The 279320-nt window shown below is 50.3% G+C and overlaps 12 protein-coding genes and 2 long non-coding RNA genes across 22 annotated transcripts; 10 read left to right on the top strand and 4 right to left on the bottom strand.

Annotated features, from left to right (window-relative positions):
• Window positions 1-15002: 15002 nt before the first annotated feature.
• Window positions 15003-23557, bottom strand: MLF2 (myeloid leukemia factor 2). Of its 5 annotated transcripts, none has more exons than XR_012896869.2 (8): window positions 22657-23131; window positions 22323-22449; window positions 21195-21230; window positions 18678-18731; window positions 18144-18269; window positions 16740-16899; window positions 16417-16658; window positions 15003-15602 (listed from the first exon to the last, which is right to left on the bottom strand). XR_012896869.2 is itself a non-coding variant. In XM_075903787.2 (8 exons), exons 2-8 carry the CDS (start codon window positions 22704-22706, stop codon window positions 16480-16482), a joined length of 732 nt encoding a protein of 243 aa, XP_075759902.1. In that variant the 5' UTR covers window positions 22707-22729; window positions 23478-23557; the 3' UTR covers window positions 15003-16479. The 5 variants fall into 5 exon arrangements, 4 of the variants coding, with proteins under 4 accessions (XP_075759902.1, XP_075759900.1, XP_075759892.1 ...); XM_075903787.2 differs by adding an exon at window positions 23478-23557 and having other exon boundaries at window positions 15003-16658; window positions 22657-22729; XM_075903785.2 differs by adding an exon at window positions 23478-23496 and having other exon boundaries at window positions 15003-16658; window positions 22657-22746.
• Window positions 23558-46042: 22485 nt separating this feature from the next.
• PTMS (parathymosin) lies at window positions 46043-51968 on the top strand. Its single transcript, XM_006124150.5, has 5 exons — window positions 46043-46325; window positions 49742-49813; window positions 50676-50754; window positions 50907-50974; window positions 51654-51968. Exons 1-5 carry the CDS (start codon window positions 46278-46280, stop codon window positions 51702-51704), a joined length of 318 nt encoding a protein of 105 aa, XP_006124212.1. The 5' UTR covers window positions 46043-46277; the 3' UTR covers window positions 51705-51968.
• A 19160-nt stretch (window positions 51969-71128) lies between these two features.
• On the top strand, window positions 71129-81003 carry LAG3 (lymphocyte activating 3). The gene is made up of 8 exons (XM_075903725.2): window positions 71129-71551; window positions 71746-71905; window positions 72126-72352; window positions 72754-73011; window positions 73250-73543; window positions 73924-74214; window positions 74505-74623; window positions 80289-81003. Exons 1-8 carry the CDS (start codon window positions 71500-71502, stop codon window positions 80397-80399), a joined length of 1512 nt encoding a protein of 503 aa, XP_075759840.2. The 5' UTR covers window positions 71129-71499; the 3' UTR covers window positions 80400-81003.
• A 20012-nt stretch (window positions 81004-101015) lies between these two features.
• CD4 (CD4 molecule) lies at window positions 101016-137546 on the top strand. 2 transcript variants are annotated; one of them, XM_075903755.2, is made up of 10 exons: window positions 101016-101140; window positions 117437-117554; window positions 123433-123588; window positions 123681-123839; window positions 124097-124351; window positions 126208-126552; window positions 126726-126962; window positions 127377-127492; window positions 127776-127843; window positions 134838-137546. In XM_075903755.2, the coding sequence occupies exons 2-10, from the start codon at window positions 117494-117496 to the stop codon at window positions 134866-134868; spliced, it is 1428 nt and encodes a 475-aa protein (XP_075759870.1). In that variant the 5' UTR covers window positions 101016-101140; window positions 117437-117493; the 3' UTR covers window positions 134869-137546. The 2 variants fall into 2 exon arrangements, with proteins under 2 accessions (XP_075759870.1, XP_075759852.1); XM_075903737.2 differs by having other exon boundaries at window positions 101022-101140; window positions 117434-117554.
• Window positions 104408-125429, bottom strand: LOC142819118 (uncharacterized). The gene is made up of 3 exons (XR_012896863.2): window positions 125136-125429; window positions 112606-112701; window positions 104408-110156 (listed from the first exon to the last, which is right to left on the bottom strand). It is a non-coding gene; the product is annotated as an uncharacterized LOC142819118 (long non-coding RNA).
• Window positions 137547-147836: 10290 nt separating the features above from the next.
• On the top strand, window positions 147837-157428 carry GPR162 (G protein-coupled receptor 162). The gene is made up of 5 exons (XM_075903669.2): window positions 147837-148177; window positions 150165-151955; window positions 153472-153661; window positions 154260-154411; window positions 154660-157428. Exons 2-5 carry the CDS (start codon window positions 151092-151094, stop codon window positions 155191-155193), a joined length of 1740 nt encoding a protein of 579 aa, XP_075759784.1. The 5' UTR covers window positions 147837-148177; window positions 150165-151091; the 3' UTR covers window positions 155194-157428.
• A 212-nt stretch (window positions 157429-157640) lies between these two features.
• P3H3 (prolyl 3-hydroxylase 3) lies at window positions 157641-177222 on the top strand. The gene is made up of 15 exons (XM_075903661.2): window positions 157641-158376; window positions 160643-160795; window positions 161979-162162; window positions 162305-162436; window positions 163932-164065; window positions 164453-164542; window positions 164954-165006; window positions 165257-165315; window positions 166741-166865; window positions 167026-167121; window positions 167761-167911; window positions 168060-168177; window positions 174286-174361; window positions 174841-174981; window positions 176536-177222. The coding sequence occupies exons 1-15, from the start codon at window positions 157948-157950 to the stop codon at window positions 176752-176754; spliced, it is 2160 nt and encodes a 719-aa protein (XP_075759776.2). The 5' UTR covers window positions 157641-157947; the 3' UTR covers window positions 176755-177222.
• A 134-nt stretch (window positions 177223-177356) lies between these two features.
• GNB3 (G protein subunit beta 3) lies at window positions 177357-197850 on the top strand. Its single transcript, XM_075903690.2, has 9 exons — window positions 177357-184002; window positions 184564-184602; window positions 184790-184896; window positions 185016-185079; window positions 193849-194011; window positions 194092-194158; window positions 195724-195925; window positions 196323-196539; window positions 196890-197850. Exons 1-9 carry the CDS (start codon window positions 183946-183948, stop codon window positions 196994-196996), a joined length of 1023 nt encoding a protein of 340 aa, XP_075759805.1. The 5' UTR covers window positions 177357-183945; the 3' UTR covers window positions 196997-197850.
• A 1780-nt stretch (window positions 197851-199630) lies between these two features.
• Window positions 199631-204267, bottom strand: CDCA3 (cell division cycle associated 3). Its single transcript, XM_075903724.2, has 5 exons — window positions 203936-204267; window positions 203487-203640; window positions 202727-203014; window positions 200684-200805; window positions 199631-200078 (listed from the first exon to the last, which is right to left on the bottom strand). Exons 1-5 carry the CDS (start codon window positions 204146-204148, stop codon window positions 199935-199937), a joined length of 921 nt encoding a protein of 306 aa, XP_075759839.2. The 5' UTR covers window positions 204149-204267; the 3' UTR covers window positions 199631-199934.
• A 445-nt stretch (window positions 204268-204712) lies between these two features.
• Window positions 204713-231302, top strand: USP5 (ubiquitin specific peptidase 5). Of its 2 annotated transcripts, none has more exons than XM_014574096.4 (20): window positions 204713-204916; window positions 207786-207911; window positions 208173-208239; window positions 213247-213380; window positions 213591-213736; window positions 214078-214262; window positions 216318-216412; window positions 219290-219483; window positions 221377-221448; window positions 222417-222504; window positions 223209-223334; window positions 223832-223985; window positions 224411-224585; window positions 225874-225962; window positions 226220-226411; window positions 226989-227132; window positions 228127-228272; window positions 228384-228537; window positions 230453-230537; window positions 230738-231302. In XM_014574096.4, exons 1-20 carry the CDS (start codon window positions 204809-204811, stop codon window positions 230829-230831), a joined length of 2574 nt encoding a protein of 857 aa, XP_014429582.1. In that variant the 5' UTR covers window positions 204713-204808; the 3' UTR covers window positions 230832-231302. The 2 variants fall into 2 exon arrangements, with proteins under 2 accessions (XP_014429582.1, XP_014429583.1); XM_014574097.4 differs by having other exon boundaries at window positions 204717-204916; window positions 226220-226342.
• Window positions 231303-233369: 2067 nt separating this feature from the next.
• TPI1 (triosephosphate isomerase 1) lies at window positions 233370-240459 on the top strand. The gene is made up of 7 exons (XM_006124145.3): window positions 233370-233584; window positions 237809-237932; window positions 238044-238128; window positions 238235-238367; window positions 238656-238741; window positions 238852-238939; window positions 239829-240459. Exons 1-7 carry the CDS (start codon window positions 233473-233475, stop codon window positions 239945-239947), a joined length of 747 nt encoding a protein of 248 aa, XP_006124207.1. The 5' UTR covers window positions 233370-233472; the 3' UTR covers window positions 239948-240459.
• Window positions 235483-251639, bottom strand: LOC112545979 (uncharacterized). The gene is made up of 3 exons (XR_003089569.2): window positions 251511-251639; window positions 242431-242517; window positions 235483-235617 (listed from the first exon to the last, which is right to left on the bottom strand). It is a non-coding gene; the product is annotated as an uncharacterized LOC112545979 (long non-coding RNA).
• Window positions 249280-259245, top strand: LRRC23 (leucine rich repeat containing 23). 2 transcript variants are annotated; one of them, XM_014574095.4, is made up of 7 exons: window positions 249280-249825; window positions 249992-250104; window positions 251563-251720; window positions 251818-251948; window positions 257553-257689; window positions 258333-258555; window positions 258823-259245. In XM_014574095.4, exons 1-7 carry the CDS (start codon window positions 249724-249726, stop codon window positions 258859-258861), a joined length of 903 nt encoding a protein of 300 aa, XP_014429581.1. In that variant the 5' UTR covers window positions 249280-249723; the 3' UTR covers window positions 258862-259245. The 2 variants fall into 2 exon arrangements, with proteins under 2 accessions (XP_014429581.1, XP_089627965.1); XM_089771839.1 differs by having other exon boundaries at window positions 249285-249825; window positions 251467-251720; window positions 258823-259235.
• A 104-nt stretch (window positions 259246-259349) lies between these two features.
• ENO2 (enolase 2) lies at window positions 259350-272692 on the top strand. Of its 2 annotated transcripts, XM_006124142.5 has the most exons (12): window positions 259350-259488; window positions 263349-263450; window positions 265594-265689; window positions 265951-266009; window positions 267684-267753; window positions 268034-268167; window positions 268324-268546; window positions 269221-269418; window positions 269536-269737; window positions 269963-270071; window positions 270208-270266; window positions 271695-272692. In XM_006124142.5, exons 2-12 carry the CDS (start codon window positions 263366-263368, stop codon window positions 271762-271764), a joined length of 1305 nt encoding a protein of 434 aa, XP_006124204.2. In that variant the 5' UTR covers window positions 259350-259488; window positions 263349-263365; the 3' UTR covers window positions 271765-272692. The 2 variants fall into 2 exon arrangements, with proteins under 2 accessions (XP_006124204.2, XP_089627963.1); XM_089771837.1 differs by lacking the exons at window positions 259350-259488; window positions 263349-263450; window positions 265951-266009.
• The last annotated feature ends 6628 nt before the right edge of the window (window positions 272693-279320 follow it).

Raw genomic sequence — 279320 nt, 5'->3', positions numbered from 1 at the left:
TGGAAATGAAGATGCTCCAGGTGCCCAGTGTGTAGTGTGCAACAAAATATTGTCTAATAGTTGTTTAGTACCTGCTAAATTGCGAAGACATTTTGAAACAAATCATCCAGAATACAAAGATAAAGACATTAGTTTTTTTAAGCAAAAGCTTGAATCGCTTGAAAAAAGTAAACTCTTCATGTCAAAAATTGCCAAATCTGATAATGAAAATGCAACAGAGGCATCTTACAAAGTAAGCTATCGTATATCGCTCGACGAAGAAGCACACACTATTGGGGAATCACTCATAAAACCATGTGCAAAAGATATTGTGATGTGTATGTTGGATCAGGAGTCTAGTAAAAAAGTTGAGGCTGTGCCACTATCAAACAATACTGTCACACGTCGTATTCACGATCTTGCTGCTGACATCGAGAAGGAGCTTATTTTTCGGCTGCATTTATGTGATGCATATGCAGGTCTTGCAGTTCTGCTTGTATTTGTCCGTTATGATTTTAATAGTTCTATTGAAGAAGACTTACTTTTATGTGAATTTTTGCAAACCAATACAACTGGTGAGAATATATTCAATTGTATCAATAACTTTATGAAAACACATCAAATAAGCTGGGAAAAATGTGTTGATGTGTGCAGTGATGGTGCCAAAGCAATGGTAGGAACGATGGCTGGCGCTGTAACACAAATAAAAAATGTAGCACCAAACTGCACCAGCAGTCACTGCATTCTCCACAGACATGCTCTGGTAGTTAAGAATATTTCTCCCTCTCTTAAAAATGTGTTGGACAAAGCAGTACAGATTATTAATTATATAAAAACTCGACCATTACAATCAAGACTGTTCAAAATTATGTGTGAAGATATGGGTAGTCAGCACACAGCCCTGCTTCTACATACAGAAGTCAGGTGGCTATCACAAGGAAAAGTGCTGGTTAGATTATTTGAATTGCTTCATGAGCTCTCCGCCAATCTGATGGATCACAAATTCCAACTGTCTGATCGTTTAACAGACTTTTTGTGGTTATCTAGAGTTGCAAATCTTGCAGACATCTTTACAAAACTAAATGAAGTAAATCTGTCGCTGCAAGGAAAGAATGTAAATATTTTTAATGCGAAAGACAAAATTTTGTCATTGTCACGGAAGCTACAGTTTTGGATCTCATCTGTAGGACGAAATGATTTGGATTATTTACCAACTCTGAATGATTTCCTTGAAGAAAATGGATACAAACTTGATGAAGATATTCGCAGTGACATTGCAGATCATCGCCGCGATTTATACACGAACATCATTAAGTATTTTCCAAACATCAATGACAACAATAACTGGATTCGAAATCCATTAAGTTTAACAGAAAAGCCAGTCAGTTTTTCTACACAAGATTATGAAAACCTAATTGAAATTGCTTCAGATGGCCAATTAATACAAATAGTTTAAAGAAGTTTCTCTGATTACATTTTGGAGTGTCTTATGTCAAAGTCAAGAATATTCATCTTTATCAAGACACGCAATTCGTCAGCTGTTACCCTTTGCCAATACATACTAGTGCGAAACTGGGTTATCGAACTATGCAGCAATGAAAACGAAATACAGAAATCGACTGAATGCTGCACCAGATATGCGAATCCAACTTTCTAGTATTAAACCAAATATAAAAAGAATTTGCCAAGAAAAGAAGAAAAACCACTCTTCGCATTGAAAACTATGAATATAATTAATATTATTTGATAGTTTTATTTTTTGTACATATTTAATATGATTTTGTTGAATATAAATGAATGGTGTTATATTAAATATGTTGAATTTAAATGAATGGTGATCTCATGACCGTATTTAGCATCTTATTACTACCAATTGTGGTGTACTGGCAGTTTGTGTGTGTTTGGGTGTGGGGGTTTTTTTTTTTTTTTTTGACAAACTTAATCCCTGGATAGGGGGTTCCTTGAAATTTTTCTGAGTTTGAAAGGGTTCCGTGGTCAAAAAAAAAATTGGGAAACACTGGCTTAGAGCATGGGGAGAGCCAGTAAGCAAACTAGAAATGGGCATTCAGGGCTGGAAATGGGGCTGGGAGCGGAGGATACTGCTCAGAGAGGTGCAAGCAGCGGTGCTGAGCTCCCTGATAGTGCTGTACGCCGAACACATGTTAATGGGGGCCTGATACCTGCCAGAGCAAATGCCATTCCCGCTTCGTCGCAATCGATAAGGAAGCAGAGATCTTGCCCTGTCAGACCTTTCCTCCTCAGGGGGCGGGAGTAGCCCCTCCTCAGCACGAAGAGGGGCCCAGAGAGGAAAGCCCTCACCACAAGGGTTCCACCATGAACCATGAACCTAGGAGTTCTGACTCTGAAGTCCCTCTGCCCCTCTGCCAAACTATTGGACCCTTTCACTAATATACTCCAAGCATCAGGTTTAAAAGACTTGGCTCCAGAAATCCATGTGCTGGCTCTGAGGTCCACTCTTGGCTTGGAGGGCTGTCCCGTCTAACGCCTCAAGTGGGTTAACAGAACACCATGCAGGTCAATCGCTGTGCTACACTTTAGAGTGAGATCTTAAATCTGAAGTTCCTGGCTGCTTCACCTCAGTATTAAGCATCCTGTTTTGCTAAGGCCATGGGGACTATAGTGGCATACCCGCAGTGCCGTAGCTATACAGCATAACCCGATAGCATAGACACAGCCCACAGCCATGGAAGGAGTTTTTCCTTTGTAGGAACATCACTTCCTTGAGCAGCAGTAGCTAGGTTGAGGGAACCATTCAGCCATTGACCTAGCTATGGCTATAATGGGCAATAGTAGCATATAATACAGCATAGCTACAGCAGTACAGATCTTTCACTTCCCTGAGTACTACAGCTCTGTCAATCTAAATGTTAAGTGTAGACCAGACCTGTGTCAGTGATGGCTCTGGTCTTCTTGGCCCTCTCCCATTGTTCTGATCCCCTCTTTCCCAGGGATGATTGCACTGTGAGCTTCGAAAGACGTTAGGACACAGTGGCTACGTCTAGACTGGCATGATTTTCCGCAAATGCTTTTAACGGAAAAGTTTTTCCGTTAAAAGCATTTGCGGAAAGAGCGTCTAGATTGGCACGGACACTTTTCCACAAAAGCACTTTTTGTGGAAAAGCGTCCGTGCCAATCTAGATGCGATTTTGCGCAAGAAAGCCCCAATCACCATTTTCGCGATCGGGGCTTTTTTGCACAAAACAATACCGCGTTGTCTACACTGGCCCTCTTGCGCAAAAGCATTTGTGCAAGAGGGCTTTTGCCCGAACAGGAGCAGCATAGTATTTCCGCAAGAACACTGACAATCTTCCATGAGATCATCAGTGTTCTTGCGGAAATTCAAGCGGCCAGTGTAGACAGCTGGCAAGTTTTTCCGCAAAAGCAATTGCTTTTGCAGAAAAACTTGCCAGTCTAGATGCAGCCACTAGTGAGTTTTATAGTAGAAAATTACAACCTCTCAGAACTTTTTTCCACTTTATTCATTTTCAAAGGGAACACATTTTAAGAACCTGTTTAAAAAATATTGTTTCCCAAAAGCAATTGGAAGAAAAAGTACTTTAGGCTTCTTGTATTATCACTTAAACCTCAAATGAATGAGAACCGTTCAGTTCAGAATTAAAATGTTGCTGGGAACTTTATCAGCGCTCGTCTGTAATTAACAGACAAGATCATGGAGTTTCCTTCACCCAAACTCCAGGCTTTTTGTTTTCCTGCTCAATCACTGTGACTTTGAATTTTACAGTCAGGCAGGATGTGAAGATTAATTAATTAGTTAATGTTTGTAAATCACTTTACAGATGGCAAGAGCTAGATAACAGCTGAGACTCTTACCAGTTTTAATTTTAAATTCAGTCGGGTTTTTAACCCTATTCTGTCCTTCAGAAAGGCAGATTCAAAAAGGGGGCCCTTGACAGAGTCTCAGGGATTAAGAGGACGCCTGAATTCTGGAAGAGAAACTGGGAGGTCCCCTGAAGGCTCTAGCTCTGCCTCTGGGGACAGAAGGGCTGTATCAGCATTACAAGTCCAAAGTGTCTGGAACACTGCCTTACTGTAACCCATCTGGTTAGGCAGGCCCTTCACATCTGGGATTACACAGGACTGAAAGGTTGAGCAGCAGCCCTGGAATATTTCTCAAAACCTGCACTAGGCCCAGGGCATTTCTAGCCAGCTTTGGCAAGCCAGTACCTGGAGTTATCAGCCACACTCAGGGTATGTCTACACTACAAAGTTAATTCGAATTAACGGATGTTAGTTCGAACTAACTTTCATAGGAGCTACACGAGGATTAAGCCTAGTTCGAACTAACTTTCATAGGAGCTCCACGAGGATTAAGCCTAGTTCGAACTAGCTAGTTCAAATTAAGGAGTGTGTAGCCCCTTAATTCGAACTAGTGGGAGGCTAGCCCTCCCCAGATTTCCCTGGTGGCCACTCTGGCTAACACCAGGGAAACTCGTCTGCCCCCCTCCCAGCCCCGGACCCCTTAAAGGGGCACGGGCTGGCTACGGTGCCCGTGCCAGGTGCAAGCCTGCCAGCACCCAGCCAGCAGACCCTGCACCTAGCACGGATCGAGCCACCCACCTGATGTCCCCCAGCCCTTCCCCTCTTCCTGGGACCAGGCTGGCGGCTCCCGGGAGCTTGCCCAGGACCACAAGAGGCGGGCACCCGCCTGGGCTAGTGCGGACATCGTGGACCTCGTCCACGATCTCTGCACTAGGCACAGGAAAGTGGCCGTCTAGGGCAGGAGAGCTGCCAGCCTGGCTACCCAGGAGCAGGTGTGCAAGAGAATCAAGGGGGTCCACTGAGACCCCCGACCCTGAGCCCTGAGCTTACAATGGCCGTTCTGGGTCAGACCAAAGGTCCATCTAGCCCAGTAGCCTGTCTGCTGACAGTGGCCAACCCTAGGGACCCTGGAGGGGATGGACCGAAGACAGTGACCAAGCCATTTGTCTTGTGCCATCCCTCTCCAGCCTTCCACAAACCTTGGGCAGGGACACCACTTCTACCCCCTGGCTAATAGCACTCTATGGACCCAACCTCCATGACTTGATCTCACTTCCCTTTAAACTCTGTTTCGAGAACCTGCTGGCCAGGAAGGGTGGGTGAGCAAATTGACTGGTGGGGAGCGGGACTGACCTGAGCACTTGCAGGACTGTCCTGCGCAGGCTCCCGGCGACACACGAGTGAGGAGGAGGCTTCCACCCCTCCTCACACTCAACCGACTGAGGGCTCCCGGCGGCAATCGCAGCCCCACCTCCCAGCTGGGACTCCCAGCCGCTCCCTCCGCCCCCGCCAGGCTTCTGTCCGGTGCGCAGCTGGAAAAATCAGAAAATACCGGACATTGCACATGTCCGGTATTGTCTGATTTTTTTTTACCGGACAGAGCACACAAATACCGGACTGTCCGGTACAATACTGGACACCTGGCAACCCTAACCCCATGTGCTGGCTCAACAGCTTCCACTGGCTGGGAACCGCACCCGGCTGGAGCTATGTGGCCAGTGCCTCCAGGCAGGGGCAACATACGGAGCTCCCCGCCACCCCTTTGCTTAAGCGTCGTAGGGGCCTGTTGCCATTTCCCAGGAGCTGTCTGAGGTCAGCACTGCCCAGAACCCACAACCCAAAAACCTTCTTGTGTCCAACCCCCTGCCCCAGCTCAGAGCCCCCTCCTGTAAACCAACCCCCCCTCAGAGCCCGTACTCCCACTTGCACCCCAACCCCCTGCCCCAGCTCAGAGCCCCCTCCTGCACCCCAACTCCCTGCCCCAGCTTAGAACCCACACCCCCGGCCAGAGCCCTCACACCCTCGAGTACCCCAAACCCTGCCCCAGACTGGTGAAAATGAGCTAGTGAGCAAGGGTGGGGGAGAGCAAGTGACAGTGGGAGGGGGGATGGAGTGATTTGGGATGTGGCCCCAGATAAGGGGATAGGCAGGGCAAAGGTATTGTTTTTTGCTGTTAAAAAGTTGGTAACCGTACATTGCACAGGTGTTGCCACACCTGACTTGAAGTGTTTTCCAGCATACACAAGGTTTAGTTTGGTTCAGTGGCGCTCAGCTCCCCTGCTATGCAAATTGGTCCAGCGCCTCTGCCTTCATTTGTGGATCACACAGGGTTGTATGGTTCATTAATTAGTGCCTGTAAAGCATCTTTGAATATGTCACCTCAGCTGACCCTATTGCTAGGGCTCCAATTTGCTTTCGAGCAGGTTTTGACTCTCCTGAAACTTCCTCCAAAATCTCTTTTCTATTGACAACTTCTCCTAGGTTTTGTATAGGGAAAGGTTTCATCTATCCTAGAAAAATCATCCTGGATTAACTGGATTGCTTTAAAAATCAATGATCAAATTAAGCTACATCTATATATTCGAGGTTGACTCAAATTCAAGTGTGTTTACATGAGCACTTTGCACCAGTTTCACTAGATCAATTTGAGTTAAACCAATACAACTGTCTAATCTAGACCAAGTTTGCATTTGAGGTCAGTGGGCCATGGTGACTTGAGATCAAGTGCTTTGATAAGTAGTATGAGTGTTGGCTTATTTTTTGCTATTTTCAGAAAAGAGGGTTTTTTTTGAGAGTTTGTGTCACAATCTAGTCTGGCACCTTCCTGTTAAGTGTGTGGGATACTGACACTGGTAGTATACTGTCAAGCAAACTTAGGGTTTAATAAAAACAATCCCAGGCTTGTCTGATTAGCCCTGTTTTCCACAAAACCATGTTGATTACTACGGCTACCCTATAATTCCTTACTGATTACAGCCCCAGTCAGACTTCCCATGATTTTTTCTGGGATCATTGTTGGCATGGCTCAGAGCTACCTGGACCATCTTATGAATCCGTTACTAGCAGACTTACCGGCGTTGCCCAGGTCTTTCCGGGCAGGGGGCTGGCAGTGTAGGGCCTGCCAGAGTCAGGGCAGGGCTTGAGAATGTGAGAGGGGAATGCAGGAGGCTGGGGTAGAGGGGAATGTGAGAGTGAGAGGTGGGGGTCAGGAGGGGCTCAGAGTGGGGAGGCTCAGGACAGGGGGTCCCATCCAGCATGGACCTTTTACACACACACACAGCCCCACCTTCAGCCATGAGGGCCATTTTTATACCTCTCCCCTGCCCCTCCCCCATCCAGCCTGTTTATTCCCCAACCTGCCCCCAGTCACCAGAGGCCCTTTAACACCCTCCCCCCCCATACTGTGGCCAAAGGATGGAAGGGGGGAAGGTCTGGGGTGGAGGGCTACTTACTGGAGTCCTGCCAGGCAAGATGGCAGAGCTCCAGCCCTGCTGGCCTCTCTCTTGCTGGTAGGGATCATCCTTGGTGGACACGCTGAAGAATAGCTCTCTCCTGTGAGCACGCTGCCCCCAGGGGACACTCTCACATCACATCCCTCCAAACAGCTGCCCCTCCCTTTGCACGTTATGGACATGGAAATCTGGCCTTTTCCTGGGGCTTCCAGTCATCCTGCCACAACCAAACCCCGACCTTGCTTTAAGTTATGGCAAGAGGAAGCTGCCTATCAAATTTGGTGGTCCTAGCTCTTACCATTTAGGTGGAGTTCTTGAACAAGCAGACTTGCAGACAGATGCTCTCTAAAATACTTATATAGATTAGTATGTCCACATTTGGTTTTTTCTATTTTCTGGAGTTTCCCCAGTGTCCCAAGATGTGTTAAAAATCAACAATAATCCCTGGACAAGTCTCTGAATACTCGTGAATGCAAGTTACACTCGGCTGCAAATATAAACGCATTTAATGGTTGCTATTTAACATCCTGACTAGTTACTAATAAGGAGTATTCCAGTACCACAGAGATATGAACACATCATCCTTCTTCACAGAAACATATTTGACTAATTCTGCCTTTTCTGCATCGTGACAAATAATTTTCTCACCCCACAGACCAGTGGTTCTCAAAGTGTGATCTCAGGACCACTAGTGGTCCACCATTGTCCTGCAGGTGGGTGGTGGGCTCGGTGCAGGCCCCTGTGGCAGGGAGCCTGCGCTAGCGCTCTAGACTTGTGCCTCCTCTCTCGCATGGTTGGAGTGCCAGTGCCATCTTCCTGCTGCAGGGGGGTGGGGGGGAAGGATAGGGGGGAGCGAAGAGGTGGGGAAAGCCCTGAGCCTCACAGGCTGGATCTGGCTCATGGGGGGAGGGGAGAAGCAGCTCTGTGCACTGCTGTTCCCCCTCCCCCCAGTTGGGGGAATGGCAGCGCAGGAAACTACTTGTCTGGAGGCTTTCCCTGCTGCTCCTATTGGCCGGTATCACAGCCAACGGGAGCAGCAGGGGGCAGTGCCTGGGAGTGGTGTGGTACACAGAGCCAGGTAAGCGTCCCCCATCCTCCTCGTGCCCAGACCCCACACGCCCATTGCCATCACACACACCCCCTCCCACCGAGACCCTGCATATCCACCCTGTTCCTGCACCCTCCCTCCTGCCTAGACCTTGTACCTCCACCTGCACCCCATTTCCTGCCCAGACTCCCCATCCTCAGCCCGCTCTTGCACCCAACCTCCCAACCAGACTCCACACACACAGCCTACTCCTATATCCTACCTCCCACTCAGAATCCCACCCCACTTCTGCACCCTACCTCTGAACTAGACCTAGCACTCTTACTCCCTCCTGTGCCCCACCAGACCTTGCACCCCCATCCCTATCCCACTTCCCAGCAGCCCCCCTCCACACACTGAACCCTTCATTTTTGGCCCTACCCCAGAGCTTACGTGGGCCCACAAAATCTACTAGCCCTGGGACCCCAAAAGTCAATTTGGCCTGTGGGAAACCCTGAGCCTCGCTCTTCTCTTCCCTCCCCCTTGTGGGGCTGAAGTGTTAGGGGAGTGAGGTGTGTCAGTCAGAATCCAGATCAGTGGGTTTTTTCTTTCTTTTTTGCTCTCACTTTTGTGAGGCCCCCCAACTGATTTTTCTGTGGGTCAGTGGCCCCTAAGCCAAAAAAGGTTCCCCACCCCTGCTCAATACTGAAACCTTTTGTTTTGGACATAAATTAATATTTTACTTTATTTAAAACTAACAGGATAAAGCACTTAATCTGTTTAATGATTGTGATTAATACTTCCCTACTGGAAATATTATATGCACAATGTTATGTTATAGCTGCATATTTACATTTTTGTGCTCCAGGAGCCTAATATGAATAATATAGTATTTAAGGTATTTAGAGATAAGCAAAGGCATTTTGTCATCATGGGTAGTTGGTTGGTGGTCCACAGAAAGGTTTGCACTGAGTGGGATGGGTCGCTGGCCAAAAAGTTTGAAAACCACTGCTCTAGACCAGGATGTTTGTTCCTGACATATTTAAATAATCCCTTTTTATTGTCATTAATGCCACTGGACCTAATTTTTTCCCCTGATATCTTTAGTTTCCCTTAATGTCGACATTTTCTAATTGCTCATTTTTACTCAATACTTTTAGCTTCCCCATTTTGCCTTTAATTTGAATGCCTTTTTAAAAATTGTTTCTTTCACCTCCCTTTTTAACCAGCAAGGTTTATTTGAATCAAATAATCCTTTCAGGACCACAGAATCCTGATGCTATTGATGGAGGGGGGCATCTAGTATATCATTTAATTTCAATTATTATTCACATTTTTATGTTTAAACATTTCCTTAGGCTCAGTTTTTTTCATGATTGTTCTCAGCTTTGGGGAACTCGCCTTTTTAAAAGCACCGAGTATATATATTATTAGACAGGAGTGTATTCTATTATGTGCTCTCGGCTTGTATTACCTTGCCTCTCTCAATCTACCAGAGTTTCCAGCTCGCTCTTTAGATGCTGCCTGCAAGGATTTCCCAGTTCCTATATGGCAAGGCCCCTGCTTTTTCCTCACTCCAGTCTCTCTTGCAAATCCGTTTTTTCAGGGAAGCCAAGAAATGCCACTAGCCTGCATCACTGTAATACCATCCCCAGCCCACTTTAAAAGGGTGAGCCAAGGGGGAGAGAAAGAAGAGTTACTCCCATTTTACTTCTTTGTGATGACTAAAGGATCTCTGGAGCCGACAATCAAAGTAGGTTTGGGGGGGTTTATGTTTACTATTTTTATTTATTTGCTTAATTTTAGAAATCTTGTGTATGTCAAAACCTGATTTTGCTGGAAAACTTCTTGCATGACTCGGAAATATGGATTTGGCATTTTTGCAGCCTCTCGCTGAAGGGTCAGAGCATGGAAACTTTAATAGAGAACTTTTTTGCCAAGTGCACGTTTTTTAAACTGACATGAACAAAAAATCAAATCAATGTCAGAGCTAGTCTAGGCACAGAAGTTGCACTGGGTTAACTAATGCTGTTTTTAAACCAGTACAAACACCCATGTGGATACATTTTTATCAATTTACTTAAGACACTTTAGCCGGGGCAGGCAAAACACAGCCTCATGGCCACATCTAGCTCACCCAGCTTTTGGAACTGGCCTGCTGGGATCTTCAGGCCACTCAAACCGGCCAGCTGCTGAGGCCATATGCCTCTATGCACTGTGTGCCCAGGGCAGACGTTGGGTGCTGCCTCCAGACCCCAGCACAATCCTTGCAGCTCCCACTGGCTGGTTTCTCCTCCCCTCTCCAGTAAGGGGTATACAGCACCTAGAGGTGCATAGGCCCAGCAGCCAGCCGCTTTGAGCTGTTTGGGGCTGCGGCAGCACTGGGCTGCTGAAGGGGAGCCGTCTAGATAAGTGCCTCCCAGCTACAGCCTGCACCTGGCACCCCAACCCCTCCTTGCACCCCAACTCTCTGCCCCAGTCACCACCACCTCTTCCCCCAGATCACCATCCAAACCTTCTGTACTCCAGGTCACAACTCCCTCCCGGACTCTGAACCCTCTCCTACATCTCTCTCCGAGGCCAGAATCCACTCCTGCCCACTCTGACTCCGAAACCCCTGCTGCACCCCAATCCTCTGGCCCAGGTCAGAACCCAAACCCTCTGCATCCCTGCCTCAGATCAGAATCCTCTCCTACCCCCCAATCCTTTGCTCCAGGTTACAACCTCCTCCTTCATCCTAACTCCCTCCAGACCCGACATTCCATCCTGCACCCCAATGTCCTATCCTGAGTTCTCTTCTGCACCCAACCTCAGTCCCAGAGCCTGCTCCCCCTCCATAGAAAAGTGTGGCTGTTCACCACTTACCCAATCTTGTAGTGGCCCCTCATCAAAAATGATTGCCCACGCCCGGTCTAGCCTGAGACTATCGTGGCTTGTCTACACACGCAGTAGAAAATAAATAAGCACCTTGGTTGTAATTCATGCCATATGCTATTGCTGTGGAAGTCTGAATGGATGTTCTTCCTTTGGATTAAAGATGTCCTATCTCAATTCTAATTTAAATTGGTAAATTTAATATAATAATTTCATTCCTTTGGTTCCTAGTTGGATATAGGCCAGCCATCTCCCTTCCTGACTGTCTCTATATGGCAGAGCAGCAGTGACTTAGCTAGAGGAATGAATTAAAAAAAAACAGAATTAGACCAGTGCCAACCCTCACTTGAATATTTTAATTTCATCTTAAAACAGACTTGGTGGGTTTTAGCTTAATTTATTTAGGAATCAGTTTAAGCTAAACTGCTGAAAGCTACTCATCCAAAACTAAGAGCATTCACCCAGAGATCTGCACAAGTTACCTAATCTCCTTTAAAACCTGATTTAACTGGTGCAGCTTTCTCATGGAGACAAGGCCTCTGTCTCTACATGAGGTTTCATATTCATTTCCCCATAGTCCATAATAAATAAGCCACCGAGCCTGGAGCAGCTGAGAAGGCTCCTTCAACAGAGCCCATACAACAGATGAAGAATCAGTCACTAAAATTCAGGGACCTGAAAAGTTGTCATGTCTCTGTCCCTCCCACCCCATAAAGCACAATCTTACACTGGTATGAGGTCAGAGGCTCACGCAAAGGGGGAGGAGGAACTTAAAGGCTATGTCTAGACTGCAGGCTTCTTTCGGAAGCAGCTTTTCCAGAAGAGATCTTCTAGAAAAACTTTTTTCAAAAGAGAGCATCTACACAACGAAAGCGCAACAAAAAAGCGACCTTTTTCAAAAGATAGCATCCAATCATTGCGGACGCTATCTCACATTTAAGTTGTGATTAGTATGATGGAGTGACCATCAGGGCACCTGTGCTTTTTCCTGGAGGCCCCTTCTTTCAAAAGAACTTCCCCTTCTGCATCCACACATGCCTTTTTCTGAAAGAGCTTTTTTGGAAAAAGGCTTCTTCCTCATAGAAAGGATTACTGCTGTCAGAAAAACCCCTGTTCTTTGGAGTTTCTGTCAAAAGAACTCAATGGCAGTGTGGACACAAGTATTGTTTTTCTGGAAAAACGCTGCAGTGTAGATGCACCCCAAAAAACTACCAAGAGACTGAAGTTCAAAGTGCATTTCCTGCAATTCAGTCACTGACTCAAAAATGTGAGTAATTCCCTCTCTGGCACCTTCTGAGGCTCCAGCATAGGGCATTTTTCTAGCAGTTCCCTCAGCTTCCCATTTTCATAGAATAATAGGACCGGAAGGGACCTTGAGAGGTCATCGAGTCCAGCCCCCCGCCCTCAAGGCAGGACCAAGCTCCGTCTACACCATCCCTGACAGATGTCTATCTAACCTGTTCTTAAATATCTCCAGAGAGGGAGATTCCACCACCTCCCTTGGCAATTTATTCCAATATTTGACCACCCTGACAGTTAGGAATTTTTTCCTAATGTCCAATCTAAACCTCCCCTGCTGCACTTTAAGCCCATTACTCCTTGTCCTGCCCTTAGAAACCAAGAGGAACAAATTTTCTCCTTCCTCCTTGTGACACCCTTTTAGATATTTGAAAACCGCTATCATGTCCCCCCTTAATCTTCTTTTTTCCAAACTAAACAAGCCCAGTTCATGAAGCCTGGCTTCATAGGTCATGTTCTCTAAACCTTTAATCATTCTTGTCGCTCTTCTCTGTACCCTTTCCAATTTCTCCACATCTTTCTTGAAATGTGGCGCCCAGAATTCCTTTCCCCCAGAATTCCAGAGCTCTGTGATGCCTGGAGAAAGCAGAGATCCTGGAGATGACAGTGCAGCAACGAGAGAGCCGGAGAAAAGCACCAGTCTGGACGTGATCCTCTGGAAAATAAGCTCTTTTCCAGAGGATCTCTTATTCCTACTTTCTGGAGGATCGCGTCCAGACTGGCGCTTTCTCCGGCTTATCTACAAGCTGGAAAAAAGCGGCAGCCATGAAAATGCAAATGCCGTGGGGGATATTTAAATCCCCCGCGGATTTGCCTATTCCAAAGTGCTACATTTGCATCCCTATTACAGAATAGGGGCCAATGTAGACATAACCCCTGTGTGTGGGGGTGGAGGTGGGGCAAGTAGAAAGTTTATGTCCCATAATTGGCCAGGCACATAGGCTGAAGCCAGATAAAACTTGATCCCTACCAGACAGACAGACACAGAAAGGGCCCAACTCCCCCCTGTGCTATTCCAGCATTAGGCCAGTCACTCTGTCCAGTGCAATGCTGGAGAGTGAGCTGCCCTTCTCCTTCAGACTGAATTTTGTATCTGTGGCCAGGAGGAAGGTATAGTTTTGAACAACTACATGGGAGCATGGGGCGGAGGAGGAAGGGGCAGCAAGGGAGCCTTATTATTAAGAAGCTTCAAAGCTTGACTCCCTCATCAAGCACTGCTGCCTTCTCAGAGGACGGCCAGGAGTTGTTACTGGTTACAACCACTGCCTCTGTGCTGTCAGTGCCTTCCTGAGCTCAGCTGGTTCTTTGGTGGAAGTCCCAGAACCTCCACAGGCTGGAACACACCACTGGGGCCAGGGTTACCGTTGCCTTGGCAGTCCCTCCCAGCCTTGCTCTCCAGTAAGCAAGCCCCTCCCACCTCCTTCCTTGCTGCCTCCAGGACTGACCTCACTCGCTCTAGACTCCCAGTCCCTCCCTGGGACTCCTCCCCCCGCCTCCGCCCCCCCGCTGTGCCTCATGGCCACAGCTGCCCCTCCCTCCTTCACTCTTCTGGATGCATCCCATGCTGCTTGGTACACCTCAGATGGAGAGACCCTGAAGACCCCCAACTTAAGGGAACTAGACCCTGGCCCCTATCAGAACCAGCTACTGGGCCAGAGCAGAATTACGAGTGCAACTGCCCTATGGAGACAAAGATCCATTGGACCTGTAACATGGGGAAGTGTGAACACACTGCACAGGGACCAGCTCCTGTACCTGATCTCCAATGCACAGGGGATGCACAGAAAACATCTCTCCCGCAAACTGCCCATTTCTGCAGCTGTTCTAGAACAGGGCAGAGAGTTTGCCAAACTGTGCATTGGTCTGAGATATTTCTACAGCTGATCCATATTGAGAAACTGCCTACAGGGACTCCATAAGCCTGGTGAACTACGGCCTGATCCAGTGGCTGTTCCAATGAATGTGTCCTGAGTCCCTGCCAATGCCCAGAGCTAATACTTCGCAATAACAAGGCTAAGATTCTGCTGTAACAAGTATGATGCTAAGTGAAGTATTATTTCTTTGGCAGATGTGCAGCTTTGTGATTTCACTGCATCCCCCTTGTGTTCAGGGCATGGAGATAAACAGACTAGCAACAGCCTTTAACAGCTTCCCTCTGAAACACAGAGAAAGAGATGAACTGAAACACTCTCCTGCATTGTACAGTGACCCCAAGAGTCTTTTCATGGGAGCACAGAAGACCTGAAAGAGCAACCAGCCAATCTCCTTCACTTGTGTGCACAGAGTGAAACAAGACCATTTAAAGCAAATTAGATTTCTTGCTGTTGCTTTTTCACAATTGCCATCTTGTAAACCATTTTTCCCCAGGAGAGAGAGAGAGAGAGAGAGAGAGAGAGAGAGAGAGAGAAACTACAGGGACTGTCAGATTGATTCACCAAGGAAGTGAAGGGAGGGACAGGACAGCCCCATACGCAGTGCTAGGTTGAAGGGAAATGGTTGTTAGGGCAACAGTTCTGCAGCTGGCAATTCAGCTCCCTTAGGAGAGAGAAGGCAGAAATGACCCAACTCCATTTTCTTTACAGTTCTTGTTCCTTTATTCAGTAAACACCTAGTTACAAGTTCCACAAATCAAATTTAAAAAGGGGAAAGATGACCGCCAAGGGATTACATGGGCAGGGGGATACAGGCTGGTTCAGTTCTTGTTCCTCTCCCCCTCCCAAACACGTATCCTTCCATCTCACCATACCAGGAAGCAGGAGAGGAAGCCAGGGCTTTTGTCCCAGTGAGGGAGGACTAACAATAGGGCAAGAAATTCTTCTACATGATAATTTCAGAAGGGACCAAATACCACTCCAGAACCAGCCCAACCAGGCGCACGAGGAGAGCTGGATGGGACAGGGTGATGACCCTTGTTGTCCACAAATACTGGCAAAGGGAACTGAGCAAGGGTGACTGGAAGAGGGGGAAGAATTGGAGGAGGAAATTGAGGCAGGATAATAAATGTGTCCTTTGTACACCAATGAGGTCCCCAAACCACCCTGGAACACCCGCACTGTGTGAGGAGAGCAGGGTGGAGGGTGGGGTTTATTCAATGCTTAGAGGGTGGGGTTAATATTAAATTTAAGAAGATTCCAAGCAGTGTTTTGTCATCAGAGTTTCACTGTCTGTACCTGAGAGGAGGTGAAAAGAGGGAGGAGAGGGAGAGGGAGAGAGAGAGAGAGAGAGAGAGAGAGAGAGAGAGAATGCAAGTTACAGAGGTATAAATAAAGGGATGGTACAGAAGGTAAAACCAAGCACTGCAATTTAAAACTCAGCAAGAGAAACTGATCAGAGAATTGGATAAATTCTTAGCATTACATCAAATCCCAGTAAACCCAATTCAGAATGTTGGGAGGAAGAGAAAACCCAGCACTCCTCTATTGAATCTAGACTTGAGCTGACCTCAGGAAAGTTTGGTTTCATCTGTAAATAGACATTTCCTGCAGACAGTCTCCAACTTCAGTTTAGTAACATTTTTTAACACTATCTCCTTGGTTCCCCAGATGCTGCTTCCCCATTTCCTCACACAATTAAACCCACAATTGTATTTGCCTGGCGAGGGAAGACAGCAACTCCACACGATCCAGGGTGCAAGTGGCAGAAACTCCCCAAAGTGTGTCCACAAGACAGACAGACAAAAAGGAGGGAAACCAAGTTTTAACACTCCCACACTATCAGCCCCGAACCAGGATGGAAAGTCTCCCCATTCAGTGTCTGAAGTGACTCAGGCTGAAGCCACCCACCCTGTTTTGGGTGTTGGCAAAAATGAGCTGCCAAGAGGAAGCTTCCTGCTGGACTCTGGAGCATGCCCCCCTTCTCCAACTGACACCCCCAAAGTGGCTCACATTGAGGCCCTGCACCCCATGTTGGGAGTACTGAAAGTGAGGTTCAGAGGGAGTGAGGCAGCCACACAATGGGGGGAGTGGAGAGGACAGTCAGACTTACAAGAGAAAGTAGGTGGATTTGGGGGTGACTACGCTGCACCCCCCAAAAAAATCTGCTCCGGATTCACCAGTCGTACCGGCGGGCCTGTCTGGATGGGGAATCCTCAGGGCCCTCAATAGCAAGAGGTGTCCCTTCAGAACGGCGGCCACCGCTGTTCTCGTGACGCCGATAACCCAGTCCTCGCTGTGGCCGGTACCGGGACGTCTCTCGCCTCCACTCATCGTCAAACGCAGCTGCATCACCTACACAAGGAAAGAGAACAGCCAGCTCAGCGGGAAGGCAGGCTGGAATCCGGGAGCCCCAGGAGCGCTCTGAGCACTCACTCTCATCCAGGTTGATGTACTCCTGCCTCTCCTCTTGGTCACCCGTACGATGGTTCCGTGAGCGCTGCATGATGTGGGCTCGCTCTCGGATGTGGTGCCCGATTGACATCTGCTCCAGGCCACTGTTTGAGTCCCGCACGGTCCGTCGCGTTTCGCGGATCTGGGTACAGAGTGTAGTGCGAGGTCAGTCCCTCACATCACCCTCCCAAACCTGCTTGGCACCCCTCGTTTCCACCCTGAACTACTAGTCCCTTTCCCCAGCCCTTCAACAGAACAGTGGACTATCTCTCCACCACTTCCAAACGGAGTAACCAAAGGGCAACCAAACCCTTCCTGTAGCCCTGGCACGACTCCACCGACCACTCCCATCTCACCTCATATCCCCAGAGCTTTCGCTCACCTCTGTGCAAAAATGCATCCAACATAAGCTGCTTGTCTTCAGTCAGAACGTCCTTCATAGTCAGTGCTCACACTACTTATCTCATTCACTACCAAGCTGCCGATGTCACCTTCAGTGGACCCATGCTGCCATCCTCCATCACCCACTTGTTACATTTTCCTTGGTGCTTTCTCCCATGCTGCCCTCACCCTTGGGAGGTGCTTCCTGTGAACATCTGAAAAACTACCTCCTTATCCACTTTCAAATTTCTTCTCGGCCATGATGCCCACAAAAATTTGACAAGGATTAAACTGCTGGTGCACACAGATCAAGCCTAACATGCTAGCCAATACTGAATTCTACTTATACACCTCCCTCATCCAATACGCATCCATCTCTTATGTTATACTTAAATTGTAAGCTTTCCGGGGGAGGGGTTCTCTCCTGTTCCGTGTCTCAACAGCACCGAGCCCAATAAAGTCCTGGTCCATGACTAAGGCTCATAGGTGCCATGGCAACGATGGGCAATCTGGGCTAGTGATTGGGCCCTCCTCCATCTCAATGGACCACAAGATTTTGCAAACCAAGACATCTCCTGGGACAGGGCAGTCTAGCTAACTGCACTTGTGTCCCTAGAATTTGTGGGCAGTACCCACTGAACTGTAGCAGCACTTTGACTGGCAGCAGAAGGAGCACACGGCTCCCACAGACAGTGTTGTGTGCAATCAGCCCACCCCTCACTCCATGTGTCCTTGCTTTACGTGTGTGTCACTTGCAAACAGAAGCTAGCAGAACTGTGGGTAGCAACAAACAAAACATCTCACAGACCAGGCACAGAATCCTGATGGGCCTCCTTTGGCCCCCAAGCACAGATTGCCCACCACTGTGCTTGGCAATAAAAATAATCAAGTGTGCTGAGCAATCAGTGCCAAACAAGTAAATGAGGCAGATCCACCCCCAGCAAAAGCAGCTGCCTGTGGTGCCCTGCCCATCACTAGGGGCAGGAGCAGCAGCCTCCTTCTCACCCCGCCAGGTGCAGAGCGCGTCTCCGAGGTCTCATGATAGACTTTGGGGCCATCACCCAAGTTGGAATAGGAGATGACAGTTGAGGAGGAAAATGTTTGGCAGTTGGCACCACTTGTCATGTGCTCCTGGTGAGGGAAGGGAAGGAAGAAACACAGTCAGCAGCTCCTAAGAGCCCCTCCCTGTGGGGAATAATCTCCTCTCCCCAGCATCCATCTTGGTTTCTTTCTGATAAAAAGGGGCCATCCTCTTCCCTTTCACACCCATCTCTGTTCCATTACTCCCAGCCCCGTTCCTTCTGCTCCGTGAGTGAGGGGGGCTCCCCTTCCCCATTTTCTCTGCATGGAAGGGCTGCTTCCTCATGCCCCACGTTGCTCCAAATGTATAGGCAATGCCATCTTTACAGCTTGGGAGGGACAATGTCCCAGGAGCAGCGGTAGCCCTTGTGGAGGAGTGGAAAACCGGAGATTCTGGGTGGCAACTCATTCCCCAGGATGGTAGAGGTGATGTCAATGCAAACAGTGATGGACTCTTACCACGTTCCCAATCATATCGTTCATCATTCCGAACATGTCCATGAAGCCACCTGCCTGGGAGGAGGGGAGGAACGGAGTCAGGTGGGAAGGGGAGACAAGTGAATGCACTCACTAAGATACACGGAGGCTGCTCCCCAGGCAGAATAAAGTAGGGTTCCCAACCACTCACCTGATCAGAAGAGCAGGCTATGGTAGCAGAATTGCACAGTGCTCAACCCTAACATCAACTCTTTGTCCCCAAGATCTCAGTCTAGCTCAGCAACTCCCAGAATCTTGGCGTGAGACACAAGCCCACTCTTGGTCTGAGTCCCCCAGCTTTGAGTTGGACTCACAGAAAGAGTGCCTTGGCACTAGACCAACCCAGTATCCTGTTTCTGATAGTGGCCAGGACCAGATATGACAACTGAAGGTTAATGAAACCCTTGTGGACAACTAGGGAACAGCCTGTCCCGAGGGGAAGCTACTCCCTCTTATATGCCATTTCTTGGGGGACTTCCCTCAGCTATTGCTTTTCTTGATCTAACATAACTATGGCTGCTCTCATTCTCTATTCAAACATCTAGTCATTTTTGATACCCGAGAGCATGAGTTACACAAGTGAATCATGAAATATACAAAACTTTGTCTTTTCTCAGCTTCAGATGTGCTACCTTTCAATTTAAATGGCCAATTTAATTCTTGAAACAGGAGAAAGGTAAATTGTATAGGAAACAGATTGACAGAGCCAGGCAAATGCCCAAAAGTCAACTACTTCAAGACAGACCCAACAAGGAAAATAACAGAACACCGCTGGTCATCACCGACAGCCCCCAGCTTAAACCTCTCCAGCACATCATTAATAATCTACCACCTATCCTGGAAAACAATCCCTCACTCTCACAGGCCTTGAGAGACAGACCAGTCCCTGCCTACAGGCAGCTCCCCAACCAGTAGCAAATCCTTTCCAGCAGCCACACATCATATACACTCACCCCTGCAACAAACCCTGTTGCCAAACTTGTTAATGTCTTTGTTTAGGCCCAGGGCAAGGGTGTCAAATCTGTAGATAAATTCCAGTTCTGCAGACTCTCTCTGTAATTGGTTAATGAAATTCCTTTGTAGAAGATGGCTACTTTTAAATCCAGGAGTGAGTGACCAAGCAGGTTAAAGTGTTCCCCTATAGGTTTGTGTTACCATTTCTGAGGTCTGATTTGTGTCCATTTATCCTTTGGTGCAGACACTGTCCAGTTTGGCCAATATACATGGCAGAGGGGCATTGCTGGCACTTGATGGCATAGATCACATTAGAGGAGATGCAGCTGTATGAGCCCCTGATGTCGTGTCTTATGTGGTTAGGTCCTGTGATGGTGTCCTGCCATTAACATCTGCATTTCCACATCAAAGTATATGTATGAGACACATCCAGCCCACTTAATTAGCTTCATTAACATGGGTCCTATAATTGACAGATACTTCTGCTGCATGTGTGCATGTAGTAAAATCTCTTGGTTTCTGTTATTTCCACTCCAGTTCACCTGATGAAGTGGGTTTTGCCCATGAAAGTGCATGATTCTACATATTTTGGTTAGTCTCTATGGTGTCACAGGACTTCTCATTTTATGTAACCTATTATTCATTCCTTCCCTAACAGAAACAGTAATCTCGCTTCATATGAAAATCTTTAGGTTTCCAATGACTTTTGCCACCCATGACTGAACTCCCTCTATTCCTGCTATGTCCTTTCGGAGAGAGGGTGACCAGGGGGGGGGGGGGGGGGGAGACAGTGTTCCAGGTGAGGGCATCCCACTGATTTATGGAAAGACATTGTAATAGCTCAGTTATTATTTTCCGTCCTATTCCTGGACATGCTAATGTTTTGTTGGCTTATTTTACAACCATTACCCATTAAGCAGAGGTTTTCATTAAGACTCTTTAATGGTATCCAGGTCTTCTTCCTGAATAGTTAATAGTCCCCAGCTCAGATTTATTACCTGCCCTTGGAATCCAAGTCTCAGCCTTGCCCCCCTCTGAGCTCCAGGCAGCTTGCTTGGCAGGTGGGTTGCAGGGTCATACCTAAACAGCCAGAGTTCCGCCTGCTCTTCCCATTTGTGTATTTATTCGTTGTATCACAGAAGCAACTGAGCTTAGGGTTCAACTGTGCAAGATTCTGTGCAACCATTTAATAAGAGAAACTCTACTCTAAACAGACTGAAGGGGGCACAGAAAAATAAATTGACCTCAGAAAGTCAGAGGGCCAGTGAAAGCTATGAGTCAAGCCCAGGTTTCCGACCCACTGGCCCACACCGTGTTAGGGTCTTTTCCTATGATCCGGGGTTTGCCCCGATGTCCATGTTCTTTCCCCCTTCCCAGTATTGTATTTGCCGACACGCTCACCTAGAGGTGGCTGCATCGCAGCACTGCTGATTATTTGGAGCACCTGAAGAACTTGGGGATAAAGTGACCTGTTGGGGGGCTGTAAATCTGGATGTTATGTTTTGGGGAAGGCCCCAGAGCTGCACAGAGAAATTGAGGCCTTACCATTCCCAACATTCCAAAGGGTGAGATGGCTCCTGCCTGCAGGGAGCAAAAAAGAGAAAGAAAAGTTAGCAGGGACTCATCCTTTGTCCATACTCAGGACTCCTTCCCCATCACAGGAAATAGAAAGAAACAGTCCACCAAGTGGCCAAATGATTTAACAAACACTGTCTCTCAAACTGCTGCATGCTCCTCCACTGCACTTAAGGTATAGGCTGGGGGAGAAGCGACACCTTCAAACCTCTTCTAGTGAGATTAATTTTGGCCAAGGGCAGGCACACTTTTTGGCCTGAAGGTCACAGCAGATATGGAAATTATATGAAGGGCTGAGAAGGGTAAAGGCTGTAACTCCCAACTCCTGCCTGATGCTCACCTCCCACACCCATCCAGCTCCCCAGAACTCCCTGCTCCTTATCCAGTCTCCCTAGTTCTCCACCCCTTGACCAGCTCCCCAGGACTTCCTGCCCCCTATCCAACTCCCACCACTCCATGTCCCTTGACTGCCCATCACCTATTCCACTCCCTCGTCCCAGCTCAACACCACTTGACTGCTCCCCCATGACTCCCTGTTCCCTATCCAACCCCCCAACGTCCCACCCCTAGGACCTCTTCCCTGCTCCAACCCCCACCTTGACTGCGCCACTCAGCCGGAGCTACAGCCATGCAGCCCAGAGCATTAGAGCTGGTGGCACAGTGACCACACTGCCAGGAGTTGGGGGAGTTGAGGGGACAGAATGGGAGATATTAGGAGCTAGCTGCCCCTGCTTGCCCCCCTACTCAGGAGTTAGTCTAGCTCCTTCTAGCAAGGCTGTTATGACCCATTCCATAGTAGGAGCCTGGGGGTGAACTGAAGGGTCAGTGGAGTCAGAAGCAGCCCATGGGTCGTAGTTGCCCCCTCCCCCCCTCTAATTTAAGCTCTGCAAAACGGCACTTGTCCTCCATCACCCCAAGACACTAATGCTCTGCAAGACAGTGGATTGGAGGGAAGAATATGAAGTAAAAGAAATATAACAGCTACGTTTTAGGGGACTAGTTTTCCTTCCCCCACTTTGTGCAAAGAGAACTGCCCCATCCTAACCATATGGGAAGTCACAGGGCAGATTCTTCAACTATACTCAGCATCCCCTTTACCTGCATCCTGCGGCTGGCCTGACGTGCCCCAGGCATGGTCCCATCAGTTATGCTGAGGAAGGGGCTGTATGCAAAGCCTCCAGAAAGCATGCGGTTCATATGCTGACGGTGAATAGCAAAAGGGTCCCTGCAGGGGGTCAACAGGAAGAGGAAACCTTAGGAAGCAAAGTCCCAGGTACCCCACCAATCTTGACTCCTTGACCTAACCATGACCCTACTTCCCTCTGAGAGTGGAAAATACAATCTGTGAGTCCTGACACCCAGTCTTCCCTAATGTCATCTACTTGGACCCACTCCCACACCAGACAATACATATTTGGAGTTTCATACGCACATTGCAAACATGGGGTCCTCTGGCTCCCCATCCCTCATGAACCGGAACATGCTTCCTTCGGATCCGGGGAGGGCTGTGCAGAGAGGGAGCCTGGATGAACACAAGCAAGCCGGGGGACACAGGGCATGACCCCCTCTGCCTTCACCTCAAGAGCACCCACGAGGCCGTGCAGCCCTGCTGATAGCCTCAGGCCCTATGCAGAGCGACGGCCGCAGACGCCTCTGAGAGGGCGGCTCAGCCAATAGGAGCCATCGCCCCAAACCACCGCTCCCGGATCGGGCGTGTAACCCCCGCACCGACCTCTCCCGCACCCCTGCGCCGGCCGGGGAGCCCTGGCAGGGCCGGGCCGGGCTCGGCGCCCCCGTTCACACGGGGCTAGGCGGAGGCACCAGGCCGTCCCAGCGCGGACACAAGCGCCGCCGCCCTGCAGCCAGCGCCCGCGGGCAGGCACGAGCCCCCGGGACCCCCGCACCCCGCCCCGCCCGCGCCCCTGCCTGGCGGGGTCCGCCGCTCGCCGCCGCCGCCCTTCCTCTGCCGCGGGCTCCAGGCAGCGCCGCTCAAGCCCGCGCGCCCATCCAGCCCCGAGCTGCCGCGGCCTGGCGGGGGGGCCGGGGAAGGAGCCGCCGGGAGCGCGCCGCCAGCCGCACCGGGGCCGGGCCAGGAAGTGAGGTCGGGCCGGGCCCGCCAGCGCCTCCCCGCGGCCGCAGCGCGCAGCGCAGCCCGGCCCGGCCCCAGCGGCGCCGCGGGCGAGGGGCCGGGGAGCGGCGGGGGCCCGGGCCGGGAGCGGGGCGACCACAGAGGGCGGGGGCGGGGCGCGATACCCGTCGTGGCCCCGGGCTCCTTTGTTGTGAGGCTGCTCGGGAAATGGCTGCCGGCAGCCTGGCTTCGGCGCCGTCAGCTGAGCGGGGAGGAGCCGGCCGGCCGGCGCGCAGTGCCCGCGGGGGGCAGCAGGGGTCGCCCTCGCGCCGCAGACCGGGAGCCGCGCGGCTGGGGGGGGGGCGGCGGAGGCGTCGAAGGGCCGCGGCGGGTTTCGGGCTCCGCCTCCCCGCTGCTCCGTGGGGCTCCTCCCTTGGGCCCAGCCGGGGCGAGGGTCTAGGCCAGAGGTGGGGTGACCCCTTGGGCCCACGGCTGCTCCGGCCCGGCCAGCGCTGCTCTGCAGTTCCCGCACCTGTTTGCCACCTTCTGCTGCCTGGGCCCCCAGGGCCTCCAGCACTGACTGTTGCTTCTGCCTCTTACTGCTTCCTGTGCCTGCTGGAGGGTGCGCCCAGGGACGGCAACCTCCTCAAACCAAGGCACCACACTGCGTCCCAGTTCAGAACTAGTGGTTAACAAAGAGTCCTATAAGAATGCCCATTTGCAGGACTGAAAATACACAATATTGATAACTGGCATGATGCTTAATAACAGCATAAATGAAACACTGCACTCCCAGACTTTATTTAAGGGGACTTCTGCTGCTGCTGGGGGTGCAGATTGTGGATGGGAGGCTGCAGGAGTCAGGGTTGAGGTGTATGGGGGCTGGGGTGTGTGGGAGGTGCAGGAGGCAGGGCAGGGTGCTGGGGATGGGAGCTGAGGCTGGATTACTTTACCTGGCAAGGGCTGGGCTGCAGCACCGGGGCAGGCTCCCCCCCGCCTCATGCCACAGCAGGAGTGGGGCTGCCACTAGCCCTTCCTGCAGCCAGATGTGGGCTGGACTAAAGGGCCTGCCCTAGGGTCAGGGCTCGGGCCAGATAGAGGCTGGACCCCAACTGGTTCTTTGTTGGCCAGGCCTCATTTTATATAAGGTAAAATATGTCCAACACAAAAGGTTTCAACATTTATCTTTATTTATGGCAGGGGTGGGGAACCTTTTTTGGGTCTGTGGCCACTGGCCCACAGAAAAATCAGTCAGGGACCACACAAGTGAGAAGTTTAAAACAAAAACCCACCCTCCAAAAACCCCCAACCCTCACTGATGTGGCACCCAACTGAAATATCTCACATCTTACTCACCCAGTGCTCCAGCCCCATGGGGGAAGAGAGGGGCAGGGAAGACTGAGGTTCAAGGCCTCAGGCCAGATATTCTCTTCTGGAGTTCCAGGGTTAGTGGATTTTGTGGCCTCTCCTAGACTTTGAGGTGGGGCCAAAAATGAGGTGTTCAGTGTATAGGACAAGGCTGCCAGTGAGTGGGATGGGGATGCAGGATCTGGGCAGGAGGTGGGGGTGAGGATGGGAGGTCTGGGTGAGACATGGGGATGTAATAGTGTAGCTGATTAACCTTTTAACCAATAAGCAAAAGCTTATAGGTTAATGCTATAGACCAGTGTTTCCCAAACTATGGGCTGCACCCGATACCGGGCCATGGGAAAAAAACACTGGGCCACAGCATGGCTGCCGGGAGGGGGGCAGGGCTGGAGGGCTGAGAGGAGGTGTGTGTGGGGTGCAAACTGGCTGCCAGGAAGCAGGGTTGGGGGCAGTGGGACTGTCCAGCGGAGATCAGGGTAGTGTGCGTGGGGGGGCGGCCGGCAGAGATCGGGGTGGGGGTGGGTGGGTGGGCTGCAGAAGCAGGGTTGGGGGCAGCGGGGCTGTACCGCAGAGATCGGGGCGGGTGGGCAAGCGGTGGAAGCAGGGATGGGGGGGCTGGGGGAGATCGGGAGGAGAAGTGGAGGAGCGGGGGGGTGACGAATCGGCTGGCAGGAAGCAGGACTGACCCAGGCACATGCAGACCCGGAACACTAGTGAGTCCAGCCCTGGGGATTCCATTTTGCTCCTCCTCCCCATATCCTCCCTCGAGTGGTTGCGAACTGCCTGGCTGGTAGACACACACAGCATGAGCACATCTACCAGCCAGGCAGTTCACAGCTACGGACTGATACACCTAATAATAATAAAACTTACCTAATTAGAAAATACCGGACATTTTATATGTCCAGTATTTTCTCAATTTGTTTCCCAGACAGAACCCTCAAATACCAGACTGTCCGGTACAAAACTGGACACCTGGCAACCCTACCCCACCTTGCACCCTCCCTCCTAGCCAGATACCCTACCCCCAATCTGCTCCTGCACCCACCTAGAGTTCCCATGGGGTGCCGGGTCTCCCAACCCCTGGCCCATGCTGGGCGGAGGATGCAGCTGGGTGAAACACTGAAAATTTATTCATTTTTAATTTTTTTTATATGCGTTTATATTTTTGGGCTGTAAAAAATAGTACTGAAAAAAAACGGGTTCCAACTAAAGTAAAAAGTTTGGGAAACCCTGGTCTAGCCAGCTTTCTATCCATCTTACAGTCCATTTATCCAATCGATATTCCCTTAACTTGCTGGCAAGAATACTGTGGGTGACCATATCAAAAGCTTTGCTAAAGCTGGCATTGGGGGCTTTGGGAGGACCAGAAGCAACTTATTTGAATATTCATCATTTGCTTAATGAATATGCAAATATGCAAATGCATGTTACCGGTCCTCCAAAAGCCCGTGAATGGATTTACTGGTCCCCATGTCAAAAAGTTTGGAAACCCCTGCTATAAACTACATGCATTTCCCTCTCCCTCTCCCCCATGTCAGTAATTTTTTTAATAAGCTGGCCAGCAGCCAGCTCAGTGCTGGCTCATGCCGGGTCCAGGAGCTCAGACCCCTTTCCCCACTGATGGGCTCTGTATTCAAAGCAGCAGCACAGGGCCACAGGCATCCAGTCTACGAGGGGAGCTGGTTTATAAACTGGCTCCCCTTGTGGACCAGCTCCTGCCTGGCACCTTGTGCTGCTGCCTCTGATACAGAGGCTGCCAGCTCCTCTCCCAGGGACTATAGAATAGTCAACTAAACAATAAAAATTCATGAGATTACTTGAATATTCAATTAACCAATATTTAACATCCCTAGTGGGAGGTAGGGTGCAGGAGCAGGCTGGGAATAGGGTGTCTGGTTAGGGCCACACTAGAAGATATACCTATCTCATAGAGCTGGAAGAGACCTTGGGAGATCATCAAGTCCAGTCCCTGCCCTCATGGCAGGACCAAGTACCATCCCGGATGGATTTGCCCCAGATCCCCAACTAGCCCCCCCTCAAGCGTTGAGCTTACAGCACTGGGTTTAGTAGGCCAATGCTCAAACCACTGAGCTATCCCTCCCCTCCAGTGGAGGGGCAGGAGGAAGGGAGGATGCAGGAGCAGGCTGGTGGTAGGGTGTCTGGCCAGGAGGGAGTGTGCAGGAACAAGTGAGGGTGTAGAAGCAAGTTAGGGGTGGATAGGGTGTCTGGCCGGGGGGAGATGCAGCAGCAAGGGAGGGTGCAGGAGCAGGTTGGTGGTAGGGTGTGAAGTCAAGGGGGAAGGTGCAGGAGCAGATAGGTGGTGGGGTCTGTAGTGAGGGGGGAGGTACAAGAGCAAGGGAGAGTGTAGAAGGAAGCTGGGTGTGCGGGATCTCAGCACGGGACTGGTGGTGCAGAGTCTTGGCAGGGTAGTGAGTGTGGGGGCTGGGGTTCAGGGGTCTTGGTAGGGCAGTGAGCAATGTTCCTTCTAAGGTGTGCACCTACGAAGGCACGCACCAAAAATTTCAGTCCCACCCACCTCCTCAGCAGAGCCACACAGCTGTGGTTCCAGCTACTCCTGGGGGTGGGGCCATGTGGCGGGTGGCTGCCCCGACCCAGGAACAGCTGGGCGGCCACCACAGCAGCTGGGAGCTGGAGCCTGGGCCACAGTACTAAAAATAGCACCACGGCCCAAGCTGCAATTCCGGCCCTAGCAGCGGCCACACAGCCATGGGCGCAGCAGCTCCTGTGGGCGGGGCTGCATGACGGGTGGCTGCCCCATGTTCCAGGACCGCTGCCGGGGCCGTGGTGCAGCTGCTCTTGGGCCATGGCGTTGGTGCTAAAAATAGCACCATGGCCACACCCGGGTGCAGCCATCACACAGCCCAGGCAGAATGCGGGAGTCCCGGGCTGCAGCAGATCTGCTGGGGTGAGTCCCTGGCAGCAGTGGAGGTTAGTGTGACACGGGCAATGCTCCAGTGGCCAGGGCCATGTGGCGGGAGAGGGACTGCTCTGGGTGCCGCAGCTGGAGCTGGGCCACAGTAAGGCTGTGCACCTTGTGCACATGACCGCAATATTAGGGCACAAGACAAAACTCATTCCGCTCCCAGATGGAAAATCTTAGAGGGAATATTGTCAGTGAGTGCTGGGAGTAGGGTTGCAAGGTGTCACCAGGGGGCGAGGGGATGGGCGTACGGGAACTCAGTAGGGCAGTGAATGAGAGGAAGGGCGGTGTGGGGTCTCGGCAGGGCGGTGAGTGAGGGTGCAAAGTCTTGGTTTCGAGGATATGGAGGAGCACCTACTTGCTTTCACCCCACTTCCAGGCATGGCCTCCCGCTGCTCCCATTTACCAGATTCCAGCCAATAGGAGCAGCGGGAAAAGCCTCCAGGAAGCACATCCCTGTGCTACTGTTACCCCAGATGGGAGAAGGGAAGCAGCACACAGAGCTGTTTCTAGCTCTGGCTTCTTCCCCACAAACTGGATCTGTCTGGGAGGGTTGGGGCTTTTGCCTGTCCCCTCCATTTGCAGGAAGTGGGTGCTGGTGGTCCAATCTTGCAGGGGCGGGCATGAGACTGGAGTGCCAGTGCACGCTCCCTGCTGCGGGGGAAGTGAGGGTGGGCTGACCTCAAACTACAAAAGAGCCATATCTGGCTCCCTACTAAGCCACATTTGGCTCCAGAGCCCTACGTTGCAGACACAAATTAGCCTTTTCCCCCTTCCCGTCTCTCAGCTGTACAGACTCCGGCAAGACACATGCACTGTCTCACAATTGCTGCTATCTTCTTTACCCAACACTTCTGAATTTGCTTTGGGCACTAGAACTGGACACATTGTTGTGCACTGGTTGCACCAGTGCCAATTACAGAGGTAAAATAACTTCTTTGCTGCTATCAGTGATTCCCATTTATGTCGTCTACCTACCATTTTGATGTTCTCTGTATCTGGCTGGCATCCACCACCACCCAACAATCTTGCCCTTCCTCCCCCACTTCTCAGATCTTTCTCTCTGCAGTTAGCTGAATGTGACACACATGGCACACATCACCAGATCTTTTCATTTTGAAAATCTGGTTGCCCTGTATGATTGGGGGAATGTTCAGACAACAAACTCTTTTGGCAGAACAATAAAGGAGAAGGTAGGGGCTAAATGTATCATTTGACTTAGTGACTTCCCAATGCAAACCCAAAAAGACCATTCAAACCAATTAGCAAGTGGTGTTTTATTTCAGCACTTTCTCTTTGTTCATGCTAGCAGGATGCAGCCTCCATGAAAACAGGAACAAGACCAGAAATCTGGCCTGAACGGTTATCACAGCATGATAGATGTATGGATTAACAAAACTTAAAAAACAAGGGTCCTGTAGTGTCTCTCACTCAAATGCTCTTGTGTGACCACTATAAATTCTCTCTCTCCCAACACTGGGGGTTTGCCACAATCTCACTTTAAAATGGGATGTCAGGCTTTCAATGGTTTGTGCCTGTATTTATAAAAATATATTAAAAGTTATGCAAATCTTAAACTCTCCTGGTTTTTTGTTCCTTAGGCTGGATGGTTTTTATTGAGACATTTTTGAGTTGTTGCTGAGCAAGATAAAAGACTTGAAATATGTCTTAAAATATTCAACTTTGTGTTTTCACTCAGAAAACAGTTTGAGCTAGCCCCAAATCTGCAAAACTACAGCAACAAATACATCAGATCACCTCAGGAGGGAAAAACCTCAAGGACAGCTAGAGACTTAACAGGAAATGTACAAGTGTGTGTCCACTACCATACACATGACACATATGCCTATATATGCATGTATCTACACAGGGCCATTCCTGGGGTAGGGAGGCCTGGGGCATACCCCATCAGTACTGTAGGCTTGGGACCCAGGGCACCACACCTTGCACAGGCCCCACCCCTGCTTCACCCCTTCCCAAGCCTCACCTGCTTCTCCGACATCCTCCCCATTCCCCTTGCTGAAGCCCACTCCCCCAAGCAATGCGAGCCACTGGGAGGCTGGTGTGGGACAGCAGCAGGTGTTTCTCTCCCTGCTCTCACTCCAGCAGTGGGAGCTGGAGCGGCCCAGCAGCCTACTCCATTCACTTTCTCCCAGCCTGCTTCGCTTGGCGTCTCTGCAGCAGAAGGAAGTAGAGCCCCCTTGGGCTGGGGCTCTCTGCATCCTACTGCTACAGTGAAGCTGAGCACAGCAGGTTGGGAGAGGGGGGCAGGGCAGGGCAGAGCCGGCTGCCCAGTAGCTCTGGCTTCTGCTGCTGTGATTAGTGGGAGTGGGGGGTAACCCCTGCTGCTGCCCCATGCCAGGCCCTTCCCCAGGTAATCTCCTGGGCTGCCCTGGGACCTGTCCATAGAATGGCTGAGGCGGCCACTGCAGGGCCCCCCTCAGTGTGGGGCCTGGAGCAGTTGCCCCGAACCATCCTTGGGGGACAGTTGTATGTCTCTGGCTCTGTATCTACACATGCACACATGATACAGATGTGTGCAGACATGAAATATGTGACACATGCAAATGGTCAATCCCCAAAACAAATGCACACATAAAGCACATAGAGTGCACACAAACAATAAATATACTTGTCACCATCCAAGCACACACATATGCATTAGGGCTGTTTGTTTATTGTAGTTAACTCACATGATTAACTAAAAATCATGTTAAAAACGTATCACAATTAATCACTGTTTTAATCACACTGCTAAGCAATACAATTGACATGTCTTAAATACTTTTGGATATTTTTCTGCATTTTCAAATATATTGACTTCAAATACAATACAAAACATATATGATTTTTATTACAAATATCTGCACTGCAAAAATGATGAAAAAAAGAAATCGCATTTTTCAATTTACCTCATACAATTACCATAGCCCAATCTTTTTATTGTGAAAGTGCAACTTACAAATATCGATTTTTTTCTTACATAACTGCATTCAAAAACAAAACAAGGCTAAACGTCAGACCTTACAAGTCCACTCAGTCCTACTTCTTATTCAGCCAATTGCTTAGACAAACAAGTTTGATATTTACAGAAGATAATACTCCCCCCCCCCTTTTTTTTTTACAATATCACCAGAAAATAAGAATAGGCATTCTCATAGGATTTCTGTAGCTGGTATTTCAAGGTATTAAAATGCCAGATGTGCTCAATGTTATGCCCCTGCATGCTTTGGCTACCATTCCAGAGAACTGTTTCCATGCTGATGATGCTTATTTAAAAATTTAGTTAATTAAATTTGTAATTTAATTCCTTGGGGGACAACTGTATGTCTCTGGCTCAGATTTACTCGCATTCTGTCACATATTTTTATTTTATAGTAGTCTGGAATGATGATTCAGCACATGTTCATTTTAAGAACACTTTTGCTGCAGATTTGACAAAATGGGATCAATTTGAGACTTATAAAGATAGTTAAAGCACTTTATCCAAGGTTTAAGAATTTGAAGTGCCTTTCAAAATCTGAGAGGAACAAGGTGTGGAGCATGATTTCAGGAGTCCCAAAAGAGCAACATTCCAATGCAGAAACTTTTTTAATTCGCGACTCTGGGAAAATTTTGGTTGAGCAAAAACAAAAAAAAAAGGCCTGAACATTTTATTGTGGCCCCTTTAATTTCAAGCACCAGTCCACTCCCCTGCCACTCCCCCCGCTCCTGCTGCGCACAAGTCAAATGCCAAGCTGGGAAAACAAAATGGTGGTAGGCCCAGCGCTGTGATCCCCCAGGAAGATAGCTGCGACCCCCACGGGTTGCGCACATCTGAACTAGAGAACCTAAATCACCAAAAAAGAAAATCAACCTTCTGCTGGTGGCATCTGTCTCAGATGATAACAATGAATATATGTTTGTGTGCACTGCTTTGGATTATGATTGAACACAACCTGGGCACATGTCCTCTGGAATGGTGGTTTAAGCATGAAGGGCCATATGAATTGTTATTGCATTTGCCATGTAAATATATGGCAATACCACCTCCAACAGTATCAGATGAACTCCAGTTCTCAGTTTCAAGGTGACATTGAAAGCAAGAAGCAGGAAGCATTAGCATCTGCAAATATAAACAAAGTTGTTTGTCTGAATCATTGGCTGAATAAGAAGTAGGACTGAATGGATTTGTAGACTCTAATGTTTTACATCATTTAATTTTTGAATACAGTTTTTTACATAATTTTACATTTGTAAGTTTAACTTTCATAATAAAGAGATTTCACTATAATATTTGTATTAGGTGAACTGAAAAATATTACTAATAAAAAATAAATTTAGAAGTATACACTTTGTATTCCGTGTTGTATTAAAATCAATATATTTGAAAATGTATAAAACATCCAAAAACATTTAAATAAATGCTATTCTGTTATTTTTTAACAGTGCAATTAATCACAATACAGCCAGGTTAGGTAATCTGGCTGCAGGGTTCTCCCCCCCCCCCCACATTCTCTATTTCCCATCCCCAGCCTCCTGCCCTACCTCCTCCACCCCATCACAGCTCAACTTCTTGCCCTGAGCTCCCCGCACACTCCAACTGCCTCCTCTGAGCACTTCATACACCCCAATCCTCTGCCCTGAGCCCCTCATACACCCTTACTCCTCCACCCCCACATCTCCAGCCCCCTGTCCTAACTCCTGCACCCTCCCACACCTCAACCCTCTGCCCTGAGCCCCCTGCACTTAAATGTCTGACACCTATTGTTGTATCACAACCCCTCTGGGGTGGGTTGTGATAGAACAGAACCTGTAAAAAATGTAAGTAACTTTCACTCCTGGAATAGCCCATTATTAAATATTTGTTTCCAGTGTAGACATTTATAGACTGTAATTAAGTCACTCTTTAACTTTCACTTAGCCTTTTAACTTCCTGAGCCTATCATTAGAAGACAGATTTTTCAATCTTTTTATCTTCTCCTGGCTCTTCCCTGAACCCTCTCCAATTCAATCCTTTTTGAATCATGGACATAGAATACATAGTGGATACATTATTTCAGCAACAGTCGCACAAGTGTTGACATGGACCTAACCTCCATGAATGTATCTAGTTCTGTTTAAAACCCTGTTAAAGTCCTGGTCTTCACAATCTCCTCTGGCAAGGAGTTCCATAGGTTGACTGTGCGCTGCATGAAGAAAAACTTCCTTTTGTTTTAAACCTGCTACCTATCAATTTCATTTAATGACCCCTAGTTCTTATGTTATGGTAACAAGTAAATAACTTTTCCTTATTTTTTTCCACACCTGTCATGATTTTATAGACATCTATCATATCCCCCCTTAGGCTCCTCTTTTCTAAAATGGAAAGTCCCAGTCTCTTTAATGTCTCTTCATATGGACCCAATCCAAACCCCTAATCATTTTTGTTGCCATTTTCTGAACCTTCTCCAATTTTTTGAGATGAGGCAACCACATCGGCACGTGGTATTCAAGATGTGGACCTACCATGGATTTACATAGGCAATAATATATTTTCTGTCTTATTCTCTATCTCTTTTTTAATGATTCCTAACATTGTTTGCTTTTTTGACTGCTGCTGCACATTGAGTGGATATTTTCAGAGAACTATCCACGACTCCAAGATCTCTCTTGAGTAGTTATAGCTAAATTGGTCCCCATCATTTTGTATGTATAGTTGGTATTATTTTTTCCAATGTGCATTACTTTCCATTTTTCAACATTAAATTTTATTTGCTATTTTGTTGCCCAATCACTTAGTTTGGTGAGATCTTTTTGAAGCTCTTCACAGTCTGCTTTGCTCTTAACTATCTTGAGCTGTTTAGTATCATCTGCAAATTTTTCCACTTCTCTTTATAAACAGGTTGAATAGGACTGGTCCCAGTACAGACTCTAGGGCAGTGGTCTCCAACCTTTTTAAGCATGAGATCACTTTTTGAATTTAATTGCAATCCAGGATCTACTTCAAACCCAAATACCCTGGCCCCTCCTCCTTCCCGCCCCTCTTCTGAGGCCCCACCCCTGCTCACTCCGTCCTCCCTCCCCTATCCTCACTCACTTTTATCATGCTGGAGGCAGGAATTTGGGGTGCAGGAGGGGTTCACGACTGGGGCCGGGGTTTGGAATGCAGGCTCCAGCTGGGCACTGCTTACCACAGGTGGCTTCTGAGTGGTGGTGCAGGGGACGAAGGCAGGCTCACCTCTGTCCTAGCCCTGCACCACTCCTAAAAGCAGCCAGCAAACTCTCTCCATCCCTGCCCCCCCCTCTGATCTATGGAGGTGGGGTACAGGGTGGAGGGAGGGGCACCCTGAGATCAGCATCCTCCTTCCTCTTCTTCCCATGCCCTGCACAGCAAGCAGGAGGCTCCCATGGGTGAAAGGGGGCTAGCTCCAAGGCAAAGGGCAGGAGCAGCACAGGAGTGCTGACGGGGCAGCCCAAGTGCTGTCACTCGATAGTCTCCTGGCCAAACTTGTCAGGATCACCTGTCAAAGGCTCCAAGATCTACTAGTAGATCCTGATCTACTGGTTGGTAACCACTGCCCTAGGGTTACCACTAGTTACCTCTCTCCAATCTGAAAACTGGCCATTTATTCCTACCCTTTGTTTCCTTTTAACCAGTTATTGATTCATGAGAGGACCTTCCCTCTTATTCTATGACAACTTACTTTACTTAAGACCTTTGGTGAGGGGACTTTCATTTAATATAGGGATGTTAAATATGGGTTAATTGAATAGTTGATTAACCTTATGAATTCTTATCAGTTACTCAACAATTCTATAGTCACTGGGGGTGGGACCAGCAGCCAGTGCACTATGGCCCCACTCCTGAGGAGCCCCCTGCCACTGCATGCTGCTGCATTTGTAACAGAGACAGCAGTGCGGGATGCCTGGCAGGAGCTGGTCTGCGAGGGGAGCCAGTTTAAAAACCAGCTACTCTCACAGGCAGGCTGCCTGTCTCCCTGTGCTGCTGTCTCTGATACAGAGGCAGCAGCGCGGGGTGGCAGCAGCCACTGTCTGGGGGTGGGGAGCCTGAGCTCCCAGATCTGGCACAAGCCAGAATGGATCTGGGCTGCCTGCCCAAATGGCTCCTAATACACTTTAAATGCAGAGCCGCAGGGGGATAGGTCCCAGGCCCAGTGCGATCCAAAACAGAGCCGGGCTGCTGGCCAGCCAGCTATAAAATGTATTCGGGGGAGGCGGGGGGGGGAAGGATGCATGTAATCTATAGCATTAACCTATAAGCTTTTGCTTATCAGTTAATCAACTATGCTATTACATCCTTCATTTAATATTCTAGGTTTTAAATTAAAATGTGGTATGAAGTCATATGTCTTACAGAAGTCTATTATATCAACACTTCTTTTATCTACCAAAATTGTAATCTTATCAGAAAATATATCAAGTTACTCTGACAAGGTCTATTTTGTATAAACATTGATTGGCATTAATTATATAACCCTTTTTCAATTCTTTATTTAGTGAGTCCCATATCAGCTGTTCCATTATCTTGTCTAGGATGAATGTGAGACTAACAGGGTTAAAACTTCAGAGGGATAGCCTGTAACTGGAAAACTTTAAAAAAAAAAAACGAAGTCTAGTAGCACCTTAAACACTAAAAAAAAACATGTGGGGACTGGACTCGATGACCTCTCGCAGTCCCTTCCAGTCCTAGGGTATGTCTACACTGCCACCCTAGTTCGAACTAGGGTGGCTAATGTAGGCATTCGAAGTTGCAAATGAAGCCCGGGATTTAAATATCCCAGGCTTCATTGCATCTTGCCGGGCGCCGCCATTTTTAAATCCCCCTTAGTGCGGACTCTGTGCCCGCGGCTACACGCGGCACGAAGCAGGTAGTTCGAATTAGACTCTCTAATTCAAACTGCCGGTACACCTTGTTCCACGAGGAGTAATGGTAGTTCAAATTAGAGAGTCTAATTCGAACTACCTACTCCGTGCCGCGTGTAGCCGCGGGCACGGAGTCTGCACTAAGGGTAATTTTAAAATGGCAGCACCGGCAAGATGCAAATGAAGCCCGGGATATTTAAATCCCGGGCTTCATTTGCAACTTCGAATGCCTAAATTAGCCACCCTAGTTCGAACTAGGGTGGCAGTGTAGACATACCCCTAGTATTCTATGATTCTATGTATATGGTATCATGAGCTTTTGTGGGCAAAACCCACTTCTTCAAAAACTAACTAGGGTTAAAACTATCAAGGTTGTTCTCTTTATCATTTTTAAATATTGGCTCTTAGCTTTCTTCCAGTCTTCAGCAACTTTCCCAGTGTTTCAAGACTTACTGAAATTCAACAATAAAGGTTCAGGATTAACTTTAAAAACAACAAATGGTCTGGTAGCACTTTATAGAATGACAAAACATGTAGGTGGTATTGTGAGCTTTCATGGGCACAGTCCACTTCTTCAGAGGACCGGAGTTTTGAGTTTAGAATGTGCAGACCCAAAATATATAGGGGAAAAGGAAGAAGGGGGAAGGAACAAAAAGGAAGGGGGCCGAAAACAAGCAGCAGAGGGTATGAAAATATCAAATGGAAAAACAAGTAGGCAGAACTGGTAACCTATAAGCACCTAAGGATTGGATAGTTAAAAGAAGCAGATAAGGATCACAGGTTAGCAATTAGATAGGAAGGGTACTAACGCAAGAATCCACACAAAGAATTGTTGGCACCTTGTTAGGTTGATAATGTTCCAGCCATCCGTTATTGAATTTGTGGATGAACTGTAATTCCTATGCCTCTCTGTGTATTTGGCTTGTAGAATTGGTGTGTGACAAAAAGACAGCCACCTGGAGATCTTTTAAAGAGAGATTAGGTAGATTGATGTGTTCTCCAATAGGTATCTGTATGTTCCCTTTACATATATCTGATTTGTGTCCATTGATTCTTTCCCGTAGTTTCAGTGAGCTCCTTAGCCACCTCTTATAAAACTCTTGAATGAAAGTCACTCTGGAACTGATTTTAAAATGCCAAATTTTAGTAGCTTCTGTTTAACATCCTCCTGAGATATTTATGGAATGAAAAGGACATTATCTCATATGACTACATCATCAGTTCTTTCCTCGGTGCAAGAGAGAACTATTTATTGAACACATCTGCCTTTTTTCCATTACCATTGTCACCATCCTGTGGGTGCTCCATTAGGGATATAAATGGTTAACCAGTTGATCGGTAAGCTTCACCCTTAATGAGTAAGGCTTACCGGTTCTGGTTAACCAGTATGGGCTACAGCAGCCCGTTCATGACGGTCCTGGCTGCCACCCCCCTCTGATACCCATGGGCAGCAAGTTATATGGGCTCATGGTGCCCATGCCCCTGCAATATTCAGAGCCGGGGGCCCTGCTCCAGCAATGTTTGGAGCTGGGTCTCTCGCCTGGCCCTGCCTGGAGCAGGCCCTGGCCCCCACCTGCCGCCCCCCCCCCCCCGCGCATCCTCCCCCCCCCCCAGCCCTAGCCTGTCCCTGCCATGAGCAGTGCTCAGTCCGGCTCCCCCTTGCTGGCGCATGCTGCCGGCTGCTGCTGCCGCCATGCATGACATTTCCAGATGACCGGGGAGACACCCGGGCATGACATGACGTCACAGTCCGGGACTTTAAAAGTGCTCTGCGTGGTGTTGCGCCACATGGCCTAGCTCCGGGTTCGGAGTCTGGGGACTTCTGGGGCCCGAGCGCAGACTCCAGCCCTGCAAAGTGGAAGGCAGAAGGTAGGGAAGAGGAGGGAGAAAACTAGGGGGACAGGGAGGGAGAAGAAGGGGCTTGTGTGGAGGGGGAGGGGGTGAGCGAGGAAGGGGCTTGAGTGGAGGGAGAGGGGATGGGAGGGGGAGAGGAAGGGGCTCGTGCAGAGTGGAAGGGGTGGGATAGGAAGACACCAAGGGACAGCCTGGAGGAGAGACAAATGCCAGGGGCCATGTGCAGACAATGAGGAAAAGGGCAGGAGGGGAGGTGTCAGTGGGAGGGGGACAGGGTGATGCTGGGAGAGGAGAGGGTAAAGGCATTGGGAGCTAGGGGCGGGAGGGGGAGATGCTGGGAGAAGGCTTGAAAGAAGGGGTGGGCATGAGAAAGGTGGGGATGGAGCAAGTCATGTGTGAGGGAACAGAGAGGCATGAGGGGAATGGGGGCAGAGAGTGGTGAGGGGGTGGGTATCAAGGAAAAAGAGGGCAAAGGCGGCAGGAGCAGTAAGGAAAGGGGGAGGCATGAGGAGGGGCAGGGCTAAGGGAAGGTGCAGGTGCCAGGTGATTCTGGGTGTGAAGCAGAAGGGCAGACACCTGCAGGGGAGGGACCAGCACCAGAGAAGAGAGGCAGGGCAGGTGTGTAAAGGGAGGTGTTAGAAGAGGGGATGAGGAGTAGCTCACATGATCAGAGTGGGGCTACTGGAGGAGTAGGCACAGGGCGCAGAGAAGGGCTGGTGGAGGGGGGCAGATCGCAGGAGGGCTGAGGGCAGTGAGAAGGGCAGGAGTCAGGACAACAGAGGAGAGTGAGGAGTTAGGGGGCAGCAGGCACCAGGGAAGCTGATGGAGCAAGGGGAGGAGACATGGCAGCAGAGAGAAAAGGTAAAGGTTTATAAAATATTTATTAATAACTTGGGCGCCACAGTGGCACATCCAGACAAGCCACATGAACTCAGTACTGGTGCACAACGAAAAATTCATTCTGCTCATGGGAGGAAGCTCTTAGGCTATGTCTACACTGGCAACTTCTTGCACAAGGACATCTTGCGCAAGGGTTCTTGTGCAAGAACACGTCCACACTGCCATGTGCGAGCTGTGCTTTTGCCATTTTAGCCATAGGGGTTTCTTGCGCAAGAAATCCCTGCCAAGCATCCACACTGTCCTCTTGCGCAAGAGAGCTTACACCTTTTGGAAAAGAGCATAACTCTTGCACAAGATACCCTCTCTTACCACATCGTACTGTAAATTTCCTTGTGCAAAAGCAGGCAGGCAGTGTGGCTGCTCTGTGGGTTCTTGCACAAGAACGGTTGTACTTACGCAAGAAGCCGCGAGTGTAGACATAGCCTTAGAGGGAACACTTCCCCCAGCCTCTCTGCCCCCGAGTTAATGTCACACACATTTTGTTAATGGAATTGTAGCATAGTTGCATGAGGGGGGTTTGGTGGAGGCCAAAGTAATCCCCGTTGGTAGGAGGATGGTGGGCAAAGTCCTTCAAGAGAGGTGACAGGACACCTTTTACTTCTGGTCATATGTCCATCTTGCCCCGAGTGTGTTACCTCCAGAGGCGTGGTTAACGGGGGTCAGGGGCATGGTTATCAGGGATTGGGGGCATGGCTAAAGGGGTCATGGGGTGTGGCTAATGGGGGTTGGGGCATGGTTAACAGGGGTCACAGGGTATGGCTAATGAGGCACCACCAAAAATTATACAAACCTGCCTCTCCCGCTGATACCACAGGTTACACACTTGCTTCCCACAGTGAAGCCTCCCTAGGAGCAGAGCTGGCAGCAGCCCTGAGGCAGCGAAGCCTCCTCCCTGGGAGCAGGGCCGACAGCCCTTGCCAGCCCCATTCCAGGGGAGGCATTGCTGTGGATTATACAGTATAAAGTTTATTTAAGAGCCCACAGTGCATGTAACTTCTAGGATTTTTAGGGGTTACATGGTTACATTTTTTAATGCATTTTTACATCCCTATGCTTCATAGGACAGTTTGGGGCAGCCACCCCATGTTCCATGTTTTGGGGCAGCCACCACAACTCAAGGGCTCCAATGGGAGGGGGGCTAGGATGGTAGCCCCCCCCAAAGCTTGAACCCCTGAATTTCATACTTGAGGTCTGCTTAAAGCTGGATGTCCTGGTTCCAGAGGTAGCTGTTAATTGCAAGAGAGTTTGAGTTGCTTGCAGCTCTGCCTTTGGGGCAGGGAGTTTGTTATAAAAAGAGGAAGGCAGGTTATTAAAAATAACAAAAGACTGACTGGTCATTCAAATAATTGAAGGATCATTAGAGTATAATGAAAACATTACTGGGTACTCCACTTAAAAGATAGGAAGAAAAGAGAGTAGGAATGAGTGTTGTGCTGTTAGGATCTGAGTTTGGCCAGTACTGTTAAACTTATAAATGTTCTTGAAAAAGGGGTAAACGGTGAGATGGCAAAATTTGCAGCTACTACAAAATTCCTCAAAATAGTTAAGTCCAAAGCTGACTGCAAAGAGTTACAAAGGGATCTCACAAAACTGGGAGATTGGGCAACACAAGGGCAGATGGAATTCAGTGTTGATAAATGGAAAGTAATACACATGGAAAAATCTAATCCCAACTATACATACAAAAATGATGAGGTCTAAATTAGCTGTTACAACTCAAGAAAAAGATCTTAGAATCATTCTGGGTAGTTCCCTGAAAACATCTACTCAATTTTCAGTGGCAGTCTGAAAAAACTAACAGAATATTAGGAATCATTAGGAAAGAAGCAGATAAGATATATTGCCTCTATATAAAGTCATGGTATGCCCACATCTTGAATACTGAATACAGATCCGGTCACTCCATCTAAAAAAAGATATATTGGATTTGGAAAAGGTACAGAAAGGGCCACAGAAATTATTAGGGGTTAGGAACAGCTTCCATATGAGGAGAGATTAACAAGTCTGTGACTTTTCAGTTTGGAAAATAAATGACTAAAGAATAGGGGGATATGTTAGAGATCTATAAAACCATGAACAGTATGAAAAAATAGAATAAAGGAATGTTATTTACTCCTTCACTAACATAACACAAGAAGCTCATCCAAATAAATTTATGGGCAGCAGATTTAAAACAAATTATTTCTTCACAGTTAACCTGTGGAACTCTTTGCCAGGAGATAGTGGAAAGGCTCAAAATATAGCAGGGTTCCAATAAGAACAAAATAAAGTCAAGAAGGATAGATCCATTAATGAGCAGGAATGGTGTCCCTAGCTTCTGTTTGCCAGAAGCCGGGAATGGGCGACTGGGGGTGGATCATTTGATGAATGCCTCTTCTGTTCATGTCTTCTGAAACACCTGGCATTGGCCACTGTTGGAAGACAGGATACTGGGCTAGATGGACCATTGATCTGACCCAGAATGGCCATATCTACTCTGTCCCTGTTTTGTGCAAAAAGTATGTAAATGAGGCAAAGCGTGGAATATCGCCATGCCTCATTTGCATAATTAATTAGGCTCTGGTTTTGCTCATAAAACCCCTCTTGCGCAAGGGCCATTCTTCCGCATTTTTTTCAGGAAGAATGGTCTTGCACAAAAGCCTCTTGCGCAAAAACAAAGCCTCGTTAATTATGCAAAGGGGATGCGGCGATATTCCACGCTTAGTCTCATTTACATATGTTTTTGCGCAAGAGGCTATAGTGTAGACATAGCCATAATGTATCTGCCCCATTGTAACCCACTAGACACCACTCCTCTTCCAGAGCTGAGACAGAACCCAAGAGTCCTGTCTCTCTCTCTCTCTCTCTTTGCAGTTAGTAAGAAAGTTAAAAATGTATATTACAATTTTAAGGCTAACCAGTGTCCCTTAAGTGATTTGTCACAAGATGTGAGAATATGTTAATATTAGAGCTGAGTGGGTCTAATATTTATTTAAACTTTCTTTTATACAGAAATTAGATACAGTGCTCCTTTCAGCTACTTGCAAAGTTACCTGCCAAAAATGCTACCGTTTTCCAGTGCATTAGTAGCCCTAGAAAGAGGGGATATATGTGTGTGGGAGGACAAACAGAATTGGTCCCCTCCAATTTGCTGTTTGGTTTGTACTGAGCATGCTCATTAACACCGCTGAAGCTGCTGTCCTCAGTCTGGTCCCCCATGCTGTCACTCTCTTCCCTCCCAACAATTAGGGCATGCACAGGTCAGCCCGCCCCATCAAAATCTGAAATGGCACTCCTGACTCAACTGTCCTATGGAAAGGGTCTGAGATGCCTGGCACAGGGCAGCAGCAGAGTTGGTTCCCACACACTCACCACAGCAGCCTGCTCAGCTTCCCCACCCATCTCCCAGTTCACTGAGCTCTGCTTCACCACAGCAGTGGCAAGCAGAGAAACCCGGCCTCAGAGCATTCTGGTGGAGTGGAGCGCAGCAGGCTGGGAGATGGGCAATGAGTGCAGAGTGGAGCAAGTTGCGAGGTTGCTTTAGCTCCTGCCATTATGGTGACTACAGGAGGACCCAATCCCTGCCCCAGCTTGCATCACTCATGGGGGGAGGGGGGCTTTGGGAAAGGGATGTAATGGAAGTGGGAGGGTGGCAAAGCAGGGGTTAGGTGGGGGCTGAACAGGGACAGGAGCGGAGTGAGGGCAGGGCACAAGCAGAAGCAGCATAGGGGCAGGTTAGGGGGGCAGACTTGCCCTGGCCCCACGTCTCCCTAGGGACAGCCCTATGTTTGGCAATGTGCATGAGCATTCTCCATCCTGGAAAAGGAGAGTGTAGTGTTTGTGGATCATTTATCGTGCTTAATAAGAACACTAAGCAGTGTTCCAAGTATGGCAATAGGAACAAGTATTTCATTAGTAACAAGGTTCAGAAACCTCTCACAGAGGGGTCCCCAAACTATCATCTGGGGACAACTTTCACTGAAGAGGGCTAGATCTAGAACCTGAGCCCTTATAACAAAAGGCTCTATATCTTCTAACCTGATCTCTAGTGCTCTACGAAACACAAAATTTGTATCCCCATCTGATCTGCAACTATGTACCAGGGATTACCACCTATGTGCAGGGCCCTCTCCCTGAAACAGCCAGTCTCCTTGACTGAAATTAGACTGAAACCAGGACCTTCAAAGTGAAAGCTTCTGTATCTCAGTCTAGGGACATTAAATACTGGTTAAGTGAATAATCAACCTCATGGATTCTTATCGCTTACCTGATTATTTTACTGTTGCCGAGGATGGAGCCAGCAGCCTGTCAGGCAGGCAGCTGGGGCCACCCGTGGTGCTATTTTTAGTACCAAGGTGCCCTGGGGACTAGGACTGTGGTACTAAAAACAGCACTGTAGGCAGCCTCTGCTGCAGTCCTGCCACATGGTCCTGCCCCGGGAGCAGCTGGGGGGCTGGACTGTGGTGGCTTCTGTAGCTGGGACTGCAGAACTAAAAATAGGACCGCGGTCCCAGCAAACTGTTTTCCTCATTGAAAGTAGAAAGTTACGAAAGGGGTAGAGAGAGAACTAGAGGAAGGGGCTTGTGCTGAGAGAAAGGGAGGCCAGGGCAGGAGAAGAAAGGGGCAGGCACTAAGGGGCAGGGTGCAGAAGAGACAAATGCCAGGGGGTCAAGAGGAGACAATGAGAAAAAGGGCAGGAGAGGGGGCGGGAAGGTGTCAGTGGGAGTGGGGAAACAGGGTGATGCAAGGAGAGGGGCAGTGGTGGCAAGCAGGAAGAAGAGGAGAGGGGAGGAGTGGGTGCCAGAAGAAGAGGGGTTGAAAGGAGAGTGGGCATGAGAAAGGCAGGAGATGGAGCAAGGCATGTGTGAGGGCTCAGAGGGGCATGAGGGGAACTGGGGCAGGAGGTGGTGGCATCAGGGAGAAAGCGGGCAAGGAGGGTAGGGGCAGTGAGCAAAGGGGGAGGCACCAGGAAGGTGCAGGGGTAAGAGAAGGTGCAGGTGCCAGAGTATTGTGGGGGGTTAAGCAGCAGGGCAGACACCTGGGCTATGTCTACACTGGCGTGATCTTGTGCAAAAACTCTTCAGTGCAAGAGTTCTTGCCTTAAAGTAGCTGCGCAAGAGAGCGTCTACACTGGCATGTGCTTTTGCACAAGAGCATCCTTGCCAGTGTAGACGCTCTCTTGCGCAAGAAAGCTCCAATGGCCATTTTAACCAGCGGGCTTTCTTGCGCAAGAAATTCATGTTGCCTGTCTACACTGGCCTCTTGCGCAAGAACAGTTGTGCAAAAGGGCTTATTCCTGAGTGGGAACATCTGAGTTCTGGCGCAAGAAGCCCTGATTTCATACAGCAGAATGTCAGATTATGTGCCCAAGAACACACAGCCAGTGTAGACAGGCAGCAAGTTTTTGCGCAAGATCGCGCCAGTGTAGACACAGCCCTGGAGAGGAGGGTTGGGCACCAGAGGAGAGAGGCATGGCAGTGAGGGAATGGGGAAGAGGCAGTTGATCAGAGGGGGGGACTAGAGGAGGCATAGGCACAGGAGGAAGGGAAGATGCAGGGGTCAAGGAGGATGGGGCTGGGCCCCAAAAAGCTGAGGGGAGCGAGAAGGGCAGGAGCCAGGACAGCAGAGGAGGGCGAGGGGAGGCTGGGAGACATGGCAGTGAGGGGAAAGGGAGCGGGTCATAGCTTGGGTTGCGGTGGCACACACCGGACAAGCGACGGCGACCTCAGTACTGGTGCAAAAACAAAACTCCCTGGCTCGGGGGCGGGGCGCCTGGGAGGGAACACGGCCCAACACGGAGCTGGGCGCCAGGCGAGACGCGCGGGCTGGGGCCGGCGGACGGGCAGCCAGTGCAGCGCCCCCGCGGCCAGCCGGCGTCACTGCCCCGCACCTCGCGCACAGACTCGCGCCTGCTGGCGGCGTCGCGCTCCAGCGCCTCGGGGCCCTCAGCCGCGGCGGGAAGCGGGGCCGTGACGGGCCCGAGCCCCCCGGCCACAGACCCAGCGAGCGCGGCGAGCCGGCCGCTGTCTGGCGGGCCCCGGGCTGCCCCAGCCGCGCGCACAGCGCAGCGCCAATCCCCGCCGCCCTTTCCCTGGCATCGCCCGCGGCGGCGCCCGGCCCCCGGCCACGTGCGCTGGGGGCAGCGGCCCCAGGGACACTCGACTGGCCGGAGCTCAGCCCGGGTCAGCCCCGCCGCCGCCCGCCCCCCACGGAAACCCAGACCCCTCCCTGGTTGCCATAGTAACACCCTCCCCGCCTGCTGGCCTCTTTCCCAGTCTCGCCTGTGCGCCTTTTCCCCATTGCCCAGAATTGTTTCCCGCAGCCAATGAGAAGCCTGTTGCCAGGCCAATGCTCATTTGAATTACCCAATCGGATGCCCGCCCATTTGTCCCTCCTTATATGGAGTGTTGGGCGCCGCTTCTTCCCCTCCCCCATTATCTTCCCCCTCCCCCCCCATCCGCAGAGCGCGGGAAAAACACCCCTGGCCCTGCCTGGTTCCCGCGCAGGAGGGACCCGACTCGACCCCGCCCTGCCAGGGCGCAGGCGGTGGGGGGCGGAGCGAGCGGGGCAGGGTGGGAATGGAGCCAGGAGGGGCGGGGCGTGCGGGGAGCGCGGGCTGCTGGAGTGGAAAATTCCAGGCTGGAAGCGCGCGCGACATTAGTGCCCCGCCCCGCACAGCTCTGCCAGGCACGTCGTACCTCCCCCCGCGCCTCCTGCTGGCCCGCCTGGAGCCCCAGCCCCGCGACTCCTGCTCGGCGCTGCGCCCGCAGCCAGCGCCCCTCGTGGGGATGGCTCCTCGCCGCCCTGCCCCAGACCGAGCCCTGCAGGGCGGAGCGCCTGGTGTGAAGCGCCGGGGCACTGGCGAGCCGGGCTGCGATTGCTGTGTCACTTCGGTGCCGGGCTGCCTCGGGCCCAGCTTGCGGGGAGGGGGCCGAGGGTCACGTCTGGGCCCGAGAGCCAGACCCAACAGGGATGTTTTGAGTCAAGGCGGGACCAGAATTCCGCCTCTGCCTTCGTGCCAAGCACCCTTTCCCTCCTCAGCGTCCTCCAGCCCGCAGCTGGGCCGGGTGTGAATGGGGGAGCCCCCGCAGTGGCATCATTGGGCGACCAATAGCTGAAGTGTCAGCGGTTAGAGTGGTTGGACGATAAAGCCAAGAGTTTCCATCTGTCCTAAGGAGATAGGAGCAAAGGCGAGATAGAGACAGGCACAGGGGACAAGATGGTGGCTAGTAGCACTTTTCATGTCAGGGAGTTTCAGCCTGTCACCTAAGGACCCCCGGCATCTCCCCCGTGCTCTTGCTCCACCCCTAGACCCAGCAGTAAGTCACAGCTAATGGGAGAGAGTTGGGGCCAGAGCTTCTGGGTTGCCTTCTGAGAGGACGTAGGTCCCATGGGCTAGAGAGCAGCTGGGGAGGCAGGATTTCAGCTCTTTGCTTTGACTTGTGTGACTTTCCCTGTCTCGGCCTCGCTTCTCTTCTGCAAGAGGGTGAAGAGCAATGTGCTATTTGTTAGTATTGCTACTGCAGTAGCGTCCCATCCCGATCGGTACGATGCACAGTGAGGCAGGGTCCCTGCCCTGAAGAGCTGGCACACAGGCCGATAGACTGGGCAGGGGTGGGAAAACAGAGACTCCGAGATGTGGCCAAGGTCATCCAACAGGTGACTGCTAGCGCCGGGACCTGACCCCCGGGCTCCCAGCACCCCTTCAGCGCACGGCGCTGCTTCCCCTACTTGTCAGCGGGCGGGCAGATGTGCGCGCACGTTGTTCCAAGGCTCTTTCCACCAACCTGGCTTGCTGTGCGTCGTGCCTCCCTCTCTTCTCCCTCCCAGTCCTCTCCCCTCCCTTCCCCAGGTCCCTCCTTCCGTCGTCACCGAGTGGTGTATAAATCCCCTTCTCTGGCATATCCCCCAGCACGGCGGGACGGGAGACCCTGGCACTTTGGCCCCGGACACGAGCTGCTGCCACTGGCCTTTGGGTGCCTGGGACTTTGCGCTCCTTGGTCCTGCCGCCCAGTCTCCGCTAGCTCGTTTCCCAGGGGCTCCCGGGCGTTTCTTGGTGGGTAATTCCTCTGCTCCCGCTGCCGCACCAGCCAGGATGTCGGAGAAACGCGCGGAAGAGGCGCCGGCAGAAGTGGGTGCCAAGGTGAGCCCCAGCCTGACCCTGCGCTCGTTTGCTGGGCCCCCGTCCTCCTCGCCCCCTCCTGTCAGTCTCGCTGGGAAGAGCTCGGCGATCCTCGCATGACAGCGGCGGCGCGGGGAAAGCAGGGGCAGGACAGGGCTGTCTACTCTCTGCCGCCCCCCCCCCCCCGCATTGCTCTCGCCTCCTCTCAGGGGCGCCTTTCCTCCCCCCGGCTTCTCTCCGGTCCTGGGCGCTGAAATAGCTTTTGCGTGGAGCGGCGGCCCCGCGTGCGATGCACACGTGAGCGGGGCAGAAGTATTTGTGCCGCCACAGCGCTCGCTCTTTCTCCTCCTCGGCCGCTTTGTCTCGCCCTCGCCTCGCCTGCGCGCTGAGCTCCCGTTGCGCCGCTCCTCGCCTCCCGGGCCACAAAGCTAGCCCCACGCGCGGGCTGCTCCCCGATCGCTTGCTTTGCAAAGCCCTTGCACGTTTCTGCCGCCCCTGGGCAAACCGTGCCGACTTGGCCAGACGCTCGGGGGCAGTGCCGCTCTATGCGGCCGGCCGGGGTCCGAGCCGATCGGCAGGGGTGGGTGGCGGAAGGCTTTGTTAGACTGACCACGTTAGAGTAATGTCACAGGAGGAGGTGGGAGTACACTAGTGCCGTGCGTGCGCTTGTGGGTGTGCACGAGTGGGTGAGGGTGCGAGCTGTGCTAAATGCTGCTAGCGCCTAGATTGAGTCCCTCTGAATGCTGATCTCTCCCTCTTTGAGTGCGGCGGTGCCGAGCATTGTTTGCCAGGAATGGTGTTTGCCTGCCTTGTGGCCCTCTGTTTTGAGCATTGGGTGTGCTGCGAGTGTGGTGGGAAGGGGCTCTTTGTACTGGAGGTGCTGTGGGCTGGGCTCTGGTGAGGGTTGGTTGTGTGTTGAGGCTTTGCATGTTTGCATTATGTGCAGCACAGGGGCATGGGAGAAAAAGTCACAAACAATTCATCCAAAATGTGGGCATGTAGTTTTGTTCCACCCAGCCCCCACATGCAGTGTTATAGCCTAAGCCAGGGGATCTCTTTTAAAGGCTGCTGGTGCGGAAGCTGGTGCTTTAGAAATGGTTTTGCTGTTTTGGATAGCTAAAGGTTAATAGACTTAAGGAAGAAAATGACTGAGGGAGAGAGAGGGAAAGGAGGGAGGGTGAAGAGAGAGGAGTGAGGCAGAGTGTAGGGAACAGATGGCATCACTATGACTTATTAGTCCTTGGGCAAATATAAACTCTCATTACCAGTTTGGACAAAGACAAGTCCCAAATAGTAAAAGAATAAAATGCTCCTGAGCCAGCCTTTTCACTGCTGCATTGTAGGGGCTAGGGAGCACATTCAGCTACCCACATTCATGGCAAACCTATACAGAAAATCAACTGCCAAAACAGCGATAGTGGATTACATGGAAAAGACTCTAAATACCAAGTGCTTTATGGCATGGGGCTTCCCCGATTTTTTTTAACTAGCTGAGAAAGCTAAATACTGCATTTCTCTGACTGCCTCCCACATTCCGAGTTGCAGCTGGGGTCATGAAGATAAAGGTTAATACTACAGGGGACAGTCTTTTCTCCTGTGGCTTTATAGAATATGAAAAATGCCTTTAAAAAGTAGACATCAGAGCTGGGAAAATCCACATCACCTCCTGCACTATGTAGGGAAGGATGTTTCCTCTCGCTCCATTCCCAGGATGCCTAGCCTTCAATTCAGCAGGGTATTTAGGCATATGAGTAGTTCCACTCAGAGGTTTAGTTCCTAGTGACCAGAGTGATGGGGTTCTTCTGGGCCACTTCTTTGGGGGAAATGGCTCCTGGCTTCCCAGATTCCTAAGCATTGAGGGATGGTCACAGAACATCTTTTCCTTGGCTCAGCCGCAGTTCTTTTCCAATAGCTCCCCCCTTACACAGTCCTCCTCTAGGGTTCATGCCCTTGAGGCACTAGCAGACAGTTGTCAGTCTCTCATTAGTTGTGGCCAGAAAACTGAGATCTTTACATTTCAACCTATTTTGACTAGAGCTAGGAAACAGCTGCACAGCACTGAGGGGTTGGTGACACTGGGGAGTTGTTTTACCAACTGAAGGGCCTAGACTCCTATTGCTGAAAACATTGAGAACAAGGAGCCCCAGGGTATGGTCTGGAGGGTGTGATCCAGCTCTTGGTTCAGGTAGGGTGGCTGTACCTCTCCAGCCAACATAGCGCTGTCTACATTGGAGCTTATGTTGGTGTTACTTACTTTGCTCAGGGGATGGTTTATTCCCACCCCTGAGTGACATAAGTTATGATGACATATGATGTAGCGTAGACATAGCCTGAGAGAGCTTTTCCTGTCTGATCATGCAGAGGAGGGACTCTCTCCAGCCTCTCTCCTCCCAATCCTATAGTAAGTAAGATTAAATTAGTCCCAGCCTCTCCTGGGACAAGGGGACTTCTGCAAATTTGTAATTGGAGGGAGGTGTTGTTCCCAGGGCTGGAGGGGGGAAGAGGGATAATTATTCATGCAATGACAGACACTCGGATGATACAGAAATTGTCATACTGGATCTGACCCAGAGTCCATCTAATCCCTCTCACCATGGCCTGCACCAGCTGCCTCAGAGGAAGACTCAGGAAACCCCCTAGTGGACAATTATACAATACATTGCATACAGGAGCAGTTTCTAACCTATCGACTGTGTCTAGACTGGCATGATTTTGCGGAAATACTTCTAACGGAAAAGTTTTTCTGTTAAAAGTATTTCCGCAAAAGCACGTCTAGATTGGCACGGATACTTTTGCGCAAAAGCATCCGTGGCCAGTCTAGATGCGATTTTGCACAAGAAAGCCCTGATCGCCATTTTAGCCATCAGGGCTTTTTTGTGCAAAACATTTCTTCCCTGTCTACACCGGACCTCTTGCACAAGTATTCTTGTGCAAGAGGGCTTTTTCCCAAGCTGGAGCGTGAAAGTATTTGCGCAAGAAGCACTGATTTTGTACATTACAAAGTCAGTGCTCTTGCGCAAATTCAGGTGGCCAGTGTAGACAGCTGGAAAGTTTTTTTAGATCTTGCCAGTCTAGACGCACCCATCTAGTTTAGTGGTTGGCTTATGCCTCCAGCAGGAGGGTTTTATCTTTACTTAAAAATATGTTTCTTCCTGTCTATTATAACTCTGGATTTTGTCATTTTGAAATTTGCTAAGCCTCACTGATATCTTGTGGCAGGATTCTACAATTGTGTGTTATGTGAAAAAGTGTTTCCATTGATAATGTTTAACTTTGTTGCCTTTTCACTGAATTGAATGTGCCTTTATGCAATAACCTTTTCTATCCCGTTCATCGTTTTTCATGTCTTCTCCTATCCCTCTTCACTTAAGCAATCCTAGTTATGTCATTCTCTCTAATGCTAAATCTCAAAATTATTTTTCTCATCCCATATCTAGGACCTGAAAGAAAAGAAGGAAAAACTGGAGGAGAAGACTGTCTGCAAAGAAAAGAAGAAGGAGATAAAAGAGGTGAGGCAGAATATATTTACTCCTCAAGACATAGGTTTGGAGGGAATTGGGAGGATTTTTGGCATTGGTTTGGGGGATGCAGGTTGGTACAGAGAGGGAATCTGGGAGGTGAGACAGATGAGAAGTGGACCCCATCAGGGAGGCAGGCGACAGAATGTGAGTTAGAGCCCTTGCGGAGATGAGAGGGATGGGGAGCACATGTTGGATTGGAGTGGGCTAATCAGGAGGCAGACAGCATGGGGAGTATGAGCCAGGGAGCAATGAGAAGGTAGCTGAGAATGGAAAGTGCCGACCAGAAGAAGTGGGATTGGGAAGCATGGTCTGTGGTGGGGACAATAGATTGAGGAGGCAGGGAGCCACGGGTAAATCGATAGACATGGGCTGGGTGAGAATATTGAGGATGTGGTGACGTAGGGAGTGAGGGAGATTGAGGAGGTGGATGGTTGGAGACAGTGTTAATATAGTAAGGAAGGGGTGAGATTGGAAAGGCAGGTGATGTGGAGGAGGCACAGACTAGGGTGGGTTGAGGAGGGCTCTGGGCATTAGGGGAGGCAGGCATCATGAAAAGCACTGTCTAGAAGATATGATGTGAGTGACATGAGGAGCAGAGTCCCCAGAGGAATCCGAGAGGGTTTCTGGGGGAAGACAAGGCAGGCAGCATGGGACTGCAGGCTGGAGGGGGTAGGTGGAGGTTGGGTTGTGGGGAGTAGAATTGTGTGGAGAGATAAGGTTGGGAGGGTGGGTGGGTGGTTTTGGGAGCACAGGCTGGCTGGAATGAGATAGTTTCAGGTTATAGGAATGGTTGGTGACATGAAAAGAGTAGGTCAAAGCTGATTTCTTTCTGTGGGTTTGTCTGACTCAGGATGAGGAGAATGGTGCAGAAGAGGAAGAGGAGAATCCTGAGGATGTGGATGAAGAAGAGGCAGGAGAAGAGGATGAAGGTGGGAGCAACCAATATGTGTGGGAAGGTTGTGGGATCCAGGATTACATTGCCACGGAGACTGAATCCCCTCTCTGAGCATCTCCAGCAGGGGCAGGTTCCCTGGAGCATTGCCTGTATTAATACGTAACTTGCTGTTTTGCTCATGTCTAGATGGAGATGAAAATGGGCAGGAGCAAGACGGACATGCAACAAAACGATCAGCAGAGGAAGAAGAGGAGGTGGGTGATGGCATTGAGAACAAAGGGGGCTGGATGCTTCCTGTCTTGGAGTTGGTGAATTCCATATGGATTCTATCACTGAGCAGGAACATCACCACCTATGTGACTATGGGATACACACATCTATGTGGTGAAGGGATAAGGAATCCCCATGGATGCTGTGCAGCATTGATCCAGATCTTCCCTTTTGCATATTCCATGTAGGGCGCTCAAGATTCTGTGGGATCCTAGATATGGCATATATCAGTTATTTCTGTGATTTATGTAAAAAATTGGATCCAATGTGAGATTGAAGTTTCTAATGAGGTCACTGGGATCCAGTTTTGAGGGTGGATTAAATGTAGAATTTGGTAGTCTGGATCCATGTGGAGGTTATGTATTGGAAATAATAGTGTCAATAGCTCGTAAACTGATCTTTCCAGGTTCATTCACCATACCCATCACACTGGCCTTTCTGAGCACCAATCACCTGTAGGGTCTGTAGAAAAGAGGGGATTCCTGGGGAGAAAAACAAACTATTTTTGGGGGTGTCATGCAACATTGTAAATCACGTGCAGAGAGTGTGCTCCAACGTGTAGGATCACATATTGGGTTGAATCCTGCATAATATTTGGGGGAGGGGGTCAGACAGCATAGATATGCTAATCATACTCTCTCTTCTCTCCTTAACCCTGTATAGGATGAAGCTGATCCAAAGAGACAGAAAACAGAAAATGGGTCTTCAGCCTGAGTTTTCTGTTCCCACCCTCTTTTGCTACATCCATCTCTCCTCCCTCCATTCCAGCCTATGCTTGCACTGTCCATGTAGCCTCTGACTTCATATAATCTCAGATACGGAAGGATTAGAAATGCTCTCAGACAGGGAAGAGGGCATGGGACTAAGATTCCCTTCCACCCCAATGTGTAGCCTTCCTACAATGCTCCCAAATTTGAGGTTACTCACTCCCTCAATCCATTTCCATGGCTGACTATTTCTGCACAACCCCCCCCCCCCCCCCAAATAATCCCAATAATCCTAAAAATGATGACGCCTTCTTCCAGTAAGAAATCTGACATATCCCAACTTCCAAACTCATCCCACAACTTTTTCACTTGCCACCTCTCTCCATTAATTTGATCAATATCCTCACCTATCTATGCTTCTGAGACCTGCCCTCCGACATCCTCTCTGGGGTACGGAAGGTTGAAGGCAGGGTTCTTCTGGAGATATTTCCCTATTCTAAGCTCCAATGCATCTTAACTGCTTTCCATCTGAACCCTCTGAGAGAGAGAAAGAAAGACAAGGAATGTTACATGAAAACTTTTTATTAAAGCACACATACATGCAGAAATAGTTTAACATTAAAAAAAGTTTACGTGACAGGCAAGCTGGCCCCATGATTTTTTCTTTCCAGAACATAAAGGTTGTTTTTATCTATACATTAATCTGTGTTGCAGTTTCTCTTATTTTTGGGCTTTTTTTTTTAAAGAACAAGAAATAATTAGGGACCAAATTTTGATTTTCATCCCCCTTTGAGACTACTTTGTTGCTGTTTTTGTAAATTAAAGCCGATCCAACTGCGATATTTTCTATGGCACAAACCATCACAAGGGTGATAGATATAAATATATATATTGTTTTCAAGTAGCACTGTAAATAAATGCATTTAAAAAAAGATGTTAAAGTGTGCATTTGTCCAGTAGTGCCTATGAATCTTAATTCAAAATGTGAACCAGCTAACAGGTCAGTCTGAAGAACAATAGCACATGGGTTAACTTGAGCAGCGGTTGCTGCAGGGAAAAGCCAGGAATGGTGCCCTCTAGCTTTGACCTGGAGACTCTTGAAAAGCAATCTGTCGTGCTTACTTCTTCCTCCTTCCCTCATACTGCTCCACTGGCATGCAAAATATGGCAGAAATTCAGCAAGCTATTTTACTGGTGATATTCTGAAAGCATAGATCTGTGCACCAGAGGCAACAATGCCCAGAATGATCAGGATACTATGCCGAGGTTGCTGGATTCAGGTTTTGTGGTGTGTTGTAACTTTCTTGCTGACCAACGCACCTTGCAACAGCGTCTCCCTACATTGCGCAAACCAGGTTAAACCATGAATATAAAGGTGCACAGGAGTGTTGGAAAGAGATTTAGTTCCTGGCTCACTTACATGACTGTAGTACAGCACTGGTTAAAATTATACATATTTCCAATTTTTAATAATTTTCATCTAGACTTTGAATTATGATGGAAAAAATAAGGGCCTATTTCTCAACATAGCTTCACGACTCACATCTTATACTGGTTTTAATCAGCTGTTTGTAACTGCTGCCCATGAAGGCCAATAACCCTCCCATGTTGATAGGGATCATGAGCGACAGACTCAAATGGTTACTGTTACATCTTCCGTTTTTGCTTTATTTTTAAAATCTAATGGAAATAAAGCTATATACCAACCAAAATACAACAGCCACAGAGTAATATCAACACATCTGAACCTCATTGACTTTCCGCTTGCTCAGCCACTTTTGTTCTCAGAATTGTTCCTTCTGCAGCTAGCTGTTCAACTGCAGAGATGGATCTGCCACCTGGAACCTGTGTGTTTCCTCTTCCTGGTGTTTTCATTGTCATTGACTTCATTTTTCTCAGCACAAGAACACTCAGTGACATTTTGGGTGTCCTCTAGGTACTTGATTTTGTCTATCTGGGCATGTTTAGACTACATCTCTCTTCCAAAAGAGGGATGTAAACTAGATCGAAATTGTAAATGAAGCCGGGATTTAAATTTCCCGCGCGTCATTTGCATAATGGTGGCCGTGCATTCTTTTGAAAAAGAGTTTTTCGAAAGTAAAACTGCCATCTAGACGGGGTTCTTTTAAAAAAAACACCTTTTTCGAAAGCTCCTGTACTCCTCCAAAAGGGTTCTTGAGCAAAATGGCCCCATCTACATATACTGCATTTTTTTTCTGAAAAAACCTCTTCTGCAAAAAGGATCAGAATAGAATATGCAAATGAGAGTGCGAGAAATGCTAATGAGCGCTTCATTTGCATTTCCTCTTCCGCAAAAATGTTGCAGTGTAGACGTCGTCTCAAATGGGGAGGGAAGCTACTCTTTCACTACAGACAGACTGCAAGTCACAATTTATAGGAAGCACTTTAGAGACTAACAAAAATATATATGGTATCATGAGCTTTCATGGGCAAAACTCACTTCTTCAGATGAGATCCTCTTGAGTCTCAAAATCATCTAATCTGAAAAAGTGGGTTTTGCCCATGAAAACTCATGATACTATATATATGTATATATATTTGTTAGTCTCAGCGGTGCCACAGGACTACTTGTTTTTAAAAAAGTTGTTTTTAAAGTTACAGACTAACCCCCTCTGAGACAATTTATAGGGGAAACTCTAGCCCTTGGTGGGAGACAGAATTACAAGCTACAGCCTAGTACCTTCTGGCTGGGGCAAACAGTACTTAACAGTCTATAAAGGGCTTGGCTCCCCAGTCGAGGCCGAGCACAGTGTATAACCCAGCACCTTCTGGCTGTGGCAAAGCAAACACAGCAATCTATCATCCCTGGGCTTTTTAGGCAGGGGCAGAGCAGACAAAGCAGTCTGGAGTCTGGCTCCTTGCCCTGGGTAGGTGGTGGACAAATACAGGCCTCTTGGGCCACAAGTGGGGAGGCAACTACCCAATGGGTAGGGTGGCAGGGGTTAGGGAGAGGTTTCCCCCTGCCTCCCCCATGCCACCACATCCCAGCCCAGGGCCCAGCAGTAGCAGAGTGTTTTGCCATTGGGCCAGTGAGGAATCCCATCACAACATGCTGACTCACCCTCTGGGAGCAGAATGGGCCTAGAGTCTGGTTCCCTGGGATATTTTGTACTGCAGTGCGGGTGTAGAGCTGTCCCCTTGGGGTACTTTGTCGTGGATAGTTCCCACAGCTTGTATGATCATTCATCTGAGGCAGTGCGCAGCTCCTCAAGGCACCCGTCTGTCTCCTCCCACCACAGGATTCATCTCCACTTGGGGCCTGCTTCAGGATCCTGTTGAGATCCCAGCTCTCTGGAAGCACGAGCGCCATTTCGGGAGAGCGGGGAGCAGCCGGGCACACCAGGACAGCGGTTGCTTTTCTTCCCATTCCCCTGACAGTAAGAAAGCCAGGGGATAGTACTTATGTACTGCCTCTCGCCCTGGCTGGGGAAGGGAAGGGGCAGAGGAGTAATTCACAGAATCCAAGCACTTTCCCCTTGCTCCCCCATAGTCAGGGAATGGGAAGAAAAGCAAGCTGTGTCTCGGTGCACACAGCTGCTGCCCCCTGCTCTCCCGAAACAGCGCCCTTGCCTGGGAAAACCGGCTGCTACATCTGGTGCTCCAAGCCTGACTGGGTGCCAGGCCTCTCCTGTTATATTTCCTTTCCCATCCTGGTAATTCTGAGGGAGGAGGGGCAGGGCAGATTTAGCACTGCCCACTAAGGGAGGCCAGGCCACTCTGCCTCACTATCCTGACTGTAAGGAAGCCTGTCAGATGAGTTGTGATGGACTCACAAAGCTAAACAGGACTCCCACCAATCTGCCAGGAGATTTTTATTTTCATTCTCAAGGTCTTTGCTATTTCTACCAAGGCTTCTGAGAAACGACTGTGTTTGAGTGCCCGCGAGGGCGTGGCATGCCGTGCGAAGCTAATACATCACTGTGAAGAGCAGAAATGAGCCACTCGTGAATTGTGGGCCCCTCTCTGCTGCTAACACATCTGCAGTACCATGGGGAGTGCAGCGCTTCACAGTGGTTAGCCCCTTGCTACTCAGTGGGGTTGGACACAGCTCCATCTTTTAAAATGGGTGGGGAACCTTCTTTGGGTCAGGGAGCCACTGAGCCACAGGAAAATCAGTTGGGGGCCTCACAAAAATGAGAAGCAAAAAAACCCAACAACAACAACCCCACCTCATGACCCCCAACTGAGCCTGGGGGGCCCAGGCTATTAGATTTTGTGGGGCACCCTAGGCTCTGAGGTGGGGCCCAAAAATGAGAGGTTCAGTGTGTGGGAGGAAGCTGCTGGGAAGAGAGCTTGAGGTGTGGGGTCTGGGTGGGAGAAAAGGTGCAGGAGCAGGCTGGAGATGGGGGAATCTGCGTAATGGGGGGCACTTACCTGTCACAGCTCTCTGGGGATGCATGTTTCTGTGTTCACCACCTCTCCTATGCACTGCCCCCTACTGCTCCTATTTGACCTGATTACAGCCAATTGGCGCAGCAGGGAAAAAGCCTCCTGGCAGTGCTTTGCTGCGCTGCTGTTTCCCCAGTTATGGGAGAGGGTGCAGTAGCGCATGTAGCCACTCCCCTCCTTCCTTACCAGGCAGAGCCCATGGGTCACAACCATCCCCAGTCTTGCCTGACTCCAGCCCTCAAAACTCGAGGGAGCCCCAAGCCTCAGGGGCCAGTTCCAGGCAAGCTAGGAGCCACATCCAACCCCGGGGCCCACAGTTCCCCATCCCTGTTTTAAAAGCTGAGCACTGCTGCTTTTGTGACAATTCTTTCTAATTTTCAAAAAGTTTCCTCTTGACAACAATCCCTGTGTCATTGTGTGCGTATCATCCTGAAGTAGTGTGCTGAGTGGAACTATAATAAATTAAAGATTAGTTTGTTTAGGTGTGTTAACAGGTCCATGAATCACTGTTAGGACTTATTGTTTTAGGTTATTTCCATTTGTATAAGTGTTTCAATATTCCTTGGGCCTTTTGAACTCCTTTGTAACTGAACTTGGCTACTGTAGCCAGACACGAACCCCATCTTGGTTTCCGCCCCCCCCCCCCAGAGAGCAAGAGAAAGGCAGTCAGCCTTTGATGCCCTGGGAACACAGGTGTGCTGCCTGTCCCTGACTCTACCATAAACAGAAACCAGACAGTAAATGGGCTAGCTGATGACCCGGGGCCTCCCGTCGCCCTGATGGCTAGTACCAGTAATTGACACGCCTGCACTGTCTCAGGAGAGGAATCTTCGCCCATCACATACCAGAAGTGCCCATTGTCTGCATTTTCCCAGGTGTGAATTATGCTTTGCACCCTTCGTGGGAAACTTGGCATTCAAAGCCATTTTTCCTAATTGGCCACTTGAGACCAGGAAGAAGCCTATGCGACCCAAGGGGTATAAAGAGGGGTTTAGTAGCCCACCCCACTGGAGCTCCAATCATCTACACCTGCTGGCAGGTATTGATTGTCTCCCGAGGTCTGTGGGACGCCCAACCTTGCCATACTTCTTCCTGAGGGATTGAGAGAAAGACGCTGGCCACGCCAAGTCTGGAACGCAGGGGTAAAAATATATACCTGCTAGGTGTCTATTTTGCATGCATTTAATAAGAGCTCAGAGAACCAAAGGGGTTTCATGGTACCTATAAGTGACTTATTAGTGTAATTTCTGTCCTGTCCTTTGTAGTGACTATGTTATCTGTAACACAGCAGTAGCATTTAACAACTAAGTTTACCCTGTAACAATAAAATAGTAACTGTTTAAGTTTTAACCTGACTCCTTCAGTTGCTGTAACAGAACCAAGCACAATTTAATAGAACTTCAGCCGGTCATAAGGGACTCACTGCCCTGACCGTCGGCTGACAGCTACGTCTATACTGCACAGTTATTTCAGAATAAGCTATTCTGGAATAGTTATTCTGAAATAGCTTATTTCAAAATAGCACATCTACACTGCAGGGAAGCCTCAAAATTAGTCAGAGGCAGGCTTCCCTAATGTAGATGTGCTATCTCGATTTAGAGCCCCAGGAGGAATAATTAAGAATGGCCCTGGTGAGGGGCTATTTCAAAATAGCAGTAGTGGAGCGTCTACACATGCCTTATTTTGGAATAGGTGTTATTCCTTGTAGAATGAGGTTTATAGAAGTCAGAATAAGCTGTCCATTATTTCAAAATAATGGAATTGCAATATAGACACTTGTATAGTTATTTTGGAATAACAGCTGTTATTCCAAAACAACTTTGCTATGTAGACACACCCCTTGTGTCCTACATGACTAATATCATTTAGTCTGTTCGTGCATTTGTTCCTGTTACATGTAAGGGTTCTGGGGTTTTTGTTGTTTTGTTTTGTTTTGTTTTAAGTTCACATTGTTCTTTCTCTCACGTTCTTTGTTATTTTTGCCTTAAATCAGGAGACCATCAACAGTGTCTTTCAACTCATGCAGCTCTTCAAAGATTTGTGTTGTGATATTCAGGTGCCGAGACAATCATGAAGAGAATTTGCTTAATCATATAGGGTATGTCTACACTACAAAGTTAGTTCGAACTAATGGACGTTAGTTCGAACTAACTTTCATAGGCGCTACACTAGCGCTCCGTTAGTTTGAATTTAATTCGAACTAACGGAGCGCTTAGTTCGAACTAGGTAAACCTCATTTTACGAGGATTAAGCCTAGTTCGCGCTAGCTAGTTCGAATTAAGGGGTGTGTAGCCCCTTAATTTGAACTAGTGGGAGGCTAGCCCTCCCCAGCTTTCCCTGGTGGCCACTCTGGCCAACACCAGGAAACTACTGCCCCCCTCCCGGCCCCGGACCCCTTAAAGGGGCACGGGCTGGCTACGGTGCCCATGCCAGGTGCAAGCCTGCCAGCACCCAGCCAGCAGACCCTGCACCTGGCACGGCTCGAGCCAGCCACCCGATGCCCCCCAGCCCTCCCCCTCTTCCCGGGACCAGGCTGGCGGCTCCCGGGAGCTTGCCCGGGACCGCAAGAGGCGGGCACCCGCCTGGGCTAGTGCAGACATCGTGGACCTCGTCCACGATCTCCGCACTAGGCACAGGAAAGTGGCCGTCTAGGGCAGGAGAGCTGCCAGCCTGGCCACCCAGGAGCAGGTGTGTAAGAGAATCAAGGGGGTCCACTGAGACCCCCAACCCTGAGCCCTGAGCTTACAATGGCCGTCCTGGGTCAGACCAAAGGTTCATCTAGCCCAGTAGCCTGTCTGCCGACAGTGGCCAACCCTAGGGACCCTGGAGGGGATGGACCGAAGACAGTGACCAAGCCATTTGTCTCGTGCCATCCCTCTCCAGCCTTCCACAAACCTTGGGCAGGAACACCACTCCTACCCCCTGGCTAATACCACTCCATGGACCCAGCCTCCATGACTTGATCTCACTTCCCTTTAAACTCTGTTCCAGTTCTAGCCTTCACAGCCTCCTGCAGCAAGGAGTTCCACAGGTTGACTCTTTGCTTTGTGAAGAACAACTTTCTGTTACTAGTTTGAAGCCTGCTACCCATTCCTTTCCTTTGATGTCCTCTAGTCCTTCTTTATGGGAACTAATGAAGAACTTTTCTGTATGCACCCTCTCCACCCAACTCCTGCTTTTAGAGACCTCTATCCTGTCCCCCCTCCGTCTCCTCTTTTCTAAGCTGAAAAGTCCCAGTCTCTTTAGCCTCTCTTCATATGGGACCTGTTCCCAACCCCTGATCATTTTAGTTGCCCTCCCCTCTCCCAGCCTCTCTCTTCCCCTCTCCCACCTCCTTTTCCCAGTCTCCCCCAGTTTTGTTCAATAAAAACAGATTCCATTTTGGAAGACACGTTATCTTCATTTTGTACATCAAGAAGAGGGGCTAGGGAAGGGTAAGTGGAAGGAGGTGAGGGAGGAATGGGGCACGAGCCCCCGATGGGGAGGAATGGGCTGGCTCTGTGGGCTTCTGGGGGTGGAAGCTCTCCTGCAGCCCCCCAATTGCCCCCTCTCCCCAGATGGCAGCCTGCGGCAAGTGCAGCCGGGCTGATGGCCGAGTGCTGTGATGTGCCCAGTGTGGGTAGTCCGGGCACTCCAAGCCAGGACTGCTTTGCAAGCGGGGCACCCCTGAGAACTGTCTGTCCGGGGTGGGGGTCGGGACCCTTTAAGCACAGTCCTCGGCTAGCCTGAGACAGCATCTTCACGCTCTAAGTCCTCCTCTGATGCCCTGCTGGCACTGCTTCCGTCCATCCTTAAGCCCGGTTCAGGGTCCACTCAATGTGGACATGCTAGTTCGAATTAGCAAAACGCTAATTCAAACTAGTTTTTTAGTCTGGATCCGTTAGTTCGAATTAGCTTAGTTCGAATTAATTAATTCGAACTAAGTTAGTTCAAATTAACGTTGTAGTGTAGACGTACCGATAGAGACAACAAGACAACAGAATATTAGGAAAATGAGAGAAAATAATACAGAAAATATCATATTGCCTCTTTGAATACTATGTGCAGATGTGGTCACCTATCTTACTTTTCAGCTTGGAAAAGAGATTATTAAGGAGGGATATGATAGATGTCTATAACATCATGACTGGTGTGGAGAAAGTAAACAAGGAAGTATAATTTACTCTTTTTCATAACTTAACAGCTAGAGGTCACCAAATGAAATTAATAGGCAGCAGGTTTAAAAAAAACAAAAGGAAGTATTTCTTTACGCAGCAGTGCACAGTCAGGCTGTGGAGCTCTTTGCCAAGGATATTGTGAAGGCCATGACTATATCATGGTTTTAAAAAGAACTGGCGGAGTTCATGAAGTATAGACCCATCAATGTCTATTAACCAAGATGGGCAGGCATACAAACCCATGCTCATAGTATCCCTAGCATCTGTTTCACAGAAACTGGGAATGGGTGACAGGGAATGGATCACTTTGTGATTCCCTGTTCTGTTCCTTCCCTCTGAGGTGCGTGGCATTGGCCACTGTCGGAAGACAGGATCCTGGGCTAGATGGACCTTTGGAGTACAAGAGGAGCTAAAGATGCAGGAATTTTTCAGAGATGCCAAAGCATTTGGATTATGTCTGAAATTAAAATGCTCTTGAATTTTGAAGTATGTTGGGCCTGATTCTCTTCTCATTGAAATAGAAAAGAAGAGAACTTTGCCAAAGTCAGTGGCGTATGTATAAAACTGGTCGGAGATAATTAGGTCCATCCTCCCCAACTGTTCTTATGGTTCTCTCACTTGAAGGACAATTCCAGTCTCTTGAATCTACACTAGCCCTTAGCATGTCTGGTTTTATTTCTGTGACCATACTGTTACACACTCAGCTGGTACATTTATTCAATACCATTTGTTTTTGCCATAAGGAGCAGCATTAACCTAGAATATAAACTAGGTTTAAACTGAAAAAGCATCCACCCAGGAGTTGGTACAGGTATAGATAATTTGGTTTAGAATCAAGCTTTTAATTAAATTGATGCAACTTTGATTATGGGCGAGGCATTAGCTTTCAGTAAGTCTGCAATGGCATGCCCAATGGGCTTACTTGGAAGCCAGTTTCTTCTTTAAAAAAAGTACCTTACCCAAGTGATATTCTTGTGAGGATTTCAGTATCCTTGAAATTTCTGAATTGTCCTGTCAGCTAGTTTGTCGTCCTGTTTGAGTTCCCACTGCACTGTACTGCAGACCTCCTGTGGTTCACAGCCAGCCACATGTATCTGTGTGTGCGGTTGATTTCACCATGTCCAGTTTCTCTGCCTTGCTGCTCTCTTTAGAAAAATGTGGGATCTCAACATGGGAAGGTCCAGGAAAGTACCTAAGGCACACATCTTCAAGAACACTGGCCTGGACAGAAAGCTGCACATTGGGACTTCCTTTCCAGAATAGAAGATTCAAAATGGGGGAGGTTGAAATGGCCATAGTGGTCCTGAGAGACAGTGTTGTCCATACTCCCATGACTCATGAAGCCTTACACAGGAATCCTGGACAGCGGCAAGGACCACTTCAACGATAAACTCAGCTGGTGCAGAATTACTGTGGAATGTGCCTTTGGCAGATTAAAAGCTTGCTAGCATTGCCTTTATGGCGGGTTAGACCAAAACAAGGAACATACTCCCATGGTCACAGCACCCTGTTGTATGCTCTATAATATTTGTGAGGCTAGGGTGAAGTTTTCCTGGGGTGGAATGCAGAGGTGAATCATCTGGTAGCTGATTTTGAGCAGCTGGATACCAGGGCTATTAGAAGGGTACAATGAGGGTTATTTGAATCCATGAGGCTTTGAGGCATCATTTTGACAATGAGATCTAGGAATGTGCCTTTCTATCCAGCACTATGCCATGCTTTATTGGCTTACTTCCGTGCATAAGAATTTTGATGCTTTCTGTCTGGGATTTGTACTCAGGAATGATCAAATTGCCACTCTGTATTAATTCAAGCAGCAACCACCATATTTAGGAGAAAACTAAAGGTTGGTTATCTTTGAGAGGAAGATATTTTATTAAATATCAATACACAATACACATAAAAGTATTGGTAGGAAGGAAGATAAGCGCACAGGGCAGTGTAGTCACTTGGAGCAGTGTATAAGTCCAGCTATTGTTCTGGAAGCTGACTGAAGGGGTGGAGACAGTGGGGTACCAAGACAGGTCAGGAAGTTGCGAAGAATGGATGGGAGAAGTTTAGGAAGGATAAGGAAACAGTTCTGTATTGCCTGCAGCACAGGCAACTGGTAACCGCTGATAGTGGAGGAGTACAATGGCAGGGCCCCCATCCCTGACATTATAGTCAGTCAACTTCCTGGTAACTTTGAGCAGCACCCTCTTCACCATGGCACCCCCCTGATGACAGCACACTGGGCAATCACCCAAGTTGCCTGCCCTGAAGGTGAGCCCTGCCAGGTCAGGAATTAGGAAAAATGGAGCCCTGAGCAAACTTTTGTTTTGTTGTCCTGCCCCCTGCTGCCTCCCACAGTCTCCCACACATTGCTCAAGATGCCTTCCCTGGATTTCCACCTCTTCCTAGCCCACTTGGCCTCACTGCCTTACTCACCTCCATGGCCCCATGGGCCCCACTGCCTCCCTGGGCTGCCCACCCATCCTCCCATCTCCCCTGGTTTCCAGGGCCTCCCCCAGATACCCATCCTTTCCCCTTTGTTGCCATTGCCTCCTCCAGCTCCCCACCCATCCATGTACCTGGACAGCAGAGTGTGAACTGCTGATCAGCATGGTCTGGATGGGCATGTTGGGACACCTCCTGGAGGCTCTGTACAATGACATAACCAAGTGCAGTTTCTATAGTGATGAAAGCAAAATTCAGTTCTTCCCTGTATGGGAGGGTCACACCAGCTAAGGTGGGGGGGGGGGCACATGACATCCCCCCATGACCCTCCATGTTACTCCACCCTGCACCCAGCTTAGGGCTCCCATGCTCTTTCCCTCCCCAACCCACGTTATGTGCGGGGAGGTGCGTCTGGGGGTGGTAAGGCAGCCAGGGGGGTCTACTGGCCGTTCTACTGCTTTTGCTGCTGACTGTCCCTCTCAGCAGGGAAAGGAGCAGAATTCTCAGCCCTGCTCCCATGCTTCCATGGATCTGCATCTCCTCAGCTCTGTACAGGCCCTGCTGGAGGACCCGGCTGGGGCTCTGTTCCTTTCCCCACAGTGAGGGCAACAGCATACGGGGAAAGGAGCAGAACACCAGCAGCTCCTCTGGCTGCCATATCGCTCCCAGCTCCCCCCACCAGCCCTATCTTGTGAAGCAGCTCCATGGAGGAGCTGGGGGCAGAACGATGTCTTTTCAGCACACTGTACTGGCTATAGGTAGCTTGCCGGCACGGTGTTTCAGAGCTTTGACCACTTTCTTACTGATACACCGTCCCGGCCCATGTTGGCTTCCTTCCACCTCTGAGTGTCTACACAGACACTCTGCTACAGAAAGCTCGGTGCCTTTTGCCAAGATGGTTTTATTTTGTTGGCAAAGCAGAAGGGTTTTGTCGGCAAAAGGAGCATTGTAGGTGTAGACCTCCACCGTGTGTTTTGGTTTTTTAATGAAAGCTGGCTTTTGTCAACAAAACTCTGTAGTGCAGGCAAGGCCTCAGTATCTAGGTGGATGTCTGCCACTGTTGGCTGGCACGTCAGATGCCGCTTGAAGCACACTAACAGTGGAGAGGAGCGTTTGAATAGGAGTGCAAATCTGGAGTTGGGAGCACTGACAAAATGGCAGGTGGTGTCAGGGGGCAGTACAGTCCCAGTGCCCACAGCCATCTCCACAGGGGCAGTGTGTTTATGAAGCACAACCACACGAAATACAAGCATTAGAAAACCTGGGAAAGTACAGGTGAGTATTTTCCCCTGGTTCTCACAGGATTCTGTCTGTGGTAGCATCTGAGACTGAGGAATCTTAACTCACCAGTGAAGTTTTGTTTGTAAACGTCAATGATTATTTTTTAGAAAGGGATGATAGTGAAGGAGTATGACTGAGGTGCCTGATATAGTAGAGAAACGGCTTCCTTGCCACACTGCTTCATCTCCACTACCAGCTCCCTCCTCCGGCCTCTGAATGCTCCAGTAGAGCTGGAGGGGTCACTAAGACTTGTCTGTAGTGGAGCTGGAAGGTGTATTTTCCAGGTCTGGTTGACAGACCCATGCTAGCACTGACCAAGCTGGCATGCTGAAAATAGTGTCACTGCAGCCGCACAAGCAGTCCAAAGGGCTGGCCACCCTGAGGAAGATCCTATCTGAGCCCATTGGTAGGTACTAATTTAGCTCATCCCCCTGCTCATGCCACCACTGCTATTTTTAGTTTGCTAGCTTGATCAATTGGCTACATGGCTGGGAATTACACATACAGCTCTAGAGTAGCTGTGCCCTGGTGGGAGGGAAGCTGACATGGTTCTAGGCTGTGATGGATACTGGAGGCAGCATCACTAAGGAGTTTTAGATTCTTTACCTGAGCTCAGGGTCTGATGTATGTGGAAAGGGCTCTGCACAACCTTGTAGCCAGAAGTAGGTGAAGGGGAATTCTGGAGCCCCTTCCACCAATCAGGGAGAAGAGAGTGGGGAAGGAATTCAGTGCTTCCCTCCCTCCTGGAGAGGGGATCCGTTAGCTCTTCTGCTCTCCTCCTTGCTCCGGATCTCCAGGAGGTATGCAGCAGGAGCTGCACCGTTCAGGATCCTTGCGGCAATAAGAACTGCCCCATTTTTCTCTATGAGGACGGTGCTCTCTTTTGGCTATGTCTACACGGTCAACAGGCAAAAGTCAGCAAAAGTGAAAACCGGTCAAACTGGTTTTTTTGCCTCTCATTGACGTTTCAGGGCCACATTACTAGCATCCTGTCGACAGAGGAAAGCATTGTGGGTAAGATCTGTGAACTCTCCGTGCTGAGGAATGTCAAACCAGCACAGCAGTCTCTCCAGCCCTCCCCCTGCAGCAGCAGTCTGCCTGCCTCTGTGTTTCAGTAGGGCAAAACGGGAGAATTCCAATGATTTGCTCTTTGTTTGTTCCCCAAATGGAGCAGCTGTCACATGCTTTGAAAAGGGGGTGGGGGGGGTCGCATGCTTGCAGGGCAGCAGAGATCACAAAACACTGAGCACAACCATCAGGGCAGGCATTGCGGGTTAGTGGCAGAAGCCAGTTCTCTCCACAAAACAAACAACAGAGTCCACACTGGTTCTTTGTCCATAATAAAGGGAGGGGAAAAGACAAAAGTCTCTGGCAAAGGTGGACTTTTTTGTCACCAAAACTGGGTGTTCTCCTCACCCCCAAAAGTTGCATTGTGGTGTGAACACTCTCACTGTTTAGTCCACAAAAGGCAATTTTTGGCCACAAAACATGCTAGTGTAGACAAGGGCTTAGTCTCAATCCAGCCTCTCAGCACTGCTTCTGTGAGATGCACAGAGCCCGCATTTGATAACTGGGTCATTTGGGAGGCTCTCAGCAGCCCTCTGACCAAATGACCTAAAAAGTGAAGCACAGACTCTTCCCTACACCTAGAACTGGCATATCACGGTTCAGGCCAATCGGACTGTGTGTGTGGGTGTTAGATCACAGGAAGTTTTTGGAGGTGTGAAATGCCCCACTTATCTTAATGGTATTTTTCTCGCTCCTTCTCACCCTCAGCCCAGCTCCACCCTCACCAGTCTCAGCATGGCAAGCCGTGGCATGCACCAGGCTTGCCCAGTCTCAGCTCTCCAGGTTATGGCATACACTGAGTCTGCTTCGTCTCAGCTTCTCATGTCCCAGTGCAGCATGCGCATTACATATAGTCTGTCTTAGCACTGTGTAGCTTTGGCATGCAATGAGCTTGCCCATTCTCTTCTCCTTCCAGTCTCACTATGGTGTGTTTGTGGCATACAAAATATCTGGCTGTCCTCTGAACACTCCCCATTCTCAGTCACAGCCACCTATCCCATGTGCTGAATCGGTATTTAAAAACAAGTAATTGGTTGGAGCTATATCTTTGGAACCGCTTCACTCAATGTCCCTAAATTTACAGAAAAAAAATCTACATTGGCCCCCCTCTGTAATGTGCTGAGTTTTAGGCTAATCTGACTCTTCCCATGAATTTTAAAACACATTGAATTTTTGCCTTTTCACACAAATTGTGCTTCAACCTCTCTAGACCCAATCTGCATTTGCACTATGGCCACTGTGTGCTCCACTGGCTATGTAAAGGGGCCTTAAAGTGGGAGTATCTAGCCCTTTGCCCAGAGTAGTACACCATTAAGCAGTGTAAATGAGAATTGGTCTCAATGTCATTAAGAAGTTTCAGTAGCTTGGATCAGTCATGCACAGCTCCCGGGGAACCAGAATGAAGGACTAATGCTTTTTTTCATTTAGTTTTGAAACTGGTTGGTGCTGGAAATGACATGAGCAGAGGAGCTGCCCAGTGATTAGGTTTCTAGGTGGCTATTTTCCATCATTTTTTATCTAACTTTAGGCAAATTAGGTCATGTTTATGGAGGGCAGAGGAGTCAGTATCTTGATAGCTCCCTTACCAATTGAGCTCAAGCCTGCACTGCCTCCTCTAACCAGGTCCTTCAACTGCTAAGGCGACTTTCAGGCCAATCGGAGTCTCACATGGATTTTAGAGTACTTTGACAAACCAGCACCAAACACAAGCCTCTGCTCAACTTTTGTGCTGTAAGGACCACCCCGTAATAGGAAACTTAAACAAATAACCACCCCCCACACAGGATGTGCAACGAGGTCTGAAGTGCTGTAAGAAGTTTAAGCACAAATTCTGCTCTGTTAAACCTCAGCAAGACTATTGACTTCAACTTGGCTATGAGGACACAAATGGGAGCCAAATCTAGACCTTTTGCTTTTATATTTACTAGACTTTTAATCCTTTAACTGTGCAACCTTAATCTTGTGTTAACAAACCTTTTTATTTAATGCAGGGGCTCTCAACCTTCCCAGACGACTGTATCCCTTTCAGGAGTCAGATTTGTCTTGTGTACCCCAGGTTTTACCTCACTTAAAAACTACTAGCTTATAAAATCAGATGTAAAAATACAAAAGTGTCAAAACACACTAGTACCGAAACATTGCTGACTTTGTCATTTTTACCATATAATTATAAAATAAATAGATTGGAATATAACTATTATATTCATATGTTGGTATGTAGAATATATAAAGCAATTTAAATGAAATTTTAGTTTGTACTGATTTTGCTAGTGCTTTTTACGTAACTATTATAAAACTAAGCCAATATCTAAATGAGTTGATGTACCTCCTGGAAGACTTCTGTGCACCCCTCGTTGAGAACCACTGATTTAATAGACCTATATGTTTTAAATGCCTCTATTTAAAAAAAAAATTGGCTCTCATCCAGCAAAGTTCTGAAATATGCATTGCAAGGCATTTAAGCATGTGCTTAAGTTTATATACCTTCATAAGTGCTGAACTGGGAGGTTTACATTCCTCAAGCAGTCCTGATCTAGAGGAGTGAAGTTGGGAATTCAGGAACAATTCATCTATTCCCAGCTCTGCAATAGACTCACTGCATGGGTCTGTGCATACTTCTCCAAACTCTGCCTTAGTTTCCATTAAGAATAATCTATCTGAAGTATCTCAAAGGGATATTGAGCTCAATATAGGAGAAGCTGAGTTAAATGCTATGCCCTGGGACTAGATGGTCTAATGGTGCCTTCTGGCCTTAAGAATCTAGACAGGATCACATAGTTAATGCTTTTTAAATGTATCTTTAAAAGAAGGGATTCAAAGTAACCCTTTTCCTGATGTTTTTCCTATAAACTTTAAGATTGCATTAACCAGAGCTCTATTGTTTGATTCTAATTAGATCTGTCTAGTTTGGGTGAGGAATTCCCTTTGAGGCCCAAAGAAGTGGGTTGCTGACAACTGTTTGGGAAACAGGCTACAAGTTTATAATACACAGCATTTCCCTCACCCCACAAGGTAGAAAGAAAGAGGGGAACCCTCATAAGAGACATTCTGCAAAGGTCCTGACCTCACCTGGCACTAGGAGTGCATGGATGGGGAATGCTGCCAGCTGAACATGCATGTGCACCACATAATGAACAAACAAACCCAAAGGCAGTAAAGGCAATTGTCAGTTAAGCCTAGAACCTGATCAAAAGCAGTTAATGCCCAGACCAAATGTATCAATACCCAATGCGCTGAGCTTTCGACTTCCCCAGTTCTGCCAATGTCTTCACTCCCCACCTTCGGCTCCCTGTGCTAGTGACGTCTCTGCTTAGCCATACACGTAACTCCGCTGGCACTTCTCAGTGCTGACCTCGCTCCAGTCACTGTTATTTGTCATGCCTGTGGGTTTTGTGCTGGGAGATGACGAAGGTGCCATTCAATGGAGTCAGCATTTAAAATGGGTCGTTACAGAGAAACATCAGAGACGTCACTTCTAAAGATACAGCCTCACGCTGAGTAAAACAGAGCCTCCAAAGCCTTTGTTTCAGAGCACGCTTTCACCACAACAACCCTTTGGCCATCCCCATTCCCTTTTGAGCCTGAGGCTTGAAATTGCCCTCAGCCCCAGCCCCTCTGCTCACCAGCTCTGAGCTGTGGGCTTCCTTTCCCAGGAAGTCCCAGGCAGACAGGCCAGAATTGAGCTGTATCCTTTTAAGGGCTAGATAGGTCATGAGTTTTTTCATTGGAAGACAGCCCTTCCAGAGGCGTGGATGCACATTAACACTCGGGCCAATGTGAAGGACTGGGTGGGGATGATGATGGGGAGCAAAGCTAGGAGCAGATGGATGAGATGGAGAGCAAGGTCCTATGTGTATCCCTGGAGTGGGGCCAGGGAGAGGGGTGGGACAGATGGGGGCTGAGAATAAGGACCAGCCTTAGGGGTGGGCCATCCAAGTGACCACTCAGGGTGCCGTGGTACTGTGTGGCAGCGCAGAGAGGCATGCGTCTGGGGTAGGGTGAGACACTGCTCCCGGCTGACAGGGGAGTGCCATGCGGAGAGATGCCCAGATCTCTTCCTGGTACCTCCTGGAAGAGGCTGGGAGATAGTGGTGATGTACAGATACTGTTTACTCTGCCCCCAAAGGGCTGGGGCAGGGGTGAAGGGCAGCAGCAAGCAGTCCCTGCATCCAGGTCACTTTCCCCACTTCAGCTGTGCTGGAGGCGAGCATCAGATGCTACTGCTCTCTGCCCTGCCTTTGAGCAGTCCAGGCCAGGAACAGCACTTGGGCTGTGTCTACACTGGCACTGGATGGACAAAACTTTTGTTGTTCACAGGTGCTTAACCCACCCCCAGCCCTTGGCAAATGCAAAGGTGATTGAGGGAGCGCTCTCCTGCCAACACCGCCCGAGAACTGCTCACTGGGGTGGAAGCGTTGTGTCAGCAAAAGTGCCAACAAACATGCCTTGACTTTTGGCAACAGGGCTGCGTCGACACAGCTGCGTTGCTAAAATCTGCATGGTGAGACATGCAAGGAACCACGACTTTACTCCACCTCTCACCTCCCCCAAGGGAAGAGTGGAGGAGCAGTGCTTGAGGGGGAGCGAGCAGCAATGCCAGGTGCTGCATGCATCCAGGGGTGCAAGCAGGAGGTGCAATGATCAGGAGCACAGGAGGGGGCACAGAGCAGGGGCTGGAGGTGCAGGAGGGGTGGAGAGCCTCGGGAGCCACAGGAGATACAGGGGAAGCCGGGGGTACCAAAATATAAGCTTGCCCAGGGTGCCATTTTCCCTCAGGCCAGCCCTGCTGAAAGTGAAGCCCCATATATATCCTCACCGTGCTGCAGACCCCTCTCGCTTTCATTCTCTCGCTCTGTTGCTCCTTCACACGCACACTCAAGCCAAGCCTTTGATGCTGACTTAGTGGAAAGCAAAGTCTATACCCTCTGCTTAGACCGGACACCAGGGACCGTTTTTGCTGATGAGGAGGAAAAACACCCAGTGCTTTAACTGTAATGTATGCTCCAACCTCGCCTTTTCTCTCTGATCCCCCTTTCCTTCATGTTTCCCTGTTCCTCCCTCTCTCACACCACTGAAGAAAAGAGAGAGAGAAAGAAGTCCTCCAGCGGAGGGGAAATCATGTCCCTGAGTCACCCTGTGTTCCCCCAGCCCAGGGGAGACCCCGCCCACTCCTGGTAGTGGGGGATGTATGCATAGAAGGGGGCTCAGCATTCACTGGGGAGGGCAAATGAGTGACTAAGTCAGATAGAGTCAAAACTAGTGGGTGCTGGAAAATGTGAGCCACAAAAGGCGGGATTCTCTGAGGTGACAAGGGGGCCCATGTCTGACAGGGATGGGAGGAATCTATGAATCGCATTATGCAAAGTTCAGTTCTGTTCTCCCTGAACTCTCCAGCACCTGAGTGGGAGCTGGGAGAACCCCCACTTCCCAGGGGGTGAAGCAGGGTCTCCCAAAAGCCAGGCAAAGAAGGATCATTCTCCTCCCTGCTGAGGGATGCAATGTCTTGTCCCAAAGCACAGTAACCTATTCTGCAGCCAGTATGTAGCCTCTTTCCTCAGCTCCCCCCGCCCATCTCCCACCCAGTGTGGTCCTGGGTTTAGGACCGGCTAGTCAAATTTGTCTGGGCTGAAACTCACTTTATTTCCTGGCCCTGTTGCTCAGGGGCGCGGGAACAGTTTGCACAGTGGGGGTGCTGAGAGCCATTCACCCAAACTGTAAACCCTATGTAAGATGGTAACAACTTCCAGCGAGAGGTGCAGCAGCTCCCCCAGTCCCAGCACGTCTGCTATCTCTAGTGTCTCTTTGGGTTATTTGCCTATCCTTCCAGTTGTTTGCAGCTCCTCCTTATTTAGTGTCCTCTATGAACTGGAAAAACAGAAAAAGAAAGCACACATTGGAGAAAGTAAAAGAAAAAATGTAAAAAGGAACAAGGTATTTTGAAAAGACTAAAGCAATTATTGACAGAAACAGTGAGAGGCGGAAAGATCAAACCAAAAAAGGTAAGAGATGAAAGAAAAACATGAAGGGCACTTGCTGGGAAGTGTCTTCTACAAAGTTTCCACAGTCTGGGTAGAAGCGAAACTGTGAAGAAAACAACAGAGACCCAAAGAGAGAATTTCCACTAAAAGATGCTTAGAACATGATCTCTGACTCCTTCTTCCTCTGTCTCCAGTTCTTTCTACACGTGATACTGGTTTCTTGGCTGTGACGCATCTTCTCATTGCTGTGAGGAAATTAGCTACCCACCTGCATTATAAGGGCATCTAGGGAAAGGCTTTGATCAGAACGAGCGAGAGAGTGAAAGAACAAGTGAGCGAGTGAGCCCGACAGACTCACTCACCTGCTCCTTCCTTTGTCCGTCCTATACTTTGATCTTACTCATCCCGTGACATTTTGGACTCCTGCCGGCTGTGACCTGAGTGTGGAGACACATCCCCTCTTGGCGCCTTGATGCCACCATTCATGCCACTGTCTCTTGTCCTCATGCTACTGGTGACCAATGGTAAGGCAGGCTGAGTATTTCTGATGATGGAGGGCAGTTGCACTGGGGACATTTGGGGTTTGCTTTGTCCACAGGATTTTAGCAACTCAAAGTTGAACCCTCTGCAGATCTTCCTGACTCTTTAGCATTCCGCTCACCCTGAATCCCACCTCCAGTTCCTTCCCTATCCTGCTCATGTCTCTTTCCTGTTGCAGCCAGCAGTACTCTCCCTGGAGCAGCAAAGGAGCAGAGGGTGTGGGCCAAAGTGGGGGACCTGGCTTTGCTCCCCTGTCACCTGAGTCCTCAGGAGCTCCGGAGCCACGGGAAGCAGCTCTATGAAAAGACAGCCCTCCGCTGGGAGCGCAGAGGGAAAAGGTAATGCAGGCGGGGGGAGGGGAGCAGAGGCTGCTTTGCATTTGGTTTCATTTCATATTTCTTCACCTTTCCCTCTTTCTTTCTTCTCTTCCCATCTGTGATTCTCAACCCCTCTCTCCAACGTGCTTTCTCCCTCCACTGTCTTCCTGCCCCTCTCCTCTGCTTCTTTCCCCAACCTCTCTCACTCCCAGCACTAACTCAGTCCCCTGTATATCCCCAGCTCCCACAAAGAGCCCCACATGGTGCTGGAGGTGGAGTACAGCGGTCTCCTGAAGAGGGCCCGATCCATGATTCCCCGAGCCTCAGTCAAGGAAGCCAGTTTCCGACAAGGGAACTTCTCCCTCTGGATTGAGCCGCTGCTGAGTGACGATGCAGGCCATTATGAGGCACTGGTGAGATATGGCAAGGAGACCCAGCGCTGCCAAGTGAAGCTGGATGTGGTGACAGGTACGAGAAGCTGGAGCCCCGCAGGAATCCCTGGAACAGCAGGGCACTGTCAGTTAGGACCAAAAGTCCTGGGAGGTAACCCCAGGAGAAGGTATTAGGTACCGTGGGAGGGAAGAGATGAGAGACGGACGCTTCTCCCCGGGGCTGCATGGAGCTTGGCCAGCAGGCTAGAAAATGAGGAGCAGCCTTCCAAGGCTAGGCAACTCTCCTGCCTTTATACCCTGGGCTGAGCATTCAAGTGAGGGAAATCTCTAAGGGACAGACTCAAGGAAACGGGGGAGACCTACGACAGATTGGTTGTCCCTTCAATGCCTCACAGAGAGGGGCTGGGAGCTCCAAAGTGGGAATGGCTTTAGGGCTCCCCTGTGACATTAACTTCTCTCTTCCCTTCTTCTCTGCAGTGACTGTCAATCCCCCAGGCCTGCTGGTGGAAACGGAGCCTCTCTGGCTAAACTGTAACTCCAGTCACTCAGCTAAGCTTGTGGGGGTGCAGTGGTTCCACAATGGCAGCCTGGTGCCCATCTCCAGCAGGTTCCAGGCCCACCATGGGGCTTTGTCTATCTCCAGGCTTTCCGTAAGTGACTCAGGTCCCTGGCACTGTGAACTCACATACTCAGACAACGAGAAAGTTTTTGCCACATTCAACCTTCAAATTCTAGGTAAGTCTGGCCCCTGATTCACCCTTCTCAGCTCCCAGAGATCAGTGGCCTTCTCCCCAGCTTCTGCCCTAGCATGAGTAGCCTCCTTGGATCTCTTTGCTTCCCTCCCTGCTTTCCAAATCATGTCTCCCCTCTGTCCCAGCATCCCCGCCCATGGGGGCTGGGAACCCACTCTTCTGTTGCAGCTCAGTGGACTTCATTCCCCCTAATGTTGCCCTACATACTTTGTTTTCTCCAGGCTTGGCTGGCCCAGCGTCTCCTGTAGTCTATGCTGCAGCAGGATCTGCTGCCGACCTTCCCTGCACCCTGAATCGAGATCCCAGGGCCTCTGGCATTCTAGGGGTGTCAGCCCACTGGAGCCATCTTGCAGGAAGAGATCTGGAAACATGGGCCATCTTCAGGAATGGAAGCAAAGGGAGCTTCAACCTCCATCTCTCTGAGGTGGGACAAGGGGACTCAGGGCAATACCGCTGTGCTGTCTCTATCCATGCCACGACCATCACGAGGGATGTGACCTTGGCAGTGATAACAGGTGAGCAAGGGAAGCCCAAAGGATGCCCAGGGGACTCTCCCCCTCCACTGTCTGGTAAAAAATCTCCTTCACACCAGTGTAGAGAGTTCAGGCTGTTCTCAGCCTGTCCAGCCTCCCCATGGGGAGAGACCCTGGGTCTCAGCACAGCTGCACAGGAGTGGAGGCTCTGTCCATAGGACACTGTGCTACAGGGAGGTCTCCCATGGTAGTTCAATTAAGAAATCTGCCCTCCAGTAGGAAAAAGAAGGGGGGAGACAGTGAGATAAAGTGTCTGCGAGAAAGTGAAAAGGCGGCAGAGAGAGGAAGGAGGCAATGAAGGGGTGAGGCAGGAAGAGGCTTTGCTCTCTTTGCTGAGGGTATTCTGTTTCCTTCCCCCACAGTCACCCCGAGCATCAAAGGGCCGGTTGCTGAAGGCTCTCATCTTCTGCTCATCTGCAGCCTCACCCACCCCAGGGGGCACGAGCGCTTCCAGTGGAGGCAGCTGAGCTCAGGCCTCACCAATGAGAGCTCCTTTGAGGCCACTTCCAGGGGCCCAGGAGTCCAGCACTACTACCTGGGCTCCACCCTGGAGCTGACCACTGTGTCACAGGAGGATATTGGCACCTGGGAGTGCAGTGTGCATGGCTCAGAAGGGAGGCTGGGAGCTGTGGAATATGAGCTGTATATCACAGGTACCGTCCCCCGTGTGTCCCATTCCCATTACTCCGCACCACTGCTATCTCCCTGTGCCTTAAGACTCCCCTTCCCATTACTCCGCCCCACTGCTATCTCCCTGTGCCTTAAGACTCCCCTTCTGCCTCACCACGCAACATTGTCCAAACCCCACCCACAGCCCCATCTAGTTCCAACCTCCCGACTCCTCTCCCCTGCCCCCCCAGAGCCATGTCAGCCCTCTCAGGGCTGTCCTACCCCTCTCCCAGTCCAGCTGCCCCTCCTGTCTAATGGCGACTTACCCCCACAGGTGCCCAGCTTGCTGAGTCTCATCCCATCCTGGATGGGCAGGTGTCTTTTAGCCTGATCCTCGTCCTCCTTCTCCTGCTGGTGGCCTCCCTCCTGGCTTTGGTCCTGCGGAGCCGAAGGGTGAGTCAGTCCCTTGCCCTGTGGCTGGCCCTCTGGCTTCTCTCTCCCAGGCCATCGTCAGTCCTCCTGGGGCAGAGCTGGTGAAGAGGGGTCTGCGTAGCATGACAAGGGGGGAACGAATGGGAGAGCTGAGAGGGAAGAACCAGGAGGAAAAGGTCTGTGACTGAGCCCATCTACACTTGCCAGCCCTGCTAGGGGTCGGGCCACTGTGTGCAGGGCAAAGAGGCTGCATTGGGCAGCCTGCCAGCTCCGCCCTGGCCCTATGCAGTGTGTACTTGGAGTGTAGGAACTGCCAAGTGGGCTCAGCCTAGTGACCCCACTAGCCCAATGTCCAGCCTCTGACAGCCGCCCAGAGCCAGAAGTCTCAGAGAAAGGGGCAAACAACCTGCTAGTGGATAACTATAGCTGGGGACCAAATTCACAGTCATGAAAAATGTGTCACAGATTTTGAAATCTGGTTTCCCACGGTAAAATCTGGGTAGTTGTGTGTTTTTGCCTTGTACTAGGGGAAAAACATGGGGGAGAGCAGCGTTTCTCAAACGGGGGTCCGGACCCAAAAGGGAGCTGCAGGGAGGTCACAAGTTATTTGGGGGGGGGGTCCACAGTTTTGCCTCCCTTATGTCTGCGCTGCCTTTGGGGGTTGGTAGCAGGAGGGGTGGCTGCTGACTGAGGGCCCAGCTCTGCAGGCAGCTGTGCAGAAATAAGAGTGGTAATACCATACCCTGCCATCCTTACTTTTGTGCAGCTGCTGATGGCAGCGCTGCCTTCTGAGCTGGGTTCCTGGCCAGTAGCTGCCACTCTCCAGCTGCCCAGCTCTGAAAACAACACTGTTGCCTGCAGTAGCACAGAAGTAAGGGTAACAGTACTGCAACCCCTCCCCCCCCCCACAATAATCTTGCAATCCCCACACAACTCCTTTCTGAGTAAGGACCCCAGCAATTACAACACTGTAACATTTCAGATTTAAATATCTGAAATCATGACATTTTCAATTTTAAAAATCCTGTGACCATGAAATTGACTGGAATGAACTATAAATTTGGTAGGCCCTAGATTATAAACTGTCCCACTCTTGGAGGAAGTTTCCTTGTGACTCCTGTCAGTTTGAGATCCATTTCTGCCTTAAAGGATGAGGTTTATATCCCTTCTCAACAATTGTGGGTATCCTTTTTTCTTTTTCATAATCTGATCTAATTTAATGTGGATATTCTCAAACCCCATATAGCTACATAGATTCCAAGGTCAGAAAGGACTAGTCTGGTCATCTAGTCTGACCTCCCATATAAAACAGGCCACAGAATTCCCTCAAAGTAATTTCTAAAGCAGATCTTTTAGAAAAACATCCAATTTTAATTTAAAAATCGTCAGTGATGGGTAATCCACCACAACTGTTAGTAAATTGTTTTAGTGTGTATACCTGTCCAATACTTTTTTGAATCCTGCTAAGCTTACGGCCTCTACATTATCCTGGAGCAGTGAGTTCCAGAGATTCATGTGCAATGTGTAAAAAAGCATTCCCTTTTATCAATTTTGAATTTGCAGCCTTTCAGTTTTACTGATTATCTCTGTTTTGTGTTATGAGCCTCACACAGTCATAATTTTGTTGACCTCTAGCATATCCCTTCTTATTTCTCTTGTCTCTAAACAAAAGAATCTCTCTTTCCATGCAGAAATCTTACAAGGTGTAACATAATTTTTTGGGGGGAGGAGGTGCCGAGAGGAATAAAAAAGCCATGGCTGAGGCTGCAGCTGGAGTGGAGCTGCAACCAGGGACCAAGGCTTGGAGGCAAGGATGGGGCTGGGAGCAGAGTCACCCTGCAGTTGGGAATGGGGTAGGTGCAGGGCTAGAGAGTAGAGACACAGAGGTGCACCCTATACTCTGGGAACCTCTGGTCTACCCTGAGTTTCATCTGCCATTGCAACGTCCACTCACCTCGCTTTGATTCGTAAATTCATAGATTCCAAGGCCAGAAGGGACCACTGTAATCTGAGCTCCTGTACAGCCCAGGCCATAGAATGACTCTACCCTAATTCCCGTGTGGATTAGAGCAGATCTTTTAGAAAAAATATCCAATATTGATTTTAAAATTGCCCACAATGAAGAATCCACTACAAGTCTTTGCCAGCTCTCACAGTCCTCTCCAGTGTTTTTAACTTAAATAATTTTATGCTATATTCATATCTTGATACTTCACTGCTCATCCCCTTTTCCAGACTAGGTTAATTTTTTAAATCACAAAGGATCTAGGTGCCTAAGTCCCATTTTCAAAAATGACTTAGGTACTTAGGAAACAAAGGCATATTGCATCTCAATGGACCTTAAGCACATAAAAATTGCCAGATCATTCTGACAATGAGACTTCCATGCTCTTAAGTAAGGTTAACTGAAAACTCAGTTTTTGCCTAATTTTTTTTAAAAGTTCCATTTTCAGACACTTTTGATTTGTCACTGAGAACCCAAAATCCCAAAATTTGGGTTTGCAAATACTACAGCTGTGCCTCATGGGAGTTGTCATTTGGTTGCTTCATGCCCACATTCTTCTCTGTGGTCCAAGTTCTACAACCAGACTACCTCTTCCATGATGCACCACGCCTATGGAATTCCCATGATCCACCATAGTGACACAACAAGAAGAGAGATGTAATTTGCCCTGGTTGCCTAGCCAATACAGAAAAATGCGGGCATGAGGCATCCAAACTACAAATCCCATGAGTCACTGTGGAAACATTTCAAAATGATAAGTTTAGTGTTTGGCCAAAAATGCTAGGTTTTGATCTTCTATCAAAATGTAACATTTTGCCCCCATTTTATGGCCAATGCTACTTCTAAGTAATTAGGCAATTCATTACAGCACACCACTGTTCATTATTGGCCATAATGAAAATGTATAATTTATTCCTGCTTGCTCTCTTTTAGCTGTTTTCCGATCCATGATAATATTTAACCTTTCATCCATGCTGCTTGATTCCTTAACAGCATCTCTGGAGGGACTTAGTCAAAGTCTTCTGGAGAGGGCCAATTTTGTACATTGATCCTGATAATTACACTTAAGGGTATGTCTAGACTGCAGAGCTTTTCCAGGGTACCGGAGGTATCCCAGAAAAGCTCTGCCACATCCAAGGAATGCTTCTGCTTTCCTGAAAAAAAATGTCAGAAAAGCGGATGCATTTTGTTTGCATCCCTGTAAACCTCATTCTGTGAGGAAGAAGGATGTTCTGAAAGAGGTTTTTTTTCTCCAATATTTGGCCCTGAGTAGATGGGCCAGATTTCAGAAAAGCCTCTTTCAGAAGTAAATTGTGTTTCTTTTTCCAATTTCTCTTTGTAGTCTAAACATAGCCCCAGAAAAAGTGTGCCCTGGAAATTATCTTGGACCAGGAAAATTGGTTGAAACAATAATTAGAACACTATAAAATGCTTAGAAAAACATGATTTGACATTAGAATTTCCTGAATGTGTCAGTAATATTAAGGCTGCATATTCTTGTTAATAGCCTCAGTCCCAGGTCCCATCCACTCCTGGTGACTTGTTGTTATTTTAATTTATCAGTTTGTTCCAGGATCTTCTCTTTTCAGAACTTAGCCTGGCAATGTGTCAGCTTTGTTACCACAAAACAAATCTTTATAGGCATCACCCCAACATCGTCAGTGGCAAAAATACATGCAAAGAAATCGCATTGCTCCTGGGAAAATTACTTATATTGCAAATTCCTCCTTTAATTGCTCCCTCTGGTGGTACAAGTGACTAAATTATTCTCTCTCAGCCTTCCTGATTTTCACATACTTTACTGGTTCTCAAACTTTTCAATATAAGGACCTCTATGTCTGTACTGGGGACAGCTCACATCCAGCAGCGATAGCCTTCCCTCTTCCCAATATAGACAGGACAAGCCCCTGCCCCTGCCCCTGCCCCTGCCCCTGCCCCTGCCCCTGTTCATCACCCACCTGCAGGTCACAAACTTCAAACAGAAAGCCCCATGTACACTTGGGTTGTGTCTAGACTGGCAAGTTTTTCCGCAAAATCATCTGCTTTTGCGGAAAAACTTGTCAGCTGTCTACACTGGCCGCTTGAATTTCCGCAAAAGCACTGACTATCTCGTAAGATTGTAAGTGCTTTTGCGGAAATACTATGCTGCTCCCGTTCGGCAAAAGTCTTTTTCCGAAAAACTTTTGCGCAAAAGGGCCAGGGTAGACAGCAGAGATTTGTTTTGCGCAAAAAAGCCCCAATCGCGAAAATGGCGATAGGGGCTTTTTTGCGGAAAAGCGCGTCTAGATTGGCCATGGACGCTTTTCCGCAAAAAATGCTTTTGCGGAAAAGCGTCCTGGCAATCTAGACGTGCTTTTCTGAAAATGCTTTTAATGGAAAATTTTTCCGTTAAAAGCATTTCCGGAAAATCATGCCAGTGTAGATGTAGCCTTGAAGAATAACAGCCTACAGTGTACTTCAATGGAGGTGATGCTGAGCAGCCAGCCTGTCAATACTATCAGTGCTACGTACCCACAGGATAGTGCTCCTAAGTGTATTTTGAATGATTTTGAAGTCTGGAAAGCCTGTCTCACCATGAGAGACTCAAAGAAGCTCAATCTATTTTGTTTACCCAAGAGGAGGTTAAGAGATTATTTGATCACAGGCTACACATAACTAAACGGAGAAGAGATTTCTGCTAGTAGACAGCTCTTTAATCTAGCAGAAAAAGGCATAGCGCGGTCCAAAGTTTAGGAGTTGAAACTGGACAAATACAGATTAGAATAAGGTGCACACTTTTAGCAGCAAATATAACTAACCACTGGAACAATTTGCCAAGAGTTACAGTGGATTTTTCATCATTTGGAGTCTTTCAATCAAGACTGGATGTCTTTCTGAAAGGTACGCTCTAACTCAGCCAGAAGTTATGGACTTGATGCAGAAATTCCTGGGTGGGTTCTCTACGTGGGTTTACACAGGAGGTTAGAATAGATTAACATAAAGGCTCTTTGTGGCCTTAAAATCTGTGAAAGGGGCAATATTAAAGGCATAAGTCAACCATACAGCCTAATATCAAGACAGCATTCTCCACAGGAAAGGTAACATGACCATGGAACATGACTTCTGGGTTCTCTCAGCTTGAGGAGATGACTGGTCTATAGTAGCTACAGCAAGGGAAGCTGGGAGTCAGGTCTTCTGAATCCTATTCCTGGTGGTGAGAGAGAAGGGTGTGGTGAGTTAAAGAAAGAAGTAGAAATCAAGATTTCTGGGGCTCTCTCTGGGTATGTCTACACTGCAACACTATTTTGGGTTACTGGAGTATCCCGAAATAGCTATCTTGCATCTTCACGGCAAGCCTCTTATTTTGGGCTTGCTATTCTGTTGTCCCTGTAAACCTCACTCCATGAGGAGCCAGGCATATTTCAGAATGGCACTTTATTTCAAAATTTGGCGTGTGCAGAAAGCGTCAAATGACAAAATAAGCTATTTTGAAATAGCATCGAAACAAGATATGCAATTTGCATAGTTCAAACTGCGACTCTTATTTCCAGTTACAGTGCAGTGTAGACACACCCTCTGTGACCACCTAGTCCCCCTCAAGTGGCTATTCAGATCCAGGGGCCAGAGGTAAGCAACATGCTGGGACAGGATGGAGTCCATGCTAGGTCGGTTCCCCAAACATCACTTCTTTTTCCCTTTCAGATTTTCTTGCCAGCCTTCCCGGCACTGGAACGGGTGGTTATCGCCCCCACACCAGGGAATGCAAAGAAGGACGAAGGCCAGGAAGAGAAGAGCTTGCAAACAGAGTGCTGATGTAAGAGAAGAAATGAGATCAATTGGAATGGCAAGCACTTCAATAAGAAAACAAGACTGTGCTACGCAGCTGGGTGCTGGGAACCATGCAGACTTGCCCAGAGGACATGGAGGTCTCATGGACACAGCCTGGGAACCATTCCACTGCTGAGGGGATGGGAGTCATATGACAAAGAGGAGATGGGGGTCACCTGGGTTTAGGAAGATTGGATGGGGGCAGGGGTGTAGTGATTTTTAAGCTTCCCTTTTGGGGATGAAGGACCCCAGTGTGCATAACCCGCTTCACTTTCATTTGCTCCACTTCCCCTCACTCCCTTGGGTTTTTTTTCACACCATGTGCCTTGTGGCCTTTTTTCTTCCTTAGAGGGGTGTGAATGGCCTTTAGCAGGTAGAGAGCTTGGCAGAGATCTAGCTCCCCTTTAACCACAGGGCATTTAAGTCCCCTCTCCCATCTTCCCTCGCTGTGTCCCTTAAGCACCCTGCTCCAGAGCTTATTTGTGGCACAGCAGACTGTGCAGCCAGAGATATCGTATATTGAGTTTGTTATAGTTTATTAGCACTCTGAAGAAAATAACCTGCAATAAACTCCCCTCCCCACTAGAAACTCTTTGGCTTCTCTGTGCATTTGGGGAGAATGAGCCTGTCTAGCACATCGCTTGCAACTGGTTATCTGTGTGAAGCAGCTTCCTAGAAATCTGCTCCCTTCTGTGGGTTTCACTTTTACCTTTTGCTGTAGCTCATAGAGTTTCTGACCTTTCAGGAGGAGAAACGAAAGGCCCCAGAAAAGGAAAAGCTACATGGTCTGTCCATCCCTTTCTCCCTTTCAGTGGCTCCTTTTTCTGCCTGCCTCTCCCTGTCATTCACTCCCTTTCTTTCTCACTCTCTCCCCACTCTCTCTCTGATGAGACATCAGTTCAAGAAACCCTGACCACTCACGCTCATTAAACATCCCTGTTATTTCCCCCTAGTTTGGGACCTTAACTGGTTGAATGCCCATGTCGAGTAGTGTCCTAGCCAAACCCCTGCTAGGTGTCTCCATTCCCCCAACCTAAATCCCCCTGTGGGTTTTGCTGGATACAGAACTCCCTTTTGCTTCCCATCCCAAATTATTATGCAGTGCTGCTGTGTGGCTGTTAAACATCCACTGAGTCCTGCCCCAGAGGTACCTGCATTAATTATTATTGTCATTATTGAAGGCTTGCACAGTGTATAGTGAGACTTCACTGCACACACCAGGGTTCTTGGCAACCCTCATTCCCCATCCCAATTCACTGTGTGCCACTGTCCCATCCCCCACTATTTCAGGAAATCTCTATAAAACCTTCCCCTTACTTCATGCCAGGGGTTCTGCTTGTCCCCATCTCTCCTACCGAGATCCCCCATTCTCTCTCATGCCAGAGCCCCTATGTGTCCCTCTGTCCTCTCACCTCCTTCCAATTTCCCCATTCTCCCTATCACACTAGGAATTTTGTGTGTCCCTCCATTGTCCCCTCAAAAGGCATTTGACACACTCCCACATGACACTGTCATATGCAAGCAAGGAAAATGTGGTCTAGATGGAATTACTAGGAGGTGGGTAAACAACTGGTTGAAAGGTGGTATTCAAAGAGTTGTATCAATGGCTTGTTGTCCATCTGGGAAGGCACGTTTTGTGAGGTCCCACAGAGATCAGAAAAACTTTTGAAGGCAGGATTAGAATTCAAAGTGGCATTGACAAACTGAAAAATTAGTCAGAATTCAACAAAATGAAATTCAATCAAGACAAGTGCAAGTGAAGCAAAGTGCTTCATTAGGAAAGAAAAATCAAATGCTACAAAATGTTGAAAAACTGGCTAGCTGCTAGTACTGCCGAAAAGGATCTAAGACTTAAGGGCTGTGTCTACACTGGCGCGATCTTGTGCAAAAGCGGCCATTCTTGCATAAAAACTTGCTGCCTGTCTACACGGGCCACATGTTCTTGCACAAGTACACTGACGTTCTAATGTATGAAATCAGGGCTTCTTGCGCCAGAACGCTGATGCTCCCGCTCAGGAATAAGCCCTTTTGCGCAACTGTGCTTGTGCAAGAGGCCAGTATAGACAGGCAACATGAATTTCTTGCGCAAGAAAGCCCTCTGGTTAAAATGGCCATCAGAGCTTTCTTGCGCATGAGAGTGTCTACATTGGCAAGGATGCTCTTGCACAAAAACACATCTCTTGTGCAAAAGCACATGCCAGTGTAGATGCTCTCTTGTGCAAATACTTTAAGGCAAGAACTCTAGCGCTAAAGAGTTTTTGTGCAAGATCATGCCAGTGTAGATGTAGCCCTAGTGAATAACAAACTGAAGATGAGTAGCCAATGGAATGCAATTTCAAAAAAAAGTTAATATAAATTGGGGATGTATTAATAGGATTCTCGTACATGAGACACTGGAGGCAGCTGTCCTTTTCTGCTCAGCACTGGTGAGAGTTGCAGCTGGAATCCTGTGCCCAATTCTGGTCTGCATGCCTTAGGAAAGAAGTGGACAAATTGGAGACAGTCGAGAGTTCAGCAACAAAAATCATAAAAGGTTTGAAAAACCTGACCTATATGAGGAAAGGTTAAAAAAAATGGGGATATTTAGCAAGAAAAACAGAGGGGGAACCCGTGAACACTTTTCCAATATGTTAGGGGCTACGATCAATCTATCCATCTATATAGTTTAGAGTGTGACTGTGAGTCTGTTTGTTCAAGACCTCCTCCTAAACGGCATGAGATAGGGTCACCAACTTAGGCATACAGCTTCCCCTTCTCCTAACTTAAGGCAGGATCAGGATTCGGTTGTGCCAGGACAATATGAAGTGCTGGGGATGGGACTATTCCTATAACATGGAAAGGAAGTGGGCAGAGTGAGGAGGAATGTTAATGGGAGGGGCACAGAGATGGGAGGACACCATACTGAGAGTGTCACTGGAGGCAGCTGACCAGCAGGGCTGGGACTCCGCCATTTTGCCTGCCAGCGTGGGGGACGCTGCAGGAGGGCGCAGCCCTTGGAGCCTCAACACGCCAGGCAGCCTGCAGGCCTCCTCCCAGCCCTCGATCCTGAGCCACCTGCCCTGAGTCATACATCTCCCACCTGCTTTGACGTCAGCATCCCCCCGGCCTTGAGCCCCCTCCCTCCCAACCCTCTGCCCTAAGCCACACCCACTGCCCCTCCTCACCCCATAACTCTCACTCCAGCCTTCGTTTTTGAAAAATACAATCAATGAAATAACAGATTTTTTATTTTTCATTTATTTTTCCAAACAAAGAAGTTCTTTCAGTTACAGACCCAAGCAACACCAGGTACATCTGCTAGTAAAGAGCAACTGTCCTCCATGTCAGCTGAAGGTAGTCATCACCTAATAAACCATCTTGTTAGTCTTTAAAGTGCTACACAGGCCTGTCTTTTGTTTCAGCTACACCAGACTAACATGGCTACATTTATTTTATTTCAATGAGCAAAGGAAGACATCCCCTGTGTTTTCCTATCCTCCCTCCTGGGGAGTTGGAAAGCTTCATGCATGTAAAACACATTGAGATCCTCACATAAAATATATTAATAAAAGGACAAAGTATATTAGGGTTTTCATGAGTCATCAGCATATCCCAAAGAGCACAATGCAGCACATACATGGGCAAATCAGTAATTTTACTGTTCAGCCAACCTTAGCTTTACCAAAAATGTGATTGTTTCTCCAGGAAATCCAGGGAAGCCTTGGAATTTAATTTCATTTACAGGTTTGGGTCCCATCACAAAGGTATGAACAAAGACATTACCTGGCTAGCACACTATCTTCCACAGCCTAATGACTTAAAACAAACAATGGGTACTTAAGAACAGTTTGCACCTTCTCTATCAGCTTCATGTGACATGAACACTCTGACTATTTTTCTCCCTTTTTCTCTTCCTTCTCTCCCCATTCCCTATTTATTTTGGAACTGGACCTTTAATAACTCCAGTCATCTGAAGAAGTGGGTTGTGCCCACGGAAGCTCATGATCCCATCTACATGTTTTGTTAGTTTTTAAGGTGCTGCAAGACTTTGTGTTGTTTTTTAAGTTTCTCTAGACTAGTCATTATTGAGTAGCCATTCATTTTATCCCCTCTTTGCCCCCACTTAAGTAACAGTTCCAATGATCCCAATCTTTTCCAGCGCTCCTCCTGCACGAGTTTTTCTAGGACATCAATGTGCCCCCCCCCCACCTCTGCGCCATGAAGGAGACCATGCAGATATAGATGAGGCAGCATCAGTAGTTTATAGCAAAACATGACAACATTCTCCATGTCATTCTCCATCCCATCCTGTAGGTACTCTTGCATCTTCTTTGCTTTTTTTGACTGCAGGTGCACATTGAGCAGAGGTTATAACCACTGAGCTATCTATAACACCCAGGTCCCTTCTCCTGACTTGATACAGTTAATTAAGAACCCAGCATGATGTACAAGTGGTTAAAGTTCTCCCTTCACGATGCATTTCTTTACATTCATTGACGCTGAATTTCATTTGCCATCATGTTGCTCATTCTCCTGGTGTGTTTAGGTTTCTCTAAAGTTCCTCCCTGTCCTGACTATCCCAAATAACGCTGTGTCATCTGCAGCTTTTGTTACCTCGCTGCTTACCCAGGCCCTTTCAAGATACTTAATAAATATATTAAATAATATAGAATCCAGTACAGATCCATGAGACCCCTGTGTTTAACCTGTAGACAGGATGAAAACAGACCAGTAATACCAACTCATTGCCTCTCATGCCTAAGATGTCTTAGCTTCTTCAGTAGCCTCTTGGGCCGGTCCTTGTCAAGACTTTTTGTAAGCCTAAATAAACTATATCAGCTGTACATTCTCCTTTAGCCGCTACTTTACTGACATGTTCACAAATTCCAAGAGACTAGGAAGACAAGAATTTCCTTTGCAGAATCCAGGCTGGCTGTGAGATCACAAGCTTCCAGGTGTTTTATTATTCTATTGCTCATTATCATTTCAACCAATTTACTGGGCCAGAGGTGTAAGGTTCACTGAGCTGTGGTTTCCCAGATCACTCCAACAGCTTTTTTAACACAATATATACATGCAATATCTAATCCTCCAGCATTGTAGCTGTTTTTATTTATTATCTATATTTTCGTAGCAACTTTGCAAATTGGTATTTGAGTGCCTCCAGAATTCTTGGGTGTAACCATCTGGGCCTGGTTATCAGTTTTTTCCAGGAACTCTTTTTCTGACACCTCAGTCTCTGTTAGTACCTCATCTTCCTTACCAGAAGAGGTCAGATATGAGCTAGATATCTTCCTAACATCCTCTGTGGTGAAGTCTGATGCAAAGAAATCATTTAACATTTCACCAATGTCCTTATCATCCTTAATGCATCATTTTAATCTCTAATGACCTAGCAGAACTACTGTTTCTTTGCAGGCTTTCAGCTTCTGTCAGACTTTCGGAATTTCTTGTTTGATTTTAAATCCTTTAACTATTTCCTCTTCTAGTTCCATTCTAATCCTCTTTGTTTGTCTCTTATGTATTGTATTGCCTCTGTATTTTATGCTCCTATCTATTCACTTCACTTGGGTTCAGTTTCCAAATGTTGTAAGCTCTCCTGGTTGGATAGCCTCTGGATCCTTACCATTCAGCCCTAGAGGTTTGTGGCTTGCTTTCCTGGGTTTCTTTGCATTCAGAGGCATTTCTTCTCACTTCAGTGACACATTTATTTACTTTTTAAACTATAGCACTTTATGAAACTAAGTGAACATTTTCTGTGATTTACATGCTATTTTTATATGTGTGAAAGTAGGATTTTTTTTTTTTGTAATTTCCCTATGCTTGCATAACAACACAGCTAGATGGATTGCATGTGTAACTTTTGTGGAACCTGTACTTTATCAGTGAGGTTTATCAGAGCTGCATGCTCTACTTCTACAAAGGGAAAGTTGAGAACATCTGCAATGCTTCAGATGTGGTTCTCAGGTTTCCAGCACTGGGAGAATTTGTATGCAGTATAAGCACAAGTTGGAGGCTTTGCAGCATCTGTAAGAATTGTTACGATAACCTACATAGAGCACCATTGCGCTTTCTAAGGGCACTATCCCCTTCCACACACAAAACAGCTGCAAAGTTTCTTTCAGAGTTAGAACATCTGTGGAGACTGTCACCTCACTTGCAGGTGCTCTAAAATTTGACTCTCATTAACTAAGAACATATGTACTTCAGCCTGTTCGAAACTGCTCTGTGTGCTCCAGTTCGTGCTGCAGACTTATGCAGAGAGCAAGACTGAAGTGTCTGATCTCATTATCTTCATGGGGCTTCCATTCCTCAGATACATGCTCCCAGGGTTCAGGTACCCCCTCACCGGAGCATGGCCCAAAACAACTATATTGAAAAAGTGAAGACCCAGTGCTTTAGCAAAGCCTTCTAGCTTGCACCTGGCTCACCTGGTTGTTCTTAAACTGCCCCCCCCCCCTTTGGGCTTAGGTTCCACATGCAAAAAGGCAAAAAGAACTTTTAGAGAAAGTTAACAGGTGTCAAAAATAGGTTTCAGATGGAAACTTTCTGCCTTTCAGCCTTGACTATAAAAATCATGAGTACTGCTGTGGTATTTTAGAGACTAACAAATATATATAATCATGAGCTTTCGTGGATACAATCCCTTCTTCAGATGAGCTGGACTGGAGCCTATGTGTGACTAATATTCCCTAGTACTACAAAAGGGATGCAATACAGATTTCTGCAGCAAGGGAGCTGCATAAATGGTGTGAATAATGGTATGAATAATAGTTCTGAAATAGCCCTCAGGTTGTTGCCTGCCTCAAAATGCTCTGTTGTGTCCCAGGTATTAAAATGGAAAACAGCAGGTGTGGTCCCTGCAGGGTTATTGACCCTGGCATGGCAGAGGAATTCTGCTGCGGCTTGTGTATGTTCTGCTGAACTGACACTGTTTCTGGATCATCTCTTCTCAAAAACTTTTGCACTGTGCATGTACCTATGAAACAACAGAGATACCCCACCAGAATAGAGGCTCTGGCTTGGAAGTGGATGTTTAATAAGCGGACATGGGGCTACAAAACAGCATGTGGTTGGGCTACCTTTCCTGGGAATTATAGGTATAAAGTCTGCCACCTCTGGTGTTGTATGCTTATAAAGTGTGTGGCTGACACCAAACTGGAATGGGCTGCAAGCACATTGGAGGGCAGGATTAGAATTCAAAACAATCTTGACAAAGTGGCGAATTGGGCTGAAATCAAGATGCAATTCAATAAAAACAAGTGCAAGCTACTTTATTTAGGAAGAAAGTCAAGTACACACTGTAGAATAGCTACTGACAAGGATCCGGAGGTTATAGTGGATCACAAATTGAATATGAGTTCACAATGAGATGCAGCTGCAAAAATGGCTAATATCACTCTTGGATGGTTAACAGGAGTATCATCCTGCTCTACTCAGTCCAGAGGAGGCCTCAGCTGGAGTACTGTGTCCTGTTGTGGGCACCACACTTTAGGAAGGACAGTATAGTGGGGAAGGTCTAGATTGGATATTAGGGAAAACTATTTCCCTAGGAGGGTGGTGAAGCACTGGAATGGGTTACCTAGGGAAGTAGTTGAATCTCCATCCCCAGAGGTTTTTAAGTCTCAGCTTGACAAAGCCCTGGCTGGGATGATTTAGTTGGGTTGGTCCTGCCCTGGGCAGGGGGCTGGACTTACTCCTGAGGTCTTTTCTAGCCCTGGAATTTTATGATTCTATGATGTGGACAATTGGAGAGAGTCCAGAGGAGAGCAAGAAAAAAGATCGCTAAGCCTTCAGATACATAATAGCGGATATAAAAAGGGGTGCTGATCAGTTATTCTTCATGTCCCCGGAAGGGAGGACAAGAAGCAATGGGCAGCAGGGGAGTTAGCCACGACTCCAGCGTGTTTACGGGGGATGATGCGCGGGCCCCTACTGAAGTATTCCCACCTACAGAGACTCAGCGCCCTGCAGATGGCTCCCTCCCTCCGGGCCGCTGCCGGCTCGCCAGGCTCCCGCACACGCGCTGGGCTGGCCGAGCCCGAGATCTGTGCACAGCCCGCAATGGCCACTGAGCTTCGACAAGGCAGGAGCCCGCGGCGCCACCTGGTGGCTGAGTCGTGTAACAGCGGCGAGCGTCGTCACTAGCCTCTCGGGGTTCGTGCCTGTGCCCCAAGAAAGCCGCAGTGTGACGTCAGACAAGTGATACCTCATGGGATTCCCAACCTGAGCTCCGTGGCCCTGGGGCACTGCCGGGACCCTGGTTACAGCGTCTGCGCCTCCAGCCTGCGGCTACACTGCCACCTAGTGTCCGTACGCAGAAGGCAAAGCACATGGGAGGGGGGGGGGTGCCGAGAGAAACAGCAGTGGGGTGAGGGACTGAGCAAAAGGCAGCAAAAGAGCCTGTAGCACGAGGCCACATCTCCCCTTGCGGAGGCTGCACACGCAGTGTACTGCTTGCCCCAACAGGGCTTTTGTCACTTGCCCTAGTTCAAAGCAGTCACTGCAGATCCCTCCCACTCCTGCCCCTCAGAGCCCCAGCAGCAGTTTGGTCCCCAGTGCACACTGGGCACTGGATGACTGAGCAAAGCAGCAGAGGCTAAAAGACAGCAGGGCCAGGGCTCTGAGCATGAGCGGGAAGGGAATGTACGGCTAGCCCCACTACGGGACAGGATATCCTGGCCTCTTGGAAACCCAGGAGTCTAGCAACCTTGGGGAGACAACTTCAGCACCCCACCATGGACACTGAGCTCAAACCTGCTTGCCATTCTCAGTGCCAGAGGCCTCATGCCATAGCATCCAAGACCGAAGGGACCATGGTGACCCTAGTCTGACCTGTGTAAAACAGGCCTTAGAATTGCCCCAGGGTGCATATTTTAGAAAAACAGCAAGGCTATGTCTACACTCGCAGCTTCTTGCGCAAGTACAGCCGTTCTTGCTCAAGAATCTGCAGAGCATCCACACTGCCCGCCTGCTCATGCGCAAGGAAATTTACAGTACGGCATGTTAAGAGAGGGCTACTTGCGCAAGAGCTATGCTCTTTTTTAACAGGTGTAAGCCCTCTTGCGCAGGAGCTCTTGCGCAATAGGGCAATTTGGACACTTGGCAGGGATTTCTTGCACAAATGGCCATGAGAGCTTTCTTGCGCAAAAGCACATCTCCCACATGGCAGTGTGGACGTTTTCTTGCGCAAGATTTTCTTGCACAAGAAGCTGCCAGTGTAGACATAGCACAATGGTTTTTGTGTTCTTCCATGTCAGTGGAAAAAGTTGTAAATATTGTCAGGTCAAGAACTGATCCCTATGGGCCCCCCTAGAGAGACACTCACTCAATGATGCTTTGCCATTTACAATTTCATGGTGGGACTTCTCAGTTAGACAGTCTTTAATCCATTTAATGTGTCATTTTAATTTTGTATCAGTCTGGTTTGTAATTAAAATGTCATGCGGCACCAAGCCAAATGCTTTGCAGAAATCTAGTAGCTGTCCTGTAGTGGGGGGAGGGATAACCTATTTTCTGTGGCCCTGGAGAGACCCCCAGAATCAGGGCTGGCTTTAAGAAGTGTGGGGCCCAATTCAAACCGTTTTGACGGGATTTTTTTGTTGACAAAAAAAAAAAACATGCACAAAGAAACAAGTCACAGCCCCTTTAAATCCCCAGCTACAGGGCAGAGTCCCACCTTCCAGCCAGGGGCCGACACCCCCTCCCACAGCACGCCAGCACACTTCCAGGTTTAGGGCACGGGGCCCTCTGGCTTTAGGGCGCGGTGCCCTTTTAGGCGCGGTGCCTGATTCGGGGGAATCGGGCGAATCGGCCTAAAGCCGGCCCTGCCCATAATAATGCACTCAGGTGTGGGCACTTTGATCACCAAAAGTGACCAAGTGAGGGACTGTCGGGAAGAGCCACAGAAACGCTCAAGGAACCAAAGGGGTTGGGTTCTGGGGGAAAAGCTAAGGAGTGTCTAAACTAAGCAAGTTTTATCCCTCACAAGGCTACTAACACAGGGTATGTCTACACTACCACCCTAGTTCGAACTAGGGTGGTAATGTAGGCAACCGGAGTTGCAAATGAAGCCCGGGATTTGAATTTCCCAGGCTTCATTTGCATTTTGCCGGGCGCCTAACAGAAATGTAGATGGTATCATGAACTTTCAGGGGCAAACCCCACTTCTTCAGAGGAGACAATCTGAGCCCCAGTGACGGGAGTGGATCTCCCGGCTCTCTGGGGAGGAGGGGGCTGTGCTATTGGTATCTACCGGCAGATCGCTAGGGGCATGAGGAAAAGGGCTACAAGAGGGGCCAGCAGCAGTGCCATGTGAAAACCAAGGAGCTGTGGCAGGTGTAGCTCAGGTTGCCAACTTTGTAATATTTAAAAATTGGATACTGCAGCAGGAATGCCAGAGCCTCCCTTGGCTCACCTCTTACCCCAAAACCTTGCCCCTGCCTGGCCCAGCGCTACCTCATGAGGCCCCAGCCTACCTTACCTTTCCTCCCAAGGCCTCAGCCTCTGTTTGCTCCTCTTTCCTTCTCCCCTGTATTGCTCACCACTTTCTCCTCTCCCCACCTCTCCCCTCTGCCCAGGTATGGAGGGACTTCCTGCAGAACTGGGGCTGGGCACTGCAGCTGCCTGGCAAAGGAAGAGGGTGATACTTGGGGGGAGAGGGTAGCCTGCCCCGCCCAGAGTAACCAGACTTTGGGTATCTGGCCATTAGATCTGACTCGACACGCTCAGCTTCCCTTTTTGACCAGACTCTGCAGGCAAAACACGGGCATCTGGTCACCCTACCAGAAGGCCAGGGATTCCAACAGCCAGTCTGGTGTGAAGCTGCAGACCTGACACTTTTACAAAGGGGTAGAGGGAGACTCTGGGGGAGCTGGAGCCACAGGCCCATGGAGTGAACAGTGAAGAGGAGATGTTGGACTAGAAGCGGACAGGCAACCAAGGCATCAGCACAGCCTCCCAGGACTTGTTTTTAACTCCAGACCAGTTGAGCCAGTCCCTATAATCCAGCACCAATGGAGGGGAAGGAATCTCTGGTAATAAAGTATCCAGTTTGCTTTGGTATTGTCACAGTAAATACAAGGTGGAACAGATTGTTTTGTATAAGGAGTGAACACATATTGTAAGAGACTGTTCAAGCTGAAGTGGCCTATTAACACCTCTACAGTCACAGTCTGGCTGAGGGAGCCTTAAAAAGCTCAGAGGAGTAGCCCTGTTAGTCTGTAACTGGAAAAACTTAACAAATAACTAACAGTCCTGCAGCACCTTAGAAACTAACACAACATGTAGATGGGATCATGAGCTTTCGTGGGCACAACCCCCTTCTTCAGATGCCTTAAAAGACCATTTTAACAGTCTGGCCCACTAATGTGTTATTAACTCTTCATGGACCAGCATTCATGCATGCTATGGCTCCTACTGGGAATTTTGTAAAACTTGGTGTAAATGATTAAAGAGGGGTGAGTGATGGGCCCCTGCTATCATTTCCCTACTATTTTGAACAAACTAATGAAGACATTCTCAGTTTCTGCATACATAACTTTATGGTGTGCCAAGAAACAGGGCAAAAAAGGAAAGTGCAAAGAAAGACCTGCAGTAAAAACAGTGCACCACCATAAAGCACACGCTGAATTAAATGTTCAAACGAAAAGTGACCAATGGTTGTCTGAGTCTGCGGTTTCACAAGTATGTGTAGCTCTGGTTCTCCTTGGGTTCCCCTGGCATTGTGGTGGGGTGAAGATGCACCCCATGTTGACACCAGTACTTTTTGGGTGTATAGAGCACCCAACAGGCGGGGGAAGGAGCGGAGCAAAAATTGCAGTTGCCCTGGGCCTTTTAAATTGCCACCAGAGTGCCACACACTCTTTGAGGCTCTGAGCACGGGGGGGGGGGGGGGGGGGGGGGCAAGCACTGCATATGGTTCTGAGGGCTGATGTGGGAGGGCAGCACATAGTGCTGGCTGCCCTGGCCCCAGCTCTTCCACCTGAGGCCCTGCCACTTCCGAGAATACAGAGCTGGGGCCCTGACCGCCATGCATGCCAGTCCTTTTCCCTCTCCTGCAGCAACTGATCCTTCCATTTTCAGGCCTTCTCCATGGACATGGTCATATGGCCCCTCCAAGCCACAGTTCAAAGCTGCAGAGGGAGGGGAAGGATCTTGACAAATACATCCTCCCTGCTCCTTTTCTTTCTCGTCAGGGTCAGATGTCCAGTGGGCATGGAGTGGGGGCCTCTCCAGGCCACCGTGCGAGAGGCAGTGGATTAAAACAGACAGACATGCTGTAAAGCTAATAAGCTTTACAGGCAGAATGGAAAGGGAAAGCCAAGCCTTACACGAGTATTCCCACCACAACTACCTTTCAGATGATTTTTTGTTAGTCTCTAAGCTGCCACAGGACTGCTCGTTGTTTTTTAAGTGACAGGCTAACCTGGCTTTGCCTCTGATGCTGTTGTCATGTTACCTCGAGAGTGCCCCAGTGCAGCACAGAGCTGCAGCGCCAAGCATGGTGGGGAGGACTACTCACATCACGGGGAAGCTGGCCTCCCTGGGAATGGGCACAAGGGAAGGGCAGTGGGATCTGTTTGCAAGTGGTAGGGGTGATGCTGGATGATAGCTCACCTTAGAGAGTAACAAGGACAGAAAACCCAGCTGCTGCTGACATCCCCAAGCTACCGGGCCCAGGTGCGGCCAGCCTGGGTACTGCACTAGTGCCAGCCAAACTCCTGGTGAAGGGCTGTAGGGAAGGAACATGGCCCTCATCCTTTGAAATGCAGAGCACCTCCAGCAACGTTTCCAAGATCTCTGAAGACTAAGCAGATAAGAGGATGATCCCTAGTAAGATGCACTAAGTACCCTCCGTGCCCCTACCCCCGCCACACACACACAGCCCAAACCAACCAACGAGCACACTGCCTCCGTCTCTGCTTGCTGGCCTGAGCTCAGGGGCTGGTCTGGCGTATAGTGGCTAATTAGACAGCAACTGGATTTTTCAGTGTATTCTCCATTTTACCTTTAGCATTAGACCAGTAAAGCAGAGGTGGGAATCCTATGGCCCGGGGTCTGGATCTGGTCCCCTGCCTGCCTTGATCCAGCCCCAAAGACTCCAGCCTGTGGTCCCCATTGCAGGGCTGGGAGTGCCAGCATCAGCTCCACACTGTAGGGAGGGCAGCAAGCCTCACTGTCCAGAATCAGGCAAGCTGGGGCCAGATCCGACCCACAGGCTCTTCCTGGCAGGAGAAAGAAGCAGCTCCGTGTGCTGCCGCTCCCTTTCTCCCTTAGCCTGCCCACGGCTGGGAAACAGCAGCACAGCAATGTGCTGTTTGGCTTTTCCCTTGCCACTCCAATTGGCTGTAATCATGGCCAATAGGAGCAGCAGGGGACACTGAGTCATGTTCATCCCCCATCACCCAGACCCTGACCCCCTACCGCTCCTGCATCCCAAGCTTGCTGCTGCACCCTACCACTTTCCCAGACCCACCTACTCCAACCCACTCTTGCATCCTCCTCCCACCCAGTCCTCCCACCCCAAGCCTGCTTCCCGGCAGTCCACTCCCATACACCGAACTCCTCATTTTTAGCCCTACCCCAGAATGTGGGGCCCCCAAAAATTTACTAGTTTGGGCCTCCCTAGGCTCTGGTGTGTGAGGAGAATGTGGAGAGTTTCTTTCTGCTTCTCAGTTGGGAGCCATGTCAACAAGGTGAGGTTTTTTGCTTCTCACTTTTGTGCGGCCCCCCCGACTGATTTTTCTGTGGCTCAGCAGTCCCGAATCCTAAGAAGGTTCCCCATCCCTGCAGTAAAGCAAGCTAGCAAAACACAGCGCCTTGTCCTGCAAACCTTGCAGACGAAACAGATGCTGGTTTTTAATGGGGAAGAAAGGGTGGAAGGAGGGCCCGAGAAGGGGGTAAGTGGCTATAAGGAACAATGCGCGTATAGACTTCCCCTTCACCAGTGGGCGCAGTGGCATTTGTCTGGCTGGATTCCAGTGGAGTTTCAAACAGCTCCTGGCTTGCAGCATAGTTTTGGTGCCCTGTCATGCTGCCTCCCGCATGCCCCCTCACTGCTCATGGCAGGGGTCACTGCCTTGGGCTCCTGTCATGGGTCCACTGTCCAAGGTGGGGTGCTGAGGGTGCCCGCTAAGTCTGGCCTGCCAGTTGGCATGCAGGTCTGCAGGGCAGCACCAACTCTCTTGTTATCTTCCCTCAGCTGCTGCCTGTACCCTGACTGGCACATGTCCTGCACTTCCACCCCGCCCTGCTGCTGAGAGCCGCTGCCATGCTACCCTTCCAGCTACCACTGCGCTGTCTGCACACAGGTGGTGATGCTTCTATGGCTGATCCATAGCAAGGGGGCAGGAATGGCGGGTTGGCCTCCCCTCTAGCCCCCCTCCACCTGTGGGTACAGTTACCAGATGGCTTCAAAAAAAATACCGGATACACTTGATCTCAGATTAGGGTGGGGGGAGGGAGGGAACTGGCTGGGAGGGGAGCTGGGCTGACTGGGAGGGAGTTGTGGGGAGCGGGGCTGGCCAGGGGAGATTGGGGAAGTGGGGCTGGCCGGGAGGGGAGCAGGGGGAGAGAATTGGCTGGTGGGGAGCTGGGATGACCCAGGCGCACGCTGCTGGGGAGCTGCCCATCCTGTGCACGGTCCTGGTGAAGCACAAGCGAATCTGGCCCCTGGGATTCCCGCCTGCCTCGGCCCCACTCTCTCCCCCATTGCATAGTTGTTTACTGCCTGGCCGGCAGCCACGCTCATGCAGTGTTAGTGCGTCTACCAGCCAGGCAATGCGCAACTAAGTACCGATTCTCATGATAATAAAACTAACTTAATTAGAAAATACCAGACATATCTATGTCCAGTATTTTCTCAATTTTTTTCCCAGACAGAACCCTCAAATACTGGACTGTCTGGTTCAAAACTGGACACCTGGCAACCCTTCTGTAGGCCCCAGTTCTGGCCCAACCAGCAGCCAGAGCAGGGCTGGGGACCCATATCCATCCATTTGGAGGGAAACGCCAAAAGCAGCCCCCTGCCAAGGGTAGGTGGAGGCACACGGTCCCCTCACAGCAGCCTGCACAGCTCTCCCTGACCTGGCTCTGGCTGTGGGAGGGGCCTTGGAGTTCCAACCTGGCCATAATAAGAGCCATGCAGGCAGCTGTGAGGAGCTGCTACAGACCCTCCCTCCTGCCTGCAGCACAGGAGGCCAAAGCAGCCCCCAATCCCTGTCTCTGTTCCTTGGGCCTCCACTCAGGGCAGGTGGAGGGACTGTGGCTCCCCTGCCTGCAAAGCACTTAACACTTCCAGGCCACAGATCCAAGGCTCTCCCTTCCCCAGCCAGAGACAGAGCCACACAGGCAGCTGTGGGGAGCCAGTGTGGAGCTGTGGATCCTTCATTTCCACCTTCCCTGAGCCAGGGGCAGCTTCCCTACACTGCGGGCAGGGGGAGGGTGTGTGGCTGTCCGGTCGGGGTCCACGCTGGCCTGGAGAGGGGAGTGTCAGGAGAAAAGAGGAGGAAGCCCCTGCCCATTCCCACCAGTTCTAGAACAACTCTTCTATAGCTGTTGCTTGCATAGCCGCTTCTCACCACAGGCCACTGTGAGCCAAAGCTTCTTGGTGCTCTGTATGTAGCCAGCATGGTTGGCTGGCCAGACACACACAACTGTGGCGAGGGGCTCAGTGCACTTGCCAAGGTAGGCAATCAGGAAAAGGCATTTCAGAAACACACAAAGGTGGGAGGGAGGGGGGCTTTCGGTCTCTGTGACCCTTGGGGAATCGAGTTCAAAATGGTGACTGGAATAACCACTGTCTGGGAGGCTGGGGGCTTGTGAGGCAGCCGCTGGAGACTGTCAGGGTCGACAGAGGTCATGGAGAGTCACTCTGTGCTTGCACTGAGGCAACCTAAGTAGGTCAGCCCTGGCTCTGTGTTGCTCAGGGAGGTGGTTACTGCTTCACTGTAACAAGAGGCTTACAACAGTGTGAGGCAAATCTTTGGTGTACACACATGCACAAGTGGGTCAATGCAAGTCAGCTTAGGCTGACCTAACTGGGCCTACTAATGGTTCCCATGACCCACACTTGACACAAGGGCTGTGGGTCTTGCACATTATAGTTGCTGATGCACAGAGAGAAGAGCCTGCTACTGCTTCCAGAGTTATTCTTTTGGCACAAGTGACAGACACCTATAGCTAGGAACTCAGACACGACTGGTTTTTTTGTGTGTGTGTGATTCCAAATGTTCATAAATCCATGTTTACTCTATATTTTAGAAATGTGCAGCTGTCTGTCTGTGAGTCTGTTTGTTCAAGAACTCCTCTTACCACCAAATTTGGTAGGCAGCTTCCTCTTATCCTAACTTAAAGCAAGGGCAAGGTTGTGTCAGGACAATGGGATGTGCCTGGAATTTAAATGTTTCTCATAACATAGAAAGGGAGGGGTCTGGTAGGAGGGACAGTTAGTTATATTGAAGAATGACCACAGGGGGCAGCAAGGGGCCAGGGATGGGGACTGGGACACTATATCCCCATCTGGCCAGCAGGGGGCAGAGGTAGAGAAAGGGGCAGCTATCTACTATATATTTCAGAAAGTGTGTCTGTTTGTGTGAGTAGTTGTCTGTGTATCTATCTTTCCCCTAGCCCCGTGGTCCCCAACACGGTGCCCGCGGGCGCCATGGCGCCCGCGGGGGCACTTGCATGCGCCTGCCAGGTGCTCGGGGCTGGCCTGGCCCCGGGCCCATGGCGCGGCGCTTGCAGGGGGGAGGGGGAAGCGCCGTCCCCGGGCGCGCGGCGCGCGGCGCTTGCGGGGTGCTTGCGGGAGGGGGGGGGCACTGGCCCCGGGCGCGTGGCTATGGGGGGGCCCGGCCCCGGGCAAGCGGCTATGGGGGGGGGCTGCCCCCGGGCGCGCAAGTGTCCCCGCCCCCTGGCGCCCGGCGGGCGAACAGCCACGCCCCCTGGTGCCTGACAACCTCAAAAGGTTGGGGACCACTGATCTAGCCAGAGGACATGCACCTCTCCCCTACCTGTGCCCACTGCAGCTGCAGCAGCACGGAGAGGCATGTCTCATCTGGCCCCAAGGTGCTGCAGTGAGAGATGGCTGGGGTTGTCCTCTCTCCCCAGGGTAGCCTGCATACTGACCCCCTCACCTCCAGTACCACCCCAGAGCAATGATTGAAATGAAGAAAAACAAAATGTATTGATTAAGTTCCTGTGCAACACTGGGTAAATCTCCTAGTCCTGATATAAGGTATGATTTCTAGGACAGGACTTGCCCTACCCTGGTCTCTGGGTGAGCCTACTTGGGTTTGAACCTGGGCTGATTCCTCTGTCAGTTTAATGTCAGAGGGAGGCAGTAATAAAAGACTGTTTAGTAAAGGGCTCCTCAGAGGCCTATGCTTGTCTGTGTGTGGCAGCTGAAACGCCTTCCAGGAGCTACAGCAGGTGTCAGCTGTTCTACCACAAAGAGAAAACTTCTGGTCTTTGAAGCTGTTGACATTATGCAGCTTAGAGGTGTAATTTTTGAGCTACCATTGTTGACTGGATTTTCTTCCTTCTCATTATAGCTTGTGGCTATCTCCCTAGTCTCCATAAAATCTCCGGACATTCATTCAGTTCCCAACTAACTCTATGGGCAACAGAGTTGTTCTCTTGTTGAAGAACTAGGTCATTCCTCCAGGCTCCAGTGAACTCCAGGGGCATTCTGTTTCTATTAAAGTCTATGAGCTATCCTCTCTCTCCACTGAGGTGCTTAGGAATAGAAATGTACCTGTCACAGACACCATTGTTGGCTGAGTTAGAACAAGAAAGCCTGGGATTAATGCAAAGCAGAGTAGGGGCCGGGACTCCCCAGGAAAGGGCCTTAGAAATGAGTTTTCCAGAGCCAGGGAGATTTGGAATCAGGACTTAGGTTTTGCTCCTTACCGTTATTGGCTCATGTAACCTCAGATGAATCATTTGCCTCGTCTATGCCTGTTTTCCCATATATAGGAAATAATTCCAAGAGAGATGGGAGCAATTTTGCATGACATTAAAAAAAGATAAATAATTGATGAGAAAAATGTGAAATTCCTCGAAGAAACCGTCTGATTCATACAGATTGAACTTCTCTAGACCAGCACTCTCTGGTCCACAACATCCATGGTCCAGCATGATTTTAGTTAGCAGGATGTCCACTTATGGGTGTGGCCAGGATTCCTCATGTCCCATAAAGTTTGTTTACAGCCACCAGGCCTGGCTCTCAGTGTTCTGTGCTGTATTTAGCTCCAAGTTAACCCTGACTGTCTCTAAGGGCCCAGCAAGCAGTGGAAGTGCTGGTAATGCTGCTAGACAATTTGGCAAATTGTCTGGTTCAGCACCAGTCAGATCCCAAAGGTGCTGGAGTAGAGAGGTTCAGCCTTACCATTCGTCTAGCTCTGTTTCTGATGTGTAATCACTATGAATAGCGTTGAGGTGCTCAGATGGAAGTGGCACAGACAGTGCAGGTGGTGAGCCGGCTCCCAGGGATTCTCACACACTGAAAAGGAGCTGGGCAGTATTGAGATAGGAGACGTCCCTGGAAATGAATAGATGAGGAGAGCTCCCCATGGTTCCCTCACTACAGTACCCTGTGGTCACTAGTCTCAATGCCCCTGCACAGAGCTGGAGGGTGCTCTCCTGCTAGGCATGGTGTGGGTGTGGGTGGCTCACTAGGGGGCTCTTCCCTTTTGAGCTTCCTTCATCCTCCTCCCCACATACACTGTGTGGGGGAGGGGAAGGTATCAGTTGGTTCCACAGGTTTCGTCCGGCTGCTGGGCCTGTTCTGTCTGTGCAGACAGCTTCTCCCTATTTGTGAGCAACTTTATTTGTCCAAGAACCTGTTTTAGCGAGCAGATGAGCTGCTGCATTCGGGACCCTCTCCACACTATGCCCAGTGCCTCAGCCTGGAAGTGGCATGCCACACACTGTTTCAGACATGGCTCTGTGACAGGCTGTGGGTGACATGATGCACGTCACCACTGTACCTACCTGTTCCTGCTCCCTCAGAAGCACCCAACCCCAGGCTCTGTCGCCCCCCTGAGCTGTGGGACAAGTGGCTGTGTGGAGGAGACCGAGTAGGTGGCAGAGAGATGAAATCTCAGCTCTGTCTGGGGGCTCAGTGGGTTTCCGCTCTGTTGGCTGAGGCTGAGATTCAGAGAAAGAGACTAACAAAAGTGTGGGTGGGAAACCACAAAAGCCCACCCCGCTCCCCGTGCCATAGAGAGGGGAAATTGCTAAAATTCAGCAGCGGCAGAGACTCTTAGCCGCCTGAGGGCATTGGTACACACAGCATGCCCCTCTTCTCCCGGCTCATGCCTTAGCCCAGCCATGCCCCACCCCCCAGATGCTCCTGCCTATTCACCCCTAATCCCAATCCTGCCTGTTCACCCCTAATCCCAATCCTTAGGCCTAGAGACCAAAAATCACTTCCCTCTGATGGCTGCTCAGCGTCTCGTGACATGCGTTTTGGGATCTCAGCTCAGTTGCTAGCTGGTAGGCCAGGGACTGCACCTGTCCAGAGAATGGGCAGTAACTGGCTTCCTCTTAGCAGCATCACAAATGAAGCCAAGGAGGTTAAGATTCGGTCACAGGTATTTTTAGTAAAAGTCCCCAGCAGGACATGAGCAATAAAAAATAAATCATTGAGGCCCAATCCCTACCACATGGGGCAGGCAGCCACTGCATGGGGCTGAAGTCAGGGAGACCATGTAAAATCACAGAATCTGTGACCAGCTTGTAGCCTTATGAACGGGCATGGAGTGTCCTCAGCACCTACGAGTTCCTGTGTGTGGGGAGGGGGGGAGGGCCACGTTTGCAGGGGACAGTGAAGGAGGGAATTGCTCCAGCAAGCTTGTGCTGCTGCTGCCCAGCTGCTAGTCACTCTTGGGCAGGGCCACCAATGGGGGAGTAGGGGTGGGGAGAGAGGACAAGGGAGCAGTTGTCCCAGAGCCTGGCAGTATAAAGAGGCCTGGAGCTCCAGGCCCTTTAATTCACTGCCGGAGCCCCGCATGGCATGGTCTGGGTGGCACTGAGGTCTGGCTGCCCGTCGCCCCTCCTCTTCCACCAGAGGACTCAGCCCTTCCAGGGGGTCCAGGAGTTGGCCTCACACACATATTGCCTAGGGCCCAGCAAAGTCTGTCGCCAGCCTGGCTCTTTTACTTTTGGTGTGGGTGGGGGGTGACACAGGGCTTGTATAGGCCAGGAACAGAGGTTGTGATTATTAACCCCAACCTAACTTTGACATATTCTCAATCTACAAACCCACACTGGGCCAGCTTCCACACACACCCCTGCACTCATCCCGTGAAACCATGCAGGTTTCCACTCACTGACCTTTCAAAGCTCTGCCCAGTTAGGGCATCCCACACATGCCTGTACAGCCAGCAGGCCCTTGCAGCTTTGCATAGTCATTTTCCCTAAGACAAGCACTATCTTCAATAACCCCATTCTATGGTCAACATTTCCCTCAATACCAAGAACTGTCTTCAAGCACTGTGTGTGTGCTTATGGGAAATCACCATTCTAGCAAGGAAGCAATGCGTGGACCTGAGCAGAACATGAATCGTCATCAAGCCCTGGCAGGAACTATTGTATGAGAGGAGGAGACAGGCCCAACATCTGAGCAGCTTTCTGAAAATCATCGTCATTTATCTCTGCTGCGTCAGTTGTTTCACTTAGATCATGTACACCTGCCGATGAGCACAGAGCGTGAGAGAAGCAGAAAGAAAGAGAGAGAAAAAGTGGTAAGGAAAATATATTACTAAATATTGATCATTCTTTCTTTCCATGTGACCAGGACAAGGAAATCTATTTTTCGTATTTGCGTTATTTTTTGGACCATTGTATCGATAACATTTGACTATCTCAAAGAGCCTGCAGTACTGGCTAGGGACAAGTGCTGCTTTCGCCACTCTTATGGGCTGTTTTCTGGGCTGGAAAAAGTGTTTGGAACTCCCAAACTGTTGCTGACATCTGTCTTTGCCTGCTCCATGAAGGTGAGACATTTTTTTTTTAGCAAGAATTATTTTCTCTTGAAAAAACTGTCCAGGCTTTGGAGTAGTGACATGAGAGCTGCCCCAGAGCTCGGCTGTCTTGTTACTGCAGACACTGTCTACAATAGAGGCAATCCTTCATTAGAAGTTTTGTCATTCACTTTCTGGTCTTTTCCTTCTGTATTTGTACATGCCTTTGCTTCGGTTTTCACCCTATTTTTTCACCCGATCCATCTCTATTTTCTTAGTTTATGTTTCTAGAACTTTCTTCATATATAGCAATTGAGTTCATTTTATTTTTCTGATTTTGCTAAGATAGCTCTCACAGTGGTATAATACCTCTCCCTCTTTCCACTGATTCCTTTGTGCGAGATTTCTGCTGACCCTTTGCTCCCTTTTCCATCTCTCCTTAGTGCAGCATGAGTCTCCAAGAATATCTGAGTCTAAGTTTTGACCGTAAACTGTCCGCACAGATTCAGAATTGGGTTGGATGGGATTGTGGGTCAGTAAGCGATTGCCTGAGAGATTTGTTTATGCAAAATAGTTAAAAGAAAGAAAGAAAGAAAGAAAGAAAGAAAGAAAGAAAGAAAGAAAGAAAGAAAGAAAGAAAGAAAGAAAGAAAGAAAGAAAGAAAGAAAGAAAGAAAGAAAGAAAGAAAGAAAGAAAGAAAGAAAGAAAAACCCATTTCAGATGCTTCAGGGCAATTATTGAATGATCCGTCCCTTGTTGTCCACTCACAGCCTCTGCCAGTTAGAGGACTAGGGGCACCAGGAGCACGGGGGAAAGAAAGAAAGCAAAAAATAAAAGGCAGAGAGAGAGAGAGAGAGAGAGAGAAATACACACTCAACCCATAAACTGACCAAGATGTCTAGTAAAACCCAGATACACTGGGAGGTCCCAAGATGTAACCTCTAAAAGACCCTCCCTGACATTGTCTTCCCCTTTATGCACAGTGATGCACCTCAACTCTTTTCCGTATTGCACTGGGCTGTAAGGGCAGCATGTGTATGGTTGGGAGTAGGGGACAGTTGTTCTCCCAATTACTAGCCACCTGTTATCATTCCCAAACATCCTCAATGGAAGAGAATTTTAACATCAGACCAAAATGCAGGACAATGAGGTGTGTGTGTGTGTGTGGCGCGTGTACACATGCACATGCATTTCATTTATAAATGTTAAGGCCAGAAAGCACCACCGTGGTAATCTAGTCTGACCTCCTGGACAACACAACCATAGACCCTTCCCGTGATTCTACAACAAGCCCAATAACTTGTAGCTGAGCTAGTTCAGGTCTTCTAGAAAGACAGCCCGTCTTCATTTAAAACGCCTACGTGGCAGGAAATTTACCACAACCTTTCATAAATTGTTCCATTGTTAAAAAATTTCATTTTATGTCCAGTTTGAATTTTTTGCACTTGAACTTCCAGCCGCTGGGTCTTGTTAAGCCTTTGTCTGCCACAAAGAAGGCAGCTACATATTGAGTTCAAATTGTCGCTTTGCTGAGTTAAGTAGGTTGCGCGCCTTACTTCTCTCACCGTAAGGCAAACTCTTCAGACCTGGGATAATTTTATGTAGCGCCTCTTTGTGCCCTCACCAAATTTTTCAAAATCCTTTTGGAAACCTGCACATGAGCACTGGATGCCATATTCTCTGTCATACTCAGAAGTAGAATCACCTCTCTGCTTCTATGCACTGCTCCGTGCTGTATGTACCAAAAGTCCCATTAGCCCTTTTTGCAACAGCATCACACTGGGAGCTCGTGTTCATAAATGCTGAATCCCCAGAAAATGTTAAACAAAAACCATCTCAAGCACTGGCTGCTGCTAGTATGTTTCTTAAATCTTCTGTAGAACATCGATCTCTTTATTCTACTAAAAACTTAAAAAACAATGAATGATCCTGCAGCACTTTAGAGACTAATAAAAAATGTAGAAGGTATCAGGATGGTGTCAGATGAGGAAGTGGGTTGTGCCCATGAAAGCTCATGATACCATCTACATGTTTTGTTAGTCTCTAAAGTGCTGCAGGACTATTTGTTGTTTTTTAAAGTTTTTTCGGTTAGGATATGTCTACACAGCAACATTATTTTGAAATAACATAGTCCGCATCTACACAGCAGACAGTTCTTTCGAAATAGTGTCAAAATACTGTCAAGCTGCAGGACTTCTTACTCCGATTCCTGTAACCCTCATTGTACGAGGGATAAGGGAAGTCAGAGGAAGAGTGCTCTATTTTGAAATAAGTGCTCTATAGACACTCCCAGTTTCAAAATAAGCTACACAATCAACGTAGCTCAATGTGCGTAGCTCAATTTGTGAAACTTATTTAGAGTTAAGCCCTGCTGTGTAGATGCACCCTAACACAGCTCCTCCTCTGAGACTTTTATTCTAGTAGATGTCCTAGCTGTCTGTTTAATGATCCATCTGTCTCTGCCATGCATTGACCGCTGTGGGAATGGATGGCCAGGTCTGTCGCTGGAGGTGAAGTATCTGACTGCTTGTTCTGGCTTCAATCATCTCAGTATTGACAGTTTGCAAATGGGCAGGACTGTAAATGAACGGTACTTAGGGGAGCAAGGATGGACAGATTTTGAGAGACAGCCCTGAGTCTGACCCGTGGGAAAGTCACACAGGAGCTGTCCCCAGAGATGACGTGTCTATGAACTCACATGGGGGGCGAGAGAAGGGCCTGGACACAAATGCTCGGAACGCTGGGGGCTAAAAGCCCTAAAGAACTGATGGGGAGGAGGAGCAGAGGTGGACCCCTCTTTTGGTCCCAAGGGGGGGTAAAGAGATGGCATCTGGAGAGGCATCTTCAGCTCAGATTCCATAGACTTTTTATAGCTGCAAAATGTGATGTATATTTTTAAATTGTTTGGAGGGAATTTGGTGTTGGTCTGTGGAGCTTATTTGGCATCCCTTCAGTGTAGCTTCAGCCTGACCAAAGACAGAAAGAGTTCCCCCTGCCACACAGAGACACACGGACCCCCAGGAATGTACCTGATCCTCTCATGGGGGGATCCGGTCTCTGGCTGGATTCCCATTTAATAAAACAGCTTCTTCCTGGCAAGCTCAAGCTTAGTTTCAGACAAATCCACATCCCTAAGTAACACAGTTAATCTGGCCTACCCCCCAGTATAGACAGTGTGAGGTCAATAAGAGAATTCTCCTGTTGACCTACCCACTGCTTCTGAGGGAGAAGCCGTCCTGCTGGCATGGGTAGCATTTTCACTGCAGCACTACCGTGGCACGGCTGTGGCTGTTCTGCTGTTGCTGTAAGTATAGCAAGCCCATACTTGAGCTTGCTGGGTTATTTGAGAAAGCAGGAGAAAACATTCTGAGCCCTACATTCACATCAAACTGCAGTAAAAGTTTAGACTTGGGAAGATCCTGTCCCGGGATAAAATAGCGAGGTCTGAGGGAAACCCAGGGAGGGGGGAAGGGGCTGGAGGTGGAAATCTTTCTGCAAAGGAAGTGTGACCTGCATTATTGCTTAAGAAGCAAGCAGCCTCCAGATCAAAAACACAACCACAAACAAGAGTGAGAGCAAAACAAGGAAACCGCACAGGCTGCAAAAGAGACACTGCATGCTTGGAGCTCTAGAATCCTGGGCCACAAGCTACCATTACCATTTGCAGGGCCATGTCATCAAACCTTCCTGACAACCAGTTTCAGGGACATGGTGCTGATCTAGTCAACAGCTGCTGGAGCAAAGAGCTGTCTACACTGGGGCACCTAAGGTCACTTCCCAAGCCAAAGCCAAAGAGTATGAGAAGAGCTTCTAAGTCACAGCTGGTGGCAGACAATGTTTGGCATCTATTGCCACTTCCTATGGCCTCTTTTCTCCACTGATTGTTTCTTGGCAGCATATGGCCTGCTCTGTGAGCTACGGAAGCTAGCACAGCCAGATATTCTGGTGGAGGGGAGGAAAAGGGAATTCAGTGCTGGTGAAGGACACCACTTGGCAGCCCTTGGAGACAAGTCCTGTGCCTCCGAGGGTGTACAGCCCAGGCGGGGGCATGGCAAGCTCCCTGTGACACAAATAATTTGAAATGTGGAACTCATATCTGGACAACTAGTCCAGCTGAGGCCTAAGCAGCACACAGCAGAGAAAAAGAATTACACCGTCTGTATGCTTATATCACTCTCGCTGATACATTCCAAAATGATATTCGCTTTTTTGCAATAGTGTCACCCTGTTGACTCATATTTAGCTTGTGATCCACGATGACGCTTGGATCCCTTTCCACGGTACTGCTTCCTAGACGGTTGCTTCCCATTCTGTATGTGTGAAACGGATTGTTCCTCCCTAAGTGGAGTACTTTGCATTTGTCCTTATTGAATTTTATCTTATTTACCTTAGATAATATCTCTGGTTTATCCAGATCATTTTGAATGTTAATTCTATCCCCTAAAGTACTTGCAACCCCGCCCAGCTAGATATTATATACCAAATTTATTAGTGTGCTCTTTATGCCAGTATCTGAATCATTGATGAAGAGAGTGAACAAAATTGAACCCAAGACTCATCCCTGAGGAACCCCACCTGTTATGCCCTTCCAGATAGACTGTGAACCACTGATAACAGCCCTCTGGAAATGGGTTTCCAACCAGTTATACACCTACCTGATAGTGGCTCCTTCCGTGTTGTATTTCCCTAGTTTATGAGAAAGTCATCTACACTGCGGGGGTTTTCTGAGATACCAGAAAAACTCTGCCGTGTCCAAGGAATGCGTTTACTCTTCCACTTTTTTTTGTGGCAGAGCAAACATGCTCTTTCAGGGAGCCTTGTATACCTCACTCTATGAGGGATAAGAGCGCCGCTGAAAAAGGAGACTTTTTCGCCATTTGGACCTGTCTAGATCGGGCCAAATGGTGGAAAGGCCTCTTCTGGAAAAGTGATCAGAAAAAACCCTATAGTGTAGATGTAGCCAAGATATACCACATCTACCACTCACCCCTTATGATAGAGTAATGGGGGCACCTGTCCTATAGGAATGGGATGGTGGCACACATTTCATTTAATAATCTAGCCCTCAGCTAAGGGTGGCTGGTTAGCTTAGGAAGCTCAGACCTGCTACACGGTACTTTGTACTTCTCAACATTGGTTCTAGTCCAACCTAGGATGACAACGAATGCAAGTTATTCCCCTGATTATGAAACCCATTCAATGGGCACATTTGAAATGAGTTTTTTGGGGGAGGGCCACTCATTCTTTCTCTCTCTCTCTCTCTTTGATTTCCAGTAGGACAAGTATCCTCATCTGGAAAGTCAGGTGACCAATTGGTACTGAATGTTTTCCAGCTGTCACAGAGGGGGCCATTTCAGAGCAAGATCAGGAACTCTGGATTGGGGGCTAGAAATTCTACCTAGAGTTGTATGGGCTGGGGCTGCTGATCCACCAGTTCATCAGTACTAGTTTCACCACAAGTAGAGAAACTTAGAACCTTAGAGTGAATTAGCTGTGCTTGATAATAATAAATAACAAATGGAAGAAAAGGGAAGTTGATAGTAATGAATATAAATCTGTAGTTAGGAACTGTAGAAAATTGATAAGGGAGGCAAAGGAACACAAGGCAAAATCTATGGCTGTCAGAGGTAAGAGTAATAAGAAGGAGACTTTCAAATATATTAGGACAAAAAGAATCATAAGATTCATACTGGTTCATTACTAGAGAGAAATGGTAGAATTATCAATAATAATGCAGACAAGGCAGATATGTTCAATAAATATTTCTTTTCTGTATTTGAGGAAAAACAGATGATATAGTCTCATCCTATGTTGATGATAGCATTCTTTCCTTTCCCTTGGTGTCTCTGGACAATGTTAAATAGAATCCACTAAAGTTAAGATACTATTAGCTCAGCAGGCCTATATAATTTGCATACAAAGGTTTTTAAATTGCTGGTGAGGCGCTTGTTGGATCGTTAATGTAGACTTTTCCCATAAATCTCAGAGCACGGGGGTGGTTCCGCATGACTGGAAGACAAAGAATATTGTGCCAGTTTTTAAAAAGGTTAACACCGGTTAGGGTTTTTGGGTAAAGACCCCAAATCATCTCCATTAATATCACAGTCCTTGATTGCTAAGTTGCTCTATAAGCTGTGCACTTGTGTGGCGACTCAAGGGAAATTCCAGTGCCACTCAGCTGATTAGCAGAGCATTCACAGCTGGGTTTTCTGTTTCTATTGGTGGTGCACATTTGCACATGCCTCAGTGCAAATAAAATTTACTCTGCATGTGGATGAAAAAAAAAAAGCTGCACATGGATGGAAAAGATTAGAGGAAACAGTGCGGGGGTTCTTCAATTGCTACTGTAAATCCACCTCCTGGAAAGGCAATAGTTAGACTGATGGAAAAAATCCTTCCATCCACCTACTGCTTTTTTACATGGGGATTTAGTTTGATTTAATTATGTTGCTCATGTGTCTTGATTTTTCACTCCCCTGAGTAATATAACTGGGTCCATCTAATTCTCAAGTGTAGACCAGCCATGAGAGCAGACTTGGCTATAGTGTATTATTGCCTTCATGAAGAGAAATTACCAGATACGAAATGGTTGTTGAATCTACCAGAGACAGCCAGACCAAGAACCAGTGCTTGCAATGAACAACTAAACACATTCAAATTAGAAAGGAACTGATTTGGACAAACTACCAAAGAAGTGGTAGTTTCTCCATCTCTTGATGTCTTTAAATCATGGTTGATTGCTGATTGCTGGAAGATAGACTTTAGCTAATCACAGGTTACTGGGCCCAATACTGGGATGAAGGTGAAATTTAAAGACTTGTGATGTATAGGAGGTCTGACTAAATGATCCCCTTTGAGCTTAAAGTCTATGTATCTATGAAAAACAGCCCTCTTGTTGTTCCCACCTCTTCTGCTTCTGTCTTGAACAGCTCTAGGCACACACTTGTATCTTCCATGGTAATAAAAAAATAGATCTTTCCCTCCACAAGTCCACGCAGACACAGGTTTTACTGATCACTAGAGTTGTAGCAGCATGCCAATGTGTAGTTCAATGGTGCATTCAGTTACACCACTCTTTCCTAGCCTGTTCAGTTCTGCCTTTGCTTTCAGATGCAGCAAGATTCCCCCCTCCAGCACAGAGCACACACTCAGTGGGATAGGCACTGGTCCCCCTCTAAAAGGCTACTTTTAGCAACTACTGTTCCATCTTTCATTCCTCTATGCAATTTATATAAGCTCCAGAGTCCCCACTTGTAACATCAACAGACCTCGGTCAGCTGCTGCGGGCAAAACCAAACCTGGAACCCCTGGAGCTTGGTACATGATCCTCTACAGCATGAGCTAAAAGGCAGCTGGCTGTTACTTAAGGCTGTAGAGCACACTCGCTATTCCCTGAGGGTATGTCTGCACTACCCTCCTATTTCGAAATAGGAGGGTAATGTAGGCATACCGCAATTGCAAAGGAAGCCTAGTTCGAACTACCTAGTTCGTGCCGCATGTAGCCGCACGGCACAGGGTTCGAACCAGCCGGGATTTAAAAATGGCGGTGCCCGGCTTATGCAAATGAAGCCCGGGAAATTCAAATCCCGGGCTTCATTTGCAATTGCGGTATGCCTACATTACTCCGCTAGTTCGAACTAGCGGGGTAGTGTAGACATACCCTGAGACATGGCCTCTTTAGTGAGCTCAGTGCCACCAGGAGGGACAGTACCCAACAGCCAGCAGGTGTGGGGTTACACAAAAGGTTCATTCCAATAGCTCTGCTTTGTCCTGGAACTTTCTTTGGGTGTTGCCATTAATGAGAGGCATGATAAACACACACTCTGCCTTTGTATTTATCCTGACAATGTATTTATCCTGTGGGCTATTGAGCACTGCTATGGACTTTTCCAAATTAGGGCAAAGACCTCTTTAAAAGTCTCTTTAAAAATCATTTTTACCCTGAATCAATTTTAGATTAAACCACAGGCTTGCAAATGTCGAAAGGAACGGTCCATGTCTGTTCACAAATGCTGTCTTTGGAGGCAGAACTGAAGAAATAAGTAGCATTCACCCATGCCAGATCCCTTTACTTCAGCTAACATACTCCCAGTCCATTTTTTTTTCTTACATTTTCTGCATGTTTGGTTGGACAGCCCTAATCTGCCCTGTGCTCTCTCTTGCCATATCTGCCACTTTTGTTTCCCAAAACTATGCTCCTTGGAGGCATATTTTGATGATGTCTCCCTTTTCACTATGGGACTTTCCCCTTGCTTACAGCTTGCACCAAGCTCTGATTGCTTTTTTGCAAAGCCTCTTTCATTTTCACTAGCACAGACTGTGTCTGGGACCGTTGCACCTCCTCTTCCAGATGTCAGTTGTTTTTTTCTGGAAAGTCCCTTCTTTTGAGTTCCAGCTATTAGATGCTCTGCCTTATTGATAGCAACGCTCTGCTAGTTCAGATAAGGCCCTTATAAAAAAAATGTCTCCACCCTACCCACTTTCTCCAGCCCCACCCCCCCACCTTCTGATGTAAGAACGCCTATGTGTGCAGAACACCCCTTTTGGAATTGATGCACAGCTCACTTCCTATGGACAGTGCGATTGCTGTTCTCACTCTTGGGGAAAACAAATGATTCCCAAGTATTTTCAGCTTCACTCCACAGGGCCTCAGTGGATAAACGGACTCTGGTGTCCTCCTCTTGGTGCAGTGCTCCTTCTACTCTGGCTGTTTCATGTACTTCAGCAAACTACGTCTTCTAGGCAGGCTGAACGTTGACATTTATTTTTCCTCTTGTTTATGTTGGTTTTTGATTATCTGTGCCAATAGTAAAGAATCACAGAAAAAGTTGCTTTCATTTAACACAGAACAAGGAACTTTATCTGCGTAATGAAAAGTAGCATTACCTCTAAGGCCCAGTCTGCACTAGAAAACTGGCACAACTACATCACTCAAAGTGAGACATGAAAAAATCCACAACCCTGGGCAGCGTCCTTAAGATGATCTAAGACCTTGAGTAGACAGTGCTAGGTCAACAGAAAAATCCTTCCCTCTCCCTGCTCCTGACCCCTGCTCCCTGGCCAGACACTCACCAGCATCCTGCTCCTTCCACTGGCCCTTGGCCAAACACCTACCCCCAGCTTCCTCCTGTATCCTAGGGTATGTCGTGTACATTCCACGAGGCGTACAGATAGTTCGGATTAGAAGCCTAATCCGAACTATCTAGTCCGTGCTGCGTGTAGCCGCGCGGCACGGGGTTCGCACTAGCCGGCTTTTAAAAATGGCGGTGCCGGCTTTATGCTAATGAAGCCCGGGAAATTCAAATCCCGGGCTTCATTAGCAAGTTCGGTATGCATACATTACCCCCCTAGTTCGAACTAGGGGGGTAGTGTAGACATACCCCTACTTCCCAACCAGATTCTGCACCCCCATTCCTATCCCACTCACTGGCAACTCTGTCCCTCACACTGGACCCCTCATTTTTGGCCCACAAAATCCACTTTTTGGCCCAGCATAGAGGGGCCCAAAAATCCACTAATCCTGGAACCCCAGAAGAGTTAATCTGGCCTGAGGCCTTGAACCTCAGTCCTACCTATAGCCCCCCACCATGAGGCTGGAGTGCCAGGGGAGTGAGGTGTCTCAGTTGGGGGAGGTTGCCTCAGTAAGGGCTGGAGTTTTTTGGAGGGTTGGTTTTTTTTTACATCTCATTTGTGTGGTCCCTGACTGACTTTTCTGTGGCCACTGACCCAAAACAGGTTTCTCGCCCCTCCCATAAATAAAGACAATGTTGAAATATTTCATGTTTGACTTAATATTTTATTTAAAAATGAAGCCTGGCCAACAAGCCCCCAATTGGGGCCCAGCCCCCATCTGGCCGCAGCATCATAGCACCCCCGCACCCCCACAGATGCCAACCTTGAGCCCATCATACACCTGAACCCCCTGCCCTGAGCCCCTCATACACCCCAACTCAAACTCCTGCACCCCCCATATCCACAAGCCTGTGGCTTGCTCAGCACCCCAACCCTTCACCTGACCCCAACTCTCTCCAGCCAGGAGCCCTCTCCCTGAACCAGCATCCCCTTCTCTACCTCCTCCTGCACCCAGATTTCCTCCCAGAACTTGCACCTCTCACCCCTTCCCACACCCAAATCCCTCATTCCCACCTCAGAACCTGCACCTCCTATTGTAGCCCAGTGAGAGTGAGTAAGCGCTGGGGACAGCAAGGCTATGTCTACACCAGTGTTTCTTAAACTTTTTAGCTGAGCAAAAAAAAAAAAGTCAAAGGGAAAAAGGTTTTGGGGGGGAAAGTTATTGAGAAAAAAAGGTCACCTGCCCCTTTATGGGTGGCCATTTTGAATTCTGTTGCTCTCCACAGCACACTGGTCTACACTGCTGGCTTTTGCTGACAGAGAGTATGCAAATGAAGCTCTGATTAGCATTTTGCCATGTTTCATTTGCATAATGTATTCAAGCCATTTTTGTGCAAAAACGGCTTGAATAGATTATGCAAATGAAGTGCGACAAAATGTTAATCAGCACTTCATTTGCATACTCTCTGCTAGCAAAAGCCAGCAGTGTAGACAAAACCCAAGTGATGGATAGGAGGGTAATGGAGAGGGAGGGGCCTAAGGGAAGGGTGGTGTCTTGGGGAAGGGATGGGGTAGATGGCTTGCCCTGACATTGAAAAAGTGATCTTGGGTATAAAAAGGTTGGAGACCACAGGCTTAGATCATCTCTATCCATTCTTTCATTTTAGACCATTTCCTGAACCTGGGTCTGTATCTGTGATGAGTGGGTACCAAGGTCTTTTTTAATGAGCTGGTGGTACTATGTGCCTTCCACTTATGACCAGTATCAGTTATTGTTCTGCACCTGGGCCTATTACCAATTAGTGCTTTGCTCTCTCAGCCTTGTTCATGCCAAGTTCTATGAGCAGGGGCCTGCCTCTTGCTCACAGCTTAGCTTTGCTTTATGTTTTGTCCATTGTTAGCTAGGCATCAGGCCTCAAACCAGGCCTGTGCTTACATGGGCTTATGTTTTAAGCCTCCATCTTACTACATTTCCTGCTACAGATTTAAAGAAGCAGAAAACATAGGGAGGCCTAATCTCTATCTGGGACAGGAGAGTTTCTCAGACTTACTGTAATACTCCTTCCCTTCCCCACCCCAACCCCATGCAGCCAAGCTTCCTGCCCCGAGAAGGAAATTCAGCAGAGCTTAAATTTAGAAACAGGAACAACTCAAATAACCTGCCACCCCCTTACCTCCTGTCTCTGGAACAACTCTTGCTGCTCTGTATCTGGCCCTAACCACGACCACTGCAGTATGCTGAGGGGTTACAGATATCCTGCTCTGTGGAACTGAAGAAACAAGAAGAGCAGGAGATGGTGAGAGGGCATGAAGTGAGCCAGAAAGAGGTTAGAGACAGATCTGTTACCACAGCAGCATGGCACCACTATTATCTCTCCAGTCACTTGCAGTTCTGGAGTTTATGTGAGGGAAACACTATGGCTATGTCTACACTGGCACGATCTTGCCCCAGAGCTATGCAAATGAGGCTAAGCGTGGAATATCGCTGAGCCTCATTTGCATATCTAATGAGCCGCCATTTTTGCAGAAGAGGCTCTTGCACAAGAAGGAACTGTCTACACTGCCACTTCTTGCACAAGAAAAATCGTCTTGCGCAATGCTGTTACGCTGGTTATTTTCAGGAATAACAGCATTGCACAAGAGGGTTTTTCTTGCGCAAGAAGAGACAGTGTAGACAGCTCCTTCTTGAGCAAGAGCCTCTTCCGCAAAAATGGCTGCTCATTAGATATGCAAATGAGGCTCGGCGATATTCCATGCTTAGCCTCATTTGCATAGCTCTGGCACAAGATTGAGCCAGTGTAGACATAGCCTATGTGTTTTGCTTTCTGGCCTTGTTCTCCCCACACCCTGCTTCCCCTCACTGTCCTGTGGTTATATGGGTGACTTTGTTCTCCAGTCCCATCCCTCCTTTCTCCTGCAAACCTGAACCATCCCACAAATACCCAAGGGGAACTTTGCTCTCCTTTTTCCCATGACTTGCAACCACTGCATTCCAGGGCTGCAGAATCACAAAACTCAAGAGATTCATGGACCCAGAGCATGATGAAGGACGATATCAGGGAAGAAGGGCCAGGAAGAGGGAGCCCCCAGTGTACACCAAACCTGTCCTTCTTCCCTAGCCCTATTGCCCCGCACCAGTCTTCCTTTGGTTGAGGTCCATCTATATCTCCCGTGGTCCTTTCTGTTCTTGGTGATTCTGCAGCTAGCGTTGCCAGATACTTTCACAAAAAATCCTGAACGTGGCAGGAAAAAAAACAACCCCCAAAATGGGGAGCCACAGTTGTTGAGCAAAAAAAAAAGGTCACTGTGACTTTAAATATCCCCGTGCTCCTTGCTCCCACCACCCTCACCAGACTCAGTGGCTGTGTCCACACTGGTGCGATCATGTGCAAAAGCGGCCGCTCTTGCGCAAAAACTCACTGCCTGTCTACACTGGCCGTGTGTTCTTGCGCAAGTACACTGACGTTCTAATGCATGAACTCAGGGCTTCATGCGCCAAAACTCTGACGCTCCCGCTCAGGAATAAGCCCTTTTGCGCAACTGTTCTTGCGCAAGAGGCCAGTGTAGACAGGCAACATGAATTTCTTGCACAAGAAAGCCCTATGGTTAAAATGGCCATCAGAGCTTTCTTGCGCAAGAGAGCGTCTACACTGGCATGGATGCTCTTGCACAAAAGCACATCTCTTGCGCAAAAGCACATGCCAGTGTAGACGCTCTCTTCAGGAAGAGTTTTTGCACAAGAACTCTTCTGCAAAAGAGTTCTTGCGCAAGAAGCTGCCAGTGTAGACATAGCCAGCATGTCCCCGCTGGCCTTCCATCCAAGAGAAACAGAAACAGGTTTTTTTTACCGGGGAGGGGCCAGAAATAGTGGACAGTCTGGGTGAAAACTCAACACCAGGCAACCCTATCTGCAGCACTGGTGTGAGTCCATCCAAACCTAAGCGTTCATTTATACAAATAAGGGCCAGATTTTTTGGCCCCTAATGCTCACTGTGCACTGTGTGATGCAGCACACGTGGAACATAAACAGGCCAGAAAGCCACACAGGCCCACACAGACCCCAGAATCGCTGCCAGATGGAAAACAGATGGAGGCAATGGATATGGGGAAGCAGCCATTTTAGGCTTCCTATCCGAACTAGCTAGTTTGTGCTGCGTGTAGCCGCACGGCACGCAGTCCGAACTAGCCGACATTTAAAAATGGCACTGGCCGGCTTCATGCAAATGAAGCCCGGGAAATTCAAATCCCGGGCTTCATTTGCAAATCCGTATGACTACGTTACCCCCCCTAGTTCGAACTACGGGGGTAGTGTAGACATACCCTCTGTCGGCAGAGGGATGTAAATGAAGCCCTTCGAAAGTGCAAATTAAGTGGGGATTTAAATATCTCACACTTCATTTGCATAATCACATCATGGCACTATTTCGAACAAGTGCCATTTTGAAACTGAAACCACGGTTTAGACGCTTTTTTTTTTTTTTACAACTGGATGCTTTTTTGAAAGATCCTGTACTCTTCAAAAAATGGGTACAGGATCTTTCAAAAAAGTGCCTTGTTGTCGAAAGAACCATGTCTATACCGCGGTTTTATTTTCGAAATGGCACTTGTTCGAAACAGCACCATGATGCGATTATGCAAATGAAGCACAGGATATTTAAATCCCCACTTCATTCGCACTTTCGAAGTGCTTCATTTACATCCCTCTGCCGACAGAGAGGTGTAGTCTACACGTAGCCTTTGTGAGTCTTCCTCATCCAAGCAATCGTTTTAACCAGCATGGTAAGATGCCACATGAAAACACTTGGTGCGTCCACAGAAAGGCATGAAGTTTTGTCTCTCTTCAGAGAGAGTTGTCATGACTTGTGTCTGTGGGTGAAAAAGACCCTTTGTGAGCTCTGTGAAGAGGTGAGATGTTTTGACTTCCAGCTTCAAGGGATTTGTTCTTCTGTCTTTGGGGTGAACATTGCTTTGACCTGAATAGAGTTACCTGTGACAACGCATTTCTGTGTTATTCTGACACACAAAGTGAAACCTGTGCTGAAGACCCCACATTCAGTGAAAGAAAGTGCTGCTGTCAGAAAAAATAAATTCAAAGTCTCTCCAATTTTCTTCAAAACTCACCTCAACCAGGCAGTGGGGCTTTTACTGTTTGGTCCCTTAGGGTATGTCTACACTAACCCCCTAGTTCGAACTAGGAAGGCTAATGTAGGCATTCGGAGGACTTAGTTCGAGTTAACATTTGGCAGTTAGTTCGGACTAGGGGGATTTAAAAATGGCACCCGGACGGGAAGATGCAAATAAAGCCTGGGATATTTAAATCCTGGGCTTCATTTGCAACTTTGAATGCCTACATTAGCCTCCCTAGTTCAAACTAGGGGGCTAGTGTAGACATACCCCAATATGTTTGAAAGGTGACTAAATGTTATCTGGATCTTTTTGGGGCATATCATCAGATTGTTTTGGGCTCAATCCTAACTTAACATTTAAATTGGATCAGGCCCTTTATAAGCAGGTTGGGAAGTGGTCTCATTTGGCAATTATTATTCGGTATTATTTACATAATATACACATTGCCATCATGGTATTGATATATACATTTCTCAGTACCTTTACATATAAAAGAGCCCAGCCCCATTGACCTCCCTAGGCAATGTACCTTGTAAGGAGTGATGGGGATACGATGAAGTTGTTTAAACAAATATGTTGCAATGGTCGAAAAAATGTTGTGTCTGAAAACTGTAGGTACTCGGGGTACTTAAAATTGTTTTAAAAGGGTACTTTATAAAAAAAAGGTTGAGAAACACTGCTCTAAACCAATCCTTTTGGCCTCCCTGTTTCCTTTCTCCTTTGACAAGTTGGGCAGGTAGCAGTTTTGGTAACAATATATCAGACATGCACACAGTGCCCGCTCTACCTCAGCTGGTGCTGGATAATCAGAGCCTCAATTCTAAAGGAGTTGGCATTACTGAGGTGATCAATCCCCCCACGTTTTGTTGTGGATTTTCAAAAGAAAATGCTGGTGTTTTCTATAGGTCACCCACATCTCCCAGTCATAGCAGAGACTTGAGATTAAACATGGCTTTCTCAACTAAAAGCCTTATACATGTTCGGACGTCGTGATTGTGAATATCTGGCGAGGCAGTCTATCAAAGGCAAGGCTGGCCTTGAATCTTGATATCTATGGCTTCAGTTGAATGGCTTGTGTGAAATTTGGAAGAGCAGCTCAGAGAGACCTCTCTCTTTTACTTAAGGATAGAACCTCACAACAGCCTGAAGGAAAAAGTCCTTGTGACAGACAGAAAGTCACACTTGGAGTGTATCCTCAGCTTTAGTCTACTTATTGCTTCAAGTGCCTCCAAGAAAGCGAGAGTGATTCTCATGCTGTGTGTTAGTTTTATTTAAAAGTTTTTTCTGAGTGTTCTTTTAACAGGTAAGTTAATCTCTTACATTCACTGACGTAGCAAAGGAGCTGGGGGAGAGGGGTAATTGCCCTTCTGCTTCCCCATCATCCCTTGGCTCGCCTGCTCCTCCTCCACCCACCACCACCTGCTGAAGCCTCCTCCCTGCCTCTGCGCCTCACAGTCCCACCCTCCTCCCTCTTCAACAACGGGATAGTGCCCGCCCCAAACTGAAGGGGATGGGGGAAAACGCAGTACAAGCTTCCCCCTTCCTCCCAGGGTTGGGCTCAGTTGTGCCCCAGGTTTGGGGCCCTGTCACATGGTGGGGTGTGTGTGTAAATTTTGCTTTTTCCCCCAGGTGCATAACACCCTCGCTACACCTCTGATTTAGGGGCAGTGCAGAATACACTGAATTCTCTATCAAACTCCAGGGAGAGCGCACTGGCTGGGCTCTTCGCTGTCACAGTAAATGCCCCTGACTGGGATCAAATCTCCAGCTAGCTGCCCTGCAGCCCAGCAGAACCCGGGGCACTAACCGAGTATGCAGGCCCTGTCGTGGAGCTGTGAGACCCTGTTACACTATTAACAGTTCATGTTTCCTCAGTAGGGCCCTTTTACCCGGATGATATTTCCAGCTCCCAGAGGGAAGGAATAATCCAAGAGGATGGGCCCATCCAGCCTGGTGGCGAACAGCATCCTTGCTGTCTTCTCTGCAATGCAGCTTGGTGAGTGACTGGCCGGGCAGGACGTGGTGCTGCCCTTTTCAAAATGGCTGCCGGCTCCCATTACTGTCAATGGAACGGAATCCACAAGCCTAAAAGGACCTGAGTAGGCAAAGTGTGGCAGTCCATAGTGGTTTCCAATGGGGCTGACAGCACATCCTGGGGTGCAGCACTCAGCGCACTGAGGAAGATGGCCCCTCAGGGTGTGTCTTCCCTGCCCAGGTAACTCAGACGATCAGCACCCACGTTTGAGCACCTGGCTTAACCTAATCTGGGTGTGAGCAGCCACAATTCAAAGCCATTAGCAATATGACAGGTAGTCCTGAGTGGGCCAGGACCCCCACTTATCATCCAGGCCCACCCATCCCATCCCAACATTGCTCCTGCCCCAGCGCTTGCCCTGCTGGAGCTTGCCCTCCTCTGCCCACCTGGCACCCCTGACAGGAGCAGATGGAAGCGTGGAGGCTCTTCCTGTCCAGTATTCCAGCCGCAGAGCCTGGTCGGGGACTTGTCCCACTCCTCCCACCAGGTGCCCTTGCTGAGGAATAGAATTGGTGTTTCCTGGAGCACTGGAGTGGGGCAGGCCCCCACGGCCCAACCCTGTCTCTCTTGCTGGAACTGGACAAGCCCCACTTCCCCAAGTGCCAGACAGATGGAGGCAAGCCCTAACCCCATTCCCCGACCGTAGTGCTGGGAGGGAACCGCATAGGTAGGGGTGCACTTTTCTTCACCCCCACATTTTTCCAGGCCCCTGGCCAGAGCATCAATCACCCCCAGGGCACTGGAGGGGGAGAGGTAGCCTGGATGGCTCCTGCCCTCCTATCATTGTCCACCTTCCCTAAAGTGAGGCCAATCTGCCTACACCACACTGGGATGTGGCCTCACTGCCGCTGCATTCCCCCGCTTGTGTCGCTGGGACTCCTGGGGCACATCCCAGGTTCTTTGTGCCGTTCCATAATTCTTTTCCAGGGCAGGATGCAGGGTGGGGGAGGGAGATTTGTGGAAAGGCACGGGAGGACTGTATGTACTTGAGTGAGATAGCATGTGTCTTCCCTGCAAAGCCAGTGGCTTACTTGGGCACTAGCCAGTATCTTTAGCCAGGCTAATCCACCCGTGTTGACAGCACCACTTCACTCAGTTGAGAGGGTTTTGTGAGTGGACAGAAGGGGGGTTAGAGACACCTGGCAGCAGCAGTGACGACTTAATTCCCTAGTGAATATCCATTAGATGGGACCAACCTGCAGTCTCCATGGAGCTGGGCTGGGCTCAGACTGAAGACCATCTTTTGTAACCATTGGTGATGCCCTGAGGCATCCATTCCCCAAGCAGTGCTAGCTTAGAGGGGGTACCAGAGATGGTAAGAACATCTAAGCACAAAGAACAGGAGCTGCTGGAACTAATGCAGCCCAGCCCTTGTGCGCCCGTGTGGTAGGAGACAGCCTTTCACTGTTTGGCTACAGACTAGTTTTTCCACATGCATTTCCAGCAGGACTGGAACCCTTGGCTCTTCGAGCCACAGCAAGGCCCTCTTTGAGCTAAAGGAGCATCTGGTAATAAAGGTAGCTGTGATTCTCTATGTGGACCAACCACTAGAGGGTGCTGTGACACGCACTTTGCCAGTGTGCTACCCACCTACTCTGCAGCTAGAGCTGGGAGGGGAGTGTGGTCTGCTTTGGTAGACAGGCTGGCCAGACACGCGGACGTGGCAGATGATTTCTTTCAAGAAAGGCCGATTTCCAGGACGGTTGTAACGTAGGTCTCCCGTGTTGGAGGCCTAGGTTCCCAATGCTGCTAAAATTACTTATTTATAAAGTGGCTGGGATAATGGTAGTCACTTCAATAGTACTGATGTATGAGGCTGTGTAACTCTGCACTGTGTAACTCTCCACAGCAGCCAGTACAAGCCTTGAGATCTGAATTCCTGGTTTCTGGGCTTCCCACTCAGCTTGGGGTCCCCTAGATTGCAGAGTATTGTTGTATGAAGGGTTTGTCTGATGCGGGAGGGCAAGCTTCAGGCTGGCACAGGAAGAAAGGACAGATTCCTAAATGTAGGCGTGTCCTGCAAAATGCTAGATGAGTGGAAACCTATATAGTCAGTGATCAGTTGTCTGCCAGCAAAGGGGCTCTGACCCCCAAGCAACCAAACGGCAGACCTCCTGCACTTTTGTGTGTATGTTCCAGGTTGAATATTGCCCCTGAAATGATCAAACACAAATTGGGGCTGGGAAACTTCCTTATACAAATCAGGATGCAGATGCACACCAGTGTGGTTTATTATTTTGGCTTAAAACATTTTTTTTTAAATCTCATAATGGCGGAGGGATGTGACTTGCGAGTTTGGGATGCCCGGGGTTGGCAGTACTGCAGCCAGGAGACTTTGTACTGGTTGGTGTGATCAGATGTCATGCTAGTGTGGGCAGAGGGACTAAGACCAGTCCTGGTCCCGTGGGTTGGGGCGGGAGTCCCAATAACCTGCAAATCGGTGGCATTGTTTGTAAGGGACCTGACCTAGGGCACCATCATGTCAAATGCAGCCCTGATCCCAACTGCTCAGCACACAGTGCAGAAGGGATTACTGCCCCTGCACCCCCGAGTTCCTGGGATAGACTCAGTCTTGCTAGTTGTTGTGGTTTGAATGGTGCTCTCAGCAAACGTGGTGCTTTTCTGAAAGCACATCTTTCAGCAATGGGAACGACTGCACAAAGCTCTCAGCTTCTGCCTCTCCAGTTTACGGAGACAAGCTTGGAAACCTGACCTGCGTGTGGCCTGGGGGTGGGGGTGGCAGGGGGTGATAGTAACTTACTCTTACAGTGCTGCACTGTAATAATCCACCCCCCTTGGCAGGGGCCTCACAGTGGAGGGGAGTGTTGTGATTCAACAGTATCTGTAAGAAATGTAAATGTGGGGTGGAGTACAGGGGGTTCAGAGCAGAGGGTTGGAGTATGTGGGGGGTGCAGGAGTCAGGGCTGAGTGAATGAGGGGCTCAGGGCAGGGGATGCAGCTGTGCGGGGTGCAGGAGGCAGGGCAGGGGGCTGGGGAGTATAGGAGTCAGATTTGAGGCACATGGGGGACTCAGGGCAGGTGGTTGGGGGGAGAAAGTGTGGGAGACTGGGTTAACTTAGCTAGTTTAGACCAGGCCACTGCAGCCAATTCCACCTCCCTTCCTACACCCACCATGCATGCTGGAGCAGTGCCAGGGCCAGGCAGCCACGGCCAGATGCGGGACAGACCCCAGTCTGTGGGGCCTACCCCAGTAGCCCAGTGGGCCCTACCCCAGTGCTGGGACTGGAGCCCAACTGCCACAACTTTGGTCTGACAGGGACCGATTCCAAACCCCACCTCCCAGCCAGAGCAAGGCTGGGGCCAGCCTCTGCAGCAGGAGGGGGGCTGCAGCCAGTTGGGGGCCAGACCATGGGGCCTGCCCCAGGATTGGGGCTGGCCTGCAGCAGCCACAACTGCAGCCAGACAAGGGCCAATTCCAGCCCCACCTCCCCTGCAGGAACGAGGCCGGGACCAGGCCACCGTGGCAGCAGCAGGACCATCACAAACCCCTCCTGTGGCAGATCAGGGCTGTGCTGTGCTGCAGCAGCCATGGCCTGGCCAGATGGCACCTATTGGCTCTATTGGCTATTCCACACCCCACCTTCCAGCAGGAGCGGGGCCGGGCACTGTGGCCAGATAGAAGCTGCTGCCAACTTCTCCCAGGCTATGTCTAGACTGCAAGCCTCTTTCGAAAGAGAGCGTCTAGACTGCACGCGGAACTTTCGAAAGAGCAAGCCGCTTTTTCGAAAGAAAGCACCCAGTGAGTCTGGATGCTCTCTTTCGAAGAAGCCCTATTTACATTGAAGAACGCCTTCTTTCAAAAGAAGCACTTTCGAAAGAAGGCGTTCTTCCTCGTGAAATGAGGTTTACCGCTGTCGAAAGAAAAGCCGCGTTCTTTCAATTTAATTTCGAAAGAACGCGGCTGCAGTCTAGACGCAGGTGAAGTTTTTTTGGAAAAAGGCTACTTTTCCCGAAAAAACCCCTGAGTCTGGACACAGCCCCAGTAGCCCGCCTGGGAGCATGTACACCTCCCCTACAGCGCACCCCAGCCAGCCCCTTTGGATTGCCTGCCTGCCTCCTGCAGAGCAGAATGCCCCAGCCAGCACTTGCTGGAGCTGCACACTGGGGCGCATCCACTTGCTTTCACCTCTGGTGTGGCCTGAGGATGCCAAAAGAGAAAACAGGGAAAGAACTGGATGCAGATTGAAAATCTCCTGCTTTTCTAGTCTGATTTTTAGTGGCCTGACTTGTGGTATTTGAAGGCCAAACCGCAGCTTGCTGAAGACATGGGCTCAGGGAGAAATTTGTGATAACATCCCACGCAGGAGGCAGGAACTCTGGCCCCCTCTGTACAAGAAAAGCTGCTGGGGTAAACTCAATCAGCTGCCAGTCAGTCCAATTAAACAGGGACAAGCCCTAAGGAAATGCCCCACACCCACCATTTCCCACTTCTGCCTCTCCGCCAGGAGAAGGTAAACGAAGCCTGGAAAATGGCCCTATCTCATCTGGCTGGTCCAACAGCCAGGAATAAGAGGCAGAGGAACCTCCCTCTTCTTGCTCCCCAACATACCTCAGCCTCTGGCAGCCTGCTTCCAGCAAGGGGTCTCCTGCTAGGACTGTCCCACTGTTCAAAGGAAGACTCCCTGGGAGGCCAATTAGGGGTGATTTACAGCTCCTACGCACAAAGGCACAGTGCAGCCCCACGCTGCCCCTTTGCCGCAGGAGCCTTATGGAGGCTTGTCTTGAGTGTTTTCTTCCATTGTTTTGGACGCATGTTTTGGACTTCAATAGTCCCTAGTGAAGGATCTATTGACTGCCCTTGAAGCAGTTCCCGGTTACCAGGCAGGTCTTTCTACACCAATGCGCCCTAAGACAGAGCAACACTGAACAAAGCTGGCTACCACAAAAGAACCTATACACACACCAGTCACATGAGCAGGGAGCAACCCTCCTCCAGCAAGGACTCTGGCAGGAGCCAGTTCTTCAAACCCCACGCTCAGAACTGTCCCGCACCAGATTCTGGGCAACCCTCTGTCTCCTCTTTAGCTACCTAGGGCCTTGGCTCTTGGGACTCCAGGAGTAGCAGACGATGGTCCCCTCACTGGGGCACAGCCTCCTAAGGCTGCGGTTTCATATTCACCTCCCCTGGAGCCCTCCACCCTCAGACAAACCACTTGCCACCAATCCAAAAGCCCATTCTTGTCTGGCTCATTATTCAGTACAGTCCTCTGAAGCTCATAACAGCTCCCGGGATTCACATCACAGCTCTCCCTTGGAGAGGTTTCATACAGTCCAGGCCTACAATAATATATAACCTTCGCATTTAATCACATGTATTGGAACTTAATCAAGATGTACATACACTGGTCTACACTAAAGGGGAAAGTCCGCTTAAGAGATGCAATATATCTTAATCATGTTTTTGGGCTGTCCACACAGGGGAAGCTGACAGGACCAGGAGTACCAGCACTGATGGGAGCGTCCTCTCAGTTCAAATTAGTGAGTCTTCACTGGACCCGCTAATTTGAACCCCGCAGATCGAATGCAGCAGCGTTGATCTTCTGTATAGCGTAAACACAGCCTAAGGCTTTTCAAGCCACTGCTGTGACTGATAGCTATACCAGACAAATGTTGTAGAAAAGAGTTGAGGTGGCTGGAATGAGGAGACTGGAGATTTGGGGAAGACTGAAAGAAGGAAAAGAGCAAGCAAAACCAGGGGAGACTCCCCGGGAAGTATACAGGGGATTGGGAGTTTTGGGATCCATTTGATGGAAAGAGGGTATTAATTTTGTCACTGAAATAACTGTTCCTCCATCCATTATTTTGGGGTCTCTTTTAGGTCTGATCTCTGCTATGGCTGAGGAAGGGACAACTGTGTTTGGTGTTATTGGGGAACAGATGATCCTGCCCTGCACTGACCAAGCCCAAAAGGATGACGTGACTTGGAAGTACAATGACCAAGTTGTGATCCAGCATCGGGGACGAGTCTTGAAAGGTAGAACCGTCCCTTGGCCCTCATACAGGGCTAGGGAACCTCCCTCCCCCAGAGAGCAGCTTTCACCCCCAGCTTTCTTACTCTCCCCACAGGCAGAGCTCCGATGGCCAGTCGATCTGAAATAAATATGCATGAGATGTCCAAGGGGAACTTCTCCCTGAAACTGTTGAAGCTGGAGAAATCTGATAACGGCACGTACAGCTGCACAGTCGGTGCCACAAAAGTCAAGATCAAGCTGCAGGTGTTTGAAGGTGAGTGACCACGGACAGTGAGGAGATGAGAGTGCAAAGAACGTTGTGACAACCCTCTTCTCAGGTCCCTGTCCTTTGCCCATCTCCTCTGTCTGGGGTATTGCAGATCCCTTCCCTCCAGCTGCCCAGAGCCTTGCCTCTGCCTCCAGGTTGCCCTTCTACTGAGATCCCCAAGCTTAGCTTGAACCCCAGCTCCGAACCTGGGGGAAGCTGGTGGAGGACAGGACTCACTGGACGGGCTCTTTCTCTCTTCACAGCTACAAGATCTTCAAGTGAATCTCTCCTGCAGGGTGGAAATCTCATACTGCGCATAAACGAGGTCCCAGGTACCACTGTCACCTGGTCTGACAACCACCGGGGCTCAGTGACAGCCACTGGGAGAAGAGAACTGAAGAACAGTGGACACCATCTGGAGATAAAGAACCTCCAGATTGAGGACAGTGGAACCTGGAGGTGCCACATCAAATCTCCATCTGCTTCGCTGACCATACCCTATGAAGTGAAGGTGATAGGTAGGAGAAGCCATGGATCTCAGTTTCAGAACTTGACAGTTTCGGTAACCAGTGTTTGGTTCTTCAAAGGATTTGATACCACAGACAGAGGAATACTTCCTTTTGGGTTAACCAAAGACTTTATTTCTATTTACTTTTATAATTAGTTTTTCATTTAAATCAATTCACTATCTTCAATTTGTTTAAGACAGCATACCATACAAATAAAGAGTAGAAAAAACAATAAAACTCATACGAGAAAAATAACCCCTCCTACAGCAATACCCTCCTAAGTTACCTTTGAACAGTTTGGCTGTGTCTAGACTACATGCCTCTGTCGTCAGAGGCATGTAGATTAGACACATAGGCAAAGGCAAATGAAGCCGCGATTTAAATTATCGCGGCTTCATTTAAATTTACATGGCTGCCGCGCTGAGCCGACAAACAGCTGTTCAGCTCTTTGTCCGCTCAGCGCGCTAGTCTGGACGCTCCCCTGTCGACATCAAAGCCCTTTGTCGGCAGCCCCATTATTCCTCGTGGGATGAGGTTTACCGGGGCTGCCGACAAAGGGCTTTGATGTCGACAGGGGAGCGTCCAGACTAGCGCGCTGAGCGGACAAACAGCTGATCAGCTGTTTGTTGGCTCAGCGCGGCAGCCATGTAAATTTAAATGAAGCCGCGATCATTTAAATCGCGGCTTCATTTGCCTTTGCCAAAACAATAAATCTACATGGCTCCGTCGACGGAGCCATGTAGTTTAGATGTACCCTTTGAGGAGTAATCAGACATACCTATATACTACTTACATTAAGACGGATAGAAGCATTGTTTAGATTCAGGAGATATTCTTTTCTTTATGTCTTTCCTTTTGGATTTTTCGTTGCAACTTTCGGAGCTTACAAGCAGCAGCGAGATTCAGCACCGGGGAGGGAGCCCTGGTTGATCAGACCTGGCTTTTTTTGGATTCACAACGCATCCATTTTTGGTCTGTTTAGTTCAACCTCTTATGCCCTGTTTCAGTATCTTTCCTCTCGCCTGACTATGCTGACATTAGTTTTTGTTGTCTCGTTCTGCCTTTTTAGGAGTTGTATTTTACTTTTTTCTACTTCTTATTTGCGGTTATCAGCACTTTGTTGCTTTTCCTGTTTTTGTTACTTTTACTTCCCTAAAAGCGGGGTTATTATTGGTCATCCAATTAAATTCTGGTTTTTCGTTTACGTCTCCTGTATCTTGACAATGCTGCCTTCCTTTTACACTTACAGCTAAATTAGTGCTCATTTGACATACACAGGCCAGGCCCTAGCATCCTTTTCACAGACAGGTGCTTAGAAAATGCCAAAGATGGTGGAGAAATTTAAACAGATCCCAACCTCTCCCACCCAGGCCTGGGAAATGTTACTCCCCCAGTCCATTACCTGGATTCCTAGTTCCTAGAGTTTTGGGCAGTGTGGCACCAGGGCCTTCCTCTCTGGATCCCCAGGCTCCCAGAGCCTTCAGCACTGGAATCTGTATGCTGAGTTCCTTTCCTTTCCCTCAGCCTCACCCTGTTCCCTCCCTGTTCTCCTAAATAGTTCCCTTCCCCCGGGGATTGTGCATCTCAGACTCATGCAGATAAGTCTCATTCCGCTTCTCCCCCTTGTAGCTTTGCTTAGCAGTATGGATTGAACTCTTTGAATCCTCCCCAGAACTCAAACCTTGTGGCCAGAACTTTTGTGGCTCTTCTCTGAGCTCCTCCAGAATTGAGCACAGTAGCACAGGTGGGGCTAGGCAGAGGGATGTACTAGCTCCACCCTGCTCCATTGTGAGGCTGCCAGATTGACGATAGGGCTGTTGCTCCCCACATTTCAAGAAGTTCTCCTCTTTCTGCTCTGAATTCAGGTTTTCATAATTTGAACCAGGAGACGGTCTACACGGCTGTTAATTCCAGTGCCAACTTCTCCTACCAAATGAACAATATCCTGCAGGAGATGACAAAGCTGAAGAACATCCGGGGAGCCTTGATGTGGAAATCAGAAGGAGAGAGCGAGTACAGGGAGAAGTTTAACTTTAACTTCTCGTCTGGTAGTCTGCGCTTGCCTAAGCAAATGGCCAACCTGCAGTTTACAGCGAACCTGCAAGTGAAGATGCCCAAAGTCCAGTTCCAGGATGCGGGATGGTATCGGTGCCAGCTCACTCTCAAGCAGGGGAGTGTGAAGAAGGACATACACCTGGTGGTCATGAAAGGTGAGAGGAAGTTGTGGCCTCTGTGGACACTACCGGGGAAGTGATGCTGGAGTCTGGGACGTGGCCCCCCAGAGAGGAGCATCTCTTGTGGAAACCCCTGAGACTGTCTCAGACCCTAAAGAAAGGCTGCTCCATTCCCCCATGTGCATGTCTCCCCCTTGGTCTCTTTGCAGTCTCTGCTGAGCCTGTCGGGCCGCTCTCCAAAGGGGTGAATGTGACGCTACTCTGCAAACTCTCAGTTGCTGTCCCAGCCATGGCCCAGCTCCTTTGGGAGCATGTGAATGGGACTGAAAAGGCATGTCAGGGGCCAGGAGACACTGAGGTGAAGGTGAAGACCAGGAGTGTGGGGCTCTGGAGGTGCAGCCTCAGCATGAACAACAGCAAGATGATCAGCACTGAATACACTGTGGGTAGGGAGATTCTGTCACAGCCCAGGCTGGCTCTCTCTCAGGGCACATCTACACTCACAAGAAGATTGATGCTCCGGGGGTCAATCTTCTAGTCTTCCATTTAGCGAGTCTAGTATAGACCCTACAGTGAATGCTGAGGGCAGCCCCCGCTGGCATCCAGCTCGCCTCCTTCTCCAAAGAGCAAGGGAAGTGGAGGGAGTGTGTGTGTCCATCGGCCTCCCGCTGTGTGGACACCACCGCGGCTCGGCTTTATGGGAGCCGACTCCAGCTGCACATCTTGCATAGTGGGAGTTGTGTACTCTAGGTCATTCTGCTTGGTCTAGTGTAGGCCAGGCCTCGGTCTCCCTCTATGTCTGTCCCTGCATCTCCTTCGTCCTCTGTCTCTCTCCCTCACTCACTGCTCTCTCTCCACAGTAGAGGCAGATGAACAGAACTACGTGCCAATCTGGGCAGGAGTTGGAGTCAGCCCGGTGCTGCTTCTCCTTGCAGGCCTGAGTATTTTCACCTGTACTGCCCGGCAGCGGAGAAGGGTGAGTCCCCAAGTCCCAATGGACAGCTAAGGACGGGAAGTCAGGCTGAGTCTCTGAGGATTCCCACCTTCAGAGGAGCAAGTGGGAGACAAGGAGGAGCCGCCACCCCCTGGGGAAGTTACAGCCAAAGCAGCCATATCCCAGCGACATCTCTAAGGAGCGAGACAGATAACATCTGCACAGTCAGGGCAGGCAGAGAGCTTGAAACCAACAGCTACTTTGTAGGGAAGAGCTTTGCACACAGAGATGAGGGCTCATGCCACACTCCTTTCTCTCCTGGCAGCGGCGGGCTGAAAGGATGGTACGAGCCAGGCGAGACTTGATTGAAAGAAGAACATGTCAGTGTCAATTGTAAGTACAATTCCAGGCCTCTCTGACAAGGGAGAGATGCTGGCCTCAAAAGAGGAGGGCTGGTTGCTGGCTCAGGGCCTGGGGCCTTTCATGTTGCACTGTGTCTAGACTGCAGTTACCTCACCTGCAGCTAACTCATGTTAGTTCTCTCACTTGTGGGAAACACTGATCACTGCATCCAATTCCTCCCAGTGTTGGCACTCATGTTTTGTTGCTTTATGGTTACACCCCAAATCTATTCAAGCTCTTCATTGGCTTGTGATAACAGCAGTTCCTTCTGGGCATACATCCCAGAATTCCTAGGGTTGCTCCAAACTGCCATGTATTATGAGTAGTAATAGAGATGTAGCCGTGTTAGTTTGGTCTTGCTGAAACAAAAGACAGGACTATGCAGCACTTTAAAGACCATCTTGTTAGTCTTTAAAGTGCTGCATAGTCCTGTCTCGTGTATTATGAGTGATTGCCAATAGTCTCACAGGTGCCCAGAGGTATTGTGGGAGAGGACAAATTCACAGAATCTCCATAACAATGGGCAAGTAAACCAACATGTGCTGCTTCCCTGGCTGGCTGCTTCCCAGAGGAGGGCTTCTCACTGAGGGAAGAGCTGGTATTTCCTAGGAATTGATGATTAAATACTCAAAGGCAGCAGAGGCAGCTGTGGAGAGACAGTAGCAGCTGTTCAGTAATCACTAGCAGAGAGCTGGGTGGTGGCTATCTCAGTGGAAGAGAGGCCCTGTGTGCCTAAGTGAGCAGGGCAGGATCTCTGGACAAAGCACTGCGTCCCAAGGGGTATGTCTACACTACAAAGTTAATTCGAACTAACGGATGTTAGTTCGATTTAACTTTCATAGGCGCTACACTAGCGCTCCGTTAGTTCGGACTTAATTCAAACTAACGGAGCGCTTAGTTCGAACTAGGTAATCCTCATTCCACGAGGACTAAGCCTAGTTCAAACTAGCTAGTTCGAATTAAGGGGTGTGTAGCCCCTTAATTTGAACTAGTGGGAGGCTAGCCCTCCCCAGGTTTCCCTGGTGGCCACTCTGGCCAACACCAGGGAAACTCATCTGCCCCCCTCCTGGCCCCGGACCCCTTAAAGGGGCACGGGTTGGCTACGGTGCCCGTGCCAGGTGCAAGCCTGCCAGCACCCAGTCAGCAGACCCTGCACCTGGCACGGATCGAGCCACCCACCCAATGCTCCCCAGTCCTCCCCCTCTTCCCGGGACCAGGCTGGCGGCTCCCGGGAGCTTGCCCGGGACCGCAACAGGCGGGCACCCACCTGGGCTAGTGCGATCTCCGCAGTAAGCACAGGAAAGTGGCCGTCTAGGGCAGGAGAGCTGCCAGCCTGGCCACCCAGGAGCAGGTGTGCAAGAGAATCAAGGGGGTCCACTGAGACCCCCGACCCTGAGCCCTGAGCTTACAATGGCCGTCCTGGGTCAGACCAAAGGTCCATCTAGCTCAGTAGCCTGTCTGCCGACAGCGGCAAACCCTAGGGACCCTGGATGGGATGGACCGAAGACAGTGACCAAGCCATTTGTCTCGTGCCATCCCTCTCCAGCCTTCCACAAACCTTGGGCAGGGACACCACTCCTACCCCCTGGCTAATAGCACTCCATTGACCCAACCTCCATGACTTGATCTCACTTCCCTTTAAACTCTGTTCCAGTTCTAGCCTTCACAGCCTCCTGCAGCAAGGAGTTCCACAGGTTGACTCTTTGCTTTGTGAAGAACAACTTTCTGTTACTAGTTTGAAGCCTGCTACCCATTCCTTTCCTTTGGTGTCCTCTAGTCTTCTTTATGGGAACTAATGAAGAACTTTTCTGTATGCACCCTCTCCACCCCACTCCTGCTTTTAGAGACCTCTATCCTGTCCCCCCTCCGTCTCCTCTTTTCTAAGCTGAAAAGTCCCAGTCTCTTTAGCCTCTCTTCATATGGGACCTGTTCCCAACCCCTGATCATTTTAGTTGCCCTCCCCTCTCCCAGCCTCTCTCTTCCCCTCTCCCACCTCCTTTTCCCAGTCTCCCCCAGTTTTGTTCAATAAAGACAGATTCCATTTTGGAAGACACGTTATCTTTATTTTGTACATCAAGAAGAGGGGCAAGGGAAGGGTAAGTGGAAGGAGGTGAGGGAGGAATGGGGCACGAGCTCCCGATGGGGAGGACTGGGCTGGCTCTGCGGGCTTCTGGGGGTGGAAGCTCTCCTGCAGCCCCCCAATTCCCCCCCAATTACCCCCTCTCCCCAGATGGCAGCCTGCGGCAAGGGTCGGGACCCTTTAAGCACAGCCCTCGGCTAGCCTGAGACAGCATCTCCATGCTCTAAGTCCTCCTCTGATGCCCTGCCGGCACTGCTTCCGGCCATCCTTAAGCCCGGTTCAGGGTCCACTTAATGTGGATAATGCTAGTTCGAATTCGCAAAACGCTAATTCGAACTAGTTTTTTAGTCTGGATCCGTTAGTTCGAATTAACGTTGTAGTGTAGACGTACCCAAGCTGCTTTGAGCTGAATCCATAAGCACAGAGTGGTGGAGGCTGCATTGCTGTTTTCCAGTCCTGGGATGAGCAGCAGTACCATGAAACTCCCTGGCAAGGAAGGCCCAGGGAGATGCCTGCCCAGTGAGGAAGACAATCGCTAGTATGGTCACACTTGCAGAAGCAGCAATAAGCGTTGTAGGCCTGCCTAGACTGACAAGGCTGACCTGCTTGCTTCAGCTTTAGGTGGCCAGAAACAAGACTTCTTGAACCCCAAAATAGGGAACTGTTCTCAACAGCCTAAGAGATGCTCCGTGCTGCCATCTGCTGGATTTGGAATACAGGAGTGAACTCTAAGGGTATGTCTACACTACCACTCTAGTTCGAACTAGGGTGGTTAATGTAGGCAACCGGAGTTGCAAATGAAGCCCGGGATTTGAATTTCCGAGGCTTCATTTGCATATTGCTGGGCGCCGCCATTTTTAAATGTCCGCTAGTTCGGACTCCGTGCCCGCGGCTACATGCGGCTCAAACTATGTAGTTCAAATTAGGCTTCCTATTCCGAACTACAGGTAAACCTCATTCCACGAGGAGTAACGGTAGTTCAGAATAGGAAGCCTAATCCGAACTACCTAGTTCGAGCCGCGTGTAGCCACGGGCACGGAGTCCGAACTAGCGGACATTTAAAAATGGCAGCGCCCGGCAATATGCAAATGAAGCCGGGAAATTCAAATCCCGGGCTTCGTTTGCAACTCCAGTTGCCTACATTAACCACCCTAGTTCAAACTAGGGTGGTAGTGTAGACATACCCTAAGGCTTTTGTTTGCCTTCCTATCACACGTCATTAAATGTTACTGAAGTTCCTGGTAAATGTGTTTGGGCAGGGAGTGAGGGCTAAGAGGAAGAGCCGTAGTGGTGAGTATGGGCTGGTGACGGCAATGTAGCTCTGCTCTCATTTGTTTCTATGTGAGTGCAGGGAGCGCAGTTATCTATGACTAGAAGACTTACCAGCATTGCCCAGGTACTTCAGGGCAGCGGGTGGGCGGTATACAGGGTGCAGGGGGATGTGACGGGACGGGAAGGGCAGGGCTGGGGTTATGAGGGGGACAAGAGAGTGAGGGTTGGGGCATGAGGAGGGGCTCAGGCTGGGGGGTCCCATGCAATGAGGCTTTCTCTCCCCCATCCCAGCCAGTGGGGCATTTTCTCTCCCTAGCTCCTGCAGCCAGCAGGGGTCTTCTCTCTCCCTCAATCCCACTAGTCAGCCTTGGCCTTCTGTCCCCCCAGCCTCCCTCCCAGCAGACAGGAGCCTTCTGTCTCCCCCTAGCATTCCTTGCTGCCAGGAGCCTTCCCCTGACTCCAGCACTGTGGTCAAGGGCCAGGGGAGGAGGGTTTTGGAGTAGGGGGGCTACTTACCCAGTCATGACAGGCAAGGTGGCAAGCCCCAGCTTTGCTGGCCACTCTCTTGTCGGGGGGGGGGCAATCATTTTCATTGGGGAGGCCACTTCATGAATTTTGATACATGGTTGCAGGCCAACTCCAGGCCCCTCGAAGGGACAGGGCCTAGGGCTAAAGGGGTAGGAATGGGGGCTATAGAGAGAGACAAAGAGGGTGTGTGAGTGTGAGACACACACACACAGAATGAGTGTGTATGCGACATTCTGTGTGTGGCACAGAGACAGTATGGCACAGATTGGGGTGTGTCTGACAATGACATAGAAAATGTGTGCACTAGTTGCTACTGGGTAAGTTTCTGAGAGAAACCACTCTCCGTCTCTTTACGGGAAATCTGTCCTGCTCTGTTGTCTCCCCCCACCCTGCTCTGTTCTGCACTCTGGGTCACTTCCCATCCATATGTCAGATTGCAGCTGCTCCCTGTCTGTGTGTCTCCCTCTCCCCGACCTCTGCTCTGCAGAGATGGGTACAGAAGCAGGGGAAATACCCTGACTTCAGCACTCTCAGCCTCTGCCCTCCCCCGCTCTGCACAGCTAACAGGAGAATCCTGGGAACAGCTTGTCTGCAGGACAGAGCAAGGTGAGAGAGAAGCAGCAAAACAAATGCTGCCAGCTATAAATATGCACGCTCTGCTAATCAGCTGGCTGGGCTGGAGAGAAATGCTTGGTGGTGCAGCTGCCCACAGTGGTCTCTGCAGTATAGCTCTCCCCTGTACTCACTGCCACCAGTGGCCGCTCTCAGTATCATGTCCTTCCTCTCTGTGCCCTCTCCCTTTCCATGTTATGGAAAACAATCCCATTCCTAGTACTTCCTGTTTTACTGGTGCAATCAAACCCTGATCTTGCTTTAAGTTAGGATAAGAAGAAGCAGCCTATCATATTTGGAAGTCCTAGCTCTTACCATTTAGGAGGAGTTCTTGTACAAATGGACTTACAGAAAGATACACAGACAGACGAACTCACTGAGGGTATGTCTACACTACCCCGCTAGTTCGAACTAGGAGGGTAATGTAGGCATACTGCACTTGCAAATGAAGCCCGGGATTTGAATTTCCCGGGCTTTATTTGCATAAGCGGGGAGCCGCCATTTTTAAATCCCCGCTGGTTCGAACCCCGTCCCACGAGGTGTACCGGTAGTTCGGAATAGGAATCCTAGTCCGAACTACCTAGTTCAAGCCGCGTGTAGCCGCGTTGCATGGGGTTCGAACCAGCCGGGTTCTAAAAATGGCGGCTCCCCGCTTATGCAAATGAAGCCCGGGAAATTCAAATCCCGGGCTTCATTTGCAAATGCGGTATGCATACATTACCCCGCTAGTTCGAACTAGGAGGGTAGTGTAGACATACCCAGACAGACACACAAATCTTTAACATATATATATATATATATATATATATGCAAAAATAGTCCTTATTAGCAGGGCTCAACCAATTAGGCAATCTCGCTCGTGGCGAGTAGATTTTAGCCCGTCGAGGCCGCGCAGTGCGGTCTGCGCATGTGCTTCTGCGCGGCTGGCAAGTGGGGCTCGCCGCTCCTTGGCGAGCCCTGCTTATTAGAAATAATGCAACTATTCTAGACTACAAAGTAGAAAACTGTACAGCTATATCCAAAACAAGAACTGTAGTGAGGCCCTGAAACATAAGCTCATGTATCACAAGCCAGTGGTCAAGACTTTCTAATATAAAGCAAAGCTAAGCTGTGAGCAAAAGCTAGGCCCCTGCTCACGGAGCTTGGCACTAACAGGGGTGATGGAGTAAAACACCAGGGCTGTATCTAGACTGGCCAGTTTTTCCGGAAAAGCAGCCACTTTTCTGGAAAAACTTGCCAGCTGTCTACACTGGCCACTTGAATTTCTGCAAAAGCACTGATGATCTCGTGTAAGATTGTCAGTGTTCTTGCAGAAATACTGTGCTGCTCCCATTTGGGCAAAAGTCTTTTTGTGCAATACTTTTGCGCAAAAGGGCCAGTGTAGACAGCCCAGATTTGTTTTCTGCAAAAAAGCCCCGATTGCGAAAATGGCGATGGGGGCTTTTTTGCGGAAAAGCGCGTCTAGATTGGCACAGATGCTTTTCTGCAAAAAGTGCTTTTGCGGAAAAGCGTCTGTGCCAATCTAGACGTTCTTTTCCGAAAATGCTTTTAACGGAAAACTTTTCCGTTAAAAGCATTTCCGGAAAATCATGCCAGTCTAGACGTAGCCTAATTGGTAATAAGCACAGGTATAGAATAGTCATTGGTACTAGATACCGGCTGCAAAACAGTAATTGGAATTAGGCATAAGTTGAAAGCACATCCCAGATGGATAGAAATAGCACCTCATTGAAAAGGGCCTTGGTACCCACCCTCCCCACAGGTAATAAGGATATACTGACACAGGTTCAGGAAAAGGTCTGAAATGACAGCATGATTGATAGAGACATTTTGATGGGTGGTAATATCAGAGGGTGGCAACCTGATACGTCAGGAGTGATGTGTAACTTGTTAGTATCTGTATATGAAGTGGTGTGTTGGAGGGGCAGTCTTTGTCTGGCCTAGAGGGCAACGGGACCTCCCACTGACTGAGCTGGGCCATTGTCAGAGGGTACCTACGCGTAGTGGTTCGGAAGAGTCTACTGACAACGATTACTGTACCTCATTTAACAATAAACCTGGTTGGGCACCTTTGATCCTCATCCTATTGTGTGATCTTTGGGGGCTTGCTCTGAATCTGTTTTGTTGACTACTTGCGCATAGTCAACACACAGGAGGAGCACACGCACATACAGCTGACCGGCTGTCATCACCTGTCAGGACAATGACTTCTGTTTAAAACGTGAAGCAATACAGTCACTATTTAACCCCCTAAGGAGCTCAATGCAGCCATCTTGGAAATTAAGTGAATTATATCACACAACTGCCCAATCGACTTTGTGTAATAAATATAGCCCACTTTCCCCCAGATATGTAAAGTCATTCTCTGGTCTATACCTTCCAGTTTGGCCAGAGGGCAAAAGACTGGCCGATTCTGTGGGGTCCCAGCATAGCATAAGGGACCTTTCTCCTCTACAATACCAGCTCACACTGTTAAATGTCTTTCTCTTGCAGTCAGCTGAAGAATGGCTATTCCAATGCTTGAGGCAGACGGGTGAACGAAGTCTCTGCCAGTGACAAGCCATCTTGTAGCCCACATCGCTTGCTTGGATCCTACTCACCTTTCCTTCCTTCGGAGCGATGCTTTGTTCTTTCACCCTTCTCCTAGCCTCATTGCCAGGAAGGGATCTTATCAGGGTGTGGTTGGGATAGGGTGAGCAGGACAAGCTCCCACCCCAGGCCAGGGTGATGGCGCAGCCCCAGATCCATCAGGGAATGTATTGAATGTAAAGTATACAAAGATGTATTTTGCTCTTATGCTTGATTTGGCCTCCTGGATTTTCTCTCTGATGTTTCCTATACTGCTCCAGATGCAATACATCACTTTAGAGTTTTCATTGCAAAATCTGGCTTTACTTACCCCATGCACCAAGCATCTCCCCTTCACATACCTCCCACTACTAGCCTCCCCAAACATCTCCCCACAGCCCACCTCACTGGCGGCTAAGAAGCCCTCCCTGATTCCTGCATCCTGTGTTCCCCTTGCATGCCCTCCCACCTTCCCCAATCCAACTATCCAGCCAGTAACAAGGAATGCTGGAGACTTCCCCTCAGTCTGGTATTTCCATGCTTCCAAGGATTTGGGGTGAGTCCTGAGGCAGCCTTATTGTCCCTAAACATATGTTTTGTTTGTTAATTTCCTGGGGTTTACAGAAGGTTGGTTACCAGGTGGATTAGCTTCCTGGGGAGAGGGATTACATGGACGCTGCAATGGGGAAGCTGCCCCAGTTGTGCTAACCCTTCTGAGATGTGCCCCAAGGAGGTCTGTGTCTCTAGTCTAGAACATGTATGTCTCTGCAGAAGGGATAGCGGTTGTAATCCTGCCAAGAAAACCTGCTGCGTTTAGCAGTCACCATAATCGGTGGGCTGGAAAGAACCTCCTGGAGACATCTGTGTCACCCTTCCTTCCTGAAACACCCGCCTCGCTCGGCCACTCTTTGGAACCTGGGTATGCCCATGAGCCACTGCAGCAGTACCTCAGGGTGTGTCTGCACTCCAGCCATGGGGCTGCCCTTCTCGGGTCCCAGTGACGTGCACTCTTCCACCTACCACCAGCCTGTGTGTGACACCAGCCCTCAGGATCTGTGACAAGGCCCAGAATGATACACCTCTTTTTCAGCCTCCTCCCACCCCCCGACTCTTTGTGTGGACCAGTGTAACATCTGTTCTTGTCCGAGGCCTTAGTCTCACGTACAACAGCCCTCCCCCCCACAGCAGGCCCCCTTGCCCTCAACTGCCAGCACACCACATGAATACAGCTCTGCCATTTGCTGGAGGAGGGGTGATGGGGTGGGAAGGACGAAAACTAGCCTTCGGAAGAGCATTTCATAGGGAAGGCAAGTGAATGAGGGGCTCCTGTGGGGCACACTGACCCACCCCCAACATTCAGGGTCTGCAGCAAATGACAACAATGGTGTCCAAGTATTGTCATGCTTGTTACACTGATCCCCTTCGATACGCAAGCAGCACAAAATACAATGGCTATTGCACAGTGCCCTGAACCGCCTCCTCTTCCTGAGAACTTTCTGTAACCCCTGCAATGCCATTACAGTGCTTTGTCCCCCTGCACAGGCTAGAGCACGAGACTGCTTCTGCCTGTGAGTTAGCTCAGGTGCACTGTTAGCTCAAGCAGCTGAGATTCATGCACAGATGACTTGATTTGGGAATGTTCTTCCACAGGCCCAGCCTCTAGATAAATACCGGCCCACAGACTGGATCTGGTCTGCCAGGGTTAGTTCCTGGTGGGCCCCCATATGGCTGTATGTACCCGTGCCTCCGCAGGTACAGGAGATCACAGCTTCCACTTGTTCCTGGCCAGTGGGAGCTGCAATCGCCCGTACTTGCTGAGACGCAGGTAAATACAGCAGCAGTGGCCTGCCAGGCACTTTCCCTGGTGAACCATAGCTGTTTTATTGCCTGCCCCTGCACTGTGGGTTACCTTCTCAGGCTGGGCTGGGAAGCTCATGCTAAGAGTCAGGGGACCCCAGCACTTCAAAGTTCCCCTATGGTTCTGGGGAGACTGACCTCAAGCTCCTTGTGGCTTTAAAAAAAAAATCCCAGAGGGGTAGCTGTGTTAGTCTGTAACTAAAAAAGCTTAATAAACAAAGAGTGGTCCTGTAGTGCCCTAGGGTATGTCTACACTACAACGTTAATTCGAACTAACTTAGTTCGAATTAGTTAATTCGAACTAAGCTAATTCGAACTAACGGATCCAGATTAAAAAACTAGTTCAAATTAGCATTTTGCTAATTCCAACTAGCATGTCCACATTAAGTGGACCCTGAACCAGGCTTAAGGATGGCCGGAAGCAGTGCCGGCAGGGCATCAGAGGAGGACTTAGAGCATGGAGATGCTGTCTCAGGCTAACCGAGGGCTGTGCTTAAAGGGTCCCGACTCCCACCCCGGACAGACAGTTCTCAGGGGTGCCCCGCTTGCAAAGCAGTCCTGGCTTGGAGTGCCCTGAGTGCCCACACAGTGCACATCACAGCACTCGGCCATCAGACCGGCTGCACTTGCCGCAGGCTGCCATCTGGGGAGAGGGGGCAATTTGGGGGCTGCAGGAGAGCTTCCACCCCCAGAAGCCAGCAGAGCCAGCCCAGTCCTCCCCATCAGGGGCTCGTGCCCCATTCCTCTGTCACCTCCTTCCACTTACCCTTCCCTAGCCCCTCTTCTTGATGTACAAAATAAAGATAACGTGTCTTCCAAAATGGAATCTGTCTTTATTGAACAAAACTGAGGGAGACTGGGAAAAGGAGGTGGGAGAGGGGAAGAGAGAGGCTGGGAGAGGGGAGGGCAACTAAAATGATCAGGGGTTGGGAACAGGTCCCATATGAAGAGAGGCTAAAGAGACTGGGACTTTTCAGCTTAGAAAAGAGGAGACGGAGGGGGGACAGGATAGAGGTCTCTAAAAGCATGAGTGGGGTGGAGAGGGTGCATACAGAAAAGTTCTTCATTAGTTCCCATAAAGAAGGACTAGAGGACACCAAAGGAAAGGAATGGGTAGCAGGCTTCAAACTAGTAACAGAAAGTTGTTCTTCACAAAGCAGAGAGTCAACCTGTGGAACTCCTTGCTGCAGGAGGCTGTGAAGGCTAGAACTGGAACAGAGTTTAAAGGGAAGTGAGATCAAGTCATGGAGGTTGGGTCCATGGAGTGCTATTACCCAGGGGGTAGGAGTGGTGTCCCTGCCCAAGGTTTGTGGAAGGCTGGAGAGGGATGGCACGAGACAAATGGCTTGGTCACTGTCTTCGGTCCATCCCCTCCAGGGTCCCTAGGGTTGGCCGCTGTCAGCAGACAGGCTACTGGGCTAGATGGACCTTTGGTCTGACCCAGGACGGCCATTGTAAGCTCAGGGCTCAGGGTCGGGGGTCTCAGTGGACACCCTGGATTCTCTTGCACACCTGCTCCTGGGTGGCCAGGCTGGCAGCTCTCCTTCGCTAGACAGCCACTTTCCTGTGCCTAGTGTGGAGATCGTGGACAAGGTCCACGATGTCCGCACTAGCCCAGGCAGGTGCCCGCCTCTTGCGGTCCTGGGCAAGCTCCCGGGAGCCGCCAGCCTGGTCCCGGGAAGAAGGGGAGGGCTGGGGGGCATCGGGTGGGTGGTTTGATCCATGCCAGGTGCAGGGTCTGCTGGCTGAGTGCTGGCAGCCTTGCACCTGGCACGGGCACCATAGTCAGCCCGTGCCCCTTTAAGGGGTCCGGGGCCCGGAGGGGGGCAGTAGAGTTTCCCTGGTGTTGGCCAGAGTGGCCACCAGGGAAAGCTGGGGAGGGCTAGCCTCCCACTAGTTCGAATTAAGGGGCTACACACCCCTTAATTCGAACTAGCTAGTTCGAACTAGGCTTAATCCTCGTGGAATGAGGATTACCTAGTTTGAACTAAGCACTCCGTTAGTTCGAATTAAATTCGAACTAACGGAGCGCTAGTGTAGCGCCTATGAAAGTTAGTTCGAACTAACTTTGTAGTGTAGACATACCCCTAGAGACTAACCAAAAACACAGAGGCTACGTCTACACTGGCCCCTTTTCCGGAAGGGGCATGTAAATTTCATGAGTCGTAGTAGGGAAATGCGCGGGGGATTTAAATACCCCCCGCGGCATTTAAATAAAAATGTCCGCCGCTTTTTTCCAGCTTTTAAAAAAGCCGGAAAAGAGCGTCTACACTGGCCCCGATCCTCCGGAAAAAGCGGAGGATTTTTCCTTCAAAGTAGGAATAAGAGCCTCCGGAAAAGGGCGCTTTTTCCGGAGGATCGGGGCCAGTGTAGACGCTCTTTTCCGGCTTTTTTAAAAGCCGGAAAAAAGTGGCGGACATTTTTATTTAAATGCCGCGGGGGGTATTTAAATCCCCCGCGCATTTCTCTACTACGACTCATGAAATTTACATGCCCCTTCCGGAAAAGGGGCCAGTGTAGACGAGCCCAGAGAGTATCATGAGCTGTCATGGCAAATCCCACAAGTCTCAACAGTCAGAGTGAAAGAACCAGCTTGGTTAGGCCGAGGGCAGTAGCAAATACATAATCCTATATGCATGGCCCCATATCTGTGTTAACAGGGCTGGCACACGCCGCTGGACAATGTAGCTGGTCCTGAGCATAAGAGAGCCAGAGCGTTGAAAATGCCTGTATGCACCTGGGGAGGTTGGACCTCTGAGGCCAAAAGTGCTAGGGGCCAGTGTTGGAGCTAAGGAAAGCATCCTTCCATGAGGGAACGCGCACACCACTGCCTGTGGCCTCATCCTGGCAGAGCAACTGAGCCCCAATGTTGCGGGTTACAGCTGCACCCCTGGTGCCCTGCAGTGTTGTAATGAGCAGCACACAAAACCCTCTGGCATTGTTTTTACATAGCTGCTAAGTGTGTTCCAGTATATGGGTGCATCTACACTGCCGGGCTTACCTTGAAATAAGCTGCGCAAATTGAGCTGTCAATTGCACATCTTATTTGGAAATCTGGAGCGTCTACACAGCACTTATTCTGAAATTGAGCACTCTTCCTTACTCCTTGTACAATGAGGGTCACAGGAGTCACAGTAAGAAGTCCTCCAGCTTGACAGTATTTAGAAATAATTGCCTGCTGTGTAGATGCAGACTAAGTTATTACGGAATAGCATTACATGCAATCACTAGACCCCCTTGAATTTCATGCACACCTGCTCTTGGGTGGCCAGGCTGGCAGCTCTCCTGCCCTAGACGGCCACTTTCCTGTGCCTAGTGCGGAGATCATGGATGAAGTCCACGATGTCCGCACTAGCCCAGGCGGGTGCCCACCTCTTGCGGTCCCGGGCAAGCTCCCGGGAGCCGCCAGCCTGGTCCCGGGAAGAGGGGGAGGGTTGGGGGGCATCGGGTGGCTGGCTCAAGCCGTGCTAGGTGCAGGGTCTGCTGGCTGGGTGCTGGCAGGCTTGCACCTGGCACGGGCATCGTAGCCAGCCCGTGCCCCTTTAAGGGGTCTGGGGCCGGGAGGGGGGCAATAGAGTTTCCCTGGTGTTGGCCAGAGTGGCCACCAGGGAAACCTGGGGAGGGCTAGCCTCCCACTAGTTCGAATTAAGGGGCTACACACTCCTTAATTCGAACTAGCTAGTTCGAACTAGGCTTAATCCTCGTAAAATGAGGATTACCTAGTTCGAACTAAGCGCTCCGCTAGTTCGAATTAAGTTCGAACTAGCGGAGCGCTAATGTAGCGCCTATGAAAGTTAGTTCGAACTAACGTCCGTTAGTTCGAACTAACTCTGTAGTGTACCAGAATGTCATAAACAGAGTTCCCAAAAGCTGAGGCACCTGAAACCTCCAGGCCCTCCACCACCTTGCCATGCATCACTTCTGGGGCAGCGTAATGGCAGGTAGAATTCTGGACTGAAAAATATAAGGTGATGCACATTGCAAGGAATAATCTGAACTCTCCCTGCATCATACTGGGTGCTACAGTAACTGTATCCAATCAAGGAAAAGACTCATTCACGTAGACAATAGATAAATGCTAAATTATGGGTAGCAAGAGAAGGTAAATCAATGGCTTCTATTTACTCTTAGGGTTGCCGGGTGTCCAGGATTGAACTGGACAGCCTGGTATTTGCACCTTCCATCCGGTAAAAAAACCCAGAAAATACATGTAAAATGTCTGGTATTTTCTGTTTTTCCTTGTTTGGGCGGTTGGAACACATGGTGCAACTTGGGCTGGCTGGGGAGGGGAGGATGGATTGGGCTGGGAATTAAAGGGGCTGTGACTATATTTCAGCCCCGGTCAGTTTCCCTTTTTTTATTCGCTCAACAAGTTTAGCTGGGCCTTTTTTTTTTTTTTGCTTAACAGAATAAAGCAGGGGGTTCAGTATTTTTTGTTAAACCATCTGGCAACCCTATTTACTCTTTCTCCTACTACAGGAACAAGAGGCTGTTCAATGAAATTGAAAGGCAGAGCACATTGAAAATTGCTAAATTCACTGTCCCTGGATATCACAGGGCCGTGAGCTATTAAGGATGAGAACAATCTCATAATTGCAGTAAACCAAGAGACAAGCAGGAGGGAAGTACAGATCTGCCACATGTCATGTACACTCACGCATTTGGCAGAACTGTCATACATTCCCCTGTCTCAAGGAAAATGTCACACACATAATAAGGGGGGGAGGGGGGAGGAAGAGAGCAGAAAATCTTTCTTTCAGAAGTTACCCAGTTGCCTAAGAATATGTGTGTTAGGCTGTAACCAAGCATATTCAAGTTTTAATCCTAACTGCTAACTAGTGGTTCTTATCAGCCTCTTTTAACTATTTAGTCTTTGAGATGCTACTAGACTAATTGTTGTTTTTTAAGTTTTTCCCATTATAGACTAACTCAGCTACCCCTCTGAAGCTTATCTACTCACTGTCTTTTTTTCTTCCTCAACATCATTTCCCCGCCTCCCCCCGCCCATTTATTCTTGGATCTGGACTTCCAACACTCCAGTCATCTGAAAAAGTGGGCTGTGCCCACAAAAGCTCATGATCCCATCTACATGTTTTGTTAGTTTTTAAAGTGCTACCAGTGCTATTTGTTGTTTTCCTGTTACAGATCAACTTGGCTACCCCTCTGAAGCTCTTCCACTGTTAGTATTTCTGTGCAGGTTATAATAGTCCATTTAATGAAGGCCATGTGTCCTCTTACCTTATGCAACTATCATTCATTAATTTTGTCAGATCGGAGAAATGAATGGCTTCACTCAATCACTTCAGGCAGAGCTGAGAATACACACTTGATCTTCAATATGACAGGCCCACATTGCAGTCATACAGGCCTTTAAGTACCATACCAAACTGCATGCTTGTCTCTGCTGTCTCTGACCATTAGACCATACTCTGCTCGCAGAGGCAGGAAAAGAGCCCAGGGATCCTGAGAGTCAGCATTTCAGTGCTGTCTCTCAACGGTTGTGTAATCCATTGGCAGAGGGTGTGTTGTAGGGAACCCCTGTGACCAGCTCTGCAAAGAAGTTCATAGCCCACTTCCATTAGCAGTTGTTCAAATGGCTGATACATGGGCTGCAGCTTGAGAGGTCATGGCCTCAAAGCCTACAGATGACTTGTAGCATGCTGGAAAACAGCTATAGCTATGATGACCCTCTCAGAGTTAGTGTGGGAGCCTTGGATAATTATTACATGTTTTATTTAGCAAAAAAGGGAATTTGGATGTTGCATCAATATTTGTGGTATTTTTAATGTCTTTATCACCGTTACTAGGATTTGTCCTTTTAAGAGCAGGGTGGGGTATTTCAATGTAGCACATGTTTGAGTGAGATTGAGAGCAATGTGTGGACAATTTGGGATACGAAATCTGTGGCTCGGCGATGGGCAGACCAGCTGACTCAGGCTCACATGGCTCCAGTTGCAGAGCTATAAAAACATTCAGGGTCTGTGTGCAACCCAGGCTCTGAGATCCTATGAGGGGGAAGGATCACAGAGCCTGGGACCCAGCCTCAGTCGGAGGCTACATCTACATTGCAGTTTTTAGCCCCGAGCCCCAGACCTGTAATGGGAGTTGTGGGGACTGTACCTGTGGCAAAGGGGACACAGGGACATGCTGGCCACCCACTTCTCACAGCTCTCATTGGCCGGAACCAGAGAACCGTGGCCACTGGGAGCTGCAGGGGGAAAGGGGGCGGTGCCTGTGGGCAATGTCAGCAGAATGTCTTGTGGCACACAGTCAAATTACCCTGATGGTTGTCCACCACTACTCTAAATCCTCATCTTGAACTGAGCCCAGCCCAGGGATTAAGTTGCTCCTAACTAACAGCTGTTTGGTGGCCCCTTTAGGGGTAGGTCTACACAGCAAAGTTATTTCGAAATAACTTTACCAGCGTCTACACAACCAAACCGCTATTTCAAAATTAAATCGAAATAGTGGAGCACTTATTTCGAAATTGGTAAACCTCATTCCATGAGGAATAGCGCCAATTTCGAAATTGCTATTTCGAAATAAGTGCTGTGTAGATGCTTATTTTGAAATAGGGGGCCTCCAACCTTCCCAGGGTGCCCTGGTGGCCACTCTGGGAACAACCAAGAAAACTCCTCTCTCTCCCCACCATCCCTGGAGCCCTTAAAGGGATAGACTCTGGCCACAGTACCTGTGCCAGCTCCAAGCCTGCCAGCCCAGAGCCAGCAGTTGCTGCACCTGACCCAGTGGCCCCAGCATGAGCCAGGCAGCCAGTACCAGCCAGCCCTCCAGGACCAGTCTGCCAGCTCCCAGGAGCCTGCCAGGGGCCAGAAAAGGTGAGCGCCTACCTGGTCCAGTGTGGAGATCAGGGACCTAATTCAGGTTTGGGGGGATGCCTCCAACATCCATGATCTTTGCACTAAACTGTCTACAGGCGGATGGCTGCCAGCCTGGCCACCAAAGGCCACGTGCGAACCCAGGAGCAGGTTCGCATGAAAATAAAGGAGCTGCGGAAGGCGTATGCCAGGGCCACAGGGGGCAGCTCCCAACCAGGGGCAGACCCAGGCCCCCGCCCCTATTTTGATGCCATGGACCACATCCTGGGGGGCAGGACGGTCCGTGCCCCCCAGGTGGTCGACCCTGGGGCAGAGCTTGCTGCCTCCTGCTGCTCCAGCCCCTGCTGCCTCCCCAGCTACCGCTCCTCCTCCCACTCCTTCTCCCCCTCCCGCTTCTTCCTCCCCACACTCCCAGGGACACCAAGGCCCCCGCACCCGCAGTGCTGGGAGACAGTTGGGCCAGCGAGACCCCCAACCCTGAGCTTCTCCTCCCCATTCCTCCCCTTGCCTCTCCCTGCCAGCTCCCTCCTCCCAGGTTTCCCCATCCCCTCTCCCACCTTCTTTCCCCAGTCTCACCTCAGTTTCATTCCCCCGCCCCATCCCAGTTTTGTTCAATAAAGAGGCTTTGTTGTAATGAACACGTGTCTTTTATTGTACAGCAGGAAGGGGGTTTAGGGAGGGGTATGTGGAAGGACATGAGGGAGAAATGAGGCACAAGCCCCCAGTGGGGCACTCCAGGGAGACTGTTACTGCCTGCAGAACGTACTGCCAGGCTTACAGCAACACGTCCAGGAGAAGCACCAGAGTGCCCAGGGGCAGCTCCAGCTTCATGCTGCAGAGTGCTGTGGTGTCCTGAGAGAAGGCAACCAGAGCATGCAGAGAAAAAAATGCTTTGATGTCCCTCAGCGAGGTAGGCAAGCAAGCAGGGAAACCTTAGAACTGGCTGTCGGGGGGGTCCCTTTAAGCACAGGTCTTAGATAGCCTCAGGCAGTAGCCACACAAGGTAACTCATGACCTGATGCCCTGCCAGAACCGGTTCCGGCTGGCCTTAAATGCGATTCAGCATTCCAGCAGTGTGGACGCACTATTTTGAAATAACAAAATGCTATTTCGAAATGCATTTTGTGTCTAGACGCGTTATTTCGAAATAACGCTGTAGTGTAGACATACCCTAGGAGATGAGTCTGGCGGAGCTGATTTCCAGCTCTCCTGTTACAAACTCAACTAGAGAAAAAAACCTGATTAAATTTTCTTGTCAGAATTTGCCATTTCATTGAAATCAAACCATTTTGTGAAGATGATTCAATTTTGGCCATGTTCCTCTGGCATCCAGGCAGGGTTCCGGCCTGCCAGACAGGTGCCATCAGCAACCTGCCTCTATCCTGCCACAGCTCACCTGCCCAGCTCCTTGGCACTCAGCCAGCAGGCTGCTGCAGAGCTCAGGATTCCAGGCAGCCCGCCAGGCACTGTCTTGGAGTTGGAGCTCCCTTTCCTTTCACAGAGAATTTTGAAACCGTGTGGTTCCCGTCCAAACGGGAACAAAACCATACTTGGAAATATCAGAATCCTCCAGGAAACAGCATGACCTTTCTCTGCCCGGCTCTTTTCACACTGTACCTCACACTGATTAGCAGGCACAGGAGCAAGGCCAAAAGTTGTCTACACCGTGAACTACTCATTACCCCTAAAGGAAGTTACCCCAGATGAGGGTTGAGAAAGGCTGGCAAACAGTGTGGGTGGGAAGCTTCCCCTGCTGTTGCTATCGGACAAAGAGAGGCTTTCGTCCAGCAGTACAGTCAAGCCAACACCTTTCACCAGCACTAAGCACCCACATATTTTTAAGCTGAAGTGTATGGTTATATGCAAATTATTTGAAATTATGCAAATTGTCTCATTAAAGAATTTGTATAAAATGTCACAAATGGATCTGCACACAAGTTGGCAGCTATGGATACAAATCCTAATTCAAGGCATAAACCAACCACTAAATGACAGCAACTGGGAAAAATTACTCCAGGGGCAGGTTATTCAAGGGGTTTAAACCCGGGGTTTATTGACCCTTCTTCTGAAGAATCTGCTGCAGATCTTTGTCAAAGACAGGACATTGGATTAGATGGGCTGATCCGGTCTGGCAATTCCTATGTCCCCAGGAATAATCAGAGCCCCGTGGCTTTATGGCTACTCTCACATTTTAGGAATGCCCCTTCCACATCCCTTTTGCCAACTGAGAAAGACTGGCATCAAGCCAGAAGTCAGGACACTATTTGAAGCAAAGGGTAGGGGTGAAGTGAAACCTCTGCCCATCTCACTCTATGTCTCCCTACTTGATACAAAACCATTTTACCCTGATATTGTCCTATTTCTGCTCACGTCCTCTAAATGGGCCACATTCCCAGCCACTAATGAGATGCAAAAATGTCTTGATTGAGAGCGGATCTCTTCTTTTCTTATGAAATTACCACCCCCGCCACCTCTCGCATTGCTGTGTTTCATCACTCCACAACACCAAGAGCCACGAGGTTCCACAGCACAACAGATGGCTATATCTGGTATTCTACCCCTCCCTAGCCAATCAAACTCAGACAACATCCCTTGGTGCCCTGGTCTCTTGGGACCACATCAGGCACGAGCACTGCATTTTTAGTGAGCACAGGAAAGCTGGGAGGACTATTGTTTCCCATCCCAATCTTAGCCCAGATGGAGGAAGGATGTAGGAATAGAGGCCCTCATTAGATTTGGATGAACTATGGTTTTAAATTAAGTTGTGATATTTGCATGAGCAAATAAATTCAGAGCACAAAACCGAAAAGTATGAGATCACGAGAAAGAGTTGTGTTAATTGTGTAGGGTCCCCTCAAAATACCAATATTGCCCCTCTCTCTATATATATAAAAATGTTTTTTCCTGCTGAGTGACAGAATGATGTCATCACTCTCTCTGACCATGAAAGCAAAAGCGATCAGAGATAGGGGAGTTGGCGAGCACAGCCAGCTAGTCTTATTTAAGGTCTGGGTTAAAATAATAGAAATAAAACATTGTTAGTTGGGTACCAGGTGCAGTAAATATCTGGCTATATAAGAAACTTCATCTGGCCTCTGGCAATGATGTCACTTGTTTGCTAAAGGATATAAACAAGTAAACTTCTACAAGGTTCATTGCTAATAGCTGCCTGATCAAGTTAGAGCTGACCAATAGGAGGCTAAGCACCCCTTGCTTTAGTCCATTTGTAAGTATCTGGATCAAAGGCTTATCAATGTTTTGTTGCTGTTTGAAAGTAGTGAATTGATTATTTAGGCTTTTGATGCCTTCTTAGAGCGAGTGTGCAAACACAGTTCAGCCATTGGCTTTAATAAAGGAATGTATGGTTACATTGATGTCATGGTAATACTCTGCATAAATAATAATTCTAATAGAAAGAGAGATGCTAGATTCTAAAAATAGCATAGATGAGAAACCTGGCTGGTGCAGTCACCTCAGCAGGAGCCCTCACATTGAGAAGGGAGGTGAGAGTGTCCATTGTTATGGGGAAGCCTTCTAGTCCCACTGAGTTCAGTGGGGCCTGGAGCTAGGCTCTTCTGGCCTGAGAGGTGATATTTTCTACTCTAGCCTTCTCCATACCTCTGCCTGGGGACCAGGCTACTGGATGATGGTGGGGAAAGCATCAGGTCTCCACAGCCTGGCCCATCTCAGACAGTTTGCAGGGGTCTCATCTCATGCAGAGGCCTGCCTGCAGCCCCCAGGTCCTCCAGGCTACTTGTAACTTAAGTTCTTGAGCCCCTCTCTGACTCCATCTGACAGCCTGGCTCTCTCCCCACAACTCCTTTTGTGTGGGGGGGAGGGGCAGGGGCTCCTTCACTTGCCCAGTCGCTGTTCATTTAGGTCTCCAAATTTGTCCAAGGAGAGGGAGCAAGGAGAGATGGGAGCGAGCCAGGCAGACTAGGGTGCTTGTCTGCACCTGGGAAGTCCCCACTACATGCAAGTGAGCGAGTGCTGATCCCAACCTGTCCTGCTACCTTACAGCTGCCCAGTGCCCAGACCCAACTCAGAAAGCAGGGCCTGGCCGTGTGCTGCTGCTGTGTCACCCCCACAGCCTCTGTACCCCCGGCCTCACACAGGCCCCTCTTCCTGCTCCCAGCTCTCGCACCTGGAACCGCCCCACCACACTGGGGACACCAGCCCGCGTGCGCTAACGAGCCACGCCCTCGCACCTGCGGGCCCCGCCCGGCAGGCGCGCACACAGGCCCCCGCCACTCTCCTCCTACTCGCAGAGGCGCCAAGTGCCTGGGCAGCGCGGCAGAGCGGCGCCTGGCGGGGGGGCTCGCGGTGCCTCACGCGCGGGAGGCGAGCGATGCAGCCATTAAGCCCGAGCCCTGTATCTCCTCGCCCCCCGCCCTGCTGAGCGCGCCGAGCCCCAGCCAGCGCCCGGCTGCTGCCTCCATCTCGCGCCGGCGGGGGGCTGCGCTCGGGCTGGCGGCGCCCTGCGGCTGGGGCAGGGGGGCCGGAGGGGCCAGGCGGCGCCGCACGCACGCACCAGCCGAGATGCTCCGGTCGCCATGGCAGCGCCAGCCAGAGGTAAGATGGGTCCCTCCAGCTGCAGCCGCCGGCGCGTGTCCGGGGAGGGGGCCGGCCCCGGCTGCTGCGCCCCCCGCGCTGCGCCCCCCGCGCGCCCCCGGCCCTGCGCCGCTCCCCGCGCCGCGCACAGCTGTGCGCTCAGGCCCCGGCGCGCCTTGGCCAGCGGGCTGCTGGGCACGGGCCCTGCCCGCGCGCCGAGGCCGGGGGCACAGGGCCCAGCTGGCCGCGTCCCCGGCCGCCCGGCAATGACCATGGCAACTTCTCGCGGCCCCTTCCCCGGCCTGTGCCCTGGCCAGGAGCCAGTAGGAGCAGGGGTGGGAGAGGCCCCGCGGCCCTGGCTCTGGCGCCTTTCCTCCCCCAACGCAGCCCTTCTCCCTTTGGGTCACGGGCTTCTCCTTTCCTTCCCCTGGGTCCTCGACCACGAGCTGAACTTCCCGGCTGGCAGGGTGGGTGGCTGGAGGGGAGCCTGTGGTCAGGAAGGCCTGGTGGGTGAGGGGACAGGACAGGGATCTGCTAGCCAACCTGGCTTGGTACCCAGACACCATGAGCCACCTGCCCAGTACCTGGCAGCAGATTTGCCTCCCAGGGGCTGATTTGGTGACAGGTGTGGGAAGCTGAGGCAGTGGGGGCTGGAATTCCCCCTCCAGTAACATTCTGGCTCTTTAGATTAGTAGAGGGGCTTAGCTGCATAGTTGTTTCCAGAGGCCTAATTTCAAGGGTTATGGTATGTTTCAAAAAAGCCCACAAAATGTGGCAGAGTTTGAGTCCTTTAAATACAGTCATGGAGAACAGGCTGGTCCAGTAACATGCCTCAGCACTTTGGCAGAGTGAAAGCAGCTACAGGGTCTCCCAGTGCAAATGTGGAGGGTGAGAGATGAGGCTGAGTCTAGAGTGGCTGCAGGTCAGGAATTATGGAGCAGCAGCAGAATTAAGAATTGGAATAGTAGAGCAGAATAGGATTGAGGGTTGACAGATCTCTGGTGTGTCCAGGGCTGGAATAGCAGGGGCTGCAGGGCAGGGCTGAGGGGCACTGGCAGGGCTGTGAGGGGAGCCCAGGACTGGGATAGCAGGGGGTTGCAGGGCAGGACTGAGGGATACTGGCAGGGCTGTGAGGGGAACCCTGGCTGGAATAGCAGGGGGTTGTAGGGCAGGACTGAGGGGCACTGGCAGAGCTGTGTGGGGAGCCCAGGGCTGGAATAGTATAAGGCTAGAGCAGATCGGAACTGGAGGTCACCATAAGAGATATGCTGGGAACTCAGGATAAGAATAGTTGTAGGTCCCCCAGATCAGGATTGAAGGGCATGAGAAGGTGTGTATCTGAAGGTCCAGGCCTGGAATAGCTGGGAATCAGAATTAAGGTGTCATAGTAGAAATGTGCTGGGATAAGACTTGAAAGCAGGAGGTCTGTGAGTCAGGACTGAGGTAATGGGCATAGCTGGAACCAGAACTGGAATATTAGGGGGATGGGAATATACATCTCAGATGCATTAGCAAAGCTGTATTTATTCCAGGCTTGGGCTCCATAGAATAGATGCAGGGGATCAAGGCAGAGGTGCACTTGCAGACAAGTGGGGATCTGAGGCCTGAAATTCAGCAGGGAGAGGGTTGCAAGCCAGACTTGAGGTGCTTTACAGCTAAGTACAAAAGAACTGGAACTGGAAGCAAAGGGCCAGGGCTTGGGGACTGGGAATGAAGTGTCTCAGCAGAAGGGTTGTGCCTGGGGATCCCAGGACCAGGACTACAGAGGTGGAGGAAGGCAGGTCAGGAGTCAGCAGACCTGAGAGTGGGTGCAGGGAAGGCAGACCTGGATCTGAGGGGGCTGCAAGGCAAGACAGGCATGCAGCTGGACTGTCTGTTATCTAAAGGCACTAGGGAGAACCCTGCATGGCCTAGATCAGGATGCTCTGTTTGTGCGTGTGAGTGATGAGAGAATTGGGGAGCTGGAAATATCTTCAATTGCCTTTTCTCTTTTCTCTCCCTACTGCAGTGAACCTTGAGCCCTGAATCTTCAAGGGAGCCTGGGAAAAGGATCTTCCCTTCCTGCTGTCCCCCAGTGCTTGCTAGTTGAGCCCCACGCCAAGTACCCCTCCTCTGACCTAGTAGGAGCAGAACAACTCCGGGGGGTGGCAGAAAGGACAGGGGGTGGGGAATCTTGGATAGATTAGATTCTTGCCTCTCTTTCCCCTTCACCTTTTCAGAGCTTCAGCAGGGCAGGAAAATAGAAATCATTAGCTCCCTGAAATTGTGGTGTTTGAGAGGGGATTGTGCACTGTGCACATGCCAACTCCGCCATAATTCACAGCCTCTCTAAACCCCTCTGTTAGCACACCCGCTCCCCTCTTCCCCCCATCCCTTAAGACACCTGAACTGAGCTGCCAAGATTTGGCACATAGCAGCATCCCACTGCAACATCTGGACAGGACTGAGTCCCAGAGATACCTGTTTGCTTGGGTGTAGCTCTCCCAGGCTCCAGGAGGAGACAGAACTGAGAGCAGGTATGGTTGGAGCATGAGGCAGAAGATCCATCTTGGAGGGAGTAAAGTGGGAGAGAGGCTGTAACAGAGAGAGGAAATAAAAGAAAGTGTGTGAGGGAGAGAGGGGGGAAGCTCTAACAAATGATAGAAAGAGAGAAAAGGAGGGGCAGAAAGAAAATAAAGGGAAAGAACAAGGAAGAAATAAATGACGTGATTAAAAGAGTGAAAGAGCAAAAGAGGGGAGGAGAGACAGTTGAAAGGGTTGCACAAAGAGGGATAGAGAAAAGGAGGGAGCTCTTCCCATGTACACTATGGCAATGATGACTCTCTGCGGCCCCTTGCTTCCTATCCGGAGCAGATGAGGCAGGAGTTGTCTGCCCTGGTGCGGAGTCTTTGTGCTTGATTTTCTTACTCTGCCTTCGGCTCCCAAGGTGGGAGGCATGATGCATCGTGGAGGGGGCAGCAGTGTGGGAGACCTGTCAGAGTCCACCCTGCACAACAACTCATTGTGGTGGCTGGCATGTGGACTGCTGGCTCTGCTAGCCAACTCCTGGATTATTCTGAGCATCACAGCCAAGCAGCAGAAGCACAAACCTCTGGAGCTGCTGCTGTGCTTTCTAGCTGGGACCCACATCCTCATGGCGGCTGTCCCCCTCACTACCTATGCTGTGGTGCAGCTGCGGCGCGAGTCCTCTGACTACGACTGGAATGAGAGCATCTGCAAGGTCTTTGTCTCCACATACTATACTCTTGCCCTGGCTACCTGCTTCACAGTAGCCTCCTTGTCCTATCACCGAATGTGGATGGTGAGGTGGCCAGTAAACTACCGGCTCAGTAATGCCAAGAAGCAGGCTCTGCATGCAGTGATGGGCATCTGGATGGTATCCTTCATCCTCTCCACCCTCCCCTCCATTGGCTGGCACAACAATGGCGAGCGCTATTATGCCCGTGGCTGCCAGTTCATTGTCAGCAAGATAGGACTGGGATTTGGTGTCTGCTTCAGCCTCCTGCTCCTGGGAGGAATCGTCATGGGCTTGGTGTGTGTGGGCATCACCTTTTACCAGACCCTATGGGCACACCAAAGGCACCAGAGATGTCGTCACCTGCAGACAGAGGAAGCCTCTTCCTGCCCTCCCTCAGCACACAACACCTTCAATGTGCCAGCCATCGTTGTAGAGGATGTCCGGGGCAAGAGGAGGTCATCACTGGATGGCTCGGAGTCAGCCAAGACCTCCATGCAGATGACCAACCTTATCAGCGCTATTGTCTTCCTGTATGACACACTCACCGGGGTGCCCATCTTGGTAAGAGCAGGCCACCAGCTCACTCCCAAACCCCTTCTCAAGGGACTAGAGGGCATGAGCAAAAGAGGGTGGAGAGAGGAGCAAAGGGGTCTCCAGCTCAGAGTAGCTAGCCTCCTGTCGGCCCCACTGCAGGCTACGTTCTTTGGAATGATTTTAGCTAGAGGCACCCAGAGGCCCTAGCACGAGCCCTTCCAGAGGCTGGAGAAGGGATGGAGGAAGCCCCTCTTCTGTCCCTCTCTGGCTCCACACTACGTCTAGACTGCAGGCTTTTTCTGCAAGAAGCTTTTGTTAGAAGAGTTCTTCCGCAAAAACTTCTTGCACAAGAGAGTATCCACACTGCAAAAGTTCATTGAAAAAGCAAGTAAGCAGTGATTGCTATGGACAGAATGGCCACCAGGGCACCTGTGCTTTTTCCTCTTCCCCATCCACACATGCCTTTTTGCGAGCAAAAAGGCATTCTTCCTCGTAGAATGAGGATTACCAATTGTGCAAACCCCCCTCTTATCTTTTGATTTACTTGCACAAAAACACACTTGAGGTGTGGACGTTCCGCAAAGTTTTTGAGAGAGAAACAATTTTTTTTCCGCAAAAACTCTGTAGTGTAAACATAGCCTGAGATCAGTGTACTGTTAATCCAGCCTTCTTGTTGCTTGTGACTTTAGATAACTGTTTCACCTGCCACTCCTACCCAAACAAGGGGGCTTTTATATTTGGCCCTGTGCAATTTCTAAAGGCATTCAGGATGCAGGAATTTGCTTTGATACATTTACCTTATTTTCAAAATGGCCATTTTTGCTCAAACTTTTTTTTTTTAAAAAGTATTAACTCCACAACTGAAAGGCTTGTAAAGCTCTGAATTACTGAGACCAGGGGCTAGAAACCATGTTGTAGACTTAAAGGTGATCTGCCCAGGGATTTGTGTCCTATCAGGGTTTGTGTCCATTGTTTGTTCATGTATAAAGGATTCAAAAGGTCTGAAAGTTGCTGGAGGAGGTTAAGCTTTGTTTTGGGGTTGGTTTTGTTTCTTCCACCTGAATGCATTTTCTTATTAGAAATTCAGTTCTGGTCTGTCCTGACAGATTCTATGGAAAGGTGACAAACTGCTGAAATTCTCAAAACTGAAAGGGAGCAATTAAGAGAAGGAAATGTTTCAAATTCCATGTTATTTGTAGACACCTAGTTAACTCCAGTGCATAATTTGCACCATTGAGACAGGACAGCTATCCTAGGTCTCGCCCCTTATTCTAAAGGTGTGAAAGCAGTATACATCCTTTCAGAGCCCACGTGTCCTCTGGCGAACACTGGGCAGCCCAGCCTGCCTAGCTGTGGCATCTGGCAGGGACAAAACAAGGAGACTTTGAAGAAAGAAAAACCCAAAGACCAATTATTTTGAAACCCCTTTGCCAGTCAGCCATTTGACTGCACCGTTCACACTCATGCCGTCTGTCTCCTCCCCCTCCTTCCGTAACCATGTATGTCTCTCCCCCTCACTGTCTGTTTCCTTCCCATCCCCAAGGTGGTGAGTTTTTTCAGCCTGCGTTATGATACCGCTCCTACCTGGATGGTGTTGGCAGTGCTGTGGTGCTCCATGGTGCAGACCCTACTGCTTCCCTCTTTCATCTGGTCCTGTGAGCGCTACCGAGCTGATGTCCGCACCGTGTGGGAACAGTGCGTGGCCATCATGACAGAAGAAGATGGGGATGATGGTGAGCCCCCCAGCTCCCAATATTCCCACTATATCCCTCATCACAAATCCTGCCCCCAGGACAGACAGCCTGGCAGCACTGGGTGTCGCATCAGAATGCTCCTGGCAGGGCCAAAAACATCCAGGATTGTAGCTGGGGTTCCCCGACTGGGAAAGGGACAACACCTTCTGTGGGGACTGAAGCAGTACATACACTCCTCCCACTCTAACCAAAGTGTGAACAGAATTATTCAGACACCCAAATTGTGATGGTGAGGCAAGACATGGGATGAAAACCTCCAAACCACAGTGGATGGACCCCTCTTCCCTCCCCCCTCCCCCAGCAGTGATCTAAGCATCTATATTTCCTTCTGTTCTGCTTGCAAGATACTTGGGGTGAAGTAGCTCCTAGTGAGGTGGGACAGGGCAACCCCAGTGCTCCCTAGACTTCCCAGAAGAGGGAGAACTGGAAAGAGTGGTTTGCCATGTGGGAAGAGAGTTCAGAGCAGGGGCTGTGGGACACATTGAAAACAAGGAGGGGATGCGGGTGCCCGGAACATGTGGGGACAGGTCATTCCCAGCTGACAGTGTTGTGCATTGTTTCTTCCCATCACCCCTAGAAGGGGCCTGCGAGGATTATGGTGATGGGCGGATCTGTAAGGTGCGATTCGATGCCAACGGTGCTGCTGCTGTAAAACGAGATCCAAGGGAAGTCAAGCTGCTACCCATGAGTCACATGCTGCTGCCGCATGACCAGGTGCACTACCTACAGGTGAGCTATAGGCACTACAGGGGTACCCTGCTTTCCAGTCCCTTCTCCTTTGTGTGTCGCGCCTAGCTAGTCCTCTCCCAGGAACTCTATTGGAGTGTTAAGGGGCCAGTAGTCTGCGACACAGGGATATAACCCATGGATTCCCCGCTGTAAAATGCTTCCTTTCTTTCACTCTATCTTGGAGGCTTTCCCCAAGCCTGGCAGGATCTCTCTTCCCCTCACCTTCAGCTCCTCTTACCTTCTTTCAGGTCCCCATCTCCCGGAGAATGTCCCATGACGAAACTAGCTTCTTCTCCTCCCACCGCTCCACTCCATCCTTCCTTCACAAGTGGTCCTCATCTGATGACATCCGAATTGCCACTCCCCGCAAGCTTGGGGGCCCTGGCTTCCTTCCTCCTGAACTGCGTGACTACCACCATCGCCGGCGGCCCCCTGAAAATGAGCTGACCACTCTCAGGCAGTTCCTAGAGGGGGGGCTGGTCCCCAGAGGATCTGGCTCCAGCGCCTGCTTCTTCAGGGATGAGATCACCACGTTCATCGATGAGACGCCTCTGCCCTCCCCAGCCTGCAGCCCACGCCACTCCCGCCTCCCACTCGCATTGCGCCGAGACCGTCGCCTCTCCCTAGGGGGTGCTGAAGAGGGGGAAGAGGGCCCTGAGCGGGCACGGCGCTGCTCACTGTCTGGCAGTGAAGACTGGCATCTGCAGGACAGACAGCAGGTATCACATGAAAGGACCCTTGAAGCCTATGAGGCACATACCTTCAGGGAGCTCAATCTGTGAGAGACTGCATCAGAGACGTTCACTGCCATTGGGATTCTTAAATACAACTTTCACTGCCCCCGATCCTGGGACCCAATGGATAATTTATCTTCTCGTATTTCTCAACAGCTGGCGGAAACAAGGCCCCCTCTCCATATGCTGAGGTGGTTGGGGGACAGCGAGTGCAAAAGGTCTGCACAAAGGAGCCGGGGACAGGAGCAGCCTGTGCCTACTCACAGGTTATAAACATGACTTTGGGTGGCCCTCAGTTAGTTCCACCCCTTGTTAGGTCCACACTCTCATTAGCTCCGCCCATCACTGAAAATGCCCCTGAGAGCAGAGGTGGGGACAGAATAGTATTAAAATTCTATATTTGGAGTGTCAATGTGTGTCTGTTTTTAAAACACTGTATTAATAATAACTTCATTTCCATGGCAACAACATGATTGTCAAAATGTTTAATGAAGTTTCCCAGGCTTCCGGGGAAGGACATAAGAAAAAGGCAAAGCTCCCCTCACCTGCATTCTTAACACTGCAGCAGACAGAGTGGGAGGCAGCAGACATTTAATGGCAACAGTGCTGAGGGGAGGAAGTGAAGGAGAGTTCTGTACCAGGAAGAATTTTCAGGAGACAGGAGGGATGGTTCTGTCGTTAGTCGTAGGGGTGACTTGGGCTGTGTCCACACTAGACTTTGACGTTTAACTGATTAAAGGGGGCCACTTCATCCTCCCCGCCCACCATCCGTGGCAGGGCTGGAGCAGGTCTCCGCCAGCTGCTCCAGCCCCCACCAGTTAACTGGACCAAGTAAGCACACATGGTAAGGATGATGCTTACCGGTTAATCTTTCACATCCCTACTTTGGTGACAGGTGAAAACTGTAAGAAAGTGGGGGGGAGGGGAGAGTCAGCATGTCCTGTAGCCGGACATGACTCTCAGCCACCAGATAGAACAGAAGGTTTATTTGTTGACAGGGATACAGTGTGGCACAGGAACCAGAAGCGGTCAGTACAATCCATCTTGGGGTGTGTGGGCTCAGAGTCAAGGGCCCTGTCACTGCACCCCAGGCCATTGAGACTCATTCTCACACACAGCAGCCTGTCTCCCCCTGCAGCCAGCCCTGCCTCGAGCCTTTGTCCAGCTTCCTGGACAAAAGATGTCACCTGGTCACGCACACCCCCTCCCAGGCTCAGGTTACAGTGAACTTGAGGAGGACACTCACACCAAAATTCCCATCACCACCTAGGTATTGATGCAGTGCCTAGGGAAACTGAGGCACACACCCAGAGTTACTACAGGATGCAGAAATCACATGACGTAACAGCGAGTACAATCCCCTCCTTTGTCACATCACCATTCCTCTGGTTCAGTCTCATCAGGGCATCAAGACTGGGAGTAAAAAGCACTAGTGGCTACTTGTGTTTTTATATGAAACCAGCCCTGTTCAAGAGAATGGTTAAATCCATTGGAGATGATTAAGTGAAGACAAGACAAAAATATTTTGCCTACAGGCCAGTGTTTCCTTGTTCACTGGCAGGCAGATGAATTTTGGCTGCCTGGATTTACCCATTCCTAGGGGCTGTAAGACACTGCCATGGCAGCATGGGATACAGGTGTAGAGAGGGCATTAGGGAAGAAGGTTCAAAGGATGGCGCTCAACAATTGGACCTGTGTTCTAGGTGTTTAATGCAGCTACCTTTATAATTGAACCCTGAGACCAAAAGCCCATCCATCCAGCTGGCTGTCACCCATAGCCTGTTGAACATCTGCTGCAGACCTTCAGGAACAGAACCAATGTCTCCTGGAGAAGGCCACAAAGAAACCTCTACTGTATGCAGACTCCAAGCAAAGCACTTGTTGAACTACATCCCTGCTGGAAACTAACACACCTTGGCTGGTTTCCCCTTCCTACCAAACAGTTGGAGAAGTGCGTCAGTCAATGGGAAAGGGTGACTGGTGGGATCATGTGAGGATTACCTTGTGTTCCCTCCTATCTTGCATTGGCTGCTGTTAGCAGACAGGATACTGGGCTAGATGGACCTTCGGTCTGACCCAGTCTAGCTGTTATGTTCATTGCACCTGTCACCTGTAGAACACCTTTCCGATTCTGTCCCAGGCTGAAGGGATGGCCTGGCCTAAAGGCACTGGGAACAGGGCCCTTCCACTGCTTGCAATGGTGGAAACCAAAGAGTATTAATCAGTAACAACACAGAAAAACTTAAAGGAATAGTCTAGTAGCACCTTAGAGACTACCAAAACGTGTAGAGGGGATCATGAGTGTTTGTGAGCACAGCCCACTTCTTCAGATGACCGCATCCAAGAATCAATAAGGGAAGGGGGAGGGGAGGGAAAAATGAGTGAACAGATCACTGTCTCTTTTCTCCTTTTTTTCCATCTCCCCTTCCCTTCCGCACTACAGCAGGTTGGGTGAGGAGGCGGACAGGCCCTCTGCTTGGCCCCGGTCCATCCAGATTTGACGCCTGCCGGGGTCTCCCTGGCACCAGGCACGTTTACTGGGAAGTCTTCCTCGCTCCTGCAGCCTTGTGCCCGCGGTCCGGGCCCCGCTCCGCTTTCGTGGCTGGCCGCCTGGGAAGTTCTGGGAGGAATTCTAGCCTCTGGCGCCTCCCCGCTCTCTGCCTCCTCTCCCAGCCCAGCCACACAGCGGCAAGAGCGGCGCTCCCGCCTCCTGCCAACGCGCCCCGCGGCGGGGTCCTCGGCCCCGGCTTCGCCTCCCGCGCCCAGCACGGCCCCGTCCCTCCGCAGCCCCCCGGCTCTGCCATGGCCCCCTGCCTCCTCGCCCTCCTCCTCCTCGCCCTGCCGGCCCCGGCCCTCCTCTCCCCCGGCCCAGGGCGCCTGCTCCCCTACGACCTGCTCTACGCCGACGGGGTGCGGGCCTACTTCGCGCGGGACTGGCCCCGGGCGGCCGAGCTGCTGCAGCGCGCCCTGCACAGCTACTCGCAGCTGCTGGGGGCGCGGCGCGGCTGCCAGGGCACATGCGGGGAGGAGGCCGGGTTCGCGGGCCCGCCGGCGGCCCCCGCCTGGGAGACCCGCTTCTTCGACAGGGTCCTGCAGCGCGCCGAGTGCCTGGAGGAGTGTCTGCGGCGCCGGCTGGGCTCCGAGCCCTCCCTCCACCGGGCCAGCAGGGAGACCCGACAGGACTTCGAGCAGAGGGAGCCCTACAACTACCTCCAGGTGGCCCTGTTCAAGGTGAGGGGAGGTCCGCGCTCACTGCCGGCCCTGAGCCCCTGCTGGGTACGGCCTGTGGCAGGAAGGCGAGGGGCACCTTCCCCAAGCCCCCAACCAAGGGGCTTCTCTGCTTCACCAGCCGCTGACCTGTGCCAAGATTGGCTTATGTGTGGGGGCAGGTGTCAGTGACTCTTAATCCCATACCTGCGCCCTGAGTCTGCCGGGCTCCCCCGGCAAGAGAACCAAGCTGACAATGGGAACAGCCTGTGTCTGCCCGGTGCTGCTGGCCTAACAAACGGGATAGGGAGTTGGTTTTGTGTATGTCCTCCGGAGTTGAGACACTTGGCTGGGGAAGGGGGAAAGGCAATTCGGAGTGAGGTGGCACCAGAGTAGAGGTTTCATCACATCCCATCTAGCAGGGGACAGCATGATGCTTTATTTAAAACTAGGGGGTTTACCCGGCCTTGCTCAAGTCCTTAACTGAAATAATTGTTCTTCTTTATTTAACTCTTTGCTGGGCAGGGGGGCTAAGGAGGAGGGGGTCAGTATGCAGGCTGCCCTAGGGAGAGAGAACTGCCCCAGCCCTCTCTCACCACATAGCATGGGGCCAAGTGCGAAGCGCCTCCCCATGGCTATCTCAGCTGCAGCGGGCAGAGCTGAGGGAGCGTGCATGTCCCCGGCTGGAGGACAGACACACACAAACAGACAAACTCTCTGAAATATATAGTTAGACAACTGTCCCTTTTTCCACCCCTGCCCTCTCTTAACTCAGTGTGATTATAGTTGCCCTGCTCCCCATCTCTGGCCCCTTGCTGCACACCCCTCTCTGCCACCATTATACAGTATAATTGTCCCTGCTAGCAGAACCCTCCTTTTCCATGCTATGAGAAAAAATCCCATTCCAGGCACATGCCATTGTCCTAGCACAACCAAATCCTGCCCTTGCTTTAAGTTACTATAAGAAGACGCTGCCTACCACATCTGGTGGTCCTAGCGCTTACCACTTAGGAGCAGTTCTTGAACAGACAGACACGCAAACTTTCTCAAATATATAGTAGTTTAGGTCCTACAATAGTAGCTACAATGTCAGACATGGCCATAGGTGGCAAGTTATATGGGCTCGTGGTGCCCATGCTCCAGCTCTACCAATATTTGGAGCTGGGTCTCTCCCCTGGCCCTGCCTGGAGCGGGCCCTGGCCCCCACCTGCCACGCGTCCTACCCCCTGGCCCCAGAGAATCCCCCCACAATTCCCTGTCACCTGCACCTTCCCGGTGCCTCCCTCCCCTTCCCTCACTGCTCCTGCCCCCCTTGCCCTCTTCCTCCCTGGTGCCTACCTCCTCTGTCCCAGTTCTCCTCATGCCCTTCTGTGCCCTCACACATGACTTGCTCCATCCCCTGCCTTCCTCATGCCCACCCCTCCTTTCAACCTCTCTTCTCCCGGCACCCACCCCTCCCCTTTCCTCTTCCTGTCTCTCACCTCCATTGCCTCTCCCAGCATCACCCTGTCCCCTCGCTTCTCACACCCCTCCCCACTCCTGCCTTTTTCCTCATTGTCTCCTCTTGGCCCCCTGGCATTTGTCTCTCCTCTACCCTGCTCCTTGGTGCCTGCCCCTTTCTTCTCCTGTCCTGGCCTCCTCCTCTCCCCTCTGCACAAGCCCCTTCCTCTCTTCACCCCCCACCACTTCGTTAGTTTTCCCCCTGCCTCTTCCCTCACCTTCTGCCATCCCAACACCTGCACCTGCCGGGCGAGTCAGCATGGCGAGTGGCTGCCTTGTGTGCAGGGGCTGGAACCAGGGCCGTGGTGCTGTTTTTAGTGCTGCAGCCCCAGCCCAGGAGCAGCTACACCATAGTCCAGCTCCAGTCCCGGCACATGAGGCAGTGCGCTCCATGTGCTGGGACTCAAGCTGGGGCCATGGTGCTATTTTTAGTATTGCGGCCCAGGCTCCAGCTATGGCAGCTGTCACTCAGCCTGCGTGGTGGCTGCCCAGCTGCTCCAGGGGTGTGCAGTCACCTGCCACACGGCCCCACCTTTAGGAGCAGCCGGGGCCGCAGCTGCGTGGCTCTGCTGAGTGGGTGGGCGGGAATGAAATTCTTGGTGCGTGCAGGCGCACACCTTACAGGGCACCCTGGTCAACATAGCATGTTGGTTTATTAGGCCTATTCTGCAAATATAGTTCCAAAGCCAGGCTGGCTAATGGCATGTATGTGGGGAGGGAGGTTTAGACATGAGAAGGAACTGCCCGGGGACTTGGCAGTTGCTCTACGTGGGTTGTCTTGTCCTTGCAGCTGAAGAAGCTGGATGAAGCGGTGTCAGCGGCTCACACGTTTTTCGTGGCCAATCCCCAGCACATACAGATGCGTGAAGACATGGAAAAATACCAGCGCATGGCAGAGGTGAAGCTAGAGAGTTTCCGAGACCTGCAGGCCACACCATATTGGGTGAGACCCCCATGGAGATCTGTGCACCTGATGCATACTTCAGCAAGGCCTGCCAACTTACTCCAGGGGATCAGGGCCCAAGATTAACCCTGGCTTCCCCATCTCTGCTTCATTGCCCCACAGGGGTCAGAGCCTGAGGGTTTCCATAGACCAGGGGTGGGCAAACATTTTGGCCTGAGGGCTACATCTTGGTGTGGCAATTGTATGGCAGGCCATGAATGCTCACAAATTGGGGCCTGGAGTGTAGGAGGGGGTACAGGCTCTGGGGTGGAGCCAGAAATGAGTTCAGGATGCAAGAAGGTGCTCCAGGCTGGGACGGTGAGGTTCGGAGGCTAAGAGGGGCCTCTTGACTGGGACGGGATTGGGGCATACAGGGAGATGAGGGACTCGGGCTCTGGGGTGGTACTGGGAATAAAGAGCTTGGGGTGCAGAAGGGTGCTCCGGGTTGGAATGGAGGGGTGTGGGAGTGGGATCAGTTCTTGGGCTGGGGCTGGGACACCAGTGGGGGGTGAGGCTGTGGCTGGGGGAGGCACTCTCTGGGAGGCCTCTGGGGATGAGAGATTTGGGGTGCAAGAGGGTGTGTGCTGGGCTAGAATGGAAGGCTTTGGAGGGCAGGAGGAGGGATCAGGGCTGGTGCTGGGGTTTTGGGAGGTGGAGGCACAGAGGTGCAGGATCTAGGTGGTGCATACCTCAAGCAACTCCTGGAAACAGCGGCACATTCCCCCTGTGGTTCCTATGCAGAGGTGGGGCCATATGGCTTTGTGTACCACCCTGTGTGCAGGCACCACCCTTGCAGCGTCCATTGGTCACAGTTCCCAGCCAATAGGAGCTGGAGAGCTGGTGCTTGGGATGGGGGCAGTGCACAGTGCCCCCAGGCTGCCCTGCTTCCAGGAGCCACGTGGAGCTGCTACAAGCACAGAATGGGGCAGGGTAAGCCCCCAACCCTCCTCTTTGGCTGGCGCACCCTGGCGGGAGCTCAAAACCTCATTAAAAGGTCTGACAGGCTGCATGTGGCCCATGGGCCATAGTTTGCCCACCCCTGCCATAGTGCATTATCCAAACTGACCCACAGACAGTAAGGCTGCCCTCTGAGTGATCCAAAATCCTGGGTAGCCAATTACCAATTGAGCATGAAGGGTGGGGCCCAGACATCAACCACAAGGCCTGGTGCTGCTCCTTGCAGGAGGCGTACGAAACCGGGGTGCAGCACTACAATGCAGATGAGTACCTGCAGGCTGCCAGGAAGCTGGAAGAGTCGCTCGAAGAGGTGCTGTTGGCACTGGAGGATTGTCGCGCTCTGTGCGAGGGGCCCCAGGAGGATGGCACAGAGGAGGAGATGCAACCCAGCCTTTATGAAGCCATCGCAGGTAGTGTGAGGGGCGCTGTGTCGCTGGGTGGGTCACTCTTTCTCCTCTGGACATGTGCCTTCCCCTGGCATCCCAGTCGGCAGAAAGGGGAGCTGCTGTACTGCTGCACTGCTGCCCTTCATCCCCTCTCTTTCCCTGTCAGCCCATTACATGCAGGTCCTGATGTGCAGGCAGCACTGCGTCCTGGAGATTGCCACCAAGCCCGGACGGGTTTCAGCCACAGACGATTTCATCCCATCCCATTTGGACTTGCTGCAGTTTGCTTATGATCAGGGTAAGCAGCGCGGCTGGCCAGCAGGTGGCGCTGTGACACTAGTGAGTGGAGAGTGAGGGCTGTACCCACGTGGGCAGTGTGGTGTCCGGTGGATTGGGGGGAGCCTAACTCAGCTCTTGAGTCTCCTCCAAGGCCATCCCACCCTCACTGCTGCTTTTCTCCATCCATGGACGCCTCCCCACTGGGGCCTGTGAGCCAGGGTCCATCTTGGAACGACCCCTCTCACTGAAAGTGCTACATTGTCCTGCATTTTGCTTCACTACCCCAGACTAACACGGCTACATTTCTATCACCCCTCTCACTGGAGGGTCATTTTAATCTTGCCCCTTTTTCTCCTATGATGTCCCTAAAATCTGGCCTTTCCTCTCAATCCGCACAGCCAAAGCTCTTGCCTTGCCCCTCCCCCCCATTTCTCACCATTACCATGGCCCCCTTCTCTTCTCCAGCCCTTCCTCCTTTCAAGCCTGTGTAGGACGCTGCTGCTAAAGTCACCTTCTCAGGGCTCTGACCATGTACCCTGGCATGCCTCTGCTGACTGCCCCTGCACCTCCCTGTCAGACACAAACCCCTTGGTTTTCCCAGTTAGACCTGTGGAGAATTAACTCTGCCCTGCCTAGCTGTTCTAGTGACACTGGGGCTGTGCCCATATTGCCACCACTACCAGTCAGTTTGTCCTTTCAGCACTGCCTTCTCCCTCCCATGCAGCCCTGTGTAGGGGGACACCCAAACAGCCACTGTCTGATCCTTCTCCAGCCTCCTCACCTCTGCCCGAGGCCTCCAGGACTTAGCCTGCTGAGCAAGTTACGAGCAGAGGCAGTTCCTCTTCCCTCCTTCCCTTGCCCCGCTTTTGTCTTCCTCCCTTCTACCACAACCTCCTAACCCCAATGAAAAAAGCTCCATGGAACTAGCAAACCGAGCCCGTTCTTCACCAGGCTCATTGCTTGTCTGGGTGTCATAGAACCATCGAATCCCAGGGCTGGAAGAGACCTCAGGGTGTCATCTAGTAAAACCCCCTGCTCAGCGAAGGACCAACCCAACTAAATCAACCCAGCCAGGGCTTGGTCAAGCCAGGACTTAAAAACCTCTAGGGAATGGAGATTCCAGCACTTCCCTAGGTAACCCATTCCAGTGCTTCACCACCCTCCTCAGGAAATAGTTTTTCCTAATATCCAACCTGGACCTCTCCGACTGTAACTTGAGACCATTGTTCCTTGTCCTTGTCCCCATTGCCTACCCTTCATCGACCTCTGGCCTCCAAGCCCCGCAAGCCAGGGCATGTCAGAATGGGCCCTGATCCGGAGTGTGCCCAATGAGCACTGTCATCATGCAGATATTCACTGATCACAACAATTTCATAGTCCCAGATCTTCACGGGTATCTAGGTGCCTAACTGCCAGTGATCTCAATAAGCACTAAGTGCCTAAATGTGTCTGAGGATCTAAGCCGTAGTTGCAAGACCTCACCATACCCATCTCCTTCTCTGCCTCTGAACCAGCTGGGAACCAGGCCTTGGCTGCTGAATGCGCCGCTTCCTACCTGCTCTTCTATCCTGCGGATGAGCTGATGTTGGAGAAGATGAAACAGTATGAGGCGGAGCTGGGAGAAGGAACATTAGTCACAGCCAGAGAGGTACCAGCACCACTCCTCCAGTTCTGCCTTCTCTGAGTCTCTTCTTCCCCCTACGGTTCGGCCAGGGTTGGGTCCCAATGGGGAGAGATGCCTTTATATGTGTGTGCATGTAGAGCCCACACACAGGAAAAACTTAAAAAACAACAAATGCGTAGCACTTTAGCACTTTATAGACTAACAAAACATGTTGATGATATCATGAGCTTTCATGGTCACAGCTCACTCCTTCAGATGACTAGAGTGTAGGATGGCCCCACATACAGATGATCGGGCTGGGGTCTCCCCAAGGCAGAATGAGGGTGCCTTTGTGAGGCTAGGGGGTGGTTGGGAGTCTCCCCAGGACTCCCCTATGTGGGACAGTTGTTTGACAGTTGTACATGTCTCCAGAATATTCGGCGCTATGTGCAGAGGTCTCTGATGGAGAAGAAGTTGATTTACTATGCGGTGGAGCATCTGGGAGGAATTTTTAATGACCCTGTAAGTAGTTGCATCTTCTTTCAGAAGGCTGAGTTCTCCCTGCCCTAGTCTCATGAAGGCAATTTACTGTTCATTAATCTATAGCATTCACTTCACCAGATTATTGTCCTGGCCCTGTAAGGGTTGGACATTGATGTGAGGTAGAATGATCTCCAAGGTGAAGTGGAGACCCTCAAAGCCCTCTTTTCTCCTGTGCCTGTGACCACAGCTGGGGGTGAGAGGGCAAGAAGGAATTTCCACGTGGAAATCCGAACTTTATGCAGCTTGGGAGGCAAGAACACGCACTAAACAGGCCCAGTGGTCTGATCTGGCCTGGGAGGAAGTGGGGCACTGGATTAGGCGGGTCCATCTGTCTGATCCAGCATGGGAAGAGTGTGCTGGGTAGCTGAGCCCCTCCTTTTGTTTCTTTAGGATCCCTGGACCCCAGAGGAGCTGATTCCTGAAAGTCTGAAGCAGAAACACAGGTAAGAGCTAAAGCAGCGTGCAGGGTGTGAGTTGGAGGCATGCTGAGCATGGGAGTGACTGTGCGTGGAAGAGAGATGCGGGGTGTTACCTGTGGTATACAGGAGGTCTGACTAAATGATCACTGTGGTCCATTCTGACCTTGGAATCTGGGACTCTGGTTTGTTGCTGAGTGTGTGACTGAAAAGGGAGCAAGGGGCTATATCTGTGGATGCTGACAGCCCCTGTCTGTGTCTCTCCCTTGCTCCCGAGAGAGAATCAGGAGAAGCAGAGGCTGGAGAATCTGGATGTTGGAGACCAAGAGCAGAGGGGTGAGTAAAAGATCCTGGGATGGGAGACAAAAGCCATTGAAAGACAGGGCTAAATACTGTCTGAGCCTCTACTGTTCCAGGCTCAATGATTGTAATGACAACATGGATGCAAACTAACTGCCTCCCATCACTACCCAACGGAGCCCCGCGTACCTTCCCGACCACCTTCCCCTCATCACCCAAGCCGGCTGCACGCGTGGCAGCTGGTCCCCTTTCGAACTGCGCCGAAGAGACATCTGTACACACTCGTGCTTCACATGCTCCACTTCCCCACACTTGTGACCTGCCCAGATACCAAGTGGTGGGACCTCCTCCCACCAATAGAGGGTGGGGAGCCCCGGTGGGCCAGTCTGTACTCCACCTTGGTTCCACGGCTCGCCAAGGACATCAGCTGGAGAATCCTGCATGGCACAGTGAGCACAGGCATGTACTTGGCACAGTTCACCCCCATTCCCGACACTTGCCCCTTCTGTGGTGTGGGGAGACCCTGGCACATGTCTACCTCGAGCTCACCAGGTTACAGCCCCTCTTCTGGCTCCTCCAGAACCTCTTGTTGAGGTTCTGGCTGCACTTCTCCCCTCACCTGTTAATTTATGCACACACCATCCGTGGCCCCACAAAGTTGCAGGACCTCCTCCTCAGCCTCCTCCTGGCTCTGGCCAAGATGGCCATTCACAAGACCAGGGAGCAGAGGTTGGCAAAGGGAAGGGCCTGTGGCTGCGGGGCCTATTTCCGCTCCTGTATCCGCTCACACATCCAGGCAGAGTTCACTAGGTGGCGACCCCTGGTTCTCTCAAGACCTTCGAGGGGCAGTGGGTGGTGTCTGGGGTTCTCTGCTCGGTGTCCCCATCTGGCTCCCTCGTTTTAGCCCTTTGACCTCTACACCTATTCCTGATATTTCTTTATTTGTCCCCAGTAACTAGTTGGCATTCTGGGCTCTGTGTACCCTCCCCGTAGGTTGGGGGGAGGTCCTTCCAATGTGGGTGGGCTAATGCCTGCCCACCTTCTGGAATCCAATAGGATCACTGCCCCATAGAGCATAGGCTGCTGGGCAAAATCTTCAAGTGCATGCTGTTTCTGGGACCTGTGAAATAACAGCCCTGAAGGCACTGCAGCTGAAACCGCACAGTGCTAATGTTGATGTAGGGCAAACCAGCCATGACTCGGTGCAGCTAGCGTGGACATGTTAAACCAGTTGGGCTTAAGCCACCTCAGCGGTTACACGTTTACCCTAAATAAACACATTTTAACACCCCTAGTAGGAGGCAGAGACAAGACGTGTGTGTGGAAAAAGGGGGATGATTTAAGTCTTTGCTAGGTTTTGTTCCTTGTGGCGCAGTCTAAAGACCTTTTTGAACTCTCAGCTGCTTCTGCAGATCCAGAGAGTACCCACAAGGAGACTGAGCCCTTTCTCCTCCCACACAGGTCCATTCTCTTTTGAGGGGATCACCGTCGCCATGGACTCTCGCCAGCTGAATGGATCCCAGCGAGTTTTCTTTGACAGAGTGCTGACAGAGTCCGAATGTAAGGACATTCTCCGGCTGGCAATGGTGAGGACAGAAGCCTACAGGGGTATAAGGACATGGAGGGAGGGGCAGCCTACCCCGGCCCAGCACTGTCATCCTCCAGCAGGGGTGCTCTGACATAGGATGGGCGGTGGGGAGAGAAGAAAGGACACCGTGCCTGAAACTCCCCTCCAATCTATTTCAGGCAGCTGGCGGCAGGGGAGATGGTTACCGGGGCAGACAGTCCCCTCACACCCCCCATGAGAGATTTGAAGGGTTAACAGTGTTGAAGGCTTTGAAGGTAAATGGCTCAATGCTTCCGCATATGTTGGGGTCCCATCCCAAGACATGGCTTGTCTCGGGGAGTTCCTTGGGCTCCAGCTGCTTGCTCACCTGACTGTGGGTGAGGGGTTCACAGAGTGTTCTCCCTGTGATACATGAGCTGTCTCACAGGCCACTCTCTTGCATGGGGGGCACATTTCTCACACGTGTGCTTCCTCCCATGGACCCACTCAGGCCGTCTCTCGTGGTCTCATGACCCTCCCACGGGCACAGGCTATTTCCCAGGAGGCACTGCTTCACCCAGGCCCAGGCTGTGTGTTTCTGTCCTGCTTTTGCAGGGGCCTTTCTCAGGTTTCATTTCCTCTGTTGTTTCCCCTGTTGTTTCCCAGAGTGCTTCTCACCCTCTGGCCCAGAGGAGGGTGTTTTTCCTGGACCTGCTTCTCCATTGCATACACAGAAATGGAGGTGATGTTTCTCATGGCTTTTTCTCTCCTGCATGTGCACAGTCCCAGGCGTCTTGCATTGGTCTCCTTGCTTGTGCATGCATGTGAACACAGGACTTCTTGCAGGCATGCTGCTCCCTCACACACACATGTTGTTTCTCACTGATGTGTTCCTTACACGTGTGGTTTCTCACAAGCGTGTTTTTACTTTCCAGCTGGCACAGGATGGGACCGTGAACTGGAGAGATGCCAGACTGCTCCTGCATGCCAGTGAGAAGTCCCGGAAAATAGTAGAGTCCTATTTCACCCCTGGGAAAAGGCTCCATTTCTCATTCACGCACCTCGTGTGCCGCACGGCTGTGGAGGGTAAAGGAAGCCCAGTCCTAGCTCCCTAGAGATTCCCCTCCCCACACCATCTCTGGGCCCCTGCTTATCCACAATCCAAGCGGTGCCCTTTGCCTGCTGTATCTTCTATCCTCAGGCGCTAATGTTCCCCTGCAATGTCCCTTTCCAGGGGAGCAGGATGGTCGCATGGATCTCAGTCATCCAGTTCATGCTGATAACTGTCTCTTGGATCCTGAGGGGAAAGAATGCTGGAGAGAGCCGCCTGCCTACGTGTACAGGGACTACAGGTGAGAGTAGATGGGCCCTGAAGCTGAGAAGTTGGAGGTAAAAACATATCCCCAGCTCCAGAGAGCACAGTCAGTGTGTCTGGGGGGGACCCCAGAGTTTCATGGGAACAGAGGGATTGCCACACTTGAGCAGGCCTGGCATCTGGTTCATCTGGCCTTGGAATCTGTGAATCTCTCTAGTCCAGTGTCCTGCCTGTCACCGTAGTCAGGACCAACTTCTCCAAAAGAAAGAGCAGAGCGACCCACAGGCAGATGTGGGATATGTCCCCCATGTTAGCTTTCACCTGGCCTTTAGTTGTTAGGGACTGGCATGAGCCCTGAAGCATGACCTGTAACATTCCTTCCAAAATGTCGTTCTCTGTGATAACTCTGCTAGTCTTGTCCAGTCTCATTCTGCATCTTGCTCAGTGTGTGGCCTCAGTAGCTGTGATCTCCACAGTGTAATCCTACATTGGGTGGGAAAGTATTTCCCTCTCTAGTGCTGAATTCCCACCTTTCAGTGCCACTGGGTGTCCCTGTGGTGGTCAGTGCTTCTTGGTTACTGGTCCATGCTCTTCTGCTGTGGAGAGGGAATGGTGGGGGAGCCCTGGCCCTTCCACTGAGCTTCAGTTCAGGGCCCTGAAAGGTTTCCACAAATCCAGCGCTTTTAGGCTGCCCCCCTCTCTCCCTGGGCCACTTCTACCACCCGCTCTGTGGTCCAAGTTTTGCAGTCTGCTGTGAGCAGGTAACAGGGAAATTCTGCTGTTTCCATCAGTGTACTCAGGATGTTAAAAGGTGGGTAAATGACTAATCATGTAGTCCAGCACCTGCAGTTTGCAGCACCTAACAGCACCTGCAATCTGTCTGGGCCCAGCAGTTCAGTGCATTTCTCCAGAGGAAGACTCCTGTAGCACCCCTTCACAAGGGCTCACAGAGCAGGTCCTTCTCCCTCCCTGGTCAGCCCTTTTCTAAGATGTCTGGCTTCCATTTAAGCCCCCTCCTCTGTCTGGCGCATGCTCTGCAGGTGAGCCGGGTGAGGTTGTTCGGGCCCAGAATTGCTCTTGAAGCCTTAAGTGTACAGCCACTAGAACTGAAGGGGTGGTACACCCCATCACATACCCTCCCTCCCTGGTGTCAGGGAAACTTGTGGTTCTCATTCTCCCCCGCTGATGGAAAAAAACCCTGTTTTCTTATGGTCTGTCTTCCCCTGTACAGTACTTGACAACAATAGGACTAAAGGAAAGGTACCTTCTCATTGCCCTTTGGTTGGTATCTTTCCCTGGGTTCAGTGGAGGGGAGTGAGATCTGACGTTGAAAGGATTTTCCACCAAATAATGGTCTACAGCCCACTCTACAACCAGGGCTTCCTTCCCAGTGATGGAGTAGGATATTTCTCAAGGAAAGAGCTTCTGGCCATGGGTCGCATGTTACCCATTAAGGTTCCATGTGTGGTACAAGACATTTGTTTACCATTGCCCATGCACAGGGTGGCCAAATTCTGCTGTTTCCATCAGTGTACTCCGGATGTTAAGAGGCGGGTAATTGTGTAGTCCAGCTCTTACTACATTTAAAATGCAGAGCTGCGGCGGTCCCAGACTTATCAACTCAGGCTGCTGTGAACAGGAGCTGCTGCCAGAGCAGCTTCTGCCTGTGGTGAGACTCAGCCCTCTGCAGGCAGAGGCTGCTTCATGTCAGCCTTCTCTACCCCTCTCTGTTGCTGCCTCTGTTAGAGGCAGCAGTGGGGGAAGGGGGGAGGCAGTGTCGCAGAGATGGTGCTGGGGGGAACTGGCTTTTTAAGGCAGCGGGTGGGGCGGAAAGTGAGTAAAGTACTCAACTTGACTACTCGCTTGCATCCCTAATGGGCACACCCTACAAATTCGAGATACACAAGCACAGTTAGCAAAATACCCTGTCCCGGGAGACTGCCTTGATTACAACAATCGTGGAGCTCACTGAAATGAAGGAGGGCCACTCATGCGGGCCACTTGCTAGCGTAGGTTTCCCATCACTGATGTACACCAGGGCACACTGCCAGTGGTCAAAGTCCACGGTCCATCTGTAGCTGGAATGTAGCCGTGGTTCCATGAAGGCTGAAGGAAACAATCTGAAATGGATAGAGCCCGCACAGTGCAGGAAATGCTGCTTCTCTTGTGCTGCGTCTGTCACAACCATCTGCCAATAGCCCTTCATAAGGCCAAAAGTGGATTATGTACTTGGTGGCCCCAGGCCTGTCTAGCAACTCAAAAACTGTAGGCATAAGGTACAGACTGCGCTTCATACAGCTTTTACTCTCTGGAAAAATTGTTGCAGAGTTAGGCTGACACATGACGTTTCAGCTCGAACTTAAGGGTGCTCTGCCACATGCTGTGGGACTCCTCAACCACCCACACGTCTAACATGCTCTGTAGTTCTTGAGGAACCATCTCCCACATCTTCTGTAGCAGGGATTGGAGGCTCTCTTAGATTGTTTTCCTGGTCGAATGTCTGTGGGATGGGGTAGCAGACCAGGTGGGTTCACCCTAGTAGTGCTGAGAAAACAGGGGAAAGCGTCTGTCAGCCATAGTAATTATCCCTTTTCTTCAGGCTGTAGTTCTTCCCTGTGGGTATCAGGCCAGCGTCATAGCCTAAGGGTTCCTGTGGACTGAGCTCGAGTGGAGCTACTGCTATGAGGAGGCTGGCCTGCCAGGCCTGTAGCAGATTCACATGATAAATCTGCATTTCTTTTCTCTCCTCTTCCCTGGCTGATGACTTTCATAATTGACCACTGGTAGATGTCATCTGGTCTCCCATGTTTACAAAAGATAAATTCTAACTGAAACAGGTGCAGGGAAGGGCTACTGGGATGATCCAAGGAATGGAAAACCTACCTTGCAAGAGGAGACTCAAAGGCTTGTTTAGCCTAACTAAAAAAGGCTGAAGGGAGATATAATTGCTGTTTATAAATATATCACAGGGGTAGATGCTGGGAAGGGAGAGAAGTTACTTAAATTAAGCACCAACACTGACACGAGAACAAGTGTGTATAAACTGGCCATCAAGTTTAGGCTTGAAATTAGACAAAGGCTTTTGACCATCAGAGGAGTGAAGTTCTGGAGCAGGCTTCTAAGGAGAGCTGGGGGAGGGAAAGGGGCAAATACCTAAATGTCTTCAAGACTGAGCTCCATAAGTTTATGGAGGGGAGGAAATAATGGGACTGCCTATAATGGCATCTGGCCAATCTGTGACTGCTACCAGCCAAGATATCCAGTGCCCAGTGATGGGGCACTAATGGCGAGGGCTGGGAGTTACCACAGAGCATTCTTTCCCAGGTGTCTGGCTAGAGGGTCATGCCCACACGCACAGGGTCTAACTGATGGCCATGTTTGGGGTTGGGAAGGAATTTGCCTCCCAGTCAGATTGGCAGAGACCTTGGGGGTGGGGATGTTGCCTTTCTCTTCAGCATTAGACACAGTCACTTGTGGATAAACTAGTGTGACTTGACATTTTTAATCATGATCTGAGGACTTGAGTAACTCATCCAGAGATTAGGGATTTATTACAGGCATAGGCACTGACTTCGTCGGCGCTCTGGGGATGGAGCACCCATGGGAAATATTAGTGGGTGCTGAGCATCCATGGATAGCCAACTCCCGCCTCTTCCGCCCTGTGTCTCTGCACTGGCAGCTCTGCTTACTGACTCTTCCCAGCGATTCTGGAGTTCTGGGAACAGCTGATTCACAGCTTCCAGGAAGCTCCAGGGGGAGGAGGAGTGGGGATGGGGCATGCTTGGCAGGGGCTTGTGGAATGGAGGCAGGGCCTGGGGACAAGGGGTGGGTTGAGCTAGAGAGGAAGTCGGCACCTATGATTACAGAAGTGGGTGAGTGAGGTTCAGTGGCCTGTAATGTGCAGGCGGTGAGTCTTGGTGATGATGATGGTCTCTTCTGACGTGAAAGTCTGTGACTCTGAATCCCCTCACCAAGATCTTCCAACTACAGCTAGCTTTCCAGGTTTGAGGGCTTGAGGGTCATTCCTATTGTGAATTGTTGGTGGCGTGCATGTTGTCTCCGAGCTGCGCTGGCTCTGGCCAGATAGCCTGTGTATACAAACTGTCACCATCCCCTTGTTCTTGTGTTCCGAGACTGGGAGAACAACTTTCTTCACCAGAGCATTCACTCTTGTGTCAGCTTTCATAATGTCCCTGTGATGGGATGGACTAGGCTCTGAGACTCATAGCTGGAGACCTGGTGGCCCTGCCACACCCTGCCCTAAAAAAGACCAATAAAGAGGACTTCCAAGCTGGCTGTGTGGGATACAGCCACTCTAGGCAATCAGAAAAGGCTGGGCCTTCATGGAGCAGCCAGCGAGGGCCCATCAGGGTCATATAAAAGGAACTGCAGAGCCAGAGTGAGTTCAGTTTGCTAGGAGGGACTGGAGAAACAAGAGGTGCTCCTGGCTGTCTGGAGAGAAGGCAAGGCCCAAAGCAGGTAACTACTAGCAGGGACCAGGAGAGCGAGGAAGGAGCTTCTGGCTGATTATTGGAATTAGCTAAGATGAGCTCCAGGAAAGTGGCCCAGGGAAACAGAGCAGCCATTAATAAAGGGACAGAGCACAAGGCTGCCAAACTTAAAAGGACCTGGAGCAGTGAGTGGGACTGGGTCCCTCCCATCACCTGTTGGGAGGCGTGGCTGATGGGAGGGAACTGGGGAAAGGGGTTACACTGGCACTGAGCATGGGAGCTAACTGAGACTTGGCAGGAAGCCGTTGCCTGCAAACTGAGCCCAAGAGGCTTGGCTCAGCAGGAAGTCTGGAGTCACTGAAGACAAATAGAGGCAAGGAGTCCCTGGGAAGAAGCCCTTGGGCTGCGGCTCTGTTCCAGAGTAGAAGTCTTACAGCCTAGCCAGACCAAGCATGTATAGCCTGCTGGGCCCTGGTGAGCTGTTTTAGACGAGCGTGCCTGGCCAGGGCTGTTGGACAGGGGACATCTGAATTGTGTCTCCAGAAGGTTGGTTAGTTGGTTTCATGCTTGGACAGAATGTGACTTGGTCAGAGGACGGAGTCACCGAAGCCCCATCTCGCAAGTGCAGTAGCCGACAGGGCTCACTTTGAGAAGAAGAAATTGAGAAAAAAGGGCAGGCGTATGCGCTCGACACTCAGTGATCCCAGGCCCCTGGTCATTCTCACTGCTCTTCTCTGAACCACACTAGTTCTTCGCTATCCATTGGAGACGGGGTCCCCAGCTGCCTCAGTGATGTATGCAAAGGCAGTATAATGCTCTCCATGTCGTTCTCCAGCTTCTTCCTTGTGCACCCAAGCATCCTGTTTGCTTTTTGACCACAGCTGCTCACTGAGGAAAGACTGTCTCTCGGCAGCCAGTAGCAACACCCAGGTCCCTTCCCTGAGCTGATACCCTTTGTTTAGAACCACACAAGTGGTACGAGTCATTTCATTCTTCTTCTTCACTGTGTATTGCTTTGCATCCACCAATACTCAACTTCATTTGCCATCACCCGGCTCATTCCTCTGGCGGGTCGAGGGCTCTGACGTTTCTCCCAGACCCCTCTGGTACTGACTGACCTAAATAATACTGTGATGCTGTCAGCTGCAGATTTTGCTTCCTCACATTCCAGATCATCATTTATTTATATATATATATATATTAAAGCTAGTCCAGACCATTGAGGCTGCTGCTCTTAATCTTTGGGATGAAAACTGGCCATTTCTGCCTAGTCTTTATTTTCTGTACTGGAGCCAGTTTTTGCCCCATAACCCTGCTTCACATCCTGTGACTTCAGTTCTTTAGTAGCTCTTATTCAGAGTCTTGTCAAGGCTTTTTGCAAGTCTAAATAAATTATATCAATTGATTCCTTTTTTCTGTTTTACTGACACATTCAAAGACTTCTAAGGAATCAGTGAGACAAATTTTTCCTTTGTAGAATTCAGGCAGGCTGCAGATCATGAACTTCTAATTTTCTTGTTGATTTGAATTATTGTTTCAACCAGTTTGCCTGGCACAGCTGTGAAGCTTGCTGGGCTGCAATTCCGCAATCGCCCCTAGAGACTGTACGGAGGGTGTGAAGTGTGGGTCCAGCAGAGAGGCAAGGAAATCTGGGGAATCTCCCTTATCCAGCAGCAGTCTCTTCCTTTCCACAGTGGGATCCTCTATCTCAACGACGACTTCCTTGGTGGGGACCTGTTCTTCACTGAACTGGATGCAGTGACCGTTACGGTGAGTCCAGTCTGGCCCAGGGAAAGAGAGTGGCTGACAGGATGGGAGTTTGCCCTGAAGGCAGACGCTGGGGAAAGCCAGTGTGTGATAGGCCCCTCCACTCCAATGGAACCCAGCCCTCAAAACTCAGCAGATTCAAATTGGGGCAGCCAAAGGCAAATTTAAGAAAATCTCAGGCCAGTCTCAGGTTAACTCTTTCCTGGCTGCCATGTCCCACACACTGTCAGCCTGCATGTGTCTGCCTTTCTCTTCCTAGCCCAAACGCCTGCTTTCTTCCCTGTCCTGCCCGCCTGGCTGCCTAGGGGCAGCTTTCGGTTGACATAAGAGTCCTTGTAAAGCCCACTTCTTTTCTGCTACAAGAGCTATCCCCATACTCCACCTCCTGGATGAATTGCTGATGGGGGCAGGGCCATTCACAGGGTGGAGGGGGGCAGCATGTGAGACCCCCTGGATTCATCACTGCCTCCTCTCTATGGCAGGCTCAGGTGCCCCCCAAATGTGGGAGGCTGGTGGCCTTCAGCTCCGGAGGGGAGAATCCGCACGGCGTGTGGGCAGTGACGCGCGGGAGGCGCTGTGCCATTGCCCTGTGGTACACGCTTTCCCCGGAGCATGCAGAGCAGGTAACGCCGTCCCCTTTGGAGGGAGAAGCCTGGGCAGAGCCTCCTGTGGGGGGCACTATGTGAGGGCTCTTGCTGGACAGGGATTCCTGGTAGAGGGAGCAGCATGCACTGCAGTGTTGCTAAATCTCTCAGGTTTCTTGCAAGTGATGGCATTTCGGTGGGGGCTGGAGCTCATCCCCCAATGACTCAAGGAGCTCCATGAAGTTCAGCTCTGTGGAAAGCTGGCAGGGTCTCCCCCTGCTCCCCACTCTCACAGGAGGGGCACGGGGAGCTAGACTCTGCTATAGTCCCTCCTTCCCCCTCCTCTCCTGGAAGCAAGGGGAACAGGCTGGCGCCTCTTTACCTGCCCCCCTCCAAGAATCACCCTTGGAAGGAATGGGGTGAGATTTGAAGAGCTCCTGGGAAGGGGGAGAGGGGCCTGCAGCAGCCCCAATCCTGGAAGGGGGTGAAGTACCCCAGGAGGAGCAGAGGTGTCTGTGGGGACTGAATTGATGGGAACTAAGGGGGCTAAACTGAGTGGGGTGGGGGCCACTGTAGGTGGGAGGGGCTGAATTGAGGGCAGGGTGCAGGGCCTGAACTGAAGGGGTTGGGATGATGGGGGTGTGGGCTGAACTGAGTGGAGGGAGACCGTGTTAATTGTGGGGAGGGGATGGGTCCATGTGGGGGTGAGAGCCTCCCTCCCCGTGTGCCACAGGCCAGGCTGCCCACTGCCCCGATCCATGTGTGGCAGGGGGCAGCCTAGCATGTGGCACATGGGGATGGGCAGGGAGAGACAAATCCAAAAAGACAGAAAATACAGTGTAACAGCTATTGGTAAACTGTTGGGGTTTGGTGGGAATTTTTTGCAAATCTTTGATCTCTTGAGGGTGGCAGGACTGGGAGAGTCCCCCAGGACAGGGCTGAGGAGCTGGTGGTGGGAGCAATGTACCTACTCCCACTGCAGGGATGTGTGCTGAGCTGCAGGCCAATATTCCCTCCAATTTTTCCCCTACATGTGCAGGATGAATTTTGTTATGTGCACCAGCGCTGAGGTGATGTGTGACACCTCACGTCCATATTGATGCAAAAACAAAATTAATGTGGTGAGGGTGGGGCTGCGAGGGGCTTGCAGTGTGGGAGGGGAGTCAGGGCTGGAGCAGAGTATTTGGGAGGATGTGGAGGGTGAGGCCTCCAGGATGGGGCTGGGATGAGGGTTGGTGTGTGGGAGGCTTAGCGCTCCAGCTGAGGGTGCGGGCTCTAGGATGGGGGTGAGGAGTTTGGGGTGCAGGCTGACCAAGGGCTACAGTGAGGAGAGAGGAATCCCCCTAGCTTTCTCTTCTTGCAGCAGCACCTGGCCTGAGGAGAGAGGCATCTCTTCCTGGCCACAGGAAGTCCAGGCAGGTCTGTGTTGCGTCTGGCAGAGAGAGGTGCCTCTGTCCAGCACAGCAGGCCCATGCTGGGGGAGAGGTGCCTTTCCCTGCCACAGCCCTAAGCAGCCATACTGCATAGAGGGAACTTGGGTGGAGAACCCCACTGGGAAGCAGCTGTACCAAACTTCTGTCTGTCTGCTTGCAGGAGCGGATGGAGGCTGAGGACCTGATGAGACAGGGAGACATGGAGCGGGAACCACCACACACAGATGGCGAGGAGCATACGGGGTCTGACTCCAGTGGTGGGGCCTCACCTGAGCCCCCTGTGACCAAGGGAAGAGCCAGATCCACAAGTCAGAGACATAGGCCAGGTTCAGAGTCAGGGCAGCAGCCCCAGAACCTGCGAGCCAGGGATGAGTTCTGAAGCAACGCATGACAGCTGGAGGCAGGCCACCCCCACTGGCCTGGTACCTTCTTAGGGACACAGCAGGTAGAGGTGGTAGGGCAATTTATTGTACTTGCTCATTGACAGGGGGAGGGGTGCAGCTTGCAGAATGAGGGCATCATGAGCAGGAAGGGCCCTGGCACCCAGACCCATATTCACTCCCTTGACCTGAGAATCATTTTGCCATGCAGAAGTAACAAGCCAAGCTCCCCTCCCCTTCCTTTCCCTCTCCACCATGTCCTGTCATCCAGTGGAACCACCCATATTCATATAGGGCCAAAGCAAAGCAGGGGAAGGGAGTTCTAGGGCCCTTTTTGGGTGGAGGATTTTCTTACTCTTCAGATATTGGGTGGGAAGGAGAGGAAGATCCAGAGAGTTTTGTGACCAGGAGAGGGAGAGGGAGGGTCGAGGTGTGACTGTGAAATAAAGGACAAATGAACAACCCAAGCTGGAAAGAGTTGTGGGCCTTTGAGAGAGCGGAGAGTGAGGAATGGAGATTTAATTAACAAATGATGGAGGGAGACTGAGCCCTGGAAGAGGGAAAACAAACCAAGCTCCAAACAAACAGATACGCACAGGGGAGGGGAGGGAGAAACACACTCTGCTGGGCGTGGGCTTGACGCTGTGAGGTTGGGGATCTCTGGAACTCACTGCCCTGAAACAAGGGCTCCACCATCTCTCTCTCTCTCTCTCTCTCTCTCTCTCTCATATATATTTCTGGGAGAGCAGGGCTGCTGCTGCATCATTTATTGTCCAGGCTGGGATAAAAACAATCTGCTGTCAGTGCCTAGAGTATTAGCATCCAGAGATGGGATTATATTACAGCCAAACAGGAGCTGAGAGAGACAAAGAGGGAGTACTGAAAAGAGCAGTAACCCCATTCCTGGGAGGGATTAGAACCAGAGTACAACCCAGGATGCATGAAATCCATGAGCCCAAGGCCGACTCAGCCTGATAGCAGTGGGGGCCACAGGGCAGGGTTAAGGCTACTGACAGATGCAGGAGGACTCAGGTCAGAAATACCAGGGGCTGCACGGCAGGACTGAGGGGCACTGACAGAGCTGTGAGGGGAGCCCAGAACAAATACAAGAGAAAGCCATGCACAGTCATTGGCTCCCAACCTCTGTCCAGTCAGAATGGCTGTGTATCCCACAGATCTTTTCAGGATGAGCAGATGCTACCAAACATTATACACTCTAATGCCAGTGCGGAGTTGCTGTGATGCATTCCTGCTGAGACCAGGTGCTCATTCCCCACCACATCAGAGAACATCCCATCTCGCCTTATCCTTTACTCTCACTCCATGGTCAGGCACTGAGGGAATGAAGTCACAGTGTATTTCAGGCTCCCTCTCCCCACCCAGCCAGTGTCATGTCCCCCCTCCTCACCCTCCTATAGAATTCCTTCCATGTGTTCGGAGAGGACTGGGAAGCCGGTTGTGGGACAGATTGTTCTCCCCCAGCTCCGTAGTCCAGTCTCAGGTAAGCAGGTATGGCAGTGCAGTGGTGCCTAGCTCTGGCCCAGAGGTGGCCTGGGTGATTAGATTGATGCTTCCTGACGTCAGATGAGATCCGTTAAAAGGTATTTATCTCAGGATTGGGCCAAAGCTGCAGGAGAGATTAAAAGAGATTGAGGCCAAGATAATCCTCCACAGCAGCATCCTGCAAAAGCAACTGCCAAAAGGCCTTCAAGCAAATGCTTTTGCCAGCCTACCCAATGCCATGCCCCGTCCCACCTCTGCATCCCCCTGAGGCCCTGATCCCGGCCCTGATCCCAGCCCTGTCCCCACACATGAGGGTTTCTGCCAGGGGGTAGCCAGGATACCATCAGATGCACAGGCCCTTCAGCCCCTGCCTGTCAAGTTGTGACCTGACCTCTGTGTGACCAGGCAGTGGGAGAGGCTATCCCTTAGGAAGCGGTTGGAATTCAGTGCCTGGCACAACCCCCATCTGATGATCCTAGCTCCTTCTGTCTACTCTTCAACTTACTAGTTTGTTACTACCACAAGCAAAGGGAGTCAAATCTGTGTGATGTTTTCCCTTCAAAAGCAGCGCACTACTCTCGCCTGTCCCTCCATCCCCTCCCTATCCACCTGCTTTGCATTAAGTCCCAATCCGATTTCCCCAACTCTCTGGTGTCTGATTTAATTTGCCTGATGCTGCTCCTGGAATCAGCCCTCCCCAACCCACGCCCTCCCCCCACACAGCCTCCCAACTCCCTATGGGGAGATCAGTCCTGGGAGAGGCTGATACACCAAGAGTGAGGGAGAGACGCAGCGTGTGTGGACGGCTGGCACAGCAACGAGAAGAACTGAGGGGGACAGCAGCGTGACCAGGGCTCCCATCCTGAGGGGAGCTAAACCCCCAGGAGACCAAGGGAGTGCCTACCAGGAGGGGACAGCGGCCACCACAGCCCACGCACGGTAAGGACATTCCTGCGTTGCTGCTTCCCCTGAGCCTACCTCCTTCTCCTGAAGGTCTTTACCCATAAGTGAGTCCGGGGGACTATCGGTGACCCTCTCTGCAGATCCAGGGGCTCTGGGTGTGGGTCTGTCTTTGTAACTAGATGTGTAGACTGTGTGGAAGAGGGGTTTTCTGTGGGAAGAAGGTTGGAGTAAAAACCACTCATCTCTTTTGCACATGGGAGGGGGAGACCCTCCCCCTCGCCTCGCAGGATAAAATCACAGCAGATTCCAACATGTCTCAGATGTGTATGACCCCCCCTCCCCGCACCGGTAGCTGGGATGCAGACTCTCCAATAGGAACCCATGCGCTCGTGCTCCCCACCCAGCTTGTTGCAGCAAGCGCTTGTCCCATTTAGAGAAAAAGTAAGATCAGGGTAATTTTACCCTTGCCCTTTGATCTCTGTGGCTGAGGAAGAGGATCATCTCTATTCAGCTCTGAAGAAGCTCAGGGTTACCAGGGCAAGCGCATACACCTGTCTAGGGATTACACAGGGACCCACAACATCCCCTATTAATCCTCAGCCCTTCCGTACCTTTCGCTTTTCTATTTAAGGCTCCCCAGCTGAGCTGCAGTCCCCTTTCCAAGATAGGTGAGGAGATGCCGGCTGATCTAAACCAGAGGGCTGTACCCCTCCCGTGCCACCACCCCACCCAACAATTTCCCCCAGTCCTCATTCAAACAGAATGAGGTGGAGTGGGTGACCAGTGCCCGGGGTGGAGTTCGGGGGCTGTGCCGCAGGGCTGGAGTGCTCCCTGCTGCCATTAGTACAGTTTGTTTAGGGTAGGGTTGCTATTCCCATGCCAGTGCCCAGCCCTGGTGCTAAGCGCTACCCTGACCCAGACACAGGCCCTGTCCAGAGGAGCATCCAGGCCAAGAGCCCCAGCAGTGCGCGAAGGGGCCGGCACGCAGAGAACTGGACAGACACGTTGAGAGACAATGCTGGATTTGCTTAGTTTGTAGTAAATACACCCAGGGCCTGCAGGGACTTGGCTGTTGGCTTATAGGCCTAAGAGCAGAGGAGGACGAGCTGGTAGCTCTGCATGGCTAAAGGGCAGCCTAGAGGAGGCACCGGGGAGCGTGTTGACTCTTTGGAGTCACAGGGGTGGGAAGGGGAAATGCGGCAGAAGACAGGGACATTGCTAAGGGGGATGTGCTGCAGATTGGCCTGGCTGACTCAGTAGCGGATGCCATCTCCCCCAACCACTCCCGACCCCATTCGGCTTCCTTGAATTTTCTTTGTTGATTCAATTCTTCTCCTCCACTTCCTGTCCTAAATTTTCATGCAGTATCACTTGTAAGTACCTACCATGCCCCTCCCAAGAGGCAGCTGCATTTCAGAGCTGAATAGGTGACTCATTCTCTGCAGATCACTTTGGGAGGAGGCACAGTGGTGGCTATGGGGAAGGTAGAGTTATTATTCTCTCTCAGCTCTGGCTCCTTGTCCTTCTGGGGCTAGAAACAATTCCCAACCTTCATTAGATTGGTTCCTCAAAGGCATTTAAGGGTCCTAATGAAGACCTGAAACTGAGCCATAGCTCCTCTTGCTCCCTCTATATTTAGCATTTCTATCCCTCCTTGACAGCTCACCCTTGTCCTTTTGATCTTCCTGCCAGCTCTGCAAGCCCCTCATCTCGTTGTGCAACTTCATTTCACGGAGCAGCTTCCCACAAACCCTGGTCCCCAACCCAAGGGACAGTAAGCAAACAGGCCAAGGGAAGAAGGGGCTGTGCAGGTGGGGCTGGAAATGGATTGGGCAGTGGGGAAGGCAGAGGAGTGCAGGAGGCAGGAACTGCAGAGGAGCAGCCCCACAAGCCTGTGGTGGGGTATCACAGCCAAACAGCAGTAGGGAGGCTGCATTCAAGGAAGAGGCAATTGTCCAGGCCAGAGCCAATGAAGCCTCTGAGACAAAGATTTAAGAAGCAGGGCCTGGTACTCAGCCCACAGGGACCCCAAAACAGAGGCTGGAGGAGATAAGCCAGAGAGAAATGCCCTGCCGGAAGGTGGGTGCAGCATGAGGACTGCCCAGAGGTTCCAGAGGAGGTACAGAGAACTAATGGCAGGAGTGTAGCACAGGGGCCATGCAAGGAGGGCGGGAAATGCTCTGGTTGATGTGAGCAGAGGCAGCTGAACTCAGCTGGGCACAGTTGGACATTGCTGATGCATGGGAGGGTGGAAGTGGGGAGAAGGACAAAGTCCAGAAAAATTGTTCCCCATGCCTGAAAGGGAACAGCTTCCTGATTATGCGGGGCACTATTGTTCCTCACCAGCCTGGCCTGAGGTTTTCCAGGGCTGGGGATGGCTCTATGGGATACACCCTGACCTTAATGCTCTATACAAAGTGTGTGTGGTAGTGGCGCTAGCTTTCCTGATTTCATCACATCTTCCAATATTTGATTCTTTTGCTAAAGCCCCTGCTCCTGATTACAGCCCTACCTGAGACTCTCGGCTTTCATCTTAAACCATACGGCTCTAGCCTGGGGAGAAGGGCTGGGAAACGGGACCTACAGGCATCCACAAGGCCCAGACTGCAAAGAAACAAGGGTGCCCTTGTATTTTTGATTTAAATCTCATGGTCTCGGAGCCTGACTTGTGATTTTTGAACTTGTGGGGTGATGATGGGAGGAGTCTTTAAGGCCTGTTTCTGTTCAAGAAAACAGAGCCAAGCAGCTTGTGTTGGGTTCTGCCCCATTGCCAACTTTTACTAGAGGAACAATTCTCCAAGCAGGCTGGAAGTTGGACGGGGTGGGGGGAAGCAGCCAGTCCTCACCTGCCAAACATCAGCTGGTTGTCTCAGCCCCCTGGATGGGGGATCCTGCTTAAATTAGTGTCCCCATTTCATAGCTGGGAGACCTGGGGTGCAGTGAAGGGAAGGGACCTACCCAAAGCCACAGAGGAATCTGGGATTAGTTTTGAGATTAGTGATTTGCTGGCCATACTCCACTTACTTCACTGGAACGTGCTGCCTCTGATGCTACTGAATGCCCCCTGGGTGGCCACAGGTGACCCCAACCACTCAGCCACAGGCAGCTAGCAGAGGGAGGCCTTGGCTCACTCTGGGTATGTCTACACTACCACCCTAGTTCGAACTAGGGTGGTAGTGTAGACATACCCTCTGAGGGTCATCAGGACCAGCCCAAGGGACTCTGGTTCACAAATGCAGCCATAGGCCATCCCAAAAACCCAAGGGCTTGTAGCCTTGAATTTCCTGGATTCCAGAGGCTGTCTTGGGGATGCTTTCAGGAAACCCAGGAACAACTCCCCCAGTGATACTTGCCTTGCTCTTTTAAGGCTCTTTGCAAGAAGTCAAACTCTGTGTGTAATGAAAGCTGGGAGAGTGTGTGGCACCTCCAGGGCCCCCGAGCAGGGCTTTGAGGATGCTGCAGGATGGTTCGGGTGGGGGAACTCGAGGAAGAGCCACAGAAACGTTACGGGGAGGATGTGGGGGAGTCCAGTTCTGGCAAGAGAGTCAAAGAGCTTCATGCAGCAGGCTTGGCAAAACTGGGAACAAAGGGAGAGTCTTAAGAACTGTCCGCATGTGCCTGAGGAGGCAACTACACAGAAAGGGGCTGAGACTGAGTCAAGCCATCCCCCCCAGTGCTGGGCGGGGCATGAGCCTATGGATCTGTCTCCCCAAGGGAAGGGGTTGGAGCCCACCACAGGCAAAGGGGGAGCTAGGGCTGAATAGAGCACAATGTACCACCAGGTGCTGGATGAAGAGATCCAAGCCATTGTGTTTCCTGGCCTGGGGAAGCTCGGGGCCTGGTGAGGGTCTGCCACTGCCCTCAAGGTTGGCTGGGCTCAAGGAACCCTCCCAACCTGGGAGCTGATCCCTGGCAACAAACAGGTGAGATGCAAATCACATGGGGCACATCCGGGAACATGACACCATCACCAGGGAAATACTGAACTCACAAAGAGCAGGTGTGTGAGGGACAGGATGGGGCGTGACAGGGAAAACAGGGCACTGTAAGTAGAGCTGAGAAAGCTGTGAAGAGGACTCACTTGCTGCTCCGAGTGAGCACGCGTCCCTGGGCTATGTGATGCTAGTGAGGTTTTTAGAGGTGATATGAAACTAGGATCTTGCTTGCCTGAGATCTGTCACTCCAGGCCTTGCGGGGCTGGGAGGGAATGTGTGAAGGGTACAAAAGCCTCCCGCCATGGTCCCCCAAGTAAGTGTGCTCCGGCTAGCTGGGAGGAGACAAGAGTGGTGCCCTACCCCAACCTCCCTCTCCCATGCTCTGGCCACTGGGGGAAGACTGGGGCTGATTTCCCTGCTTACCTGGGGGACCATGGAGGTACATTCATACCCTTGTGGTCCTCATTTACAAAAAAAGCACCTGTCCACCACAGAAATTCCTGTGTCTGGGCCTGCACTCTCCCCAGGAGCTGGGGAATTAAATGCATTTTCTTGGCCAAACCTCAGCTGAGGTGAGTCCTTTCCTCTTTCCTACGTTCCCTTCACAGGTTCAGCCAGATACAGCACTCCCCTTCACTTCCTGTCCCAAAGTGCCCTGTAATGCAGTTGTTAAATGGCTGCCAAGTCCCACCCCAGTCCTGGCTGTTTCTTGGCAGGTAAAGCCCTTTGGGAAGCTGAGCGCTGGGAGATGCAAGGGAAAGGTGAGACCCTGTTACAGCTCCTGCCCTGTTTTGGTCTCCCCAGGACTCAGGCTTCCCCGAGTGGAGGACTCATTGCTAGGCGGCCGAGATGGGGGAAATGGAACAGATGAGGCAGGAGGCCGAGCAGCTGAAGAAGCAGATTGCGGTAACACCTGAGATGAAGCACGGATCAGACCATGTGGCCCACTCCCCCTCCTATCTACTCAGGGGAATCCCAGCCCAAGAGAACAGCACCCGCCCTCCAAGGCAGGGAATTCCCATCCAGAGAGAGCCACCACCTCTGCTCCTGCGGGATCTCAGCTCTCTCCTACCTTGGGCCCAGGAGCCCCTAGGAAGGCAGCCACTATCCAACCCCAAGAAAGAACCGCGCCTGGCATGTGGTGGGGGGGGGGGGTGATCTGTGAGGCCGGGATGAGAGGGTTGCATCGGAGACTCCACATCCTCCGTAGGATTTAACCTCCCTGCCTGTGGGGTGCACCCCAGGGGAGGGACTTAATGGGGGAGAAAAGTAGCTTGGGGTGGGGAGGGGCAGGTGTTGTGCCTCATAGTACTCTCTATGCTTATTTGTGGTGTTGCCATAGCGCCCAGGAGCCCCTTGCTTTGGGGGCCATGAAAACAACACAGAACCCTGGCCCACGGAAGTTTTCCGATCCTATGCCTTGCCCCTCATGCTCTCTCTGTCTCTTGCCCTTCCCCCTCCTTGCAGGATGCCCGGAAGGCCTGTGCTGACACCACACTGGCTCAGGTAGGAGACGGTGCTAGCCAGCCTCGGCCAGGTGTGGATGTGCCAATCAGCCACAAGCCCCCGGCTGGGCTCCCAGAGCAGCCTGGGGGCATGCGGGATGGAGCCATGTGGCAGTGGGGGGGGGGGGGTATCCCTGGGGGCTGAGGTTTAACTTCTCTCTCCCTGGGGGAATCCCCAACTCCCCTAGATTGTGTCCGGGGTGGAGCTAGTTGGACGCATTCAGATGCGTACGCGGAGGACCCTGCGTGGGCACCTGGCCAAGATCTACGCCATGCACTGGTCCACAGACTCGAAGTGAGTGAAATGCTGCTGCTGACTGAGTTGGTGCAGTGACAGGGCAGGGGGGATGCTGGGGTGAGGGGCCCAGTGGGAGAGGAGCACTAATGGGGCCTGCTTCCTTTCTCCCCTCCTAGACTCCTGGTCAGTGCCTCGCAAGATGGGAAACTGATCGTGTGGGACACTTACACAACCAATAAGGTAAGAGTTGGGTGTATGCCTCAGCAGGCAGAATCACCTGCTGTGGGGCCAGGAGTGGAGCAGCTGGGAGCTCCTCTTCAGCCAAACTTCGGCCACCCTCCCTGCCATGCTGTGGCGCTCAGTGACATGCTTCATCAATGGCTTGGTCCCAGCTGCCTCTGCATTGCATAGCATGAGCCTCTGGGACGCACAGCTCCCCACCTGCCCCTTCCCCCGCTGGATTGAAAACACTAACAATGCACATAACATGCAAGGCCAAATACGTACCATCCCCCCAACTGAATGTTTTAACCAAGCTCCGTTCATCTTCTTGCCTTACTGCTCGGCCCTGCCGGTCTCCCTTCAAACAGCAGCGCAGCTGTTTGTCAGAAGTCCATGTATTCTGGCCCTGCCAATCGCTCAGGCCCCTCTGCTTTACCTTGCCGTGCTTGTTGCCTCTCTGAGGCCTTCTTGGGCAAGATGGCAAATACAGTGCCCCTCGACGCCCTCTCCTGAGGAAGTTGGAGAAGGTGTCACCTGTTCCCCCTCAGTATGTGTCTGTCTGGGGAGGCAACCTCTCAGCTATCTGCAGCTCTTGTTTCCCACTATGCATGGGGGCTTTTTCTTGCAGTGCTGGCAGCTCTTGGAACCCTAGGTCATCATTTTTTGGTTTTCTTTTTGTGCGGGGGGGGGGGGGGTTGCCTTTTCTCTCTCTCTCTGCATCTTCAAGTCCCTCCGCTTCTCTGACATCAGGTTCTATTGTAACAGGCATTCTGGTTGGCTGTGTCTAGACTGGCCAGTTTTTCCGGAAAATCAGCCGCTTTTCCGGAAAAACTTGCCAACTGTCTACACTGGCCGCTTGAATTTCCACAAAAGCACTGACTTCCTACTGTAAGAAATCAGTGCCTTTTGCGGAAATTCTATGCTGCTCCCGTTCGGGCAAAAGTCCCTTTTGCGCAAAACTTTTACGCAAAAGGGCCAGTGTAGATAGCTGAGATTTGTTTTGAGCAAAAAAGCCCTGATCGTGAAAATGGCGATCGGGGCTTTTTTGCACAAAAGTGCGTCTAGATTGGCCACAGACGCTTTTCTGCAAAAAGTGCTTTTGCGGAAAAGCGTCCATGCCAATCTAGACGCTCTTTTCTGCAAATGCTTTTAATGGAAAACTGTTCCGTTAAAAGCATTTCCGGAAAATCATGCCAGTCTAGACGTAGCCCTTGTGTTTTCTGTGTGATACATGTCACCAGGTAACATCTGGTGCGTCATTGGTGGCATTCTGCTATTTAATAGAATTAAATATGGATCAAAATCTGATTCCTTGGCCTTTTTCAGTAAATACTTTAGTATGTTGGTTAATCATACTTCATTATGTTTTCCGCCACCCATTGGAATGGGGATGATGGAGATTAGCCGTCAGGCTTCTAAATAAGTATTTCACTGAAATTGTTTAAACTGATGCCCGTTGTGTGTGGCCCATTGTCAGACATGATGAGGTTCAGTGCCCTATGTGCACTAAGAATAGATTTGAGATGCTCGGGCAGTAACACTATCCCAGGGAAGGGAGAATAATAGTCTCCTTTGTGAGCTCCTGGCTTGATTGCTGCAGATAAAACCACCATCCTGCCTGTCACTCAGGCCTGTAACCTAGATGGTCATCTTTGATTTGGAGCTTGTGAAGGAGTGGCAGTGCGCTGTGATATCTTGGAGGACTGTTGTGTACAGGGTTGCCAAAGGTGGGGGCAGCTGCCCTGGGCCCCAGTGATTTAAAAGGGGCTCCCAGCTGCTGCTACCTTGGCAGCTGCAATGTCTAGAACCCAGGGTCCTTTAAATCACCACGGGCACCTCCAGCAGCATGTGCCTGTAGCCACGGCACCACTGAAGGGATGGCTGGGCCCCGCCCCTTCTGCCCAAGATCCTGCCCCTTCCAGGGGTGCCCAGAGCTGGCTCCTCCCAGGCCCTGGCTAAGTCTTTTGTCAGCCCTGTGCACATCAATTTCCCCACGTGGTTCATGGTTAACTAGGTGTGGGGAAAGGGACTTTTACGCTTTGCAGGGACCCCAAGATACTAGTGAGACCAATGACTAGCTGCCTGGGGTCCCATGCCTGGGGAGAGCCCCAGAAGACAATGGCCACTACAGTTGCCTGGACATTTGGCACCTAGCAACTAATGAACATGGATGGCCCACCCTCATTGGGAAGCCAGCTGGCTGTGTCCAGCTGAAGACCAAAGGACTAGAGCAGGGGTCTCCAACCTTTCTACACCCAAGATCACTTTTTAAATGTCAGAACAAGCCAAGATGTACTGCCCCATCCTTCCCCCAAGACTCCGCCCCTTCCTTGAAGCCCCGCCCTCTGTTCTCCTCCTCTCCATCACTTGCTATCCCCAGTCCTTCTACACTCTCATAGGGCTACACCGCTGCTTTTTTTCTATTCTTCTGTAGGAAGAGGTTTTCCCAACATTTGGCCTGTCTAGACTAGACCAAATGTCAGAAAAACCCCTTCTTTCGGCAGCCCCCTTATTCCTCGTGGAATGAGGAATAGAGGGGTTGCCAAAACAGCATGTTTGCTCTTCCACTAAAAAAAGTGGAAGAACAAATACGTCACTGGATGCAGAAGAGTTTTTCTGGGATACCTCTGGAATCCCGGAAAAACTCCTGCAATCTGGCAATACCCTCACTGGGATGAGACAGGATGTGTGGGCTATCAGGTGGGAATGAGAAATTTGGGTGAGGGAAGGGGTGAGAGATGCAAGCTCTGGGAGGGAATTTGGGTGCAGGAGGAGGTGGAGGGGGCTCCAGGCTGGGGAGTGTTGAGGTCAGGTGGAGGGTTGGGATTCTGAGCAAGCCATAGGCTTGTGGCTGTGAAGGTGCAGGAGTTTGGGTGGGGGTTGTGAGGGGCTCAGGGCAGGGAGGTTGGGAGTATGATGTGCAGTGTGTGGATGGTGTAGGAGTGTTGTGGCAGAAGACTGAGGTTGTGAGGGTGCAGGAATTTGGGGATGTGAAAGGCTCAGGACAGGGGGTTCCAGTGTATGATAGGCTCAGATCTAGGGTTGGGAGGTGGGGTGGTGCAGGAGTGTTATGATGCTGCGGCCAGATGGGGGCTTGGCCCCAATTGGGGGTTTGTTGGCCAGGCTTCATTTTTAAATAAAATATGTTACACACAAAAAGTTTCAGCATTGTATTTATTTATGAGAAGGACGGGGAACCTGTTTTGAGTCGGGGTCACTGACCCACAGAAAAGTCAGTTGGGGCCACACAAGTGAGATGCAAAAAAAAACTCCTCCAAAACCCCACAAGCCTCACTAATGTGGCCCCAACTGAGCTGTTGGAAGCAGGGGACATAGTACTGGGGAAGGGTGCTAGTGGGTGCTGGGGCAGGGGACAGGATGCCAGTGGGGGCAGGGGACAGGGTGCTGGGGTGGTGACAGGGTGCTGGGGAAGGGGACAGGGTTCTGAAACAGGGGGCAGGGTGCCAGTGGGGGCAGAGGGCAGAATGTTGGTGGGGGCAGGGAGTCACCAGTCCATGCCTCCCCCTGGGAATCCTATCCCCTCCACCCCCTACAGCAGAGGAGGGAAGTTCTGGCACGCGCCTCCTCCCAGGACGCCTTCCCCTCCTCCCCCCAGAGAAGGAAAGCCCCAGCACACACTTCCTCTGGGGACTTCTACCCCATTTCCCCCCTCCGCACAGCAAGTCCCCGACATGCCACAGACCTGGGTCTGGTACCGCGCTGGCTGTTTGGGGAAGGGGAGCAGCCAGTGCACCTCCTGAAACCTCGAAAGTGGCGCACAGCTGCCGGACTTCCTTCCACCTTGCAGGAAGCTGGCACTACCTCCATTGTCTCTGGAGGTAGGTAGTGGGGCTTCTTGGAGGTGTGGAGAAATGGGGGGAGCCCCTGAACGCTTCACGATCGACTGGTCGAGCCCTCCTGATCGACCAGTTGATCACGATCGATGGGTTGGTGACCATGGGACGAGAGACTGGGAGTGGCTGAAGGGGGCAGTTATTTATAGGCTGCTGGAGTCAGAGGGAAGCTTCTGGACTAGGACTAAAGAGGCATCAGAGGACTCTGGACTGACTCAGATAGACTTGGCTATAATTTTCCTGTGATACTAAGGACTTTCCACGCTGTGTTCCGCTTTACAACGCTGGCTGAGGGGCACTGCAGAAGCAGGACGTCAGGGGTGAATTGCTCCCTTTGGATGTGCAAGCCTTCCCTGGGTGTTCAGTTCACTCACAGAAGAGGACCTTTCTGTGAGAAGCTGGGATGCTGAACACTCCAAGGTTGGACCCCAGGAGGCAATGAAGCAAAGAGGCCTACCCCAGTGAGAGAGTATGACCTGGGCCCTGGCACACAGTAGCCCCTCCGCCCCCCAGGACTATTCCAGAGCTGTCTGAGAGCCCCGGACCTGTGGCTCCATGAGAGGTGGCAGTGGAGGATGGTTGGTGAATGCGCCCAATAGACAGTTGGCTGCTGAAGGCACAAGAAGCGTTTAGCAGTTTAGCAGTAAGGGGCTGGCAGTGGTGGAACAAGGGAAGTTAAGGAAAACAGGGAGGAAATGGTGCCTAACCAGCTCCCTGCCAGGAAAAGCGCAAACCTGTTCAGGAACAGCAGGTTAAATGTTGGGAAGCTCAACAAGGCGCAGCTGAGTGCAACCCTTGAGAAGAACGACCAGTCTAAAAAGCCGGTTCCAGGCACAGTGGGGCTTCAAGAGGGGCTGGGAACAGCACAGGCAGCAGCAGGGCATCCACCAGACCCGTTCCCCATCCAGCAGGGGATGGTCTTCATGACCTGGTTCCCCATCAGTTGACTTGAAGCAGCTGGATCAATAGAAGCAAGAAGACTGGGGGAAGAAGCAGATGCATGAACTGGAGATGGAGAAGCTGTGGGGCAAGAGTACCCATGTAGGGGGTAAGTGAGGAAAGGCCCATTCTGCAGGGAACTAGACACCAAAGTGTTGCCCTAGTTTAAGGAGGGGAGCTGTAGATGCCTACCTCACTGCTTTGTCTAGTTAGTTTGAATTGACCCAGGGAGGAATCAAGGAAAAGGTTTCATGTCGAACAAAAGACCCCAGATGGTGTAGCCTATATGGAAGGGACCCAGAGTTTATTTTGTAATGACACAGCTGTGGGGACTCGGGTGTTAGGGCTCAAGCCATGTTTTTACTGTCCTAACTGATGTAGCAAGCCCGGTGGTGCCGGAGCTGAGTGCTGGCAAGCCATTGTGAGCGTTACGCAAGGGAGTCACCGCTCTAATGGGAGAATGTTTCTGCAAATGCTGAACAGGTGCAGGGGACTCGCTAACCTGGAGGATTTGCGTTGCTGTGTTGCGCTGGGAAAGCTGTATGAGATTTGCCCTGAGAGCAACCTCAAAATGTGGTTAGTGGACAGGAAGCCTAAAGTCCCGCAAAGTGCTGGCATGTTGGCAGACGAGTTTGTGGACAATAGGTCTGGGTTTGAAAAGAGAGCCAAAGGGGACAGGCCTAAGCCTGGATCCAGAGAAGGGGATGCATCCCAGCAGTGGGACTTGGGTACACCCAGATTTGGGGAGTGAGGCAGGAGGCAGCCCTCGTCCAAAGGACCTGAGATATAATTACTGCAGGCAAAAAAGGGATAAATGCAACAATGCCCAGAGACCAAGGAAAGGGTGGCCAGGCAGAACCCTGGAAGGGGTAACTTAGTGATTGCCCAGGACAGAGGAGCTACTTCAGCCTTTGTGCAGTTAGAAAGACAGTCATGTCTCTGAGGTGCAGAGAATGAACTACGTGACTGGCTTTCTGGAGGAAAGCAGTCCCACAGCAAGCTCCTCATGGCCATGGGGTGGTGACAGGGGTGGTGGGTCTACTCCAGGACCTAGAACACACCGTGAGGGAATGCACAATTGTAGTGGGGAGGTCTAGGTTGGATATTAGGAAAAACTATTTCCCTAGGAGGGTGGTGAAGCACTGGAATGGGTTCCCTAGGGAGGGGGTGGAATCTCCATCCCTAGAGGTGTTTAAGTCTCTGTTTGACAAAGCCCTGGCTGGGTTGATTTAGTTGGGAGTTGGTCCTGCCTTGAGCAGAGGGCTGAACTAGATGACCTCCAATTGCCTGGACATTTGGCACCTAGTAACAAATGACCATGGATGGGTCACCCTCCTTAGGAAGACAGCTGGGTGTGACAGCTGGAGAACAAATGACCGGGGAAGGGTGGGGGGTTGTATCGTGAGGGCTGCTGGAGACAGAGGGTGGTTTCTAGACTTGGACTCCCAAGAGATGAGAGGGCTCCGAGCTCTGGACTGACCCAGATGGGCTTTGCTGTACCCTTCCATTCTCTGTCTCAGTGGGTCTCAAGCAGAGGTACTCATACCCCCAGGGGATGCAGAGGTCTTCCAGGGGGTATATCAACTCCTCTAGATATTTGCCCAGTTTTACACAGGCTACATAAACGCACTAGCAAAGTCAATGCAAATTAAAATTTCCTACAGGCAATAGCTTGTTTAGTCTGCTGAATACGCTATACACTGACATGCAAGTACAATATTTATACTCCAGTTAGTTTATTTTGTAACTGCATGGTGAAGATGAGACAGTCGGCAATGTTTTGGTGCCAGGCTGCTGTGACACTCTTGTATTGTTGTGGCTGATTGTGTAAGCAAGAAGTTTTGAAGTGCGGTGAAACGTGGGGATGTGCAAGACAATTCAGGCATCTGAAGGGGGCACAGGGTCTGGGGAAGTTGAGCGCCTGCTCTCTGGTGACTAAGGACTTTCCATGCTGTGTTCCAGACAGCTAATAAACTTCTGCTTTACAATGCTACCTGAGAGTCACTGCAGAGTCAGGACATCGGGGTGCATTGCTCTCCAGCCATGTGCAAACCTTCCCCGAGTGTCCAGTTCAGGTGGGCTCACTAAAGGGAGCTCACGGTGAAAAGCTGGGCCTACCCCAGTGAAAGAGTGTGACCCCAAGTGTGCTGCACACAGAAGGGGTCCTCACAGGGACTATTCCAGAGCACCGGGCCTAAGGCTCTGGGTCAGATTTCTCTCAAAGCCCTCACATCCAGGCTTTGTCTAAATCTTGCAGATCTTTCTGCATCATATCTTGAAGATACAGCTTTTCCTCGCCATCTGCGCAGGTCTCATCATTCTGTGCCTTGATCACAGCAGCATCCTTCTCTCTGGCCTTGACAGTGCAATCCTGCCCCAAAAATAGCCACTCTGATTGCAGCCGCATTGACATTTTCCTAACCTATCACTCTGACACTTTGACTCCCTCCTCTAGCTCTGTTCCCTACCACATCCAACATAAGCTGTTTTCAAGCCCCCCCTCCTCCTCCCCTCTCCACCTTGCCTCTCCTCCATGTCACTGTGCCAGCGCTTTCCCGATACCTGCTTCCATTGCCCACTTATTACATGTTCACATTTTGAAACTGGTAATACAGGTCTGGGCATGTGCTATCGGCCACTCTGAGCTAATAGCCTGAATTCCGTTCTGCAGGGGCTTGTGCTGAACAGCGGCCCTAGCAATCACAGGCTACATTTCATCCAGGCAGGTCTATTTATTTTTTGTATCTAATAGTTCTGTACAAAATCTAGCTGCAGACTTAGCTCCTCTGCAGTTTTGCAAATGCTCTAGCAAGTGCCTGCAAGCACCAAATCTCTCTCAGGTTTGTGTTCCATTTGCAAATTTGAAAAAAACCAACAACCCCAATCTCTGTATTCTTGGGCATTGGGTGGGAGAGTGGCCAGGCCCTTTCTGCAATGGCAATAAGTGGCTTATGGACAGTTTCAGCTAAAATTGGCCTCCTATATGTACAAACATGGAACTTTTACTCCCTGTGGGGTCCTGCCAAAGCTGCCTCCTCTGTTAGAGTGTAATGACGCTAAGGGTGTCCACACTACAAGCGGAAGGTATGACTGCAGCACACATGGACGTGCTTGTGCTAGCTTTGATCTGTCTCTGACTGGGATTGTGGGCTCTGCATGCCTCTAGCCCCCAGGTCTTGCAGTGTTTTGGATTCTCTACCATGTCAGAGCACTGTCCACCCTTCATAAACTTCCATCTGGGCTGGGTGACATCTGTTGCTTGGAAAATTCTAATTACCAGTCGAGCGTAAATGTTGGGACTCTCAGTAGTCTCTGAGGTTTTTTGTTCCAGATCCCAAACACGACCTGCTCTCTTATGAGGGGTACAGGCAAGCCCCCAAAACTGCATGATTGGCCCCTTCCGCCTTAGCTCAGACACAGAGTTTCACCTTCCTTTTGTTCCCTTCTTTCTGATTAAAAATCACTCTCACATATCCCACTTTTAGGTGGAGTGCAGAGCGCCAATGCCTGTACTGTGGTTCACAGCCTCCAACTAACCAAAACCTACTTAACACCTCAAGTGCTTCAGAACCAGCTACTGTCAGAAACGAAGCTTCTTTCTGTTTTCCTTTCTCCTAGCATCCAGGGCTCTTTGAACCTTCTCTAGTTGGTGTCCACATTTTCAGAGCTCTCGTGGGGCTTTTAACTGCTCCATTCTTCCACGTAGGGTAACATCTCAGTGCCTTTTCTCTCCTAGCATCATGTGGGGTTCCACAGTCACTCAGCCGCAGCACTTTACAGAGACCTGCTTCCTTCACTAGCTCTTTTCCAACGCCTCGCAGTTGCACCAGACTGAAACGGAGAGCTTCCCCTATCACTCGCACTGCCTCCGAGAGCACCTCCTACAGAAGGGGCTGTGCCTGGAGTGACTCTCCTCACAGCCAACCCTGCTCTTGCCCTGCTCCCTTCAGTTTCTCTTGCTGAGAGAATCCAGGAGTGTTTCATTTCTCCCCAGGTTCATGCCATCCCTCTCCGTTCTTCCTGGGTCATGACCTGTGCCTATGCCCCCTCAGGGAATTTTGTGGCCTGTGGAGGTCTCGACAACATGTGCTCTATCTACAACCTCAAGACTCGTGAAGGCAACGTCAAAGTGAGCAGGGAGCTCTCGGCCCACACAGGTGAGTTCCCTCTCCTCTCCTGCAACCCAGGGGATTCTTGCCCCTGAGCCACACTCTCACCCATTGTTCCTGCTCCTCAGGTTACCTCTCCTGCTGCCGATTCCTGGATGACAATAGTATTGTGACAAGCTCCGGAGACACCACTTGGTGAGTGGTTGCCTTTGCCCACACACTGTGGCTCAAGTCCCCAATAGGTAGCATTTCGCTTAAAGCATTCCGACCCCAGAAATCATGGGATTTGGTCAGAATCTCAGGTTTTAGCCCTCATGGTCGCAGAGAAAAACTGGGCAACCATATTTCCCAAAGGGAAAATGGGACACTGTGCTGGGTTTGCCCAAGACCTCTTGTGTGGAGCTGCTCCTCTCCCCCTATCATCTGGGGGCTCATGTGAGCCTCCTTCTGTGCATGGGACTGGCCTCAGGGGCATCCCCCATCTCATGCACTGGGCTAGGCTGCATGCCATCGCCTTTCCCACACCCAGTGAGGCTGGCATTGCTGCTTACCCCCCCAAACGTTCTTCCATACCCCATTAGGGAGAGACACCCTCCTCGTTTTAAAAAACTGAGCATTTGTCTTATTTGCTTTTGCCAACTGATGCTCTCACAGCTGGCAAGAACACATGGGAAACTGCCCAGTATGTACACACATACACACACTCTCTCTCTGCACAGGGCTTAAAAAGGGGACTGTCCTAGCTAAGCACAACATACGATCACTCTACAAAACCAGAAGACAACAAAAAAGAACCCAAAGTTGATTATATTTGAAACTTGTGACTGAGACTAAGAATTTGTCACACATTTTTAGGAAAAGTCACAGACAAGTCATGGGCAAACAAGAAGAATTCACAGAAGTCCGTAATTTGTCCTTGACTTTTACTAAAAATATCCATGACAGAATGGAAAGACGCTGGATAGCTGAGGGAGTCAAGGGTAGCTTGGAGCTTCAGGATCTCCCTGCAGGCCCAGGTGGCCAGGAGCTGTGGGATACATCTGCCACCCATGGCAGCTCGGAGCTCAGGAGCTCTGCCTCCTGAGGTGGTGCAGGGATCCTGCAGCTCCCCACTGCATTGGGCTTAAGTCACGGAAGTCACCTAATCCGTGACTTCTGCACCTCCATGACAACATCAGAGGATGACTCATGGCTTTGAATTTTGGGGTGGCAATTCTGAGGCATAAAGAAGCAAAGGAGGGCTGCAGAGGGGAAGCTAGATTTTCCCCCTCTCCTCTACAATAAGCTTGGTGGTTTTCTTTCCAGCTGAGGCCAGGTCTGCACTAGAAAATTTGCTAGTATAGCTAGTACAGTTAGTACCAGTTTGGTGAGCAAAATAGCTGTACAGCCAAAAAGCACCTCTGTGCCAGCTCCATTACAGTAATCACCCTCCCTAGCCAACATCGTTATGGCTTCACCAGTTTTTCTAACATAGACCTGGCCAGCATTAACTCAGCCATCGTCTTAGTCCTGGGCTATGACAACGGACTAGCTCAGTTGTTAATCTGTACTGACCATGTGAGAAGGAAGTCCCAGTTGTTAACTCACTTGGTTGGTAAAGGTGTTGTCCATCAGGGAGCCAGGGCAGCAGTTTCCCTCCCTTCTTTAAAACGGGGGTGACTCCCCACTGCACCCTAACGGCTGGTCCATCTCCCATGGCCTCACAACTTTAGCACTTCTGTCTCTGCAGCCCTGCTGACTCTCTTCTGCTCCCCTCACAGCGCGCTCTGGGATATTGAAACGGGCCAGCAGAAGACTGTGTTTCTGGGTCACACTGGAGACTGCATGAGCCTGGCTGTCTCCCCAGACTTCAAACTGTTTATCTCCGGGGCCTGTGACGCCACTGCCAAGCTGTGGGATGTGCGGGAGGGAACTTGCCGTCAGACGTTCACAGGCCATGAGTCGGACATCAATGCCATCTGTGTAGGTCCCTGCCTAGCAAAAGGAAGCAGCAAAGCTGTGTGGTTATGGGTCAGGGGAACACTGTCATATCTGTGTGGGGAGCCACTCTTCTGAGAAGGGTGCTCGCGTGGTATGGTTACTAGTCTGGAACTAGGAAGATCTGGATTTAGTTCCCTGCCCCATGTGTCGTTGGGCAAACTCTTCAGTCCCCAAGTATACAGTGGGGACAATAGCATTGCCCTACCTCACTGAGTATATGATGCTCAGACACTAGAGTAATGGGGGCCAGATGCGTACCTTACTTCGGACCTTGGAATGGCAGGGAGCATTGTCAGAGCTGTGTAGGGGGGCCCAGGTTGGCATAGTGGGTGCTGTGGGGCAGGATTATGGCCCCTTACATGGTGCCCTTTCTCTCCAGTTCTTCCCCAACGGTGAGGCCATCTGCACCGGGTCAGATGATGCCACCTGCCGCCTCTTTGATCTGCGGGCGGATCAGGAGCTCATTGTCTATTCCCACGAGAGCATCATCTGTGGAATCACCTCAGTCGCCTTCTCCCGTAGCGGGCGTCTCATGCTGGCTGGATATGACGACTTCAATTGCAACATCTGGGACTCCCTGAAGGCAGAGCGTGTGGGTGAGTGCTCCTGGAGCTGCCTGATGGACTATCTCCTGCACTGCAGGGCTGGGAGGACCCCCAGCAAGTCACTCCATGGGAAACAAAGTCCACTTTTCTAGGAGGGGCAGGTTAGTTGCCTGGGAGTCGATTCTCCCGGGGCTTTCCACTGTGGAAGGTAGGTCACTTTTTTCCTAGGAATGGCAGGTTATAGTCCCGCTGAGGGAAATGCCTCATCTTGGCACTAAGGTGTGCACAAGGTCTCTGCTAGGATGTGTCCATGGCAGATGTTCAGGTGTGTAGGTCACATTCGCATAGTGCAACGTCTCCCGCAGCCCTTCTCTTGCTGATGTCTATCCTCTCTCCCTCAGGGATCCTCTCCGGTCATGACAACAGGGTGAGCTGCCTGGGGGTGACAGCAGATGGCATGGCTGTGGCTACCGGCTCCTGGGACAGCTTCCTCAAGATTTGGAACTGAAGAGGAGGGGGGGGGAGGAGATTGGGAGAAGGGAGTCCACTCTAAAGCCATTGTTAATCAGGCACAATTGGTGCATTAGTCACAAGCATGTTTCCCTCTGAGTCACTTATAGGGGGCTTCCTAGCCTGCAGGAGAGGTCTAGGAAAAAAGAGTTCTCCGTTAGCTGCTCCCCTCAACCCACACCCTAAATATGACCTAAGGCTTTCAGCCTGGGACCAGCTGTAAGTTCCCACACAAGTGAGGCTGTTGCACAAGCTTTAGGACCTTGAAGTGCATACCTAGTGACCCCCCTCGCCCCATTCTCTACCACCTTCTCTCTGACTTCCCACACCCATCTTATCTTTGCATTAACTTCCAGGCAGCCATCCCTCTGAACTCACCCACATAGCAGAAAGACAATTCCACTCCCTACAAAAGACCTACATCTCCAAGTGGGGCCCACTACATGACTGCAACCAATTCTCCATATGCACTTTCCTGTCCTCCTCAGGAGAGACACCGTCCTCCCTGTGCACAAGGTTAGAGAGGTGAGATGTTAGCCAGCCAGGACTCTGCATCAACCTTTGCTAAGAGGAGCTAATTTCTGTGGGATTCCTTCCCCTTCAGTTAGCTCGGTTTTAATCTATGCATCAAATGGAGGAAGGAGAACACTGCCCCAGCTAGGGCATTAGGGACAAGGAAATATTAATTTATTTTTATCATATGCCTATAGCTGTCCCCTTCCCTTCCCCCACATGTGCTGTGTATTGCTTTTGCCCTGGCATTAGCATGTAGGCTACTTCAGCCCCCGCTTTCAAGATATAACTATCATACAGGAGTTTCATAGCTCAGACAAAATAAAGAGATCAAATGTGTGCTGCATCATTTGAGGTAGACACTGGAGCATGCCACTGCAAATGATGCTTGGGAACACAGGGGATAGTCATCTGGGAACTCCTACAGGTCTACTGCACTCAGCTCTAGTCCATCACTTCCAGAGGCAGCTCCCAGGGAAAGGAGAAGAAATGGGCCTCCCTCTCTTCGTGCCCTATGCAGCCTCCTCTTACTCCCATCATATGCCCAAACGCTTGGCTGCTTTAAGACCAAAACAGACTGTGAAGAGCTTCAAAAAATATCTCACCAAACTAAGTGATTGGGCAACAAAATGGCAAATGAAATGTAATGTTGATAAATATGAAGTAATGCACATTGGAAAAAATAATCCCAACTATACATACAAAATGATGGGGACCAATTTAGGTATAACCACTCAAGAAAGATCTTGAAGTCATTGTGGATAGTTCTCTGAAAACATCCACACAGTGTGCAGCGGCAGTCAAAAAAAGCAAACAATGTTAAGAGTCATTAAAAAGGGGGATAGAAAAGAAGACAGAGAATATCATATTGCCTCTATATAAAGCTGTGGTACACCCACATCTTGAATACTGCATACAGATGTGGTTGCCTCATCTCAGAAAAGATAAATTGGCATTGGAAAAGGTTCAGAAAAGGTCAACAAAAATGATTAGGGGTTTGGAACGGGTCCCACATGAAGAGAGATTAAAGACTTGGACTTTTCAGCTTAGAAAAGAGGCAACTAAGAGCAGATATGATAGAGGTCTATAAAATCATGACTGGTGTGGAAAAAGTGAATAAGGAAAAATTATTTACTTGTACCCTGGTTCTTGTGTTATGAGGTCACTAAATGAAACTAATAAGTAGCAAGTTTAAAACAAAAGGAAGATTCCCCCTCCCCACACACACACAGTGCAGTCAGTCTGCGGAACGCCTTGACAGAGGGTGTTATGAAGACCAGGACTTTAACAAGGTTTAAGAAAGAGCTAGATAAACTCACGGAGGTTAAGTCCATCAATGGCTATTAGCCAGGATGGGCAGGAATGGTGTCCCTAGCCTATGTCAGAGGCTGGGAAGGGGCGATGGGAGAGGGATTGCTTGAAGATTCCCTGTTTCTGTTCACTCCCTCTGAGGCATCTGGCATTGGCTACTGTCAGCAGACAGGGTGCTGGGCTAGATGGACCTTTGGTCTGACCCAGTATGGCTGTTCTTACATTCTCCCTCTGGGGTGCACAAGGGGTCAAGTTAGGAGCAGGATCCACCAGACTCAGGCAATTCTGAGCCAGTGATCGGCCAGACTGACATTTTCCCAGGCTTCTGGTTTGTTGGAGCTAAGAAAGGGCCTAACCCTCAGACCCCATGAGACAGCAGAGGCGGTAGCAAAGAGCAAGTTAGGACTACACACACACCAAACTAGCATGCCAAAGAGAACACCCAGCAAGCAATGCTCAGCAGTGGAGGGGTACAACTCCCAACACAAAACATTCCCATCCCAGAGCGAGGCACCAGAATAGCCGTTACAGTATTTCATCTCCCTTCAAAGTGTATATGGGGAGCTTTAGTCAAAGTGGCTGCTACTCCGGGCATGTTGCAGACCCTGGCTCAAAAGGCATATAACAGAGCATGCTGGAGATCAGCCTTTGCTTCCCTTCAGAGTTAGTGGGGGGGGGAGGCGCCTCCTCCCATAAGAGCCAAATTGTTTTGGGGCCAAGATTCAGCAACAGCTGTACTGGACAGGTGCTGGGCAAGGAGGGGAGTACTAGCCCCGGCAGGAAGCATCAAAGCACAGGTTGCAGCAGAATCTTTAAAATGTGTTTATTTACCACATGCATGGGACTTATACATTGAGGCAGTACAGGTGACATTTCAGAGACTAATAGCCACATCACACAGAAGCCTGTACATGAAGAGATATGCATAAAATTAGAGGACAGAAGTACTGATCAGCCTCTTCCCCCTGAAAAGGTTGGGAGAGAAGAGACTACAGGCCCAGAGTGTCCCTATCCAACACAGCAGGATCCTTTGTCCTTAGAAGGCTCCATTCAGATGCATTAGAAGAAAGGGTTATTGTCAGGAGCCCAAGGGAAAGGGCCCCCCAACCCCTTTAATTCTCCACCAAACGACAGTGTTGATTCTCTTTGTTCGAGTCGTTCCAGACAGAGCCCCCTGATTTCAGGTTACACCCTGGATCTGCTGCCACCTCCTTCCATTCCCCCAGGTTTTCTGCCAGAGATGGGTGCCTCTTGCCCTGGAGAGGAGAGAAAATTACTGAGCGCAAAGGCAAGTCTGAAATGTTCCTCTCTGCAGTGCTGGGGAGACACTACATGGGATACTGCACCCAGCTCTAGGCCCTTCAGTCCCTTAAAAAGGTAGGCAGAGCTCATAAATACACAGGGGCCATGTGGTCAACAAGCCACTTGTGAGAGGTATCAAGACACAGAGATTAGCAATCACTTTCTTATCAGGATCTGAGGAGAGATTCAAAGTTTAAGTTATACCCAGCATGGCAAAGGCAGGATATGGTGGGAAGATTGCCTGTAAGCGTCTGAGGAGGCTCAAACCTGGGGGACAGGATATTTAGTGGGAAGCTGATGTAGAGAGAACTCACAGTAAGAGGTAAAACCAAAAAAGAAAAAGAACTCAGAAATCGACCAGCAGAATCTTTTTAAAGATCCTGGAGCAGCATCGTTTAGGAAATAAGCATCCAGGAGTTCTGGGAAATGGGATGGGCCTGGAGTGAAAGAGTTCTGAACTGAGCTTGTGGGGAGTTTAGTACCTTACGGGGTTCCCTCCCCATGCTGCCCCTTTTGGGGTCCTAATGCCTCATCCCATAAGACTCCCACTAAGCATCACCTGGCGAGAAGAGAGAGTACTTGGGGAATTGTCGTCCTGTAGGATGCTGAGGGGAGAGCGCCCGGTACCTCCAGAGACTGCCAAGACTTTGTTGCTGGCCTTACGTCTTGTGGGTTTGCCCCCTGGAGAAAGAGAATGAAACCAATAGCAAGTGCAATTGGTGTAACGGTTCAGCAATTTTATAGCCCTTTCTGGCCTGATAATCTAGTCTGATCTTCTGCATAGAAAAGGCCAGAGAATTTCAGCTAATGACTTCTACAGCAGCCCAATGACTTGGAAGTGAGCTAGAGCATTTTTAGGCTTTGTCTACACCAGATGTGGCCATTCTAAACTTGAGGAGGAGCCAGAATTTACCAATGCACATTGCCAAAGAGCAACAGTTCTATGTCACCAGCCCTGATCATCTCCCCACCACCACTCAGCACATCCCGCCCACTGGCAGCCCCACCATCAGTGCCGCCTCCCCCTTTTCCTCCTGTCCACGCTCTCAGTGGGAGACACTGGAGGTGACACAGGCTCAGTGGAGAGGATGGGAAGTGGCAGGATCCTAGGGGGAAAGGGATGGAGGGGGATAGCACCCATGGCAGAGCTGAGGGTTGAATAGTGAGCACCCTCCGGCCCAGTGGAAAGTTGGCACCTGTAGCTCCAGCCCTGGATTTGGTACCTATGTAAGGAGCCGCATATTAACTTCTGAAAAGCCACACGTGGCTCTGGAGCCACAGGTTGGCCACCCTTGGTCTACACTATGCAGCTTTTTGTGACGTGGTGGAACAGCTGTAGTGGCACAGCGTAGCTACTGTTTGTCAGCAGGAGAGTGCCCTCTTAAGGGCAAACACTGTTCACCAGCAAAACCTATCGGGAGAGGGAGGAGGAAGGAGCACTACTGATTTTGTCATTCAGTTGCTGCTGTAGACAAAGCCATAGAAAGAGCTCAATCCCATTTTAAAACAAAAGAAAGGACAATGTAGCACTTTAAAGATTAACAAGATGGTTTATTAAGCTCATTACCTAATAAACCATCTTGTTAGTCTTTAAAGTGCCGAATAGTCCTCTCTTTTGTTTCAGCAAGATCAGACTAACACAGCTACATCTCTATTCCCATTTTAAAGGCTGAAGAGATAAAGATTCCATCCACACGGATAAATTGGTCCAGTGGTTAATCTCACTGCAGGCCCCAAACTCATACACTTACCATATGCATTGATCCTTTGCTACTCTCCCCTCCTGAGTGTGGGGTATGGGGTCCCATTGCCCCTGCCCAGAGGCCATACTTATAAGCAAGGCCACAGGCTCCAGCTTCAGATGGGGGAAAAATATCCTCTTCAAGTCACTCTCCCTTATTAAAAGCACCTTTCTCTCTGATGCCATAGACACATCACCATGGGAAAACTGCCATTTCTGGCTGAGGCACCTACAAACTGTCCCACTCAACCCCATAGCAATTAGTCAACCTTAACAGTTAAATGCCCTCAACTTAAAACAAGCAATGCTGTCTACCATTCATCTTTCCCTTCTCTCCAGCAAGTAATTAAAGCACAACAGAGGCAGCAAGTGACTGATGGCAGGGAAAAGGAGCAGGGATGGGTGATGAAGACAGAAATTGGTAGGGGCAGGACGAGATGCACCACAGGGTGGTGGCTGGTGTGGGAGTGAGGGCTGGGTCTAGGGAGCAGGAATAATCAGTCTGTCCACATTTTCTCCATTTTCATAACTAGATCAGAACCCTGGGGTTTTGTACTCCTACATCTCTGCAAGAGTCCACTATTCTAAAGGTTCAGCTGCGTTACTTCCCTTTCCACATACTTCCTGTGCCCTTCATAGTCCACACAAGGGGGGCAATGCTGCTGCTGCTCCACTTTTCCTAGGGACCCATACCAACATGCCCTTATGACTTATCACTTTCTCTGGATCCCCCATCCCTTTGGTGGACACTGACACCCTTCCAACAACCTGGCCCCTTCTCATCTCCTGGGGGAGGGCACTGTCAGTTCCCCAGAACCTGCAACCCCCACACAAAGGGAGGCCCTGAACCCATACACTCACCTGAGGTGCGGGGAGGGTCAATGAAGCAAGATGACCTCATTACAGGCTGAGCACAAGCACTGGAAAGCTGTTTTGCCTTTTCCTCCATCCACATTGGTATCTTCTCTTCAGATGCATCCCTGTCAGAGCCTTCCCCCTGAGGGTTCTTTCCATTTGTCTCCTCCCCTGGGATAGGGGCAGCTCCAAGATTTGGTCTCTGGTCTAATAGCTCTTCCAGCAGTGACTCCTGATCCATGGTCTCTGTTCCAAAGGCCTCATCAAGTTGCTTGACCAAACAGTTTATGGTGTCTGGAGAGGTGAGGATAAGGCACCTTAACAGAGCCGGGGCAAGGAGGGTGGGCAGCGACACGCCACCTGTTACACTGTACCCAGCTCTGGCCCAGTCAGTCTCAGACAATTACAAACTGGAGTATGCTCAGAGAAGAATTAAGAAATGCTCAGATAGCCAGGGTAGTGAAATTTTGGTGGGAGACTTCTAGAGCTAAGTTCACCTCACTCAGCAGAGCCAGGAATAGAGGAGATAAAGCAAGAATCATCTGAAGGGCACAAAAACTTGAGTGAAGTGCAATGTGTGCGTGTGTGGGGACGGGGGAGAGTTTAAATAGACACAATCAGGGAAAGGTACTCCAGAGCCATCCCCAGCGCTGTGGAATCGGAGTCTGGGGAGTGGCCCAGAGCCATAGATTGAACAGAATTCTCTTCTCCCAAGCTCCAGCGAGCCCGGGAACAAGTCACAGTCCTAGAGAAGACACATACTTACCGGTCACCGCAGCCTTCAGAGGGGTGCGTGAGATGCCGAGGGTTGGGGACCGAGGGTCCCAGCTTTGTCTCTGGTCACTTGCCGCTTCCTTGGTCTGGCTCTGGTCAGCTGCCGTCTCCCCTCCGGAGGAGCTTCTCTGCGGGGAGCTCTCCACCTGGGAAAGAGAGCGGAGCCTGCAGGTCGGTGCAGCCAGGCCGGGAGACGGGGGCACAGCGGGCAGGCAGCAGCACTGCCCGGTTCCGGTGCAAACAGGGCAGCGGAGCAGCCGCTGGTGGAGCGGGGGGGGGGGGAGGGGTGTGGTGGATCCCGAGCCCAGCTGCGTTGCCGGGATGAGGGGGACGCGCCGGCCGGCAGGGTCGGGTCGCTGGGCGGCGAGCCGGGGGGGGGGTCTGAAGGCGCACGAGAGCGGCGGCCCGGGCCTGTCCGTTGGGGGGGCGGGGCGCCCCTACCTCGATGGGGGTGCGCAGGATGCCGGGCGTGGGGGAGCGGGGGTCGCTGACGTGCGCCAGGTGCCGGAGGAAGGGCTTGGAGGGGGGCGTGGCGGGGAAGCTCTCGGCAGCCCCCATGGCCGCGGGCTCCGGGAGCGGCGAGCCCAGGGGCGGGCAGCGGCGAGCCCTGCGGGGGAGGGAAAGGCCGCGAGTCGCGCCCGACGCTGCCCGCATCCCCCGGCTCCGCGATTCAAATCTCCCGCCCTGGCCGTGCCCGGCCCCGCGCCCCCATTGGCCTGCGCGCCTGCCACTCGCTCCCTCCCTGCCCGACGGGCGCCTTCACCGAGCTGGGGGTGGAGCACTCCCGCCACTCGTCCCCACTTACAGCGCTCTCATTAGCTAATCTCAATGCCAATCACACCGTACTCCCACCCCTTAACCTACCATTGGCGGGACAGCCACAATCGCAGTACAACCACCCCTGCCTCCCCGTGTCCCATTCGCTAGAATTTAAAATATCTCCACTCTGATTGGCTGTTTCCTGATCTAGCAATTTATAGTGTTCTATTGGGTCACTAGGCTTTCCGGGTCTCATTGGTTTTCCCTCCGTCAATCTTCAAGCGACTCCGCCCCACGTTACTCTTGTCCTTGCATTGGCTGGAGGTTTAGACAGTTCTGCTTGGATTGTCCCCGGTGGCTGTCCGTACACAAAGGGCAATTGTGATAGGGCGAGCAGGTCTCGCCTTAGAACGAAGGGGGTGGAGCGGTTAACGGTAGCGCCACCGCTCTGCTTTTGCTCCTGGGTGAAACTGGATTGGCTGCCTAGCCTCTGACAACACACGTTTGTGATTGGTCAGGGTGGGGCTGTGGGCGGTGCCGCAGGGAGCCGCTGTCATGGCGGAGCTGAGTGAGGCGTTGCTGTCGGTGCTGCCGACCATCCGCGTGCCCAAGGCCGGCGACCGGGTCCACAAGGAGGAATGCGCCTTCTCCTTCGATACACCGGTAAGCGCTCCCGGTAGCTGTTCCCCCTTCATCCCTGAGGCCGCCTGCTCCCCGGCCTGATCCCCAGTGCGCCCGGGCCCAAGGGACCGGCCCGCGTGTGGCATGCTGGGACATGGAGTCTTCTATGGGGTGGGCTCCGGTCGGCTCAGTGGAGAGTGCGACCAAGAGGACTGCAACTCCCGACAAGCTCCAGGCCCGGCCCCGCTCCTGGCAGGCGTGCTGGGGACTGTAGTTCTCTCCGTCCTGGTGCTGCCCGCGGGCTCTGGCCTCTGCGCCCCGGTAGCGGCTCCGCGGGCTTGTCCTGCTGTTGCTGACTCACCGCGGGGCGGCCCGGCTCCCTGCGCCCGTGGGCAGGGGCGCGCAGACTCGAGACGGGTCCCCCGTGCGAGGCATGCTGGGAAGTGTAGTGCGCTGACCCCTTCCCCTGCCCGGCCCCGCTGCAGCCCCTAGAGGCGCTTCAGTGCCTTGCCCCGCCGCCCTTTGGCGGCCTAACTCGCGGCGCACGCTGGAGGGCGTAGCCCGGCCTTCTCGCAGCGCTGTGCCCCGCAGGCCCGGATCCCTTCACAGGGCGCCGGGAGAGGGTGTCCCGCATTCTTTCTGGGGCGACCACATGCTCGCTCCCCTTGCCCGCCTCCCTCGTGCTCCTCCCTGGGGTTCCAGGAAGCTGCCGCTCCGCCGGGCCGTTTTCGGGGAGAGCTCTGGAGTGGAGGGAGAGAGGCATTCTTTCTTCTGAACATCCAGGCTATTAAAGGGATTCAGCCAGCTTTAAGCTTCCTAAATTAAAGGCCCTCGGAGCTTCCCTGGTCTCTCCTTGTCTAAGGGTGTCTGTATTGGGGGGGGGGGGGAACGCAAAGCTCTCCTGTCCCTAAAAACTGTCTGTTCCCTGTGCTGTGTCACTAAAAGGGCATCATCTAATAAACCATCTTGTTAGTCTTTAAAGTGCTACATTGTCCTGCATTTTGCTTCAACTAAAAGGGCAGTGTTTTTTCCTTCCAGCCAGGTTCATCCAGTGGAGTCACAGCCTCCATTGGGAAGTTAATGCTGGTTAAAGTGCTTGATTGGCAGCTCCTAAAAATGGGAGGCCTCTATTCCCTGACTTGGGGGAGCCTAAATAGCCATGGAATGAGTTCCGCTCCCTGTTCACACCCTGATAAAGTGCTACACCCTTCCTGGGGAGGGGAGTTCAACATTTGTGGTCCAGTCAATCCTTAAACTCATTGTGAAGCTGCCAGCTATAAGGCTTATTTGTGCCAGCTCCAGGGCTTCAAAAACTACTTGACATCAGTGATCAAGAGTTGGCTCTGCTGATGTGGATGACAGATACCTGCATTGCCACTCCCTTTGCAGTTCATATAGATCAGTACAGTTGTGTGCTATGTTTTCTTGTATCAAATTGTAACAGTCAACTAAATTTCCTTCAGTTTAAACCTGTAATTTACAGCTAGTCTTTCACTTTTTCTCTTTTCTCATGCTCTTCCTGGATTTATTCCACTTTCTCTTAAAAAAAAAAATTGAACTAGATCATTTTCAGGTTGTCTTCAGTGTCCCTTTTCCCTTGTTCTTTGCTGCAAGAATTAAAGCTACTGATCAGAGACAGAGATGGAAAGATTTTGTCCAAGGCAATACAATAAAAGACGGCTCTTTCCCCATTTTCCTACATAAGTCTACATAAGGAATCCCATTTTTTGTTTCTCTTAGTTTGTTTGCTGGCTCCTGAGAAGCAGATTGTGTGTTCTCTGCCATTGTCACTCTTTCATGGTCTCTACGTTTAGGTCTCCCTCACATTCTCTCCCACCTCTGTTAAATAGCATCAGTACTATAGGTGCTAGAAGGCTGCCCAGACTGACCATGTCTGTTTTACAGATGCCCGCAAGGGTCTGAAACAACTGTAAAACCAAACAAGATTCTTCTTAACTTTCAATCTTTGACACTTTGGCAAAGCTTCAAGCTGCACCAATAGCACTAGATCCATTTGTCTGCTGATATAGTTGTATACGTTTTGATGGGGTCATACTTTGCAATTGTGACTGCTAGGGATGTTAGTGTATAGTTGAGTAAATGATTAACCGATAAATTAGGCTTATCGGTTAATCCTATCGACTACGTGCACTTCCCCTCCCCCTGCTGCCTCTGTATCAGAGGAAGCAAGAGCAGGCAGCAGAAGCAGTGCCCGTGAGGAGCAGTCATTAAGCAGGCTCCCCATGAGCATCAGATCTGCTGCCCCGCTATCAGAGGCAGCAGCGTAGGGGAGATTGGGGGAGTTCCTCCATATCCCATGATGCAGCCTCAGTCTGCAGCGATCCTGGGCCCACTGTGGGCAGAGGCTACTCCACCTATCATGGTGCAGCCTCTGTCCATGGGGAGCTTGGACCCCCCTGGACAGGGGGCTGCTGTCACTCCTGTATCAGAGGCAATGGCAGGGGGCTCCCCGGGAGTGAGGCTGGAAACACACTAGTTGTGATCCTCGCCCCTGTCAGTATCAAATAGTCATGTAACCAATACTTTTTTATGCAGTTACATGACTAATCAACTACATGACATCTAACATCCTTAGTAACTACTTAAAGGCTTTTTAAAATGAGGCTACAATGCCTCAGAAATGTATTGGTCTGGCCTGATTCAGCTCCCTTCCCACTATAGATAAATGGGCAAGTGGATTTTCAAATAATTCATAGTGGTAAGAGAAGTCGTGCTGGCAACTAGAGTGAGGCTTGACCACTCCTTTCAGACCAGCCATTGAATGGCTGACAAATGGGCATGATTTGCATTGAATGGAGCTGGATTAGAATCAATCTACTAAAGGTAAAACTCTATTTTAGTCATTGGCTCTACTAAGATGTGTGTCTATTAGTCTGTCTTTTTCCCCTAGGAGTCAGATGGGGGCCTGTATATTTGTATGAACACATTCCTGGGTTTCGGGAAGCAATATGTAGAAAAGTACTATGGGAAAACAGGCCATCGGGTCTATCTGCACCTCAAGAGAACACGCAAACTGGTAAGAAATGTGGTACTTGGAACTGGGATACACATTGCATTACCAAACCTGTTCTGAGGCTGAGAAGAGAGATCTGTCTCTCTGAAACACAACCTGGTGTTTTCCCCCTGTTACAAGACCCCCAACTAGTTATTGTTTTGGCTGCCTGCCCCATCTTTTTCCACCTGCAGTATCTGCCCCTGTTCCAAAGGTGTTGGGCTTCCCTCAGAGTTCTTGTCCTCCGTACTGACTGTCTCCTTTCTCTCCTGACTCCTAAAACAGAAGGAGGAAGACAGTAGCTCCAGTGCTGGAGACCCACCCAGGAAGAAACCCACACGCTTAGCTATTGGTAAGAAAAAAAACTCCATCTAGCCATGTTTCCCTAATGTATCTAGAGCTGTCTAGTCCAGTTCCATTCACTCTCACCATTCCCCTGTGCTGGGTGAGACCCAGTTATCCCATCTAGCCCAATATCCACATATCCAAGAGTGACCAAATAGGATAGCTATTTAAAAACCTGCTGCAGTGGTGAGAGTTGCTTTGTTTGTAACAACAGTTCTGTTGACAGTTGCAATTTGCATTCTCTCTAAAATCTGCAAACATGTCAGCGGTGCAAGGTTAGGGGTTGAGGTGGAGTTTGGGGAAACTTTGGTTACTTGATCAAAAGGTTTCTAAGAGGCCCCATAACATTTTGCATGGTTGAAAAAACTAACCCTCTTTAGTGCAAATAGGGAGAAAATTGGCAGGCTCCTGACTGAATTTTTCTGTATAGAAGAATGGTTCTCAACCAGAGATCCAGGGCCACAAATAGGTTTTAGGGGGCTGCAAAGCAGGGCTAGTGCTAGACTTGCTGGGGCCAAAGGCAGAAAGCCAAAGCCCTACTGAATGGGGCTGAAGCCTAGGGCCCTGAGGCTCGGGGCTGAAGCCAAAGCCTGAGCAATATTGTTTTATGGGGGCCCTTGTGGCATTGGGAACCAAACTGCTATCCTACTTACTACCCTAATGCTAGCCCTGGCTTGTAAGTGCAGAAAACCAGTTACTGTGGCACAAGTGGTGTTGGGGGAAGGGCTCAGAGGATGCGTCTACACTGCACCGTAGGTCGAAATAAGATTTGCAATTTGAGCTATACATATAGCGTATCTGATATTGATATTATTTTGAAATATGGTGCTATCTACACAGTAACATATCATATGTATAGTAGCCAAGTGTCTGAGAGTCTGTAATGCCGAAATGCTGGCTGTTCCCTCTGGGTGGCCCGTGCTGCATGGGGAGTGCAGGGCCCAAGCAGCTGCTTGCGCCGCTTGCTCCCCCACGGCGGCCCAGCTGAACTGCACAGAAGTCAGCCGAGTGCCACGGTGGGAGGCGAAGCGGGGTGGGGCGGTGACGTGCGGTGTGACAGCGACTCCAGGCCCCGCCCCCTGGCCATGAACGTCACCACCCCCTTCGCCTCCCGCTGTGGCGCTTAGCTGACTTTCTGTGCCGCTCAGCCAGGCCGCCACGTGGGAGCAAGCGGCGCAAGCGACCATTTGGGCTCCGTGCCCCCCCATGCAGCACGGGGAGTGCGTAGCCCAAACGGCCATTTGGGCTCCGTGGTCCCCCGAGTGAGAGGCAGGAGGGGGAGGAGAAGTGAAAGAGAGAGAGAGACAGAGACCGGAGGCTTAGGAGAGGAGACCGACGTGGAGGAGAGACCTGAAAATCCCGTCTTATGACAGGCTAATTGGCTAGTTTCAAAATAAATTGCTATTCTGAAATGTCCCTTCCTCCTTGAATGAGGTTAACAGGGATATTGGAATAGTGATCCTGTTATATTTCAAAATAATGGGCGTGATCAAAAGACGCAGAATAGCTATTTCGGGATAGAAATAGTGCTGCAGCGTGGATGTAGCCAGAAAGTAAAAGATGGAGAACCCCTGGTCTAGACTGTTCTTTGAGATCTAGGGCATAGTACTGGAACAGGTCTAAATGCTTAAATATACCAATGATGCTTTTTGGATTGACAGAGTGGAATGCTGCCATGCTGGTGCCCCACTCCCAATCAAAGGGACATTGTTTACAACCTGGCTAGAGTTTTGGTCAGGAATCCAGGCCAGGAATACTTTTTGCTTGTTTAGACCAGATTTGAATCTAGAACCTACTGCCCTACAGCACAGCAACTAAAAGTGTAATTTCTTTGCCATTCGGCAGTAATAGGTTCTTGGCCTCTGCATGTTGGCCAGCTACTAGAGGGGAAAACCCATACTGAACCCTTATGTTATGTTAAAACTCCTTTTTGCGTAGCAAAAGCTACTGAGAATATGGGACCTCTTGGCACTGCTGCAGTACAAGTAATAACACTAGTTCCTATCATTCACTTCCCTTTTACAGAGGGAGTAATAGGGTAACAGAAATTCCCCAAGGTTACTTCTGTCAAAGCTAGGAATAGAAGAGGGGTTTCTTGATAGGGCAGATGCTTTTTTCCCTTATTTATGCTGTCTATCAGAGAGATTAAGCCAAATCTGTGTGCTTGGCTATGCTCTTTGTACAGCTGGGTTAGTCCTGCGTTTTACAAAGCTTTGAGAGACATGCATCTGCATTCACTTAGCAACTAGCTGCACTTGATGATATTTCAGGGTAAAGAATGAGACCGGGACTAGGGATGTAAAATCCTGTTTAACCAGTTAACCGGGTAGATGTTACATTTAACCAGTCAACTGCTTAAGCAGAATCCTGCAAATGGGGCCAGGCTAGAGTGGTCTCCCCACCTGTGGCACAGCGCAGTTGGAGCCTGCTCCAGCCAAGCTGGGCCAGGCTCACTGTGCATCTAGCCAGGCTGGAGTAGCCCCCTGTCTGAGGGCATGGCTGTCCCAGCCCAACTGGGCTGGAGCAGCTTCCCGCGATGCAGTGAGGAGGCTGCTATAGTGCCTGTTAGAGATGTAGCCAGTTAATTGGCGGTCCAGCTGGACTGGAAGGAGAAAAAGACTGGCCTTGTGGGTAGGGCTGCGGTTCTCAGCTTCTCTCTGCTGCAGGCTTCCTGTGTGGTGATGGATTAATTGCTCTGGGGAAGATTTTCAAAATTGCCAAAGGAATTTCAGAGAAAAGGCCCATTGGTTTGTGATTCTTAATCCCTTCAAAATCTTCCTCTTATTCAATGTGCCTATATTCCCCATCTGTAACAGCAGGACTTCTCTATCTCTTGGCGTGGTAGTAGGATAATCAGTGTTTGTGATGTTCAGTACTGCGCAGGGGAGGGGGAGGGGAGAGACTTATGAGCACTTTGGTAGATCATCAGTAAACATTTGCAGAGCCACTCCCACTGGTTGAAACTGAGGCTCACCACCACACTAGAGTTTTAGGTAGCTCTTAAGGGCGCCCTGAAACCCTGATAGCCTGTTTTGATTGAGGGTTCAGGAACCCTTTAGTGCTCTGGGGATTCCCAGTTCCCAATCACTCCTTATTGTGGGGGAGGAAGAAGGCGCTTTCTGGCAGGTGCATCAAGAGATACTGAGAAGGCATGTTTGGGTATGTGGTGAATTTGGGGCAGTGTACTGATTTGTAGTTTTCAACTGACCTTTTTCTAGTACAGGTTGGACCTCCCTGGTCTGGCACTCTCAGGACTTGCCCTGTCCTGAACAAGTGAATTTGCTGGATCAAGGGATAGATAGGGATTTAAAGGGTTAACCATTTACACGGTAAGCAGGAGCTTTACCAGGTAACCAGTGGCCAGGCCCAGTGCCATGGGCATGGCTCGGCCAGGTTGGAGCAGTTCCCTGCCTGCAACATGGTGGGCCCAGCTGGACTGGAGCAGCCCCCTGCCTGCAGCAATGCAGGCTCCAGCCTGGCCGGGCCCACTACGTAGCAGCGCAGGCGGGGAGCTGCTCACTAGGTTTAACCTGTTAACCCTAGCATTTATATGATTAACATACCTACCAGGAGAGGTCCCCTGCCGCTGGCCCCCTACTCCGAACCTCTCCGAGCCACCTACTTCACTTTCAGCCCCAGCCAGCCCCCTGCCTCCAGGCAGCTGTGCAGTTGGCCCCAGCTGGGCCTGCCGAATACCGCCCCCTCACCCGCTGTGCTGCTGGGCCCCTCTACAGCGCCATGGGGCTCTCAGGTGTGCCTCCAAACCCTCCTGGTCCAGGAACATGTGTTCCTGGTGGACCACAGATGTTGCCAGACCTGAGAGTCCCAGTTTAGAGAGGTACAACCTGTATTTCTGAACCCATCAAGGTTTGCAGCACACTGTTGCTAAGCTGATGCAATGTAATTGTTTGCCAAAGTCACCATATTGCACTCAGGGCTATGTCTACACTACGTGTTTTGTCGGAAGAGGCACTGCAAATTGAAGTGCTGATTATGCAAATGAAGCACGCGAAAATGCTAATTTATTCTGATCTGTTTTTGCGCAAAAACATGCTTTGTGGATGTGTCAGTTTTGCGCAGAAAGAGGGTTTTGCGCAAAACAAACGTCCACACTGCATGTTTTTCTGTAAAAATGAATTGGAATAGATTATGTAAATGAAGCACAAGAAAATGCTAATCAGAGCTTCATTTGCATTGCCTCTTCCGACAAAACTCGTAGTGTAGACATAGCATAGGGGTATTCGGAGGAGGCGTAAGGAGAGAAAGCACTGCTTGGTGCAGTTTATATATTTGCCAGGAGCGATTAGGCTCTTTCATTTGATCAGATGGTGACTCTTGGAAGAGCTATGGAAGCAGGCCCTTTTAGATAGTGGCGGTTTCTACAACACTGTGGCTTGCCCCACGGAGTAGGTGAAAACAGATGATTTGGGGAAAAAACCCTCACAAGGCATATTTTGTACAAATATTATTACAATAATGTGTAAGGTGTGAATACAGGGATACTTTTGGTGTCACAAACATTGCTCTTTGGTATGTGGCCAGAGACTGCTTGAAAGTAACACTGGCATCGCCATTATGCAGAGTGCCTGCTTGAACAGCACGTTTCCTGGTTTCTCTAAGTCTTGTAACACTAACGTTTCTGGGAGTCCTGAACTAAGCACTTCTATGCCCTGCCCTCAACCATGGGACCAGTAGGAAGTCTCCTTTGTGGGAAGGTGCAGAGAGTTGTGAGCATTCTGCCTTAGCCAGGTGTTTTGGAAGTGATAGTGCAGTGTCCCTTGAGTTTGGGAGGATTGCTTCACGTGTACCCCAGCAACAGCTAGCTGTCTTAACATCAGTGAATCTTGAGCAGCAATGTCCCCTGGTAGTTCTGTCCTAGCTACCGGTAGGCTTACGAGGCTAGTCACACACTGAGTATTCAAGGCTGGAAAACCTCTCCCTGGGGCTGGCACATATAAGGCTGGGCTCCAGATTATTGGCCGTGACTCTTACTGCAGCATTCCTTCTCTTGTAGGTATAGAAGGTGGGTTTGACATCCCCGAGGAGAAGTTTGAATATGACGACGATGTAAAAATAGTAATTTTCCCAGAGCACCTGGAAATCCCACGGGATGGGCTGGAGGGGCTGCCAGACATGGTCCGAGACAGGGTATGTTTTTATTTTCTGTCTGCAGGAAGCGGGTTGTTATGGAGTAGGACTCTCCAACTTTGCAAATAGGAGCTAGCGGCGTTGTGTTGGGTGCTCAGGACTAGAATAGTAGTGGGTATCAGGGCAGGGTGGAGTGGCATTAGCAGAGCCTTGTGGGGAATCTAAATCTGGAATAGCAGGGGTAAGTGGTGTTGAACTCTCCAATTTCAGATTGCCAGTGCAGTGGATGCTATCCTGACAGCAGATTCAGCCTCACGGAAGCAAGAGGTGCAGGCATGGGATGGAGAGGTTCGGCGTGTTTCCAAACATGCTTTCTCCTTGCACCAGTTACAAAATAGTGTCCGCATCCCTCCATGGTGAGTCTGACCAGGTTCTATCTTGCTCTGGACACTACAGCACGACCTTCCTCCTCTGGGCCTGTGATGGGACTATTGCTCTGTCACTTGTGAGGTTTTTCCTGTGGACTTCCTCCATGCAGCCACACCTATCTCTGATCATGGTGTGGCCTGAGATACAAGCTGGTCAATTCCTGGAAACTCTGAGGGTGGGGGGTTGACAATTGACTCCTGCCTTGTAGGTCTGCCATGGTGCTCTGCTTCCTAGAGTAGGATGGGTGTGGGGTCCCAGAAGCCTTTACTTGTGCCACGGTACGTGGATAGTGGGGAATAGACTGCACCTTCTCTCCCCCTGCTGGCAGTGGCTGGAAGTGCAACAAGTGTGACATGCGTGAGAACCTGTGGCTCAACATGACTGATGGATCCATCCTATGTGGCCGGCGCTACTTCGATGGCAGCGGTGGCAACAATCACGCAGTTGAGCATTATCGGGAGACTGGCTACCCACTGGCTGTGAAACTGGGAACCATCACTCCTGATGGGGCTGGTGAGATGCGGGGACCCCGGGGAGTTGCAGATGCCAGGCATCTAGATGGGCTGAATCTGGGCACCATGATCCCCTGACAGAACAAGTGAGGGGAGGGCTTGGGATTTCACATGAATTTTGTCGATGGTGTAGCCTAGGACACGCACCAAACAGCTGCCACTAACAACTGGGATTTCCTGATCTGATCCACTTCTTGGGGAAGGGGCATAAGCAAATCGTGCTCCCCAGAATTCAGAGGCCTTTGGAAAGGCTATCTGTGTCCTCTTTCCTGCAGCCTGTGGGGGGAAGTGCTCATTGCTCTAGGGGTCTGAGGCATTGAAGGGCGTGAATGGCACAACATGCCTCTGCTCATCAGGCACACAAGGCCTTTGTACTAGACTCCAAAGTAAAGTTGTTTGCTCCCCTTCCTTACCCTACACTAGTAGTTTCCCAACCACTGGGCAGTCGCCCTCTACCGGTGGCTCTGGGGGTCATGGCTGGGGTACGCTGCTCTTACCGCAGTTGTTGGGAGAGGTGTGTCCTTCCCTGCCTCTCAGCCAGCCAGCACTGGGCAGGCGCGGGATCTCCTCCTGGCCCTCCCGCCACACAGGGAAGTGTTCTTCCATGGCCCTCCCGCCAAGGAGCAAACTGCTCTTCTGCTGCCAGGAGGAGACTCTGTCCCTGCCCACCATTGGCTGGCCGAGAGGCAAGGCAGGACACGCCGCAGCGGGAATGTGCCCCGGCCCCCAGAGCCATTGCTGCCATGTGGGCTCTGAGAATGGGAGTCTGACACTGGGAGGATTGGGTGCAGGGGACTCTAGGGTCAGTAGCTGGCACTGGGGGGTAGTGGAGGGGTGGGAAGTTCTAGGGGTTAGGGCTGGCACTGGGGATTTCAGGGGCTGGGCTTTTGATGGACTGGTAATGTTTTATTTGCAGATTCATTTGCATAATGTATATGCAAATAAAATGTTATCTGTCTGTCAAAAGTTTGTGAATAGGTTTGCCGGTCTCTAGTATCAAAAAGGTTGGGAACCACTGCCCTACACCTCTTGGGAACTTGGGTCCCATCCTGCCAATGTTAAGACAGTACTGCTCAGTCTGTCTATTAGACTAAATCTCTGAGCACTTTATGTTGTTCCCTCCCCTAGCAGCAAGTTGTTTGAGGGGGTTGTTACCCAGGGACAAAGGCAACTTGAGGAAAATAAAAATCCAGAGGTGACCCCTGTGTCAAGGTAGCCCCTGTTTCAGAAGATGCAGGCACCCTTTTCCCGTATCTATGACCGATGTATTGTAGTAATCCCTCAGTGCACTCTCCCAGTGTGATAAGGAAATAATAAAGGATGACTCGCTAGGTAAGTTAACAAATGCATTAAGGAATTAAAATTACAATAACTGGAAAAATGGGGAAATTCAAATGAGAATCAAACAATAACGCAAATGGCAGTAAGCATCCTTAACCAACAATATATAACAGTGCAGGGATTTCATCAAAGAGGCATGAAGCCTAGGCCCAGATTCCCATTTTGGCAAGGAAGGAAGGAGGAGATGATGGGAAAGAACCCAAAGACATAATGGGAGGTGCCGACGGTGCTGTGCAGCTGAGGCCTGGGACCTTCTACCCTTGAGCTAGTTTGAAGCTTTCAGGGAGGACCTCCAGGAAGATCCCAGCCAGGAGCTTCTATGGAGGTGGATCGTTGGTGGTACATCTTCCCCTTCCCTCATCACGGCCGCTATGGGGGTCTGGTGCTGACAGGAGCATAGATGGAAAAGACCATACCCCCAGCAGCTGCACAGATCCTTAAATCCTGTCTGTGGTGTGAAATTCTGAGGTGATGAAATGTTCTGGTTGGGTGGGAAAAACCAGTTCTGGCTGAAGAGCCAGCACTGCTCAGAGTCCTCTGCTGCTGATGGGTATTTTGACCAAAATGGAGTCCTTGGATCAAAAGTTCACTTCCTCTATTTTGAATGGTTTTTACATTAACTCCTTTAGTTCCAACAGGGTAGGGGTGGTGGTGTTGGGATCTGGGAATGGCTGGGGTACAAGCTAGTTTCTTTCCCCTTACTGTTTCCCCACAGATGTTTACTCTTATGATGAGGATGATATGGTCCTGGATCCCAGCCTGGCTGAACATCTGGCACACTTTGGGATTGACATGCTCAAGATGCAGAAGGTGCGAGGGGAAACCCCCATCAAAACAAGGGGATCTGAATGTCACAGCTCTACCTATCTTCTCCCCCCCGGGTACTCAGCAAGGGCACCACAGTCAGTGGGGAGAGAGATGTGCATCTCTAAAACAGTTCCCTGCATTCACTGTGTTATTCCCAGCAAGAAGCTCACTGCCTGAGCAGAGCTACTCTTGTTTCTTTTCAGAGACTGATAAGTGTGACTGCCTCAGTTAAGCTACCACACAGCTCTTTCTATGCAAGGGCTAATGCATCACTCAGAAAACATATCTAAAGCACCAGAAGAATCTGTATGCAGGCTAATAAACTTACCAGAGATCATCCAACTCTGACAAGGGCTGTGGCAGGTGATTAGTCCTTCAGGCTAGCAGAAAGTCTTGTCGGTGGTCACAAGTTCATAACAACCTCAGCTCAGAACTAGCCCACTCATGAAACATTTAGTCCAGCTTTTATACAGTTCAGGGGTCTCTGACCCGGAGTTTCCAGGAGTACATACTCAGCAGATGATATATTTTTCTGCTTGGGCTGTAGCTTTAGAAAACCAGACCGGTCAGTTTAAACTCTGTGCCAGGAAAGATAATGGAGCAAGTAATTAAGGAAATCATCTGAAAACACCTGGAAGATAGATAACAGCTGGCATGCATTTGTAAAGAACAAATCATGTCAATCCAATCTGATAGCTTTCTTTGATAGGGTAACAAGTATTGTGGATAAGGGAGAAGCAGTGAATGTGGTATACCTAGACTTTAGTAAGGCATTTGATATGGTCTCGCATGATATTCTTATCAATAAACTAGGCAAATACAACTTGGATGGAGCTACTATAAGATGGGTGCATAGCTGTCTGGATAACCGTTCTCACTAGTTAATGGTTCACAATCATGCTGGAAGGGCATAACAAGTGGGGTTCCGCAGGGGTCTGTTTTGGGTCCGGTTCTGTTCAATATCTTCATCAACGATTTAGATATTGGCATAGAGAGAACGCTTATTAAGCTTGCAGATGATACGAAGCTGGGAGGGGTTGCAATTGCTTTGGAGGTTAGGATTGTAATTCAAAATGATCTGGGCAAACTGGAGAAATTGTCTGAGGTAAATAGGATGAAGTTTAATAAGGACAAATGCAAAGTGCTCCACTTAAGAAGGTGCAATCCATTTCACACATACAGAATGGAAAGCAACTGTCTAGGAAGGAGTACTGTAGAAAGGGATATGGGGGTCATAGTGGACCACAACATAAATATGAGTCAACAGGGTGACGCTGTTGCAAAAAAACCAAACATGATTCCGGGATGCATTAACAAGAGTTGTGAGCAAGATACGAGAAGTCATTCTTCCTCTCTACTCTGTGCTGAATAGGCCTCAATTGGAGTATTGTGTCCAGTTCTGGGCACCACATTTAAAGAAAGATGTGGAGAAATTGGAGAAGATCCAGAGAAGAGCAACAAGAATGAATAAAGATCTAGAGAACATGACCTATGAAGGAAGACTGAAAGAATTGGGCTTGTTTAGTTTGGAAAGGAGAAGACTGAGAGGGTACATGATAGTGGTTTTCAGGTATCTAAAAGGGAGGAAAAAATTTTCTCCTTAGCCTCTGAGAATAGGACAAGAAGCAATGAGCTTAAACTGCAGCAAGGGAGGTTTAGGTTGGACATTAGGAAAAACTTCCTAACTATCAGGGTGATTAAATGCTGGAATAAGTTTCCTAGCGGGGGTTGTGGAATCTCCATCTTTGGAGATATTTAAGAGCAGGTTAGACAGACATCTGTAAGGGATGGTCTAGATGTTGATTGGTCCTGTCATGAGGGCAGGGGACTGGACTTGATGACCTCTCTAGATCCCTTCCAGTTCTGGTGTTCTATGATTCTATGAAAACCTCACAAGTACCTCTTAGGAAACCCACTTCTCCCATATTGTTCTTTGACGTTCCTAATGTTTCCCCAAGCTACATTCAGCCATACAATAACACACAATCAGTTTTGTATTTAATACAAGGGACACCCCCTTCACCTCCCCTTCCCCCCCAAAGGTGTCAAACCTAATTCAATAAAGTTTGTCCAGGATATTGCAGCCATTTGATTCTGAGTGTGATGGAGGACCTCAGCTGGATCCAGGCCTCTGGTCGCCAAGCAGAGTAGGGGCTGCAACTCCATTATTATGCACTGGTCATCAGGTACACAGTAGGGATGTAAATGGTTAATCGGTAAGCCTCACCCTTAAGGGGAGAGGCTTGCCAGTTCTGGTTAACCAGTGGGGGTTGGCACAGCTCCCGTCCACCACAGGCAAGAGGCTGCTCCAGCTCTGTGAGGCCTGCCACAGGTGGGGGGTACTCTAGCCCAGCCGGAGCAGCCATCATTCACGGAGGGGGGGGCCTGAACCTGTTCAATAGCTTACCCAGTTAAAGTAAACCTTTAGGCAGTTAACTAATTAAATGGGATTTTAAATCCCTAGTACAGAGCTCCCACTTCCTCTCAAGCAAAGAACTGACTTGTTTCCTCTCCTTCTCCACCTCCAGATCCATTTTCCTTGTGGCTCCTCTTCAGTATTCTAAGCAATGTGGCTTCCTTTGGGGAGGTGACTTCTCAGACTCTGACACCTCAGTCCTGGGGAATGGTTCCTGGGCACCTTTTTGTTGTGTCAGATTTACCTTGTTCCCCCTTCTCCCTCTTAAAATCTTTCTTCCCTTAGAATTGGCACTCCTCAGATATTTGCACAGCCTTTCCTTATCTTTCTCTCTCTCCCAGTGGTCGTTTTTACCAAACAGTGTGGATTTACCCTTGGAAATCTCCTAGAACTCTACCTTTTGGCCCAAAGTACATCTGTGGTTCTTCTCTGAGCTCCCCCCGGTCCATCTCTTCTTTCCACAGACAGACAAGACAATGACAGAGCTGGAGATTGACATGAATCAGCGCATTGGAGAGTGGGAGCTGATCCAGGAGTCTGGGGTGCAGCTCAAACCCCTTTATGGCCCTGGTTACACTGGCATCCGAAACCTGGGCAACAGTTGCTACCTCAATTCTGTGGTGCAGGTGCTGTTTAGCATCCCTGACTTCCAGAGAAAGTAAGTGAGCTAAGAGAAGGGGTGTGGGTTACTTTGATCAATTAGTCCTGGTCTCTATCCTAGCTGCTCCAATCCTACCTGACATCTGAAAGGAATTAATTCACTCCATCCTTTGTGGGATGCTTGGGATCAGCACAAAAGTTCCCTAATAGGGTGTCAAACGATTAAACAATAGAATACCTTTTATATAAATATTTTGGGTGTTTTTCACATTTTCAGATATGTTGATTTCACTTATAACACAGAATACAATGTGTACAGTGCTCACTTTATACTGTAATATTTGCACTGTAGAAGTAAAAAATAGTATTTTCCAGTTCACTTAATAGAAGGACTGCAGTGCAATCTTTTCATCATGAAAGTTGAACTCACAAATGAAGAATTATGTACAAAAATAACTGCGTTCAGTAATAAAATAATGTAAAACTTTAGAGCCTGCAAGTCCACTTAGTCCTACTTTTTGTTCAGCCAGTTGCTGACACAAACACGTTTGTTTATATTTGCTAGCAATAATGTTGCCCTCAGCATCACCTGAAAGTCAGAACAAGCATTCACCGGGCACTGTTTCAGCCAGTATTTCAAGTTATTTATGTGCCAGATATGCAGATTTATATGTCCCTCTGTGCTTCAACCACCATTCCAGAGGACATGCATCAATGCTCAATAACAATCCTAGACTGCAAACAAACACATGTTCATTTTCATCATATGATTCAGATGTCACCAGCAGAAGACTGATTTTTCTTCTAGTAGTTCGGGTTCAGTAATTTCCGCATTGGAAAGTTGCTCTCTCAAGACTTCTGGAAGCATGTTCCACATGCGCTCTCAGATTTTGTAAGGCACCTAACATTCTTAAATCTTGGATCAAGTGTTGTAGCTATCTTTAGAAATCTCACATTGGTACCTTGTTTGTGTTTTGCAAAATCTGCAGCAAAAGCATCCATGAAACAAATAGCATGTGCAGGGTCATCATCGGAGACTGTTATAACCTGAAATATGACCGAATATGGATAAAAACAGAGCAGGAGACATACAATTCTCCCCCAGAGTTTCGTGTCACATTTAATTAATACGTTGTTTTGTTTTTTTTTTAAATGAGCATCATCAGCATGGAAGCATGGGTTTTGGAATGGTGGCTGAGGTACAAAAGGGCATATGCAGTGCTTTTTTTGTGTGTGACAGTACTGCCTGCTACGCAGTACCAGCACCTCTAGTCAGAGCTCAACAACTTTTCCCGTGGAGTACCGGCACTTTTCTTTTTAACCAAAAAAAACACTGGGAATATGAATGTTATGCATATCTAGCTCATAATACCAGCTACAAAAGTGCCATTTGAACATCTGTTCTTACTTTCAGGTGACATTATAAATAAGAAGAGGGCAGCATTATCTCCTGTAAATGTAAGCAAATTTGATTGACTCAGTGACTGACTGAACTAGAAGTGGGACTGAGTGGACTTATGGGCTCTAAAGTTTTTACATTTTTGTTGTGCTTTTAGTGCAGCTATGTAACAAAAAAAAATCAATATTTGTAAGTTGTGCTTTAATGATAGAGATTGCACTACAGTATTTGTATGAGGTAAATTGAAAAATACTATTTTATCTTTTTACAATGTAAATATTTACTGTATTCTGTGTTGCAATTGAAATCAACGTATTTGAAAATGTAGAAAACATCAAAAATATTTAATACATTTCAATTGGTATTCTCTTAGTGCAATTAAAATTGCAATTCATATTTTGAGTTTAATCACATAAGTTAGCTGCAACTAATTTACAAATAATGCTGGGGTCTTACCCTTTGGGATTGGGAGCATTGTACAGGCCAGCCACGCTGCTGGATGCAGCCTGGTGCTGTGTCTGCAGCTCCCTTTGCCTCTGGTTTGCTTTGCAGGTACGTGGACAAGCTGGAGAAGATATTCCAAAGTGCTCCTTCAGATCCCACGCAGGACTTCAGCACCCAAGTGTATGTAGTGCTCTGAAGAAGGGGGCTAGAAAGAAGATTGGGTTTGATGGGCTAACAAGTGTAAGCTCCAGCAGCAATCTCATAACTGTATAGCGTGGCAAATGTTCTGCAGAGTGTAGTAAGCCATGCCACCACTGGGCAACTCCTGGTGGTTGTAGTACCACTAGCTGTCAGGAGAGGCTATCTGGCTTTGCGGCACAGACTTCCAGCCGCAGAGAAAGGTGGCTAAGAGTAGAGTACACTGGTTTAGGTGGGGTTAGTCTCACAGCCAGTGCATAGGGTTGTGTGAGGAGAGTTATCTGGGAATATTTTATTTTATGCATGCATGTGTCTTCTGCTTTTCCTGAGCCAATGACAATTGAAGGGGACTGTAGCATGGGAAAAGTTGAGGGAATGGGAGTGATTGGTGAGTGAGGCTGTGTGGGAATTGGAGCGGGGGAGTGGTGAGTAGAGGAATGTGGTAGGAGGAGAAGCTGGTCCCAAGAGAGCACAATTGTGGGTTGATCAGTGGGTATCGCCAGCCCACCCTGGGCAGGTAAATGTGTTTGGAAAATATGATCCACGTGCTGGAAGTGCTGTCTGCTTCCTGCTCTCCTGTGTCTTGCCACAGCCAGGACGGACTGATTTGAAGGGCCTGCATTCTGCCTTCCTCAGCCTTCTGTACAGAGTCCCATGCAGGGCTTCATTTCCTGTACTAAGCTGCTGAGAGACTGTGTTGCAGCCCAGCACTGGCTACCTTTCTGTGTGTGGCTGGGGCTGTCCTCTCACAGCCCTTACTCATTGGCCTGGGAAGAGCTGAAGCTTAGTTTTAAAGTTATTAGAGGCTTTCAAATAGAAGATATCAGAGAGGGCTGAGGCCATTGGAGCAAGGTGAGCTGAGGCTGGGGAGAAAGAGGGAGCTGAACTGATGGGTATTTGGGTTAGGAGCAGCATGGTGCAGCTTTGACGGTGAGTCCTCTGCTTTCCAGAGCCAAGCTGGGTCATGGGCTACTCTCTGGGGAGTATTCGAAGCCAGCCTCTGGAGACGGGGAACAGCAACCAGAGCAGAACCAGAAGGTGAGGATTAAGCCCCAGTACCCTCCTGAGGAGGGAATGGACTAAAGCAGTGGTCCCCAATCTTTTTGGGTGGCGGGCACCCCACGGGGCTGCCGGGCCACCTGGACGTGGGGCCATGCATGTGCCGCGCACCCGGGGGTGGCACTAGGCAGGCGCACATAAATGCCCTAGCGGGCGCCATGGCACCCACCAACACCGCATTGGAGACCCCTGGACTAAAGCATGTCTGGCAGTGTGGGGGACCCTGTGTTGCAGGAGGAACCTTTTTTGGGTCAGGGCCCGCTGACCTGCAATAAAATCAGTCGGGCTGCACTCAACTGAGAAGCAGCAAAAAAGACAGAAAACCAAACCCCAGCCCTCACCGACATGGACCTCGACTGAGAAGGAGAAAGATACTCCGTACGTTCCTTTCCCACATGAGAGTAGGGGGGCCCAGCCCTAGCAGAGTTTATGCGCTTCAGCCCCATGGTGAGGCAATGATGGAGGAGCTGGAGCGCCAGCGCTGGCTTCCCAATGCTGGAGGGGACCACATCTGGCTTCCGGGCCTGAGGTTCCCCATCCCTGCTCTATGGAGCCACTATTCAGGGCACTGACCCTAAAGGGAGGCAAGGTTTGGAAAGATGTACCCCACAGTGGAGAGAGCTATTGGAAGGCCATGCTCATTCCTTCATCCTCCCTCCTCGCCCCCATTCCCTTTCTTCTAGGGCGTGCAAGATGGCATTGCTCCACGCATGTTTAAATCTCTCGTTGGCAAAGGCCACCCAGAATTCTCCACCAATAGGCAGCAAGATGCCCAGGAGTTCTTCCTGCATTTCATCAACATGGTGGAGGTAATGACTGATCCACACTTCCTGAAATCCTGGTATGGCAGCAGCTCCTGTTATGAGCTCCAGCAAGTTGGGGAAGTGGCACTGAGGCTGGATGGAAGTGCAGGGAGGGGCCAGCCTCTAGGTATTTAAAAGCCTCAGATGGTTGGAACTAACAGTTCAGGACACCAGTGAATGATGGCTTTGGGAGAAGATGAGAGTGCCCAACTGCAGGGCCTTTTGTTTTGGGCTCACTCCCAGTCCCTGTGAAATTGCCATCTGTAGGCTCTGGGGAGCTGGGAGCACTCAGAGTTCCCTTTGAAAAGGGAATCTTCTCCCTTGGGATGGGAATGGGATTGGTATCTGAAGACTGGTGGTGCTGACTAAAGAGCTACAGCCTTTCCACCTTTAGCTTCTACACTTGGACCAGGACAAATGGAGACAGTTCTTTGTCCTGTGTGGGGCTGGGTGATCTGGCCGCCTTGATATGACACCCATCTTCTCCACGTTGCCCTTCCCAGAGGAACTGCCGCAGTTCAGAGAACCCCAACGAAGTCTTCCGTTTCCTGGTGGAGGAGAAGCTCAAGTGCCTGACCACAGGGAAGGTGAAGTACACCCAGCGTGTGGACTACATTATGCAGCTGCCTGTGCCTATGGATGCTGCACTCAACAAAGGTCAGTGGCTTTAATGGGCAGCAGACACTGGGATCAGTGAGAAAACTCTTCTGCTCTGCTCTCTTACTGTAATTGAGGGGATCCTTCAAGGATCTGGAGGAGCAAGGTGTTCTGAAGCCAAATCTTCCTCGTCCAATACCCCATGGAGCTCACTAGGGTGAATTTCCCCAAAGGTGCTGTGGACAGGCATGGGACCAAACCTTTCCGCTGCCTCACCCAAGGCAAGAGCTGTAATTCAGCCTGTGGGATTCCAGCATAATGAAATTATCCTGATGGCTGTGGAAGTTGTGTGCTCTGTGCACCCACTCTAGGGAACACATCCTGATGGGCCCATTTAGCCTGGTGTCCTGCTTCTGATGGCAGCCAACAGCACATACCTTGTGAGCACCTGGAATCTGGCCCTGACTCCCCTGCCTTGTCCCCAGATGAACTGCTGGAATATGAGGAGAGGAAGCATCAGGCAGAAGAGGAGAAGCAGCCACTGCCCGAGCTGGTCCGAGCCAAGGTGCCTTTCAGTTCCTGTCTAGAGGCCTATGGGGCTCCCGAGCAGGTGGATGACTTCTGGAGCACAGCCTTGCAGGCCAAGTCTATGGCTCTCAAGTGAGTATGGTTTGGAGGTGCTATCTAGGATCCAGATCACAGTGGGGAAAGCCCTCTTGGGAACCCCTTTCCTACAGTATCCAGCACAGGAATGTTCCTCGGGCTGCCATTCTCCTCTTAAAAACAACAACAAATGGTCTGGTAGCACTTTATAGACTAACAAAACGTGTAGATGGGATCATGAGCTACCAGACCATTTGTTGGTTTTTTCTGTACAGACTAACTGCTACCCCCTGAAGCTTCATTCTCCTCTTAGAAATTCACAACTTATCAGCCCTGGGGTGGTTCCTGAGCTCCTTTGTTTAGGCTCCATCTTTCCCCATGTCCCATGTAGATTACCTTGGGCAAAGTTAAGGTAGCTGTGAGGTCTTCAGCATTGCATTTCTCTGCATTCTGTGGTGGTACAGAAAATAAAACAAAAAAAACCAAGAGAGGCAGTGATGGGGATGCATTCTGACATGCTTAATTAGAGTTATGCTTTAGAGCCAGTATTCCCCAACCTTTGCCTAGCCTAGGAGGGGGCGTGGCCAGCACTGTTCTCCCCAGCCTTAACTTTTGTGGCTGTTAAAAGTCGAACAAAACCTTGAAAACATGAAATGAGCGCAGTGGGTGCGCCAAAGCCTGCTTGAGTTTACAGAGAGGTTGAAATGAGCTGTGAAGGTTGAGGTGCCCCAATCTCTTCAATGAGTGTTAAGTTGAATGTAGTGGTGATACTTTGAACATCAGACTGATTCACTGTGTCCTTGTCGAAAACACAGAGCGTAGTAACTCAAGACAGTAAAGCAGAGCTGTTTCTGCTGAGTGGAGAGTAATGACTTGTATTCCAATCTTTCCTGACATCCAGTGCTCAGTACCTCAGTCCTTCAACAGTAGTTTAAAATGCGTCCTTACCTGCTTGTTCTCTGTGTTTGTATGAAGTTCGAATTCTCAAATCTGCAGTGGCCTGTAACACATGGCAGGGGTTGTGGGGCAAGGAGGGTTTGATTTTCCCGGAGGGGATCTCCATACCCAAAGATTTAGGCAATGCTACATTAAGTTCTCCCCCACTCAGCGCTTCCTCTGGGGATTGCTCAGGGTTTGGTGGGCTCAGTGTTGAGCACAGTGGGGTCTCCCCAGAACCATGCAGACTGTTCCCTCGGTTTTCCAGCAGTGGCTCAGGAATGTGGAAGACTTCACATCCCCTTCCTTGATATCTCCCTGAGCCAGCCAGTCTCCCCTAGCCGCCCTCTTCTCCCATTAACAAAGCACAGGGGAACCTGTCCAGACATGGCATGTCCCTCTCTTTCAGGACAACCCGCTTTGCCTCCTTCCCAGACTATCTGGTGATCCAGATCAAGAAATTCACTTTTGGCTTGGATTGGGTACCCAAAAAACTCGGTAAGAAGGGTGAAGCGAAGCACAAAGCCTCGGGATCAATGAGTCCCCAATGCTGCTCTGTGTTGCAGCACCTCCATGCTTAGGCATTGGGGTCATTACTACCAGGGGAGAGTCCACCTTGCTGTCTTGCCATACTGCTGCCACGTAGTGTCCTATGTACATTCTCTACCCAAATGGCTTAACTTAGAGGGACACGCAGCCATGCTCTTTGAGCTCATTGAGCATGTTGCTGGGGTCTGAGCCAGATTCTCTTACAGATGTGTCTATCGAAATGCCAGAGGAGCTGGATATCTCTGCGTTGCAGGGGACAGGGCTTCAACCTGGGGAGGAGGAGATGCCAGACATCGCACCCCCACTTGTGACGCCAGACGAGCCCAAAGGTAGCCTGGGGTTCTATGGCAACGAGGACGACGACTCCTTCTGCTCCCCTCACTTCTCCTCTCCAACATGTTAGTGACTCTTCTCCTTTCCTCCTCTTTCCTAGTGCCTGACTCACTCCCTCGCTCTCCTCATGCCTTGTCTGCCTGGCTAATGATTTCCTTCTCCTTCAGCTTCTGTCTTCCTGTCCCTCTGCCAGTGACTGGGCCCCCTTGCATGCTGGTTATGCAAAGGTGGCGGTGTCCCCAGGAACCCCTCAGGTGTAGCTTTGTCTGAGCCCATAGTAGAAAGGAGTGGGAAGTAGGACATGCATCCTGAGGGACGAGACTCCCATCTAGCTGGGATAGAGGTTGGGCTACACAAAGACTGGCTGTGTACTGAGAGGTGAAGAGGAGACAAAGCTCCTGAGCCGTTGCTAGGGAGTGCTTGGCTCATGGCTTTCACCTCTTAAGGCCTGTGTGCTTCTGGGATAAGGACTTAGCCGCAGGATCAGTGGAGGGAAAGGCAAGGCTCACATGAGTTGCTACCAGGGATGTAGGCTTAAGGTTTGCACAAGGTTGTGTGGGAGGGAGGGAACAGAGGTCACGCAAAAGGGATGGGTGAGAGAAGGGTTGATAAGGCTCCTCTAATTTCTCTATCCCCCCACAGCTCCCATGTTGGATGAGTCCGTGATTATCCAGCTGGTGGAGATGGGTTTTCCTATGGATGCCTGCCGCAAAGCAGTATACTACACAGGGAACAGCGGGGCTGAGGCTGCCATGAACTGGATCATGTCGCACATGGATGATCCAGGTAGGAGAACACTTGACCTCACAGCTGGATCAAGGTGCTACATAGTCATAAAACACTAGAACTGGAAGGAACCTCTCGAGGTTCATCAAGTCCAGTCCCTTGCCCACACAGCAGGACCAAGCACCGTCTAGATCACAGGCAGGTTAAATATCTCCAGTAATGGAGATTCCACAACCTCCGTTGGCAATTTATTCTAATGCTTAAACACCCTAACAATTAGAAAGTTTTTTTTCCTTAATCTTAAATTGCAAAAAGGGAGGTTTAGGTTGGACATTAGGAAAAACTTTCTCTCTCCTCATTGTAACAACCTTTTAGGTGCTTGAAAGCTGTTGTCATGTCCCCCTTCAGTCTTCTCTAGTCCAGACTAAACAAACCCCATTCTTTGAATATGTTTTCTAGACCTTTAATCCCCATTTTTGTTGCTCTTTTCTGGACCTTCCTCAGTTTGTCCACAGCTTTCCTGAAATGTGGTGCCCAGAACCAGACACAACTCTGGTTGAGGCCTAATCAGTGCAGAGTAGAGTGAAAAAATGACTTATGTCTTCCTTACATCGCTCTTGTTAATACATCCCAGAATGTTTGCTTTTTTTTTTTTTTCCCAACAGCGTCATGCTGTTGACTCATATTTAGCTTGTCATCCACTATGGCCCCTAGATCCGTTTCCTTCAAAGACAGTAATTTTCCATTTTGTACATGTAAAAGAGATTGTTCCTTCCTAAGTAGAGAACTTTTTGCATTTGTCCGTATTGAATTTCATTCTGTTTATCTTAGAGCATTTCTCCAGGTTGCCCAGATCATTTTGAATTATGACCCCATCCTCCAAAGCAGTTGCAGCCCCTCCCTGCTTGGTATCATCTGCGGACTTTATAAACATCCTTTCTCTGCCATTATATGCTACAGCACTGCCTGCTGGAGAGGCCAGGGCTGAGACCTTAACAGGTTTCTCCAGCACCCAGAGGCAGCCCCTCTGAATTATGTTCTTTTTCTGCTACAGATTTTGCCAATCCCTTGGTTCTCCCTGGATCTAGTGGGCCAGGTTCCACCATCGTCTGTCCAGACCCCCCTTCAGAAGACAGCGTGGCCACTATTGTCTCCATGGGTTTCTCCCGAGATCAGGCTATGAAAGCCCTAAGAGCCACGGTGAGGAGCAGGGATGAGGTCACAGCCTTATAGGGTGTGGTCGAGGGTGGCATCCTCAGGGAAAGGACATGCTTGGATCTTGACCTGATCATTTCCCCCCTTCTCCTGCAGAGTAACAGTCTGGAACGGGCCGTGGACTGGATCTTCAGTCACATTGATGACCTAGACGCAGAGGCTGCCATGGACATCTCGGAGGGGCGCTCAGCGGCTGAGTCTATCTCTGAATCTATCCCTGTGGGTCCCAAAGTGCGCGATGGGCCTGGAAGTGAGTCCCAGTCCCTGGAGGGCATCAGTTCTGCCCTGTGCTGGGTTGTGTAGTGGTAGCTCCGTTCCTGGGGATGGGATGGGGGTGGTTTCTGACCTTAGCACTCCAGCCTTCCCCAGAGTTTTAACCTCTCTAACTTCTCAGGTCTCTCGCTGAGCCCAGAGGTTTTAGCACCTCCCAAAAGTGAATCTGGCTGCTGGGACTGTGTAAAAGGGAGGGAGGGAAAAGGGTTTGTGCCCACTGGGAATTATCAAATGGGATGTAGTTTCGAGTCAGATGCAGGGAGGAACAGGGGTGTCCTGCCATCGAGTTGAGGGTGGCTCTGCTCTCATCCCATCTCTGTCTTGCCTTTGGTCTCCTAGCCCAGTGGTTCCCAACCTTTTTTATACACAGACCAGCAAACCCATTTACAAACTTTTGGTGGACCAGTAACATTTATTTGCATATTCATTATGCAAATAATTATATATAAATATGTGAATACTTTATTGCCAGTTCATAACAGATCAGAGTTTGCAGATATCTACAACGCTAAAAAAAATTCACAGAAAGAATTCCCTTTTGGCAACTGGTGCCTGCAGAAGGAGGGGCGCAGGGTGGGGCACTCGCAGGGGCATTTGGGGCACCTTATTTAGCAACAGAAATTTTGTCAGGGGCATAGGAGCTGGTGCCTCCAAATGGTGCCACCAGTCCCCTCTGCCCTCCCCATGGGGTGGAAGAGCTGCCATTGTATCTTCCCCTGTCTTCTTCTGTACAACCCCTTCCCTCTGTGTCTCCCTTCCCCAGCCAGGCTACTCTTGCTCCCACGGTCTCCGTCTTTCTCCCCCCCTCCCCGCATCCCCCCCCTTTTTTTGCTCCCTGTGACCTTCTGCAGAGTTTCCTTCCATTGTACCCCACTCCCATCTGCCCCATAAGTCTCCCCTGAATCCACCCAACCTCCCTCCAGCACCTGTTGCATCCTCCTTCTGCCCCCACCTCACATATCTGCCCCGCCCCCTCCTCAGCCGCCTCCTGTCCCCCTCAGAACTGTCTCTTGCCCCCCCACCCAACCAGTTCTGAGAGAGTTTGCTCACTTTTCCTATGGAAATTAGAGCTCTGAGATTTTGCTCACTTATCCTCAAATTTCCTCTTACATTGTGAAGGGCTTTTCAGGTAGCACAGAAGAGCGCTTTCTCCCCCCTGCCGGGGCTTAGGGATCCAGCCCGGAGCCTGGCTCCAGAGTCCCTGCAAGCAGTGGCTGCCAGTTGCTCTTTGCTGGGTGGAGGGCAAACCCAGCAATTGCTTCCTCCTTGCCTGCTGCTACCACTGGATCCTAGCACAACACCAGCCACGCTGCAGCTCCTTCCCAGCCCCAGCTCCTAGAGCCCCTGCCCATTGCTGCTGGGTCCTAGCACGACACCTGCCCCTGGGCTCGGGTAGCGTGCCACAGCCAGCACCAGTTCGCGGCCCAGTGGTTGGGAACCACTATCGTAGCCAGCTAAATCTGGGGGAATTCATGTCCAAACTGCTGCACTACTTGTAAGGTGGAAAACACCAGCCATTACCCACCCAGCAGATATGTGAGCCAGGGCCACCTCGCTCATCTACGTCCCCCTCAAACTCTAGGAGGTAGGCAGCAGGTAGGGCCTTCTTGAAGGAGCTGTCACCTCTTTTCCTGGCTCCTTCTTGCTTCACCAGTATCTCCAGAGCTTGAGTCTAAAATTCTCTTGGCCTTATGATCAAGTAGCTGCCTTGTTGCACCGACTTCACCGTAAAGCATGTTGTCTTCTCAGCCATTATTAGAGCCCAGACTCCTGAAGGCCTTTCTAGGGAATATGGGACAAGAGTGCCTCTCTAGAGAGTTCTTCCTGGGGGCTGCCCAAGGGTAGGTAACCCTCCTCTATCTCTCTGAATACCTCTTTCCTCTCTCCCTCAGAGTATCAGCTCTTCGCCTTCGTCAGCCACATGGGCACTTCAACTATGTGTGGTCATTATGTCTGCCACATCAAGAAAGATGGCAGGTAAGAGGGGCTTGAGGGGACAAGGAGGAGCCTAAAGGTTGCCACTTCTAAGAATAAACCAGCATCCTTCCTTCAGCGGTGAAGTGTCATCCTCTGTCTGAACCCTTTGTCAGTGGGGGAGGGAAGAGAGAGGAACAGGCCACTTTGGAGGAGAAAGGTAGACACAATTTTGCACGTCAGCTCATCTCTCTCTATTTCAGGTGGGTGATTTACAATGACCAGAAAGTCTGCGCCTCTGAGAAGCCCCCCAAGGACCTCGGTTACATCTACTTCTATCAGCGGATTCCCAGCTAGAACCCCCTCCTACTGTGTGCAGAAGGGGGAGCAGGCTATTGGCATGAGGAGGGGGAAGCAGTGATGATAAACACAGAGAAGCAGGGCACATCTTTCCCCCTCTACTGGCTGTGTCTTCACCTATGCCACTGCTGGGGCTCTCATGGACATGAGTGAATAGGGGTGGGCAGGTGGATTTTGTTTCAGTATAAAATATTGTTACCCCCTACTCCAAGACACACACAGCCTCTAGTGCTTTGCTGCTTGGTGTAATGGATGCCATCCCTTTCAGGCAGAAGGGGAGGAGGGGAGCGTGTGTGTGTGTGTGTGAGACTTTGTGTATCGGATGAGTGGCTTCTCTCCCCTGCTCCCTCCCAAAAGAGGGTGCAGTGCAGGAAGTAACGTGGGCCATCAGTAGCACCACTTCCTCCTTGTGTGCCCCTTCAATGCCAAAATACACGAAGGATAAAATAAAAATCTAAATGCCCCCTTGCTTTTGTCTGTCCTATATGTTACTGAGGGGCCTGTGAGCTGGGGTATCTAAACTTGTTACCTTGTCTAATGTAGTGCTCAATGTAATCCTGCCAGTTGTCCTCTACTTTGGCATATGCACCCTTGTGCTTTGAAGTGTGGAAGGGAGATGTCACTGTAAAGCTAGATGATCTATGTTTACCGGTATGGTGGACAGGAATGTGTGATGGCGGAGATGCATCTATTAAAGCAGAGGGGAAAGAAGGCTGTGCTACCGAAAGCTAATTTAATATCCTATCAAGTGGGAATGGGCCCCCGGATTGCCCAGTAAGTTGGCAGCTCTTAGAGCTTGTTCATGCCCAAATACCCATGGTTCCAACAACCAGCCTCCACGGCCCTGGCTATAATGATCCCCTCACTTACACTTTCCACTCTTGCTTATTATACCTGGTGTAACAATGCAGCCCCTTGTGAAATCACAGTGCACAATGTGTCTGCCTTTCTGGTGAGCACATCTCTAGTTTGGTTTTCTGTAGTGGTACAATAGTGGAAAGGGTCCATGTCAAGGTTTGTTCTCATACCCTGTGTGCTAGACTGAAAAATTCCCTTTCCATTCTGTGACCAGTTACTGGGGAAGGTACGTGATTGTTTTGTTCCTCCTTTTACAGGACAAAAGCCTATCCTTTATTATGTGTGACACACAAGCACACGACTATGTAGAATAAAGTCCGGTTACTTTTTGGGAGTGAAGTGTAGGTGTGTGGAGCTGGAAAATGGGTCTTGACTCCTGTGTTCTGGTTACACCCCATTATGGGTATGTGCTGGATGTTTTCTTGTCCTTGTGGGGTCACATGAGGCTGTTCTCACTTTCCTGGCACTCTGCCTCTTGTGTATGCCCCACTGAACCAGGACACAGACTCTTTATTTCCTGCAGATTGGGACCTGTCCTCTGTGGTGTAGGCAAACAGCTAGGTTCTGAGTTGCGGATTAGTTATACTTTCTGGATTCTAATCATGGCATCATTGGAGGGGGGACAGATTCCCAGGAGAAAGTGCCAGGGCAGCTGATAATAAATTACAATCTTATTATTTTCTAAGCTGCCCACCTTTCTCTTCCATCCATAGGAAAATGAGTAGAGCCCTGTGCTGCTACATAATTTTGGATCCACAGCTGATTCTGCACAAATGAGATGCGGATATCTGCCTGGATTTACAGGATTCTAGATACAAAATTTGTATCTATATCTGCACCTGTAGCTGTAAAAATGAGCCATAGCTATCTGCATTTACAGCTGCAGGTACAGATAGCTATGGATTTGCAGGGCTTTAAAAATGAGCTCTATTGGAAGTGGAAGGGAGGTGATGGTAGTCCAGGGCCTGTAGAACAAAGCAGCTCAAAGATTTATAGTTCTGAAATAATTAAGCCTTTCAGACAGGTGTGACGAGCTATACAGTGACTGTGTTACTGTCTTATTTCACAGAGATAGAAACAGACCCAGAGCTGGTCAAGGCCATAGAGCTGAGTGTAGAATCCAAGCCTGGATGCTGGGTTCCCTGCTGTAACCTCATAGGTTCCTCCTAGCGCCCCAATATTCATGGCTGCTTTAATGATGACAGTTAAGCAGACAAGCCCACTTCCTCTCTGATTCATGGAGACTGCGTTCCAGGGAGGTGGGTGAAGAAGACAGTTCTTTTCCCAGAACTGGTGGTCCTTTCCTACTCTAGCCCCTTCACCATGGCTACCTGAGGCACTGCAGGCATTAGGTGCCTCTAGGGCAAGTTGCATTTGGCAGCTGGAGCCTTGCTGACAGCAGATCGTGGAGAGCTCAGGAATTTGTTTACCCTCTCAGCTGGAGTCATAGATGATGGAGACAATTGTGGCCTCGCGCTGCCCTTTTCCCCTACCCGGGCACGAGTAAAGGTAGCGCCCCTGAGCTCCCACTGCCAACGGAACGGCGCCGCGGAAGGGGCGGAGCTAGAGGAATGTTAGCACTTCATGAGATGGAGCAAATGCAGCGTGGGGACGTTCTAGGGGCGGAGCGTGTGGAACGTTTAGACAAATGTGGGCGTGTCCCTGGATCACTTCTCTATAAAGAAGCTTGAGCGGGAGCTGCTAGGCCGGCTTCTCACACGGACCTACTGACCTTCTAGTCTCCTTCGGCTCTGCGCCAGGCAGCAGTACCCGACCCATCATGGCACCAAGGAAATTCTTCGTGGGGGGGAATTGGAAGATGAACGGGGATAAGAAGAGCCTAGGCGAGCTGATCCACACCCTAAACAGCGGCAAGATCCCGGCGGACACTGGTGAGGGGAAGGGGCAAGGTTGTAGACTGGGAGTGCAGAGGTGGGAGGGAAGCTTCTATCTAGTGTCTCTAGGGATGGTCCCAGAGTCGTTGCTTGTTCACGTTGCAATCGGCTGCCTCGCTGGTCTCTGTGGGAGCCTGGCTCGGTCCTGAGCATCGCCCCGCTTGACTGCGGTAGGCCCAAGACCCCAGCCCCATCTACATCCCTCTCCTCCCTTCTCCCGGGCTGCCCCGCTGAGGCTAATGGGAACGGTGTGGACAGAGATCTGGGGCAAGTGGCTGCTGAGCTAACCCGCTAGCCGAGGCAGGGGGAGGGGGCAGCTAGGGTGCGGCAGCCCCGCAGTGGGTGGCTCTGGGCGGCGGCGGCTCAGGTGGAGCTGGCTGGGGGCAGGGCTGCTGGAGCTCCCCTCGGGTCTCCTGTGCCCGCGCTCCCGCTCGTCCCCTCCCCTCGCGCTGTGCCTGCCCGCACGTACCCAGTGACTCGCTTCCTGCTGCTGCCGCCTGCGCTTGCGAACGGGGAAAGCGCCATGTGGACTAGGCGGCTGCTGCAGTCTGGACTCCCCGCCGCGCGGCAGGGGGCCGGCGGGACTTGATCATTGTCTAGGGCACAAGGGGCGGGCAGGAGGGAGACCGATCCGGGACGGGAGAGTCCGCCTCTCTCCCCCCTGCCAGAGCCATAGCGTTCAGGCCCGCCAGATCTACTCTGCCCTCGGGGATCTGGCCCCCAAGCACCGAGAGCCCAACCTGCATGGGGCCCAAGCGCATTTCATGGCAGGGAAGTGATACAGCGAGGTATACACAGGTAATCCGAGCACATGGCCCGCTCCACCCACTGCCTCCAGCCAGTCTCCCAAGTCCCATTCGTGCTGCTCCCCTCCATCAGCCATCCTGCTGCTGCTGGCTCCGCCCCGAAGTATGAAAGGTCAAGTTTCTGTGCATTATGGGTACTGCCCTTTTGGGAGGACCTGAGAGCCTTCCTCCTGGCTTTCCAGCTGAAACCTGAAGAGGGGGGTAACCTGGAGTGTCCCACTCCCGCTGAGCCAGCCAGCAGAGGACATCCTTCCCTGGGGTGCTAGGCAGCAGTGTTCCAAAGAACAGGCCTCCAGCCTGTTGCCAGGCATCTGTGCCCATAGACACTAGTAGATGGACCCTGAATTCTTCTGGTGGCTTAGTCTCGCCGCATTCCCTCCTTGGATTTGTCTAAACCAGTGGTTTTCCAGGGAGGGGTTGTGGCCCAGTACTGGGTCACTTTGCTGTCAGGTGACTGTGCTGTGCCCCAGAGTCCTAGGTGGGGGGTACTCTGGGGATCCAAGCCCTGCCCTTAGCACCAGCTCCCCACTCCCTTTGAGGGTTCCTGGCCAATGGGAGCTGGGAGGGTGGGGCAGGGCCTGCTGGCAAGAACAGCGCCCAGAGCTGCTTGCACAGCTGCCTCGGAGCTGAACCTGCTGCTGGCCACTTCTGAGGCACAGCATGGTCTGTGGTGCAAGGACAAGCAGGAATCCTGACTTAGCACCCCACTGCACTGCTGACCAGGAGCCATTGCAAGTAAGCCTGCACCTCAGTCCCCTGCCTGAGGCCCCCTCCCTCATTCCTGGCCCCACCCCATAGCCCGCATTCTAGTCAAAAGATATAATCCTGTAAATGGCACTGATTAAACGGGTAGGGTTAAAAACTGGTGACAACTTTTGCAAAACTCCCTTTGAGTTAAACCAGGCTCAACTTCTCGTTATATCACGACTTCAGTTGTAATGAGGTGCGTGCTGGTTTAATTAAGTCAGTTTAAAATCACAGTGTAATTTAGGTTGGTGTAGCTTTTACTTGTGCAGCCCAGGGCCTTGTTATCTCTCCTTGCCCCAGGGTTTGTACTTGCAGATAGATTTCCAGTTCCCCACCTCCCTTTGTGGCTGCTTCAGTTGGCATCTACATCATCCAGCAACAGCTAGCTAGTCTTCTCTCTCTCCACTATCATCTCCTCGCTGAAATATCCTCCGCCTCTGGATCTTGTGCTACCCATCTCTTTGGGCTAGGAGGGTCCTGTAATGAGGAAGGAGAAACTGCTATTTTGGGGGAAGTGCCCTGAAGAAATGTCAAAGGTCTCTGAGCAGATTGAGACCTAAATATAACCAGTGGTGTCTGGGTTAAAAATATCAGCTACTGTACTTGGTTTGGAAACCAGATCTCTGTTGGCTGCTAAAGGTCAAGGGGTTGGCATTGGAGAGGAGGGATGCTGGTGGAAGCCTCTCTTAGCCCCAGGTCCTGAGATAATAATTATGTGCGGGAGATGGTACCAGTAGCTAGTACAGTGACCCCTGCTGGGGAAGGCAAGACTAGGCAGCTGCAGGCTTTCCTCCTCAGCTATCTCAGTAATACAACATAAAAGTAATAGCTTCAGTAATACAACATAACTACGCAACTGTTCTTGCTACCAGCTAAATGAATAAACTACACAAACCTCCCATCTTAAAATTGCTCTGCACCCTTCAAAATGGAGGCAGCTCGCCTGATGGCAAAGCCTCCCTGTCTCCCCTGCTCTCAGTGTGCAAATAAGATGGCCCCAGAGACTGTACATCAAGGCTTTCAAGATGTGGTTACTGCAGGCAGGTCCCTAGGGCTTACCCTGCCTGGGATGGTGCTTGGAAGCCTGTGCATTTAGTGGACATGACCAGACCTGCTCAAAGGAAGCAGCAGCCTTGGTTTACACCTTGGCTGTGTCTACATTGGCATCCCTTTCCGGAAAAGGGATTCTAATGAGACACTTTGGAATTGCAAATCCATGGGGGATTTAAATATCCCCCGCGGCATTTGCATTTACATGGCTGCCGCTTTTTTCCGGCTCAGGGTTTTTGCCGGAGAAAAGCACCAGTGTAGACGTGATTCTCCGGAAAATAAGCCATTTAAATGCAAGTGACGCGGGGGATATTTAAATCCCCCGCGGATTTGCAATTCCAAAGTGTCTCATTAGCATCCCTTTTCCGGAAAGGGATGCCAATGTAGACACAGCCCTAGTGTGTATGTGCCTTTTCCTCACTTGGCTAGGGATGTTACATTTAGATTAATTAACTAATCAAGTAGTCGATGGGATTTCCATTGACTATTTGTTTAGTCAATCAGGGCGCCTCCACCTTTGAACTGCCGGGCTACAGTTCAAAAGCAGAAGCTGCGCAGGGTGAGTGGGGCATTGGCCCTGCATTCCTTGCGGCGCTTGAGCCTTTGAAATATTGCGCAGGGTGGTGGATTTGCCACAGGGCTGGGAGAAGCCTTTGCACTGCTTTAGGAAACATCTAAACTCAAGAGCTGTAGCAGCCTAGCCACGGTGCTGTCTCTGTGCCACTGAAGCTCCCAGAGAGCAGACAAGCCCTGAGTTGATGCCTAAGGAACTCCCAGGCTGGCTTCCTCAGTAACTTGTCCTATCCCCGTGTTGGGTACCTCCCATAATCATAAGGATGATGAATCTGCCTCCCCAGGTTCCCTCTAATCTGTTCCCTAGGGACCAATACCTGGGGACCCAACATCTCAGTGATGGTAGTGCCACTCCAGGTCCCTTTCACTCGTGCTTCCAGACCCCATACACTGCCAGGGAGTAGCTCCTGAGCAGCTTTTTCTTATCCCTCCCTAAATGGGCTCTATCAGGGTTCCCCTCCCTACTGAAACTCTTCTTTAGTCAGATGCTTCTTGCATTTCTCATATAGAACCATAGAAGATTCAGCTTGGAAAAGACCTCAGGAGCTGGTGCAGGAGGCATCGAGTCCAGCCCCCTTCCCAAAGCAGGACCAATCCCAACTAAATGATCCCAGTCAGGACTTAACCTCTAGGGATGGAAATTCCACCACCTCCCTAGGGAACCCATTTCAGTGCTTCACCTCCCTCCTAGGGAAACTTGTAAAAACGTTAAACTGAGCTTCCTCTCATGATGCTTGCCATGCGTCCCTTTAAAAGAAGAAGAGAAGATCATAATAGAGGAGAAACATCCGTACTGTGTTGCTGGGGCCCCAAGTTTCAGTGAGGGTGATGTGTGTGGTAGGGTTTGTGTGTGGAGGTTTTTTGTTTTGAAGGGTTGCTACAGCTTGGCAGAGTAGGGATAAGCACCGGGGGTAGGGGCGGGTTGAGGGATAAGAAAAGGATCAGGGGATGGATCTCGGGGGGAAGAGGATTCAGCTGTTGGGAGAAGATCAAGTGTGATATCTGCTCCATCCCCATATGGTTAACACCCTCTCTTGCCCTCCAGATGTTGTTTGCGGCGCCCCCACCATTTACCTTGATTTCGCCCGTCAGAAGCTCGATGCAAAGATTGGGGTTGCAGCACAAAACTGTTACAAGGTGTCAAAGGGAGCTTTCACGGGAGAGATCAGGTGAGCCTGCTATGGGGTGATAGAGCTGAATTAACTTAGAGACTGAGCCCCATGGGGGCTCTTCCCAGGACAGAGGCAAGGCCCTCATCTCTCCCTTTTCTCCCCTTGCAGCCCTGCAATGATAAAGGACATCGGTGCCACCTGGGTGATCCTGGGCCACTCGGAGCGAAGACATGTTTTTGGGGAGTCTGATGAGGTGGGCTACTTTGGGATGTAAGGAGGAAACAGTTTTAACATCCTCGGAGGGGGGAGCTGAGCTCCAGAGTGTGAAGTTTGGCTAACTGTTCCCTCCCCTCTTCCAGCTGATTGGGCAGAAGGTGGCCCATGCCCTGGCTGAGGGTCTCAGTGTCATTGCCTGCATTGGGGAGAAGCTGGATGAGAGAGAAGCTGGCATCACAGAGAAGGTGGTTTTTGAACAGACCAAAGTGATTGCTGGTAAGTGTGGAGGGCATTTTCCCTTTAGCCCACAGCTGGGCGGAGATCCCTGCTCTGTTGCTTTTTCCTCAGGTGAGCCCCTGGGAAATGTAGTATTACTTCTTGATCACTCATTCCAGGTGTGCCGCAGAGCTGGGTTTGTGCATGCTTGTTTGGGGTATCAGTCTGAGTTCCCAGCTGCTCCTCCGATAACTGTTCTATTGTCAGACAGCTGCTCTGCTGGCCAGTCCCAGCGGCGGAGCTGTCCCTCACCTCCCGAATAACACTTGCTTCCTTCTCTCGCCCCAGATAATGTGAAGGATTGGAGCAAGGTGGTGCTTGCCTATGAGCCAGTTTGGGCTATTGGAACTGGCAAAACGGCAACTCCCCAGCAGGTATGAACAGGGTTAAGGAGCCAAGCGTCCGTCTTTCTCACCCCTCTTCGGTGGGTCTCGAACCTCAGTGAGGTTGGGGTCCCAGTAATGCAGCTCTGGTTTCATTGCAGGCTCAGGAGGTTCATGAGAAGTTGAGGGGGTGGCTAAAAAATCATGTGTCCGAAGCTGTCGCTCAATCCACTCGCATCATCTATGGAGGTAGCTAGCCTTGGGCACCCTGCCCTTTCTAGTGCCTAACACTAGGCACCCCCCTTTGCCTCTGCTCGGTTCTGCTGTTGGTTGTACAGCTGCTCTCTGCCAGGCAGATGAGCCACTGCTGTCTCAGGCAGTGTCCCCTCCCCCTCCCCCCTCCCCCAATAGACAGAGGCTCTGGGACTTGATTCCTTACTCCTTGACTGACTTGTTGGGTCACCTTGGGCAGGTCCCTTCACCCCATGTCCCAGCTGCCCCATGTGTACAATGGGGATAATGAAACTTGCTGCTTTTGAAAAGCCCTTTGGGACCTCTGACTGGAAAGCGCAGTTGCTCTTGGGGGGGGGGGGGGGTTATTTATTAATGATACCAGCTGAACCTGGTGTGCCAGTAGCTTCTCCCTCCCCCCTCCCCCCACTCCAGAATCCTAGGGCTGGCAGAAACCTTAGGAGTCATTGAGTCCAGCCCCCTGCCCAAAGCAGGGCCACCCCAACTAAATCATCCCAGCCAGGGCTTTGTCAAGCTGAGACTTAAACTCCTCTAGGGATGGAAATTCCACCCCCTCCCTAGGTAACCCATCCCAGTGCTTCACCACCTGTCTAGTGAAATAGGACTCTTCAATAGCACAACCAGCTTTCCATTGACTAACTAAAGGGACATGCTTCACTTCCCCACTCCCCCCTCTCTGTTTCCTGAGCTCCGGGACCCTCTTTGGGGTTGGGGGGGGGGGGGGCAGTGAACTAACCACTCAGTCTGTTACCCTTCCCAGTAGACAGGGTACAACTGCTTCTATCTATTCCCCATCTGCTCAGCTAACCAACCCTTTCCCCATCCTGCCCCTGGCACTCACCATGGGGTGTCTAACCGGTGTTTGGAATTGTTCCTCCTTTGATAGGTTCAGTCACTGGTGGCACCTGCAAGGAACTGGCCTCCCAGCATGATGTAGATGGCTTCCTGGTGGGCGGAGCCTCCCTCAAGCCTGAATTCCTGGACATCATCAATGCAAAACACTGAACCTACCCCTAGAGCCCAAAAGGGGGAGCCATCATGGAGGGGAAGGAAGCTCACCCCTACGATCCCCTCACTGTAATGGCCTCACCCATGACTCCTCTGCCCCATTCACTGTAATCGGTCCTGCTGCTGCTAACCGCTGTCACCCTGCTGGATTCTGATTGGCAGGGAGCCTTTTCCAGAGGCGGGGTTTTACTGGTCTCCACCTCGTGCCTGCCCCCCTCTCCTAAGTGGGCAAAAGTAACTGTTGGCTGGTGGATGGTCTGGCTGGCTGTGCCCATGTGCCTGGTAGACCAATCAGAGTCCAGGGCCTGTCTGTCACTCCTCCTGGGGTACTGCAGTGAGGCGGGCTCCTGGGCTGGGGAGAGGAGGAAAGGCTGCCTCTTGCACCAGGCATCCTGGGGGGTGAGCAGCTGGGAGGGAGTGCCTGGCAGCTGGCATCCCTGTGAAACGTCGTAGCTTTCCCATGTCCCCTAACCCGCCGTCACTATTCAAAATAAACATGTGGCACCGGACTCTGTCTCCTTGCAGTCATTGGGGGAGGGAGGAGCGTGCCAGAAGGCAGGTCACACCCAGGGGGAGCTTCCTGCAGGGTGAATGTGGTAGGGACACGGTGCTGTGGGGTTTCGTCCTCAAGCTGGTCCCTCTCAGAGCGGTGCCTTGGGCTGGAACTACTGCTGGGGCCCCTTTCAGGGGAAAGCTCAGGCAGTCTCCCGAGAGCTGTATCATCACAGGGCTCTCTGGCACATGCGCTTTCGTTTCTCAACTGAGCCAGTCTCCTGGTTGGGACAGAACAGTCACTTCATGCTGGCTGCTGCAGTCATTCCACGCCCGGCAGCAGGGAACCATTGAGTGGGCATGTGAATTGCTCCCCTTCGTCCTGGTATGGAGGGACAGCACCATGGTCATCTTTCCCTGGGTGGCATGGCACTGCCCTGATCCAGACAGCCTCTGCTGCCTTGCTGGGTGGAGAACGCAGCTGTAGCCCCTGCCTGCTCCTGCACCTTCCATTTGTGGGCTGAGGGGCTTACCTGCTTCCCTAGCTAACTTAAAACACTTAGTCCAGCTGGCAGCAGGGAGTGTGTTCCAGACAGGCAGCACCCTGAGAGCTGAGCTGGCCCCTTTCTACATCCTGTTTGCAGATGGCAGTGGGAGCCTTTGTTGTGGCCCTTCAACCTTTCTCCCCCCCCCCCCCCCCCCCGAGTTGTTTAACATGTCAGGGTGAAGCTAAGTGTCAGTGAGTACGGTGGCAGCCACTCATTCTTGCCACCTCCACTGTATACCCTTTCTCCTCCCCACCCCATGAGAAATGAGACTGCTGGGGGGTTGCCCAGAGGAAGGAGTACCCTCATCAAACTGAGAACATGGTGGGGAGGGGATGATGGTGGAACTAGCAGGAAAAGGCACCAGCCTTGGGTAACTGCCTTTTGGGAAGTCCTTACATTGTACATGGGTACAGCCTGCACCGCCCTGGACAGCTCACTGGTGCAGCAGGTGCTGCTCCCTAGGCAGGAGGGAGGCAGTTGAGGGTGGAGCTGCAGCTGCTAGGACTGCGGTGTCCAACACTCTAGCCACATGTGGCTATTTGGCCAGTTGAGTGTGGCTACTGCTTCAGAACAGGTTGGACACCTCTGGTCTAGGGGGAGAAGGGGTCAGATTTGGTTTCAGTTTCCATCTCATTTGAAGATCCCCTCACTTAGAGCTACTGCTCTCCACCCCATAGAGATTTTCTTCCTTTCCCAATCACAGGGTCTTTCCTCACTATTCCCCTACCTAAATGCCCTTTCCCTCTGCAGGGGTATCGTGCTGGCCTAGCCCTGCCCCCACACAGCACTCAGAGCTGCCTTTCAACCCCTGAAAGTGCTTGTAGATGGGTCTTGGCCATGCTAGATCTCAGTGTACCCACCTCCCTAGACAGTATTCCACCTCTGCCTGGCCCTTTGGCGAGGTAATGAGGGTAGCTGCCCCCTTGACTCCAGGATAAAACTTGCTAGTGCCTCAGCCCCATGAGTCTCCATTGCTGCCCAGCAGGGCTACATAGGAATTATACTGCAGGGGAGCATATTCTATAGCCACCTTTATCAGGGTGAGTCTTCACAGCACCTGGGCCTGTCAGTTCTCCCAAGCATGTAGTGCCTTACGGTGGCTTGTGTGTCCTGTACCCCCTTCGTGGTCTGGACTACAAGCTTTTTGTTTGCTGTACTGTTTACAGCCACTGTTGGCTTCCAGTTGTGTTTGCCCTATACCCCAGTTATCTGTGGGAGACTTAATTCTTCTGGTCCCAGGGAAAATGGAGGGATTACCCCACCAATTACCATCTGATCCAACTCTGCCTGCACTGGAGCCTGAGCCACACATTGGCTTTCTCTTTCCTCCCCCAACGTTTAGGTCCTGCTGGCCCACTTCCCTTCAGCTGAGTGGTGCTATGTAAGGTGGAGGTGAGGAAGAGTCCAGGGAAACCCCAGAAAATTGGTATGCCCTCTTACCTGGCTTCAGCTCCCATGCCCTGATGGGCAGAAAGGACTTGCTCTGTGCTCAGACAGCAAAGAATCATGGGCCATGTTACTCAGGCTCTGGAGAGAGAAACAGGCAGCATGCCTTCAGGGGCGCTCCCAATTCCCTCAATGAGAGGTGCTATAGAGCACAGCAGGAGTCCTCATGTGGTCCCCTAGCTCTGTCCTGTGTCTGAGGCTTTAGTTAGGGGCCAACTGCTTCATCCCCTTTCTACATCCTTCCCTCACTGCTTGTGATGCAACCAGTTCTCTCCCGAGCAGAGACCATACTCTCAGTTGGAGCAGGATCTAGAACCAAAGAAGTGGAGAGGAACGTGTTGTTCATTAGCATTCCAGCTTTTTCCTCAGGGCTAATCTACAGTGGCACAGCTGCACCAAGTCTGGTGAAGATGCTCTTTGCCAAGGGAGAGAACTCCCCATAGCATAATAGCTACCATCTCTTGTGGATATGGTTTTATGTCAGCTGGAAAAGCTCTCCCACCAGCACAGGCTGTCCTCACTAGCACTTAGGTCACTATAGTTTACTTCACATCCAAGTGACATCTAGTATGTAGAAAGTTTGTCTGATCAAGAACTCCTAAACAGCAAAATCATTATACAGCCTCCTCTTACCATAACTTAAAGTACTGTCAGGCTACATCTACATTGCACGTTCTTGCACAAGAACATATGCAAATGAAGCACAGCAATGAATATTGCCATGCCTCATTTGCATATTTAATGAGCCATCATTTTTGCGCAAGAGAGCGGTATAGGCTGCTCCTTCTTGCACAAAAAAACCCTCTTAAGAGCCGTTCTGCCTGAAAATAAGTGGCAGAACTGCTCTTGCGCAAAAGCCCTTTGTGCAAAAATGATGGTTCATTAAGTATGCAAATGAGGTACAGCAATATTCATCATTGTGCCTCATTTGCATATGTTCTGCACAAGAATGCACAACCTAAAGGTTTGATTGTGCCAGAAAACAGGATTGCCTGGAATGGGATTGCTTCTCATAAAACCAAACAGAAAAGAGAGAGAATCACTAAATTAAGTACAGTCCTCAAAATTGACATAAGTGAGCAAATGTTGAAAGAGACTGAACCAAGCCAGAAAAATAGGATGAACCTGGAATAGGACTGCTTCTCAAAAAAATCTTACAGAAAAGAGATAAAACAGACATTTAGGCTACGTCTAGACTGCAAGCCTCTTTCGAAAGAGGCTTTTTCAAAAGATACTTTCGAAAAAGCCTCTTTCAAAAAAGAGCGTCTAGACTGCAACCAGTACTTTTGAAAAAGCAAGCTGCTTTTTTGAAAGAGAGCACCCAGGCAGTCTGGAAAGAGCACTTTCGAAAAAAGGCGTTATTCCTCGTGAAATTAGGTTTACCGCCGTCGAAAGAAAAGCCGCATTCTTTCGATTTAATTTTGAAAGAATGTGGCTGTAGTCGAGATGCAGGTAAAGTTTTTTCGAAAAAAGGCTACTTTTTTAAAAAAAAAATCCTGCAGTCTAGACACAGCCTTAGAGTGATGCTGTTTTGGCACAGCTAAATCAAAGTTTAAGGTTTGAAAACTAGAAGACAGTGTTACTGGAAACCAAATTGATTATAGCCCTTTTTTGCTAAAACATAGCAAATGGTAAGAGTTTATAGGGATAAAGGAAAAAAATACACTCAATGAAATTCCCATTTTAAAAAAATTACTATTTTTTTTTAATAGTTTAAAGAAATCTGAAATAAAAATTAACCTTAAAAATAACACTGTACTTTGGAAAAATACAATCATTTAAATAAAGCATGTACATTTTTCTTATACTTTTCAAAATACAAAAACCCTTAATTGAATTAAAGACCTGAGCAATGCCAGGTAAATCTGTTAGTAAGTTATACAGCATAACCTGTAGTGTACGTAAGCCCTCATAAAAGGCCCATGGAATGAACTTGTCTCTGAATTTGCAAGGCACCATTATGTTAAGAGGAGTCACTAGCTGCATCTGCCGCTGCAGGGTTGGGCTGGGAGCTTTAGCAGAGCTGGAAGGAAGCCCCATCTTGGAATAGGAGTCAGTTCTGTGAGTGAAGACAGATGTGAAACTTCTGCATGCTCCTTCACCCTCTTCTGACTCCTCTTGCCGCCACCTGCGTTTCCACAAAGGGTATCTACTTATCTCTTCAAGGGTTTGACACACGTCCACGAGCTTCCCTCCACTGCTGCCCCACTGGACAAGGGGGCATTTATGCCCAGAACTCAAGAAATCCTGGTTCCATTCCTTGTCCCAGGCTCTTGCCTGGCGGGTGGGGAGTGCTACCGTGGTTTGGCCCAGCCCTGAGGCTGTCATTGTCCTGTTGTGAAGGGCATCCAGGTTCCATTCCCTGTTCTGGTCCCTTACTCCCTAAGAAGCTGGATCTCCCACTAATAGGGGGTTAGGGCCCTGTGGTGCCAGGTGGGAGACACAGGTCCTGTACTCCAGCCCTCTCAGTGGGGCTGGGAATGCTGGACATCCACAGGCTGCATCTTTATATTCTCTCCCCATTTTCTAGGCTCGCCAGGCTTGACCTAACCTGGCTGCTGACTGCCTGACTTGGAGCGCCCTCAGCTGACCAATAAGTAGAAATGCAAGCACATTTCATATATTCAACACCCATCCCCCTCTGCCACAAAGCATGGAGCATCTGACTCATACCCTCTGGTGATCCAGTGTTGGCCTCCCGGCATTCAGCTCTTCAGCTTCCCCTCCAGCATGAACCAACACTGAGGCAGTACCTGAGCCCTGTTTGTGATGTCTACCTAGGAGCATTGTGCCCTTGCCTTTCCACATGGCTGCTCAGGGCCTGAACATGAATTTCGGTGTAACGCTCCAGATCAATCAAAACACACAATTCCAGAAGCAACAAGGCTCCAGGTTTCACAGGGAACAACACTGCATTAGACAGTCAGCTTCGCCCAGCTGGCCGGGCCTTCCCTTTGCACTTTGCTTGCTTGACTCCTACAAAGGAAATGGCTTTGCTTGCAGAACTCTTCGGAAATGCATCCCAGGGACACTGGGTATCTTCGACTCCCACTGTCTTTAATGGGAACTGATGGCATTTGGTAGCTTGCAGGTGTGGGCCCTTTATCTCTGCACACCACAGCTGGGCCAAGAGAGAAACTGGGGGGGTAAGGGGGAGCGAAATGCTGAAGAAGTTTTATTCCTCTAGCTGCCAAGCCAATTAACAGTCTTTCTGGAGAGAAAAATGACAACTCCAATAAAGAACTGCAGGAAAAATCTAAGTTGAAATGGAGTTATGGCTGAAAGCATAGACGAGTAATTTAGGGTAAATTATGTTTAAGAGATGGTGTAATTATCCCCAAATCAGGCATTGCAAACAAGGAAATTCAAAGGTCAGGTTAATCTTCAAGCTAAATATATTAAGAAACTATGAGATGCTATCACTAAAATACACAGGTCTGCCTTGTGATACCAAACAGCAAATATGATTAACACAAAGTAGGGTTTGTGGTCCCAAATTTAAATGATTTAGCTACAATTTCATAATGAAAGAAATCACAAGCATTATCACATGAAGGGGGGAGCTAAAATTCAGTATGGCAAAAACCACCTTCCCTGGGAAATATGGTTGTGATGTGTGTTCAGGGTTTGGGTATTTCAAGGAAAAATCATAAACTGCAAGATCTACAGATTTTCCATGAGAAGAAAGCAGAATAATGCCCATCTCTGACAAGACTGGGGGACTGTTCCCTGGTAGGGATGAGGCAGTGGGGGCTATGTAAACAGTGAGAGAAGAGATCCTGGAATACTCAAGAGCAGTGTTTCTTAAACTGTATTCTGGGGAACACCAGTGTGCCGTGGAGAACAACAGAGTTCAAAATGGCCACCCTTAAAGAGGCAGGAGCTTTTTTTTCTCAGTTACTCCCCACCCCCCCATACACACCCTTTTTCTTTTCTTTTTGCTCAACAAAAAAAATCCTTGGTGTTCCTCATAAAAAAATTGGAAGATCATCTTCCTCGGTTTTAAAAAGTTTAAGAAACACTGCTCAAGAGGAGTTGTGTATTGCCATGACCTTTTGATTTCTTTGCCACTCTTAGAACAAGGTGCATCTCGGGCAGGGATCAGAGCAAGATAAGACTCTGATCTGTTGGTCTCCTGCTCCTTCTCTTTTGCTCAGCACTGCCAGACGAAGAGTTGAGCAAAAGCCCATGAAGGTTCAAGATGATAAGGGAAAAAGTACATGGAATTTGTGCCAATCATTTGCTTCTTTATGGAGAACAGAGAGTCCTGAAAGGACTTTTTTGAGTGGGTGGGACTCTGCTTATTTCTTAACTGGAGAACTATCGGGAATGGCAAATCTCATCTTCCTTACTTTTTGCCAACCAGTGCCATAGAGGCCACAGATATATGGAATGGAAGTTCTCTGCACAGGTCATGGAGTGGTGTTGGGTTTTTAACAAAAAGAGGTTTTCTTTAAACAATTTGGTAGACATTTTATATTGTTAGATGATATACAAGGAAAGACCTTTCTCCTCTTAATCCAAACTCATAAGAATTCACATTCTCCAGTCCTTCATAGAGTCTTCCAGGAAGAACCAAGTAGACAAGACCTGAATTACTATTGTGAAAGTCAGGCTGGAAAAAAATTAAACTCAAACAAAACCCAATACCCACAAAACACAAACAAAACCCCCATCAGTGAAAAAGGGGAAGTGGTGAGGAAGAAAAAGCAACCCCCCTTTTTTTGTCCAGAACCAGTTTTCCAGATTATTTTTACCAATAGAAATGTAATGCAAGAGCATGTCTAATAAGGCATTTCCAGGATTTTCTGCAGGAGTTAGAGGGGATGAGGCAAAGCATGCGATAGATTACAAAGGGTCTGGAATGCCCTATGTAGAAATCCCCTGATGACATGAGAATAATGACTGTGGGTAATTGGAGAATTAGTGAGATGAGTCCCTTCAATTCCTGGTATAGAGCCAGTCTGGCAAAGTCAGAGAGAAGTGACTCCAGGCAGGTTTGTTCCCTATGGATGCTCCAGGAGTTTGCCCAAGAGATGGAGAAGCTCCATTAAATATCATCTAATCCATTTCCCCCATAGGACACAAAGTCAGGGAGACAGCCTGGGATCAGTGAGGTTGATTTCTGAGCCAGCAAGGTAAGATGGTGGTTGAAACAGTGTGAAAAGAGGAAAGACAAAGTTAGGGACAGTAACTAGTGTAGCAGAAGAGTTGGAAGGGGTGGCTGTTTGAGATTGGGGAAGAGGAGCAGGCTTGCATTAAGAGAGGAGGTACCAGAAAAGAGAAATTAAGGAGGGAGGGGACCATGATAATGGAGGCAAAGGAAGTGAGCTTAGGACTGGGCAAATTAAACAGGCAGAGAACTTAAATGGGGAGAGCCCTCAAGGAACCATGAGTCTGGAACAGTGGAACAAAGAAACTGTGGGGCAAAGAGAAGGGGAATGTGGCAGATCTTGTTGACCAGCAAAGTCAAGTGATCCTGTGCAAAGTGGTAGCAGGAGCAAACTGGGTATATGTTAGGGGTGACCAGAGGTTTTGATTTTACAAGGACAGTCCCAATATTTGAGTGCTTGGCTTATCTAGGCACCTCTTACCCCCCTATTCCCTGTCCCGATGTTTCACACATGGGATGTGTCTACATTGCATGCTTCTTGTGCAAGAACAGCTGTTCTTGTGCAAAAACTTGCCAGCTGTCTACATTGCACACGTGTTCTTGCGCAAGTAAATTTACAGTATAGCGGCGGAAAACAGGGCTTCTTCCGGAAAAGTTATTCCTCTCCTGAGGAGGAATAAGCCCTCTTGTGCAAAAGCTCTTCCAAAAGAAGGCAGTGTAGACAGGCAACAAACATTTCTTGCACAAGAAGCCCTGATGGCTAAAATGGCATCAGAGCTTTCTTGTGCAAGAGAACGTCCACACTGCCATGGACACTTGCACAAAAGCACATGGCACTGTGGATGTGCTCTTGTGGAAGATCTTTCACCCAAGAACTCTTTCGCAAAACAGTTCTTGCACAAGAAGCCTGTAGTGTAGACGTAGCCTTGCTCTCTGGTCACGGTGCAATTCTTAGGTGACAGATGAGCTAGGGGTTTAGAGGCACATTGAATCAGCCTGATCTCAATGGGCAGAATGGGAGAGTCACAGCTTCTGTAAGAGGAATGTTAGGCCGTGACATACAAGTGTACATTAGCAATCGTGGGACCAGCACCTCGAATGTGGGGACTAGCTACACTCTGGCGGTGGCTGGCCAGCCACTGACACCCAGCAAGGCTGAACCTGACCGTTTCTCAGTGTGGGTTCAAAACAGCGGCGCTGGCACAATCTGTACGGTGGTGGGAGCAGAGAGCCACTGAACCCAGCTGCAGAGACGGTGCAGGGTGGAAGCGCCTCACGCAGGGCTGCAGCTGCACCGCTAGTGCCAGCACGCGCGGTTCCACATGGCCCGGGCGCCAGGGCAAAGCGTAACTGACAGGCACCGACAACGTCACTGCAGGGGCCTACGGGCGCAGCCACACCCACTCCGCGCCTCTCAGCCGCAGAACAGCCCATGCGCCTGCGCCGAACAGTGACCGCCTGCCGCGCTGCCTTTGCAGCGCAATGATGTCATAATAGCGCCCATTGGCCCCTCCCCTCCGCGGCGCGTTCTCAAAGGACCCCTCCTTTCATGCAAATCACGCACCGCCTGCTCCTATCAAGCGGCTGCAAACAAGCTTCCGAGTCTCTCCCCAGTCTGGCTCCTGCCAGTTTCCTAAGAACTCTGCCTACTGGGACTTGTCAGTCACCAAGTGTTGCCATGGCAGCAGAACCTAGCAACAGTTCCCACCCATTCATCTTCGGGGTTTCCATAGCAGCAGTAAACAACCCCCCCTTCAGGCTGCAGGCTCGTGGAGCAGCTCAGAGCTGGGGTCAGTCCCCCCCCCCCCGTGGAGATTGGGGGGCAGGTTTGGGGCCCTGGTGCCAGCCCAGGCCCAGGCGCTGGGCCCTTGCTGGCACTGGGTGGCGAATGGGACACGGGGCTTCTCCCCTAGGCACCGAGCCCCTCTGGCCCCCGCTGGCAGAGGTCTCCCAGGCCTCTGCGTGCAGCCAGGTGCTGGGTCCTCAGCAGGACAGGGCTGTGCCTCAGCGTGCAGACACTGAGCTCCGCCAAGGGGCCGTCGGCGCAGGCCGCACTGCAGCCAGAGGTGCGGCGGGAGGGCAGGGATCTCCTCGCTGCTGACACACTGGGACTGTCCGGCCTCTCTGGCCAGAATTACGTTCTCTCCTAGCAGGGCTTTTTCTAGTCCGGGAAGATGTCGAATGAGGAGTTTGAGGACGACTACAATGCCAACGAACCGGAAAAGGAGGGGGAGGAGGGGGAGGAAGAGAAGGAGCCAACAGAGGAGGAGGAGGAGGTAAGGAAGGCTGACCTGGAAAGGAGCCTGAGCATGAAGGGAGGGAATGTGTAGGGGGTCATGGATGTTAGGGGTGAGCTGAGAGTCTGACCCTGCCTTATTTTCTGTGATGTTTTCTCTACTGACTGTTTGTTTCTGTCTCTTTCCTTTGCTCATCCTCTCTCAGAGCTTGACTCCCCGCCTTCTGACAGAGGAGATAATGAAGGAAGGCCTCTCCCTCTTGTGTAAAACAGGCAACGGCTTGGCTCATGCCTATGTGAAACTAGAGGCAAAGGAAAAGTGAGTGTGGAAACATTCACAGTCAAATCCTCCTCCCCAACCACTGGCAGCAGGACAGAAGCCAACACCTTTCCTGAAGCACCCTTTTTAGGAAGATGTGGGGCAGCCAGGGGAGAAATTCTGGAATAATGTTTAATGGAGGAATGGATTGCAGTACCTACTAGCGAGGGCTTATTTCTGTTTGGGCTATCATGATTAGTGGGGCATCCCACTCAATATCCTGCACAGATCATACCTTGGATTACCTCTGACTGTATTCTGGGATGATCCAAAGGGAAATGGGCTTTGGGACTGTCACTTTGTTAGTGGCCCTCCTTCCTCCCTGTGTTTGCTTCCCCCCCCCCCCCCAATATCCACATAGGCCTCTTGCTGCTCTTCCAAGTCAAATTTGGCATCAGGAAATGACTGGCCAACTGGAGATCAGCTTGTTGGGTCATTAAAGCATTTCTGTGGCCCTGTCTGTCTGGTTGGGCTCCCAGATTGCAGCTGATAGGACATGATGGTGGAGACCTTCCCACAGTTAGCCAGCTCTGACTAGTAGAGTGAGGCTGATGCTCAGATACATTATTGAGAACACCAGTATTATATCCAGATGGGCATGGTGACTGGGTAGACAGGACAGGTGGATAGTTAGTTGGATGCTCCACGAAACGCTCTCAGCAGCTCTTTCCTGATGTGTAGTAGGGAGGCTGACAGCACCCCCCACCCCCAGAGCTATGCTCTTTGCGTTGACTCTTGGGGCTATTCAAGTGACTGTCACCACCCCAAAATCAGCAGCCAACTCAAGTGTCTCCCTTCCTCACCCACCAGTTGCTGCTAACCATGGACCCATATATGTCATGGGGAAAACACTCTTGGAAGTTTTTGGAACTCATATCCCTGTGAACTTAATCCCACGTTGGCAGACACTCAGGGGGTTTGTGGAAGTTGGCACCCAGGGCACTGCCCTGCTTGCCTGCCTCCAGGACCAGCCCTGTCACTAATTGTGTATTCCAACCTCCTGGCACTGCAGCCTGGTCCTTCCCAGTCTCTCTCTTTCCCCCACCCAGCCCTCAATGCTAGGACCACTATTTGATGGACTTATTTCTTCATAGCTTCTATGGTTTCCTCCCCTTAGTTTCTGCCCCCTCTTGACAGCTCCTTTTTCAGCTGGGAAGGGACTCCAAGTAGGGGTCCCTCGGGGCTTTGTTTCAAACCCCTTGGCTCACTCCACAGTCTGCCTTCTCCCTCCTCCATCATACCCAGAGAAACTTCTCAAGATCAGATATAGGTAAGCTGCAGAGGAGTGGAGACCAGCTCTCGGAGAAAAGAGAAAGGAGGAAGAAAATTGGATGTTTGTCTTACATCCTCATCCTATGGCAGGGATCTGACAGATATCAGCCTTCTCCAGAACTACATTCACTTACGTTATGTGGATTTGTCAGAGAACCTGCTGCGAGATCTGTCTCCTCTGGGCAGCCTCATCCACCTGCTGTGGCTGAAGGTGGATGGGAATCGGCTGACCAGTCCCTGCCTGCCAGAGCTGCCCTACCTGCAGATTGCCAGTTTTGCTCACAATCGTATCAAGGACACAGAGGGCATTACCCACCCACGTCTGGGCAGCCTCAGCCTTAAAGGTGGGTGTGTACCAGCCCTCACCACAAAGTGTTCCTTACTGTGTGCTGGAAATGGGACACTGGAGGAATTAACCCTTTTGTTTCTCCTGTCACTCAGGGAATGAAATCCAAGTGATATCAGGTCTGGATCCAGGGAAACTGACAGACCTGCACACGCTGGAGTTGCGAGGAAACAGGCTAGAGACCACAGCAGGGCTGCACCTGCCAAAGCTCAAGAATCTTTACCTGGTAAAAGCTCCTCACCAGGGCACTATGCTGCAGTGAGTGGTGTGGAGATTCTGTTGGGTTGTCCATGTGTGAGTGTGGTGGTAGGCCAGCACTGTGCAGCCTTGTTAGACTGAGAGATTTACATGCTCCGAAAGGTCAGGGGGACACAATCAATTCTTTGGGGGAGATGCTGGGACCTATTGTGTTCCCATCATGCTCAGTCAGTGCAAAGTGAGCAGAAACCTCCTGCAAGTTCCCTGCAAAGAACTGATGACCTATTAAACCTCAGCTCGTCCCTTTTAACCCATTCCCTGTGCTTCCCTGGGGAGAATAGCATCCTGTGCCAAGTGCTCTCCTAGGCTCTGGTGAAGCAAATCAGGCTTCAATCCTGCTACACTCTCTGAGGTTCCCAAAGCCCAGCAGGCAATACAGAACAGCTAGAGCTACTTTCTTCTCTCTATGATGCAGCAGACAGTCTGCTGGGGAGCTGCTGAGCAACAGCAGCCGATAAAGCACTGCAGGCACTCAGAGCTCTCCCAACTGGACCTGCTCCTGCAGGAACAGGGCATGTGACTCTCTCTCTAGCAACCCACTTTTGACCCTGTTACTCCCAGCCCTGTTTTTCATTAATTGTCCCCCCATTATTACCTGAGATCTGGGTCTGGCAGCTCCTTCCCTTAGGTTGGGGAAAGGGACCTTTAGATGTGGGTGAGCTTGTGCCCACTCACATCTAGATTCTCAGTTGGTGTAGGGGATGTGACTCCCTCTGGGTCCCTGCTTTTGACCCTATGACCTGCACTCCCATCCCTTTATTTTTCCTTTGTCATCTCCAGAATTATTGGAGCTTTGGGTCCAATAGGTCCTCTCTTAGGCTGGGGTGGGGGACTTTATATGTGAGCAGACTTGCACACACCCATCTCTTGATCCTTAATAGGTGCAGGCTGTGTGGTGTGAGGCAGGTAGGGAAATAGTGCCATCTTTCTCCTCCCTGACAAGGCTTATTCCAACCCCAGTTTTGAAAGTGTTGGGCAAGTTTCCCTTGAAGATGCGGGCTGATAGGTCAGAGAAGAAACTTGTCAGCATCTGAAAGGACTGCATCTTGGAACAGCTTGAGCTAAAGCAGCCAAAAGGAAAAGCTAGTCTCAACTTAGCCTTGTTTCATGAGAGTTAAGGGATCTGCCAAAAGAGGAGGCTTTACTGCCATTTGGGCCCCTCTAGACTGGGCCAAATGACAGAAAAGTGTCTTCCGCAAAAGCAATCGGAAAAAGCTATGCAAATTGCAGAGTGCAACTCTGCAATTTGGGTAGCTTTTTCCGATAAAGCCCCGTAGTCTAGACCTAGCCTCAGTGACACATACTAACCACTCAGTGATAGTGACTACAGTATAATTAGATTCAACATCCACTGGGCAAATAGGAAAACAAAAAGTGACACTGACCCTAAGCTTTACAAAGGGCGATTTCATTAAAATCAGATTAGTCAAAAGGATCCTAAGTTAAAAGAAGTAAAGTCCATAGATTTGCCAAGGATGCTACATAAGAAAACAGTTTATTATGAACTGGGGAACCTTTTAGGAAAGGAGGAGCCTATACTGGAAGAATGGTTTCTACCTAAAACAAAAAGGAACCAGATTGCTGGCATGTACAATTAAAAAGGTTGAGAGAATTTTGTGAATTAAGGGCTGGGAGAAAGTCGACAGGGCTAGAAGAATACATGGTTTGGGTGGAAACACCCTTTACCGATGAGTTTATAGAAGGGCATTCTATATCCTTGTAAACAAGATGGCTGTGTCTACCCTGGCATGAATTTCCGGAAATGCTTAAAACAGAATAGTTTTCGTTATAAGTATTTCCGGAAAAAGAGCGTCTACATTGGCAGGCTGCTTTTCCGTAAAAGCCCTTTTTCCGGAAAAGCATCTGTGGCCAATGTAGACACGCTTTTCCGGAAAAGAGCCCCAATCGTCATTTTCGCAATCGGGGCTTTTTTCCGGAAAAAGACTACTGGGCTGTCTACACTGGCCCTTTTCCGGAACAGTGTTCTGGAATAAGGACTTATGCCCGAGCGGGAGCAGCATAGCTTTTCCGGAATAGCAGCTGATTTTGTACAGTAGAGCGTTGTTGCTTTTCCGGAAATTCAAGGGCCAGTGTAGACAGCTCGCAGCTTATTCCGGAAAAGCGGCTGATTTTCTGGAATAAGTGGCCCAGTGTAGACACAGCCGATAGGGGCTAGTGAGGAATAGTCAAATGCAAAAGAAGGCAAACAACTAAATATTGACAGAATGAACGTGAACTAAGATAGTGAACTAGAGTGCCAGTTATAAATGAGGACATTGATATAATAGCATCACAGAAACGTGATGGTATGAAGAAAATCATTTGGACACAATAATACCAGGGTACAAAATACATAGGAGTGACAAAGTAGGTTGTGCTGGTGGGGAAGTGGCACTAGATGTTAAAGCAAGCATAGAGCTAAATAAAGTAAAAATTTTATATGAATCAAATTGTATTATAAAATCTCAAGAGAAAATCCATGCTTGATTAATAAGAAGAATACAGCCGTACAAATATAGTACTGATCACCTGACTAAAAGGATGAGGATGATTATGAAATACTCAGAGAGATTAGAGATGTTACAAACGCAGAAAATGTAGTCAGACCAAGGACTTTCAACTATCCCTATACTGACTGAGCATATATCAGGATGGGACGCAGAGGTAACATTTCTAGATATAATTAATTTCTGCTTATTGGGAGGAGCTAGTCCTGGAAAAGGGGAAGGCAATTCTTGATTTAGTTCTAAGTGGAGTACAGGATCTGGTCTGAGAGGTGAATATAGTTGAACAACTTCATAGTAGTGACCATAACATAATGAAGTTTCACATCCTTGTAGGGGAAAAATGACAAAGAAGGCTACACAGCAGCATTTAATTTCAAAAAGGGAAACTATACAAAAATGCAGAAGCCAGTTAAACAGATACTAAAAGATACTGTCACAAGGGTGAAACTATTGCAAATGTCATGGAAATTAGATGAAAACACCATAATAGAGGCTCAAACGAAATGTATAACAAATAACAAAATAGAGAATAACAAAAAAACCACCTTGGCTAAACAGCAAAATATAAGAGGTGGTTAGAGGAAAAAAATCATCCTTACAAACTGAAAATAAAGCCCTCTGAGGAAAATAGAAAGGAGCATGGCCCAAAAAAATAAGTTGAAGTGCAACAAGTTAGACACAAAAACTAACAGAAAAAAAAGGATATCAGAAGCAGGGAGCCTGCTGAACAATCAGTGGGATCACTGCCTGATCAACACGCTAAAGAGCACTCAAGGAAGACAAGGCTATTGCAAAGAAGCTGAATTAATTCTTTCATTAATTCTTCATATCATTCTTCACTGCAGAGGTTGTGGAGGAGAGCTCCCCACCCCACCATTCTTTTTGGGAGATCAGTCTGAGGACCCGTCCATGATTGAAATGTCAGTTGGGTTTTGCAACAAACTGATACATTAAATAGCAGTAAGTCCTTGGGCCCAGATGGTTACACCCAAGAGTTCTAAAGGAGCTCAAGAATGAAGTGGTTGAGTTACTAGCAATGATATACAATTTTTAAAATGAGACACTGCTCCAGAAGATCGGACAGTAGCAAATGCTGTACCTAAAATATTCAAGGGGTGATGCAGGGAATTACATCCCAGTGAGCTTTATCTCTGTGTCTGGCAAATTGGGTGCAATTATAATGAAAAAGGATGCTAATAAAATACCTAGTAGATCATAAGCTGATCATAAGCAGCATGTATTCAGCAAATGAAACTTGTGTCTCGCTAATCTCAAAGCAGAGCTTCCACTGATTCAGTTGCAGATATGAGCACTCACAACTTCAGCAGAATCCCAATTCTCCAGGGCAGCTTTAACCATGAAACAGATCCTCCTTTCTCTTCCTACAACCCCCTGCTTCCTTCACTACATGCCTTCTAACTTCTGTAACAAACAAGGTAAAGGTCCTTCAGAAAACAGCATCCTTTCCTACACAGCTCTGATTTACTCCCTGAGCACTGTCCATCCAGTGCATGAACTGAAGCAAGTGTACTGTGATCATGTTAATTGTATCATAATGGCTATGTCTACACTGGCATGATTTTCCAGAAATGCTTTTAACAGAAAAGTTTTCCGTTAAAAGCATTTTCGGAAAAGCGCGTCTAGATTGGCAGGATGCTTTTCCGGAAAAGCACTTTTTCCGGAAAAGCATCTGTGGCCAATCTAGATGCTCTTTTCCGCAAAAAAGCCCCGATCGTCATTTTTGCGATCGGGGCTTTTTTGCGGAAAACACTACTGTGCTGTCTATACTGGCCCTTTTCTGGAACAGTTTTCTGGGAAAAGATTTTTGCCCGAACGGGAGCAGCATAGTTTTTCCGGAAAAGCACTGATGATTTTACATTAGATCGTCAGTGCTTTTCCGGAAATTCAAGCGGCCAGTGTAGACAGCTGGCAAGTTTTTCCGGAAAAGCGGCTGATTTTCCGGAATAACTTGCCAGTGTAGACACAGCCAATATGTATACATAAGTGGGCTGAATTAAATTTGCACAGGTTGTTTTAATTCTGGCATTTTAAAACTTTTGATTGCAACCTTAATAATGTTCTTTTAGCGTGGGGTGTCATTAGCAAAGTTGGATTCACTGCACAGACCTCTGCCACTTAGGTAACAGGATAACTGATAGCAGTATAGATTGCCATTCTCTATGTGGACCAGCAGTAGAAGTATTTCACACATTGGTGGAGATTATTGTAAAGAACAGACAGTAGATGAATGCTTTGTTGGGGAAGAGTCAACATAGCTTTTGTAAAGTCACATCATGCCTCACCAATCTACTAGAATTCTTTGAGGGGCCAACAAATATATGGACAAGGGTGATCCACTGCACACAGTGTACTTGGACTTTGAGAAAGCCTTTAGCAAAGACTCTTAAGCAAAGTAAGCTGTCATGGGACCAGAGAAAGTCCTCTCATGGATTGGCAACTAGTTAAAAGGCAGGAAACAAAGGGTAGGAATAAATGAGAGTCAGTTTTCAGAATGGAGAGAGGCAAATAGAGGTAGTGATTTGTTGCTTTGTCACCCAGTTTTGTGAGATCCCTTTGCAACTTTTCTAGACAGCTTTGATCTTAAATTTTGTATAATCTGCAAATTACACCACACCCCTTTTCCCAGAGCATTTATGAAGATGTGGAAAACACTGGTCCCAGATCTGATCTGGTAACCACTAGCTACCTCTCTCCATTCTGAAAATTGACTCATTTATTCCTACCCTTTGTTTGGGCAAAGGGTGTTAACCATTGTAGACAAATCCCAAATCAGATTATTTTATTCTCCATCCCTACAGTTTATCCTGCAGCTTTTATTGGAAACAAGATACCACTGACCCTCCTATCCTGTATCATTGCACAGCTCCGTTGTGGGGTTCTTACAGTTGCGGTGCCCCGCCCCAGTGAACAGTGCATTGGGGTGATGAGTGTGTGGGAAGTGAAATTAATCTTACCAATATAACATTATTCTGATTCTCTCTTCCCTTTCCCCAACTTCCTTTCTTCTCCAACTCCAACTGCCTCTCTCGCTCACTGGTGCTCAGGCCCAAAACTCCATTACCCGGCTCGAGGGCCTGGAGGATCTGGTGCAGCTCACGACCCTGCATCTACGTGACAACAGGATCGAGACCCTGGATGGCTTCTCTAAGAGAATGAAGTGCCTGCAGTACCTCAATCTGCGGTGGGTGCTTCCCTGATGAGGTACCACTCTGGAGTGCTGGCAACTCTCTGCGGGCAAAGGGGCCGCTCTCCCCAAGGCATGTTAAGCTGGCTGCTTTGGGAACACCATTTTTCACCAGCAGGTGGGGAAGGGTTGGTCTTCCCAGCCCACTGGTCTCTCTGGGCCAGGCCCTAGCTACTGTAGTGGGCCCCTGTGCTCTGATTCCTCAACCACTTTGGGATGGCACTCTTTTCCACTGTGTCCTGGGAGTGATTGGCCCGTCCACATCCATCTCAGAAACCCCTGCTGCAATGTGTACCCTTTGCTACGACCTTCCTTGGTCCCCCTGCCCTTTGCGTAGCCTGTTGATGACTGCAGACACCCTTTCCTCCTAGGTATTTGCTGTACAGGGGAGACGCTGACAGTGGCTGATCCAAAGGGCTGTCTGTGCACAGAGGAGACACCTAAGGAAACCCAGAGAGGTTTTCTTTTTGTCTCTCTCAGTTTGGGGAGCCCGCAGCTATCAGTCCCAAGTACTCAGGACTGACTGCTTGCTGATGAGTCCCTTTCAGTGGTTCCTGTCATGTCTGTTCAGTTAGGTGATTGTTTTGGCTGGGAGATCTCAGTGAATAGGGTTTTTCTGTCTTCCTGTCTTGCTCTGCAGGGGGAATGTGGTTCTGAACCTTCAAGAGATGGCAAAGCTGCAGGTGCTGCCCATGCTGCGGGCGCTGGTGCTAATGGACAATCCCTGTTTTGATGAAGGGGGATACCGGATGGAGGCTCTGGTGCTGCTTCCCCGTCTGGAGCGTCTCGACAAGGATTTCTATGAGGAAGATGAGCGGACAGAGGCTGATGACATACGGCGGAGACGTCAAGATGAGGAACAGGTAAGAGCAGGGGAAGAGAGAGGAAGATACTGGGAAAGGAGAAGGACTAGTCATTCTCAGTCTCAGTGAAAGCCTAAAATCCCAGGTGGGTGCTCCTCTGGATCATGTTTGATCATACAAAATGGCCTGAGACATGGGACCTGTTAGCTAATGAAAGGGTCAGCACTGAGAAAACAGAGTAGTTATAACGCTCCCTTCTCCACAAGAAGGGAAGAAAGCACTGTCTGGACCTATCCTTGTTAACCTCTCCCTTTTCTTTTCCCTCAGGAAATGGAAGAATCTGTCCTGGGGGAAATGACAGAGTGACCTGCCAGCTGCCCCTAAAGTCCGTCAGGACTTCGTGGGGCAGGAGTCGGTGGGCTAGGGAGCAGGTGCAGTGTTCTATGGATATATGTATTTGGCTCTGAGAGACCCTTCCTCTGCCCCACAGTCACTGTCTCCTGGGAGAGGTTGGCATCAGACACGCACTTGTGCTGCCCAGGGAAATGCCATTCTGTTGCAGTCGGTGCAGCTGGCTTTGCTCCTCAGAGGCCCACAAAGGAGGGGGCAGTTAGTTTGAATTGTCAGTTTGAATTGTGCAGTCTGAAGCTCCTGCAATATTTTCTGCTTTGAATAAAAAATATTAATGAACCTGGAGTGAGTGTAGTTGATTATCCAGGCCCCCCGCTCCTTTCCTCTCCTTCTATGTCTCTGGCTCTCTCTCCATTCTCTACGTGCTGTTTGCAAAGCTTCTTCTAAATCCTGACTCATCGCAGCTCCGGGTCACATGCTGCTGCCTCGGCCCTATCAGGGGCGTCTCCATCCTGCTGCTGCTGCCGTTGGCTTAGAGGACACATCATCTCCCCTTGAGGTCCTGCATCCTTCCTCAGCTCCATCCTCCTCCTCCGTCCAGCAGCACTTTCTCAGTCTGTCGCTCACACCTGCCCTAGGAAGGTAAGTGTCCCTCTCACATCCAACATCCTTCTTGTGCTTCTTTACACTCCCCACCCTGGGCCCCCGGCACCCTCTAGCACTTGAGTCCTTGGGGAAAGGGACCAAGCGGAGAGGCAAATAAACTAACTCAACTCCCCTCACTTCTTCCTCCTGTTCTCCCCTCCCCCTTCATTCTTCCTCTGCCTCTCTCCATTCCCTCTTATTTTAATGTCATGCAATCCTCCCCAGCCTGCCCTTGCTGTGCTACATCACCAAGCTGCAGGACAGCACAGCTGTGTCTTTCCTTCAGGTATTTCTCTGGGGAGGGCTCAGCCACCAGTGGGAGGTTTTGTTCCCAAGGGCACCCCAGGGAGATGCTGTGACTGGCAGGGCAGCGGATTCCTGACATCTCTGAAGGGCTTGGTGCTGGAGGGGCACTCATCTGAGGTGCTGGGGCAGGGAACTAAGTGCAGGGATCTGCCATCAGGCTAGTTCAGTCTAGCCGGGCACAAGCAGCCACACAGAGCTGCCTCCCAGGGGGAGGGAGGGGAATTGCGGTGTGCGACATCATGTCAGTCCCAGCTCCACCCCCCGCTGGGGGGCAGTGATGGGAAGAGATGGCAGCCAAGCGAGCACTAGCTGCAGCCGCTACAGCACTGCAGCAGCGAGAGCTTCCTGGGCGCAGTGCTGAGCCTGGGGGATTGCACCAGTGCCAGCCGCCTTCAAGCAGGGCCCAGGACTGCGGCAGAACTGAGGAGCTGGCAACTGGCCGGCTTGGCCAGCGGTGGGGGGAATGCTGCAGTGTTAGCTACCCCATCATGCCCTGGCAATGCAAACTTCCTTAAAGCTGTGCCACACTGGGGGAGCACTACAGCCCGGGCAGCTTCCTGCCAGCAGTGGCCATTCCGCTGGCACCAGTCCCTGTCCCAGCCCGGTGTGGGGACGCCATGTGGAAGCTCCCCAGCCTGCCCTCCCGAGGGCTTGTGCACCCTTCAGCCTGATGGCTGCTCCCTTCTTCCACTGCCTGTGAGTTCAAAGCCATGGCTCGGTTCCAATCCCTTATCCCTGCTCATCCGTCCCTGACCTCCTTTCAGGACAGCACTGCCCTAGCCAGGGAGCTCCAGTGCAGCTCTTGCTCCATCTGGGAGCTGGGAGGAGAGGAAGTGAGCCGGGAGGGACAGAGAAAGGGAGGAAAGAGAAGCAGAGAGAGTGATGGGGGAGAGGGGAGGTTGCAGGGTGCCTGTTCCTTTGCTGTCCTTGAGCCCGCTGCTCCATGGCCTTTGGCAGGCTGGGGCAAAAGAGGAACATGGACAGTCTGCAATGGCGCTGGCAATGCTGCTCCTGAGGCTAGGAAGCGTTCAACCCAGTTCAGACAGCATCCTCAGAGCCCCACTGTGGGGAGCCTGCACTCGGGCTGTCTCTCCTTGCTCCTTCCCTGGCACTGCAGTGAGGGAAGCACACAGCTGCAGGGCATCACGTGGGGGAAGTGCCGGTGGGTCCGACAGACTGTGTGAGAAATTCTGCTTGCAGAGCAGCTGATGGGGATGCCGGCCCAGATGGTGGCTGTGAAGGGAGTTGCAAGGGGGAGAACAGCCCTGCGTGGGTTCTACAGGCACTCAGCTTCATGGGCTGAGATTTCCCAGCATTGGAAAGATCTCCTGTGACAACACTGTGATCTGAGACACAGGAGAATGGGCTTGAGACCAGCTCCTGCCCACAGTATGTGCTGCTCCTGGCCTCCCCTCTGCTTTCCCCACCACCCACGCTGCTCATGGCCCGGTGAGGTGTAAATCTCAGCACAGCCCCCACCCCACTGTGCCTTGGACTGAGTGTTTGTCCCTGGGTAAAGGTTCTACAGGGCTCCCCAGCTCAGCTTTCCCTGGGTGCAGCTCTGGGCTGGGTTTAATATCTCCACTCAGAACTGGCTCCCCCTGAGGCCGGGGGACTGACCCTGTGGGAGCAAGAGAGGAGGGGAGGGTTGAGAATGGAAGGAGAGGGGAGGCAATAAGGAGGGGCAGAGAAGGGGAGTGACAGGAGCTGGGGGATCCAAGGGGCTGAGGTGTGGCGGGGCAGGAGGGGGGTTGCATTGAATTCTCCCATCCCCCGCCATGGAGTCCCACTCTCTGGAGACATTGCGAGGCGCCTTGTCTGGCAGTTGGGTGAGAAGACAGATGGGCCTCAGATTGTTGGGAAGGGGAGCTGGCCCAGGGGCAGGACTGCTCTGGACACCCAAAGTGCGTGGTCGGCTGGTGAGGGGCCTCTCAAGATGCTTTGCTCCCCGAGCCCCAACTTGGTTAGCTCTGACTGAATCATTAACCCTCCCAGCCCTCAGTACAAGAGACCTTGATCCTCCTCCTCCCACCCCAGACATTAGCATGATTTACTTATGAGCAAAAGATTTAAACCCTGGGATCAGTCCCATGTTCCCCCCTCCCCACCCACCCACTTCCCCTGGCCTGCAGGATGAGGGTGTTTCCCTTTGTCCGTTCCTGGGACTCCTTAGTGCCCACTTTCCCAAATGCTGGTGCCCCAGACCCTTCTGGGGAGATGGCTTCCTGGGCTCACAGACCCCTGAACATTGGGGCCCTGATTCCTGTGTTCCTTTGCCATATCTCATTCTCAGCCCCCCTCCTCCCAGCAAAGGTGCCAGCCTGTGGACCTGGAAGCTTTGAAATGTGACCCTCACGGGACAGAGCAGTGTATGGAAGTTTGAATGGAAAAGATGCTTTTCCTGAGCTGCCCCCAGTGATTGATCCAACCCCATCATGGCAAGCCAGGAATCCAGGCAGCTGCCTCCCACTGCTTCCTCTGCAGTCCCATTAGCAGCTGTGCTCTGAGCAGGGAGCAGACTGCCGCCCTTGGGCCTTCCCTGGCAGCTTGTCTGCTCTGCCTTGCGGTGGAGGGAGGACAGGAGCTCCGGGGGAGCCACTGCCAGGGTGTAGGAGCGCCAGGGAGAGCAGGAGAGTCATAGGCGGCTCCCTCCCTCACAGCCCAGGAGCGGGGAAAGGGAGAAGCTGAGACAACCAACAATGACAAGGTCTTGGTTCTTCTTCACCCATCTTGCACCAGCTGGCCAGCTCCCAAGGGACCATATGCCAGCCGGGGAGAGCTCCAGCATGCTCCAGCCATGCCTCCCCTTATCCTGACATGCCTTCCCCTGGTGCCTGGGCACCTGTGGCAGCACCAGCGATGCCAACTCTGTGCCCACTGGAGCAGGGCAGCTCCCTTGTGGCAGAGATTGGTTGTGGTCCCCTTCCTGTTTTGCAAGAATGTGTTCAGCTTTCAGGATGAAAAGACTGGACAGCACTGCCCTAAACATGCCCCTCCCCTCATGACTCACACCCATGGGCATTGGCCAGCACCTCACATGCCTTCCCTTGCCCTGGCTTCCTGGAGCCAAGTGGGCTTAGCCCACCTGTTCCCTGAGGCCCAGGAGTGTTTCTTGGGCTTGTCTCCAATGTTGTATCTGCCCTTGGGGTGGGTTCCCAGTGAGGAGAGACACACACATGCCAGGTCCTCCATGCGGCTAGTGGGATAAACAGAGCAGCCTGGCCATGGTAGCATGAGCAGGGACAAGTGATGGCTCAGACTAGCCAACCAGAGAGGAAGCCTGTCCTCGGGGCGACTAGCCAGTGCTGCTGCTCACCGCTGCCCTGGAGACACCACTGGTCTTAGTGCACTAGCGCAAGTCATTCTCTGCACACTAGGAGTCACAGCCCAGCCCCAAGGGTAGACAGAGCCTGAGTCCCCTCCTGCCTGCCGCCGTCTCTCTGGGAAGGAAGGGCTGGATCTCAGAGAGGATGTGAGGCCTCTGTGCTGGAGAAACTCAGAACTGAACATCTTTCCTTGCTTCTCCTCTCCCATCTCCAACTCTTCGGCAGGAAAGACCAGGATCAGCATGTCCATTGAAAAGATCCGTGCCCGGGAGATCCTGGATTCCCGCGGGAATCCCACCGTAGAGGTGGATTTGTATACAGAAAAAGGTATGTGTGAAAACGCAGGGGAGAAGGTGCGTCTGGGTTGGCCAGCCCTAGGAGGCAGTGAAATTAGTTCAGTCCTGTGGCAACCAGATAGGAAATAGCACCCACAATCTGAGCAAGCTTTGTCTCTTCAGTGGCAAAGCACCTGCACTTTGCAACACCCGAGACTCTGACAACTTCCCTCCTGCTGGTGAATTTACAGCTAACAGAAATTGGCTTCCAAAGCTGTGACCGTAACAAATGAACGAACGTGTGCGTGAGTTTGTGCTGGTGTGTGTGCACAGTGAGTATGTGTGCGTCTGTCACTGTAGCTCCCAGAGAGGAGAAGACACCCGCTCCCATATAGCTCATGTCCTCTGGAAGAGTGCTTCTCTTAGCACTGGCAGGAGGGGCCCATGCAGGGCCGGCTTTAGGAAGTGCGGGGCCCAATTCGACGGGACACCAGCAGCCGCAACTTTTTTGTTGACCAAAAAAAACCACACACAAATTTTGGTTGAGCAAAAAACCCCCAAAAAAACCCAAGCAAACCTGCCTGCACACAAAGAAACAAGTCACAGTCCCTTTAAATCCCCAGCTTACAGGACAGAGTCCCGCCTTCCAGCCAAACCCAGGGGCCGACTCCCCCTCCCACAGCTCACAGAAGCCGCCACGCTCTTCCTTTGGAGCAGACACCCCCCTTCTTCCCCCACACACCAGCACACTTCCAGGTTTAGGGTGCAGGGCCCTCTGGCTTTAGGGCACGGGGCCCTTTTAGGTGCGGGGCCCCATTTGGAGGAATCGAGTGAATCAGCCTAAAGCCAGCCCTGGGCCCATGCATTTGGAGCTAAGGGGTCAGAGTTTGTGGCTGGATCCCAATGCAGGGGTGTGTATGAATTCACTAGTAAATGTGAGCGTGCTCTGTAGTATGAATAGTCATTAACCTCCAGTAGCATTATAGTGCAAGCAGTGTTGTGTGGGCACATGAGCAGCATAGTGAGACACTGGAAACTGAAATGAAACTGGTGATTTCTGGGTGTATGTGATAGAGTGTGCACTGTGTATGCAGTAACAGTGATTTGGCCCTGTTAATGTGGGCCTCCATGGCTGTAGTGTTGCAGAGCTGTGCTTCTCTGGGAGATAGCTAGAGTCTAGCTGCATCTTCAGGCACATACATGGTCATGTCCCAGGCACGTATGTAGATTTATGACTTAGATGTGTATGCACACGTGTTGTGTGTTCTCTCTGTGCACATCTCCATGGCTGCGTCTAGACTGGCATGATTTTGTGGAAATACTTTTAACGGAAAGATTTTCCATTAAAAGTCATTCCGCAAAAGCACATCTAGATTGGCACGGATGCTTTTGCGCAAAAGTGCTTTTGCGCAAAAGCATCCGTGGCCAGTCTAGATGCGATTTTGCACAAGAAAGCCCCGATCGCCATTTTAGCCATCAGGGCTTTTTTGCTCAAAACAATTCTTCCCTGTCTACACTGGCCCTCTTGTGCAAGTATTCTTGTGCAAGAGGGCTTTTTCCCGAGCGGGAGTGGGAAAGTATTTGCACAAGAAGCCCTGATTTTGTACATTACAAAGTCAGTGCTCTAGCGCAAATTCAAGCGGCCAGTATAGACAGCTGGCAAGTTTTTGCACAAAAGCTGCCTAGTCTTGCCAGTCTAGGCGCAATGTGTACTTGTGTTTGTATCAGGTTTCTGTCAGCTTCTAGAGCTGAATGTTTCATTCACTTCTTGATTCAATGAAATATCCAAAAAGGAGAAATTACTCATCAGCCACCTTCAAACTCAGACTCCTTAGAGCGGGTAGACAGAAGAGCAGGCCTCCTGGAGTCTGGCTTTAGCTCAGAGATGGAGGTGGATCTAGCAGGTGCAGTCCTGGGAGTCAGGACACGTTGGTGCTCTACGTGGCTCTGCACCTGTCTCTCTGTGTGACCTGGGGCAAGTCTTTCCTTCTCCTGTGATGCAGTTTGCCCAGCTCTATTGTGGGGTGATGCCACGACCCAAACAGCCTGTGGGCTGTACGTTTCCTTGAGGGGAGGCAAAGCAAGAGATGGGTGGGGGCTGAGAAGCTATGTGGGCACATGAGCACCACAGTGAGATACTGGAAACTGAAATGAAATGGCTGATTTCTTCTCGTTATGCCTGTGTTTGCTCTCAGGCATGTTCCGTGCTGCAGTTCCCAGCGGCGCTTCTACTGGCATCTATGAAGCTCTGGAGCTGCGAGATAATGACAAGTTCCGATTCCTTGGGAAAGGTGGGGACAGTTCAGCTTCTGCTCCCCATCACTGGGAGGTCTCAGGCACCTGACGAGCCCAGGGCTGTGTGTGTGCATGCATGCGTGTGTGCGTTCCTCCATGCAGCACCCCCAGTTTTACGCTGGTCTAAGTCCACTGGCCTCGGTGCGGTCACACGACTCTAGCGCTGGTGTGACTAAGCGGGGAATCAGACCAGGAATTTCCCTCTGTCTCTGTCTCTCTCTTGGTCTCACTCGCTATCTCTGTCTCTTCCCTTCTAGGGGTCCTGCAGGCCGTGGATCATATCAACAGCACTATCGCCCCCGCTCTCCTGGGCTCTGTAAGGATTTCCCTTGATTCTCCTTTCTGGGGCATTTATTTCACTCTCTTGTTTTCTAATCACTTTCTGCCTCTCTCTGTATTTCCCCAGGGGATTGGCTCTTTGCCATTCCCTTTGGCTCGAGGCACACCCCTCACAGGTGTAAGTGTCTGTGTGTCAGCGCAGAGCTCTGCTCCACTGGGAGGGAGGGGTGTTCCTCCATGCAGCCTTCCCCCACACTGCAGAGACCATCTGATCTGGCATCTCTCCAGCTGCCCCTCATTGGCAGGCTCCCTGCCTCTTTCACACAGGTGCCTCTTGGCACACTGCACATCCCTCATCCAAAGCCTCCGTTCCCATTCTCAGTGGCTCTCCCCTCACCATCTGGCATGCACAATGGTAGGGTGGCAAGTTTGCAAAAATTGTGGAGGTGCCCAGAATGCCCAGAGAGCCCCCGCCTAAGGCTCTGAAAGGGAGTTTGGAGACAGGCTCTGGACTGGAGCAGGGAGTTGGGGGGCAGGCTCTGGGAGAAAGGATAGGTGCAGGTGGAGCTCTGGGGGGACTTGGGAGCAGGTGAAGGTCTGGGGTGTAGGCTCTGTGAGGGAGTTTGAGGGCTGGAGGGGAGGGAGTTGAGGGCTCGGATGGGGGTGGGAGGATGGGGCATGCCACATGTACCTGGGGCACACCCCTCTGGCTGCTGGGAGCCGAGGGCTTTGGGTGCTGCTGCCCCTGCGCATTCCCCTGGCCCTGTCTACTTCCCTGCACACTTCCCTACTGCTGCCCTGGCCCTGCCTGTCAGCACCCAGTGATTAAAACAGCCTGGGGCATCCTGTGGCCACCCCCAGCAGTGCTGCAGGGTTAGAGTATCTTCCAGACACTCAGTCCCGTGGCTGCCAGCATGTGTCCCACTTGGGGAGAGGGATGGGGTCTCTTGCGCTGCTCCAGCTGCTGGAGCAGTGCATGGCCCGGAGGCCCTGCCCCACCCACACAGCTTCCATGCAGGGATGCACATGCTGGCAACTGGGGAAAATGAGTGGCCTGAGGCTGCTCTAACCCTGCAGCGCTGCTGCCGGTGGTGGCCACAGGGCCCCCTGGGGCATTGGAGATTGTCTGGGGATGGCAGGCAGGGCCGAAGGATGCGTGGGGGGAATGCATGGGATGGCAGGGGAGTCGGGGGACGCAGAGGCCAGGAGCACAGGCAGGCAGTGAATGTTGATGGAGCGCAGCCCAGGGCCAGGAATATCCCTGGTGCCAGGGCACCACAGGCCCATATAACTCATCGCCTGGGCACAGTGCTATGGCCCATGGATTTTGTTTGTAAAAAATATGGAACTTTCTGTGCCCACATGAGGCAGTGACAGTGCATGATGGACAAAGGGCAGTCACCATAGAGATTTGCCAGTATTATCCCTTTATTACTAGCCTGGGAAATCTATAAGGGCCCTCTATGCACACTGCCAGCTGGCTAGTTTTATGGGCTCAGGATTTCCATGGACATACCTGATTTTTGTACCCAGCAAAACTAACAGGCCCAGCCACAGAGCCAGTTCCTGACAACAAGGGCAGAGATGGGATGTGTACTGAATTCCTGTGCTGAATGCAACACAGCAAGAGTGATACAAATACACACACAGTCCTTGCTCAGCTGTGCTTCTTCCCACACCTTCTCTTCTTAGCAGATTTTTCTTCTTGCAGGGCCTCTCTGTTGTGGATCAAGAGAAAATAGACAACCTCATGCTAGAGATGGATGGAACAGAAAACAAATGTAATTCCACTCTCCTTTGGCATGGGAAATAGAATCATAAAGGAGTGTGGGAAGATACTGCAGGCAGGGCTGGAATAGCAGGGGCTGCAGGGCAGGGCTGAGGGGCACTGGCAGGGCTGTGAAGGGAGCCCAGGGCTGGAATAGCAGGGGGCTGCAGGGCAGGACTGGGGGGCACTGGCAGGGCTGTGTGGGGAGCCCAGGGCTGGATTAGCAGGGGCTGCAGGGTAGGACTGAGAATGTTTGGAGGATTCATTCCTCACTGATTCTGGAATGTCCACAGCTCAATTTGGAGCCAATGCCATCCTGGGAGTCTCTCTGGCTGTGTGCAAGGCAGGTGCTGCAGAGAAAGATGTGCCCCTGTATCGACACATTGCTGACCTGGCTGGAAACACTGACCTCATACTGCCTGTGCCCGTAAGAACCTTCCATCCCTGGATTCAAAATCCACTTGCATTCAGATCTAGGGCATTGGGGGGCACTCAAGAATGTGGGAACATGTGGACTCCTCCTTTTGTTACAGGCCTGGGATATTAACATTTTTGTCCCTGCTTTTTTTCCGGACTTTTTCAGGCCTTCAATGTGATCAACGGAGGCTCCCATGCAGGGAACAAGCTGGCCATGCAGGAGTTTATGATCCTTCCTGTGGGGGCTGAGAGCTTCCGGGATGCCATGCGCATTGGGGCCGAGGTCTATCATAACCTGAAGAGCGTAATCAAGGAGAAGTATGGGAAGGATGCCACCAATGTAGGCGATGAAGGTGGCTTTGCCCCCAACATCCTGGAGAACAGCGAAGGTGAAAGACCACGAGAAAAGGGGCACAGAGCAGGCTCACAGTACCCAATCCATCCATGGCTCAGAACACCTGAGTCCTAGTTTTATGGGGACTCCCGGCCTGTTCCTTGGTGCAGGAGCTCCCAAGCTCACAGATCTTTCCCCCTTGGAGGATAGCACCTGAGCTCCTTTCCCTGGACTTTGTCCTCCCCATTCCCAACACCTTTCCTCTGGAGCTTGTATCCCTCACACATTTTCATGTCTTCCCCCTCGGTCGTGGCATCACTCCGCTGGGGTTTGCTCTTTGAATCTGTCCCCAGCACTTCACCCCTGCAGCTTCCAAAGCATGTCACTCTTTCTGGGACTGAGGAGCTCAGCGAGCCAGGTGGGGTCTCTCCAGAGCCAAGCAGAAAGGACTTATTCCCTCTCTGCTCTGGATCATGGGGCCTTGGGCTATTCAGCCCTGATTTATATATCCTCCTCCTGTACTCTGTCCCTCTGCAAGTCCCTGAATAGTTTGCTGTCCCCTTCTCCCTCAGGCAGGATCTCACAAGAGAGGGTCCATTGACCGTTCCTTCCTGGCCTCTCTCAGCTGCTCCTGACCCTCAGGCAGTCAAAGATCTGGGGTTGTAGAGGAATTTTTCCAAAGTGGACTAGCAGCGGCTGAATCTCATTCTGACTCTTCTCCTGTCCCAGCTCTGGAACTCCTCAAGGAAGCTATCGACAAAGCTGGCTACACTGAGAAGATCGTCATTGGCATGGACGTGGCAGCATCTGAGTTCTACCGGGATGGCAAATATGATTTGGACTTCAAATCCCCCGATGACCCCAGCCGCTACATCTCTGCAGATGAGCTGGGCGACCTCTACCAAAGCTTTGTTCGTGATTACCCTGGTGAGCTGCTGTGCTGTGTGACTCTGAATGCTCAGTGTCCTGGGATGTCAACCCCACCATGCTTGTGGGCTGGGAAGTGGGGCAGCTTCAACTCACCCTCTTCCCCTCTCTCTGCAGTGGTCTCCATTGAGGACCCCTTTGATCAGGATGACTGGGAAGCCTGGTCCAAGTTCACAGCCAACGTGGGGATTCAGATTGTGGGGGATGACTTGACGGTGACAAACCCCAAGCGCATTGAGAGAGCGGTTGAAGAAAAAGCCTGCAACTGCCTCTTGCTCAAAGTCAACCAGATTGGATCAGTTACTGAAGCCATCCAAGCGTAAGTCCGACCAGTCACCTGCTCCCAGCACCAATCTAACAGCAGTGCTTTCTACTCTGACTAGGTAAATAGGTGCAGTTTTTATGGACATATAAGGCCTTGGTCCTCATCGCTGGGGGTAAAAGTCCACATAGACATACGTGGGGAGCAGGAGGTGTCAGGGTCCTATCCCCAGCAGGCTGAAGCACAAGAAAGATGATCCATTTGCTTCATTTCTCCCTGCAGCTGTAAGTTGGCCCAGGAGAATGGCTGGGGAGTGATGGTGAGCCATCGATCTGGGGAGACTGAAGACACCTTCATTGCTGACCTGGTTGTGGGGCTGTGTACTGGGCAGGTATGTGCCAAACTAAACTTAAATGGGAGAGCTGGCACTGAATGGACATAGAGCACAAATCCTCCTCCTGCTCTCAGACCCAATTCAGGGCTTCCTAATGGGTCTAACCCTGTTCTCTGTGGTGAATATTTTACAGATAAAGACAGGAGCTCCCTGCAGGTCTGAGCGACTGGCCAAATACAACCAGCTTATGAGGTGAGTGGTCTAGGCTGAGAATGCAAAGGTGGGACTGTCCCTCTGGCTCCACTAGGGCATAGACCAGGGGTGGGCAATAATTTTTGGTGGGGGGCCACTCCAAGATTTTGGTAAGTGGTGAAGGGCTGCACTTTTCTGTGAAGGAGTCTGGGGTCTGGGATGGAGGCTGAGTGCAGAAGGGAGCTCAGGGTAAGAGACTAGGGTACAGGAGAGGGGGTGGAGTCTGAGAGGGAGCTTGGGTGGAGGAGGGGGTTGTGACCTGGATCGGGGGATTGGGGTGCAGGGTCGGGGAAGGGGATAGGTGCAGTAAAGGATTCTGGCCTAGGGAGAGGTGTAGGAGGGGGTGCAGGGTATGAGAGGGAGTTTTGATTAGGGGCAGGATGGGTGCAGAGGATTTGGGTGGTGGCCTGAGGCAGGGAGTTAGGGTGTGTGGGGGAGGAGGGGAGGAGAATGCCAGAGGCAGGCTCTGGCCAGGAGGTGCTTACCTAGGTGGCTCCCAGCTCAGCAGAACCCTCAGGCCGGCTCCCTGTCTGCAGCAGCCATAGACTGCTCAAAGTGGCTGGCTATGCAGGAGGGGAGGCTTCATGCGCTGCCTCACCCCCAGCACAATCTCTCCACTCCCATTGGCTGTTTTTTGGCCAATAGGAGCTGAGAGATTGTGCTGGGAGTGAAGGTAGCCCACAAAGCCTCCTTCCCTCTCCAGTGCACCATGCAGAGTCACATTGAGCTGTCAGCCGCTTTGAGCAGTCTGGGGCTGCTCTGTGCCATCCTGGTGGGCTGCAGGCTAGATTAAAAGGCTTGACAGGATGGATCTTGCCTGGTCCTGGGATAGACTCACTGGGGAGGGAGGAATTGACAGTGGAGGGAGAGAGGGCAACTGCAGAATAGAGGATGCCAGCATGGGCATGTCTCCCTTGGACCAGGAGGGGCAGGGAAGCCAACAGCCTCCACGGGCCCCTGGGCTAGGTGTGTGTGTGGGTGGAGCGGGTCTGTGCTCCCAGAATGGGTGGGGCCTTGGGTGGAAGTGATGGGGCCGGGGACAGTCAGCCCTCAGCACCACCCAGAGTGCAGCGCTGGGACCCCCAGCCCTCAGTAACAGCAGTAACAGCAGCAGCAGCTAGGAGCCCTGCGCCCCTTTGAATCGCTGGGCCCCAGGACAACAGCCCTTTTGTCCTGCACCCCCCCCCATCGGCAGGCCTGAGGAGGGGTCTCAAAGCTGAGTGCGCTCACCCCAGAGCTGCATCATCTCTCCCTGTTCCAAGTCATGATGCCTCCATCACCGCACTTACGGTGGCCTGTTTTCCTGCTCTGACCCGCTCCTCTGGGACTTGCTGCGGCCCATGGGTGTCCCATACCCAGTATAGTCCCTTTCATTGGGGCCCCGAGCTGCTTGCACTGCTTCTCTTTCTTTCTTTCTTTCTCTGGCAGGATTGAGGAAGAGCTTGGGGATGAAGCTCGCTTCGCTGGGCACAACTTTCGCAATCCAAGTGTCCTTTGAACACTGCCATGACACGCGCCGCAGCTCCCCCGCCAATTCCCAATGCACAGACTCTGAAGCCACCTTTCCCCCACCATGCCTCCTGTCCCCGCTCTCCTTTTTTCCACTCCACCTGCTGGTCTTCTCTCTCCTGAGATCCCTGAGTGCAGGTCTCCCTAGGTGGAATGACCCAAGAAAAGATAAGAATGAGGCTTCCCTCTGCTGTCTGCAGGGAGGTGTTGTGTGTCTGGTTATGCGCCATGTGTATTTTCTGTCAATGTGTAGGTCTCTGCACATCACTGTGTTTGGGTATTAGATTGCACAAGCATATTCGTTGGTGTTTATATTTTGTTTTGTGTGTCTGAGTTTGTGTGGTGACAGGTTGTGTGCAATTCCCTTTGTGCAGTGTGCTGGTTAAGTGCGAGCCTGCTTGTAATAGTTCTTTTTGATTCTGGGTGTTGTCAGTGGCTGCTTGCTGTGTGGGTGTGGGTGTCTTTGTGTCAGTGCGCTGTGTGGGTGTCTCTGCTGATCTCCAAGTGTCCTTTTGCCCCATGTGTGTCTGTGCTGAAGTGTGGAATCTGTGTGGTTGACACTGAATGTTTTGTTAAGCTGTGTTAGTCTGTACTTTAACGCTGATTTTCACTGCTATGTGTCACTTGGTTTGTGTGTGCATATTATGACTCTCTGGGTCATTTGCTTCATGAAGTGTTGTGGGTCAGTGCATTGTGAAAACACACACACACACATACACATACACAAACAAACATATATATACTTGATTGCATTCCTTGACCTCTTTCTTGCTGTTTCCTTCTCTGTAGCTCTCTCTCCTTCACTCTCTGTTCCCACCCATCACATCTGCTTTGTGCCCTGGACAGTCCACCCTCAACTGAGCAAAAGAGACAAAATACAAAACCATAAACTCAATTAAAACCTATTTCACACCTGAGTCCTCTGGCTCAGCCTGGAATGTCTCTTTGTGTGTTACTTCCTGGGAGACAGGAACAAGCAGGGGACATGGTAGCAGTCTTCAAGTATGTGAAAGGTTGTTCTAAAGAGGAGGGTGATAAATTGGTCTCCTTTTCCACTGGAGACAGGACAAGAAAAAAAAGGGCTTAAATTGCAGCAAGGGAGGTTTAGGTTGGACATTAGGAAAAACTTCCTACCTGTCAGGGTGGTTAAGCACTGGAACAAATTACCTAGAAGGGCTGTGAAATCTCTGGCATTGAAGGGTTTTAAGAACAGGTTAGACCTGTCATGTACGGTCTAGATCGGGGTGGGCAATAATTTTAGATGGGGGGCTACTTCAGAAATTTTTGATGGGGCTTCAGGTGGAAGGGGCGGGGCCAGAACACTTCAGTGTTTCCCCGCCCACAGACCTTGATTGGCCTGCGGGTAGAGGAGCGCCCAAAATCTCCCCAGAGAGAACTTTCAGCTGTTCAGAACAGCTGGTGGATCCTTCTGGGTGCCCGGGCCCCTGGCAGTGAGAGGAGACTTTGCCTGCTTGGCCTGCTCCCAGGTCAATCAGGGTAGCAGCTAGCAGTTGACTCTAAGCATCGCATGCCCCTTGGAGGGCAAGGGCAGGGTGGGAGGAGACTTCATGCACTTTTCCCCACCTCCAGGCCTTGGATGGCCTGGGGTTGGGGAAAACAAGTGAAGGCTCTTGCTCCCTGCCCCTGCCCTGCAAGGGGTACATGGTGCTTAAAACCAACCCTGACAATTGACTCTAAGCACTGTGTGCCACTGGTGGGGAAGGAGAGTTCGCATGCTCCCCCATCCCTAGACCCTGATTGGCCTGCAGACAGGGGAGCAGCAGGGCATCCGCAGTCTGGATAAATCTGCTTGGTGTGCCGCATACATCCTGTGGAGGCAATTTGCCCACCCCAGTCCAGATAATATTTGGTCATGCCACAGTGTAGGGAACTGGACTAGATACCGATTGAGGTCCCTTCCAGTTCCACATGTCTATGATCCTATACTGCATGGAGTTTGGGGAAGTGGAGCAAAGAGCACCAAAATGACCAGGAAGCAAAGGTTAAGAGAGAAATGGTAAGGTGAGAAGAAGTGGTTCACCCTCCAGCACATAGTTTCTGTTCAATATACCCTCCTCGTGGCACTGTCAGCGGAAGATCGTTGCAGGCAGTAACTCACTGGCAATGCATGTGTTTATATACCCAGAACGATCTCCAAGCCACCAAGTTCTAGAGAGGGAGTTTGAAGAATATGAAACAAAATACAGGACTATGTAGCACTTTAAAGACCAACAAGATGGTTTATTAGAATTTTGAAGAATATGTGAGGTAAGAGTCAGTGCTGGGTGTCAAGTCCCAGCCCCAAACCCTGTGCCATCCAAAATAATTTGCCAGGCCAGGAAAAACTTTTCAAGGAATTTCAATCACTCTCCTCTGTCAATTTAGCATGGGTGGGAGCCATAAACAGGCCTCAAACTGGTTAGCTTGGTGACACCTACAGGAGATAGGTGGGAACTGCAGCTATTTGGGAGGAGATAAAGCAACACCTGAAAACTGGCATCAAAAGTCTCTGTGGGGGTGGACATGTCATAGTTCAAAGGGGACCCATCTTGAAGTGTCTGGCTGTCTAGCCATAACTTCTGTCTACTGCAAATGTAAGGCCCCCCTACAGATATTGGTAATCACGTTTGTATGGTGCCTTGGCTGTCCCTAGGGTTTGTTCCAACTCTTCCTGTGTTCCTTGGATTTGATTATTCAGGCCTGAGACTGCGGGAACTGAGGGAGCTATGGGCAGTGCAAGATGGAAACAGGAGTGGAAACCATAATTGGCAAAAAACAGGCTCATCTTGGTAGAGGCCTGGTCTGCATTGTTGTCTGCAAATTCCACGTGTGGAATCAATGAGGTGCAGTTATATTGACGGTAGTTTGTGAAACATCATATGTATTGTTCTGCTAGGAGTTCACTCTTTCTGGGTGGCCATCAGTTTGGAGATACACGGCTAGCAGATACAATACCTCCCTCCAAAACCAAAACACAACGGCTATGTCTACACTCGCGGTTTCTTGTGCGAGTAATATGCAAATGAGGCTAAGCGTGGAATATTGTTGGGCCTCATTTGCATACCTAATGAGCCACGATTTTTTTCAGAAGAGGCTCTTGCGCAAGAAGAAGCGTCTACACTGCTCCTTCTTGCGCAAGAAAAACCCTCTTGCGCAATGCCGTTCTTCCTGAAAAGTAATAGGTGTAACGGCATTGCGTAAGAGAGTTTTTCTTGCGCAAGAAGGGGCAGTGTAGATGCTCCTTCTTGCGCAAGAGCCTCTTCTGAAAAAAATGGTGGCTCATTAGGTATGCAAATGAGGCTCGGCGATATTCCACGCTTAGCCTCATTTGCATATTACTCACGCAAGAAGCCGCGAGTGTAGACATAACCAACCTGTCCTGAAACCCCCCCAACTAAGATTATGTGGTCCTAAAGGCAGGATAGCATCCTCAATGCATGAAGATGTGCTCAGGAGACAAAGTTTACTGTCTTCATCAATGAGCCCCTTAGCGTCCATATGGTATAGAATCCCTCAGGTGTTGGTGACTCCACAAGGAAGTCCATCATAATATTGGACCTAGGACTTAAGAGGGTCCCAAATGGTTTGGTTTGGGGCCAGAGGAGAGAAGTGATCTTTCAGTTGTCTCAGCTAAATCAGGGATGGCCTCATAATGGATAGGCCACGCATTTGAGCCACAGTATCATACATGAAGTTATTTATTTCCTGTCTGAATCAGTCAGGGTTTTCTTGGACATGAGGGGAAGTACCACTTCAGAATCCCAAAAGTTGCAGCTGGAGTTCTAGGTGCAAGCACATTTTCAAAGTGTCTAGCCAGCCACCTAGAATGGTTGCTGGAAGGGGCTGCAGGAGGTTTCCCTGATGTCCAGGACCAACTCACCTTATCAAGGCTGAGCACGGTGATTTCCTGGAGCCACATGGGGCAGAGGCTTGGCAGAACAGACAGACACCATGTGGCCAGTGCAACTATGGTAAAAGCACAAGCTCTCTCACCATCAGGGTTCTCATTTAGAAAGGTTCAGTTAGGCCCATGCTGAATCCACCCTCAAGGGCTCAGGTGAGGGCTTTCACAGAGGTTGTGGGTGATGCCCAGACACAGAGCAGGAATCCGTCTCCTCTCAAGTTGCCTTTCATTAAGTCAGATGGTGAATAAACATGCCTAAACCTGTGGGAGGTTTCATCCAGGCAAGTTCATCTTTTATTTCCTTGCCAAGACCAAGATAGAATCAGTGTAGGTGGTTCAGATAATTCCAAACTGTGTCTGCTGCTAGGTGTCAGAAGTGGGCTGCCTATGTTACAACTGACCCTGAGGCCTAGTTAAGTTTCCATATGGCCACCTTCATGGTAAGAGCCCAGTGAGGATCATGGAAAATTGTCACAAAGGCCCTCAGGAAGATGTCCCAGATGATCACTACTGAAATGCTGCTCTAGCAGAGGGGACAGCCAGTCCTGAGCCTTGCTTACTAACAAGCTGATGAGCAGTCCAAATTTTGCCTGGTCCATCTGGCAGGTGTTGGGCTGTAGCAGGAAGCAGCCTGTACTAGTTGCAGAATTTCCAGATCTACTTCAGGTCCCGTTATAGAACTTGGCTAATGTTATTGTGAGTTTGGGTCCAGAAGGCAGCATGGGATGTAGAGCGGAGGAAGATGTAACCGCTTGCAGTGATCTTTTCCCACAGGTGCAGTTTTCTGTCCAAAGCTGGTCCACCATGGCCTGTAAAACTTCGTTTTCCACCTGCAGGTAGGTAATCTGGTCCTAGTGTCTCAGTGCACCCGGTGGCATCTATGATGCTAAGTTGCTAGGCTCCATGCACTTTTGGGGTAGGATGAGCCTAGGAGAACAAAGCAGTCTGACCAAACTGTGAAGCCTGATGGCCAAAGAAGGCTAAGGGCAGTCCAGAGCAGTCTAGACAGGTAGTCAGGTAATCAGGTCAATTTGTATTAGAGACAGTCCAAGACAGTGGTTTGAGTTCTAACAGGGGTTGCCAGCTGGATGATCAAATTCAAGGGGCAAAGTCAGTGAGATAGGGATGTGAGGTAGGCAAGTTTGTAAGGCAAGATGAGGAGAAGCAGCGTGGTCTAGGCCAACGATTTCCAAACTTTTTGCTGGTATCCCATTTTCATTAGCTATTTCCTCCTGGGACCCCAGATAACATGGAGGATTCTATTTTGTAGAGCAAAATTGCATCCTCTGCAGAGCATGACCTCTCTCACACTGTACATGTGAGGTCACAGTACATGTTGCTCTACAAAATGGCAGCCTCCACGCAGCATTACCTCATATATATAATGCTTGCAAGGTCACAGTGTGCAGAGGATGGAGGAAATGAGCAAATTGGCATCCTCCATGCATCATGACCTCAATGTACTGTACATGCAAGGTCACACTGTATGGAGCAAAACAGCATCCTCTGCACACTGAGAATCATTGTGCCCTCATCTATTGATGGTACAAACTGCCTTTGGGGCACAATCCACAGTTTGGGAACCACTGGTCTAGCCAGCAACCTTCTGGTAACAGCTGCGGCTCAGCCATACCTTCCTGTTCTGATGAAGTTCTTTATACAGGCCAAGTACCCAAAGAGAATGCTGTCTCTGCAGCCACACAGGGGCCTGAGGCATAGTTGCTGTGGAGCTGTAGGCCTTTAGCATTAAAGCTGATGTGCAGAAGTCATTGCTAAGCACATTGTTGTGGACTGGGTTAAATAGCAGGCTAGTTGCAGCTGTGTCATTGTAATGCTTGTAGCGTAGTTATAGCCTGAGCCATCTACAGTACAGTACCTCCTCTGCCTCAGAGGACTGAATACCACCTACTGATATGGGAATGAGCAATCTGATGCAGTTTGTGAGGCCACATTTGGGGATAACAAGAAGCATTCTGGGAACTGTAGTTCAGAAATCACCTTGGTATAAGCTCCATTTTCCTGTCTCCCTCTCCCCTCGTTTTCTCAAAATGTGATCTCTTCAGCAAGTAGGGGAGAGGTTGAAGAGGAGGATGTTTGACTGTGGATCTCCCATGAGAGGGCAGTAGTGTCCAAGGACAGAGCTGTAAGAGGAGAAAGGCAGAATTGTTAAATTGCCTTATTTAGCTTACTATCTGTCAGTGAGTTTGGCAGAGTGAGCAAGGTTGCTGAAGTGTGCATGAAGAGATCTTACTGGTCAGAAATTAGGGGTATGAATTGAGTTGGGGTGTGTGTGTGTGAGGGGTTGGAACTGAGAGGCTGCAGGTCTGGATGGTGGACTGTGGTGCTTCAGCAAATGTGTTGGACTGGAGTATCAGAAGAACTGCTAGACTGGAGGATATTGACACTGGTATGTGTGGGTGTGTGTTTTGATAATGATATGTGTAGTTTAATATGGCAAACATATAGCATTTTGTTATGTAGTAAAATTATGTTTGCATAAAAACTTGGTGAGGCAGATCAGCATATCACTAATACCTATGCATATAATTTGTCTTTTTCAAAAGAGTTTTGTACTGTGTTTATACTTTCAGATATCTGATGAAAATGGTAATTATTTAGAATCATACTTAATGTTGTTTTGTGATTAAATATGCATTTCTTTGCATCAGATATGAATAATATGTTATATTTATTATGTGGGCACTCAACTATTCATTTCCTTGCTTTTAAGTGCTTAGGTTTTGTAAATGATGTGATGTTGCTTAGCAACCTTAACTAGGTTTTTTACAGTTTCTTAGTTTTGGAATTTCCTAGGTTTGGTTTTGCTTTCTTCTCCTTTCAATCTCTTTCATGTTTCTCTTTTTTTGTAGGTAAATGAAGATATGTTTTGATAAACCCTAAATACATGCAATGGGATATATCACCAAATTACTGAATTAGTGGAGAGTGGGCCATGCTGGCCAAGGTAATAACAACAGGAAACCACTACTTATGTTCCCTGCGTAGCACTGAATTATTGTGGAAAGAATGTGAAGATTCATGGTCTACAAGCAATACATCACACCACTATGCCAATGAAGGTTCTGGAAAACACTTGTCCATGGGAACATACTACACACGAGCAATATATCAATTCAATATTTCTGATTTTGTAAATGAAAGGATTTTTCAATGAGCACACAACTGGTACAAGAATACGCTGCTCCAGTGTCTTTGCTTTAGTCACTGAAATGATTCCTCATAGTCGGGTAGACTAATCTATATTCTCCATCTGTGGGGGTTTTTTTCTGCTATCACCCTCAATGATACAGATTAATTTCTAATTTACTTTTAATAGTAATATCCTAATCCATTTAGTTTTTTCTGCCCTTGAAAACTGCCTGTTGCATAAGCCAGTATCAAATACTTCTCTCAATATTGTGGTGTAATGTTATTTCAGTTCCAGATTGAGGCATACAAAGATATGGCAGACATTTCACAACATGATCTAAAGGGAAGCATTTGTAAATTGCTTAATCTCAAAATGTATTCATTCTGTTTAGCTGACATTTTTAGAACAAAATTTAATCTGAAAACTGAAAGCATGAAGAACATTGTTTTTCTCACTCATAACTGTGTGTGTGTGTGAGAGAATGAGGGGA

This window comes from Pelodiscus sinensis, chromosome 1 (assembly GCF_052426305.1).
Source record: "Pelodiscus sinensis isolate ZL-2025 chromosome 1, ASM5242630v1, whole genome shotgun sequence".
NCBI classification, from domain to species: domain Eukaryota; kingdom Metazoa; phylum Chordata; order Testudines; family Trionychidae; genus Pelodiscus; species Pelodiscus sinensis.
The sequence above is the reverse complement of the archived record's forward strand: the minus strand, read 5'-3'. Positions and strand labels throughout refer to the sequence as shown.

Coding starts and splice junctions, on each gene's coding strand:
- MLF2 (XM_075903787.2), bottom strand. CDS start 22,706: ATGTTCCGGTTCATGAGGGATGGGGAGCCAGAGGACCCCATGTTTGCA. Junction 18,270..18,677: donor ACGATATGATTGGGAACGTG/GTAAGAGTCCAT, acceptor TTCCCTCACCAG/GAGCACATGACAAGTGGTGC. Junction 16,659..16,739: donor GTACATCAACCTGGATGAGA/GTGAGTGCTCAG, acceptor TTCCTTGTGTAG/GTGATGCAGCTGCGTTTGAC.
- PTMS (XM_006124150.5), top strand. CDS start 46,278: ATGTCGGAGAAACGCGCGGAAGAGGCGCCGGCAGAAGTGGGTGCCAAG. Junction 50,755..50,906: donor GGCAGGAGAAGAGGATGAAG/GTGGGAGCAACC, acceptor GCTCATGTCTAG/ATGGAGATGAAAATGGGCAG. Junction 50,975..51,653: donor CAGCAGAGGAAGAAGAGGAG/GTGGGTGATGGC, acceptor AACCCTGTATAG/GATGAAGCTGATCCAAAGAG.
- LAG3 (XM_075903725.2), top strand. CDS start 71,500: ATGCCACCATTCATGCCACTGTCTCTTGTCCTCATGCTACTGGTGACC. Junction 72,353..72,753: donor GAAGCTGGATGTGGTGACAG/GTACGAGAAGCT, acceptor TCTTCTCTGCAG/TGACTGTCAATCCCCCAGGC. Junction 73,544..73,923: donor GACCTTGGCAGTGATAACAG/GTGAGCAAGGGA, acceptor CTTCCCCCACAG/TCACCCCGAGCATCAAAGGG.
- CD4 (XM_075903755.2), top strand. CDS start 117,494: ATGGGCCCATCCAGCCTGGTGGCGAACAGCATCCTTGCTGTCTTCTCT. Junction 123,840..124,096: donor CAAGCTGCAGGTGTTTGAAG/GTGAGTGACCAC, acceptor CTCTCTTCACAG/CTACAAGATCTTCAAGTGAA. Junction 127,844..134,837: donor AGAACATGTCAGTGTCAATT/GTAAGTACAATT, acceptor TTTCTCTTGCAG/TCAGCTGAAGAATGGCTATT.
- GPR162 (XM_075903669.2), top strand. CDS start 151,092: ATGATGCATCGTGGAGGGGGCAGCAGTGTGGGAGACCTGTCAGAGTCC. Junction 153,662..154,259: donor AGAAGAAGATGGGGATGATG/GTGAGCCCCCCA, acceptor CATCACCCCTAG/AAGGGGCCTGCGAGGATTAT. Junction 154,412..154,659: donor ACCAGGTGCACTACCTACAG/GTGAGCTATAGG, acceptor ACCTTCTTTCAG/GTCCCCATCTCCCGGAGAAT.
- P3H3 (XM_075903661.2), top strand. CDS start 157,948: ATGGCCCCCTGCCTCCTCGCCCTCCTCCTCCTCGCCCTGCCGGCCCCG. Junction 162,437..163,931: donor GCAGTTTGCTTATGATCAGG/GTAAGCAGCGCG, acceptor CCTCTGAACCAG/CTGGGAACCAGGCCTTGGCT. Junction 167,122..167,760: donor CAGTGTTGAAGGCTTTGAAG/GTAAATGGCTCA, acceptor TTTACTTTCCAG/CTGGCACAGGATGGGACCGT.
- GNB3 (XM_075903690.2), top strand. CDS start 183,946: ATGGGGGAAATGGAACAGATGAGGCAGGAGGCCGAGCAGCTGAAGAAG. Junction 184,003..184,563: donor AGCTGAAGAAGCAGATTGCG/GTAACACCTGAG, acceptor CCCTCCTTGCAG/GATGCCCGGAAGGCCTGTGC. Junction 184,603..184,789: donor CTGACACCACACTGGCTCAG/GTAGGAGACGGT, acceptor CAACTCCCCTAG/ATTGTGTCCGGGGTGGAGCT.
- CDCA3 (XM_075903724.2), bottom strand. CDS start 204,148: ATGCGGGCAGCGTCGGGCGCGACTCGCGGCCTTTCCCTCCCCCGCAGG. Junction 203,015..203,486: donor TCTGAAGGCTGCGGTGACCG/GTAAGTATGTGT, acceptor TCACCTCTCCAG/ACACCATAAACTGTTTGGTC. Junction 200,806..202,726: donor TGACCCTCCCCGCACCTCAG/GTGAGTGTATGG, acceptor CTCTTTCTCCAG/GGGGCAAACCCACAAGACGT.
- USP5 (XM_014574096.4), top strand. CDS start 204,809: ATGGCGGAGCTGAGTGAGGCGTTGCTGTCGGTGCTGCCGACCATCCGC. Junction 222,505..223,208: donor AACCAGAGCAGAACCAGAAG/GTGAGGATTAAG, acceptor CCTTTCTTCTAG/GGCGTGCAAGATGGCATTGC. Junction 226,412..226,988: donor TCACTTCTCCTCTCCAACAT/GTTAGTGACTCT, acceptor ATCCCCCCACAG/CTCCCATGTTGGATGAGTCC.
- TPI1 (XM_006124145.3), top strand. CDS start 233,473: ATGGCACCAAGGAAATTCTTCGTGGGGGGGAATTGGAAGATGAACGGG. Junction 237,933..238,043: donor GCTTTCACGGGAGAGATCAG/GTGAGCCTGCTA, acceptor CTCCCCTTGCAG/CCCTGCAATGATAAAGGACA. Junction 238,368..238,655: donor ACAGACCAAAGTGATTGCTG/GTAAGTGTGGAG, acceptor CTCTCGCCCCAG/ATAATGTGAAGGATTGGAGC.
- LRRC23 (XM_089771839.1), top strand. CDS start 249,724: ATGTCGAATGAGGAGTTTGAGGACGACTACAATGCCAACGAACCGGAA. Junction 250,105..251,466: donor AAACTAGAGGCAAAGGAAAA/GTGAGTGTGGAA, acceptor ATCCTATGGCAG/GGATCTGACAGATATCAGCC. Junction 251,949..257,552: donor AGCTCAAGAATCTTTACCTG/GTAAAAGCTCCT, acceptor ACTGGTGCTCAG/GCCCAAAACTCCATTACCCG.
- ENO2 (XM_006124142.5), top strand. CDS start 263,366: ATGTCCATTGAAAAGATCCGTGCCCGGGAGATCCTGGATTCCCGCGGG. Junction 265,690..265,950: donor GTTCCGATTCCTTGGGAAAG/GTGGGGACAGTT, acceptor CTTCCCTTCTAG/GGGTCCTGCAGGCCGTGGAT. Junction 269,738..269,962: donor GTTACTGAAGCCATCCAAGC/GTAAGTCCGACC, acceptor TTCTCCCTGCAG/CTGTAAGTTGGCCCAGGAGA.